Consider the following 225,846-nt stretch of genomic DNA (forward strand, 5'->3'; position numbering starts at 1 on the left):
CAGTGCCACCCAGTGTCATCCCAGTCCCTTTTTGGGGACACTTGGTGACATTAAACCCCCCCAGTGTCACCCAGTGTCACCCAGTGTCATCCCAGTCCCTTTTTGGGGACACTTGGTGACATTAAACCCCGCAGTGTCACCCAGTGTCATCCCAGTGTCACCCCAGCCCTTTTTGGGGACACTAGGTGACATTGAACCCCTCCCCAGTGTCACCCAGTGTCATCCCAGTGTCATCCCATTCCTTTTTGGGGACACTTGGTGACATTAAACCCCCCCTCCAGTCCCTCCTGGTCCCCTCCTGGTGACACTGGGGGAGGGGGGAGGTGACATTAAATGTCCCTCAGTTCCTCCTGGTGACACTGGGGGAGGTGACATTAAATGTCCCTCCGTTCCTCCTGGAGGCCACCCCTGTTGGTGACACTCAGGGACCCTCGCTGTCCCCACAGAGCCACCCCTGGGCGAGGATGACGAGGACAAGGACCTGGAGGCGCCGGCCGTGGCCGTGGCCAAAGTGGCCGGAGCGGCCGCGGGACCCTCGGACACCGACATCACCGCGGAGTTCCTGCAGCCACTGCTGACCCCTGAGAACGTGGCCAACCTGGTCAGGGGACATTGGGGACACTGGGGGGGTGACATTGTCCTGCAGCCACTGCTGACCCCTGAGAACGTGGCCAACCTGGTCAGGGGACACTGGGGACATTGGGGACAGTGTGTGGGGGGTGACATTGTCCTGCAGCCACTGCTGACCCCTGAGAACGTGGCCAACCTGGTCAGGGGACATTGGGGACATTGGGGACACCTGGGGGGTGACATTGTCCTGCAGCCACTGCTGGCCACTGAGAACGTGGCCAACCTGGTCAGGGGACATTGGGGACATTGGGGACATCTGGGGGGTGACATTGTCCTGCAGCCACTGCTGACCCCTGAGAACGTGGCCAACCTGGTCAGGGGACATTGGGGACATTGGGGACACCTGGGGGGTGACATTGTCCTGCAGCCACTGCTGGCCACTGAGAACGTGGCCAACCTGGTCAGGGGACATTGGGGACATTGGGGACACTTGGGGGGGTGTGACATTGTCCTGCAGCCACTGCTGACCCCTGAGAACGTGGCCAACCTGGTCAGGGGACATTGGGGACACTGGGGACACTTTGGGGGTGTGACGCTGTCCTGCAGCCACTGCTGACCCCTGAGAACGTGGCCAACCTGGTCAGGGGACATTGGGGACATTGGGGACATTGGGGGGGTGACATTGTCCTGCAGCCACTGCTGACCCCTGAGAACGTGGCCAACCTGGTCAGGGGACATTGGGGACATTGGGGACACCTGGGGGGGTGACACTGCCTGGAGTCACTGCTGACCCCTGAGAACGTGACCAACCTGGTCAGGGGACACTGGGGACAGTTTGGGGACACCTGGGGGGGGTGACACCTGTCCTACAGTCAGTGCTGACCCCTGAGAACGTGACCAACCTGGTCAGGGGACATTGGGGACACCTGGGGACACTTGGGGACACTTGGGTGGGGGTGTGACACCTGTGTCACCTGTGCTGCAGCTGCTGCTGGCCCCTGAGAATGTCCCCAACCTGGTCAGGGGACATTGGGGACACTTTGGGGTGGGCTCTGGGGGGTGTTGAGGTGTTTTCTGTGTCCCTGAGATATTTTTGAGGTCCCTGGGGCAGTTTTAGGTTCCCTGAGGCAGTTTTAGGTTCTCTGATGTATTTTTGGGATCCCTGGGATGTTTTTAGGATCCCTGATGTGTTTTTGCCCCCCCAGGTGCTGATCAGCACGGTGTACCTGAGGCAGTTTTGGGTTCCCTGAGATATTTTGGGATCCCTGATGTATTTTTGGGATCCCTGATGTGTGTTTTCCCCCCCCAGGTGCTGATCAGCACGGTGTACCTGAGGCAGTTTTGGGATCTCTGAGCTGTTTTTGGGATCCCTGATGTGTTTTTACGATCCCTGATGTGTTTTTAGGATCCCTGAGCTGTTTTCCCCCCCCAGGTGCTGATCAGCATGGTGTACCTGGGGCAGTTTTGGGGTCCCTGATGTATTTTTAGGATCCCTGATGTGTTTTTACGATCCCTGATGTGTTTTTATGATCCCTGATGTGTATTTTTACCCCCCCAGGTGCTGATCAGCATGGTGTACCTGAGGCAGTTTTGGGTTCTCTGAGATATTTTTAGGATCCCTGATGTATTTTCATGGTCCCTGATGTATTTTTGGGATCCCTGATGTCTGTTTTTGCCCCCCCAGGTGCTGATCAGCACGGTGTACCTGGGGCAGTTTTGGGTTCTCTGATGTATTTTTGGGATCCCTGATGTATTTTTGGGATCCCTGATGTATTTTCATGATCCCTGATGTATTTTCCCCCCCCCAGGTGCTGATCAGCATGGTGTACCTGCCCGAGGCCATGCCTGCCTCCTTCCAGGCCACCTACACGCCGGTGGAGTCGGCCGGCACCGAGGCGCAGATCAAGCACCTGGCGCGGCTCATGGCCACGCAGATGACGGCGGCGGGGCTGGGGCCAGGTCAGGGGACAGCAGGGGACACCCCAGACACTCCTGGGACCCCTCTGGGACACCCCCAGACACCTCTGGGACACCCCATTCCCACCCCATTCCCAGTGTTCCCACCCCATTCCCAGCATTCCCACCCCATTCCCAGCATTCCCACCCCATTCCCAGTGTTCCCACCCCATTCCCACCCCGTTCATCATTCCCACCCCATTCCCACCCCATTCCCATTTCCCCCATTCCCACCCCATTCCCATCCCATCCCTCATTCCCAGCATTCCCACCCCATTCCCAACATTCCCACCCCATTCTCAGTGTCCCCAATTCCCCATTCCCATTTCCCCACCCCATTCCCAGTGTCCCCCATCCCTCGTTCCCCAATCCCACCCCATTCCCATTCCCACCCCGTTCCCAGTGCTCCTCACCCCATTCCCACCCCATTCCCATTTTCCCCATCCCTCATTCCCCATTCCCAGTGCTCTCCATTCCCATTTACCCCATTCCCATTCCCAGTGTCCCCCATTCCCACCCCATTCCCATTCCCCATTTCCATTTCCATTCCCATTCCCCATTCCCATTCCCACCCCATTCCCATTTCCCCACCCCATTCCCAGTGTCCCCCATCCCTCATTTCCCATTCCCATTTCCCCACCCCATTCCCAGTGTCCCCCATTCCCAGTGTCCCCACCCCATTCCCATTTTCCCCATTCCCCATTCCCCACCCCATTCCCATTTTCCCCATTCCCATTTTCCCCATTCCCATTTTCCCCACCCCATTTCCAGTGTCCCCATCCCTCATTCCCCATTTCCATTTTCCCCACCCCATTCCCATGTTCCCCATTCCCAGTGTCCCCATTCCCAATGTCCCCATTCCCATTCCCATTTTCCCCATTCCCATTTTCCCCATTCCCATTTTCCCCATTCCCATTTTCCCCATTCCCATTTTCCCCATTCCCATTTTCCCCATTCCCATTTTCCCCATTTCCATTTTCCCCACCCCATTCCCCATTCCCCATTCCCAGTGTCCCCATTCCCAATGTCCCCATTCCCATTCCCAGTGTCCCCATTCCCATTGTCCCCATTCCCATTGTCCCCATTCCCATTTTCCCCATTCCCATTTTCCCCATTCCCTGTTCCCATTCCCATTGTCCCCATTGTTCCCATTCCCAGGTGTGGAGCAGACCAAGCTGCTGCGGGAGGAGCCCAAGGAGGAGAAGGTGGCCAAACCGGACGGCGTGGTGGTCATCAAGCGGCGCCTGTCGGCCCTGGGCCAGGGCCAGGCCATCGCCGTGCTGGGCGCCCACGGCTCGGCCGCCGGGCTGCTGGACGAGACCCCCCAGGCCAAGCGCCGGCCCGAGCCCATCATGCCGGCCACGCAGCCACGGTCAGTGGCCAAATGGCCAAAGGGGTTTGGGGTGGGATGGGTCACTCAGCCATGGTCAGTGACCAGCTGGCCCGAGCCCATCATGCCGGCCACGCAGCCACGGTCAGTGGCCAAATGGCCAAAGGGGGTTTGGGGTCATCCATGGTCAGTGACCAGCTGGCCCGAGCCCATCATGCCGGCCACGCAGCCACGGTCAGTGGCCAAAGGGGGTTTGGGGTCATCCATGGTCAGTGGCCAAAGGGGGTTTGGGGTCATCCATGGTCGGTGGACAGCTGGCCCGAGCCCATCATGCCGGCCACGCAGCCACGGTCAGTGGCCAAAGGGGGTTTGGGTCATCCATGGTCAGTGGCCAGCTGGGGTTTGGGGTCATCCATGGTCTGTGGCCAAATGGGGTTTGGGGTCATCCATGGTGAGTGGCCAAAGGGGGTTTGGGGTCATCCGTGGTCAGTGGCCAAATGGGGTTTGGGGTCATCCATGGTCAGTGGCCAGCTGGCCTGAGCCCATCATGCCGGCCACGCAGCCACGCTCTGGTGCCGGGGGCCGTAAGAAGGTGTTCCGGCTCTGACCCCAATCCCATTAATCTCAATCCCATTAATCCCATTAATCCCATTAATCCCATTAATCCCAATCCCATTCCAGGCTGGCCGGTGCAGGTGGCTGTAAGAAGGTGTTCCGACTCAGCGAGGTGCTGACCCCAATCCCAATCCCATTAATCCCAATCCCATTCCAGGCTGGCCGGCGCAGGTGGCCGTAAGAAGGTGTTCCGGCTCTGACCCCAATCCCAATCCCATTAATCCCAATCCCATTAATCCCAATCCCATTCCAGCCTGGCAGGCGCTGGGGGCCGTAAGAAGGTGTTCCGGCTCAGCGAGGTGCTGACCCCAATCCCAGTCCCATTAATCCCAATCCCGTTTTAGCCTGGCAGGTGCCGGGGGCCGTAAGAAGGTGTTCCGGCTCAGCGAGGTGCTGACCCCAATCCCAATCCCATTAATCCCAATCCCATTAATCCCATTCCCATTTCTGGTTCCAGGTTACCTGGCGCAGGTGGCCGTAAGAAGGTGTTCCGGCTCAGCGAGGTGCTGACCCCAATCCCAATCCCATTAATCCCATTCCCATTTCTGGTTCCAGGCTGGCCGGTGCTGGGGGCCGTAAGAAGGTGTTCCGGCTCAGCGAGGTGCTGACCCCAATCCCAATCCCAATCCCATTAATCCCAATCCCATTCCAGGTTAGCTGGCGCAGGTGGCCGTAAGAAGGTGTTCCGGCTCAGCGAGGTGCTCTGACCCCAATCCCAATCCCATTAATCCCATTAATCCCATTCCAGGCTGGCTGGTGCCGGGGGCCGTAAGAAGGTGTTCCGGCTCAGTGAGGTGCTGAAGCCGCTCAGCGAGGTGCAGGTGGAGAAGCTCAAGCTCGGCGCCGTGCGGAGAATCCTGCGCTCCGAGAGGGCCGTGGCGGCCAGCGGGGCTGCCCAGGTACGCCTGGGGACACCTGGGACACCTGGGGACACCTGGGGACACCTGGGGACAGCTGAGATACCCGTGGGGACACCTGGGATATACCTGGGGACACCTGGGGACACCTGGGCACACCTGTGGACCTGGACAGCATTGACTAATCCCTGAGTATCTCTTGAGTAACCATTGAATGACCCCTGGCTGACCCCTGAGTAACCCCTGAGTAACCTCTGAGTGACCTTCCAGGCCCGAGTGAAGATCCTGGCCTTGCTGGTGACGCAGTAACAGTGACCCTTGACTAATCCCTGAGTATCCCTTGAGTAACCATTGAATATCCATTAAATGACCATTGAATGACCACTGAGTAACCTGTGAGTGACCCTGAGTGACCTTCCAGGCCCGAGTGAAGATCCTGGCCTCGCTGGTGACGCAGTGACAGTGACCTTTGACTAATCCCTGAGTATCCCTTGAGTAACCATTGAATATCCATTAAATGACCATTGAATGACCCCTGAGTGACCCTGGGTGACCCCTCAGGCCCGAGTGAAGATCCTGGCCTCGCTGGTGACGCAGTTCGAGGTGCCCCTTGAGTATCTCTTGACTAATCCCTGAGTATCTCTTGAGTAACCATTGAATATCCATTAAATGACCATTGAATGACCCCTGAGTAACCTCTGAGTGACCTTCCAGGCCCGAGTGAAGATCCTGGCCTCGCTGGTGACGCAGTAACAGTGACCACTGACTAATCCCTGAGTATCCCTTGAGTATCCCTTGAGTAACCATTGAATATCCATTGAATATCCATTGAATGACCCCTGAGTGACCCTTGAGTGACCCTGGCTGTCCCCTCAGGCGCGAGTGAAGATCCTGGCCTCACTGGTGATGCAGTAACAGTGACCATTGACTAATCCCTGAGTATCCCTTGAGTATCCCTTGAGTAACCATTGAATGACCCCTGAGTGACCCTTGGGTGACCCTGGCTGTCCCCTCAGGCGCGAGTGAAGATCCTGACCTCACTGGTGACGCAGTAACTGTGACCTTTGAGTGACCCTTGACTAATCCCTGAGTATCCCTTGAGTAACCATTGAATATCCATTGAATGACCCCCGAGTGACCCTGAATGACCCCTGGGTGACCCTGGCTGTCCCCTCAGGCCCGAGTGAAGATCCTGGCCTCGCTGGTGACGCAGTTCGAGGTGCCCCTCAAGGGCGAGGTGCTCTCCTTCATCCTGGACGACGTGCGCGGGCGCCTGGACCTGGCGTTCGCGTGGCTGTTCCAGGAGTACAACGCGCACCTGGCGCGCGGCGGCGCCGGCGGCCTGGAGCGCTACGACGAGTGCCTGATCGGGCTGCTGGCCGGGCTGCAGGAGAAACCCGACCAGAAGGACGGGTAGGGGACATGGGGGTGGCTTGGGGACACTGGGATGGGGACACTGGGATGGAGACACCGGGGTGGGTTGGTGTCACTGGGATGGGGACACCGGGGTTGGGTTGATGTCACTGGGGTTGGGTTGGTGTCACTGGGATGGGGACACTGGGCATGGATTGGTGTCAGCAGGATTGGGTTGGTGTCACTGGGTTGGGGACACCAGGGGTGGGTTGGGGACACTGGGATGGGGACATCAGGGATGGGATGGTGTCACTGGGTCGGGTTGATGTCACTGGGATGGGGACACCAGGGTTGTGTTGGTGTCACTGGGATGGGGACACTGGGGTTGTGTTGGTGTCACTGGGATGGGTTGGTGTCACTGGGAATGGGACACCAGGATTGGGTTGGTGTCACTGGGAATGGGACACCAGGGTTGGGTTGGTGTCACCAAGATTGTGTTGGTGTCACTGGGATGGGGACACCAGGTTTGGGTTGGTGTCACTGGGAATGGGACACCAGGGTTGGGTTGGTGTCACCAAGATTGTGTTGGTGTCACTGGGATGGGGACACCAGGTTTGGGTTGGTGTCACTGGGATGGGGACATCAGGGATGGGTCGGTGTCACTGGTTGGTGTCACCAGGATTGGGTTGCTGTCACCAAGATTGTGTTGGTGTGACTGGGATGGGGACACCAGGGTTGGGTTGGGGACACTGGGGTTGGGTTGGTGTCACTGGGATGTGTTGGTGTCACTGGGATGGGGACACCAGGGTTGGATTAGTGTCACTGGGTTGGGAACATCAAGGTTGGGTTGGTGTCACCACAAGATTGTGTTGATGTCACTGGGACAGGGACACTGGGGTTGGGTTGGTGTCACTGGGATGGGTTTGTGTGACTGGGATGGGGACACTGGGAATGGGTTGGTGTCGCCTGGGTTGGTGTCACTGGGATGGGGACACCAGGGATGTGTTGGTGTCACTGGATTGGGTTGGTGTCACTGGGTTGGGGACACCGGGGACACCGGGGTGGGTTGAAGTCACTGCGGTTGGGTTAGTGACGCCAGGGTTGGATTGATGTCACCAGGACTGGGTTGGTGTCACTGGGATGGGGACATCAGGGATGGGTTGGGGACACTGCAATGGATTGGTGTCACTGGGATGGGGACACTGGGGATGGGTTGGTGTCACTGCTTGGTGTCACCAGGATTGGGTTGGTGTCACTGGGATGGGGACACTGGGGTTGGGTTGTTGTCACTGGGTTTGTGTCACCTGGGTTGGGTTGGTGTCACTGGGATGGGGACACCGGGGCTGGATTGGTGTCACTCGGTTGTGTCACTTGGGTTAGGTTGGTGTCACTTGGATGGGGACACTGGGCATGGGTTGGTGTCAGCAGGATTGGGTTGGTGTCACTGGGTTGGGGACACCAGGGTTGGGTTGGTGTCACTGGGATGGGGACACCAGGGTTGGGTTGGTGACACTGGGGTTGTGTTGGTGTCACCAAGATTGTGTTGGTGTCACTGGGATGGGGACACCAGGGGTAGGTTGGTGTCACTTGGATGGGCACACTGGGGTTGTGTTGGTGTCACCAGGGTTGGGTTGGTGTCACTGGGATGGGGACACAAGGGATGCGTTGGTGTCACCTGGGTTGGGGACACCAGGATTGGGTTGATGTCACCAGGGTTGGGTTGATGTCACTGGGATGGGTTTGTGTGACTGGGATGGGGACACTGGGAATGGGTTGGTGTCGCCTGGGTTGGTGTCACAGGGATGGGGACACCAGGGTTGGGTTGGTGTCACTGGGATGGGGACATCAGGGTTGTGTTGGTGTCACCAAGGCCGTGCTGGTGTCACTGGTTGGTGTCACCGGGGTTGTGTTGGTGCCACCAAGGCCGTGCTGGCGTCCCCGGTGTCCCCAGCCCGGTGACACTGTCCCTGTCCCCAGGATCTTCACCAAGGTGGTGCTGGAGGCGCCGCTGATCACCGAGAGCGCCCTGGAGGTGATCCGGAAATACTGCGAGGACGAGGTGGGGACACTGGGGACACTGAGGGGACGTGGAGGGGACACTGAGGGGACATCAGGGGACACCCGGGGACACTGAGGGGACATGGAGGGGACACTGAGGGGACACTGAGAGACACTGAGGGGACACCAGGGGACATGGAGGGGACACTGAAGGGACACGGGAGGACACTGGGGGGTCACCAGGGGACATTGAGAGACATCGAGGGGACACTGAGGGGACACTGGGGGGACACCATGGGACACTGAGGGGACACCAGGGGACACTGAGAGACATCAAGAGGACACCAGGGGACACCAGGGGATACTGAGGGGACAGCAGGGGACACAGAGAGGACACTGGGAGGGACACCAGGTGCCACAAGGAGGTTTCAGGGCACAGGTGCCACCCTGAGGTGCCACACAGAGGTGGCACCAGCTGCCAGGTGCCACCCAGAGGTGACACCAGGTGTCACAAGGAGGTGTCAGGATGCTGGTGCCACACAGAGGTGACACCACGTGCCAGGTGACACACAGAGGTGACAGGGCACAGTCACCACCCTGAGGTGACACTGGATCCCAGGTGCCACACAGAGGTGTCACCAGGTGCCACAAGGAGGTGGCAGGGCACAGGTGCCACCCCACAGTGACACCAGGTGCCACACAGAGGTGCCAGGGTGCAGGTGCCACACGGAGGTGACAGGGCACAGTCAGCACCCTGAGGTGCCACACAGAGGTGACACCAGGTGCCAGGTGCCACACAGAGGTGACACCAGGTGCCACAAGGAGGTGACAGGGCTCAGGTGCCACACAGAGGTGACACCCGGTAGCAGGTGGCACACAGAGGTGACACCACATGCCACAAGGAGGTGACACCAGGTAGCAGGTGGCACACAGAGGTGACACCAGGTGTCACACAGAGGTGACACCAGGTGCCACAAAGAGGTGGCAGGATGCAGCTGCCACACAGAGGTGACAGGGCACAGTCACCACCCCAAGGTGACACACAGAGGTGACACCAGGTACCAGGTGCCACAAGGAGGTGACACCAGGTGCCAGGTGCCACACAGAGGTGACACCAGGTGCGCCCCCGAGGTGTCAGGGCACAGGTGCCACACAGAGGTGACACAGAGGTGCCACAAGGAGGTGACACCAGAGGTGCCACAAAGAGGTGACACAGAGGTGCCACAAGGAGGTGACACCATGTGCCAGGTGCCACACAGAGGTGACAGGGCTCAGGTGCCACACAGAGGTGACACCAGGTGCCAGGTGCCACACAGAGGTGACACCAGGTGCCACAAGGAGGTGACAGGGCACGGGTACCACACAGAGGTGACACATAGAGGTGACACCAAGTGCCCCCCTGAGGTGACAAGGCACAGGTGGCACACAGAGGTGACACCAGGTACCAGGTGCCACACAGAGGTGTCATGAGGAGGTGGCAGGTGGCACACAGAGGTGACAGGGCACAGTCAGCACCCTGAGGTGACCAGCCTGAGGTGGCACACAGAGGTGACACCAAGTGCCAGGTGCCACACAGAGGTGTCAGGGCACAGGTGCCACCCAGAGGTGACACCATGTGCCACAAGGAGGTGCCAGGGCTCAGGTGACACACAGAGGTGACACACAGAGATGACACACAGAGGTGACACCAGGTGCCACAAGGAGGTGACACCAGGTACCAGGTGCCACACAGAGGTGACACCAGGTGCGCCCCCGAGGTGTCAGGGCACAGGTGCCACACAGAGGTGACACACAGAGGTGACACCAGGGCTCAGGTGGCACACAGAGGTGCCCCCAGGTGCCAGGTACCACACAGAGGTGATGCCAGGTGCCACCAGGAGGTGACAGGGCTCAGGTGCCACCCTGAGGTGACACAAGGAGGTGACAGGGCACGGGTGCCAGGTGCCACACAAAAGTGACACACAGAGGTGACACCAGGTACCAGGTGCCACAAGGAGGTGTCAGGGCTCAGGTAGCACACAGAGGTGCCCCAGGTGCCAAGTGCCACCCGCTGTCCCCAGAGCCGCGCGTACCTGGGCATGGCCACGCTGCGGGAGCTGATCGCCAAGCGCCCCTCGCGGCAGTTCCAGTACCTGCACGTGCTGCTGGACCTCAGCTCCCACGAGAAGGACAAGGTGGGCTGGGGGATTGGGGGGATTGGGGGGTCCCCAGGGGGTTTGGGGGGTCCCCAGGGGGGTCCTGAGGGTGTCTGGGGGGAATTTGGGGGTCCTGAGGGGATTTTGGGTGTTCCTGAGGGGGTTTGGGGGGTCCTGGGGGGGTTTTGGGGGTCCTGAGGGGGTTTGGGGGGGAATTGGGGGGTCCTGAGGGGGTTTGGGGGGGAATTTGGGGGGTCCTGAGGGGGTTGGGAGGGTCCTCAGGGGGGCTGGGGGGGATTTGGGGGGGATTTGGGGGGTCCTGAGGGGATTTTGGGGGTCCTGAGAGGGTCTTGAGGGGATTTGGGGGGTCCTGAGGGGGTCTGAGGGTTCCCCAGGGGGGTCCTGAGGGGGTTTGGGGGGGATTGAGGGGTCCCCAGGGGAGCTGGGAGGATTGAGGGGGCCCCAGGGTGTGTCCCCAGAGGATTTTGGGGGGTCCTGAGGGTGTCTGGGGGGAATTTGGGGGTCCTGAGGGGATTTTGGGTGTTCCTGAGGGGGTTTCGGGGGTCCTGGGGGGGAATTTGGGGGGTCCTGAGGGGGTTTGGGGGGTCCTCAGGGGGGCTGGGGGGGATTTGGGGGGTCCCCAGGGGGGTCCTGAGAAGATTTTGGGGGTCCTGAGGGGGTCTTGAGAGGGTTTGGGGGGTACCCAGGGGGTCTGGGGGGATTTTGGGGGTCCCTAGGGGATTTTGGGGGATCCCTAGGGGGGTCCTGAGGGGGTCTGGGGGGGATTGAGGGGTCCTGAGGGGGATTGGAGGGTCCCCAGGGGGGCTAGGGGCATTTTGGGGGGGCCCCAGGGGGTCAGGGGGGGATTTGGGGGGTCCCCAGCGGGGTCCTGAGGGGATTTTGGGGGTCCCCAGGGGCTTTGGGGGTCGCTCCCAGCACTAGGCAGGTGATGGTGACAAAGGTGACCCAGATGTGACCCAGGTGTGACCCAGCCAGGTGTTCCCCAGGTGTCCCCAGGTGTGTCATAGGCACTCCCCAGGTGTGACAGGTGTGACAGGTGCCCCCTGGTGTCCCCAGATGCCCTCAGGTGTCCCCAGGTGTGCCAGGTGTCCCTCCCCAGGTCAGCTAGGTGTCCCCAGGTGCCCCCAGGTGTGCCAGGTATCCCCAGGTGCCCCCAGGTTACGCAGGTGTCCCCAGGTGCTCTCAGGTGCCCCCAGGTGTCCCCAGGCACTCCCCAGGTGACGCAGGTGTGTCCCCAGGTGCGGCAGCAGGTGCTGCCCAGGTGTGACACAGGTGCCCCCAGGTGTCCCCAGCTGTCCCCAGGTGTCCCCAGGTGTGCCAGATGCCCCCAGATGCCCCCAGGTGCCCCCAGGCACTCCCCAGGTGTCCCCAGGTGACGCAGGTGTGTCCCCAGGTGCGGCAGCAGGCGCTGCCCAGGTGTACCAGGTGCCCCCAGGTGCCCCCAGGTGACGCGGGTGTGTCCCCAGGTGCGGCAGCAGGCATTCCCAGGTGTCCCCAGGTGCGGCAGCAGGCATTCCCAGGTGTCCCCAGGTGCCCCCAGGTGTCCCCAGGTGCCCCCAGGTGACCCAGGTGTGTCCCCAGGTGTCCCCAGCTGTCCCCAGGTGCCCCCAGGTGACCCGGGTGTGTCCCCAGGTGCGGCAGCAGGCATTCCCAGGTGTCCCCAGGTGTCCCCAGCTGTCCCCAGGTGCCCCCAGGTGTCCCCAGCTGTCCCCAGGTGTCCCCAGGTGACGCGGGTGTGTCCCCAGGTGCGGCAGCAGGCATTCCGAGGTGTCCCCAGGTGTCCCCAGGTGCCCCCAGGTGACCCGGGTGTGTCCCCAGGTGCGGCAGCAGGCGCTGCCCAGGTGTGCCAGGTGTCCCCAGGCATTCCCAGCTGTCCCCAGGTGCCCCCAGGTGACGCGGGTGTGTCCCCAGGTGTCCCCAGGTGACGCAGGTGTGTCCCCAGGTGTCCCCAGGTGTCCCCAGGTGACGCAGGTGTGTCCCCAGGTGCGGCAGCAGGCGCTGCTGTTCATCAAGCGCATGTACGAGAAGGAGCAGCTGCGCGAGTACGTGGAGAAGTTCGCGCTCAATTACCTGCAGCTGCTGGTGCACCCCAACCCCCCCTCGGTGCTGTTTGGGGCTGACAAGGACACAGGTGAGACACAGAGGGGACAGGTGAGACACAGAGGGGACAGGTGAGCTCAGAACGGGACAGGTGAGACCCAAATGGGACAAGGAAAACAAAAATGGGGCAGGGGAAACAAAAATGGGGCAGGGGAAACCAGAATGGGACAGGTGAGCTCCAGATGGGACAGGTGAGACCAAAATGGGACAGGTGAGCCCCAAATGGGGCAGGGAAAACATTAATGGGGCAGGGGACACCAAAATGGGACAGGTGAGCCCCAAATGGGACAGGTGAGACCCAGAGGGGACAGGTGAGCCCAAAACGGGACAGGGAAAACAAAACGGGACAGGTGAGCTCCACATGGGACAGGTGAGACCCAAATGGGACAGGTGAGCCCAAATGGGACAGGTGAGCCAGAGATGGGACAGGTGAGCCCAAATGGGACAGGTGAGCCCCAGAGGGGACAGGTGAGCTCAAAACGGGACAGGTGAGCCCCACATGGGACAGGTGAGCCCCACATGGGACAGGTGAGCCCCAAATGGGACAGGTGAGCCCCAAATGGGACAGGTGAGCCCTAATGGGACAGGTGAGCCCTAAATGGGACAGGTGAGCCCAAAACAGGACAGGTGAGCCCCAAATGGGACAGGTGAGCCCCAAATGGGACAGGTGAGCCCTAATGGGACAGGTGAGCTCCAGATGGGACAGGTGAGACCAAAACAGGACAGGTGAGCCCTAAATGGGACAGGTGAGCCCTAAATGGGACAGGTGAGCCCCAAATGGGACAGGTGAGCCCCAAATGGGACAGGTGAGACCAAAATGGGACAGGTGAGCCCCAAATGGGACAGGTGAGCCCCAAATGGGACAGGTGAGCCCTAAATGGGACAGGTGAGCCCTAAATGGGACAGGTGAGCCAGAAATGGGACAGGTGAGCCCTAATGGGACAGGTGAGCCCTAAATGGGACAGGTGAGCCAGAAATGGGACAGGTGAGCCCTAAATGGGACAGGTGAGCTCAAAATGGGACAGGTGAGCCCTAAATGGGACAGGTGAGCTCAAAATGGGACAGGTGAGCCCGAAATGGGACAGGTGAGCCCCAAACGGGACAGGTGAGCCCTAAATGGGACAGAGAATCCCCAAATGGGCCAGGGAAACCCCGAATGTTTAATGGGAATTCCAGATGTTCAACGGGAATATCAAACGTTCCATGGGAATCCCAAACGGGCCAGGGGAACCCCAGAAGTTCCTTGGGAATCTAGAATGTTCCATGGGGAACCCCAAATGGGCCAGGAAACCCCAAAAGGGCCAGGGGAACCCAGATGTTTAATGGGAATTCCAAATGGGCCAGGGAAATCCTAAATGGGCCAGGGAATCCCAAATGGGCCAGGGAATCCCAAATATTCCATGAGAATCCCAAATGTTTAATGGGAATCCTAAATGGGCCAGGGAATCCTAAATGGGCCAGGGAATCCCAGATATTCCATGAGAATTCCAAATGTTTAATGGGAAACCCCAAATGGGCCAGGAAATCCCAAATATTCCATGAGAATTCCAAATGTTTAATGGGAAACCCCAAATGGGCCAGGGAATCCTAAATGGGCCAGGGAATCCCAAATGTTTAATGGGAATTCCAAATGTTTAATGGGAAACCCCACATGGGCCATGGGAATCCCAAATATTCCATGAGAATCCCAAACGTTTAATGGGAATCCCAAATGTTTAATGGGAAACCCCAAATGGGCCAGGGGAATCCTAAATGGGCCAGATAATCCCAAATGTTCCATGGGAATTCCAGATGTTTAACAGGAAACCCCAAATATTTAATGGGAATCCCAAACTGTGCCAGGGAAAACCCAAATGTTTAATGGGAACCCTAAATGTTCTGTGGGAATCCCAAAAGTTCTCTGGGCATCCCAAATTGTGGCAGGGAATCCCAAAATGGGCCAGGGAATCCCAAATTGTGCCAGGGAATCCCAAAATGGGCCAGGGAATCCCAAATGGGCCAGGGAATCCCAAATTGTGCCAGGGAATCCCAAATTGTACCAGGGAATCCCAAATTGTACCAGGGAATCCCAAATTGTGCCAGGGAATCCCAAATGTTCTTTGGGAATCCCAAATTTTTTATGGAAATCTGAAATGCTTGATGGGAAACCCCAGATGTTTAATGGGAATCCCAAATGTTTGTTCAATGGGAATCCCTGATGTTCCACAGGAATCCGTACCTGTCACTGTCCCTGTCCCATTTCTGTCATTTCTGTCCCCATTTCTGTCCCCAGAGGTGGCAGCCCCCTGGACAGAGGAGACCATCAAGCAGTGCCTGTCCCATTTTTGTCACTTCTGTCCCCATTTTTGTCCCCAGAGGTGGCAGCCCCCTGGACAGAGGAGACCATCAAGCAGTGCCTGTCCCATTTTTGTCACTTCTGTCCCCATTTTTGTCCCCAGAGGTGGCAGCCCCCTGGACAGAGGAGACCATCAAGCAGTGCCTGTCCCATTTTTGTCACTTCTGTCCCCATTTCTGTCCCCAGAGGTGGCAGCCCCCTGGACAGAGGAGACCATCAAGCAGTGCCTGTCCCATTTTTGTCATTTGTGTCCCCGTTTTTGTCACCCAGAGGTGGCAGCCCCCTGGACAGAGGAGACCATCAAGCAGTGCCTGTCCCATTTTTGTCCCCATTATTGTCACTTGTGTCCCCAGAGGTGGCAGCCCCCTGGACAGAGGAGACCATCAAGCAGTGCCTGTACCTGTACCTGGCCCTGCTGCCCCACAACCACAAGCTGATCCATGAACTCGCCTCCGTCTACACCGAGGCCATCGCCGACATCAAGCGCACCGTGCTCAGGGTCATCGAGCAGCCGGTCAGGGACACCGGGGACATTGGGGACACCGGGGACATTTGGGGACACTGGGGACATTGGGGGGATTGGGGACATTGGGGGGATTGGGGACATTGGGGACATTGGGGACATTTAGGAGGTTGGGAATATTTGGGGATATTGGGGGGATTTGAGGACAGTGGGGACATTGGGGACAGTGGGGGACATTTGGGGATGTTGAGGACATTTGGGGGGATTGGGGACACTGGAGACATTGGGGACAGTGGGGGGACACTGGGGACATTGGGGACGCTGGGGGGGATTGGGGACATTGGGGACATTGGGGATATTTGGGACATTGGGGGGGATTGGGGACATTGGGGACATTGGGGACATTGGGGATATTTGGGACATTTGGGGACATTGGGGACATTGGGGACATTTAGGAGGTTGGGAATATTTGGGGATATTGGGGGGATTTGAGGACAGTGGGGACATTGGGGACAGTGGGGGGATATGGGATGTTGGGGACACTGGGGACACTGGGGACATTGGGGGACATTTGGGGATGTTGAGGACATTTGGGGGGATTGGGGACATTGTGGACATTGGGGACATTGGGGAGATTTGGGACATTGGGGACACTGGCAGATTGGGGACACTGGGGATATTGGGGACATTTTGGGATATTGGGGGGATTGGGGACACTGGGGACATTGGGGAGATTGGGGAGATTGGGGACAGTGGGGGGATTTGGGATGTTGGGGACATTGGGGACATTGGGGGGATTTGGGATATTTGGGGGGATTGGGGACAGTGGGGACATTGGGGGATATTGGGGACACTGGGGGACATTGGGGAGATTTGGGACATTGGGGACACTGGGAGGATTGGGGGCACTGGGGGATATTGGGGGCATTGGGGACGTTGGGGACATTGGGGACACTGGGGACATTGGGGACGTTTGGGAATGTTGAGGACATTTGGGGACAGTGCGGGGACACTGGGGACATTGGGGAGATTTGGGACATTGGGGACACTGGGAGGATTGGGGACACTGGGGGATATTGCGGGGATTGGGGACATTTGGGGATGTTGGGGACATTTGGGAACACTGGGGACATTTAGGATATTGGGGGACATTGGGGGATTTGGGGACATTTGGGACATTGGGGACATTTGGGATTTTTGGTGAAATCCCCACTGAAAATTTGGGGATTTTGGGTTTAGAAATGCAGATTTTGTTGAAATTCGGAAATTCTGGGTTTATAAAAATGCAGATTTTGGTGAAATTTGTTGAATTTTGTGTCATTTTTATTCAGATCCGAGGCATGGGCATGAACTCCCCTGTGTAAATTTGGAAATTTTGGGTTTAGAAATGCAGATTTTGGTGACATTTGGAAATTTTGAGTTTAGAAATTCAGATTTTTATTAAATTTGTTGGATTTTTATTCAGATCCGTGGCATGGGCATGAACTGCCCTGTGTAAATTTGGGGATTTTGGGTTTAGAAATGCAGATTTTGGTGACATTTGGAAATTTTGAGTTATTTTTTTTTCAGATTCGTGGCATGGGCATGAACTGCCCTGTGCAAATTTGGAAATTTTGGGTTTAGAAATGCAGATTTTTGTTAAATTTGTTGAATTTTGAGTTATTTTTTTTGCAGATCCGTGGCATGGGCATGAACTCCCCCGAGCTGCTGCTGCTGGTGGAGAACTGCCCCAAGGGCGCCGAGACGCTGGTGACACGCTGCCTGCACAGCCTGACGGACAAAGGTGGGGCTGGGGACACCCAGGGGACACTGGGGGGACACCCAGGGGTGGCACTGATGTCCCCAACGTCCCCTCCCCCCCTCAGTGCCGCCCTCCCCCGAGCTGGTCAAGCGCGTCCGGGACCTTTACCACAAGCGGCTGCCGGACGTCCGCTTCCTGATCCCCGTCCTCAACGGGCTGGAGAAGGTTGGTGTGGCCTTTGTCACCTCCCCTGGTGTCCCCTGGTGTCCCCTGGTGTCCCCTGGTGTCACCTGGGGCTGAGTGGGGCCGTGGTTTTGGTGCAGAAAGAGGTGATCCAGGCGCTGCCCAAGCTGATCAAACTGAACCCCATCGTGGTGAAGGAGGTGTTCAACCGGCTGCTGGGGACACAGCACGGTGAGGGGACACCTGGGGACAGCTGGGGATGGCTTGGGGACAGCTGGGGACAGCTTGGGGACATGGGGATGGCTTTGGAACCGAACTGAACCCCATCGTGGTGAAGGAGGTGTTCAACCGGCTGCTGGGGACACAGCACGGTGAGGGGACAGCTTGGGGACAGCTGGGGACAGCAGGGGACACCTGGGGATGGCTTGGGGACATGGGACAGCTGGGGATGGCTTGGGGATCAAACTGAACCCCATCGTGGTGAAGGAGGTGTTCAACCGGCTGCTGGGGACACAGCACGGTGAGGGGACACCTGGGGACAGCTGGGGACACCTGGGGACATCTGGGGACAGTTTGGGGACAGCTGGGGACACCTGGGGACAGCTGGGGACAGCTTGGGATCAAACTGAACCCCATCGTGGTGAAGGAGGTGTTCAACCAGCTGCTGGGGACACAGCACGGTGAGGGGACAGCTGGGGACAGCTTGGGGACAGCTTGGGGACATGGGGACAGCTGGGGATGGCTTGGGAACAGCTTGGGGACATGGGACAGCTTGGGGACATGGAACAGCTGGGGACACAGTGTGGTGAGGGAACAGCTGGGGACAGCTTGGGGACAGCTGGGGGACAGCAGGGGACAGCTTGGGGACAGGCTGAGGACACAGCACGGTGAGGGGACAGCTTGGGGACAGCTGGGGATGGCTTGGGGACAGGCTGGGGACACAGCACAGTGAGGGGACAGCTGGGGACAGCTTGGGGACATGGGACAGCTTGGGGACAGCTGAGGATGGCTTGGGGACATGGGACAGCTGGGGACAGCTTGGGGACATGGGACAGCTTGAGGACAGGCTGGGGACATGGGACAGCTTGGGGACAGCTGAGGATGGCTTGGGGACAGCTGGGGACATAGCACAGTGCGGGGACAGCTGGGGACAGCTTGGGGACATGGGATAGCTTGGGGACAGGCTGGGGACAATTTGGGGACAGCTTGGGGACATGGGACAGCTTGGGGACATGGGACAGCTTGGGGACAGGCTGTGGACATGGGACATGCCAGGGGTTGGGGACACTGTGACATCCCAGGAGGGGCTGTGGGAGCACAGGGTGAGCCCAGGGCCAGCCCAGGGTGTGACACAGCCCCTGTCCCCTGTCCCTGTCACCCCTCTGTCCCTGTGTCCCTGTCCCTGTCTCCGCTGTCCCCACAGGTGACGGCGCCTCGGCCGTGTCCCCCCTGAACCCCGGGGAGCTCCTGATCGCCCTGCACAACATCGACTCCTCCAAGTGTGACATGAAATCCATCATCAAAGGTGGGGACAGGGACAGGGGGACACCATGGGGACATGGGGACACAGGGGGTGACACAGACACCCAGAGGGTGACAGGGATATGGGGACACACAGGGACACAGGACACATGTGCAGCGACTCCTCCAAGTGTGACATGAAATCCATCATCAAAGGTGGGGACAGGGACAGGGGGACACCATGGGGACACCATGGGGACGTGGGGACATGCAGGGGGACACCCAGGGCGTGACACAGACACAGGGACACAGGGACACAGGACACGTGTGCATCGACTGCTCCAAGTGTGACATGAAATCCATCAGCAAAGGTGGGGACAGGGACAGGGGACAGGGACATGGGGACACAGGGGGTGACACAGACAAGGGACACACGGGATGACACAGACATCGACTCCTCCAAGTGTGACATGAAATCCATCATCAAAGGTGGGGACAGGGACAGGGGACACCATGGGGACATGGGGACATCCAGGGGACACCCAGAGGGTGACAGGGACAGGGGACACAGGGGGGACATGGGGACATCCAGGGGGTGACAGGGACACACGGGGTGACAGAGACATCGGCTACTCCAAGTGTGACATGAAATCCATCATCAAAGGTGGGGACAGGGACAGGGGACACAGGGGGACATGGGGACATCCAGAGGTGACAGGGACACTGGGGACGGGGACAGGGGACACCCAGGGGACATGGGGACATCCAGGGGACACCATGAGGACACCAAGGGGTGACAGAGACACCCAGGGGGTGACAGGGACACGGGGGACAGGGACAGGGGACACCCAGGGGGTGACAGGGACACTCAAGGGGACACACAGGGCACAAGCGGGGGGGACGCGGGACCCCTGTCCATGGACTGCAGTCCCATCCCAGTCCCTCCCAGTCCCTCCCAGTTCATCCCAGTCCCTCCCAGTCCCTCCCAGTCCCTCCCAGTTCATCCCAGTCCCTCCCAGTCCCTCCCAGTCCCTCCCAGTTCATCCCAGTCCCTCCCAGTCCCTCCCAGTGCCTCCCAGTCCCTCCCACTGCACTCCTACTCCACTCCCAGTCCCTCCCAGTTCCCTCCCACTTCCTCCCAATCCCTCCCAGCCCCTCCCACTCCCCTCCCAGTCCCTCCCAGTCCATCCCAGTCCCTCCCAGTCCCCTCCCAATCCCCTCTCACTCCTCTCCCAGTCTCTCCCAGTCCTTTCCACTCCCTCCCACTCCCCTCCCAGCCCCTCCCAGTTCCCTCTCAGTCCCTCCCAGTGCCCTTTCAATGCCCCCCAGTGCCTCCCAGTACCTCCCACTCCCCTCCCACTTCCTCCCAATCCCCTCCCAGTCCCTCCCATCCCCTCCCAGTGCCTCCCAGTCCATCCCATCCCCTCCCAGTCCCTCCCAGTCCATCCCAGTCTCTCCCAATCCTCTCCCAGTCCGTCCCACTCTCTCCGACTCCCCTCCCAGTTCCCTCCCACTCCCCTCCCAGTCCCTCCCAGTCCCTCCCAGTCCCCTCTCATCCCCTCCCAGCCCCACCCACTCCCTCCCACTCCCCTCCGAGTTTCTCCCAGTCCATCCCAGTCTCTCCCAGTCCCCTCCCAGTCCATCCCAGTCTCTCCCAGTCCCCTCCCAGTCCCCTCCCATCCCCTCCCAGTCCCTTCCATTCCACTCCCAGTCTCTCCCACTCCTTCCCACTCCCCTCCCACTCCCCTCCCAGTCCATCCCAGTTCCCTCCCAGTCCCTCCCAGTTCCCTCCCAATCTCTCCCACTCCACTCCCAGTCCCTCCCAGTCCCTCCCAGTCCCCTCCCAGTCCCCTCCCAGTCCCTCCCAGTCCATCCCAGTCCCTCCCAGTCCCTACTCCTCCACTCCCACTCCCTCCCACTCCCTCCCACTCCCTCCCAGTCCACTCCCACTCCCTCCCACTCCCTCCCACTTCCCTCCCAGTCCACTCCCACTCCTCTCCCAGTCCCTCCCACTCCCTCCCAGTCCCTCCCACTCCCCTCCCAGTTCCATCCCAGCCCCTCCCAGTCCCTCCCAGTCCCTCCCATCATCCCGTGTCCCCGCAGCCACCAACCTGTGCTTTGCCGAGCGGAACGTGTACACGTCGGAGGTGCTGGCGGTGGTGATGCAGCAGCTGATGGAGCAGAGCCCGCTGCCCATGCTGCTGATGCGCACGGTGATCCAGGCGCTGACCATGTACCCGCGCCTGGGGGGCTTCGTCATGAACATCCTGTCCAGGCTCATCATGAAACAGGTCTGGGGGGGGCCAAAGTCAAAAAAATCCCACTGAAGTTAGCCCAAAATTTCAAAAAATCCCGCTGGAATTAGCCCAAAATTCACCCTAAAAACGGCCGCAAAATCCCACTGAAATAATCTCAAAATTTAAAAAAAATCCCACTGAAATAATCCTAAAATTCAGAAAAATCCCACTGGAATTACCCCAAAATTCACCCCAAAATCCCACTGAAATTACCCCAAAATTCACCCAAATCTCACTGAAATTAACCCAAAATTCAGAAAAATCCTGCTGAAATTAGCCCAAAATTCACCCCAAAATCCTGCTAAAATTACCCCAAAAATCAAAAAAATCCTGCTGAAATTGTCCCAAAATTTAAAAAAATCCTGCTGTAATTATCCCAAAATTCAAAAAAGTCCCGCTTAAATTAACCCAAAATTCAGAAAAATCCTGCTGGAATTACCCCAAAATTCACCCCAAAATGCTGCTGAAATTATCCCAAAATTTTTAAAAATCCTGCTGAAATTGTCCCAAAATTCAGAAAAATCCCACTTAAATTACCCCAAAATTCAGAAAAATCCCCCTGGAATTACCCCAAAATTCACCCAAAATCTCACTGAAATAATCCTAAAATTCAGAAAAATCTCCCTGGAATTACCCCAAAATATCACTGAAATAATCCCAAAATTCATAAAAATCCTACTTAAATTATCCCAAAATTCAAAAAAATCCTGCTGGAATTATTCCAAAATTCACTCCAAAACTAGCCCCCAAATCCCACTGAAATTACCCCAAAATTTTTAAAAAATCCCAGTGAAATTACCCCAAAATTCAGAAAAATCCCACTGAAATTATCCCAGAATTCACCCCAAATTTCACTGAAATTGTACCAAAATTCACCCAAAATCCCCCAAAATCCGCGCTGCTCGCGGTGCTCCAGGCCCTGACCGTGTACCCGCGCCTGGGGGGCTTCGTCATGAACATCCTGTCCAGGCTCATCATGAAACAGGTCTGGGGGGGGCCAAAATTTAAAAAAAATCCGCTGGAATTAGCCCAAAATTCACCCAAAAAATGACTGCAAAATCCCACTGAAATAATCTCAAAATTTAAAAAAAGTCCCACTGAAATAATCCCAAAATTCAGAAAAATCCCACTGGAATTATCCCAAAATTCACCCCAAAATCCCACTGAAATAATCTCAAAATTCAAAAAAAATCTCACTGAAATAATCCTAAAATGCAGAAAAATCCCACTTAAATTACCCCAAAATTCAGAAAAATCCCACTGAAATTACCCCAAAATTCACCTCAAAATCCTCCTGAAATTAACCCAAAATTCACCAAAATCCCACTGAAATTACCCCAAAATTCACCCAAATCTCACTGAAATTAACCCAAAATTTAGAAAAATCCTGCTGAAATTAGCCCAAAATTCACCCCAAAATCCTGCTAAAATTACCCCAAAAATCAAAAAAATCCTGCTGAAATTGTCCCAAAATTTTAAAAAATCCTGCTGAAATTATCCCAAAATTCAGAAAAATCCCGCTTAAATTAACCCAAAATTCAGAAAAATCCTGCTGGAATTACCCCAAAATTCACCCCAAAATCCTGCTGAAATAATCTCAAAATTCATAAAAATCCTGCTTCAATTATCCCAAAATTCAAAAAAATCCCACTGAAATTACCCCAAAATTCACCCCAAACTGGCCCCAAAATCCCACTGAAATTACCCCAAAATTCACCGGAATGCGCATTGACCCCAGGTGTGTCCTCAGGTGTGGAAGTGCCCCGAGGTGTGGGAAGGGTTTCTCAGGTGTGTCCCCAGGTGTCTCAGGTATCCCCAGGTGTGTTCCCAGGTGACCCCACGTGTGACCCCCCCAGGTGTGGAAGTACCCCAAGGTGTGGGAGAAGTTTATCAGGTGTGCCCCCAGGTGTTCCAGGTGTGTCCCCAGGTACCCCCAGGTATCCCCAGGTGCTCTCACTGACCCCAGGTGTGTCCCCAGGTGATCTCAGTGACCCCAGGTGTGTCCCCCCAGGTGTGGAAGTACCCCAAGGTGTGGGAGCGGTTTATTAAGTGTGACCCCAGGTGTTCCAGGTGTCCCCAGGTGTGTCCCCAGGTGCTCCCACTGACCCCAGGTGTGTCCCCCAGGTGTGGAAGTGCCCCAAGGTGTGGCAGGGGCTTAACAGGTGTGCCCCCAGGTGCTGTCACTGACCCCAGGTGTGTCCCCAGGTGCTCTCACTGACCCCAGGTGTGTCCCCAGGTGTGGAAGTACCCCAAGGTGTGGGAAGGGTTTATCAGGTGGGACCCCAGATGACCCCAGGTGTGTCCCCAGGTGTTCCAGGTGTGTCCCCAGTACCCCCAGGTGTGCAAGTACCCCAAGGTGTGGCAGGGGTTTATCAGGTGTGTTCCAGGTGTGACCCCAGGTGTGTCCTCAGGTGTTCCAGGTGTATCCCCAGGTACCCCCAGGTGTGGCAGGGGTTTATCAGGTGTGTTCCAGGTGTGTCCTCAGGTGTTCCAGGTGTGTCCCCAGGTGTGGAACTACCGTAATTTCCCGATTACAAGCCGCACTGACTCTAAGCCGCATCTCTGGGTGTTGGCAGCATTCCCTTCTTTTTCCATAAATAACCACACCCGATTATAATCCGCCCTGTGATTTGCAGTGAAGACCCGCGTGCGACAAAGCTGCCAAATAGTAACAGAATTGTGGGATGGCGGGGTTTACTGGCTCAGCTCGGGGCTGCCGATGGGGCTGGGAGGCCCAGCTCGGCTCTGCCGCTCGGGACCGGCCGCCGCTGTGCCGGGCTCGCTCTCCCCGGCCCGGCGTTGCACCGCGGCGGGAGGTGGGGATGGAGCCCGCCGGCACCCGCGGCAGCGGCAGGAGGGGAAGGAGCCTGCCTGCTCCTGCGGTGGCAGATGGGGGCAGGAGCTCTTGGCTCCCCCTGAGCTGTGGGGATGGCAGCACGGAGCCCCCGCTTTCCCCTGGGCTGCGGGGATGGCAGTACAGAGCCTCTGACTCTGCCCCATGCTGCCGGCACGGAGCCCCCACCTCCCTCCCAGGCCGTGGGGATGGCAGCACGGAGCCCTCACCTCCCCCTGTGCTGCGGGAATGGCAGCACAGAGCCCTCGCCTCCCCCCCGGGGATGGCAGCACGGAGGCCCTGACTCTACTCCGCGCTGCCAGCACAGAGCCCCCTCCTTCCCCTCGAGCCATGGGGATGGCAGCACGGAGCCCCTGTCTCCGCCGTGAGCATGGAGATGTCAGCCCAGAGCCCCCGTGTCCCCCCCGGGGATGGCAGCATGGAGCCCCCTCCTCTCCCCCGCGCTGCCGGCACGGAGCCCCCTCCTCTCCCCCGCACTGCCGGCACAGAGCCCCCTCCTCTCCCCCGCGCTGCCGGCACGGAGCCCCCTCCTCTCCCCCGCGCTGCCAGCACGGAGCCCCCTCCTCTCCCCCGCGCTGCCGACACGGAGCCCGGCTCCACCCGTCCCACACCAGAGTAACCAATTTGTAACAATCGCACAATCCCAGGTTTTACTGGCAGGTGCTCGGCACCCTGGCTGGTACTTCCAGGGTTGGAAATTTCAAAAAATTTTTTGTGTATCGGCCGTTCCTGAGTGTGAGCCGCATTTCGGGGGTGGGAGCAAAATTTTGGTCAAAACGGTGCGGCTTGTAATGGTGAAATTGCTGTACCCCACGGTGTGGGAGGGGTTTAACAGGTGTGACCCCAGGTATCCCCAGGTGTGTCCCCAGGTGCTCTCACTGACCCCAGGTGTGTCCCCAGGTGTGGAAGTACCCCAAGGTGTGGGAGGGGTTTGTCAGGTGTGTCTCCAGGTGTTCCAGGTGTGTCCCCAGGTGTGGAAGTACCCCAAGGTGTGGGAGGGGTTTAACAGGTGTGTGCCCAGGTGTCCCCAGGTGTGTCCCCAGGTGTTCCAGGTGTGACCCCCAGGTGTCCCCCCAGGTGTGGAAGTGCCCCAAGGTGTGGGAAGGTTTCTCAGGTGTGTCCCCAGGTGCTGTCACTGACCCCAGGTGTGTCCCCCCAGGTGTGGAAGTACCCCAAGGTGTGGGAGGGGTTCATCAAGTGCTGCCAGCGCACGAAGCCGCAGTCCTTCCAGGTGATCCTGCAGCTGCCCCCGCCCCAGCTCGGCGCCGTCTTCGACAAGTGCCCGGAGCTGCGCGAGCCCCTGCTGAGCCACGTGCGCGCCCTCACCCCACACCAGGTGACACTGGGGACAGGGACATTGCCCTGGGACAGGGACATTGCTCTGGGACAGGTGACACCCATGGGAACAGGGGACATCCCCAGGGACAGGTGACATTGCTCTGGGACAGGTGACATTGCCCTGGGCAGTGCCCGGAGCTGCGCGAGCCCCTGCTGAGCCACGTGCGCGCCCTCACCCCACACCAGGTGACACTGGGGACAGGTGACATTGCTCTGGGACAGGTGACATCCATGGGGACAGGTGACATTGCCCTGGGCAGTGCCCCGAGCTCCCTGAGCCCCTGCTGAGCCACGTGCGCGCCCTCACCCCCCACCAGGTGACACTGGGGACAGGGGACATTGTTCTGGGACAGGTGACATCCATGGGGACAGGTGACATTGCCCTGGGACGGGTGACATCACTCAGGGACAGGTGACATCACTCAGGGACAGGTGACATCCCCAGGGACAGGTGACATTGCCCTGGGCAGTGCCCGGAGCTGCGCGAGCCCCTGCTGAGCCACGTGCGCGCCCTCACCCCCCACCAGGTGACACTGGGGACACCTCTGGGGACAGGTGACATCCATGGGGACAGGTGACATTGCTCTGGGACAGGTGACATTGCTCTGGGAAGTGCCCCGAGCTCCCTGAGCCCCTGCTGAGCCACGTGCGCGCCCTCACCCCCCACCAGGTGACACTGGGGACAGGGGACATTGTTCTGGGACAGGGGACACCCCCAGGGACAGGTGACATTGCTCTGGTGACAGGTGACATTGCCCTGGGCAGTGCCCGGAGCTCCCTGAGCCCCTGCTGAGCCACGTGCGCGCCCTCACCCCCCACCAGGTGACACTGGGGACACCTCTGGGGACAGGTGACATCCATGGGGACAGGTGACACCCATGGGGACAGGTGACATCCCCTGGGACAGGTGACATTGCCCTGGGCAGTGCCCGGAGCTGCGCGAGCCCCTGCTGAGCCACGTGCGCGCCCTCACCCCCCACCAGGTGACACTGGGGACACCTCTGGGGACAGGTGACATCCATGGGGACAGGTGACATTGCTCTGGGACAGGTGACACCCATGGGGACAGGTGACATTGCTCTGGGAAGTGCACCGAGCTCCCTGAGCCCCTGCTGAGCCACGTGTGCGCCCTCACCCCCCACCAGGTGACACTGGGGACAGGGACATTGCCCTGGGACAGGTAACATTGCCCTGGTGACAGGTGACATTGCTCTGGGATAGGTGACACCTCTGGGGACAGGTGACATCTCTCAGGGACAGGTGACACCTCTGGGGACAGGTGACATTGCCCTGGGACAGGTGACATCCCCAGGGACAGTGACATCCCCAGGGACAGGTGACATCGCTCTGGGACAGGTGACATCCACTAGGGATGGGTGACATCCCCAGGGACAGTGACATCCCCAGGGACAGGTGACATCTGTCAGGGACAGGTGACATCCACTAGGGATGGGTGACATTGCTCTGGGACAGGTGACATCCCCAGGAACAGGTGACATCACTCAGGGACAGGTGGCATCGCTCTGAGACAGGTTACATCCCCTAGGGATGGGTGACATCTGTCAGGGACAGGTGACATCCCCAGGGACAGTGACATCCCCAGGGACAGGTGACATCTGTCAGGGACAGGTGACATCCCCAGGGACAGGTGACATCCACTAGGGATGGTGGCATCCCCAGGGACAGTGACATCACTCAAGGACAGGTGACATCGCTCGGGGACAGGTGACACCTCTGGGGAGAGGTGACACTTCCTGGATAGTGACACCCAAGGGACAGGTGACATCCCCAGGGACAGGTGACATCCCCAGGGACAGGTGACACCCCCAGGGGACAGGTGCCACCCCCGGGATGTCACACCCCCCGTGCCGTGTGTCCCCTCTGTCACAGCAAGCGCACATCCCGCTGTCCACCATGGCCATCCTGGAGGCCACCACGCGCCACGAGCCCGAGGGGACACCTGGAGAGGTGGGGACAGGGGAGGGGACAGGGGAGGGGACACGGGAGGGGGGACAGGGGAGGGGACATGAGAGGGGACACCTGGAGAGGGGGGGACAGGGGAGGGGACACGGGAGGGGACACCCGGAGAGGTGGGGACAGGGGAGGGGACACGGGAGGGGACGCCTGGAGATGGGGGGACAGGGGAAGGGACACCTGGAGAGGTGGGGACAGGGGAGGGGACACGGGAGGGGACAGGGGAGGGGACATGAGAGGGGACACCTGGAGAGGTGGGGACAAGGTGACCCCAGACCCTTGGGGACACCTGTACAGATGGGGACATGGGGACAGGGTGTCCCCAGACCCTTGGGGACATCAGGACAGGTGGAGACAGGGGAGGGGACACCTGGAGAGGTGAGGACAGAGGGACAGGGTGGCCCCAGATGGCCTCAGACCCTTGGGGACACCAAGACAGGTGGGGACAGGAGAGGGGACATGGGAGGGGACACCTGTACAGGTGGGGACATGGGAGGGGACACCTGTACAGGTGGGGACAGGGGGACAGGGTGGCCCCCAAACCCTTGGGGACACCTGTACAGGTGGGGACAGGGGGACAGAGTGGCCCCAGACCCTTGGGGACACCTGGAGAGGTGAGGACAGGGGAGGGGACACCTGTACAGGTGGGGACAGGGGAGGGGACACTGTACAGATGGGGACAGGGGAGGGGACACTGTACAGATGGGGACAGCAGCCCTGATGTGTCGGGGTGCCCCCCTGGGGACAGGGCACGCCTCGGTGTCCCCCCCTCACCTGTCCCCCGCTGTCCCCAGGAGAAGCCCCCCAAACGTGCGAGCGAGGAGGAGCCCAAGGCCAAGGGGGCGCCCCCAGCCCCGGGGGGGGGTCCCAGCTCGGGCTCCTCCCCCTCAGAAGCCCCCCAGGATTTGGGGGGGTCGGAGCTGGAGCCCCCCTCCATCTTCATCAGCGTCCCCGAGGATGAGGAGAGCTCGGGGGGAGGGGACGCGTCCCCCCCCGACGCCGCCCTCGATGTCCCCAAGGTGAGCCCCTCCCCCATCCCCTCCCCTCCCCCAACCCTTTTTTGGGGTTCCCCATATTGTGGTGGGGGAGGGGCTGTTTTTAACCCCTTCCTCTCATCCCCCCCAGGACCCCCCCGCGGGCACGGAGCCCCCCCAGACCCTGCCCCCCCCCGGCGAGGCCCCCCCCGGCAGCCCCCCCTCGTCGGAGCCGCCCCCCCCCGGCACCCAGAGCCCCGAGGGGCCCCCGGGGGGGGTCCCCGATGTCCCCACCGAGGGCTGAGGGGGGCGGGGGGAGCCCCCCGAGACCCCCGGGCCTGGGGGGGATCAATAAAAACCTGGGACGAGTTTGGGGTCCGGTCTGGAATTTTTTTGGGGGGGGGGAATCTCAAAATTGGGGGGGTGAAAAGGGCGGGGTTTCATTATGCAGATTGGGGGGCGTGGCCTGTACTCAGGTGGGTGTGGTTTGTGTCACTTTGGGGCGGGGCCTAAGCAATGGTGGGCGTGGCCTCTACCTGGCACGCAGTGACATTTTAGGGGCGTGGTTTCACAATTTGGGGGTGGGGTTTGTGTCTCTCAGGGGTGTGGTCTTTGTGGTTTGGGGCGTGGTCTCTTCTGTGCAAAGGTGTGGTCTCATTTGGGGGCGTGGCTTCCATTTGGGGGGGTGTGGTTTCATCCTCTAATGGGTGTGGTCTCAAGGGGGGCGTGGCTTCCATTTTGGGGGTGTGATCTCATTTTGGGGCGTGGTTTCTGTCTTGGGGCGTGGTCTCTTCCACTCATGGGTGTGGCTCATTGGGGGCGTGGTTTCCATGTGTTGGGGCGTGGTCTCTGTAATTCATGGATGTGGTCTCATTCGGGGGCGTGGATTCTGTTTGGGGCGTGGTCTTTTCCACTCGTGGGTGTGGATTCATTGGGGGCGTGGTTTCTGCATTTAGGGGCGTGGTTTGCTTTTGGGGGCGTGGTTTCAATGTTTTGGGGCGTGGTCTCTGCCACCCATGGGTGTGGTCTCATTGGGGGCGTGGTCTCTGACACATGGGTGTGGTCTCATTTGGGGGCGTGGTCGCTGTCGCTTATGGGTGTGGTCTTATTGGGGGCGTGGTCTCTGCCACTCATGTAATCTAGGGGCGTGGTTTCCAATTTTGGGGGCGTGGTCTCTGCCACTCGTGGGTGTGGCCTCATTTGGGGGCGTGGTTTGTTTGGGGGCGTGGTCTCTGCCATTCATGGGTGTGAATTCATTTGGGGCGTGGTTTCCATGTTTGGGGGAGTGGTTTCCATGTTTGGGGGCGTGGTCTCATTTAGGGGCGTGGTCCCATATTTCGGGGCGTTATTCCATCCAGTGGGGGGCGTGGCCATACCTTGTATGGCCATACCCTCCCCACCCGCTGGGCGTGTCCCCACTCTCCTCACGCGCTGATTGGCCCATCCCACCCCCATGTGGGCGTGGTCTCCCCTCCCGTGGGCGTGGCCTCGGTGACTCAGCTCCGCCATGGCGGCGGCCGCTCCCGCCCGGGCCTGACGCGGCTTCCGGCGGCGATGGCGGCGGCGGCGCCGGGCCCGGGCCCGGCCGAGGCTCCCGCGGCCGCTCCGGAGCTCAAGAGCCGCTTCCGCACCCGTGAGGGCTCGTACCGCCTGCTGGGCCCCGCCACCGCCGCCGCCGCCGCCGCCGCCGCCTCCTCCGCCGGGCCCGCCCCGGCCGGGCCCGCCCCGCCAGGCCCCGGCGCGCTGCCGCCGGTCCGGCTCTCCGTGGTGCGGCTGGCGCGGAGCCGGAGCCCGCCCGGAGGGGCCGCCGAGCGCAGCCGAGTTTGCTGCAACCTCGGCCGGGAGCTGCATTTCTACGGAGGGGCTGGAAGCGGGGGACGAGGCAGCCGCAGGGTAACGGCGGGGAGCGGGGGAGGAGCGGGCGAACCGGGGGGGAACGGGGGAGAACCGGGGGTGGGGGTGATGGGGGAACGGGGGAATAACGGTGGGAATGGTGGGGACAAAGTGGCGCCAGGGTTGGTGACAGTGACCAAAGGGACAGTGACAGTTACACTAAAAACCGCTCTGCTGATGGGGACAGTGGTGACAGTGACCCCAGGATTGGTGACAGTGACCCCAGGGACAGTGACAGTGACCCCAGGGCTGGTGATAGTGACCCCAAGGTTGGTGACAGTGACCCCAGGGACAGTGACAGTGACCCCAGTGACCGTGACAGTGACCCCAGGAACAGTGACAGTGACCTCAGGGCTGGTGAAAGTGACCCCAGGATTGGTGACAGTGACCCCAGGGACAGTGACAGTGACCCCAGATTTGGTGACAGTGACCCCAGATTTGGTGACAGTGACCCCAAGGACAGTGACAGTGACGCCAGGAGTGGTGACAGTGACCTCAGGGACAATGACAGTGACCCCAGGGACAGTGACAGTGACCCCAGGGTTGTTGACAGTGACCCCAGGATTGGTGACAGTGACCCCAGGGATGGTGACAGTGACCCCAGGGACAGTGACAGTGACCCCAAAGCTGGTGACAGTGACCCCAAGGTTGGTGACAGTGACCCCAAGGCTGGTGACAGTGACCTCAGGGACAGTGACAGTGACCCCCAGGCTGGTGACAGTGACCCCAGGGACAGTGACAGTGACCCCAGGATTGGTGACAGTGACCCCAGGGACAGTGACAGTGACCCCAGGATTGGTGACAGTGACCCCAAGGATTGGTGACAGTGACCTCAGGGACAGTGACAGTGACCCCCAGGCTGGTGACAGTGACCCCAGGGACAGTGACAGTGACCCCAGGATTGGTGACAGTGACCCCAGGGACAGTGACAGTGACCCCAGGATTGGTGACAGTGACCCCAGGGTTGGTGACAGTGACCCTAGGATTGGTGACAGTGACCCCAGGATTGGTGACAGTGACCCCAGGGACAGTGACAGTGACCCCAGGGACAGTGACAGTGACCCCCAGGCTGGTGACAGTGACCCCAGGGACAGTGACAGTGACCCCAGGGCTGGTGACAGTGACCCCAGTGACAGTGACCCCAGGGCTGGTGACAGTGACCCAAAAACCCCCAGGGGGATCCCTGTTAATGGGGACAGTCGTGACAGTGACCCCAAGGTTGGTGACAGTGACCCCAGGCCCCCCCAGGACCCTCTGGACATTCCCTTGGTGACCCAGGGTGGGCACAGAGTCCCCAGGGAGCACCGGGGTGACATCCCCTGCAGTGACAGTGACAATGACAGTGCCAATGCCAGTGCCCCCAGGCCGGTGACAGTGACAGTGCCACCAGGCCAGGGACAGTGACAATGCCAGTGCCACCAGGCCAGTGCCACTAGACTGGTGCCGGTGACAGTGACAAGACCAATGACAGTGCCGGTGGCAGTGTTGGTGCCACCAGGTTGGTGACAGTGCCACCAGGCCAGTGCCAGTGCCAATAACAGTGACAATGACAGTGCCAGTACCACCAGACTGGTGACAGTGACAGTGCCAGCAGGCCGGTGCTGGTGACAGTGACAGTACCAATGACAATGACAATGACAGTGACAGTGACAATGACAATAACAATGACAGTGACAGTGACAATGACAGTGACAGTGACAATGACAATGACAGTGACAATGACAGTGACAATGACAGTGACAGTGACAATGACAATGACAGTGACAGTGACAATAACAATGACAATGACAGTGACAGTGACAATGACAATGACAATGACAGTGACAGTGACAATGACAATGACAATGTCCCCATGTCCCCATGTCCCCAGTCCCTGGACCTGCAGCGCCCCATTGATAAACGCGTGTACAAGGGCAGTGACAGTGACAGTGACAGTGACAGTGACAATGACAGTGACAGTGACAATGTCCCCAGTCCCTGGACCTGCAGCGCCCCATCGACAAGCGCATGTACAAGGGCAGTGACAGTGACAGTGACAGTGACAATGACAGTGACACAGTGACAGTGACAGTGACACAGTGACAGTGACACACTGACACAGTGACAGTGACAGTGACAATGTCCCCCCAGTCCCTGGACCTGCAGCGCCCCATCGACAAGCGCGTGTACAAGGGCAGTGACAGTGACAGTGACACAGTGACAGTGACAGTGACAATGACACAATGACAATGTCGCCATGTCCCCAGTCCCTGGACCTGCAGCGCCCCATCGATAAACGCGTGTACAAGGGCAGTGACAGTGACAGTGACAGTGACAGTGACAGTGACAATGACAGTGACAATGACAGTGACACAGTGACAGTGACAATGACAATGACAGTGACAATGACAATGACAATGTCCCCCCAGTCCCTAGACCTGCAGCGCCCCATCGATAAATGCGTGTACAAGGGCAGTGACAGTGACAGTGACAGTGACAATGACACAGTGACAGTGACAATGTCCCCGTGTCCCCAGTCCCTGGACCTGCAGCGCCCCATCGACAAGCGCGTGTACAAGGGCAGTGACAGTGACACAATGACAATGACAATGTCCCCATGTCCCCAGTCCCTAGACCTGCAGCGCCCCATCGACAAGCGCGTGTACAAGGGCAGTGACAGTGACAGTGACAGTGACAGTGACACACTGACACAGTGACAATGACACAATGACAATGTCCCCGCAGTCCCTGGACCTGCAGCGCCCCATCGACAAGCGCGTGTACAAGGGCAGTGACAGTGACAGTGACAGTGACAATGACAGTGACACAGTGACAGTGACAGTGACAATGACAGTGACGATGTCCCCGTGTCCCCAGTCCCTGGACCTGCAGCGCCCCATCGACAAGCGCGTGTACAAGGGCAGTGACAGTGACAGTGACACAGTGACAATGTCCCCACAGTCCCTGGACCTGCAGCGCCCCATCGACAAGCGCGTGTACAAGGGCAGTGACAGTGACAGTGACAGTGACAGTGACAGTGACAGTGACAATGTCCCCATGTCCCCACAGTCCCTGGACCTGCAGCGCCCCATCGACAAGCGCGTGTACAAGGGCAGTGACAGTGACAGTGACAGTGACAATGACAATGACAGTGACAGTGACAGTGACAGTGACAATGACAGTGACAGTGACAATGTCCCCGCAGTCCCTGGACCTGCAGCGCCCCATCGACAAGCGCGTGTACAAGGGCAGTGACAGTGACAATGACAGTGACAGTGACAGTGACAATGACAGTGACAGTGACAATGTCCCCACAGTCCCTGGACCTGCAGCGCCCCATCGACAAGCGCGTGTACAAGGGCACCCAGCCCACCTGCCACGACTTCAACCAGTTCACGGCGGGCCCCGAGACGCTGGCGCTGCTCGTCGGCTTCTCGGCCGGACAGGTGCAGTACCTGGACCTGGCCAAGAAGGACAGCGCTGGCCGGCTCTTCAACGAGGAGGTGAGGGGACACCGGGGCCACCAGGGTCACCTTGGGGCCACCAGAGTCACCTTGGGACCACCTTGGGACCACCTTGGGGCCACCGGAGCTACCTTGAGGTCACCAGGGCCATCGGGGCTACCTTGGGGCCACCAGGACCATCGGGAGCCCCTGGGGACCACCAGCATCCCCCTGGGGCCACCAGGGCCACCAGAAACACCTTGGTACCCCCATGGGACCCCCAGGAACTGTCAGGATCCCCCATGGGACCACCAGGACTCCCCAAGGACTACCAGAAACCCCTCGGGAGCCCCATGGGACCACTAGGGCCACCAGCAAGTTCTTGAGACCCCCATGGGACCACCAGGACCTTACCAGGGCCACCAGAAGCCCCTTGGGACCACCAGGGCCACCAGAAACCTCTTGGGATCCCCATGGGACCACCAGGACTCCCCTAGGACCACCAGAAACCCCTTGGGACCACCCAGGCCACCGGGAGCCCCTTGGGACCCCCATGGGACCACCAGAAGCCTCTTGGGCCACCAGAAACCCCTTGGGACCCCCATGGGACCACCAGAAGCCTCTTGGGCCACCAGAAACCCCTTGGGACCACCATGGGACCACCAGGACCACCAGAAACCCTTTGGGATCTCCATGGGACCACCAGGACTCCCTGGGGAACCCCATGGGACCACAAGGACTCCCCCTGAGCCACCAGAAACCCCTTGGGACCCCCATGGGACCACCAGGAGCCCCATAGGTCCACCAGAAACCCCGTGGGACCACCAGGACCACCAGAAGCCCCTTGGCACCCCCACAGGGCCACAGGGAATCCCTCAGCAGCCTCTGGGCCACCGGGAGTCCCTTGGGACCCCCATGGGACCACCAGAAACCCCTTGGGATCCTCATGGGACCACCAGGACCTGACCAGGGCCACCAGAAACCCCTTGGGACCCCCATGGGACCACCAGGACTCCACCAGGACCACCAAGAGCCCCTTGGGACTCCCATGGGACCACCAGGACCTGACCAGGGCCACCAGAAACCTCTTGGGACCACCAGAGCCACAGGGAACCCCTCAGGATCCCCTTGGGATCACCCATGGGACCACCAGGATCCCCTTGGGATCACCCATGGGACCACCAGAACTCCACCAGGACCACCAGAAACCCCTCAGGAGCCCCATGGGACCATCAGGAGCCCCATGGCACCACCAGGGCCACCAGAAGCCTCTTGGGATCCCCATGGGACCACCAGGACTCCCCCTGGGCCACCAGAAACCCCTTGGGACCCCCATGGGACCACCAGCAACCTGTTGGGATCCCCATGGGACCACCAGGAGCCCCTTGGGCCACCACCAACCCCTTGGGACCACCAGGGCCACAGGGAACCCCTCAGCAGCTCCATGGGACCACCAGAAACCCCTTGGGATCACTCATGGGACCACCAGGACTCCCTGGGGAGCCCCATGGGACCACAAGGACCTCACCAGGGCCACCAAGAACCCCTTGGGACCCCCATGGGACCACCAGAAACCCCAAGGGACCACCAGGAGCCCCTTGGGACCACCAGGACCACCAGAAGCCTCTTGGGCCATCAGAAACCCCTTGGGATCACTCATGGGACCACCAGGACCACCAGAAACCCCTCGGGAGCCCCATGGGACCACCAGGACTCCCCCTAGGCCACCTGGAGCCCCTTGGGACCCCCGTGGGATCCCAAGATCTCTTGGGACCACCAGAAACCCCTTGAGACCCCCATGGGACCACCAGGACCACCAGAAACCCCTTGGGATCCCCTTGAGACCGCCAGCACCCCCTAGGGACCACCAGGGCCACCAGAAACCTCTTGGGACCCCCATGAGACCACCAGGACTCCCCCAGGGCCACCAGAAACCCCTTGGGACCTCCACAGGGCCACAGGGAACCCCTCAGGAGCCCTGTGGGACCACCAGGACTCCCCCTGGGCCACCAGCAACCCCTGGGGCCACCAAAGCCACCAGAAACCCCTTGGGATCACTCATGGGACCACCAGGACCTTACCAGGGCCACCAGGAGCCCCTTGGGACCCCCATGGGGCCACCAGGACCACCAGAAACCCTTTGGGACCCCCATGGGACCACCAGGAGCCCCTTGGGACCACCAGGGCCACCAAGAGCCCCTTGGGACCCCCACAGGGTCTTAGGGAATCCCTCAGGAGCCCCATGGGACCACCAGGACTCCCCCAGGACCACCAGGAGCCCTTTGGGACCCCCATGGGACCACCAAGACCTCACCTGGACCACCAGAAACCCCTTGGGAGCCCCATGGGACCACCAGAAACCCCTTGGGATCCTCATGGGACCACCAGGACCTGACCAGGGCCACCAGAAACCCCTCAGGAGTCCCATGGGACCACCAGGACTCCCCCTAGGCCACCAGAAACCCCTTGGGACCCCCTTGGTAGCCCCATGGGACCACCAGAGCCACCAGCACCCCCTTGAGACCCCCATGGGACCACCAGGACCTGACTAGGGCCACCAAGAGCCCCTTGGGACTCCCCTGGGCCACCAGGAGCCCCTTGGGACCCCCGTGGGATCCCAAGATCTCTTGGGACCACCAGAAACCCCTTGAGACCACCATGGGGACCACCAGGAGCCCCTTGGGACCACCAGGGCCACCAAGAGCCCCTTGGGACCCCCACAGGGTCTTAGGGAATCCCTCAGGACCCCCATGGGACCACCAGGACTCCCCCAGGACCACCAGGAACCCTTTGGGGCCACCAGAAACCCCTTGGGACCACCATGGGACCACCAGGACCTTACCAGGGCCACCAGGAGCCCCTTGGGACCCCCCTGGGACCACCAGGGCCAGCAGGAACCCCTTGGGACCCCCAAGGGATCCTCATGGGACCCCCAGAAACCCCTTGGTAGCCCCATGGGACCACCAGGACTCTCTGTGGGCCACCAGAAACCCCTTAGGGCCACCAGGAGCCCCTTGGGCCACCAGCAACCCCATGGGACCACCAGCACCCCCTTGAGACCCCTCCCCACCCCCCTTTAACCCTTTCCCCCCCTCCCCGCAGCGCCTGATCGACAAGTCCAAGGTGACCTTGGTGCGGTGGCTGCCGGACACCGAGCGCCTCTTCCTGGCCTCCCACGCCAGCGGCCACCTGTACCTGTACGACTCGGAGCAGCCCTGCGGGGCCACCAGCCCGCAGTACACGCTGGTCACGCAGGGCGAGGGCTTCAGGGTCTTCTCGTGCAAGAGCAAAACCCCTCGGAACCCGCTGCTGAAGTGGGCGGTGGGCTCGGGACCCCTGAACGAGTTCGCCTTCTCGCCCGACGGGCGCTGGCTGGCGTGCGTGAGCCAGGACGGCGTGCTCAGGGTGTTCCACTTCGCCTCCATGCTGCTGCAGGGCATGATGAGGAGTTACTTCGGGGGGCTCCTCTGCGTCTGCTGGAGCCCCGACGGTCGTTACGTGGTCACCGGGGGCGAGGATGACCTGGTCACCGTGTGGTCATTCGCCGAGGGTCGAGTGGTGGCTCGGGGTCACGGCCACAAGTCGTGGGTCAACGCGGTGGCGTTCGATCCGTTCACTCCTCAGCACGATGGGGATGGGGATGGGGAGGGGGAGACCCCTCAGGAGCCCCCCCAAAGTGTCACCTACCGCTTCGGCTCGGCCGGCCAGGACACGCAGTTCTGCCTGTGGGACCTCACCGAGGACGTGCTGGACCCCCGGCCGCCCCCTCCCCGCCCCCGAGACCCCCCTCCCTCCATCCCCTCCATCCCGGGGGGGTTACCCCGCTCCTTATCCCGCTCCAACAGCCTCCCCCAACCGGGCGGGGGTCCCCAAATCTCCCCCCGAGTCCCCCCGGCCCCGGCGCGTTTCGCCACGCTGACCCTGCGCGACCCCCGCGGGCCCCCCGAGAAGGAGCACAAGCGATACCACAGCCTGGGCAACATCAGCCGGGGAGGGGGCGGCTCCGAGAAACCTCCCGGGGGTCTCCCGGGGGTCTCCCGGGGCTCGCTGGACACGGCCAAGGTGTTGGGGACGTCGCTGTGCCCGCGGCTGCACGAGGTGCCGCTGCTCGAGCCGCTCGTGTGCAAGAAAATCGCGCAGGAGAGGCTGACGGTGCTGCTGTTCCTGGAGGATTGTATCGTGACAGCGTGCCAGGAGGGGCTCATCTGCACCTGGGCGCGGCCGGGGGTCTCTGTGAGTTTGGGGAGGGGGCTCTGTGAGTCTGGGGAGGGGTCTCGGGGGGGTTTAGAGGGGATTTGAGGGGATTTGGGGTGCCAGGAGTTCCAGGTTTGTATCGTGACAGCGTGCCAGGAGGGGCTCATCTGCACCTGGGCGCGGCCGGGGGTCTCTGTGAGTCTGGGGAGGGGGCTCTGTGAGTCTGGGGAGGGGTCTCCGAGGGATTTGGGGGGTTTAGAGGGAATTTGGGGGGGTTTGGGGTGCCAGGAGTTCAGGTTTGTATCGCGATAGCTCTGCCAGGAGGGGCTCATCTGCACCTGGGCACGGCCGGGGGTCTCTGTGAGTGCGGGGAGGGGTCTCTGTGAGTGCGGGGAGGGGTCTCGGAGGGGATTTGGGGGGAGTTTTGGGGGATTTGGGGGGTTTGAGGGGGGATTTGAGGTGCCAGGAGTTCAGGTTTGTATCGTGACAGCCCTGCCAGGAGGGGCTCATCTGCACCTGGGCGCGGCCGGGGGTCTCTGTGAGTCTGGGGAGGGGGCTCTGTGAGTCTGGGGAGGGGGCTCTGTGAGTCTGGGGAGGGGGCTCTGGGGGGATTTTGGGGGTTTAGAGGGGATTTGGAGTGCCCGGAGCTGCAGGTTTGTATCGTGACAGCGTACCAGGAGGGGCTCATCTGCACCTGGGCACGGCCGGGGGTCTCTGTGAGTGCGGGGAGGGGTCTCTGGGGGGGTTTAGAGGGGATTTGGGGGGGGCAGGGGTGCCAGGAGTTCCAGGTTTGTATCGCGATAGCTCTGCCAGGAGGGGCTCAGCTGCACCTGGGCACGGCCGGGGGTCTCTGTGAGTCTGGGGAGGGGGCTCTGTGAGTCTGGGGAGGGGTCTGGGGGGGTTTAGAGGGAATTTGGGGGGTTTAGAGGGGATTTGGGGGGGTTTGGGGTGCCAGGAGTTCCAGGTTTGTATCGCGACAGCCCCGCCAGGAGGGGCTCATCTGCACCTGGGCACGGCCGGGGGTCTCTGTGAGTCTGGGGAGGGGGCTCGGGGGGCGTTTGGGGGGAGTTTTGGGGGGAGTTTTGGGGGGTTTAGAGGGGATTTGGGGGTGCCAGCATCCCCTGGACCATATCGCGACAGTCTGTCGGGACAGATTCGTCTGTCCCCAGAGGCCACCCCACGATCCCCGTGAGTCTGGGGGCGTCGGGGAGGGGATTTTGGGGGGGATTTTGGGGGGTTTTGGGCGTCTAGGTGGAGCTCAGCTGGAGCAGGTTTGTATCGCGATAGTCTGTCGGGACAGACTCGCCTTTTCCCGGTGTCCCCGTGGGTCTGGGGGCGTCCGGGGGGCGATTTTGGGGGGGTTTAGGAGGGTTTAGAGGGGATTTGGGGGGGTTTTGGGGGTCCCAGCAGCACCATGACCATGTCGCGATAATCTGTCGTGACAAATTCGTCACTCCCCGGTGTCCCCGTGAGTCTGGGGGTGTCCGGGAGGGGATTTTGGGGGGGGTTAGGAGGATTTACAGGGAATTTGGGGGGGTTTTGGGGGGGTTTTGGGGGTCCCAGCAGCACCGTGACCATGTCGCGATAATCTGTCGTGACATATTCATCACTTATCGGTGTCCCCGTGAGTCTGGGGGTGTCCGGAGGGCGATTTTGGGGAGGTTTAGGAGGATTTAGAGGGGATTTTGGGGGGGTTTTAGGGGGGATTTGGGGGTCCCAGCAGCACCATGACCATGTCGCGATAATGTCGTGACAAATCCCGATGTCCCCGTGAGTCTGGGGGTGTCCGGGCCGGGATTTTGGGGTGTCCGGGTGACATTTTAGGGACCAAACCGCGGATTTTGGGGTCGGGCGTGGGGAAATCCCCGCGATGACGTCACCGGGGTGGGGTGGTGGCATTTGTCGCCTGCCCCGGTGTCACCGCTGTCCCCTCCCCCCCCGCAGGGCCTGTCCTCGCAGAACGGCGGCTCCCCGAGTGGCACCGTGGTGTAGCTGTCACCTGTGTCACCTCCAGTGTCACCTCCCGCGGGTGTCACCTCTGTCACCTCCCGTGTCACCCGCGGGTGTCACCTCTGTCACCTCCCGTGTCACCCGCGGTGCCACCCCCGCACTACTGAGCCCCCCCCGGCGCTGTCCCCGCTGTCCCCGCGGGCGGTGCCACCGTGTCCCCGCTGTCCCCAGGGTGACATTCCCCCCCCCGTGCCTTTGTCACTTTATTGTCCCCGCGGGGCCACCGCGTGTCCCCCGCCCTTATTTATACTAAAGAGAATTTTTGGCACCGGTGTGTCCCGGGGAGGGGACAGCGAGGGGACAGCGCGGGGGCAACGAGGGGACAGGGAGGGGACAACGAGGGGACAGCGAGGGGACAATGAGGGGGACGCGAGGACAGCGCGGGGACACGCCGGGTGGCACTTGGGGACACACAGAGATGGACTGGGCACACGTCGGGTGGCATTTGGGGACAGCGCGAGGACAACGAGAGGGATGCGGGGACAGAACGGGGACACGCCTGGTGACACTGGGGACAAGAATGGGGACATTTTGGGGACACCTGGGTGGCGCAGAGGAACACGGGGACATTTGGGGACACAAGGGGTGGCACAAAGGGGACACGGGGATGGCGCAGAGGGACAATTTGGGGACACGGGGACATTTTCAGGACACCTGGACGGCACAGAGGGGACAATTTAGGGACACGAGGGTGGCACAGAGGGGACATTGGGGACATCTGGATGGCACAGAGGGGACATTTTGGGGGCACGCGGGTGACACGAGGATATTTTGGGGACACCTGGGTGGCGCAGAGGGGAGAATTTGGGGACACGAGGATGGCACAGAGGACACGAGGACATTTTGGGGACACGTGGCTGGCACAGAGGGGACAATTACGGGACAGCTGGGGACACAAGGGGTGGCACAGAGGGGACAATTTGGGAACACGAGGGTGACAAAGGGGACACGAGGACATTTTGGGGACACCCGGACGGCGCAGAGGAGACAATTCGGGGACAGTTTGGGGACACGGAGATGGCACAGGGGACACGGGGACATTTTGGGGACACAAGGGGTGGCCCGAGGGGACACGGGGGTGGCACAGAGGGGACATTTCGGGGACACGGGGACAATTTGGAGACGCGGGGGTAGCACAGGGGACACGAAGACAATTTGGGGACACAAGAGGTGACACGAGGATATTTTGGGGACACGGGGGTGACACGGGTGACACGGGGACATTCTGGGGACACGTGGATGGCGCAGAGGAGACAGTTTGGGAACACGAGAGTGGCACAGAGGTGACAATTCGGGGACACGCGGGTGGCACAGGGGACACGGGGACATTCTGGGGACACCTGGATGGTGCAGAGGAGACAATGTGGGGACAGGTGGGGACACAAGGGGTGGCACAGGGGACACGGGGATGGCACAGAGGGGACATTTCGGGGACACGAGGACATTCTGGGGACACAAGAGGTGACACGGGGACGTTTTGGGGACACCTGGGTGGCACAAGGGGTCATTTTGGGGACACGGGGATGGCACCGAGGGAACATGAGGACATTTTCAGGACACGGGGGTGGCACAGAGGTGACAATTTGGGGACACGGAGGTGGCACGGGGGACACGAGGACATTTTGGGGACACAAGAGGTGACACGAGGGGACACGGGGATGGCACAGAGGGACAATCTGGGGACACAAGAGGTGACACGAGGACATTTTGGGGTCCCAGGGGTGGCACAGATGCGACAATCCGGTGACACTCAGGTGACACAAAAACATCTTTATTCCCGCCCCCTCCCCCCGCCCCGCGCGGGCTCAATTTGGGGAGGGGGCGGCCCCGGGGGGGCCATAAATAGGGGAGGGGGCGGCAAATAAATTAACAACGGGGGGGGGCGGGGGGCGTGCCCCTCGGGAGGGTCATGGGGGCACCGCGAGACCCCTCCCCAAATTATCTGTGGGTGGAGGAGACCCCTCCCCAAATTATCTGAGGGGAGAGGAGACCCCTCCCCAAATTATCTGGGATAGGAGACCCCTCCCCAAATTATCTGGGAGAGGAGACCCCTCCCCAAATTATCTGAGGGGAGGAGACCCCTCCCCAAATTATCTGGAGGAAGAGACCCCTCCCCAAATTATCTGGGGGAAAGGAGACCCCTCCCCAAATTATCTGAGGGGGGAGAGGAGACCCCTCCCCAAATTATCGGGGGGGATTTGGGGGGGGGGGGAGTGGTTTGGGGAGGGGGGCTCGGATTTGGGGACACGGGGGAGACCCCTCCCCAAATTATCTGGAGGGTGAGGAGACCCCTCCCCAAATTATCTGGGGGGGGTGGAGACCCCTCCCCAAATTATCTGAGGGGGAAGAGACCCCTCCCCAAATTATCTGGGGGAAAGGAGACCCCTCCCCAAATTATCTGAGGGTGGAGACCCCTCCCCAAATTCTCGGGGGGTTTGGGGTGTGGTGTTTGAGGGGGGATTTTGGGGAGGGGTCTTGTGTGATTTTTATTTTCTGGGTGGGGGTCTCTGTACAGGGAACCCCCCCCGTGCGAGAGGGGGGGTCAAGTGCAACAAAAGGGGGGAGGGGACACCGTGGGGACACTTTGGGGACACCGTGGGGACACTTTGGGGACACCGTGGGGACACCTTGGGGACACCGTGGGGACACTTTGGGGACAGCCCCGAATTAGGGGGGGGTCCCGGGGGGCGCGGGCGGGGGGCGCAGGCCGGCGGCGCAGAGCAGCAGACAGTCCTTGGTGGCACCGGGCTGTGGCACCTGGGGACAGCGACACGGTCAGCGCGTTGTCACATTGTCACCAACCCCTCCGTGCCACCCTCCCGGGTCCCCTCCCGATGGTGGCACCTCCGCTGTCACCTCCCCCTCCCGCTGGTGGGGACACAAGGGACACCGGGGTGGCACTGTCCTGTTGTTGGGGACACAAGGGACACCGGGGTGGCACTGTCCCGGTGTTGGGGACATAAGGGACACCGGGGTGGCACTGTCCCGGGGGTGGCACTGTCCCGGGGAGTGGCAGTGGTGGCAGTAGTGGCAGTGGTGGCACTGTCCCAGTGGTGGCACTGCCCAGGGGGTGGCACTGCCGGGTGGTGGCAGTGATGGCAGTGGTGGCACTGTCCCCGTGGTGGCACTGCCCGGGGGGTGGCACTGTCCCAGGGGGTGGCGGTGGTGGCAGTGGTGACACTGTCCCTGGGGTGGCATTGCCCAAGGGATGGCAGTGGTGACAGTGGTGGCATTGTCCCAGGGGTGGCACTGTCCCAGGGGGTGGCACTGTCCCTGGGGTGGCATTGCCGGGTGGTGGCAGTGGTGGCAGTGGTGGCAGTGTCCTGGTGGTGGCAGTGGTGGCACTGTCCCAGGGGTGGCACTGTCCCGGGTGGTGGCACTGTCCCGGGGGTCGCATTGCCAGCGGTGGTGGCAGTGGTGGCATTGTCCCGGTGGTGGCAGTGCCCGGGGGGTGGCATTGCCAGCGGTGGTGGCACTGTCCCGTGGGTGGCCCAGCCGTGTTTGTCACCTCCCCGGGACTGGTGGCCCTGCCTGGGGAGGTGGCCCTGGGGACATGCCCGGAGTGACGGGTGGCAGTGGCAGCGGGTGACAGGGATGAGGGTGGCAGTGGCATGGGTGGGGGTGGCAGGGGTGGCAGTGGCAGGGGATGGCTCTGGGGACAAGCCAAGCCTGGGGGTGACAATGAGAGGGGTGGCCTTGGGGACATGCCCAGAGTGGCAGTGGCAGGGGGTGACAGGGATGAGGGTGGCAGTGGCAGTGGCGGTGGCAGTGGCAGGGGTGGCAGTGACAGGGGGTGACAGTGACAAGGGTGGCAGTGGCATGGGTGGAGATGACAGGAGTGGCACTGGCAGGGGTGGCCTTGGGGACATGCCCGGGGGTGGCAGTGGCAGGGCTGGTGGTGGCAGGGGTGACACTGGCCGGGGTGGCAGTGGCAGGGCTGGTGGTGACAGTGGGACAGGCAGGGGTGACAGTGAAAGGGGTGACAGTGGCAGAGGTAGCCTTGGGGACATGCCCAGGGGTGGCAGTGGCAGAAGTGACAGGGGGTGGCAGTGGTGGCAGGGGTGGCAGTGGCATGGGTCGGGGTGGCAGTGGCATTGGCGGTGGCAGTGGCAGGGGTGGCCTTGGGGACATTCCCGGGGCTGGCAGTGGCAGGACTGGGGGTGGCAGAGGATGACAGGGGATGGCAGTGGGTGACAGGGGGTGGCAGGGGATGGCACAGGTGACACAGTGACACGGTGACACAGTGACAGTGACGCAGCCCCACGTACCCGGGCCCAGAGCAGCAGGTGCCGGGACAGGGGGTGACAGGGGGTGACAGTGGCAGTGACAGGGGATGGCAGGAGGTGGCAGTAGGTGACAGGAGGTGACAGTGGCAGTGACAGGGGATGGCAGGGGATGGCAGGGGATGACAGCGGATGGCAGGGGGTGACACAGTGACAGCGACGCAGCCCAGAGCAGCAGGTGCCGGGACAGGGGGTGACAGGGGGTGACAGCAGGTGACAGGGGATGGCAGGAGGTGACAATGGCAGTGGCAGGGGGTGGCAGGGGATGGCACAGGTGACACAGTGACACGGTGACAGTGACAGTGACACAGCCCCACGTACCCGGGCCCAGAGCAGCAGGTACCGGGACAGGGGGTGGCAGGGGGTGACAGGGGGTGACAGTGGCAGTGACAGGGGATGGCAGGGGGTGGCAGTAGGTGACAGGGGGTGACACGGTGACACAGTGACAGTGACAGTGACGCAGCCCCACGTACCCGGGCCCAGAGCAGCAGGTGCCGGGACAGGGGATGGCAGTAGGTGGCAGTAGGTGGCAGGGGGTGACAATGGCAGTGCCGGGGGATGGCAGGGGATGGCAGGGGATGGCACAGGTGACACGGTGACACAGTGACAGTGACGCAGCCCCACGTACCCGGGCCCAGAGCAGCAGGTGCCGGGACAGGGGGTGGCAGTGGCAGTACCGGGGGGTGACAGGGGATGGCAGTAGGTGGCAGTAGGTGACAGGGGATGGCACAGGTGACACAGTGACACGGTGACAGTGACAGTGACGCAGCCCCACGTACCCGGGCCCAGAGCAGCAGGTGCCGGGACAGGGGCAGCCCCAGGGGGGAGCGGAAAAGCCGGGGGGGCTGCGGAGAGAGCACAGAGCGTCAGCCCCCCCAAATCCCCCCAAAAAACCCCAAATCCCCCCAAAATCACCCCAAAAAAACCCCCCAAAAAAATAAAAAAACCCAAAAAAACCCCAAAATCCCCCCCCCAAAATCCCCCCTCACCTCCGCGGGGGGGGCCATGGGGGGGGGCTGCTCCGCGCCTCCTGCAAAGGAAATTTTGGGGAGGGGGGGGTGGGTCAGGGTGGGACCCCCCCCCAAATATCGGGGAACCCCTTTTGGGGTGTCCCCCCCCAGCCCCAAATTTGGGGAGGGGTCCTGTGTGTGTCCCCTCCCCCCCACAATGGAATTTTTGGGGTTTAAAAGGGGGGGGCGAGGTCCTGCCCACCCCCCCAAAAATATTTTGGGGAGGGGGCGAGCCCCCGTGGGGAGGAATTTGGGGGGGTCCTGGGGAATTTGGGCGGGGGGGTCTGGAGGGATTTGGGGGGTGGGGGGTCTCAGGGATTTGGGGACATTCCCACGATGTCCCCAGGATTTTTTTTGGGGGGGGGGGTGGTCCTTGCCTTGTGCCAGCCGTGGGGGGGTCACAGGGATTTGGGGACATTCCCAAGGGTGTCCCCAAGGATTTTTTGGGGAGGGGTCCTTGCTTTGTCCCAGGCCCGGGGGGGTCACGGGGGTTTGGGGACATTCCCACGATGTCCCCAAGGATTTTCTGGGGAGGGGTCTTGCCTTGGGGCGGGCCCGGGGGGGTCACAGGGATTGGGGACATTCCCAGGATGTCCCCAGGATTTTGGGGAGGGGTCCTTGCCTTGGGGAGGGGGCGGGGGGGTCACAGGGATTTGGGGACATTCCCAGGAGTGTCCCCAGGATTTTTGGGGAGGGGTCCTTGCCTTGGGGCGGGCCCGGGGGTGTCACAGGGATTTGGGGACATTCCCGGGGATGTCCCCAGGATTTTTGGGGAGGGGTCCTTGCCTTGGGGAGGGGGCGGGCCGGGCCCGGGGGGGTCACTCTGCAGCCGCCGCAGTTTCGCTTCCAGTTCCAGGTTGCGGCTCTCGGCCTCCTGCAGGCGCCTGGGGGAGGGGACAGTTGGGGACACCGCGGGGACAGCTGGGGACACCGCGGGGACAGCTGGGGACACCGCGGGGACACCCCCGGATCTCCTCAGCCCCCCCCTCGGTCCCCGTTCTCCCGCGCTGTGGCCGCGGTGTCATTGTCCCCACAGCAGCTGGGGACACCGGTGTCACCTCCCCGGTGGTGGCTCTCACCCTGGTGTCACCCCTGGTGTCACCTCCCGGTACCCAGTGCCACCCACGCCCGCTGCCCGCTGTCCCCCGCCGGTTCCGGTGTCCCCTCGTTGTCCCCTCCACCCTGTCCTCGTGTCCTACTCGGGTCCTGCTGTCCCCGCGGTGTCCCCCCTGTCCCCTCCCTGTCCCCGCTGTCCCCTCCCTGTCCCGCTGTCCCCTCCTGTCCCCGCTGTCCCCTCCCTGTCCCGCTGTCCCCGCTGTCCCCTCCTGTCCCTCCTGTCCCCGCTGTCCCCTCCCTGTCCCCTCCTGTCCCCGCTGTCCCCTCCCTGTCCCGCTGTCCCCGCTGTCCCCTCCTGTCCCTCCTGTCCCCGCTGTCCCCTCCCTGTCCCCTCCGTGTCCCCGCTGTCCCCTCCTGTCCCCGCTGTCCCCTCCCTGTCCCGCTGTCCCCGCTGTCCCCACGGTGTCCCCTCCCTGTCCCGCTGTCCCCGCTGTCCCCTCCTGTCCCCTCCCGTACCGGGCCAGCCCCTGTCCCGCCGCCCGCAGTTTCCCGAGCTCCCGCTCCAGCGCCTCCCGCCCGCGCCGCTCCTGGGCCAGCGCCTCCCGGAGCTCCGGGACCGACACCGGCACCGGGACCGGCTCCGGTACCGCCTCCGGGACCGGGACAGCGACCGGGACCTGCTCCGGGACCGGGACAGGCACCGGGACCGCCGGGACCGCCGGGATCGCCGCCGCCACCTGCGGGAACCGCGTCTGCCTGGAGATCCCCGGGATTCTGGATCACCCCGAACCGGGCACGGACCCCCGGGACCCCCCGAACCGGGCACGGATCCCCGGGACCCCCCGAACCGGGCACGGATCCCCGGGACCCCCCGAACCGGGCAGTGACCCCCGGGACCCCCAGGATCCTCCCAGACCGGGCAGTGACTCCCGGGATTCCCGATCCCCCCGGACCGGGCACTGACCCCCCGGAATTTCTCGAACCGGGCTCTGATCCCGATCCCCCCGAACCAGGCACGGACCCCCGGGACCCCCAGGATCCCCCCAGACCGGGCAGTGACTCCCGGGATCCGCCGAGCCGGACACGGATCCCCAAGATTCGGGATCCCCCCGCACCCGGCACGGAGCCACGGAATTTCCCCGAACCGGGCACTGAACCCCGAAATTTCCGGGATTTGGGATCCCCCCGAACCGGGCACGGATCCCCAAAATTCCCGGGATTCCCCGAACCGAGCACGGACCCACGGAATTCCCGGGATTCGGGATCCCCCCGAACCCGGCAATGAACTCTGAAATTCCCGAAATTCCCGGGATCCCCCCGAACCGGGCACTCAACCCCTGAATTCCAGGGATTCGGGATTCCCCGAACCGGGAACTGACCCTGGGAATTCCCGAAATTCTCGGAATTTCCGGGATCCCCCGAATCGGGAAACAGAACCCGGGAATTCCCGAAATTCCTGGGATCCTCCCGAATCGGGAACTGAACCCCGAAATTCCCGAAATTCCCGGGATCCCCCCCGAACCGGGCACTCAACCCCTGAATTCCAGGGATTTGGGATCCCCCCGAACTGGGCACTGAACCCCGAAATTCCGGGAATTCCCGGGATTCCCCGAACCGGGCACGGATCCCCCAAATTCCCGGGATTCGGGATCCTCCCGAAGCGGGAACTGAACCCCGAAATTCCAGGAATTCCCGGGATCCCCTCGAACCGGGAACTGAACCCCGGAATTCCCGGGATTCGGGATCCCCCCGAACCCGGCAATGAACTCTGAAATTCCCGAAATTCCCGGGATCCCCGGATTCGGGAACTGAACCCCGGAATTCCCGGGATCCCCCCGAACCGGGCAATGAATCTCGAAATTCCCGGAATTCCCGGGATCACCCGAACCGGGAACTGAACCCCGAAATTCCCGGGATTCCAGGAATTCCCGAAATTCTCGGGATCCCCCCGAACCGGGCACGGACTCCTGGAACTCCCGGGATTCCAGGAAATTCGGAATTACCCGAAATTTCTGGAATTCGGGATCACCCGAACCGGGCACTGAATCCTGGAATTCCCGGAATTCCCGAAATTCCCGGGATTCCCCAAAACCGGGATCTGAACCCCGAAATTCCCGGAATTCGGGACCCTCCCCCCAAAACGGAATCACCCTTTTTCCCCCCATCGGCACCGAAATTCCTGGAATTTCTGGAATTCCCGGGTTTTGGGACACCCCCTCCCCCAGCACCCACCGACCCCTCCCCAAATTCCGGGATCCCCCCTCCCCAAATTCCGGGATCCCCCTCCCCAAATTCCGGGATCCCCCTCCCCAAATTCCGGGATCCCCCCTCCCCAAATTCCAGGATTCTCCTCCCCAAATCCCGGGATCCCCCCTCCCCAAATTCCAGGATTCTCCTCCCCAAATCCCGCGCCCCCCCCTCCCCAAATTCCGGTTCCCCCCTCCCCAAATTCCGGGATCCCCCTCCCCAAATTCCGGTTCCCCCTCCCCAAATTCCGGGATCCCCCTCCCCAAATTCCGGTTCCCCTCTCCCCAAATTCCGGGATCCCCCTCCCCAAATTCCGGTTCCCCTCTCCCCAAATTCCGGTTCCCCCCCTTCCCCAAATTCCGGGATCCCCCTCCCCAAATTCCGGTTTCCTCCCTCCCCCAGCACTCCCCGACCCCTCCCCAAATTCCGGACCCCCCCTCACGTACCGGCGGTGCCCGGGGGGGCTCCGTGCCCGGGGGGGGAGGGGCGGTCCTGGGGGGCGCCCCCTTGGCCGGGGGGGGTCCCTTGGGGGCGGGGGGAGGGGCCTGGGGTGGGGGGGGCGATTTTTGGGGAGGGGGAGACCCTTGGGGTGCAGGGACCCCTTTTTGGGGAGGGGCTGCCGGTGGGGGAGGGGCTTTGGGTGGGGGAGGGGATTCTTGGGGGGGGGAGGGCGATTTTTGGGGGGCTGTTCCCGTGGGTGGGGGGGGGCCCTTTTTGGGGCGGGGGTCCCGTGGGTGGGGGGGGCCCTTTTTGGGGCGGGGGTCCCGTCAGTTCCGAGGTCCCCGTGGGTGGGGGGGGTTCCTTTTGAGGGGGGGGTCCCCGGGGGGGGCGTGGGGTGTCTCAGGGGTGGGGGAGGGGGCGTCCCCCTTCGGGGGGGGGTCCCCACGGCCAAGGGGGTGGCGGTGCCCGGGGGGGTCCCCGATTCGGGGGGGGTCCCCCACTCCCCCTCCAGCTCCATGGCCGTGTCCTGGTCCCACTCCTCATCCTCATCCTCATCCTCATCCTCATCCTCATCTTCCTCCTCATCCCTAAAACCCGCGGGGCGGCACAGGGGTGGGGGGGGGCACCTGGAGACCCCCTCCCCTTTTCCAGCTCCCTTGTGCCCCTCCTCCCCCCCATTCCCGCTGTACCCCCATTGTCCCCACCCACCCCCATTTCGCTCCTGGTGCCCCCCGGACCCCCCAGACACCCCCAGACACCCCCCAGCCCCCCCGGACCCTCCCCAGACCCCCCCAGACCTCCCCAGCCTCTCCCCAGACCTCCCTAGGCCCCCCCCCAGAAACCCCCAGACCCCCCCGAGACCCCCAGACCCCCTCAGAAACGCCCCAGACCCTCCCCAGACCCCCGTAAGCCCCCCCCAGAAACCCCCCAGACTCCCCCAGACCCCCCAGACCCTCCCCAGACACCCCCAGACCTCCCCAGACCTCCCCAGATCCACCCAGACCCCCCCAGACACCCCATGACCCTTCCAGACTCCCCCCCAGAAATCCCCCAGACCACCCCAGACCCTCCCCAGACCCCCCTAGACCCCCCCAAACCCACCCCAGACTCCCCCAGACACCCCTAGGCCCCCCCCAGACCCTCCCAGACCCCCCCAGACCCCTCAGAAACGCCCCAGACCCTCCCCAGACACCCTCCAGATACCCCCAGACCCCCCTCAGACACTCCCCAGACCCCTCCAGACCCCCCCAGAACCTCTCCAGACACCCTCCAGACCCCCACCGACCCTCTCCAGATCCCCCCCGGACCCCCGCAGACCCCCGCAGACCCCCCCAGACCCCCCCAGAACCCCCCCCAGGACCCCCCAGTACCCTCCAGACCCGCCCAGACCCCCCTCAGACACCCCCAGTCCCCCCAGATCCACCCAGAACCCCCCAGGCCCTCCCCAGACACCCCCAGCCCCCCCAGATCCACCCAGAACCTCTCCAGACCCCTCAGAAACCCCCCAGACCCCTCCAGCCCCCCTGCAGACCCCTCCAGACCCCCCCAGATCCCCTGCAGACCCCTCCCCAGCCCCCCCGCACTCACTCTGTGTCCCCCCGAGCGTACGAGTACCCCACGAACGGGAGGTGCAGCCCCAGCTCGGGGGGGTCCCCGGGCTCCCCCAGCAGCTCCTGGGGGGGGGGAACACGTTAAATATTGGGGAGGGGGACACACAAATTAAATATGGGAGGGGAACACGTTAAATATTGAGGGGGGGGACATTAAATATGGGGGACACGTTAAATATTGGGGAGGGGGACACAAATTAAATATGGGGGGGACACAAATTAAATATGGGGGGGGACACAAATGTGGGGGACACGTTAAATATTGGGGGAGGGGACACAAATTAAATGTGGGGGGAGCACGTTAAAAATTGGAGGGGCACGTTAAATATTGGGGGGGGACGTTAAAAATTGGGGGGGGGACACAGGGGAGGACACAAATTAAATAAATTAAATATTGGGGGGGGACACGTTAAATATTGGGGGGGGACACGGGAGGGGACACAAATTAAATATGGGGGGGACACGTTAAATATTAAATATGGGGGGACACCGGGGGGGGACACGTTAAATATTGGGGGGGGGCACAAATTAAATGTGGGGGGGGACACGTTAAATATGAGGGGGGACAAATTAAATATTGGGGGGGGGGCACCGGGGAGGGGACACGTTAAATATTGGGGGGAGAACACATTAAATATGGGGGGGGGGGACACGTTAAATGTTGGGGTGGGACATTAAATATGGGGGAGGACACCAGGGGGGACACAAATTAAATAAATTAAATATGGGGGGGGACACCGGGGGTGGGACACGTTAAATATTGGGGGGGGGGACACCAGGGGGGACACAAATTAAATATGGGGGGGGGCATTAAATATGGGGGACACACATTAAATATTGGGGGGGACAAATTAAATATTGGAGGGGGGACATTAAATATGGGTGGGACAATTAAATATAGGGGGGACAATTAAATATCCCAGGGTTATCCCAGAGTTGTCCCGGGTTTATCTCTGATCTGTCCCCGGTTTATCCCGGGTCTATCCCGGTTTAACCCCTCACCTGCTGGCTCAGACAATCGTCCAGCACGGGCTGTCCCTGCTCTATCCCGGATCTATCCCGGGTTTATCCCCGGTTTATCCCGGATCTATCCCATGACTATCCCGGTTCTATCCCGGGTTTATCCCGGTTTAACCCCTCACCTGCTGGCTCAGACAATCGTCCAGCACGGGCTGTCCCTGCTCTATCCCTGCTCTATCCCTGCTCTATCCCATGACTATCCTGGATCCATCCCATGACTATCCCGGGTTTATCCCTGATCTGTCCCAGGTTTATCCCGGGTTTATCCCGGTTTAACCCCTCACCTGCTGGCTCAGACAATCGTCCAGCACGGGCTGTCCCTGCTCTATCCCATGACTATCCCCGGTTTATCCCGGATCTATCCCATGACTATCCCGGGTTTATCCCGGTTCTATCCCGGGTTTATCCCGGTTTAACCCCTCACCTGCTGGCTCAGACAATCGTCCAGCACGTCGAAGTTGGAGGTGTCGGCGGCGCCGGCGGCGCTGGGCGCGAAGGGGGCGGGGCAGCGGCGGAGCGCGCGCCAGCGCATTCCCGCGAACAGCGGAAGGGCGCGGAAATCGCGCGCGCCCCCGCGGCCCAGGCGCGCGCCCGGCGCGCACAGCAGCCCCCGAACCAGAGCGCGCGCGGCCGCGGGGACCCCGCCCCCGGACACGCCCCCGGACACGCCCCCTTCGCTGGCCACGCCCCCTTCGCTGACCACGCCCCCCGCGCCTTCCTCGCCCTCCTCGGGGTCGGGGTCGTCCTCGGGCAGGTGGAGGTGGTCCTGGGGGGGGGGACCAGTACATCCCAGTATGTCCCAGTGTGATCCCAGTGTGGCCCAGTGTGATCCCAGTATATCCCAGTATGATCCCAGTGCGGCCCAGTGTGATCAGAGTATATCCCGGTATATACCAGTACGGCCCAATGTGATCCCAGTATATCCCAGTGTGATCCCAGTGTGATCCCAGTGCGGCCCAGTGCGGCCCAGTGTGACCCCAGTATATACCAGTATGATCCCAGCATGATCTCAGTGTGATCCCAGTATATCCCAGTATGATCTCAGTGTGATCCCAGTATATCCCAGTATGATCCCAGTATATCCCAGTATATCCCAGTGCATCCCAGTGCAGCCCAGTACATCCCAGTGCATCCCAGTGTGGCCCAGTGTGATCCCAGTATATCCCAGTGCATCCCAGTATATCCCAGTGCATCCTAGAGCATCCCAGTGTGATCCCAGTACATCTCAGTGTGATCCCAGTACATCCCCGTACATCCTAGTGTCCTCTGAGTAACCCCCAGTGTATCCCAGTAACCCACCAGTTCCTCCCAGTCCCTCCCAGTCCCCTCCCAGTCCCTCCCATTCCCCTCCCAGTAGTCCCCATCCCTCTCCCAGTCCCTCCCAGTCCCTCCCAGTTCCCTACATTCCCCTCCCAGTCCCTCCCAGTCCATCCCAGTCCATCCCACTCCCCTCCCAGTCCCCCCCAGTCCCTCCCAGTCCCTCCCAGTCCCTCCCAGTCCCTCCCAGTGCTCCCCAGTCCCTCCCAGTCCCTCCCAGTCCCTCCCATTCCCCTCCCAGTCCCCGCATCCTCTCCCAGTCCCCTCCCAGTCCCTCCCAGTCCCTCCCAGTCCCTCCCAGTCCCTCCCATTCCCCTCCCAGTCCCCGCATCCTCTCCCAGTCCCCTCCCAGTCCCTCCCAGTCCCTCCCAGTCCCTCCCAGTCCCTCCCAGTTCCCCCATTCCCCTCCCAGTCCCCCCCATTCCCCTCCCAGTCCCCTCCATTCCCCTCCCAATCCATTCCAGTCCCTCCCAGTCCCTCCCAGTTCCCCCCACTCCCCCCGCATTCCCCTCCCACCCCCTCCCAGTTCCCCCCATTCCTCTCCCAGTCCCCCCCAGTCCCTCCCAGTCCCCCCCCTCCCCCTCCCAGTCCCTCCCCAGTCCATCCCAGTCTCTTCCAATCCCTCCCAGTCCCTCCCAGTTCCCCAAATTCCCCCTCCCAGTCCCCCCCAGTCGCTCCCAGTTTGTCCCAGTGCCCACCTGGAAGTGCAGGATCTTGGCGTAGGTCTCGAGGACGCTGTCGGCGAAGAACGGGGGCCGCCCGTAGAACATCTCGTAGGCCAGGACCCCCAGCGCCCACCAGTCACACTCGGGGCCGTACGAGCGCGAGGGGTCCTCGACGGCCAGGAGCATCTCGGGGGACAGGTAATCGGGGGTGCCCACGGCCACCGAGGAGCGCACCTGGGGACAGGGGACATGGGGACATCACTGAGAGCATCTCGGGGGACAGGTAATCGGGGGTGCCCACGGCCACCGAGGAGCGCACCTGGGGACAGGGGACATGGGGACATCACTGAGAGCATCTCGGGGGACAGGTAATCGGGGGTGCCCACGGCCACCGCCGAGCGCACCTGGGGACAGGGGACATGGGGACATTGGGGACAGGGACATGGGGACAGGTAATCGGGGGTGCCCACGGCCACCGCCGAGCGCACCTGGGGACAGGGGACATGGGGACATCATGGGGACATTGGGGACAGGTAATCGGGGGTGCCCACGGCCACCGCCGAGCGCACCTGGGGACAGGGACATCATTGGGGACATTGGGGACACTGGGGACAGGTAATCGGGGGTGCCCACGGCCACCGCCGAGCGCACCTGGGGACAGTGGGGACATTGGGGTATTGGAGACACTGGGGACATTGGGGACATGGGGACAGGTAATCGGGGGTGCCCACGGCCACCGAGGAGCGCACCTGGGGACAGGGACATTGGGGACATGGGGACATCATTGGGGACATTGGGGACATCATTGGGGACATTGGGGACAGGTAATTGGGGGTGCCCACGGCCACCGCCGAGTGCACCTGGGGACAGGGACATTGGGGACATTGGGGACATTGGGGTATTGGAGACACTGGGGACACTGGGGACACTGGGGACATTTGGGCCAGGGGAATCCTCCAGGTGCTCATAGAGTTGAGCTCTGTGTCCCTCCCGTGTCCCCCCTCTGTCCCCCCCGGTGTCCCCCCCGGTGTCCCCCCCGTGTCCCCCAGTGTCACTCACGGTGCCATCCGGCCCCAGGCGCAGGCAGGACCCGAAGTCCCCAAGCCGGACGTGGCCCCAGCGGTCCAGCAGGATGTTGTCGGGTTTGATGTCCCTGGGGGGGGTGGCCTTTGTCACCTCTCCCTGTCACGGTCCCCAGACCCACCCCAGACACCCCCCAATGTCCCTCCATGTCCCTCAATGTCACCCCCAGTGTCACCATGTCCTGTGTGTCCCCATGTCCCCAATGTCCCCAACGTCCCCAGTGTCCCCATGTCCCCAGTGTCCCCAATGTCCCCAACGTCCCCAATGTCCCCAATGTCCCCACTGTCCCCACCTGTGCACGTATCCCAATCGATGAACGGAGTCGATGGCCATGTCCCCATGTCCCCATGATGTCCCCAATGTCCCCAATGTCCCCATGTCACACCTGTGCACGTATCCCAGTCGATGCACCGAGTCGATGGCCATGTCCCCATGTCCCCAATGTCCCCAATGTCCCCAATGTCACACCTGTGCACATATCCCAGCCGGTGCACCGAGTCGATGGCCATGTCCCCATGTCCCCAATGTCCCCATGTCCCCAATGTCCCCAATGTCCCCATGTCCCCACCTGTGCACATATCCCAGCCGGTGCACCGAGTCGATGGCCATGTCCCCAATGTCCCCAATGTCCCCAATGTCCCCACTGTCCCCATGTCCCCATGTCCCCAATGTCCCCACCTGTGTACATATCCCAGTCGATGAATGGAGTCGATGGCCATGTCCCCATGTCCCCATGTCCCCATGTCCCCATGTCCCCAATGTCCCCATGTCCCCAATGTCACACCTGTGCACATATCCCAGCCGGTGCACCGAGTCGATGGCCATGTCCCCATGTCCCCAATGTCCCCATGTCCCCAATGTCCCCATGTCCCCAATGTCCCCAATGTCCCCATGTCCCCAGTGTCCCCATGTCACACCTGTGCACGTATCCCAATCGATGCACAGAGTCGATGGCCATGTCCCCATGTCCCCAATGTCCCCAATGTCCCCAATGTCACACCTGTGCACGTATCCCAATCGATGCACAGAGTCGATGGCCATGTCCCCAATGTCCCCAATGTCCCCACCTGTGCACATATCCCAGTCGATAAACGGAGTCGACGGCCATGTCCCCAATGTCCCAGTGTCCCCAATGTCCCCAATGTCCCCACCTGTGTACATATCCCAGCCGATGCACAGAGTCGATGGCCATGTCCCCAGTGTCCCCATGTCCCCAATGTCCCCAATGTCCCCACCTGTGTACATATCCCAATCGATGCACCGAGTCGATGGCCATGTCCCCAATGTCCCCATGTCCCCAATGTCCCCATGTCCCCAATGTCCCCACCTGTGCACGTATCCCAGCCGGTGCACAGAGTCAATGGCCATGTCCCCATGTCCCCAATGTCCCCAATGTCCCCAATGTCACACCTGTGCACGTATCCCAGGCGGTGCACCGAGTCGATGGCCATGTCCCCAATGTCCCCAATGTCCCCAATGTCACACCTGTGTACATATCCCAATCGATGAACGGAGTCGATGGCCATGTCCCCAATGTCCCCAATGTCCCCATGTCCCCAATGTCCCCACTGTCCCCAATGTCCCCAATGTCCCCACTGTCCCCAATGTCCCCAATGTCACACCTGTGCACGTATCCCAGGCGGTGCACCGAGTCGATGGCCATCACCAGCTCGGCCAGGTAGAAGCGCGCCATGGCCAGCGGCAGCCGGTCCCCAAATTTGCTGAGCAGGGTCAGGAGGTCACCGCCGATGTAGTACTCCATCACCAGGTACTGAGGGGACATTGGGGACAGATTGGGGACATGGGGACACTGGGGACATGGGAACAGTGTAGTACTCCATCACCAGGTACTGAGGGGACATTGGGGACATTGGGGACATTGGGGACATGGGGATATGGGCACAGTGCAGTACTCCATCACCAGGTACTGAGGGGACATGGGGACATTGGGGACATTGGGACATGGGGACATGGGGACATGGGGACAGTGCAGTACTCCATCACCAGGTACTGAGGGGACATTGGGGACATTGAGGACATTGAGGGGACATGGGGACATTGCAGTACTCCATCACCAGGTACTGAGGGGACATTGGGGACATTGGGGACACTGAGGGGACATGGGGACAGTGCAGTACTCCATCACCAGGTACTGAGGGGACATGGGGACATGGGGACAGTGCAGTACTCCATCACCAGGTACTGAGGGGACATTGGGGACATGGGGACAGCTTAGGGACATGGGGACATTGGGGACATTGAGGGGACATGGGGACATGGGGACATGGGGACAGTGCAGTACTCCATCACCAGGTACTGAGGGGACATGGGGACATGGGGACATTGAGGGGACATGGGGACATTGAGGGGACATGGGACAGTGTAGTACTCCATCACCAGGTACTGTGGGGACATTGGGGACATTGAGGGGACATGGGGACAGCCTGGGGACATGGGACATGGGGACACTGGGGACATTGAGGGGACATTGGGGACATGGGGACATGGGCACAGTGCAGTACTCCATCACCAGGTACTGTGGGGACATGGGGACATTGGGGACATTGAGGGGACATTGGAGACATGGGGATATGGGGACATGGGGACAGTGCAGTACTCCATCACCAGGTACTGAGGGGACAGATTGGGGACATTGGGGACATGGGGACATTGAGGGGACATGGGGACAGCCTGGGGACATGGGGACATGGGGACAGTGTAGTACTCCATCACCAGGTACTGTGGGGACATTGGGGACAGACTGGGGACATGGGGACAGCTTAGGGACATGGGGACATTGGGGACATTGGACAGTGCAGTACTCCATCACCAGGTACTGTGGGGACAGATTGGGGACATTAAGGGGACATGAGGATGGCACAGGGACATGGGGATGGCATGGTTGAAGTGTCACCCTCTGAGGTGACACGGGGACACTGAGGTGATGAGAGGACACTGAAGTGACCCGAGGTGACACGGAGGTGACACACAGGTGGCCCAGTGACACGGAGGTGACCCTGGGTGACACTGAGGTGACCCAGGTGACGCTAAGATGACACTGTGGTGACCCGGGTGACACGGGGACACTGAGGTGACCCTGAGGTATCCCTGAGGTGTCCCCGCGGTGGCCTGGGTGACACTGAGGTGACACCAAGGTGACCCTGAGGTGACACAGAGGTGACACACAGGTGGCCCGGGTGACACAGAGGTTGACCCCGAGGTAATCTCGTGGTGGCCTGGTGACACTGAGGTGCCCCTGCGGTGCCCCCGGTGACACTGAGGTGACCCGAGGTGACACTGAGGTGGCCCGGGTGACACTGAGGTGGCCCAGGTTACACTGAGGTGACCCCGGGTGACCCCCGCGGTGACCCCGAGGTGACCCTGCAGTGGTCTGAGTGACACGGAGGTGACACTGAGGTGGCCCGGGTGACACGGTGGTGGCCGGGTGACCCCGCGGTGACCCCGGGTGACACTGAGGTGACCCCAGGTGACACGGGTGTCCCCTCACCAGGCACTGCGGGTCCTGGAAGGCGAAGTGCAGCCGCGTGATCCAGCGCCGGTCCCCGCGCGCCAGCACCTCCCGCTCCTCGCGGAAACACGACACCTGCGACAGCGACAGTGACAGTGACAACAGTGACAGTGACAGTGACAGCGGCACGGCTGGCACCCGGACACAGCGACAGTGACAGTGACAACAGTGACAGTGACAACAGTGACAGTGACAGTGACAGCGACAGTGACAGAGACAGTGACAGAGACAGTGACAGCGACAACAGTGACAGCGACAACAGTGACAGCGACAGCGACAGTGACAGTGACAACAGTGACAGTGACAGCGACAGAGACAGTGACAGAGACAGAGACAGTGACAGTGACAGTGACAGTGACAGCGACAGCGACAGTGACAACAGTGACAGCGACAACAGTGACAGCGACAGTGACAGCGACAGTGACAGTGACAACAGTGACAGTGACAACAGTGACAGTGACAACAGTGACAGTGACAGCGACAGTGACAACAGTGACGGCGACAGTGACAGCGACAGTGACAGTGACAGCGACAGCGACAGCGACAACAGTGACAGTGACAGTGACAGTGACAGCGACAGTGACAGCGACAGTGACAACAGTGACAGTGACAGCGACAGCGACAGAGACAGTGACAGTGACAGCGACAGTGACAGCGACAGTGACAGCGACAGCGACAACAGTGACAGCGACAGTGACAGTGACAGCGACAGTGACAGCGACAGTGACAGCGACAGCGACAGCGACAGCGACAACAGTGACAGCGACAGTGACAGCGACAGCGACAACAGTGACAGCGACAGTGACAGTGACAGCGACAGTGACAGCGACAGTGACAACAGAGACAGTGACAGTGACAGTGACAGAGACAGTGACAGTGACAGCGACAGTGACAGCGACAGTGACAGTGACAGTGACAGTGACAGCGACAGCGACAACAGTGACAGCGACAGTGACAGTGACAGCGACAGTGACAATGACAGTGACAGTGACAGTGACAGCGACAGTGACAACAGAGACAGTGACAGTGACAGAGACAGTGACAGTGACAGTGACAGCGACAGTGGCAGTGACAGCGACAGTGACACGGCACGGCTGGCACCCCGCGACAGCGACAGTGACAGCGACACGGCTGGCACCGGCGACAGCGACAGCGACAGTGACAGCGGCACGGCTGGCACCCGGCCACACCCACAGCGACAGCGACAGTGACAGCGACAGTGACAGCAACAGCGGCACGGCTGGCACCCCGCGACGGTGACAGCGCGGCACCGGCGACACCTGGCGACAGCGCGGCACCGCCGCGGCACCGCCACCCCCCTGGTGGCACTTCCTGGATGGTGCCATCCCCCTCCGAGTGTCCCCAAGTGTCCTCACACAACCCCCAAGTGTCCCCAGGTGTCCCCGAGTGTCCCTGACTGTCCTCACATGTCCCCCGACTGTCCCCGAGTTCCCTGGGTGTCCCCAAGTGTCCCCCGCGTGTCCCTGCATGTCTCTGTGTGTCCCCGACTGTCCCCACACACCCGCCGAGTGTCCCCAAGTGTCCCCTGACTGTCCCTGAGTGTTCCTGAGTGTCCATGAATGTCCCTGAGTGTCCCCAAGTGTCCCCTGATGTCCCTGAGTGTCCCTGAATGTCCCCAATGACCCCAGTGTCCCCAATGTCCCCAGTCCCCCTCCTGTCCCTCCTGTCCCCGCTGTCCCCAATGTCCCCAGTGTCCCCAGTGTCCCCTCTGTCCCCACTGTCCCCGCTGTCCCCAATCCCCCCAAATGTCCCCAATCCCCCCACTGTCCCCACTGTCTCCAATGTCCCTGCTGTTCCCGCTGTCCCAAATCCCCCCACTGTCCCCAATCCCCCCTCTGTCCCCAGTGTCCCCCCGCTGTCCCCTTTGTCCCCCCGCTGTCCCCGCTGTCCCATATGTCCCCAATCCCCCCAGTGTCCCCTCTGTCCCCAATGTCCCCAATCCCCCCTCTGTCCCCGCTGTCCCCAGTGTCCCCGCTGTCCCCAATCCTCCCTCTGTCCCCAATCCCCCCTCTGTCCCCAATCCCGGCAATGTCCCCAGTGTCCCCGCAGTGTCCCCCCTGTCCCCTCTGTCCCCGCACCTCTCCCCTCCGCAGCATGTCCCACTTGTTCATGATTTTCATGGCGTAGATCTGCCCGCTCTCCTTCATCCTCACCACGGCCACCTGCGCGACACCGGGGTGACCTCAGCGCCACCCGCGCTGTCCCCACAGGTGCCACCCTCGGTGCCACCCCCCGGTGTCCCCCGGGTGTCCCCCGGTGTCGCTGACCTCGCTGAAGGCGCCTCTCCCGATCACCTTCAGGATCTCGAAGTCTCCGCGCTGCAGCTGCAGCTCCTGGACCCGCGCGGCCACCGGCTCGGCTGGGGGGCGACCGAGGGGTCAGGGGTCACCGGGGGGTCAGGGGTCACCAGGAGAGGGGGGTCAGGGGTCACCGAAGGGGTGTGTGACCACCAAGGGGTCAGTGACCACCGGCTCGGCTGGGGGGCGACCGGGAGGGGTCAGGGGTCACCGAGGGGTCAGGGGTCACCGAGGGATCAGTGGTCAGTGAGAGGGGTCAGTGGTCACCGGGGGTCAGTGGCCACCGGGAGGGGTCAGTGGTCACCGGGGGGTCAGTGGCCACCGGGAGGGGTCAGTGGTCACCGGGAGCGGTCAGTGGTCACCGAGGGGTCAGTGGTCACCGGGAGGGGGCGTCAGTGGTCACTGGGAGGGGTCAGTGGTCACCGGGAGGAGTCAGTGACCACTGGGAGGGGTCAGTGGTCACCGGGAGGGGGGGGTCAGTGGTCACCGGGAGGGGTCAGTGGTCACCGGGGGGGTCAGTGACCACTGGGAGGGGTCAGTGGCCACCGGAAAGGGTCAGTGACCACTGAGAGGGGTCAGTGACCACCAGGAAGGGTCAGTGACCACCGGGAGGGGTTTTGGGGGAGAATCTCAGGGAATTTTGGGGTGGGGGTGCTGGACAAAAATCACAGGGAATTATTTTGGGAGGGGGGCTTGGAGGGAGAATCCCATTCAATATTTTGGGGAGGGGTCTGGATGGAGAACCCCACAAAATATTTTGGGATGGGGGCTCAAAGAGGGAATCCCGGGGGGTCTCGGAGATAAAATCCCAGAGAATATTTTGGGGAGGGGTCTCAGAGAGAAAATCCAGGGAATATTTTGGGCAGGATTGGACGGCGAATCCTAATTAATTTTTTTTTTGGGAGGGGTTTGAAGGGAGAATCCCATTGAATATTTTGGGGAGGGGGCTTGGAGGGAAAATCTCATTAAATATTTTGGGGAGGAGGCTCAGAGAGACAATCCAGCGAATTTTTTAATTTTTTGGGGAGGGTAGGATGGGGAATCCCAATGAATTTTTTTTTTGGGGCGGGGAGGTTTGAAGGGAAAATCCCAAATAATTATTTTGGGGAGGGGGTCTCAGAGAGAGAATCCAGGGAATATTTTGGACAGGATTGGATGACGAATCCTAATAAAATTTTTTTTTGGGGGGGGGTTTGAAGGGAGAATCCCATTGAATATTTTGGGGAGGGGGCTGAGAGGGAAAATCTCATTAAATATTTTGGGGAGGGGTCTCAGAGAGAGAATCCAGTGAATATTTTGGGCAGGGTTGGATGGGCAATCCCACTGAATTTTTTTTTGGGGGGGGGAGGTTTGGAGGAAAAATCCCAAATAATTATTGGGGGGGGGGGCGGGAAGTGAAGTGGGGAGGGGGAGGGGACAAGAGGGAGGGTTCCGGGGTGGGGGGTGACAATGCGGGGGGGTGTGACAATTCCGGGGGTGTGACAGTGCCGGGGGGAGGGGTGACAGTGCCAGGGGGGGTGACAATTCCGGGGGTGTGACAGTGAGGAGGGGGTGTGACACTGCCGGGGGGGGGTGTGACACTGCCGGAGGGGTGTGACAGTGCCAGGGGGATGTTGTGACACCCCGGGTGCCGCGGGGGGGGGTGGCCGCGCACCCTCAGCCCATTTATGGCCGCGCAGCGCTCGGAGCCCGCGGGGGGGGGGGGACACCCGGCCCCGCGTGCCCAGAAAAGGAGCGGAGCCACCGGGAACCCCCCCGCGCCCCCCCCGGGACCGACGGGCTGAGCGACCCCCACCCTGAGACCCCCGGGAACCCCCCCGGGCCCCCCCCGGGACCGACGGGCTGAGCGACCCCCACCCTGAGACCCCCGAGACTCCCCCCGGTACCGACGGGCCGAGCCCCCCCAATCTGAGACCCCCGGGACCAACGGGGGGAGCCCCCCCACTCTGAGACCCCCCGGACCCCCCCCGAGACCCCCGGGACCACCGTGGCCGAGCCCCCCCACTCTGAGACCCCAGACCCCAAAATAAAGAGACCCTGACATCGCAACCCCCCCAACGACCCCCAGGTTCGGTTCCCCCCCCCCCAAAATGACCCCCGGGGTTCGGGGGGGTCCCGCAGGTGTCGCCCCCCCCCCACCCGGACGGACCCCCCCGGTTCGGTACCGGTTTAGAGACCCCCCCCCCCACAGCAGGACCCCCGGTACCGGTTCTGCCCCGGACCCAGAACGGTCCCAGTTCCCCTCACCCCAAAAAAAACCCGGTCTGGGCCCGACCCCCCCGGTTCTGGAGCCCCCCCCCAGTCCCGAGCACCCCCGAACCCGGTTCCGAACCCTCCGGGCCCCGACAGCCCCCGGTTCTGGACCCCTCAATCCCGAACTTTCCGGTTCTGGACCCCTCAATCCCGAACTTCCCGGTCCCGGAACCCCCAATTCTGGATCTACCGGTCCCGGGACCCCCCAGTCCCGAACCTCCCGGTCCCGGACCCTTCAAAAATCCCGAACCTCCGGTCCCGGAACTCCTCAATCCCGAACCCCTGGTTCTGGAATCCCGGTCCCGGAACCCCCGGTCTCGGACACCCCCGGTCCCGGATCCCTCAATCCCGAACCTCCCGGTCCTGGAATTCCGGTACCGGACCCGCTGTCCCAGAACCCCCAATCCTGGACCCACCTGAACCCCCCCGGTCCCGGACCCCCAATCCCGGAACTTCCCGGTGCCGGATGCCCCAGAACCCAGAGGTTCCCTGGTCCCGAACCCCCCAGTCCCGGAACTTCCCGGTGCCGGAGCCCCCTCCCCAAATCCGGCTCCTCAATCCCGGAACCTCCCAATCCTGGACCCGGTTTCGGACCCCCCGAACCCGAACCCCCCCGTCCCATACCCGAACCGCCCCTCCCGGTCCCATCCCGGTTTCCCCCCAGTCCGAACCCCCGCCCGAACCGCCCCAAATCCGAATCCCCGGCCCGGTACCCCCCAGACAGAATCTCTCCAATCCGAACTCCTGTCCCGGTACCCCCCCAGCCCGAACCCCCGTTCCGGTGTCCCGGTCCCGGTACCCCCCCAGCCCGAACCCCGGTCCCGGCGCTCCCTCAGCCCGAACCCCCGTCCTGGTACCCCCCGTTCCGGTACCCCCCAGTCCGAACTCCTGTCCCGGTACCCCTCCAGCCCGAACCCCCGTTCCGGTACCCCCGTTCCGAACCCCCCAAGCCGAACCCGGTCCCGGTACCCCCGTCCCGGTACCCCCATTCCGAACCCCCCAACCCGAACCCCGGTCCCGGTACCGCCCCAACCCGAACCCCCCCAGCCCGAAACCTGGTCCCAGTACCCCCATTCCGAACCCCCCAACCCGAACCCCCCATCCCGGTACCCCCTTTCCGAACCCCCATCCCGAACCCCCCTTTCCGAACCCGGTCCCGGTACCCCCATTCCGAACCCCCTGTCCCGGTACCCCCGTTCCGAACCCCCCATTCCGAACCCCCATCCCGAACCCCCTCCCGTCCCTCCTCACCCCAGCTCAGAAACTCCCGGACGTGTTTGTCGCTGTCGCTGTCGCCGCCGCTGTCGCCGCCGCTGTCGCCGGTGTCGCCGGGGGGGTCCCGGTGGTTGAGGCGGTGCCGCAGCCCCCCCGCCAGCCCCAGCAGCAGGTCCAGGAGGGTCTCGAGCCCCAGCGCCCCCCGGCCCAGCGCCAGCGCCCGCAGCCGCTCCCGCCGCCCCGGGGGCGCCGCCATCGCCCGGCCCGGCCCGGCCCGCACCGGGGAGGCTCCAACGCCGCCGCCGCCGCCGCCGCCGCCCGGGCACCGGGGCCGGGCAAACCCGGGCACCTCCCCCCCGCGGGCCGGCCCCCGCCCCTCGGCACCGGGGGGAACGGAGAGGGGGGGGACGGAGGGAACGGAGGGGTGGGGGGTGGGGAAGGGGGGGGGGAAAGTCGGTGCGGGACACCGGGACCGGGACACCGGGACTGGGACCGGAACCCTCAAACTGGGACTGGGACACCGGGACCGGGACACCGGGACCGGGACACCGGGAGTGGGACACCGGGACCGGAACCCAAAAAACCGGGATTGGGACACCAGGACAGCCAAACTGGGACCGGAACTCTCAAACTGGGACCGGGACACCGGGACTGGGACAGCCAAACTGGGACCGGAACTCTCAAACTGGGATTGGGACACCGGGACTGGGACACCGGGACAGCCAAACCGGGACCGGGGGGAACGGAGAGGGGGGGGACGGAGGGAACGGAGGGGTGGGGGTGGGGAATGGGGGAGGGAGACTCGGTGCGGGACACCGGGACCGGGACACCGGGACTGGGACACCGGGACCGGGACACCGGGACTGGGACACCGGGACTGGGACACCGGGACTGGGACACCGGGACCGGAACCCTCAAACTGGGACCGGGACACCGGGACTGGGACAGCCAAACTGGGACCGGAACCCTCAAACTGGGACTGGGACACCGGGACTGGGACACCGGGAGAGCCAAACCGGGACCGGGGCGAACGGAGAGAGGGGGGGAACGGAGGGAACGGAGGGGTGGGGGGTGGGGAATGGTGGGGGAGAAAGTCGGTGCGGGACACCGGGACCGGGATTGGGACTGGGACACCGGGGCTGGGATTGGGACATCGGGACCGGAACCCAAAAACCGGGACTGAGACACCGGGACCGGGACAGCCAAACTGGGACTGGGACAGCCAAACCGGGACCGGAACTCTCAAACTGGGATTGGGACGCCGGGACCATGATCCCCAAACCGGGACCGGAACCCAAAAACCGGGACTGGGACACCGGGACAGCCAAACTGGGACCGGAACTCTCAAACTGGGACCGGGACACCGGGACTGGGACACCGGGACCGGGGCAGCCAAACCGGGACCGGGGGAACGGAGGGGGGGCGGCACCGAGGAAACGGAGGGGTGGGGGGTGGGGAATGGGGGAGGGAAAGTCGGTGCGGGACACCGGGACCGGGACACCGGGACTGGGACACCGGGACCGGGACACCGGGACCGGAACCCAAAAACCGTGATTGGCACACCGGGACCGGGACTGGGACACCGGGACTGGGATTGGGACACCGGGACCGGAACCCTCAAACTGGGATTGGAACACCGGGACAGCCAAACCGGGACCAAGATCCCCAAACCGGGACCGGGACAGCCAAACTGGGACCGGAACTCTCAAACTGGGACTGGGACACCGGGACTGGGACACCGGGACTGGGACACCGGGACAGTCAAACCGGGACCGGGGGGAACGGAGGGGTGAGGGGTGGGGAATGGGGGAGGGAAAGTCGGTTCGGGACACCGGGACCGGGGCAGCCAAATCGGGACCGGAACCCAAAAACCGGGATTGGGACACCAGGACAGACAAACCGGGACCGGAACTCTCAAACTGGGATTGGAACACCGGGACAGCCAAACCGGGACCGAGATCCCCAAACCGGGACCGGAACCCAAAAACCGGGACCGGAATTCAAAAACCGGGACTGAGACACCGGGACCGGGACAGCCAAACCGGGACCGGGATACCCAAACCGGGATTGGAACCCAAAAACTGGGACTGGGACACCGGGACAGCCAAACCGGGACCGGAACCCTCAAACTGGGATTGGGACACTGGGACTGGGACTGGGACACCGGGACCGGGACCCAAAAACCGGGACCGGAATTCAAAAACCGGGACTGAGACACCGGGACCGGGACAGCCAAAGCGGGTCCGGGATACCCAAACCGGGACCGGAACCCAAAAACTGGGACTGGGACACTGGGACAGCCAAACCGGGACTGGGACCCTCAAACTGGGATTGGGACACCGGGACTGGGACTGGGACACCGGGACCGGAATTCAAAAACCGGGACTGAGACACCGGGACCGGGATACCCAAACCGGGACTGAAACTCAAAAACCGGGTCTGAGACACCGGGACAGCCAAACCGGGACCGGAACTCTCAAACTGGGATTGGGACACCGGGACTGGGATTGGGACAAGGACCGGGACAGCCAAACCGGGACCGGAACTCTCAAACTGGGATTGGGACACCGGGACTGGGACAGCCAAACCGGGACCGGGATCCCCAAACCGGGACTGGAACCCAAAAACCGGGATTGGAACCCAAAAACTGGGACTGGGACACCGGGACCGGGACCCCCAAACTCGGTCCGGGACACCGGGACCGGGACACCGGGATCCTCAAAGCGGGACCGGAACTCAAAAACCGGGACTGGAACCCAAAAATCGGGACTGGGACACTGGGACCGGGACAGCCAAACTGGGACCGGGACACGCCCCCCCCACACCGGGACCCTGACCCGAACCCGGGACCCCCCCGTTACCGACCCCCCAGTCCTGAGGATCCTCCCCCCCCTCAGACCCACCCCCCAAATCCTCACTGACCCCAGAGACCCCCCCCAAATCCTGACCCCCCCAAATTCTCACAGACCCCCCCCAAAACTCACCCAGACCTCAGAGACCCCCCCAAATCTCCAGAGACCCCCCCCAAATCCTCACAGACCCCCCAAAACTCATCCAGACCCCAGAGACCCCCCCAAATCCCCAGACCCTCCCTCAATTCCTCAGAGACCCCCCCTCAATTCCTGAGACCCCCCCAAAATCCCCCCAAACCCCCCCAAATCCCCTCAGACCCCCCCCAATTCCTCACTGAACCCCCCAAAATCCTCACAGACCCTAGAGACCCCCCCCAAAATCCCCTAACCCCCCAAAATCCCCCAAACCCCCACAGACCCCCACTCAATTCCTCAGAGACCCCCCAAAATCCCCTCAGACCCCCCTCAATTCGTCAGAGACCCCCCAAAATCCTCACTGAACCCAGAGACCCCCCCCAAAATCCCCCCAAACCCCCCAAACCCCCCCTCAATTCCTCAGAGATCCCCCCAAAACTCACCCAGACCTCAGAGACCCCCCCCCCAAAGTCCCCCAGACCACCCCTCAATTCCTCAGAGACCCCCCCAAATCCCCCCAAAAACAACCAAAATGAGGTCGGGGGGATTTTATTTGGGGTGAGAGGAGCAGATTTTGGGGGGCTGGGGGTGCACTCAGAAGGTCCAAGGAGGTTTTGGGGGGTCCTGGAGTGTCCGGGGAGGATTTTGGGGGGGTCCTGGAGGCTCCTGGGGGGGGGGTCCGGGGGTCTCCTCACGAGTACATGGTGAGCTGGAGCCACTGGTGGGGGGAGAGCAGCTCAGATTTGGGGGGTCCTGAAGGGTCTGGGGTCACCCCATGGGGATTTTGGGGGGTCGTTGGGGGATTTGGGGTCACCCCAGGTGGATTTTGGGGGGTCGTTGGGGGACTTGGGGTCACCCCAGAGGGATTTGGGGTCACCCCGGGGGCATTTGGGGTCACTCCAAGGGGGATTTTGGGGGTCCCTGGGGGGTTTTGGGGGTCCCTGGGGGATTTTGGGGGGTCCTGAAGGGTTTGGGGTCACCCCAGAGGGATTTGGGGGATCCCAGGGGGATTTTGGGGTCCCAGGGGCATTTTGGGGTCACCCCAAGGGGATTTTGGGGGTCCCTGGGGATTTTGAGGTCACCCCAGAGGGATTTTGGGGGGTCCAGGGAGATTTTGGGGGTCCCTGGGGGACTTTGGGGATTCCTGGAGATTTTGGGGACACCCCAGAGGGATTTTGGGGGGTCCAGGGAGGGTTTGGGGTCACCCCAGGGGGATTTTGGGGGATCTCAGGGGGATTTTGGGGGTCCCTGAAGGATTTGGGGTCACCTTTGGGGGATTTTGGGGGTCCCTGGGGATTTTGGGGTCACCCCAAGGGGATTTTGGGGGTCCCTGAAAAGTTTGGGGTCACCCCAGGGGGATTTTGGGATTTGGGGTCTCCCCAGTGACACAAACCCAGCAGGGCCAACTTTGGGGTCTCCCTCCTTTACCCACCCCCCCAAAATTCTGAGGACACCCCAAAAACCCCCGGGGACCCCCAAATCCCCCCCGGGGACCCCAAAACCCCCCCCAGACCCCAAAAATCCCCCCCAGACCCCAGCCCCACCTCCTGCAGGCTGACCCGGATCTGGCCCGAGCCGTCCCGGTCCAGGGACTTGAAGGCACCTGGGGGAGACCCCAAAAATCAGGAGAGACCCCAAAAAATCGGGAGGAAATCCCAAAAAATCGGGGGATCCCAAAAATCAGGGGGGAAACCCCAAAAAATCAGGGGGGAAATCCCAAAAATCGGGGGGGATCCCAAAAATCGGGAGGGACCCCAAAAAATCAGGGGGGGATCCCAAAAATCGTGGGGGGGGGAACCAAAAAAATCCGGGGGATCCCAAAAATCGGGGGAGACCCCAAAAATTGGGGGGGAAACCCCAAAAAATCAGGGGGAAACCCCAAAAATCAGGGGGACCCCAAAATTGGGGGAGTGACCCCAAAAATCAGGGGGATCCCAAAAATCCGGGGGATCCCAAAAAATCAGGGGGGGAAACCCCAAAAATCGGGGGAGGGACCCAAAAATTTGGGGGGACCCAAAAAAATCGGGGGGGAATCCCAAAAAATCAGGGGGGGATCCCAAAAATCGGGGGATCCCAAAATCCGGGGGAAACCCCAAAAATCAGGGGGGGATCCCAAAAAAATCCGGGGAGGGACCCAAAATCCGGGGAGGGACCCAAAAATTTGGGGGGACCCAAAAAAATCGGGGGGGATCCCAAAATCCGGGGAAGACCTCAAAAATTGGGGGGGAAACCCCAAAAAATCGGGAGGGGGATCCCGAAAAATCAGGGGGGAACCCCAAAAATCAGGGGATCCCAAAAAATCAGGGGGATCCCAAAAAATCGGGAGGAAATCCCAAAAAATCAGGGGAGAAACCCCAAAAAATCAGAGGGGAAATCCCAAAATTCGGGGTTTTGCACCCACCCCCCCCCCTCAAGGAACCCAAATAATTTTCGGGATTTTGGGGTCTCCCCCAAATTTTAGGGTCCCACATCGATTTTGGGATTTCCCTCTCTCGGTTTTGGGATTTTCCCCTCCTCCAGATTTTGGGGTTTCTCCACCAATTTTGGGGTTTTCCTCCCAATTTTAGGGTTTTTCCTCCCGAGTTTTGGGATTTACCGCCAAGATTTTGGGATTTTCCCCCCAATTTTAGGATTTCCCATACAATTTTGGCATTTTTTCCCCCCAGATTTTGGGATTTTTTCCCCCAATTTTACGATTTTCCATACAGTTTTGGGATTTTTTCCCCCCAGATTCTGGGATTTTCCCCCCAAATTTTAGGATTCCACTCCCTCGATTTCAGGATTTTTCCTCCAATTTTGGGGTTTCCCTCCCGAGTTTCGGGATTTCCCCCCCGAATTTTGGGATTTCACCCCAGATTTTGGGACTTCCCCTCCGATTTTGGGATTTTCCCCCCAGGTTTTGGGATTTCCCCCCAGATTTTGGGATTTTCCCTCTGATTTTGGGATTTTCCCTCCGATTTTGGGATTCCCTCCTCGAATTTTGAATTCCCCCCCATATTTTATGTTTTTCCCCCCCTGCCCCGATTTTTGTATTTCCCTTCCCAAATTTTGAATTTTCCCCCCATATTTTGAATTCCCCCCCAGATTTGGGATTCCCCCCCATATTTTGAGATTTTACCCCCCAAATTTTGACATTACCCGTCCCAGATTTTTGGATTCCCCCCCATATTTTGTATTTTCCCCCCATATTTTGAATTCCCCCCAGATTTTTGATTCCTCCCCGTATTTTGACATTTTCCCCCCCAAATTTTGAAATTTCCCCTCCCAGATTTTTGTATTTCCCATATTTTATGATTTTCCCCCCAGATTTTGGAATTTTCCCCCCCATATTTTTAATTCCCCCGCATAAATTCCCCCCATATTTTGGGATTCCCTCCCATATTTTGAATTTTCTCCCCCATATTTTTGGATTCCCCCCCGATTTTTGTATTTTCCCCCCAAATTTTGAATTCCCCCCAATATTTTGAGATTTTCCCCCCAGATTTTGGAATTTCCCCCCCCATACTTTTGGATTCCCCATATTTTTTGACCCCCCCCCCCTATTTTGAATTCCCCCCCATATTTTGGATTCCCCCCCAAATTTTGAATTCCCCCCAGATTTTGAAATTTCCCCCTCCCTATTTTGGGTTCCCTCCCCGAATTTTGAATTCCCCCCCATATTTTGGGATTTCCCCCCCAGATTTTGTGATTTTCCCCCCCAAATTTTGACATTTCCCCTCCCAGATTTTTGGATTCCCCCCCCATATTTTATGATTTTCCCCCCCAGATTTTGGAATTTTCCCCCCCAGATTTTTGGATTCCCCATATTTTTGATTCCCCCCCAGATTTTGGAATTTCCTCCCCATATTTTGTATTTTCCCTCCCATATTTTGGGATTTTCCCCCCCATATTTTGGATTCCCCCCCGATTTTTGTATTTCCCCCCCCGGATTTTTGAATTCCCTCCCATATTTTGTATTTTCCCTCCCATATTTTGTATTTTCCCCCCCATATTTTGAATTCCCCCCCATATTTTGACATTTCCCCTCCCATATTTTGGATTCCCCCCCATATTTTGTATTTCCCCCCCCCCAGATTTTGAGATTTTCCCCTCCATATTTTTGTATTTTCCCCCCCATATTTTATGATTTTCCTCCCAAGATTTTTGTATTTCCCCTCCCAAATTTTGAATTTCTCCCCCCATAATTCTGAATTCCCTCCCATATTTTGGATTCCCCCCCAGATTTTGAGATTTCCCCCCCAGATTTTAGGATTCCCCCCCATATTTTAGGATTTCCCCCCCCAGATTTTTGAATTCCCCCCTATATTTTGAGATTTTCCCCTCCATATTTTTGTATTTCCCCCCCATATTTTGAATTTCCCCCCCATATTTTGAATTCCCCCCCATATTTTGAATTCCCCCCCATATTTTGAATTTCCCCCCCATATTTTGTATTTCCCCCCCATATTTTGAATTTCCCCCCCCATATTTTGAATTTCCCCCCCCATATTTTGAATTCCCCCCCCATATTTTGAATTTCCCCCCCAGATTTTGGGATTTTCCCCCCCATATTTTGAATTTCCCCCCAAATTTTGTTTTGTCCCCCCATATTTTGAGATTTTCCCTTCCCATATTTTGAATTCCCCCCCCATATTTTGAATTTCCCCCCATATTTTGTCCCCCCCCCGAGCTCCCCTCCGTACGGAACATGGCATCGAGGCGCACGAGGCAGCTGATGAAGTTGTCGAAGTCCAGGTTCCCGCTCTCGTCCCCGTAACGGCGCCCCAGGACCGCCCAGAGCGCGGGGGGCAGGCGGAACCCTGGGGAGGGGACACAAAAATCCATAAAATCCAAAAAAATCCCAAAAAATCCACCCCAAAACCACCAAAAATCCACCAAAAAATCGTCAAAATCCCCAAAAATCCACCCCAAAAAACCCAAAAATGGCCCCAAAATCCCCAGAACCGCCCAGAGCGTGGGGGGGAGGCGGAACCCTGGAGAGGGGACAAAAAATCTGTGAAATAAAAAAAAAATCCCCAAAAAATCCACCCCAAAAACCCCAAAAATCCCCCAAAATCTACACCAAAAATTGGTTAAATCCACCCAAAAATGGCTCCAAAATCCCCAGAACCGCCCAGAGCACGGGGGGCAGGCGGAACCCTGGGGAGGGGATAAAAAAATCTGTGAAATTCAAAAAAATCCCCCCAAAAACCAAAAAATTCCACCCCAAAAACCCCCAAAATCCACCCCCAAAAACCCAAAATCCCCAGAAATCTACACTAAAAATTGGTTAAATCCACCCCAAAATGGCCCCAAAATCCCCAGGACCGCCCAGAGCGCGGGGGGCAGGCGGAACCCTGGGGAGGGGACAAAAAATTGATCAAATTCCCAAAAATCCCCAAAAAATCCACCCCAAAAACCCCCAAAATCCACCCCAAAAACCCCAAAATCCCCAAAAATCCACCCCAAAAAACCCAAAAATGGCCCCAAAATCCCCAGAACTGCCCAGAGAGCGGGGGGCAGGCGGAACCCTGGGGAGGGGCAAAAAAAATCCCCCCAAAAATCCCTAAAAAATCCAGAAAAAAATCCCAAAAAAATCCCAAAAAATGCCCCCAAAAATCTCACAAAAAATTCCCAGAAAATAAAAAAAAAATCCCAAAAAATTCCAAAAAAATGAAAAAAAATACCCCAAAAATCCCAAAAAATCGCAAGAAAATCCCCCCAAAAATCTCCCCAAAATAGCAAGAAAATCTCCAAAAAATTGCCCCAAAAGTCCCCCAAAAGTCCCCAAAAATCCCCTTAACTTCCACCCAAAAAACCCCAAAAATCCACCAAAAAAACCCCAAAAATCCCCTCAAAAATGGTGAAAATCCCCCAAAAATTGGTTAAATCCACCCAAAAATGGCCCCAAAATCCCCAGAACCGCCCAGAGCGCGGGGGGAGGCGGAACCCTGGGGAGGGGACACAAAATTGGTCAAATTCCAAAAAAATCCCCAAAAAATCCACCCCAAAACCACCAAAAATCCATCCAAAAAAACCCAAAAAATCCCCCAAAAAATCCCTGAAAAATCAAAAAAAAATCCAGAAAAAAATTCCCCAAAAATCCCCCCAAAAATCTCCCAAAAAATCCTCAAAAAAAAAAAAAAATCCCAAACAATTCCCCAAAAATGAAAAAACATCCCAAAAAAAATCCCAAAAAAATCGCAAGAAAATCCCCCAAAAATTCCCCAAATAGTCCCCAAAAAGTCCCCAAAAATCCCCTTAAAATCCACTCCAAAAACCCCCAAAAAACCCAAAAATACCCTCAAAAATTGGTTAAATCCACCCAAAAAATGTCCCAAAATCCCCAAAATTGCCCAGAGTGCAGGGGGGAGGCGGAATCCTGGGGAGGGGACAAAAAATTGGTCAAATCCCCAAAAAATCCAAAAAAATCCACCCCAAAAACCCCAAAAATCCCCCCAAAAATCCCTGAAAAATCCAAAAAAATCCAGAAAAAAATCCCCCAAAAATCCCCAGAAAATCCAAAAAAATCCAAAAAAAATTCCCTAAAAATGAAAAAAACATCCCCCAAAAATCCCCAAAAAATCCAAAAAATCCCCAAAAAAATCCAAAAAATCCCCAAAAAAATCCAAAAAATCCCCAAAAAAATCCCCAAAAAAGCCCAAAAATCCCCCCAAAAATCCAGAAAAAAATCCCAAAAATCCCTAAAAAATCCTAAAAAACCCATTAAAAAATAAAAAAAAAATCCCAAAAAAACCCCCAAAAAATCCTAAAAAATCCCCAAAAACTTCCCCTAAATTCCAAAAAAAATCGCCAAAAAATCGCCAAAAAAACCCAAAAATATCCCCAAAAAAACCCAAAAATCCCCCCAAAAAATCCAGAAAAAAAATCCCAAAAAACCAAACCCCCCCCAAACCCCAAAAAATCCCAAATTTCCCCCAATTTCCGACCTGCAGCCTGGAAGGCCCCGGGCAGCTCCTGGGGCCCGATGGTTCCCGAGCGGTCGCTGTCGAATTGTTTGTACACGCACTGGGGGAGGGGAATTGGCAATTTGGGGAGGGGTCTCCGACCCCAAAAACCCCAAATCCCCCTCCCCAAAATTCGGGGACCCCCCCAGACCCCAAATTTCCCCCCCCATCCTCATTTATGGGATTTAAATGGAATTTAAAAATAATTATTTCTAATTTTTGGGGTCCCAAAATCACTAAATTCCCCCCCCAAAAAAAATTTTTTGGGGGTCCTGAACCTCAAGCCCCCTCCCCAATATTTTTGGGTCCCCTCCCCAATTTTTTGGGATCTCCCTCCCCAAATTCTGTCCCCACCTGCCACTTCTTGATGTTGTTCCAGAGATATTTGAACTCCTCAAACCCCAATTTCCCGGTGGTGTCGCTCTGGGGGGGCTGTCAGGGAAATTTTGGGGACCCCCAAAGTTCCACAAAACCCAAAAAAATTTTTGGGTTTCCACAAATTTTCAAAATCCACCCAAAAATAAAAAAAAAATCCACCTAAAATTGCCCAAAAATGTCCCAAAATCCCTTAAAAATCACTAAAAAATCCCAAAAAATCCCCCCAAAATCCCCTAAAAATAATTTTAAAAATCCACCCAAAATGCCCTAAAAATCCCCCCAAAAATCCTCTAAAAATTCCCAAAACATCCCCTAAAATTCCCTAAAAATTCCCCAAAAAATCCCCCCAAAATTCCCTAAAAAATAAAAAAATTTCCCCCAAAACTCCCCAAAAAATCACCCAAAATATCCCAAAAAAATCCCCAAAATCTCCCCAAAATGCCCCAAAAAAAACCCCAAAATTGCCTCAAAATTCCCCCAAAAAATCCCCAAAAATTCCCAAAAAATCCCCAAACCCCCAAAATCCCAAAATCCCCCAAAATTCTCCTAAAAATCCCCCCAAAATAAAAAAAACCCAAAAAAATCCCCAAAAAATCCACCCCAAAAAATCCCAAAAATCCCTCAAAATCCCCCCAAAAAATCCCCCAAAAAATCTCAAAAAATCCCCAAAAATCCCCCAAAAATCTCCTAAAAATTGCAGAAAAATCACCCAAAACCTCCCAAAAAATCCCAAAAAAATCCCAAAAAATCCCCCAAAAATTCCCAACCCCCCCCAAACCCCAAAACCCCCCAAAACCCCAAAATTCCCCCAAAATCCCCCCCAAAATTCCCCAAAATCCCCCCAAAAAATCTCCCAAAAATCCCAAAAAATCCTCCCAAACCGCCCCAAAACCCCCCAAAAAATCCCCAAAAAACCCCAAAAAAATCCCAAAAAATCCCCAAACCCCCCCAAAACCCCCCAAAAACCCCAAAATCCCCCCCAGAAAATCCTCCAAAAATCCCCCAAAAAATCCCCAAAAACCTCTCAAAAAATCCCCCAAAAAATCCCCCAAAAAATCCCAAAAAACCCCCAAAACCTCCCAAAAAATCCCCAAAAAATTCCCAAAAAATCCCAAAACTCCTCCAAACCCCCAAAACCCCCCAAAATTCCCCTAAAATCCCCCAAAATTCCCCAAAATTGCCCCAAAATCCCCCCAAAAAATCCCAAAAATCCCCCCAAAACCCCCCAAAAAATCCCCCAAAAAATCCCCCAAAAAATCTCCAAAAATCCCCAAAAAATCCCAAAAAAAATGCAGGAAAATCCCCCCAAAAAATCCTCAAAAAATCCCTAAAAATCCCCCCCAAAAATCCCCTCAACACCCCCAAAAATCCCAAATCCCCCAAAAAATCCCAAAAATTCCTCAAACCCCAAAACCCCCCAAAATTGCCTCAAAATCCTCCCAAAAATTCCCAAAAAAACCCCGAAAAAACAAAAAAAAATCCTAAAAAAATCCCCAAAACCCCCCAAAAAATCCCAAAAAAACCCCGAAAAAACCCAAAAAAATCCTCAAAAAATCCCCAAAACCCCCCAAAAAATCCCCCAAAAAATCCCAAAAAAATCCCAAAAAATCCCCAAATCCTCCCCCACAAATCCAAAACCCCCAAACCCCCCCAAAAACCCCAAATTCCCCCCAAAATCGAGGATACATCCATCACAGCCACCATGCTCCTGCAGGTGTCCAGCCCGAACCCGTCCGTCTTCAGGTCGGGATCTGGGGGGGTTTGGGATTTTTTTGGATCTTTTTTGGGGAATTTTGGGGGGTTTGGGGATTTGGGATTTTTGGGATTTTTTGGGAATTTTTTGGGATTTTTTTGGGATTTTTTTGGGATTTTTTTTTTATTTTTTCGGGGATTTTTTGGGATTTTTTTGGGGTTTTTTGGGGGATTTTTGGGGATTTTTTGGGGAACTTTGGGGGGAGATTTTGGGGTTTTTGGGGGATTTTTTTGGGATTTTTTGGGGATTTTTGGGGGATTTTTTGGGGATTTTTTGGGAATTTTTGGGGATTTTTGGGGGATTTTTTTGGGATTTTTGGGGGGGATTTTGAGGCAATTTTGGGGAATTTTGGGGGGGATTTTGGGGGGATTTTGGTGATTTTTTTGGGATTTTTTGGGATTTTTTGGGGGATTTTTTCAGGGGTTTTGGGGATTTTTTGGGGATTTTTTGGGGGATTTTTGGGGGATTTTTTGGGATTTTTTTTGGGGATTTTGGGGGATTTTTTGGGGATTTTTTGGGGGATTTTGAGAAAATTTTGGGGGGATTTTGGGGTTTTGGGGGGGTTTGGGGATTTGGGATTTTTGGGATTTTTTGGGGATTTTTTTGGGATTTTTTGGGGGATTTTTTGGGATTTTTTTGGGATTTTTTGGGGATTTTTTGGGATTTTTTGGGACTTTTTGGGGATTTTTTTGGAATTTTTGGGGGGGATTTTGAGGCAATATTGGGGAATTTTGGGAGGGAATTTGGGTGGATTTGGGGGATTTTTTGGGAATTTTTTGGGATTTTTGGGGGATTTTTTGGGATTTTTGGGGATTTTTTGGGGGATTTTTTTGGGGGTTTTGGGGATTTTTTAGGATTTTTTGGGGGATTTTTTTGGGATTTTTTGGGGATTTTTTGGGGGGGATTTTGAGGCAATTTTGGGGAATATTGGGGGGATTTTGGGGGATTTTGGGGGTTTTTTTGGGATTTTTTGGGGATTTTTTAGGATTTTTTGGGGATTTTTTGGGGGATTTTTGGGGGATTTTTTGGGATTTTTTTGGGATTTTTGGGGGATTTTTGGGGGATTTTTGAGGGATTTTGGGGAATTTTGGGGGGATTTTGAGGCAATTTTGGGGAATTTTGGGGGGAATTTTGGGGGGGATTTTGGGGTTTTTGGGGGGATTTGGGGGGATTTAGGGGATTTTTTGGGATTTTTTTTTTAATTTTATGGGGGATTTTTTCGGAGGTTTTGGGGATTTTTTAGGATTTTTTTTGGCATTTTTGGGGGATTTTTGGGGGGGATTTTGAGGCAATTTTGGGGCATTTTGGGGGGGATTTTGGGGGGATTTGGGGGATTTTTTGGGAATTTTTGGGATTTTTTTGGGATTTTTTGGGGATTTTTTTGGGGATTTTTTCGGGGGTTTTGGGGACTTTTTAGGATTTTTTTGGGATTTTTTGGGGATTTATTGGGGGATTTTGGGGGGATTTTTTGGGATTTTTTTGGGATTTTTTGGGGGATTTTTTTGGGAGATTTTTTTGGATATTTTGGGGGTGACCCCAAATCCTGGACCCCTCCCCATTTTTGGGGTCCCCCCCCGATTTTGGGGTCGGTTTTTGGGGTCGGTTTTTGGGGCACTCACGGCGCGTCACGACCCTGTTGAGGATGTTCATGAGCTCGGTGGGGCTGACCTCCATGTCCTGGGGAAATTGGGGGGGTCAGGGGGGGCTGGGACCCCAAATCCTGACCCCAAAAATGGGGGGGAGCCAAAATGATGATCCTAAAAACTGGGGAACCCCAAAATCCTGATCCTAAAAATCCTGATCCCAAAAATTGGGGAACCTCAAAATCCTGGGGAACCCCAAAATCCTGATCCTAAAAACTGGGGAAAACCTCAAAACCTGGGAAATCCCAAAATGTTGATCCTAAGGAAACCCTAAATCCTGATCCCAAAATCCTGATCCCAAAATCCTGATCCTAAAAATTGGGGGAACCCCAAAATCTTGATCCCAAATCCTGGGGAACCTCAAAATCCTGATCCTAAATCGTGGGGAACCTCAAAATCCTGATCCTAAATCGTGGGGAACCTCAAAACCTGGGAAATCCCAAAATTCTGATCCCAAAATCCTGATCCTAAGAACTGGGGGGCCTCAAATCCTGGGAAATCCCAAAATGCTGATCCTAAGGAAACCCCAAATCCTGATCCTAAAAATTGAGAGAACCCAAAATCCTGATCTTAAAAACTTGGGGAACACCAAAATCCTCATGCCAAAAATTGGGGGACACCCAAATCCTCATCCTAAATCCTGGGGAACCTCAAATCCTGATCCCAAAATCCTGATCCTAAAAACTGGGGGAATCCCAAAATCCTGATCCTAAACCTTGGGAGGAACCCCAAAATCCTGATCCCAAATCCTGGGGAACCTCAAATCCTGGGAAACCCCAAAATCCTGATCCTAAAAATTGGGGGAAACCTCAAATCCTGATCCTAAAAATTGAGAAACCCCAAAATCCTGATCCCAAACTTTGGGGAATCCTAAAATGCTGATCCTAAAAATTGGGGAACCTCAAATCCAGGGGAACCTCAAAATCCTGATCCCAAAATCCTGATCCTAAAAACTGGGGAACCTGAAATCCTGGGAAACCCCAAAATCCTGATCCTAAAAATGGGGGGAACCCCAAAATTCTGATCCCAAACCTTGGGAAATCCCAAAATCCTGATCCTAAGGAAACCCCAAATCCTGATCCTAAAAATTGAGACAACCCCAAAATCCTGATCTTAGAAACTGGGGAACCCCAAAATACTGATCCCAAAAATCGTGGGAAACCTCAAATCCTGACCCCAAAAAATGAAGGGAACCTCAAAATGATGATCCTAAATCCTGGAGAAACCCTAAATCCTGATCCTAAAAATTGAGAGAACCTCAAAATCCTGATCTTAAGGAAAGCCCAAATCCTGATCCCAAAATCCTGATGCCAAATCCTGGGGAACCCCAAAATCCTGATCCCAAACTTTGGGGAATCCTAAAATTCTGATCCTAAAAATTGGGGGGACCCCAAAATCCTGATCCTAAATCCTGCGAAACCCCAAAATCCTGATCCTAAGGAAACCCTAAATACTGATCCCAAAATCCTGATCCTAAAAATTGGGGAACCTGAAATCCTGGGAAACCCCAAAATCCTGATCCTAAAAATTGGGGAACCTGAAATCCTGGGAAACCCCAAAATCCTGATCCTAAAAATGGGGGAACCTGAAATCCTGGGAAACCCCAAAATCCTGATCCTAAAAATGGGGGAACCTGAAATCCTGGGAAACCCCAAAATCCTGATCCTAAAAATGGGGGGAACCCCAAAATCCTGATCTCAAACCTTGGGAAATCCCAAAATCCTGATCCTAAAAATTGAGACAACCCCAAAATCCTGATCTTAAAAATTGGGGAACCCCAAAATACTGATCCCAAAAATCGTGGGAAATCTCAAATCCTGACCCCAAAAAATGAGGGGAACCTCAAAATGATGATCCTAAATCCTGGAGAAACCCTAAATCCTGATCCTAAAAATTGAGAGAACCTCAAAATCCTGATCCTAAGGAAACCCCAAATCCTCATCCCAAAATCCTGATGCCAAATCCTGGGGAACCCCAAAATCCTGATCCCAAACTTTGGGGAATCCTAAAATTCTGATCCTAAAAATTGGGGGGACCTCAAAATCCTGATCCCAAATCCTGCGAAACCCCAAAATCCTGATCCTAAGGAAACCCTAAATCCTGATCCCAAAATCCTGATCCTAAAAATTGGGGAACCTGAAATCCTGGGAAACCCCAAAATCCTGATCTTAAGGAAACCCCAAAATCCTGATCCTAAAAATTGAGAGAACCTCAAAATCCTGATCCCAAATCGTGGGGAACCCCAAAATCCTGATCCTAAAAACAGGGGGGCCTCAAAACCTGGGAAATCCCAAAATTCTGACCCCAAAAATTGAGGGAACCCCAAATTCTGATCCTAAAAATTGGGGGAAACCCCAAAATCCTGATCCTAAATCCTGGGAAATCCCAAAATCCTGATCCTAAAAATGGGGGGAACCCCAAAATCCTGATCTTAAAAATTCGGGAACCCCAAAATACTGATCCCAAAAATTGTGGGAAACCTCAAATCCTGGGAAACACCAAATCCTGACCCCAAAAAATGAGGGGAACCTCAAAATGCTGATCCTAAATCGTGGGGGGCCCCAAATCCTGGGAAATCCCAAACTCCTGATCCTAAAAATTGGGGAACCTCAAATCCAGGGGAAACCCAAAATCCTGATCCTAAGGAAACCCTAAATACTGATCCCAAAATCCTGATCCCAAAAATAGAGGGAACCCCAAAATCCTGATCCCAAATCCTGGGAAACCCCAAAATCCTGATCCTAAGGAAACCCCAAAATCCTGATCCTAAAAATTGACAGAACCCCAAAATCCTGATCCTAAATCCTGGGGGGCCTCAAAATCCTGGGAAACCCCAAAATCCTGATCCTAAAAATTGAGGGAAACCTCAAAATCCTGATCCCAAATCCTGGGGAACCCCAAAATCCTGATCCCAAAAATGGGGGGAACCCCAAATCCTGATCCTAAATATTGGGGAACCCCAAATCCTGAACCCAAATCCTGGCCCCCCAGTATCCCCAGTGGCTCTCAATGGATCCCAGTGGGATTTCTGGTGTCCCAGTACCCTCCCAGTATCCCCAGTTTCCCCCTAGTATCCCCAGTACCCCTCCAGTACCTCCCAGTATCCCCAGTATCCCCAGTTTCCCCAGTAGATCCCAGTGGGATTTCTGGGGTCCCAGCACCCTCCCAGTACCCTCCCAGTACTCCCAGTTTCCCCAGTTTCCCCAGTCCCCACCTCCCCAGCCAGCTGGGCGAAGAGCCCCCCAGTACTCCCAGTATCCCCAGTACCCTCCCAGTACCCTCCCAGTACCCTCCCAGTACTCCCAGTATCCCCAGTACCCTCCCAGTATCCCCAGTTTCCCCAGTATCCTATCCCCAGTATCCCCAGTACCCTCCCAGTATCCCCAGTTTCCCCAGCATCTCCCAGTGGATCCCAGTGGGATTTCTGGGGTCCCAGTACCCTCCCAGTACTCCCAGTTTGCCCAGTGCCCACCTCCCCGGCCAGCTGGGCGAAGAGCCCCCCAGTATTCCCAGTACTCCCAGTATCCCCAGTACCCTCCCAGTACCCCCCAGTACCCTCCCAGTACTCCCAGTTCCCCCAGTTTGCCCAGTCCCCCTCACCTCCCCGGCCAGCTGGGAGAAGAGGCGCCGGAACTGCCGAACCTCGTCGCTCTCGTTGGCATCGACCGTGGAGATGTGGGAGCGGGGGGGCTGGGGGGGGGAAAATGGGGTGAGGGGACCCCAAAAACCAGAGAGGGGACCCCAAAATCTGAGTGGGGACCCCAAAAAATGGGGAGGGGGGGTCAGGGACCCCAAAAAATGGGGGGGACCCCAAAATCAGAGTGGAGGACCCAAAAAATGGGGAGGGGGGGTTGGGGGGGAAATGGGGGGTCAGGGACCCCAAAATCTGAGTAAGGGACCCCAAAACTGGGGGGGGGGGGGGCTGGGGGGGAAGTTGGGGGTGAGGGGGGGTCAGGGACCCCAAAAACTGGGGAGGGGACCCCAAAACTGGGGAGGGGGGGCTGGGGGGGAGAAAAATGGGGGGTCAGGGGGGGTCAAGGGGGGTCAGGGACCCCAAAATCTGAGTGGGGGACCCCAAAACTGGGCACGGGGGGTTGGGGGGGAAATGGGGTGAGGGGGACCCCAAAACTGGGGAGGGGTCCCCAAAAACCAGAGAGGGGACACCAAAATCTGAGTAAGGCACCCCAAAAATTGGGGAGGGGGGGCTGGGGGGAAATGGGGGTCAGGGGGGGTCAGGGACCCCAAAACTGGGGAGAGGGAAAATGGGGGGAAAATGGGGGTGAGGGGATCCCAAAACTGGGGAGGGGTCCTCAAAAACTGGGCACGGGGCGGTTGGGGGGGCAAATGGGGGGTGAGGGGTCCCCAAAAATCGGGAGGGGACCCCAAAACCCGGGGGGACACAGAGTCGGGGGGGTCAGGGGTCCCCAAATCCGGGCAGGGGTCCCCAAAATCCGGGGGTAGGATCAGGGGGTGTCAGGAGTCCCCAAATTTGGGCAGGGGTCCCCAAAAAGGGTCTCGGGGGGTCAGGGGTCACTCACGGGGGGCTCGGGGTTGTAGTGAGCGGCGGCTTCGCTGTGGGAGGGGGCACAGGGGTCAGTGCTGTCCCCAAGTGTCACCTCCCCCTCCCAAAAGTGTCACCTCCCACCACAAAGTGCCACCTCCCACCCCTCAAAGTGTCACCTCCCCCACCCTAAAGTGTCACCTCCCCCTCTCAAAGTGTCACCTCCCCCTCCCCAAAGTGTCACCATTCCCCAATGTCCCCAATGATGTCACCAATGACCCAATGTCCCCAATGTCCCCAAATCCCCCAATGTCCCCCCAGTGTCCCCCATGTCCCCAACCCCCCCATTGTCCCCAATGTCCCCATTGTCCCCAATGTCCCCAACCCCTCAATGTCCCCATTGTCCCCTCACCTGATGGCGCTGATGACGCCCCCCAGGACCCCCAACCCATCGTCCCCAAACCCCTCCCTGTGTCCCCAATGTCCCCATGATGTCCCCAGTGTCCCCAATCCTCCACAATGTCCCCAATCCCCCCAATGTCCCCTCAGTGTCCCCAATCCCCCCACTGTCCTCAAATCCCCCCAGTGTCCCCCAATGTCCCCAATCTCCTCATTGTCCCCCCAATGTCCCCAATGTCCCCAATGTCCCCAATCCCCCCCAATGTCCCCTCAATGTCCCCGATGTCCCCCCAGTGTCCCCTCACCTGATGACGCCCCCCAGGACCACCAACCCCAATGTCCCCAGTGTCCCCACTGTCCCCAAATCCCCCCACTGTCCCCATTGTCCCCTCAATGTCCCCAATCCCCCCATGTCCCCAACCCCCCCAATCCCCCCGATGTCCCCAATGTCCCCTCACCTGATGGCGCTGATGACGCCCCCCAGGACCCTCAAACCCAAATATCCCCAATGTCCCCAATCCCCCCAATGTCCCCAAATCCCCCAATGTCCTCATTGTCCCCCCACTGTCCCCAGTGTCCCCTCACCTGATGGCGCTGATGATGCCCCGCAGGACCCCCAATCCCCCCACTGTCCCCAATGTCCCCAATCCCCCCACTGTCCCCAAATCCCCCCAGTGTTCCCAATGTCCCCAGTGTCCCCAATATCCCCAAATCCCCCCAATGTCCCCAATCCCCGCATTGTCCCCGATGTCCCCTCAATTTCCCCAATCCCCCCAATGTCCCCAATGTCCCCAATCCCCCCACTGTCCCCAGTGTCCCCAATGTCCCCTCAATGTCCCCACTGTCCCCGATGTCCCCTCACCTGATGGCGCTGATGACGCCCCCCAGGACCCCCACTGTCCCCAATCCCCCCATTGTCCCCAATGTCCCCGATGTCCCCTCACCTGATGGCGCTGATGACGCCCCCCAGGACCCCCATGGCCCCCCCGGCGCCGCCCCCGCCGCCCCCTCCCCCGCTCAGGAGCCCCCCCAGGACGGAGCCGATGCCCCCCGGGAGGGACCCCCCGGAGCCGCCCCCGCCCCCTCCGCCCAGTAACCCCTTCACCAGGAACATGCTGGGAGCACTGGGAGCGCTGGGGGGATACTGGGAGTGCTGGGAGTGGTTACTGGGAGCGCTGGGGGGTTACTGGGAGGGTACTGGGAGTGCTGGGGGGGTACTGGGAGCGTTAGGGGGGTACTGGGAGTGCTGGGAGTGGTTACTGGGAGGGTACTGGGAGTGCTGGGGGGTTACTGGGAGGGTACTGGGAGTGCTGGGAGTGGTTACTGGGAGCACTGGGAGTGCTGGGGGGGGGTAACTGGGAGTGCTGGGGGGGTACTGGGAGTGCTGGGAGGGGTTACTGGGAGCGCTGGCGGGGTACTGGGAGTTCTGGGTGGGTACTGGGATCGCTAGGGGTTTACTGGGTGGGTTACTGGGAGTTCTGGGCGGGTTACTGGGAGTTCTGGGGGGTACTGGGAGCGCTAGAGGGGTTACTGGGGGGGTTACTGGGAGCGCTTTGAGGTTACTGGGAGCGCCGGGGATCCCCCCGGGGCGATACTGGGAGCACTGGGAGCGGCACCGGGGCGGTACTGGGAGCACTGGGAGCGGCTGGAAGAGAAGCAGACAGAACCGTTAGGACACACCCGGGACTCCGGGGCGGTTCCGAGGGTCCCGAACACCCCCGGAACCCACCCGGGACCCCCCCGAACCCCCCGGGACCCCCCGGTCCGGTCCCGGTTCTGATTTCCGGGAACGGGGCGGGGCCGGCGCTGAGTCACGGAGCGGTTCGGGGGGGCTCGGGGGGGCTCGGGGGGGTTCGGGAGGGCTCGGGAAGGTTCGGGAAGGTTCGGGGGGGGTTCGGTACCTGCGGGAGCGGCGCCGGTTCGGGACCGAGTCCGGGACCGGAACGGGGAAAGGGGCGGGGCCACGGCGGGGGCTGGGACCGGGACCGGGACCGGACGGCGGGAACCGCCCGGGGGCGGGGCCTGGGACAGGGCGGGGCCTAAATGGGCGTGGTTTAGATAACGGAGTGTGTAGGGGCGTGGCCAACGCATTGAGTGACAGCAGCATCAGCCCATAGAGTTCAATGGAGTGGGCGTGGCCAACGCATTGAGTGACAGCGGCTCTCGTCCATAGCTTCCAATGCAGTGGGCGTGGCCAATAAATTGAGTGACAGCAGCGCCCGTCCATAGCTTCCAATGCAGTGGGCGTGACCAATGCATTGAGTGACAGCAGCATCAGCCCATAGAGTTCAACGGAGTGGGCGTGGCCAACGCATTGAGTGACAACCGCGCCCGTCCAGAGCGTCCAGAGTGGGCGTGGCCAATAAATTGAGTGACAGCAGCACACGCCCGTAGATTTCAATTGAGTGGGCGTGGCCAACGCCGTGAGTGACAGCTCGCCCGCATGGGGCGTGGTTATGCAGACACGTCACTGAGTCGACGCGTGACGTCATCAGCGCGCGCCGGGACAAGATGGCGGCGCTGGGGAATTTGAGGTCCCCCTCCCCAATTTTGAAGTTTTCCCCTCCCCCCGCATTTTTGGGGTCCCTCCATGTCTCCCCCCCCGTTTTTTGGGGTTTCTTTCCCAATTTTGGGGATCTTTTCCCAGTTTTGGTGTCCCCTCCCCATTTTCGGTGTCCCCCCAATTTTGGGATCCTCCCCCATCCAATTTTGGGATCTTCCCCCCACCCCCTCCCCAATTTTGGATTCCCCTCCCCATATTTGGGATTCCTCACCCCAATTTTTGGGTTCCCCACCCCAATTTTGGGGTCCCCTCCCCAAATCCGGGGGTCGCGGGCGGTACAAAGGATTTTATTGGTGGCAGAAGCGGCTCCGGGGGGGCCCATGCGGCAGCGGGGGGGACAGTTGGGGACATTTGGGGACATTAAAGCCACTGACACGAGCGCGGGGTGGGGGAGGGGACGTTATTGCTACTGCAGGGTGGGGGAGGGGCGGCCAGGAGGGAAAAAAAGCGGGAATTTGGGATCCCCAAAATATTTCGGGAATTTGGGGGGCGTGGCGTCGATTCCCAAAAAAAAAAAAAAAAAATTTAAAAATAATAATAATAAAAAAAACTTATCGGAGAAAATTCCAGAAGTGTGAAAAAAAAAAAAAAAATCGGGATTTGGTCCCCAAAATATTCCGGGAATTGGGGGGCGTGGCCTCCGCCCCCCTCAGTTAATTAATTAATTCATTAATTAATGAGTTCCAGAGTGAACACCCCAAAATTAATTTGGGGGGGAGGGGGAGGGGGGGGCTGTGGTCATTTATCCCCATCGCTGTTTTGGGCGGATTTGGCCCCAAATTTGGGTCTGGGGGGGTCCTGGGGGGGTCTGGCCCCTCCCCCATCGCTGATTTCACCCCAAATTTTGGGTCTGGGGGTTCTGGGGGGGTCTCGCCCCTCCCCCATCGCTTTTTCACCCCCAAATTTTGGGTCTGGGGGTTCTGGGGGGGTCTGGCCCCTCCCCCATCGCGGTTTTTTGCAGATTTGGCCCCAAATTTGGGGGAGGGGTCGCACCCAAATCCCCCCCCCCCCCCAGTGCAGAAGGTTCCAGAATGAACAGCCCGGGACGAGGGGGAGGGGACAGGGGGGGACAGGAGGGGACAGGGGGGTCACATCACGTCTCCCCGGGTGGGGGGAGGGGCACCAAGGCACTGGGTGGGGGAGGGGCGGCGGGGGGGGGGGGGAGGGGAGGGGGGAGGGGGGGTTAGGATTGCATCTCGGCCCGGAGCATCCACGGGAACCAGCAGCAGAAGAGTAACCTGGGGACAGGGACAGCGACACCGTGGGGACAGGGACAGGGGACAGCCCCTGGGGACAGGGACAGGGACAGGGACACCGTGGGGACAGGGACATGGGGACAGGGACAGGGGGACAGCCCCTGGGGACAGGGACAGGGGGACAGCCCCTGGGGACAGGGACACCGTGGGGACAGGGACAGGGACAGGGGGACAGCCCCTGGGGACAGAGACACCGTGGGGACAGGGACATCCCCTGGGGACAGGGACAGGGACAGGGGGACAGCCCCTGGGGACAGGGACACCGTGGGGACAGGGACAGGGACAGGGACAGCCCCTGGGGACAGGGACAGGGGGACAGCCCCTGGGGACAGGGACACCGTGGGGACAGGGACAGGGGACAGGGACAGGGACACCCCCCTGGGGACAAGGACATGGTTTGGGGACACCCCCATGGGGACAGGGACAGGGACAGGGACAGGGACACCCCCCTGGGGACAGGGACACCGTGGGGACAGGGACATGGGGACAGGGACAGGGGGACAGCCCCTGGGGACAGGGACAGGGACACCCCCTGGGGACAGGGACACAGGGACACTGTGGGGACAGGGACAGGGGGACAGGGACAGGGACACCCCCCTGGGAACAGGGACACTGTGGGGACAGGGACAGGGGACAGGGACACCCCCCTGGGGACAGGGACACCGTGGGGACATCCCCTGGGGACAGGGACAGGGGACACGGCCTGGGGACACCCCCATGGGGACAAGGACAGGGACACCCCCCTGGGGACAGGGACACCGTGGGGGACAGGGACAGGGACAGGGGGACAGCCCCTGGGGACACGGCCTGGGGACAGGGACACCCCTATGGGGACAAGGACACCGTGGGGCCAAGGACACCCCCCAGGGACAACCCATGGGGACAGGGACACAGCCTGGGGACAGGGACACCGTGGGGACAGGGACATGGGGACAGGGGGACAGGGACATCCCCTGGGGACAGGGACATGGCCTTGGGGACAGGGACATCCCCTGGGGACAGGGACACAGCCTGGGGACAGGGACACCGTGGGGACAGGGACACCCCTATGGGGACAGGGACAGGGGGACAGGGAGACCCTCCCTGGGACAACCCATGGGGACAGGGACACTTCCCTGGGGACAGCGTTGGGACAGGGCCAACCTGAGGTGTGGCAGTGTCCCCTATGTCCCTGTCCTCTCTGTCCCTCTGTCCCCTCTCCATCCCCTGTGTCCCCCCTCTGTCCCCTCTGTGCCACCCCCTGTCCCTGTGTCCCCCCTCTGTCCCCTCTGTCCTTTCTGTGTCCCCCGTGTCCCCTCTGTGTCCCCTGTGTGTCCCCTGTGTCCCTCTGTCCGTGTCCCCCCTGTCCCTGTGTCCCTTCTGTCCCCTGTGTGTCCCCTCTGTCCCTCTGTCCCCTCTGTGTCCCTTCTGTCCCCTCTGCCCCCCCGTCCCTCTGTCCCCTGTGTGTCCCCTCTGTCACCCCTGTCCCTGTGTCCCCTGTGTCCCCTGTGTCCCTTGTGTGTCCCTGTGTCCCCCCTCTGTCCCCCCGTCCCTGTGTCCCCTCTGTCCTCTCTGTGTCCCCTCTGTCCCCTGTGTCCCCTCTGTGTCCCCTCTGTGTCCCCTCTGTGTCCCTCTGTCTGTGTCCCCCCGTCCCTGTGTCCCCTGTGTCCCCTCTGACCGCTCTGTCCCCCCTGTCCCCTGTGTCCCCTGTGTGTCCCCTCCTGTCCCTGTGTGTCCCCTGTGTGTCCCCCCTGTCCTCTGTGTCCCCTTTTTGTCCCCTCCTGTCCCCTGTGTCCCCCGTGTGTCCCCCCTGTCCCCTGTGTCCCCCGTGTGTCCCTACTGTCCCCTGTGTCCCCCCTGTGTCCCCTCCGGTCCCCACCTGGAGAAGGAGCTCTCGGACGTGATGTCCTTGGGGGTTCGCACGGCCGGGAAATTGCGCTTGGGCTGTGACACTGCGGGGACAGAGGGGACAGGGGGGACAGAGGGGACAGAGGGGACAGGGACAGGGGACAGGGACAGGGACAGAGGGGACAGGGACAGAGGGGACAGGGACAGGGGCAGGGGACAGGGACAGGGACAGAGGGGACAGGGACAGAGGGGACAGGGACAGGGACAGAGGGGACAGGGACAGGGACAGAGGGACAGGGACAGGGACAGAGGGGACAGGGACAGGGACAGAGGGACAGAGGGGACAGAGGGGACAGAGGGGACAGGGACAGGGGACAGGGACAGAGGGACAGGGACAGGGACAGGGACAGAGGGGACAGGGACAGGGACAGGGAGGACACAGGGGACAGGGGGACAGAGGGAGCTGTCAATCACTGCCCCACCCAGCTGTCAATCACTGCCCCACCCACCTGTCAATCACAGCCACACCCACCTGTCAATCACTGCCCCACCCAGCTGTCAATCACTGCTACACCCAGCTGTCAATCACTGCCCCACCCAGCTGTCAATCACTGCCACACCCAACTGTCAATCACTGCCCCGCCCAGCTGTCAATCACTGCCCCGCCCACCTGTCAATCACTGCCACACCCAGCTGTCAATCACTGCCACACCCAACTGTCAATCACTGCCCCGCCCAGCTGTCAATCACTGCCCCGCCCACCTGTCAATCACTGCCCCGCCCAGTTGTCAATCACCGCCCCACCCAGCTGTCAATCACTGCCCCACCCAGCTGTCAATCACTGCTACACCCAACTGTCAATCACTGCCCACCCAGCTGTCAATCACTGCCACACCCAACTGTCACTCACAGCCCCGCCCAGCTGTCAATCACAGCCCCACCCAGCTGTCAATCACTGCCTCAGCCAGCTGTCAATCACCGCCCCACCCAGCTGTCAATCACCGCCCCACCCAGCTGTCAATCACCGCCCCACCCAGCTGTCAATCACCGCCCCACCCAGCTGTCAATCACTGCCCCACCCAACTGTCACTCACAGCCCCGCCCAGCTGTCAATCACAGCCCCACCCAGCTGTCAATCACGGCCCTGCCCCGCCCCTCACCTGTGACTGGCTCCGCCTTCTTTTCGGCGCTGCCGTCCCCGGGCTCCTCCTTGGGACCCCCGATCCTGGGGGGACACGGGGACAGGGTGGTACCGGTGCCACCTCAGTGTCCCCTCGGTGTCCCCTCGGTGGCCCCTGTCACCTCCCTGTGACCCCTGTGACCTCTCTGTGACCCCTGTCCCCCCACGTCCCCTCAATGTCCCCCCAAGTCCCCAGCGTCCCCACCATGTCCCCGTCATGTCCCCCCCGTGTCCCCTCCATGTCCCCTCAGGTCCCCCCATGTCCCCAAATGTCCCCGCCGTGTCTCCCCCTGTGTCCCCTCATCTCCTCCCAATGTCCCCAAATGTCCTCGCTGTGTCTCCACAATGTCCCCAATGTCCTCAGATGTGCCCTCGTGTCCCTCCGTGTCCCCCCAATGTCCCCAGTGTCCCCAACTATCCCCCCAGTGTCCCCAATGTCCCCAATGTCCCCAGTCCCCCCAATGTCCCTCAACGTCCCCAATATCCCCAATGTCCCACTCAATCCCCCCAATGTCCCCTCAATGTCCCCCAATCCCCCCACTGTCCCCCCAATGTCCCCATGTCCCCACTGTCCCCACTGTCCCCAATCCCCCCATGTCCCCATGTCCCCCCAGTGTCCCAGTGTCCTCAATGTCCCCACTGTCCCCAATCCCCCCATGTCCCCATGTCCCCCCAGTGTCCCAGTGTCCTCAATGTCCCCAATGTCCCCAATCCCCCCAATATCCCACTGTCCCCCCAATGTCCCCACTGTCCCCAATGTCCCCAATGTCCCCCCAACGTTCCCCAATCCCCCCAATGTCCCCATGTCCCCACTGTCCTCAATGTCCCCTCACTGTCCCCAGTGTCCCCATGTCCCCCCAGTGTCCCCAACGTCCCCAATATCCCCACTGTCCCCAATCCCCTCACTGTCCCCCCAGTGTCCCCGTGTCCCCCCAAATGTCCCCATGTCCCCCCAGTGTCCCCAATGCCCCCAATGTCCCCCCAGTGTCCCCACTGTCCCCCCAATGCCCTCAATGTCCCCAAATCCCCCCAATGTCTCCAATGTCCCAAATCCCCCCAATGTCCCCAATGTCCCCAATCCCCCCCATGTCCCCCATGTCCCCCATTGTCCCCATGTCTCCAATGTCCCCAGCGCCCCCAATGTCCCCCAATGTCCCCCCAGTGTCCCCGCACCTCTGGACGCGGGAGGGCGGAGCGAACACGCCGTGTTTGGGGGCGCAGCTGAAGTAACGAACCCCGAACACGGAGCCGTCGTGTTTGCCCCCCGCAGAGTCCAGCTCCACCCCGAACCAGTACCCTGGGGACAGGGACAGTGAGGGGACAGTGAGGGGACATGGCTACAGTGGGGGGATTGGGGACACTGGGGACAGGGGGATATCAGGGATATTGGGGACACTGGGGACATTGGGGGGACATTGAGGGCATTAGGGACACTGGGGGACATTGGGGACAGTGGAGACAGTGGGGAGATGGGGGAGATTGGGGACATTGGGGACATTGGGGGGATTGGGGACAGTGGGGACATCAGGGACATTGGGCATTGAGGACATGGAGGGACATTGGGGGGATTTGTGACTCTGGGGACATCGGGGACACTGGGGACATCAGGGATATTGGGGACATTGGGGACATTGGGGGGACATGGGGACATTGGGGACAGTGGGGACAGTGGAGACAGTGGAGGGATTGGGGGGACATGGGGACAGGGGGACAGTGGGGACATCAGGGATATTGGGGACACTGGGGACAGTGGGAACAGTGGGGACAGTGGGGGGACACAGGGGGCGTTCCCCAGCCCATGGGGGTCCCAGGGGGTCCCAGGCGGTCTCAGAGGGTCTCAGGGGGTCCCAACCCGGGGGTCTCAGGGGTCCCGGGGGGGTCTCAGGGGATCTCAGGGGGTCTCAGGGGTCCCACCAGGGGATCCCAGATGGTCCCACCCTGGGGGTCTCAGAGGGTCCCAGAGGGTCCCAGGGGATCCCGGGGGTCCCAGGGGGTCCCAGGGGGTCCCAGGGGGTCTCAAGGGGTTCCTGGGGGGTCCCAGGGGGTCCCAGGGGGTACTGAGGGTCTCAGGGGTCCCACCTGGGGATCTCAAGGGGTCTCAGGGGTTCCTGGGGGGTCCCAGAGGGATTCCCGGGGGTCTCAGGGAGGGTCTCAGAGGGTCCCAGGGGGTCTCAGGGGGTCCCAACCCGGGGGTCTCAGGGGGTCCCGGGGGTCCCAGGGGTCTCACCGGGGGCGAAGTCGGTGCGTCCGTAGAATCGAGCGCGGCCCTGGCGCTGCCCGGCCACCAGCACCGCGTCCCCCGGGGCCACGCGCCGGCCCTCGCGGTCCAGCCACGCCCCGGCGCGCTTCCGGGACCCTGGGGGCGGGGCCAGAGTGACCACACCCACCGGGACACACCCTGACCACACCCAGCCACGCCCCGGCCCGCTTCCGGGACCCTGGGGGCGGGGCCGGACTGACCACACCCATCCTGACCACACCCAGCCACACCCGGACACACCCAGCCACGCCCCGGCGCGCTTCTGGGACCCTGGGGGCGGGGCCACACTGACCACACCCACCCTGACCACACCCACACCCAGCCAGCCACGCCCCGGCCCGCTTCCGGGACCCTGGGGGCGGGGCCACGCTGACCACACCCACCGGGACACACCCAGACACACCCAGCCACACCCAGCCACGCCCCCGCGCGCTTCCGGGACCCTGGGGGCGGGGCCACACTGACCACACCCACACTGACCACACCCAGCCACACCCAGCCACACCCAGCCACACCCACACCCACCCTGACCACACCCACACACACCCAGCCACGCCCCCGCACACTTCCGGGACCCTGGGGGCAGGGCCGGACTGACCACACCCACTGGGACACACCCAGCCACACCCCTGGATTTTAAGGAGGGGGTCCCCTGGATTTTGGAGGTCCCTGGATTTGGGGAGGGGTCTACCAGATTTTGGAGAGGGGTCTCTGGGTTATTTTGGGGTCTCAGTAATTTGGGGAGGGGTCTCTGTAATTTGGGGAGGGGTCTCTGGGTTAATTTGGGGAGGGGTCTCTGTAATTTGGGGAGGGGTCTCTGTAATTTGGGGAGGGGTCTCTGGGTTAATTTGGGGAGGGGTCTCTGTAATTTGGGGAGGGGTCTCTGGGTTATTTTGGGGTCTCTGGGTTAATTTGGGGAGGAGTCTCTGTGTTAATTTGGGGAGGGGTCTCTGTGTTAATTTGGGGAGGGGTCTCTGTGTTATTTAATTTGGGGAGGGGTCTCTGTGTTAATTTGGGGAGGGGTCTCTGTGTTATTTAATTTGGGGAGGGGTCTCTGTGTTAATTTGGGGAGGGGTCTCTGTGTTATTTAATTTGGGGAGCGGTCTCTGTGTTAATTTGGGGAGGGGTCTCTGTGTTATTTATTTTGGGGAGGGGTCTCTGTGTTAATTTGGGGAGGGGTCTCTGGGTTATTTTGGGGAGGGGTCTCTGGGTTAATTTGGGGTCTCTGTGTTAATTTGGGGAGGGGTCTCCGGGCCGCACCTCTCTTGTCCTTGCGGGGTTTGTGGGGGGCTCGGGCCGGGGGTCCCGGGGGGCTCGGGGGGGGCGACGGCGCCGGGGGCGGCTCCTCGGCCTTGGAGATCTTGGACACCGAGGCGAAGATACCTGGGACCAGTACGGACCAGTACGGACCAGTATGGACCAGTACGGACCAGTATGGACCAGTATAACCCAGTACGGACCAGTACGGACCAGTACGGACCAGTACGGACCAGTACGGACCAGTATAGACCAGTATAACCCAGCATGGACCAGCATGGACCAGTATGGACCAGTATGGACCAGTATAACCCAGTACGGACCAGTACAGACCAGTACGGACCAGTATGGACCAGTATAACCCAGTACGGACCAGTACGGACCAGTATGGACCAGTATGGACCGGTACGGACCAGTATGGACCAGTATGGACCAACACGGACCAGTATGGACCAGTATGGACCAGTATGGACCAGTATAACCCAGTACAGACCAGTATGGACCAGTATAAACCAGTACAGACCAGTATGGACCAGTACGGACCAGTACGGACCAGTATGGACCAGAATAACCCAGTATGGGCCAGTATGGACCAGTACAGACTGGTATAACCCAGTATGGACCAGTACGGACCAGTATGACCCAGTATAACCCAGTATGGACTGGTCCAGCCCAGTCCAACCCAGGGACAGAGCAGAAATTCCCCCCCTCCCCAAACACATCCAGGGAAGCCCCGCCGGGGGGTCCCGGGGGTCTCAACCCCACCCCAGAGACCCCAGCCCCACCCCAGAGAGTCCTGGGGATCTCAGAGGGTCCCAGCCCCACCCAGAGGGTCCCGGGGGTCCTGAGGGTCCCAGCACCCCCCGGGGGTCCCACCCCAGGGGATCCCGAGGGTCTCAACCCCACCCCAGAGAGTCCCAGAGGGTCCCGAGGGTCCCAGTCCCACCTCGGGGGGTCCCGGCCCCACCTCAGAGGGTCCTGGGGGTCTCAGCCCTAACCTAGAGGGTCTTGGGGGTCCCAGAGGGTCTCAACCCCACCCCAGGGGGTCCTAGCCCCACCCAGAGGGTCTCAGCCCCACCCCAGAGGGTCTCGGGGGTCCCGGAGGGTCTCAACCCCACCCCAGGGGGTCCCAGCCCCACCCCGAGGGTCCCACCCCATCCCGGGGGTCCCAGCCCCACCCCGAGGGTCCCATCCCCACCTCGGGGGGTCTCAACCCCACCCCAGGGGGTCCCAGAGGGTCCCAGCCCCACCCTGGGGGTCCCAGCCCCACCTTGGGGGTCCCGAGGGTCCCAGCCCCACCCCGAGGGTCCCAGCCCCCCCCGGGGGTCTCAGCCCCCCCCCCGAGGGTCCCAGCCCCCCCCGGGGGTCTCAGCCCCCCCCCGAGGGTCCCAGACCCCCCCGGGGGTCGCGGGGGTCGGGGGTCCGTACCCTGTTTGGGGGGGCAGATGAAGTACCGCACCCCCCCCACGCTGCCGTCGTTCTTCCCCTCGGGCTCGTCCAGCTCCACCCCGGCCCACTGCCCGCTGGCGAAGGCCGTGGTGCCACAGAACCTCAGCGTGCCCACCTGGGGACAGGGGACACACCTGGTGACACCGGGGTGACACCTGAACCCCAAAAATCCCCACCCCAAAAATCCCCACCCCAAAAATCCCCACCCCAAAATATCCACGCAAAAAAAATCCCAAAAATCCCAAACTCCCAAATCCTCCTGAGTCCCCTCACAGGCCATGGTGCCACAGAACCTCAGCGTGCCCACCTGGGACAGGGGACACCGGGGTGACACCGGGGTGACACCTGAACCCCAAAAATCCCCACAAAAAAATCCCCAGCCCAAAAATCCCCACCTCAAAGTACCCCTGAACCCCAAAATAAACCCACCAAAAAAATCCCAAACCGCAAAAATCTCAAACCCCAAAAATCCCAAACCCCAAAATCCTCCTGAGTGCCCTCCCAGGCCGTGGTGCCACCAAACCTGGGGACAGGGACACACCTGGGGACAGGGGACACACCTGGGTGACACCTGAACCCCAAAAATCCCCACCCCAAAAATCCCCTGAACCCCAAAATAAACACACAAAAAAAATCCCAAATCCCAAACCCCAAATCCTCCTGAGTCCCCTCCCAGGCCGTGGTGCCACAGAACCTCAGCGTGCCCACCTGGGGACAGGGACACCGGGGTGACACCGGGGTGACACCTGAACCCCAAATCATCACCCCAAAAAAAATCCCACCCCAAAAATCCCCACCCCAAAATATCCACACAAAAAAATACCACACCCCAAAATGCCAAACCCCAAAATCCTCCTGAGTCCCCTCACAGGCCGTGGTGCCACCAAACCTGGGGACAGGTACACACCTGGGGACAGGGACACACCTGGGTGACACCGGGGTGACACCTGAACCCCAAATCATCCCCCTAAAATAAACCCACAATTCCCAAAAATCCCCTTGAACCCCAAAATAAACCCACAAAAAAAATCCCAACCCCCAAAATCCTCCTGAGTGCCCTCCCAGGCCGTGGTGCCACAGAACCTCAGCGTGCCCACCTGGGGACAGGGGACACCGGGGTGACACCGGGGTGACACCTGGACCCCAAAAATCCCCACCCCAAAATACCCCTGAACCCCAAAATATCCACACAAAAAAAATCCCAAACCCCAACAATCCCAAACCCCAAAATCCTCCTGAGTCCCCTCACAGGCCGTGGTGCCACAGAACCTCAGGGTCCCCACCTGGGGACAGGGGACATCGGGGTGACACCGGGGTGACAAAAATCCCCACCCCAAAATACCCCTGAACCCCAAAATAAACCCACAAAAAAAATCCCAAACCCCAAAAATCTCAAACCCCAAAAATCCCAAACCCCAAAATCCTCCTGAGTCCCCTCACAGGCCGTGGTGCCACAGAACCTCAGGGTCCCCACCTGGGGACAGGGGACACCGGGGTGACACCTGAACCCCAAATCATCACCCCAAAATAAACCCACAACTCCCAAAAATCCCAAACCCCAAAAATCCCCACCCCAAAATATCCACACAAAAAAAATCCCAAAAATCCCAAACTCCCAAAATCCTCCTGAGTCCCCTCACAGGCCGTGGTGCCACCAAACCTGGGGACAGGGACACACCTGGGGACAGGGACACACCTGGGTGACACCGGGGTGACACCTGAACCCCAAATCCTGGCAGGCTCTGAGGCTCTGGGGGTGGCACGGGGTGACAGAGAGGGACATGGGGTGACACTGGGGGTGACACAGGTGACACGGGGCGAGTTTGCGGTCACACAGGTGACACACAGGTGACACAGGTGACACAGGTGGTGACATAGGGTGACACAGAGTGGCTCTGGGTGACACAGGTTTGGTGTGACACAGGGGGTGACACAGGTGACACACAGGTGACACACAGGTCACCTCTGGGGTCACACAGAGGGGTCTGAGGGGACAGGCGGTGACAGAGAGAGACATGGGGTGACACAGGTGACACAGGGTGGGTTTGGGGTCACACAGGTCACACAGGTGACACCGGTGGTGACACGGAGTGGCTCTGAGTGACACAGGTGACACTGGGTGGGTTTGGGGTGACACAGGTGACCTCTGGGGTGACACTGAGGGTCTGGGGGTGACACAGGGTGAAAAGAGAGGGACATGGGGTGACACTGCGTGACACTGAGTGACACTGGGTGGGTTTGGGGTCACACAGGTGACACAGGTAGTGACACAGACTGGGTCTGGGTGACACAGGTGACACAGGGCGGGTTTGGGGTCACACAGCTGACACACAGGTGACACAGGTGACACTGGGTTCCCACCTTGTCGCTGTCCAGCCGCACCCCCAGGCACAGCAGCACCAGGGTGACACAGGGGATGGGTTTGGTGACACACAGGTGACACACAGGTGACACAGGTGACACAGGTGACACAGGTGACACATGGGGCGGGTTTGGGGTCTTACAGGTGACACAGGGGGCGGGTTTGGGGTCACACAGGTGACGCGGGGCAGGATTGGGGTGACATGGGGTGGGTTTGGTGACACACAGGGTGGGTTTGGTGTGACACAGGTGACACACAGGTGACACACAGGTGACACAGGTGACACACAGGTGACACAGCACCCACCTTTCCGCTGTCCAGGCGCACCCTGTCCCCCAGCTGCAGCCCCAGGCACAGCAGCATGAGGGTGACACAGGGAGTGACACAGGTGACACACAGGGCGGGTTTGGGGTCACACAGGTGACACAGGTGACAAAGGGGGTCACACAGGATGGGTTTGGGGTCACACAGGTGACACACAGGTGACACAGGTGACACATGGGGTGGGTTTGGTGTCACACAGATGACACAGGTGACACAGGCAGAAGGTTTGGGGTCACACAGGTGACGCGGGGCAGGGTTGGGGTCACACAGGGCGGGTTTGGTGTGACACAGGTGACACAGGTGACACATGGGGTGGGTTTGGGGTGACACAGGTGACACAGGTGACACAGGTGACCCAACTTACTGCTGTCCAGCTGCAGCCCCAGGCACAGCAGCATGAGGGTCCCCGGCAGGTTGTCGTAGTTGGGCAGGGTGACACAGGGGGTGACACAGGGCGGGTTTGGTGACACAGGTGACACACAGGTGACACAGGTGACACAGCACCCACCTTTCCGCTGTCCAGGCGCACCCTGTCCCCCAGCTGCAGCCCCAGGCACAGCAGCATGAGGGTCCCCGGCAGGTTGTCGTAGTTGGGCAGGGTGACGCGGGGCAGGGTTGGTGACACACAGGTGACACAGGTGACACAGTACCCACCTTCCCGCTGTCCAGGCGCACCCTGTCCCCCAGCTGCAGCCCCAGGCACAGCAGCATCAGTGTCCCCGGCAGGTTGTCGTAGTTGGGCAGGGTGACGCGGGGCAGGCTGCAGCTCAGCGGCACCGCGTCCAGCAGCAGCCGCCGCAGCTCCCGCGCAGCCTCGGCCGCCTCGGCCCGGTCCAGGGCCATGTCCGTGGGGTCCGGAACCACCTCGGCCGCCACCTGGCCCTTGCTGTTCTGGGGGGGCAACGGGGGGAGCCAAGGGGGTGGTCACGGGGGGGTGGTGGGTGGGGGTTTGGGGTGATTTTGGGGTGGTTCTGGGGTGGTTCTGGAATGGCCTCAAATGGTTCTGGGTGGTTCTGGGTGATTTTGGGGTGGTTCTGGAATAGCCATGGGTGGTTCTGAGTGATTCTGGGGTGGTTCTGGGGTGGTTTTGGGTGATTCTGGGGTGGTTCTGGGGTGGTTTTGGGTGATTCTGGGGTGGTTCTGGATGACTCTGGGGTGATTCTGGGGTGGTTCTAGATGGTTCCAGTTGGTTCTGGATGGTTCTGGGATGGGTATGGGTGGCCAGGGGTGGTTCTGGGCTGGGTATGGGGTGGTTCTAGGGGGGGTATGGGGTGGTTCTGGGGTAGTTTTGGGGTGGTTCTGGATGTTTCTGGGGTGGTTCTGGGGTGGTTCTGAATGGTTCTGGGGTGGTCATGGGTGATTTTTGGGTGGTTCTAGATGTTTCTGGGGTGGTTATGGGGTCGTTCTGGACGGATCTGGGTGATTTGGGGATGTTTCTGGGGTAGTTGTGGGTGATTTTGGAGTGGTTCTGGATGGTTCTGGATGATGCTGGAGTGACCAGGGGTGGTTCTGGGTGGTTTTGGGGGGGTTCTGGATGGTTCTGGGCAGGTTCTGGGTGATTTTGGGGTGGTTTTGGGTGATTTTGATGTGTTTCTGGGATGGTTCTGGATGGTTCTGGGGTGATTCTGGGTGTCCAGGGGTGATTTTGGGGTGCTCAGTGGTGGTTCTGGGGTGATTCTGGGGTGGTTCTGGATGGTTCTGGAATGGCCTCAGGTGGTTCTAGATGGTTCTGGGGTGGTTCTGGATGGTTCTGGGGTGGCCACGGGTGGTTCTGGATGGTTCTGGAGTAGCCAGGGGTGGTTCTCCGTGTTCCAGGAGATAATACACACCCCAAACCCCAAATCCCGAACCCCCCCGGACCCCCCCAAATCCCCTCAAAATCCCCGACCACCCCCAGACCCCAAAATCCCCCCCCAAATCCCCCAAAATCTCTGATTTCCCCCAAAATCCCCCAAAATCCCCGAGCCCCCCGAAGCCCCCAGACCCAATTCCCCCGTACCCTCAGGGCGGGGTCGGCCCCGTGCTCCAGCAGGCACCGCATGGTCCCAAACCCCAAATCTCTGATTTCCCCCAAATTCCCCCAAATCCTCCAAATCTCCCCAAAATCCCCGAGCCCCCCCGAAGCCCCCAGACCCAAATCCCCCCCAAAATCCCCTCAGGGCAGGGTCAGCCCCGAGCTCTAGCAGGAACCGCATGGTCCCAAACCCCAAATCCCCCCCAAAATCCCCCAAAATCTCTGATTTCCCCCAAAATCTCTGATTTCCCCCAAAATCCCCGAGCCCCCCGAAGCCCCCAGACCCAAAAATCCCCCCGTACCCTCAGGGCGGGGTCTGCCCCGTGCTCCAGCAGGCACCGCATGGTCCCAAACCCCAAAATCCCCCCCAAAATCCCCCAAAATCTCTGATTTCACCCAAATCTCCGAGCTGCCCCGAGACCCCCTGAAGCCCCCAGACCCAATTCCCCCGTACCCTCAGGGCGGGGTCCGCCCCGTGCTCCAGCAGGCACCGCACCGCCCCCAGGCACAGGTTGGAGGCCGCGATGTGCAGCGCGGTGCCGTGGCTGAAATCGCTGCAGGTCGAGTGAAGAACTGCGGGGGATTGGGGAAACTGAGGCACGGGGGACCCCAAAAATGAGGGGGGGGGGGTGGTGGTGCAGGGGGGTCCCAAAAAATTACTGGGATTGCAAAAAATCCGGGGGGAAACTGAGGCACGGCCAGAGGGGAAAGCTCAAAAATATAAAAATAGGAGGGGGAAACTGAGGCACGGGGCATGGGGGGGTCCCCAAAAATTCGGAGACCCCAAAACCCGGGGGGAAACTGAGGCACGGCAAGGGGGAAAGCTCAAAAATATAAAAATAGAAGGGGAAACTGAGGCACGGGGCATGGGGGGGGGGTCCCAAAAACTCCGGGGATCCCAAAATCAGAGGGGAAACTGAGGCACGGCAAGGGGAGACCCCCAGAAACGCCAAAAACTCCGGGGATCCCAAAAAATCCGGGGGGAAACTGAGGCACGACCAGGGGGAAAGCTCAAAAATACCAAAATAGGAGGGGAAACTGAGGCACAGGGCATGGGGGGCACCCCAAAAACTCCCGGACCCCAAAACCAGAGGGGAAACTGAGGCACGGGGTATGGGGGGGTCCCCAAAAACTCGGGGGATCCCAAAAAACAGAGGGGAAACTGAGGCAGGGGACACGGGGGGGGTCCCCAAAACCCCCGGGGGGGATCCCCAAAATGACAGAGCCGGAGCAGGGTTGGGATGAGCTCGGGGACATCAAACAGGGCTTGGGGACATCCCGCCCTCCCTGGGGATTTTGGGGTGTCACTCCCGATTTTGGGGTGTCATTCCCGATCCGGGGGTGTCATTCCCGATCCGGGGGGGTCAGTGAATATTTCGGGGTGCCCCCCTGACCTCGGGGGGCCGCGGCGCGCAGCAGGGTGCGGATGAGCTCGGGCACATCGAAGTAGGCGGCGTAGTGCAGCGCGTTCATGTGAGTCCAGCGGCTGCGCAGCCCCGCGTCACCGCCGAGCGCCAGCAGCCGGGTGGACAGACGGACAGCGGCCGCGGGGTCACCTGGGGACATTGGGGACATTGGGGACATTGGGGACACCCCGCGTCACCGCCGAGCGCCAGCAGGCGGGTGGACAGACGGACAGCGGCGGCAGGGTCACCTGGGGACATTGGGGACATTGATAGGGACACCCCGCGTCACCCCCGAGGGCCAGCAGGCGGGTGGACAGACGGACAGCGGCCGCGGGGTCACCTGGGGACAGTGGGGACATTGGGGACATTGGGGACATTGGGGACAGGGACAGACGGACAGCGGCCGCGGGGTCACCTGGGGACATTGATAGGGACACCCCGCGTCACCGCCGAGCGCCAGCAGGCGCGTGGACAGACGGACAGCGGCCGCGGGGTCACCTGGGGTGACAATGGGACATTGGGGACATTGGGGACAGGGACAGACGGACAGCGGCCGCGGGGTCACCTGGGGACATTGATAGGGACATTGGGGACACTAAGGACACCCCGCGTCACCGCCGAGCGCCAGCAGCCGGGTGGACAGACGGACAGCGGCCGCGGGGTCACCTGGGGACAGTGGGGACATTGGGGACAGGGACAGACGGACAGCGGCCGCGGGGTCACCTGGGGACAGTGGGGACATTGGGGACAGGGACAGACGGACAGCGGCCGCGGGGTCACCTGGGGACATTGGGGACACCCCGCGTCACCCCCGAGGGCCAGCAGGCGGGTGGACAGACGGACAGCGGCCGCGGGGTCACCTGGGGACAGTGGGGACATTGGGGACATTGGGGACATTGGGGACAGGGACAGACGGACAGCGGCCGCGGGGTCACCTGGGGACATTGATAGGGACACCCCGCGTCACCGCCGAGCGCCAGCAGGCGCGTGGACAGACGGACAGCGGCCGCGGGGTCACCTGGGGTGACAATGGGACATTGGGGACATTGGGGACAGGGACAGGGACACCCCGCGTCACCCCCGAGCGCCAGCAGCCGGGTGGACAGATGGACAGCGGCCGCGGGGTCACCTGGGGACAGTGGGGACATGGACAGGGACACTAAGGACACCCCGCGTCACCCCTGAGCGCCAGCAGGCGGGTGGACAGACGGACAGCGGCTGCGGGGTCACCTGGGGTGACAATGGGACAGTGGGGACATTGGGGACATGGACAGACACAGGGACAGACGGACAGCGGCCGCGGGGTCACCTGGGGACAGTGGGGACATTGGGGACACAGGATTGTCCCTGTCCTTGTCACCCACCAACGCCGTGCGCCCCGGCCTTGGGGACACCCTGAGGACACTGGGGACATTGGGGACACTGTCCCTGTCCCTGTCCCTGTCCCTGTGACCCACCGATGCCGTGCGCCCCGGCCTTGGGGACATTGGGGACACTCTGGGGACACTGGGGATATTGAGGACAGGGGGTGGCCCTGTCCCTGTCCCTGTCCCTGTCCCCGTCACCCACCGACGCCGTGCGCCCCGGCCTTGGGGACACTCTGGGGACACCCTGGGGACATTTTGGACACTGGGGACATTGGGGACATTGGGGACAGGGGTGTCCCTGTGACCCACCGACGCCGTGCGCCCCAGCCTTGGGGACATTGAGGACAGGGGGTGGCCCTGTCCCTGTCACCCACCCACGCCGTGCGCCCCGGCCTTGGGGACACCCTGGGGACATTGCGGACACCCTGGGGACACAGGACTGTCCCTGTCCCCATCACCCATTGACGCCGTGCGCCCCAGCCTTGGGGACACTGGGGACATTGGGGACACCCTGGGGACACTGGGGGTGACCCTGTCCCTGTCCCTGTCCCTGTCCCCGTCACCCACCGACGCCGTGCGCCCGGGCCTTGGGGACACCCTGAGGACATTGGGGACACCCTGAGGACATTGGGGACATTGGGGACATGGTGTCCCCGTCACCCACCGACGCCGTGGGCCCCGGCCTTGGGGACACTGGGGACACCCTGAGGACTCTGGGGACACTGGGGACACTGGGGGTGTCCCTGTCACCCACCGACGCCGTGCGCCCCGGCCTTGGGGACACCCTGGGGACACTGGGGACACAGGGATGGCCCTGTCCCTGTCCCTGTCCCTGTCACCCACCGACGCCGTGCACCCCGGCCTTGGGGACATTGAGGACACCCTGGGGACATTGGGGACATTGGGGACAGGGTGTCACTGTCACCCACCGACGCCGTGCGCCCCGGCCTTGCAGGCGTAGTGCAGCAGGGTCATGTCCGTCAGCCCGTCCCGATCGTCCACGTGGCAGCCGCGCCGCAGGATCTGTCACCACAGTGTCACCGGGGTCACCAGGGTCACCTCGGTGTCACCGGGGTCACCCCAGGGTCACCTCAGTATGACCAGGGTCACCTCAGTGTCACCAAAGACACCTCAGTGTCACCTCAGGGTCACCTCAGTGTCACCAGGGTCACCTCAGTGTCACCGGGGTCACCTCAGTGTCACCTCAGGGTGACGAGGGTCACCTCAGTGTCACCAGGGTCACTTCAGTGTCACCAAAGACACCTCAGTGTCACCTCAGGGTCACCTCAGTGTCACCAGGGTCACCTCAGTGTCACCGGGGTCACCTCAGGGTCACCAGGGTCACTTCAGTGTGACCAGGGACACCTCAGGGTCACCAGGGTCACCAGGGACACCAGGGACACCTCAGTGTGACCAGGGTCACCTCAGAGCCACCAGTGTCACCTCAATGTCACCTCAGTGTGACCAGGGTCACCTCAATGTCACCTCAGTGTGACCAGGGTCACCAGGGACACCTCAGTGTCACCAGGGTTATCCCAGGGTCACTTCAGTGCCACCAGGGTCACCCCAGTGTCACCTCAGGGTCACCAGGGTCATCCCAGGGACACCAGGATCACCTCAGTGTCACCTCAGTGTCACCTCAGTGTGACCAGGGACACCTCAGGGTCACCTCAGGGTCACCCCAGGGTCACCAGGGTCACCCCAGGGTCACCTCAGTGTGACCTCAGTGTGACCTCAGTGTGATCAGGGACACCTTAGTGTCACCTCAATGTCACCAGGGGTCACCCCAGTGTCACCTCAGGGTCACCCTGGTGACACCCAGGATTCCCCAAACCCCTTCAGCACCCCTCAAACACCCCCAGCACCCCTCTAACCCCCCCAGGACCCCCCCAAACCCCTTCAGAACACCCCCAAACCCCTTCAGGACCCCCCAAACTCTCTCAGCCCCCCCAGGACTCCTCAAACCCTCCCCAGGACCCCCTCTAACCCCCTCAGCCCCCCCCCAGGACCCCCCAGAACCCCCCCAGGACTGCTCTAATCCCCCCAGGACCCCCCAAACTCTCTCAACACCCCCCCCAGGACCCCTCTAACCACCTCAGGACCCCCTCAAATCCCTCAGGACCCCCCTAAACCCTCTCAGGACACCCCCAGAACCCCCCCAAACCCCTTCAGCACCCCTCAAATTCCCCCAGGATCCCTTCAGGACCCTCCCAGGATCCCCCCAAGACCCCCCAGCCCCCTCAGAACCCCCCCAAACTCTCTCAGCACCCCCCAGGACACATCCAGGACCCCCCTAGGACTCCCCAAACCCCTTCAGGTCCCCCTCCAAGCCCCCCAGCCCCACCCCGGACCCCCCTCAGGACCCCTCAAACTCCCCCAGGACCCCCCCAAACCCCTTCGAGCCCCCCCCAGGACCCTCAAATCCCCCCCAAACCCCCTCTGGACCCCTCAAACCCCCCCAGAACCCCCCCAAACTCTCTCAGCATCCCCCCAGGACCCCCCAAACCCCCCCAGGACCCCCCAGGACCCGGTGCCCACCTCGTTGCCGATGACATCCACGCTGTGCTGCACCTGCGGCACCCACTGGCGCAGGATGGCGAAGAGCTGCGGCACCGTGGTGCGCGGGTCCAGCAGGATCTCCCGGCACGCCGCGTCGTTGGGGTCAAAGAAGGTGAAAGCTGGGGGGGGGGACACGGGGGGACACGGGGGGGACACGGGGGGACACGGGGGGGACACCCCAGAAATGCTCAGCCCAGGATCAGCCAGCACAGAAACCCCCAGACCCACCCCGGGCATTTTTGGGGGGTCCCAAACGGGATTTTGTGACCTTGGGGGATCCCTGTGTCACTTAGGGGGGTCTCTGTGTCACCTGGAGGGGTCTTTGTCACCTGGAGGGGTCTTTGTCACCTGGGGGAGGTCGTTGTCACCTGGGGGTCACACCCCAGAAATGCTCAGCCCGGGATCAGGCAGCACAGAAACCCCCAGACCCATCCTGGGCATTTTTGGGGGGTCCCCACAAGGGTTTTGTGTCCTGGGGAGGGGTCTCTGTGTCCTGAGGGGGTCTGTGTCACCTAGAGAGGGTCTCTGTCACCTGGGGGTGTCGTTGTCACCTGGGGGGGTCACACCCCAGAAATGCTCAGCCCGGGATCAGCCAGCACAGAAACCCCCAGACCCATCCTGGGCATTTTTGGGGGATCCCCACAGGGGTTTTGTGTCCTGGGGAGGGGTCTCTGTGTCACCTAGAGGGGGTCTCTGTCACTTGGGGGAGGGTCCCTGCCACCTGGGGGGGTCGTTGTCACCTGGGGGGGGTCACACCTCAAAAATGCTCAGCCCAGGATCAGGCAGCACAGAAACCCCCAGACCCATCCTGAGCATTTTTGGAGGGTCCCCACTTGGGTTTTGTGTCCTGGGGAGGGGTCTCTGTGTTCTGAGGGGGGTCTCTGTCATTTGGGGGGTGGTCTCTGTCACCTGGAGGGTCCCTGTCACCTGGGGGGGTCACACCCCAGAAATGCTCAGCCTGGGATCAGCCAGCACAGAAACCCCCAGACTCATCCTGGGCATTTTTGGGGGGTCCCCACAGGGGTTTTGTGTCCTGGGGAGGGGTCTGTGTGTCACCTAGGGAGGGTCCCTGCCACCTGAGGGTGTCATTGTCACTTGGGGGAGGGTCCCTGTGTCACCTGGGGGGTCACACCCCAGAAATGCTCAGCCTGGGATCAGCCAGCACAGAAACCCCCAGACCCACCCCGGGCATTTTTGGGGGGTCCCCACGGGGGTTTTGTGTCCTGGGGAGGGGTCTGTGTGTCACCTAGGGAGGGTCTCTGTCACCTGGGGGTGTCATTGTCACCTGGGGGGTGTCGTTGTCACCTGGGGGGTCACACCCCAGAAATGCTCAGCCCGGGATCAGCCAGCACAGAAACCCCCAGACCCATCCTGGGCATTTTTGGGGGGTCCCCAGTGGGGATTTGTGTCCTGGGGAGGGGTCTCTGTGTCCTGAGTGGGTCCCATTTTGGGGAGGGGTCCCATTTTGGGGAGAAGTCCCATTTTGGGGAGGGGTCCCAATTTGGGGAGGGGTCTCACCGTAGTCCTTGGGCAGGGGGGCGGGGGCTGCAGGATGAACCAGGGGCTGGGGGAGGGTCCCGTTTATTTTGGGGAGGGGTCTCACCGTAGTCCTTGGGCAGGGGGGCGGGGGCTGCAGGATGAACCAGGGGCTGGGGGAGGGTCCCGTTTATTTTGGGGAGGGGTCTCACCGTAGTCCTTGGGCAGGGGGGCGGGGGCTGCAGGATGAACCATCGGCTTCTTGCGCCGCTCCACCACCGGGCTGGGCGGGTCTGGGGGCGGCGTCCCCCCCGCAGGGGGGTCCCCCCCGCGCTCCTTGGTCATGGCGAGGCCTGGGGGGGGGGGACAGGGGGGGTCTGGGGGCGTTGGAGACCCCTCCTCAGTCTGAGGGGGTGAGGGGGTGGGGGAATGGGGAGGGGGAAATGGGATTGGGGAGGGGGCGACACTGGGGACAGGGATTGGGGAGGGGACGACACCGGGATGGGGGATGGGGAAATGGGGAGGGGGCGACACTGGGATGGGGAGGGGGAATGGGGAGGGGGCGACACTGGGACGGGGAGGGGGCGATTCTGGGATGGGGACAGGGAATGGGGAGGGGGCGACACTGGGGACAGGGATTGGGGAGGGGGCGACTCTGGGGACAGGGATTGGGGAGGGGGCGACACTGGGGACAGGGATTGGGGAGGGGGCGACACTGGGATGGGGGACAGCGATTGGGGAGGGGGCGACACTGGGGACAGGGATTGGGGAGGGGGTGGCACTGGGATGGGGACAGGGAATGGGGAGGGGGCGACACCGGAATGGGGAGGGGGAATGGGGAGGGGGCGACTCTGGGGACAGGGAATGGGGAGGGGGCGACACCGGGATGGGGGATGGGGAAATGGGGAGGGGGTGACACTGGGATGGGGGACAGGGACTGGGGAGGGGGCGACACTGGGGAAAGGGATTGGGGAAGGGGACACTGGGATGGGGAGGGGGAACAGGGATGTGTCCCGGGAATGGGGAGGGGTCCCCGGGATGCGGAGGGGACAGGAATGGGGAGGGGGCCACAGGAATGGGGAGGGGGCTCCGGGATACCGGGGGAAATCGGGATACTGGGAGCGACTGGGATACTGGGAGGGACCGGGATGGGGATGAAGGGGGGGCCTGGCTGGGGGTCCCGGGGATGGGGAGGGGTCCCTGGGATGAGGAGGGGTCCCAGCAATGCGGATGTGCCCCAGAATTGGGGAGGGGTCCCCGGGATGCGATGGGGACACGAATGGGGAGGGGGCTCCGGGATACTGGGGGAAATCGGGATACCGGGACTGGGATACTGGGAGGGACTGGGATGGGGATGAAGGGGAGGCCTGGCACGGGGTCCCCGGGAATGGGGAGGGGTCCCAGCAATGTGGATGTACCCCAGAAATGGGGAGGGGTCCCCGGGATGCGATGGGGACAGGAATGGGGAGGGGGCTCCGGGATACTGGGGGAAATCGGGATACTGGGAGGGACTGGGATGGGGAGCACCGGGATGAAGGGGGAGACTGGCTGGGGGTCTCCGCGATGGTGAGGGGTCCCCGGCAATGAGGATGTACCCCAGAAATGGGGAGGGGTCCCCGGGATGCGATGGGAACAGGGATGGGGAGGGGGCTCCGGGATATTGGGGGAAATCGGGATACCGGGAGCGACTGGGATACTGGGAGGGACCGGGATGGGGATGGGGAGCACCGGGATGAAGGGGGGGCCTGGCAGGGGGTCCCCGGGATGGGGAGGGGTCCCCGGGATGGGGAGGGGTCCCGGTAATGCGGATGTACCCCAGAATTGGGGAGGGGTCCCCGGGAATGGGGATGTGCCCCAGAAATGGGGAGGGGTCCCCGGCAATGGGGAGGGGGCAGGGATGGGGAGGGGGCTCCGGGATACTGGGGGAAATCGGGATACCGGGACTGGGATACTGGGAGGGACCGGGATGGGGATGAAGGGGGGACCTGGCTGGGGGTCTCGGGGATGGGGAGGGGTCCCCGGGATGGGGAGGGGTCCCGGCAATGCGGATGTACCCCAGAATTGGGGAGGGGTCCCCGGGATGCGATGGGGACAGGAATGGGGAGGGGGCTCCGGGATGCAGGAGAGGATGGAGATGCTGGGAGGGACGGGGATGGGGATGAAGGGGGGGCCTGGCTGGGGGTCCCCGCGATGGGGAGGGGTCCCTGAAATGGGGAGGGGTCCCGGCAATGTGGATGTACCCCAGAATTGGGGAGGGGTCCCCAGGAATGTGGATGTACCCCAGAATTGGGGAGGGGGCTCCGGGATACAGGGGAGGATGGAGATGCTGGGAGGGACCGGGATGGGGATGGGGATGAAGGGGGGCCTGGTTGGGGGTCCCGGGATGGGGAGGGGTCCCTGAAATGGGGAGGGGTCCCGGCAATGTGGATGTGCCCCAGAACTGGGGAGGGGTCCCCGGGATGCGATGGGGACACGAATGGGGAGGGGGCTCCGGGATGCAGATGAGGATGGAGATGCTGGGAGGGACCGGGATGGGGATGAAGGGGGGGCCTGGGGAGGGGTCCCCGCGATGGGGAGGGGTCCCTGAAATGGGGAGGGGTCCCGGCAATGCGGATGTACCCCAGAATTGGGGAGGGGTCCCCGGGATGCCGCCCCCTCCCCCGCCGGGGCCGGGCCGGGCCCGAGGGATGCGCAGGGAGCGCGGCCGGGGATGGCGAGGCCGGGGCGGGGCTGAAGGACCGGGGGGACACCGGGAGCGACCCCCCCGCCCCCCCACGGGGTGAAACCGGTACCGACCCCCCCCCAAATTCCCAAATTCCGCCCCCTCCCCTCCCCTCCCCCCCCCGGTACCGGCGGGTCCGCGGCCGCGGGATGGGCCCGGCGCAGTGCGCGTGCGCGGAAAGCAGGGGGCGGGGCCTGGGCAGGGGAGGGGGTGGGGCTTGGGGCGGGGGGCGTGGCCAAGGGGGCTGGGGGGTGGGGGGCTATGGGGGATATAGGGGGATATAGGGGAGCTATAAAGGATATACGGGATATAGGGGGTATAAGGGGGATATAGGGGGATATGGGGGCTATAGGGGATATAGGGGGTATGGAGATAAGGAGGCTAAGGGGGATATAGGGGATATAAAGGATGTAGGAGCTATAGGGGATGTGGTCTATGAGAGTATGGGGAGTATGGAGGATATAGGGGATGGGGGGCTATAGGCGCTATAGGCGCTATAGGAACTATAGAGGATATAAGAGTTATAGGAACGATAGCAGGTATAGAGGCTACAGGACCTATAGGAGCTGTAGGGACTATAGGATCTATAGGAGCTATAGGGGCTATAGGGGCTATAGGGGCTATAGGGGCTGTAGGGGCTATAGGGGCTATAGGATCTATAGGAGCTATAGGGGCTATAGGGGCTATAGGGGCTATAGGAGCTATAGGAGCTATAGGGGCTATAGGGGCTATAGGGGCTATAGGGGCTATAGGGGCTATAGGATCTATAGGAGCTATAGGGGCTATAGGGGCTATGGGGGCTATAGGAGCTATAGGGGCTATAAGGGCTATAGGGGCTATAAGGGCTATAGGAGCTATAGGGGCTATAGGGGCTATAGGGGCTATAGGGGCTATAGGAGCTATAGGGGCTATAGGAGCTATAGGAGCTATAGGGGCTATAGGGGCTATAGGAGCTATAGGAGCTATAGGGGCTATAGGGGCTATAGGGGCTATAGGGGCTATAGGGGCTGTAGGAGCTATAGGGGCTATAGGGGCTATAGGAGCTATAGGGGCTATAGGAGCTATAGGGGCTATAGGAGCTATGGGGGCTATAGGGGCTATAGGGGCTATAGGGGCTATAGGGGCTTTGGGGGCTATGGGGGCTATAGGAGCTATAGGAGCTATAGGGGCTATAGGAGCTATAGGGGCTATAGGGGCTATAGGGGCTATAGGGGGTATAGGAGCTATAGGATCTATAGGAGCTATAAGGGCTATAGGGGCTATAGGGGCTATAGGAGCTATAGAGGCTATAGGGGCTATAGGGGCTATAGGGGCTATAGGAGCTATAGGGGCTGTAGGGGCTATAGGGGCTATGGGGGCTATGGGGGCTATAGGAGCTATAGGGGCTATAGGGGCTATAGGGGCTATAGGAGCTATAGGAGCTATAGGGGCTATAGGGGCTATAGGGGCTATAGGGGCTATAGGGGCTATAGGGGCTATAGGGGCTATAGGGGCTATAGGAGCTATAGGAGCTATAGGAGCTATAGGAGCTATAGGGGCTATAGGGGCTATAGGGGCTATAGGGGCTATAGGAGCTATAGGGGCTATAGGAGCTATAGGAGCTATAGGGGCTATAGGGGCTGTAGGGGCTATGGGGGCTATAGGGGCTATAGGAGCTATAGGGGCTATAGGAGCTATAGGAGCTATAGGAGCTATAGGGGCTATAGGAGCTATAGGGGCTATAGGGGCTATAGGAGCTATAGGGGCTATAGGGGCTATAGGGGCTATAGGGGCTATAGGAGCTATAGGGGCTATAGGGGCTATAGGGGCTATAGGGGCTATAGGGGCTATAGGGGCTGTAGGAGCTATAGGGGCTATAGGGGCTATAGGGGCTATAGGGGCTATAGGGGCTATAGGGGTTATAGGGGCTATAGGAGCTATAGGAGCTATAGGAGCTATAGGGGCTATAGGGGCTATAGGGGCTATAGGGGCTATAGGGGCTATAGGGGCTATAGGGGTTATAGGGGCTATAGGAGCTATAGGAGCTATAGGAGCTATAGGAGCTATAGGGGCTATAGGAGCTATAGGGGCTATAGGGGCTATAGGGGCTATAGGAGCTATAGGGGCTATAGGGGCTATAGGGGCTATAGGGGCTATAGGAGCTATAGGGGCTATAGGGGCTATAGGGGCTATAGGGGCTATAGGGGCTATAGGGGCTGTAGGAGCTATAGGGGCTATAGGGGCTATAGGGGCTATAGGGGCTATAGGGGCTATAGGGGCTATAGGGGCTATAGGGGTTATAGGGGCTATAGGAGCTATAGGAGCTATAGGGGCTATAGGAGCTATAGGAGCTATAGGGGCTAAAGGAGCTATAGGGGCTATAGGGGCTGTAGGGGCTATAGGGGCTATAGGGGCTATAGGGGCTATAGGGGCTATAGGGGCTATAGGGGCTATAGGGGCTATAGGAGCTATAGGAGCTATAGGAGCTATAGGGGCTATAGGGGCTATAGGGGCTATAGGAGCTATAGGGGCTATAGGGGCTATAGGAGCTATAGGAGCTATAGGAGCTATAGGGGCTATAGGGGCTGTAGGGGCTATAGGGGCTATAGGGGCTATAGGAGCTATAGGAGCTATAGGGGCTATAGGGGCTATAGGGGCTATAGGGGCTATAGGAGCTATAGGGGCTATAGGGGCTATGGGGGCTATAGGGGCTATAGGGGCTATGGGGGCTATAGGGGCTATAGGGGCTATAGGGGCTATAAGGGCTATAGGAGCTATAGGGGCTATAGGGGCTATAGGGGCTAAAGGGGCTATAGGAGCTATAGGAGCTATAGGGGCTATAGGAGCTATAGGGGCTATAGGAGCTATAGGGGCTATAGGGGCTATAGGGGCTATAGGGGCTATAGGAGCTATAGGAACTATAGAGGATATAAGAGTTATAGGAACGATAGCAGGTATAGAGGCCATAGGACCTATAGGAGCTGTAGGGACTATAGGATCTATAGCAGCTGTAGGGGCTATAGGAGCTATAGGGGCTATAGGGGCTATAGGGGCTATAGGGGCTATAGGGGCTATAGGGGCTGTAGGGGCTATAGGGGCTATAGGGGCTATAGGGGCTATAGGGGCTATAGGGGCTAAAGGAGCTATAGGGGCTATAGGGGCTATAGGGGCTATAGGAGCTATAGGAGCTATAGGGGCTATGGGGGCTATGGGGGCTATAGGGGCTATAGGAGCTATAGGGGCTATAGGGGCTATGGGGGCTATGGGGGCTATAGGGGCTATAGGAGCTATAGGGGCTATAGGAGCTATAGGGGCTATAGGAACTATAGGGGCTATAGGGGCTATAGGGGCTATAGGAGCTATAGGGGCTATAGGGGCTATAGGAGCTATAGGGGCTATAGGAGCTATAGGGGCTATAGGGGCTATAGGGGCTATAGGAGCTATAGGAGCTATAGGGGCTATAGGAGCTATAGGGGCTATAGGAGCTATAGCGGCTATAGGGGCTATAGGGGCTATAGGGGTTATAGGGGCTATAGGAGCTATAGGAGCTATAGGGGCTATAGGAGCTATAGGAGCTATAGGGGCTATAGCGGCTATAGGGGCTATAGGAGCTATAGGGGCTATAGGAGCTATAGGGGCTATAAGGGCTATAGGGGCTATAAGGGCTATAGGAGCTATAGGGGCTATAGGGGCTATAGGGGCTATAGGGGCTATAGGAGCTATAGGGGCTATAGGAGCTATAGGAGCTATAGGGGCTATAGGGGCTATAGGAGCTATAGGAGCTATAGGGGCTATAGGGGCTATAGGGGCTATAGGAGCTATAGGGGCTATAGGGGCTATAGGAGCTATAGGGGCTATAGGAGCTATAGGGGCTATAGGAGCTATGGGGGCTATAGGGGCTATAGGGGCTATAGGGGCTATAGGGGCTTTGGGGGCTATGGGGGCTATAGGAGCTATAGGAGCTATAGGGGCTATAGGGGCTATAGGGGCTATAGGGGCTATAGGGGCTTTGGGGGCTATAGGGGCTATAGGGGCTATAGGAGCTATAGGGGCTATAGGGGCTATAGGGGCTATAGGGGCTATAGGGGCTATAGGAGCTATAGAGGCTATAGGGGCTATAGGGGCTATAGGGGCTATAGGAGCTATAGGGGCTGTAGGGGCTATAGGGGCTATGGGGGCTATGGGGGCTATGGGGGCTATAGGAGCTATAGGAGCTATAGGGGCTATAGGAGCTATAGGGGCTATAGGGGCTATAGGGGCTATAGGGGCTATAGGGGCTATAGGGGCTATAGGAGCTATAGGAGCTATAGGAGCTATAGGGGCTATAGGGGCTATAGGGGCTATAGGAGCTATAGGGGCTATAGGGGCTATAGGGGCTATAGGGGCTATAGGGGCTGTAGGAGCTATAGGAGCTATAGGGGCTATAGGGGCTATAGGGGCTATAGGGGCTATAGGAGCTATAGGGGCTATAGGAGCTATAGGAGCTATAGGGGCTATAGGGGCTGTAGGGGCTATGGGGGCTATAGGGGCTATAGGAGCTATAGGGGCTATAGGGGCTACAGGAGCTATAGGGGCTATAGGGGCTGTAGGGACTGCCCAAAGAGATTTTGGATCCTTTCAAGAGGGTTTGGATCCCTCCAAGAAGATTTCAGATCATTCTGAGGGGATTTTCGATCTTCTCAAGAGGATTTAGGATCTTTTCAAGGGAATTTTGGATCATTCCAAGGGGATTTCGGATCCGTTCACGGGGATTTTGGATCCTTTCAAGAGGGTTTGGATCATTTCAAGTGGATTTCAGACCTCCACGAGGGGATTTCGGATCCTTTCCAGGATATTTTGGATATTTTCACAGGGTTTGGATCCCTCCAAGAAGATTTCAGATAATTTCAAGGGGATTTAGGATCCTTTCTAGGATATTTTGGATCCCTTCAAGAGAATTTGGGACTGCTCAAAGGGATTTTGGATCTTTTCCAGAGGGTTTGGATCCCTCCAAGAAGGTTTTGGATCCTTTCAAGGATATTTTGGATCCCTTCAAGGGAATTTGGATCCTTTCAAAGGGATTTTGGATCCTTTCAAGGGGATTTTCGATCCCTTCAAGAGAATTTGGGACTGCCCAAAGAGATTTTGGATCCTTGCAAGAGGATTTTGGATCCTTTCAAGAGGGTTCGGATCATTTCAAGGGGATTTCAGACCTCCCCGAGGGGATTTTGGATCCTTTCAAATGGATTTTGAATCTTTTCAGGAGGGTTTTGGATCCTTTCAAGGGGGTTCAGACCCATCCAAGGAGATTCTGGATCCTTTCAAATGGGTTTTGGATCCTTTCAAGAGGGTTTTGAATCCTTTCAAGAGGGTTTTTTATTCTTTCAAGGGGATTTGGAACCCTCCAAGGGGATTTTGGATCCTTTCAAAAGGATTTTGAATCCTTTCAGGAGGGTTTGGGATCCTTTCAAGAGGATTTTTAATCTTTTCAAGAAGGTTTTTTTATTTTTTCAAGGGGTTTTGGAACCCTCTGAGGGATTTCAGATCCTTTCAAGGGGATTCCAGATCCCTCCGAGAGGATTTTGGATCCTATAAAGGAGATTTTGGATCATTTCAAGAGGATTTTGAATCCTTTCAAGAGGATTTTGAATCCTTCCAAGAGGGTTTTTTATTCTTTCAAGGGGGTTTGGAACCCTCCAAGGGGATTTTGGATCCTTTCAAGGGGATTCCAGATCTCTCCGAGGGGATTTTGGATCCTTTCAAGGGGGTTCAAACCCATCCAAGGAGATTCTGGATCCTTTCAAGGAGATTCTGGATCCTTTCAAGGAGATTCTGGATCCTTTCAAATGGGTTTTGGATCCTTTCAGGAGGGTTTTTTATTCTTTCAAGGGGATTTGGAACCCTCCAAGGGGATTCTGGATCCTTTCAAGGGGATTCCAGAACTCTCTGAGAGAATTTTGAATCCTCTAAAGGAGATTTTGGATCATTTCAGGGGTTTTTTTATCCTTTCAAGGGGGTTTGGAACCCTCCAAGGGGTTTTTGGATCCTTTCAAGAGGATTTTGAATCTTTTCAGGAGGGTTTTGCATTCTTTCAAGGGGATTTGGAACCCTCCGAGGGGATTTTGGATCCTTTCAAGAGGTTTTTTATTCTTTCAACGGGATTTGGACCACTCCAAGGGGATTTTGGATCCTTTCAAGGGGATTCTGGATCTCTCCGAGGGGATTTTGGATCCTATAAAGGAGATTTTGGATCATTTCAGGGATTTTTTTTAACCTTTCAAGGGGATTTGGACCCCTCCAAGGGGTTTTTGGATCGTTTCAAGAGGTTTTTTTTTTCTTTCAAGGGGGTTTGGAACCCTCCAAGGGGATTTCGGATCCTTTCAAGGGGATTCCAGAACCCTCTGAGAGAATTTTGAATCCTCTAAAGGAGATTTTGGATCATTTCAGGGGTTTTTTTATCCTTTCAAGGGGGTTTGGAATCCTCCAAGGGGATTTTGGATCCTTTCAAGGGGATTTTGAATCCTTTCAGGAGGGTTTGGGATCCTTTCAAGGGGATTTGGAACCCTCTGAGGGATTTTTTGGATCCTTCCAAGGGGATTTCGGATCCTTTCAAGAGGATTTTGAATCTTTTCAGGAGGGTTTTGCATTCTTTCAAGGGGATTTGGAACCCTCCGAGGGGATTTTGGATCCTTTCAAGAGGTTTTTTATTCTTTCAACGGGATTTGGACCACTCCAAGGGGATTGTGGATCCTTTCAAGGGGATTCTGGATCTCTCCGAGGGGATTTTGGATCCTTTTAAGGGGATTTTGGATCATTTCAGGGGGGTTTTGGATCCTTTCAGGGGGGTTTGGACACATCCAAGGCGCTTTTTGAACTTTCCCAGGGGATTTTGGGTCCATCCTAAGGGATTTTGGGTCCTTCCAAGGGACCTTCAGCCCCTTCTGAGGAGGATTTGTATCTCTCCAAGGGGATTCAAACTCTTCCGAAAGGGTTTCAGGTCCCTCCGAGGAGATTTTGGGTCTTTCCGAGGTGATTTTGGGTCATTCCGAGGGGATTTTGGGTCGTTCCGAGGGAATTTTGGGTCATTCCGAGGGGATTTTGGGTCATTCCGAGGGATTTTAGGACATTCCGAGGGAACTTTGGGTCATTCCAAAGGGATTTTGGGTCATTCCGAGGGAACTTTGGGTCATTTCGAGGGGATTTTAGGTCATTCCGAGGGGTTCTGGGTCATTTCGAGGGAATTTTTGGTCATTCCGAGGGGATTTTGGGTCATTCCGAGACGTTTCGGTCCCGTCCGACATTCGCGGCCGGGGGCGTGATCAGTGGAAGCGCTCCGCGCTCCTATTGGCTGAGAGCGTGACTGACGGGGACGCTCCGCGCTCCTATTGGCTGAGGGCGTGACTGACGGGGACGCTCCGCGCTCCTATTGGCTGAGAGCGTGACTGACGGGGACGCTCCGCGCTCCTATTGGCTGAGCGGCGTTGATTGGCAGGACGGGCCGGGATCTCGCTCCGCCACTGGAACTGGTCCCAGTGCCAAACTGGGAGGGGCTCAGACTGGTCCAGGCCCCCCAAACACCCCCCAGAGTCCCCCCAAAAACCCAGAGCCCCCCAAGAGTTGTAGAAACTTCTGGAGGTTTTGGGGGAGGGTCCAGGGTGGGACTGGAGGATCTGAATTGAGGTGGGGGGGGAGGTCCCAGGGAGATTTTGGGGGTCCCTGGGGTTGGGTTTGGGGTTGTTTTTGGAAATTTTGGGGTCCCCAGAGGTGAATTTGGGGTCCCTAAAGAAAGTTTGGGGGTCCCTTGGGTTGGGTTTTGGGGTTGTTTTTGGAAATTTTGGGGTCCTCAGAGGTGAATTTGGGGTGCCCAGGGAGATTTTGGGGTTCCCTGAGTTGTTTTCGGGATTGGTTTTGGAAATTTTGGGATTCCAAAGGTCAATTTGGGGTCCCCAAGGAGATTTTAGGGGTCCCTGGGTTGTTTTTGGGGTTGTTTTTGGAAATTTTGGGGTCCCCAGAGGTGAATTTGGGGTCCCCAGGGAAATTTTGGAAGTTCCTGGAATGAATTTGGGGTCCCCAGAGAGGTTTTAGGGGTCCCTGGGGTTGGTTTTAGGGTCCCCATGGAAAATCTGGGAGTTCCTGGGGTGAATTTGGGGTCCCCAGAGAAGTTTTGGGGGTTCCCTGAGTTGTTTTTGGGGTTGTTTTTGGAAATTTTGGGGGTCCCCAGAGACGAATTTGGGGTCCCCATGGAAATTTTGGGGGTCCCTGGAGTTGTTTTTGGGGTTGGTTTTGGAAATTTTGGGATTCCAGAGATGAGTTGGGGGTCCCCAGGGAGGTTTTGGGGGTCCCCGGGGCTGGGTTTTGGGGTCCCCGGGTTGTTTTTGGGATTGTTTTTGGAAATGTTGGGGTCCCCAGAGGTGAATTTGGGGCGCCCTGGATTGGTATTGGGGTCCCCATGGAAATTTTGGGGGTCCCTGAGTTGTTTTTGGGGTTGTTTTTGGAAATTTTGGGATTCCAGAGGTGAATTTGGGGTCCCTATGGAAATTTTGGGGTCCCTGGGCTGAATTTGGGGTCCCCAGGGAGATTTTGGGGTTCCCTGGGTTGTTTTCGGGATTAGTTTTGGAAATTTTGGGGTTCCAGAGGTGAATTTGGGGTCCCCAGAGAAGTTTTGGGGGTCCCCGAGTTGTTTTTGGGGTTGTTTTTGGAAATTTTGGGGTCCCCAGAGGTGAATTTGGGGTCCCCAGAGAAGTTTTAGGGGTCCCTGGGTTGTTTTTGGGGTTGTTTTTGGAAATTTTAGGGTCCCCAAGGAAAGTTTGGGGGTCCCTGGGTTGTTTTTGGGGTCCCCAGAGAAGTTTTAGGGATCCCTGGGGTTGTTTTTGGGGTTGTTTTTGGAAATTTTTGGGATTCCAGAGGTGAATTTGGGGTCCCTATGGAAATTTTTGGGATTCCAGAGGTGAATTTGGGGTCCTCATGGAAATTTTGGGGTCCCTCGGGTGAGTTTGGGGTCCTCAGGGAGATTTTAGGGTTCCCTGAGTTGTTTTTGGGGTTGTTTTTGGAAATTTTGGGGTCCCCAGAGACGAATTTGGGGTCCCCAAGGAAAGTTTGGGGGTCCCTGGGCTGAATTTGGAGTCCCCAGGGAGATTTTAGGGTTCCCCGAGTTGTTTTTGGGGTTGTTTTTGGAAATTTTGGAGTTCCAGAGGTGAATTTGGGGTCCCCAGGGAGATTTTAGGGTTCCCTGGGGTTGTTTTTGGGGTTGGTTTTGGAAATTTTGGGGTCCCCAGGGAGATTTTGGGGTCCCCATGGAGATTTTGGGGTTCCCTGAGTTGTTTTCGGGATTGGTTTTGGAAATTTTGGGATTCCAGAGGTCGATTTGGGGTCCCCAGGGAGATTTTAGGGTTCCCTGAGTTGGTTTTGGGGTTGTTTTTGGAAATTTTGGGGGTCCCTAGGGTGAGTTTGGGGTCCCCAGAGAAGTTTTAGGGTTCCCTGAGTTGTTTTTGGGGTTGTTTTTGGGAAATTTTGGGATTCCAGAGCTGAATTTGGGGTCCCTATGGAAATTTTGGGGTCCCCAGAGGTGAATTTGGGGTCCCCAGGGAGATTTTGGGGGTCCCTGGGCTGAATTTGGAGTCCCCAGGGAGATTTTGGGGTTTCCTGAGTTGTTTTTGGGGTTGTTTTTGGAAATTTTGGGGTTCCAGAGGTGAATTTGGGGTCCCCAAAGAAGTTTTGGAGGTCCCCGAGTTGTTTTTGGGGTTGTTTTTTGGTAATTTTGGGATTCCAGAGCTGAATTTGGGGGTCCCCAGAGAAGTTTTAGGGATCCCTGGGGTTGTTTTTGGGGTTGTTTTTGGAAATTTTGGGGTCCCCAGAGATGAATTTGGGGTCCCCAGAGAAGTTTTAGGGTTTCCTGAGTTGTTTTTGGGGTTGTTTCTGGAAATTTTGGGATTCCAGAGCTGAATTTGGGGTCCCCATGGAAATTTTGGGGGTCCCTGGAGTTGTTTTTGGGGTTGTTTTTGGAAATTTTGGGATTCCAGAGGTGAATTTGGGGTCCCCAGGGAGATTTTGGGGTCCCCAGAGGTGAATTTGGGGGTCCCCAAGGAAAGTTTGGGGGTCCCTGGGTTGTTTTTGGGGTCCCCAGGGAGGTTTTAGGGATCCCTGGGGTTGTTTTTGGGGCTGTTTTTGGAAATTTTTGAGTCCCCAGAGACGAATTTGGGGTCCCCAAAGAAGTTTTGGGGGTCCCCGAGTTGTTTTTGGGGTTATTTTTTGGGAAATTTTGGGATTCCAGAGGTGACTTTGGGGTTCCCAGGGAGATTTTAGGGGTCCCTGAGTTGTTTTTGGGGTTGTTTTTTGGAAATTTTGGGGTTCCAGAGGTGAATTTGGGGTCCCCATGGAAATTTTGGGGGTCCCAGAGGTGAATTTGGGGTCCCCCGGGCGATTTTCGGGTTCCCTGAGTTGTTTTTGGGGTTGTTTTTGGAAATTTTGGGATTCCAGAGGTGAATTTGGGGTCCCCAGAGAAGTTTTAGGGGTCCCTGAGTTGTTTTTGGGGTTATTTTTTGGGAAATTTTGGGATTCCAGAGCTGAATTTGGGGTCTCCATGGCAACCAACCCCCGGCCCCACAGCGCCCCCCAGCGGGCGGCACCGGACCTGCTAATGAGCTTTTAATTAACTTTTATTGAACGTGATTAATTAATTAATTAATTACAGAGATGGTAAAACCGCACGGCGGGTGGGGGGAGGGGCGGGGGGGGAGGGAGGTGAAGGGGGGGGAGGGGCGGCACCAGACCCTCCCCTCCCCCCCCTTCCTCCTCCCCTTCCTCCTCCTCCTCCTCGCACCTATTGCTCGTTTATTTTGGGGGGTGGGGGAGGGGGAGGAGAGACCCCCCCCCCAAAATTCCAACACCTCCCCCCCCCCCTCCCCCTCCCCCAACCCCGGGAGGTGCCGCCCCAGTCCCAGCCCCAAACTGGGAGCACTGGGGAGGGGGGAGGGGAATAAATACAATCTTCCAATATATTAAAACCCCCGTGGGGGGTGCTGAGGGTGGGGGGCGGGTGGGGGGGGTGGGGAGGGGTCCTGGGGGGGGGGGGGATTTTTTTTATTTTATTTTTTATTTTGGGGAGGGGTCACATCATGCCCAGCTGCAGGAGGGTGTTCGCGTACATCATGGGCTTGACGTTGGGGTGAGGCTGGGGGGGGAAATTTGGGGGGGTCAGGGGGGGTTTGGGGGGGGTCTCCCCCACCCCAAATTTCCAGAGTGGGGGTCTCCTCACCTCCCCCCCAACCCAAATTGGAAACCTGGACACGGCCCCTGAGACCCCCCACCCAAAATTCCTGAGGTTGCAGCAATAAAGATGAGGGAGGAAAGAGATTTCACCCCCAAAATAACCCCTGGGACCACCCCCCCAAAAAAGGGTGAGACCCCCTAAAATCCCCCCAAAAATCTCCCCAAATTACCCCTAGGACCCCTAAAATCCCCCCTAAATAACCCCTGGGACCACCCCCCAAAAAAGGGTGAGACCCCAAAAATCCCCCCCAAACAATCCCTGGGACCACCCCCCAAAAATCCCCCCTAAAATCCCCCCAAAAGGGTGAGACCCCAAAAATCCCCCCCTAAATAACCCCTAGGACCCCCAATAAAGGATGAGACCCCAAAAGTTTTCCCCAAATTACCCCTGGGACCACCCCCTAAAAAAGGATGAGACCCCAAAAGTTTTCCCCAAATTACCCCTGGGACCCCTAAAATCCCCCCTAAAATACCCCTGGGACCACCCCCCAAAAAGGGTGAGACCCCAAAAATCCCCTCTAAATAATCCCTGGGACCACCTCCCAAAAAAGGATGAGACCCCAAAAATCCCCCCAAAAATCCCTCTCGACCACCCCCCATAAATTCGAGCCCCCCCCCCCATATTTTTGGGGGTCCCTGGGTCAGATTTTGGGGGTCCCCAGCCCCATTTTGGGGTCCCTGGGTTGGATTTTGGGGTCCCCAGCCCCATTTTGGGGTCCCTGGGTTGGATTTTGGGGGTCCCCAGTCAGATTTTGGGGTCCCCAATCCGATTTTGGGGCCCTGGGTTGGATTTTGGGGTCCCCAGCCCCATTTTGGGGTCCCCAGCCCCATTTTTGGGGTCCCCAATAAGATTTTGGGGGTCCCCAGCCCCATTTTGAGGGTCCCCAGCCCCATTTTGGGGTCCCCAGCCCCATTTTGGTGTCCCCAGCCCCATTTGGGTGTCCCCAGCCTCATTTTTGGGTCCCCAGTCCCATTTTTGGTGTCCCCAGCCCCATTTTGGGGTCCCCAGCCCCATTTCGGGGGTCCCCCAGCCCCATTTTTGGGGTCCCCAGCCCCATTTGGTGTCCCCCAGCCCCATTTTTGGGGTCCCCAGCCCCATTTGGTGTCCCCCAGCCCCATTTTGGGTGTCCCCAGCCCCATTTTTGGGGTCCCCAGCCCCATTTTGGGGTCCCTGGGTTGGATTTTGGGGTCCCCAGCCCCATTTTTGGTGTCCCCCAGCCCCATTTCGGGGGTCCCCAGCCCCATTTGGGGGTCCCAGCCCCCAGACTCACCACTGCTGTGAACTGGTGGAAGTCGGGGCGGAGGTCGCTGCCCCGCAGGTGAATGTACGAGCCCTTGTTGCCCATCTGGTCACTGCAGGGACATTTGGGGACAGTTGGGGACACTTGGGGACATCAGAGCACGGTGCCCATGGAGCACCAAGGCTGGGGACCACCAGGGATGGGACATTTGGGGACATTTGGGGACATTTGGGGACATCAGAGCACGGTGCCCATGGAGCACTAAGGCTGGGGGACCACCAGGGATGGGACATTTGGGGACACTTGGCAACATTTGGGGACACTTGGAGACACTTGGGGACACTTGGGGACACCACACCATGGCCCCCGTGGGCTACCAAGGCTGGGGATCACCAGGGATGGGACATTTGGGGACACTTGGGGACATTTGGGGACACTTGGGGACACCAGAGCATGGCCACCGTGGGCCACCAAGGACATTTGGGGACATTTGGGGACACTTGGGGACACCACACCATGGCCCCTGTGGGCTACCAAGGCTGGGGATCATCAGGGATGGGACATTTGGGGACATCTGGGGACACTTGGGGACACCACAGCATGGTCCCTGTGAACTACCAAGGCTGGGGGATCACCAGGGATGGGACACTTGGGGACATTTGGGGACATCAGAGCATGGCCCTTGTGGGCCACTGAGGCTGGGGGACCATCAGGGATGGGACATTTGGGGACATTTGGGGACACTTGGGGACATTGGGGACACCACAGCGGCCATCGTGGCCACCATGGACACTGCCCCACGGCCACCTCAGTGTCCCCAGTGTCCCCCCAGTGTCCCCTCAGTGTCCCCAGTGTCCCCTCACTGTCCCCAGCAGTGTCCCCAGTGTCCCTAGTGTCCCCAGCAGTGTCCCCAGTGTCCCCTCAGTGTCCCCCAGTGTCCCCTCAGTGTCCCCCCAGTGTCCCCAGCAGTGTCCCCCCAGTATCCCCTCAGTGTCCCCAGTGTCCCCCCAGTGTCCCCTCAGTGTCCCCAGTGTCCCCAGCAGTGTCCCCAGTGTCCCCTCAGTGTCCCCCAGTGTCCCCAGTGTCCCCTCAGTGTCCCCAGTGTCCCCTCAGTGTGTCCCCAGTGTCCCCAGTGTCCCCTCACCAGTAGTTGGGCGCAGAGAAGACGGTGACACAGCGGCCATCGTGGCCACCACGGACACTGCCACACGGCCACCCCAGTGTCCCCAGCAGTGTCCCCAATGTCCCCCCAGTGTCCCCAGCAGTGTCCCCAGTGTCCCCCCAGTGTCCCCCAGTGTCCCCCCAGTGTCCCCCAGTGTCCCCAGTGTCCCCAGTGTCCCCAGCAGTGTCCCCCAGTGTCCCCAGTGTCCCATCCAATGTCACCCCAGTGTCCCCAGTGTCCCCAGTGTCCCATCCAATGTCCCCCCAGTGTCCCCAGCAGTGTCCCCCAGTACCCCCCCGTGTCCCCCAGTGTCCCCAGTGTCCCCAGTGTCCCCCCAGTCCCCCAGTGTCCCCAGTGTCCCTCAGTGTCCCCCAGTGTCCCCAAATGTCCCCCCAGTGTCCCCAGTGTCCCCCCAGTGTCCCCAGCAGTGTCCCCAGTGTCCCCTCAGTGTCCCCAGTGTGTCCCCAGTGTCCCCTCAGTGTCCCCAGCAGTGTCACTCACCAGTAGTTGGGCGCAGAGAAGACGGTGACACAGCGGCCATCGTGTGCCACCATGGACACTGCCCCACGGCCACCCCAGTGTCCCCAGCAGTGTCCCCAATGTCCCCAGCAGTGTCCCCAGTGTCCCCTCACCAGTAATTGGGCGCAGAGAAGACGGTGACACAGCGGCCATCGTGTGCCACCATGGACACTGCCCCACGGCCACCCCAGTGTCCCCAGTGTCCCCAGTGTCCCCTCAGTGTCCCCAATGTCCCCAGCAGTGTCCCCAGTGTCCCTCCAATGTCCCCTCACCAGTAGTTGGGCGCAGAGAAGACGGTGACACAGCGGCCATCGTGTGCCACCATGGACACTGCCCCACGGCCACCCCAGTGTCCCCAGTGTCCCCTCAGTGTCCCCAGTGTCCCCCCAGTGTCCCCAATGTCCCCAGCAGTGTCACTCACCAGTAGTTGGGCGCAGAGAAGACGGTGACACAGCGGCCATCGTGTGCCACCATGGACACTGCCCCACAGCCACCCCAGTGTCCCCAGTGTCCCCAGCAGTGTCCCCAGTGTCCCCCAATGTCCCCAGTGTCCTCCCCAGTGTCCCCAGCAGTGTCCCCTCAGTGTCCCCAGTGTCACTCACCAGTAGTTGGGCGCGGAGAACACGGTGACACAGCGGCCATCGTGTGCCACCATGGACACTGCCCCACGGCCACCCCAGTGTCCCCAGTGTCCCCAGTGTCCCCCCAGTGTCCCCTCAGTGTCCCCAGTGTCCTCAGCAGTGTCCCCAGTGTCCCCTCAGTGTCACTCACCAGTAGTTGGGCGCAGAGAAGACGGTGACACAGCGGCCATCGTGTGCCACCATGGACACTGCCCCACGGCCACCCCAGTGTCCCCAGTGTCCCCAGTGTCCCCAGTGTCCCCAGTGTCACTCACCAGTAGTTGGGCGCGGAGAAGACGGTGACACAGCGGCCATCGTGTGCCACCTCGTAGCCCTCGGCCTTGACCTCGTGGCTGCGGATGATCAGCTCCAGGCGGTTCCGCTCCAGGAAGCGCTTGGTGACATCGGGGCCGAACTGGCAGCTGACCCCGCGCTTGCTGACCGAGCGGCCGTTCTGGGGACATGGGGACATTGGGGACATTGGGGACATTGGGGGGATTGGGGACATTGGGGACATCGGGGCCAAACTGGCACCTGGGGACACCATGGGGGCACCCCCAGGACTTGGGGACAGGGGGGAGAATGTCACCAGAACTTGGGGACAGGGGAGGTGACACCCCCAAGGAGTTGGGGACAGGGGAGGGGACATCCCCAGGACCTTGGGGACAGGGAAGGTGACACTTGGGGACAGGGGAGGTGACACCCCCAGAATCTTGGGGACAGGGGAGGTGACACCCCCAAGGACTTGAGGACAGGAGAGGTGACACCCCCAGGACCTTGGGTCAGGGGAGGTGACATCCCCAGGACCTGGGGACAGGGGAGGTGACACTTGGGGACAGAGGAGGGGACACCCCAAGGACTTGAGGACAGGGGAGGTGACACCCCCAGGACCTTGGGGACAGGGGAGGTGACACCCCCAAGGACTTGAGGACAGGAGAGGTGACACCCCCAGAACCTTGGGGACAGGGGAGGTGACACCCCCAAGGACTTGAGGACAGGAGAGGTGACATCCCCAGGACCTTGGGGACACCATGGTGACACCCCCAGGACATGGGGACAGGGGAGGTGACATCCCCAGGACCTTGGGGACAGGGGAGGTGACATCCCCAGGACCTTGGGGACACCATGGTGACACCCCCAGGACCTTGGGGACATCCCGGGGGGTCACAGCTCACCTGGGGCTGGGGGTCAGACCAGAGCAGGTCACACATCGGCCCTGAGGGGACACAGGGGGGGTCACAGCTCTGTCCCCTGGCTGGGGACACCCTGGGGACACCTTGGGGACACCTTGGGGACACCTTGGGGACACGTCCCCGTCCCACCTGAGTCCGGGGGCTGCCGGTTGCGCTCGATCTTGCGGATGTCATCGAGGGTGACGCCGTCCTCGCTGAAGAGACCCCCGTGCATGATCTGGGGACACGGGGTGGGGACACGGGGACAGGGGGGACATGGGGGGGATGGCAGGGACAGCAGGGGACAGCAGGGACAGGAGGGGATGGCAGGGACAGGAGGGGATGGCAGGGACAGGAGGGGATGGCAGGGACAGGAGGGACATGGGGGGGATGGCAGGGACATGGGGACAGTGGGGACAGGAGGGGACGGCAGGGACAGGAGGGGACAGCAGGGACAGGAGGGGACAGCAGGGACAGGAGGGGATGGCAGGGACATGGAGGGGACAGCAGGGACAGCAGGGACAGAGGGGACAGCAGGGGATGGCAGGGACAGGAGGGGACAGCAGAGACAGCAGGGACAGGAGGGGATGGCAGAGACATGAGGGGACAGGGGGATGGCAGGGACAGCAGGACATGGGGACAGCAGGGACAGGGGGGGATGGCAGGGACAGGAGGGGACAGCGGGGACAGGAGGGGACAGCAGGGACATGGGGGACAGCGGGGACAGCAGGGACATGGGGGGGATGGCAGGGACAGTAGGGGACAGTAGGGACAGGAGGGGACAGCGGGGACAGGAGGGGATGGCAGGGACATGGGGGGATGACAGGGATTGGGGGGACAGCAGGGACAGGAGGGGACAGTGGGGACAGGAGGGGATGGCAGGGATGGGGGGACAGCAGGGACAGGAGGGGACAGCAGGGACAGGAGGGGATGGCAGGGACATGGGGGACAGGGGGGGACATGGGGGGGATGGCAGGGACAGGAGGGGACAGCAGGGACACGGGGGGGGATGGCAGGGACAGGAGGGGACAGGAGGGGACAGGAGGGGACAGCAGGGACAGGAGGGGACAGCAGGGACAGGGGGACAGTGAGGACAGGAGGGGACACGGGGACAGGAGGGACATGGGGGGGATAGCAGGGACAGGAGGGACATGGGAACAGCAGGGGACAGGAGGGGACAGCGGGGACAGGAGGGGACAGCAGGGACAGGAGGGGATGGCAGGGACAGGAGGGACAGGAGGGACAGGAGGGACAGGAGGGGATGGCAGGGACAGTGGGGACAGGAGGGGACAGCAGGGACAGGAGGGGATGGCAGGGACAGGAGGGGACAGTGGGGACATGGGGGGACAGCAGGGACAGGAGGGGACAGCGGGGACAGCAGGGACAGGAGGGGACAGGGGGGGACAGATAGTGAGCCACTTGGGCTGCCAAAAAGGGATCTATACAGGCCAATGGGCACTGCCAAATAGTGAGCCATCCGGATGCCAAATAGGGACCTATAGCAGCCAATAGGAGCTGCCAGATAATGAGCCACTGGGGCTGCCAAATAGAGAGCTATTCTAGCCAATGGGAGCTGCCAGATAGTGATCCCGGGTGGCAGTGTGCCCCCCGGTGTCCCCCCCGGTGTCCCCCCCGTGCCCCCCCGGTGTCCCCCCCCGTGTCCCCCCCGTGTCCCCCCGTGTCCCCTCACCAGCACTTTGCCGTTGATGCACTGGGCCAGGGGCAGCCACTCGAAGACCTCGCTGAAGAGCGCGAACATCTGCGCCGTGTACTTGGCCTTCACCTCGCCCTCGAAGCCGTAGATCTGGTTCATGTTGTCTGTCTCGTGGTTCCCTGCGGGGACACGGGGACACTGCCACCCCTGGGGACACTGCCACCCCTGGGGACAGTGTCTGGGGTCTGGGGACACTGCCTGGGGTCTGGGGACACTGCCACCCCTGGGGACAGTGTCTGGGGTCTGGGGACACTGCCTGGGGTCTGGGGACACTGCCACCCCTGGGGACACTGCCTGGGCCTGGGGACACTGCCACCCCTGGGGATACTGCCACCCCTGGGGACACTGTCTGGGGACACTGCCTGGGGTCTGGGGACACTGCCTGGGGTCTGGGGACACTGCCACCCCTGGGGACATTGCCTGGACCTGGGGACACTGCCACCCCTGGGGACACTGCCACCCCTGGGGATACTGTCCGGGGTCTGGGGACACTGCCACCCCTGGGGACACTGCCACCCCTGGGGACACTGTCTGGGCCTGGGGACACTGCCACCCCTGGGGACACTGCCACCCCTGGGGACACTGTCTGGGGTCTGGGGACACTGCCACCCCTGGGGACAGTGTCTGGGTCTGGGGACACTGTCTAGGGTCTGGGGACACTGTCTGGCGTCTGGGGACAGGGATGCCACCAACCCCAAGGGGACAGGGATGTCCCCAAATCCTCCAAGGGGACAGGGACGTCCCCAACCCCAAGGGACAGAGATGTCCCCAACCCCAAGGGACAGGGACGTCCCCAAACCCTCCAAGGGGACAGGGATGTCCCCAACCCCAGGGACAGGAATGCCACCAACTCCAAAGGACAGGGATGTCCCCAACCCCACAAGGGACAGGAATGTCCCCAACCCCAAGGGACAGGGATACCACCAACCCCAAGGGACAGGGATGTCACCAACCCCAGGGGACAGGGACGTCCCCAACCCCAAGGGACAGAGATGTCCCAAACCCCAAAGGCACAGGGATGTCCCCAAACCCTCCAAGGGGACAGGGACATCCCCAAACCCTCCAAGGGGACAGGAATGCCACCAACCCCAAGGGACAGAGATGTCCCCAAACCCAAAAGCGACAAAACTTCAAGACCTGCCAGAAAGTGAGCTATAGCGTACAACGGGGGCTGCCAGATAGTGATCCACAGGGGACAATGGGGGACAGGAGGTGACAGGAGGGGACAGGAGGTGACAGGAGGTGACAGGAGGTGACAGGAGGTGACAGCTGTGGGGACTGCAGGCCCTGCATTACCTCGGAGCAGGTGGAAATGGTCGGGGTAGAGCAGCTTGAAGCCAAAGAGCGTCAGGATGACCTCGACCGAGAAGGAGCCGCGGTCCACGAAGTCCCCGTTGAAAATCTGTCACCAGCTCAGGACAATGCCACCCCCAGGAGTGTCCCCAGCGTCCCCTCGGTGTCCCCCCCAGCCCAGCCCAGCCCAGGGTTGGATACATAAGGGTTGGCCTCGGAGGGGAGCCCGTTGAGCTCGAAGATGTTGAGCAGGTCGTAGAACTGGCCGTGGGTGTCCCCGCACACTGTCACCTTCTCTGTCTGCTCAGGGGACACGGGGGTGGCACCAGTGTCACCGTGCCACCACGGGGACACCCCCTCAGAGCCCCCAAAAAAGCAAAGGGGGCACTCACCTCCTTCAACGTGGTCTCCACCAGGGTGGGCAGCTTGGCCAGCACCTCCTTCACCTGCACCAGGATCTGCGGGGCGGGGACATTTGGGGACAGCACAGTTGGGGACAGCAGAGTTGGGGACAGTTGGGGACAGCCCTGGGGGGTTTGGGGGGTACCTGGTAGGCGCATTTTCTGTGGAGTTTCTTCTGGTCCTTGTACCACTGCATCAGCTCCTTCATGAAGGCCAGCGTCACCTTGCCGTCCTCCAGCTTGGGGCCGCTGTACTCGTCCTCGATGGCTTGGGGACACGGGGGACACGGGGGACAGTGGGGACAGACAGGACAGTGGGGACAGAGGGGACAGTGAGCGGATAGAGGGGACAGTGAGGGGACAGTGAGGGGACACAGAAGGGATAGAGGGGACACAGGGGACACAGGGGACACAGGGGACAGTGAGCGGATAGAGGGGACAGTGAGGGGACAGTGAGGAGACAGAGAAGGGATAGAGGGGACACAGGGGACACAGGGGACAGTGAGGACAGTGAGGACAGTGAGGAGACACAGGGGACAGAGGGGACAGTGAGGTGACACAGGGGACACAGGGGACAGTGGGGACAGTGAGGGGACAGTGAGGTGACACAGGGGACACAGGGGACAGTGGGGACAGTGGGGACGGAGAGGGGATAGAGGGGGGATAGAGAGGGGACAGGGAAGGGACAGGGAGGGGGACAGAGGGACAGAGGGGATAGAGGGGACAGAGGGGACAGAGGGGACAGTGGGGACAGTGAGGGGACAGAGGGGACAGAGGGGGGACAGGGAGAGACAGAGGGGACAGGGAGAGGACAGTGAGGGGACAGAGGGGACAGTGAGACCCCCGTGGGGACCCCCAGACATTCATGGGGACCCTAAAAACCTCCCAGGGACCCTCCTGGACCCCCGAGCCCTTCCCAGGGACCCCCAGGGACCCTTATGGGGACCCCAGCCCCTCCCAGGAACCCTTATGGGGACCCCAGCCCCTTCCAGGGACCCTTATGGGGACCCCAGACCCTTCCAGGGACCCCCCAGCCCCTCCCAGGGACCCTTATGGGGACCCCAGCCCCTCCCAGGGACCCTCATGGGGACCCCAGCCCCTCCCAGGGACCCCAGCCCCTTCCAGAGACCTTTATGGGGACCCCCAAAACCCTCCCAGAGACCCTCCTGAAGACCCCAGCCCCTCCCAGGGACCCCCAGCCCCTCCCAGGAACCCCCCAGCCCCTCCCAGAGACCCTTATGGAGACCCCAGCCCCTCTCAGGGACCCCAGCCCCTCCAGAAGACCCCCCCCAGCCCCTCCCAGGACCCCCCAGCCCCTTCTGAGGACCCCCAGGGATCCTTAGGGATCCCCAGCCCCTCCCAGGGACCCTCCAGCCCCTCCCAGGGACCCTCATGGGTACCCCAGATCCTCTCAGGGACCCCCCAGATCCTCCCAGGGACCCCCAGGGACCCTTATGGGGACCCCAGACCCTTCCAGGGACCCTTATGGGGATCTCAGCCCCTCCTAGGGACCCCCCTGGACCCCCCAGCCCCTCCCAGGACACCCCCACCCCCTCCCTTGGCCCTTGATCCTCCCCCAGGACCCCCGAGTGACCCCTGACCCCCCTCCCAGGGACCCCCAATGCCCTTGATCGTCCCCCAGGACCCCGAGTGACCCCTGACCCCCCTCCCAAGGCCCTTGATCCTCCCCCAGGACCCCCGAGTGACCCCTGACCCCCTCCCAGGGACCCCCAGGGCCCTTGATCCTCCCCCAGGACCCCCGAGTGACCCCTGACCCCCCTCCCAGGGACCCCCAAGGCCCTTGATCCTCCCCCAGGACCCCCGAGTGACCCCTGAGCCCCCTCCCCAAGGCCCCCCGGGTGGGTGGGGGTCTCACTCATGCTCTCGATGTCCAGCGAGTCGACCACGGAGCGCTTGTGCTCGTCGCTGGCGATGGCGCGCTCGAACGCCTTCTGCTTGACGATGCGGTGACACTCCTGGTACTTGAGCTTGGCGTCCTTGTCGTTGGGCCGCACCTTCACCACCTGGGGACACCGGGGGACAGGGTCAGGGGGTGTGGGGGGACAGCAGGGGACAGCGGGGGGACAGCTGGGGACACGGTCAGGGGGGGTGGGGACAGCGGGGGACAGCGGGGGACACGGTCAGGGGGTGTGGGGACAGCTGGGGACAGCGGGGGACAGCGGGGACACCGTCAGGGGGGTGGGGACATGGTCAGGGGGTGTGGGGACACGGTCAGGGGGTGTGGGGGACAGCGAGGGGACAGTGAGGGACACTGTCAGGGGGGCTGGGGACAGCGGGGGGACATGGTCAGGGGGGTGGGGACAGTGAGGGGACAGCGAGGGGACATGGCCATGGGGTGTGGGGACAGCGGGGGACACCTGGGGACACGGTCAGGGGAGTGGGGACAGCTGGGGACAGCAAGGGGACAGTGGGGGACACGGTCGGGGGTGTGGGGACACGGTCACAGGGCATGGGGACACGGTCAGGGGGTGTGGGGGACAGCAGGGGACAGTGGGGGGACATGGTCAGGGGGTGTGGGGACAGCAGGGGACAGTGGGGGGACATGGTCAGGGGGTGTGGGGACAGCAGGGGACAGTGGGGGGACATGGTCAGGGGGTGTGGGGACAGCAGGGGACAGTGGGGGGACATGGTCAGGGGGTGTGGGGACAGCAGGGGACAGTGGGGGGACACGGTCAGGGGGTGTGGGGACAGCAGGGGACAGTGGGGGGGACACGGTCAGGGGGTGTGGGGACAGCAGGGGACAGTGGGGGGACACGGTCAGGGGGTGTGGGGACAGCAGGGGACAGCGGGGGGACACGGTCAGGGGGTGTGGGGACAGCAGGGGACAGCAGGGGGACACGGTCAGAGGGGGTGGGGACAGCGGGGGACAGCGGGGGGACACTGTCAGGGCGGGTGGGGACACGGTTATGGGGTGTGGGGACAGCGGGGGACACCATCAGGGGGGGTGGGGACATGGTCAGGGGGAGTGGGGACAGCTGGGGACACGGTCAGGGGGGTGAAGGGACATGGTCAGGGGGTGTGGGGACAGTGGGGGACACAGTCAGGGGGGTGGGGACAGCAGGGGGCAGCAGGGGACACGGTCAGGGGGGTGGGGATACGGTCAGGGGGTGTGGGGACAGCTGGGGACAGTGAGGGGGACATGGTCACAGGGGGTGGGGACACGGTCAGGGGGAGTGGGGACACTGTCAGGGGGGTGGGGACAGCTGGGGGCAGTGGGGGGACATGGTCAGGGGGGTGGGGATACGGTCAGGGGGTGTGGGAACAGCTGGGGACAGCAAGGGGACAGTGGGGGACACGGTCGGGGGTGTGGGGACACGGTCACAGGGCATGGGGACACGGTCAGGGGGTGTGGGGACAGCAGGGGACAGCAGGGGGACACCGTCAGGGGGTGTGGGGACAGCGGGGGACAGCTGGGGACAGTGGGGGGACACGGTCAGGGGGTGTGGGGACAGCTGGGGACACTGTCACAGCGTATGGGGACAGCGGGGGACAGCAGGGGACAGTGGGGGACACCGTCAGGGAGTGAAGGGACACGGTCAGGGAATGTGGGGACAGTGGGGGAAAGTAAGGGGACAGCAGGGGACACGGTCAGGGGGGTGGGGACAATGGGGGACATGGTCAGGGGGTGTGGGGACATCGAGGGACACAGTCACAGGGCATGGGGACAGCTGGGGACACATCCACAGGAGAGACGGGGACATCAAAGGACACCTTCAGGGACCAGGGATGTCCCCAAGGCTTCCCTGACCCCAGAGTGGACACACTGACCCCATGGATGGACACACTGACCCCATGGATGGACACACTGACCCCATGGACACACTGACCCCATGGACACACTGACCCCATGGAGCACACACTGACCCCATGGATGGACACACTGACCCCATGGAGCACACACTGACCCCATGGATGGACACACTGACCCCATGGAGCACACACTGACCCCATGGATGGACACACTGACCCCATGGACACACTGACCCCATGGATGGACACACTGACCCCATGGATGGACACACTGACCCCATGGACACACTGACCCCATGGATGGACACACTGACCCCATGGAGCACTGACCCCATGGATGACACACTGACCCCATGGACACACTGACCCATGGAGCACACACTGACCCCATGGATGGACACACTGACCCCATGGAGCACACACTGACCCCATGGATGGACACACTGACCCCATGGACACACTGACCCCATGGAGCACACACTGACCCCATGGATGGACACACTGACCCCATGGACACACTGACCCCATGGAGCACACACTGACCCCATGGATGGACACACTGACCCATGGACACACTGACCCCATGGATGGACACACTGACCCCCATGGACACACTGACCCCATGGAGCACACACTGACCCCATGGATGGACACACTGACCCCATGGACACACTGACCCATGGATGGACACACTGACCCCATGGACACACTGACCCCATGGAGCACACACTGACCCCCATGGAGCACACACTGACCCCTATGGATGGACACACTGACCCCATGGATGACACACTGACCCCATGGACACACTGACCCCATGGAGCACACAACTGACCCCATGGATGGACACACTGACCCCATGGACACACTGACCCCATGGACACACACTGACCCCATGGACACACACTGACCCCATGGACACACTGACCCCATGGATGGACACACTGACCCCATGGACACACTGACCCCATGGAGCACACACTGACCCCATGGATGGACACACTGACCCCATGGATGGACACACTGACCCCATGGATGGACACACTGACCCCATGGAGCACACACTGACCCCATGGATGGACACACTGACCCCATGGATGGACACACTGACCCCATGGAGCACACACTGACCCCATGGAGCACACACTGACCCCATGGATGGACACACTGACCCCATGGAGCACACACTGACCCCATGGAGCACACACTGACCCCATGGATGGACACACTGACCCCATGGACACACTGACCCCATGGATGGACACACTGACCCCATGGACACACTGACCCCATGGAGCACACACTGACCCATGGAGCACACACTGACCCATGATGGACACACTGACCCCATGGACACACACTGACCCCATGGACACACACTGACCCCATGGACACACTGACCCCATGGATGGACACACTGACCCCATGGAGCACACTGACCCCATGGATGGACACACTGACCCATGGATGGACACACTGACCCCATGGAGCACACACTGACCCCATGGATGGACACACTGACCCCATGGACACACTGACCCCAGGGATGGACACACTGACCCCATGGACACACTGACCCCAGGGATGGACACACTGACCCCATGGATGGACACACACTGACCCCATGGACACACTGACCCCATGGATGGACACACTGACCCCATGGACACACTGACCCCATGGACACACTGACCCCAGGATGGACACACTGACCCCATGGACACACTGACCCCATGGAGCACACACTGACCCCATGGACACACTGACCCCATGGACACACTGACCCCATGGATGGACACACTGACCCCATGGAGCACACACTGACCCCATGGAGCACACACTGACCCCATGGATGGACACACTGACCCCATGGAGCACACACTGGACCCCATGGACACACTGACCCCATGGACACACTGACCCATGGATGGACACACTGACCCCCATGGACAACACTGACCCCATGGAGCACACACTGACCCCATGGACACACTGACCCCATGGATGGACACACTGACCCCATGGACACACTGACCCCATGGATGGACACACTGACCCCATGGACACACACTGACCCCATGGACACAATGACCCCATGGAGCACACACTGACCCCATGGAGCACACACTGACCCCATGGATGGACACACTGACCCCATGGACACACTGACCCCATAGAGCACACACTGACCCCATGGAGCACACACTGACCCCATGGACACACTGACCCCATGGACACACTGACCCCATGGATGGACACACTGACCCCATGGATGGACACAACTGACCCCATGGACACACTGACCCCATGGATCGACACACTGACCCCATGGGACACACTGACCCCATGGAGCACACACTGACCCCATGGATGGACACACTGACCCCATGGACACACTGACCCCATGGAGCACACACTGACCCGATGGATGGACACACTGACCCCATGGACAACACTGACCCCATGGACACACACTGACCCCATGGATGGACACACTGACCCCATGGAGCACACACTGACCCCATGGATGGACCACACTGACCCCATGGATGGACACACTGACCCCATGGATGGACAAACACTGACCCATGGACACACTGACCCCATGGAGCACACACTGACCCCCATGGACACACTGACCCCATGGATGACACACTGACCCATGGAGCACACACTGACCCACATGGAAGCACACACTGACCCCATGGACACACTGACCCATGGATGGACACACTGACCCATGGACACACTGACCCCATGGATGGACACACTGACCCCATGGAGCACACACTGACCCCATGGATGGACACACTGACCCCATGGAGCACACACTGACCCCATGGACACACTGACCCCATGGAGCACACACTGACCCCATGGATGGACACACTGACCCCATGGACACACTGACCCCATGGAGCACACACTGACCCCATGGACACACTGACCCCATGGAGCACACACTGACCCCATGGATGGACACACTGACCCCATGGACACACTGACCCCATGGACACACTGACCCCATGGATGGACACACTGACCCCATGGACACACTGACCCCATGGACACACTGACCCCATAGAGCACACACTGACCCCATGGACACACTGACCCCATGGAGCACACACTGACCCCATGGATGGACACACTGACCCCATGGACACACTGACCCCATGGAGCACACACTGACCCCATGGACACACTGACCCCATGGAGCACACACTGACCCCATGGATGGACACACTGACCCCATGGACACACTGACCCCATGGACACACTGACCCCATGGATGCACACTGACCCCATGGATGGACACACTGACCCCATGGAGCACACACTGACCCATGGACACACTGACCCCATGGATGGACACACTGACCCCATGGACACACTGACCCCATAGAGCACACACTGACCCCATGGAGCACACACTGACCCCATGGACACACTGACCCCATGGATGGACACACTGACCCCATGGACACACTGACCCCATGGATGGACACACTGACCCCATGGACACACTGACCCCATGGATGGACACACTGACCCCATGGACACACTGACCCCATGGAGCACACACTGACCCCATGGACACACTGACCCCATGGATGGACACACTGACCCCATGGAGCACACACTGACCCCATGGACACACTGACCCCATGGACACACACTGACCCCATGGATGGACACACTGACCCCATGGACACACTGACCCCATGGATGGACACACTGACCCCATGGATGGACACACTGACCCCATGGACACACTGACCCCACGGATGGACACACTGACCCCATGGACACACTGACCCCATGGAGCACACACTGACCCCATGGACACACTGAACCCCATGGATGGACACACTGACCCCATGGACACACTGACCCCACGGATGGACACACTGACCCCCATGGATGGACACACTGACCCCATGGACACACTGACCCCATGGATGGACACACTGACCCCATGGAGCACACACTGACCCCATGGATGGACACACTGACCCCATGGAGTGGACACACTGACCCCATGGACACACTGACCCCATGGAGCACACACTGACCCAATGGATTGGACACACTGACCCCAGGATGGACACACTGACCCCATAATGACCACACTGACCCCATAGAGGCACACACTGACCCCATGGATGGACACACTGACCCCATGGACACACTGACCCCATGGAGCACACACTGACCCCATGGACACACTGACCCATGGAGCACACACTGACCCCATGGACACACTGACCCCATGGACACACTGACCCCATGGAGCACACACTGACCCAATGGATGGACACACTGACCCCAGGATGGACACACTGACCCCATGGACACACTGACCCCATGGAGCACACACTGACCCCATGGACACACTGACCCCATGGACACACTGACCCCATGAACACACTGACCCCATGGATGGACACACTGACCCCATGGACACACTGACCCCATGGAGCACACACTGACCCAATGGATGGACACACTGACCCCATGGATGGACACACTGACCCCATGGACACACTGACCCCATGGAGCACACACTGACCCAATGGATGGACACACTGACCCCAGGATGGACACACTGACCCCATAATGACCACACTGACCCCATAGAGCACACACTGACCCCATAATGACCACCCTCACCCCATAATGACCACACTGACCCCGGGAAGGGACACACTGACCCTCTCTCACCCCCCAAAACCGCTCTCACCATCTCGTAGTCTCTCAGTGCCGCCTTGAACTTGCCCAGGCCATGATGCTGACCCATAATGACCACACTGACCCCATAATGACCACACTGACCCCAGGATGGACACACTGACCCCAGGATGGACACACTGACCCATAATGACCACACTGACCCCATAATGACCACACTGACCCCAGGATGGACACCTGACACCACAATGACCACACTGACCCCATAATGACCACACTGACCCCGGATGGACACACTGACCCCCCCAAACCCCTCTCACCATCTCGTAGTCTCTGAGGGCCGCCTTGAACTTTCCCAGAGCCATGTTGCTGACCCCATAATGACCACCCTCACCCCATAATGACCGCACTGAACCCATGGGTGACCACCCTGACTCCATGGAGCACACACTGACCCCAGGGACACCCTCAACCCTCCCTGACCACAGAATGACCACCCTGACCCCATGATGGACACACTGACCCCATAACGACCACTCTGACCCCGGAATGGACACACTGATCCCATGGAGCACACTGTGGCCCATGGATGGACACACTGACCCATAATGACCACACTGACCCCGGGATGGACACACAGACGCCCTCACACCCCCCAAACCCCGCTCACCATCTCGTAGTCTCTTGAACTTGCCCAGGGCCCTGTTGCTGACCCCAGGATGGACACACTGACCCCACAATGACCACCCTGACCCCAAACCCCGCTCACCATCTCGTAGTCTCTCAGTGCCGCCTTGAACTTGCCCAGGGCCATGTTGCTGACCCCATAATGACCACACTGACCCGTGATGGACACAGCTGACCCATAATGACCACCGTGACTCCATAATGACCACCCTGACCCAAACCCCGCTCACCATCTCGTAGTCCCTGAGGGCCGCCTTGAACTTGCCCAGGGCCATGTTGCTGGCGGCTCTGCGGTAGTAGCCCTTGACGTACTTGCCGTCGAGCTGCACGGCGCGCGTGGCGTCGGCCAGGGCGTAGCCGTAGCACTCGGTGCGCAAGGTAGGCCAGGCTGCGGTTCCCATAGTAGATGGCGTTGGACGGGTTCAGCTCGATGGCGCTGCTGTACAGCTTGACCGCGTTCTCGTAGTCCTTGCCTGGGGGGACACAGGGGTGGGGACAGAGGGGTGGGCACAAAGGGTGAGGGTGGTGGGACCCTGAAGTCCAGCAGTGACCAGACCCAAAGGATAGGTGTGACCAGGCCCTGAAGCCCAGGAGTGACCAGACCCCAAAGGCCAGGAGTGACCAGATCCCAAAGGATAGGAGTGACCAGACCCCAAAGACTGAGGGTAATCAGATCCAGAAGGCCAGGACTGACCAGATCCCAAAGGCCAAGAGTGACCAGACCCCAAAGGATAGAAGTGACCAGATCCCACAGCCCAGGAGTGACCAGATTCCAAAGGGCAGGAGTGACAGATCCCAAAGGCCAGGAGTGACCAGACCCCAAAGGGCAGGAGTGACCAGGCCCCAAAGGATAGGAGTGACCAGATCCCAAAGGGCAGGAGTGACCAGACCCCAAAGGGCAGGAGTGACCAGGCCCCAAAGGATAGGAGTGACCAGATCCCAAAGGGCAATGAGTGACCAGATCCCAAAGGGCAGGAGTGACCAGATCCCAAAGGATAGGAGTGACCAGATCCCAAAGGGCAGGAGTGACCAGATCCTAAAGTCCAGCAGTGACCAGACCCCAAAGGTCAGCAGTGACCAGACCCCAAAGGTCAAGAGTGATCAGATTCCAAGCCCAGGAATGACCAGAACCCTGAAGGGCAGGAGTGACCAGATCCTAAAGGATTGGAGTGACCAGACCCCAAAGGACAGGAGTGACCAGATCCCACAGCCCAGGAGTCACCAGATTCCAAGCCCAGGAATGACCAGACCCTGAAGGGCAGGAGTGACCAGGCCCCAAAGGATAGAAGTGACTAGGCCCTGAAGCCCAGGAGTGACCAGACCCCAAAGACTGAGGGTGACCAGAACCCAAAGGTCAAGAGTGATCAGATCCTGAAGTCCAGCAGCGACCAGACCCTGTACCCCAGGACTGACCAGACTCCCAAAGACTGAGGGTGATCAGATCCCAAGGTCAAGAGTGACCAGACCCCAAAGGCCAGGAGTGACCAGATCCCAAAGGCCAAGAGTGACCAGACTCCAAAGACTGAGGGTGACCAGATATCTCAAAGGTCAAGAATGACCAGACCCCAAAGGACAGGAATGAGCAGACCCCAAAGGATAGAAGTGTCCAGAACCCAAAGGGCAAGCAGTGACCAGATCCCAAAGGTTGGGGGTGATCAGATCCTGAAGCCAAGAGTGACCAGACCCCGAAGGATAAGAGTGACCAGACCCCCAAAGGGCAGGACTGACTAGATCCCAAGGGCAGGACTGACTAGATCCCAAAGGGCAGGACTGAACCAGATCCCAAAGGATAAGGAGTGACCAGACCCCAAAGGTTGGGGTGATCAGATCCTAAAGTCCAGCAGTGACCAGACCCCAAAGGATAGAAGTGACCAGGCCCTGAAGGTCAAGAGTGACCAGACCCCGAAGGTCAAGAGTGATCAGACCCTGAAGGCCCAGGAGTACCAGACCCTGTACCCCAGGACTGACCAGACCCCAAGACTGAGGGTAATCAGATCCCAAAGGATAGGAGTGACCCAGGCCCTAAAGTCCAGGAGTGACCAGATCCAAAGACTGAGAGTGATCAGATCCAAAAGGCCAAGAGTGACCAGACCCCAAAGGCAGGAGTGACCAGACCCCAAAGGTCAGGAGTGACCAGGCCCCAAAGGATAGGAGAGACCAGATCCCAAAGGCTGGGCGTGGCCAGATCCCACAGCCCAGGAGTGACTCAGACCCTGTACCCCAGGACTGGACCAGACCCCAAAGACTGAGGGTAATCAGATCTCAAAGGATAGGAGTGACCAGGCCCTAAGTCCAGGAGTGACCATATCCCAAAGGCCAGAGTGACCAGACCCTGAAGCCCAGGAGTGACCAGACCCCACAGACAGAGGGTGATCAATGCCAAAGGGCAGGAGTGGACCAGACCCCAAACTACAGGACTGACCACAACCCGAACTCCAGCAGTGACCAGACCCTAAACCCCAGGATTTAGCAGACCCCAAACCCAGGGTTCACCACACCCCAAGGCCAGGACTGACCAGAACCCCAAACCCCAGGACTGACCACACCCCAATACCAGAGACTGACCACACCCCAAACCCCAGGACTGACCAGACCCCAACCCAGGACTGACCAGACCCCAAAGCCCAGGATTTACCAGACCCTAACCCCAGGACTGACCACACCCCAACTGACCACACCCCAAGGCCTGGGGGATCAACAGGTGGATCAGGATGTGGCAGCGGGCTCTGCCTCTGGTTAGCTCTCATGGCTCAGTATTTAGCAGGAAGAGCTGTGGGATCAACTATCTGGCAGCCCCAGTGTCCCCTATAGATCCCCATATAACAGCCCCTATAGATCACAATCTGGCAGCCCCCAGTGCCCCCTATAGATCCCCATCTGGCAGCCCCTATAGATCCCTATAGCTCACAATCTAGCAGTCCCCAGTGCCCCCTATAGATCCCCACATAACAGCCCCTATAGATCACTATCTCGCAGCCCCCAGTGGCCCCTATAGATCCCATTCTGGCAGCCCCCAGTGCCCCCTATAGATCCCATTCTGGCAGCCATATAGATCCCTATAGCTCACAATCTGGCAAGCCCCCAGTGCCCCTTATAGATTTCCATAATAACAGCCCCTATAGATCCCCACAGCTCACAATCTAGCAGTCCCCATTACTCCCAATGGATCCCTATCTGGCAGCTCCGTTATCCCCCGTTAATCCCCGGTGCTCACTATTTGGCAGCCCCCATTACACCAATGGATCCCTTTCTGGCAGCTGTGCTCACTATTTGGCAGCTCCCATTACCCTTAATGGATCACTATCTGGCAGCCCCGTTATCCTCCATTAATCCCTGCTGTTCACATTTGGCAGCTCCCATTACTCCCATACATCCCTTTCTGGCAGCTGTGCTCACTATTTGGCAGCTCCCATGACCCTCAATGGATCACTATCTGGCAGCTCCGTTATCCCCCGTTAACCTACGGTGCTCACAATTTGGCAGCTCCCATTACCCTCAATAGATCCCTATCTGGTAGCCCCGTTACACCCGTGGCTCCCTATCTGGCAGCTCCATTACTCCTAATGGATCACAATCTGGCAGCCCCGTTACCCTCACTGCACTCAGTGGCTCACTATTTGGCAGCCCCTATTCCCCTATGGCTCCCTATCTGGCAGCCCCGTTACCCTCACGCTCACTATTTAGCAGCCCCATTCCCCGCCATGGCTCCCTATCTGGCAGCCCCCTTACCCCGGTGCTCACTGTTTGGCACTCCGTTACTCCCAATAGATCTCAATCTGGCAGCCCCGTTAATCCGCGGTGCTCACTATTTGGCAGCCCTCATTCCTCCCATGGCTCTCTATCTGGCAGCCCCGTTACCCCCGTGGCTCCCTATCTGGCAGCCCCATTCCCCGCTATGGCTCCCTATCTGGCAGCCCCGTTATCCCCCGTTAACCTCAGGTGCTCACTATTTGGCAGCCCCATTACTCCAATTGGATCCCTTTCTGGCAGCTGTGCTCACAATTTAGCAGCTCCCATTACCCTTAATGGATCCCAATCTGGCAGCTCCATTACCCCCATGGCTCCCAATCTGGCAGTCCCGTTAATCCCGGGTGCTCACTATTTAGCAGCCCCATTACCCCCAATGGATCCCAATCTGGCAGCCCCGTTACCCTCACTGCCCTCAGTGGCTCCCTATTTGGCAGCCCTATTCCCTTCATGGCTCCCTATCTGGCAGCTCCGTTATCCCCCGTTAAGACCCGGTGCTCACTATTTGGCAGCCCCCATTACAACTAATGGATCCCTTTCTGGCAGCTGTGCTCACAATTTAGCAGCTCCCATTACCCTTAATGGATCCCAATCTGGCAGCTCCGTTATCCCCCGTTAACCTCTGGTGCTCACAATTTGGCAGCTCCCTTATTTCGAATGGATCGCTTTCTGGCAGCTCCGTTATCCTCTGTTAATCCCCGGTGCTCACTATTTGGCAGTTCCCATTAGTCCTAATGGATCACTCTCTGGCAGCCCCGTTAACACCCGGTGCTCACAATTTGGCAGCTCCCATTATTCCTAATGGATCGCTTTCTGGCAGCTCCGTTATCCCCGTGCTCACTATTTAGCAGCCCCATTCCCCTCTATGGCTCCCAATCTGGCAGCCCCGTTACCCCCGGTGCTCACTATTTAGCAGCCCCCATTCCCCCCCATGGCTCCCAATCTGGCAGCTCCGTTAATCCCCGGTGCTCACTATTTGGCAGCCCCGATTCCCCCCATGCCTCCCTATCTGGCAGCCCCGTTATCCCTATGGCTCACTATTTAGCAGCCCCCATTACTCCTAATGGATCCCTATCTGGCAGCCCGTTCGCCGCCGTTGCCCGCCTTGGCTCACTATTTAGCAGCCCCATTCCCCGCCATAGCTCCCAATCTGGCAGCCCCATTCCCCCCTGTGGCTCCCTATTTGGCAGCCCCATTCCCCGCGATGACTCCCAATCTGGCAGCCCCGCCGCCCGCCGTTACCCCCCGGTGCTCACTATTTAGCAGCCCCATTCCCCCCCATGGCTCCCAATCTGGCAGCCCCCGTTACCCCCGATGGATCTCTATCTGGCAGTCCCCGTTATCCCCCGTTAATCCCCGGTGCTCCCTATTTGGCAGCCCCATTCCCCTCCATAGCTCCCAATCTGGCAGCCCCGTTACCCCCTATGGATCACTATTTAGCAGCCCCATTCCCCACCATGGCTCCCTATCTGGCAGCCCCGTTACCCTCATTGGCTCACTATTTGGCAGCCCCATTCCCCGCCATGGCTCCCAATCTGGCAGCCCCGCTCGCCGCCGTTACCCCCCATGGCTCACTATTTGGCAGCCCCATTCCCCGCCATGGCTCCCAATCTGGCAGCCCCGCTCGCCGCCGTTGCCCGCCGCGGCCCGCTCGCCGCTCGCCGCCGTTGCCCGCCGTTACCTTTGAAGTACTCGTTGGCGCGGGCCTTGAGCGCCTCGGCCCGTTCGAGCTCGGCGGGGCTCGGGGCCGCCCGGGGCCGCACCGCCGCCGTTCCCCGCCCGCTCTCCTCTCCGCCATGGCCGGGCCGTAAGCGCCGCCGCCGCCGCCGGGCGCGGCCGCCAAGCGCCGCTGCCGCAAAGCGCGAGGGAGGGGGAGCGCTGTCGTAAACGGGGGGCGGAGGAGCGGCGGGGTTGGAGGGTCCCAAAGTGTCACCAAAGTGTCACCAGGGGTCCCTAAAGTGTCCTCAAGGGTCCCTAGGGCCCTGATTTGGGTCCTCAGGTGTCCTCAGGTGTCCCCAGGTGTCCCCAAGGCCCTGCCCTGTGTCCCCTCCTGCCCCCAAAGTGTCCCCAAAAGTGTCGCCAAGGCCTTCCCGTGTGTCCCCTCCTGTCCCCAGGTGTCTCCAGGGTCCTGATTGTGTCCCCAGATGTCCCCAAAGTGTCACCAGGTGTCCCCAGGGCCCTGTCTTGTGTCCCAGAGTGTTCCCAGGTGTCCCCAAGTGTCACCAGGTGTCCCCAGGGCCCTGTCTTGTGTCCCCAAGTGTGCCCAAAGTGTCCTCAGTGTCCCCAAAGTGTCCCCAAGGGTACCCGGGCCCTGATTTGTGTCCCCAAAGTGTCCCCAGGTGTCCCCAAAGTGTCCTCAGGTGTCCCCAGGGCCCTGCCTTGTGTCCCCAGGTGTCCCCAAAGTGTCCCCAAGGGTCCCCAAAGTGCCCTCAGGGGTACCCAAAGTGTCCCCAGGGTCCCCAAGGGTCACCAAGTGTCCCCAGGGCCGTATCTTGTGTCCCCAAGTGTCCCCAAGGGTCACCAAAGTGTCCCCAGGCCGTATCTTGTGTCCCCAAAGTGTCCCAAGGGTCACCAAAGTGTCCCCAGGGCCCTATCTTGTGTCCCCAAAGTGTCCCAAGGGTCACCAAAGTGTCCCCAAGGTGTCCTCAAGGGTCCCTAAGGGTCACCAGGTGTCACCAAGGGTCCTCAGTGTCCCCAAGGCCCTGATTTGTGTCCCCTCCTGTCCCCAAAATGTCCCCACAGTGTCCCCAAGTGTCCCCTCCTGTCCCGAGTGTCCCCAAGGTCCTCAGGTGTCCCCAGGTGTCCCAGGGCCCTGTCTTGTGTCCCCAAAGTGTCCCCAAGGGTCCCCAAAGTGTCCCCAGGTGTCCCCGGGTGCCCCAGGGCCCTGATTTGTGTCCCCAGGTGCCCCAAAGTGTCCCCAAAGTGTCCCCAAGGGTCACCAAAGTGTCCCCAAGGTGTCCCTCAAGGGTCCCTAAGGGTCACCAGGTGTCACCAAGGGTCCTCAGGTGTCCCCAGGTGTCCCCAGGGCCCTGATTTGTGTCCCCAAACTGTCCCCAGGTATCCCAGATGTCCCCAGAGTGTCCCCAAAGTGTCCCCGATGTCCCCCCCAGTGACAGCCGGAGCCGCGGCGGTTTCAGAGCGGGTTTATGTGGGGAGGGGACAGCGGGGGGGGGGGAGGTGACACCGCGGGGACACCGCGGGGGAGGGGGGGGTCGTACAGGGACCCCCCAAAGCAGAGGGTGGGGGAGGGGAGGGGGAGGGGTCGTACAGGGACCCCCCCCCAAAAAAAAGCGGGGTGGGGGAGGGGACGGGGGGGGGTGTGCGTGTGGGTCCAGCGGCTCCGGGGGGGCGGGGGGAATTTGGGGAGGGGTCCTGGGGGTCCTGGGGGGAATTTGGGGGGTCCTGGGGTCGTGGGGAAATTTGGGGGGATTTGGGGGGATCTGGGGGGGTCTTGAGGGGTCCTGGGGGGAATTTGGGGGGTCCTGGAGGGATTGGGGGGGGGTCTTGGGGGTCCTGGGGGAAATTTGAGGGGTCCTGGGGGGAATTTGGGGAGGTCTTGGGGTCTCAGGGGGTTCCTGAGGGGCTCTCGTGGGTTTTTTGGGAAATTTGGGGGTCTTGGGGGTCCTGGGGGAAATTTGGGGGGTTTTGGAGGGTCCTGGGGGGATTTGGGGGGGTCCTGGGGGGTCTCAGGGGATTCCTGAGGGGCTCTCATGGATTTTTGGGGAAATTTGGGGGGGTCTTGGGGGTCCTGAGAGGAATTTGAGGAGGGGTTTGGGGTCCTGAGGGGTTTTTGGGGGGGGGTCTCGGGAGATTTTGGGGGAATTTGGGGAGGGGTGGTCCCGGATTTTGGGGGGGGGGGGCGTTTCCAGCCCAGCACCGAATGTGGGGAGGGGTCCCCAGCACCAAATTGGGGGGGGGTGGGACCCCTCAAAGCACCAAATTGTGGGGAGGGGTCCCCAAAAATGAGAATTTTGGGGGGGGGGATCATAAATTGGGGAGGGTCCCTGAGGGGAGGGATCAATTTTGGAAGGGGGGAGGGGTCAGGTCATGGCTTTTTGTTGAAACCCCCCCCCCAAAAAAAGAAATTTGGGGGGTCCCGAATTGAGGGGGGGTCGCTGCTGGATTTTGGGGGGACCCCTCCTCAATTTCCCGGCAGGGTCAAACCATCGGGCAGCAGCGCTGGGGGGGGGGACAGAAATTATTGGGGTGTCCCCCCCACCAAAAAAAACCAATTTTGGGGTGTCCCCAAGCCCACCCCCCAAATTTTGGGGTCTCCCCAAGTCCCCCTCCCCAAATTTTGGGCTCTCCCCACCTCCCCCTCCCCAAATTTTGGGGTCCCCCCAAGTTCCCACCCCCCAAATTTTGGGGTCTCCCTAAGTCCCCCTCCCCAAATTATGGGATTTCCCCAAGTCCCCCTCCCCAAATTTTGGGTCCCCCCAAGTCCCCCCCCATTTTTGAGTTCCCTTCCATTTTTGAGCCCCTCCCCAATTTTTGGGGTCCCCCCTTTTTTTGGGTCCCCCCATTTTTGAGCCCCCCCCACATTTTTGAGCCCCCCTTTTTTTTGGGGTGTCCCCCCTTTTCTTGGGGTCTCTCCCCCAATTTTTGGGGTCCCCTCAATTTTTGGTGTCCCCCCCCATTTTTTAGCCCCCTCCCCATTTTTGGGGTCCCCCCCCATTTTTGGGGTCCCCACAATTTTTGGGATCCCCCCCAATTTTGGGGTTCACCCCCATTTTTGGTGTCTCCCCCATTTTTGGGTTCCCCCCCTATTTTTAAGCCCCCTCCCCATTTTTGGTGTCCTCCCCCCATTTTGAGCCCCCTCCCCATTTTTGAGCCCCTCCCCATTTTAGGGCCCCCCCATTTTTGAGCCCCCCACCATTTTTGGGGTCCCCCTCCCCATTTTTGGTGCCCCCCCCCCATTTTTGGGGTCCCCCTCCCCCATTTTTGGGTCCCCCCCTCACCGAGGCGCTGCTCCTGCCCCAGGTTTGGGCTCAGTCCTGGGGGGTCCCCGCTCAGCAGCAGCCCCTGGGGGGGGACACGGGGGGGGGAGGTGACAAACGGGGACAGGACACGCTGCCACCCCCGCTGTGTCCCTCGGTGTGTCCCCAAGTGACCCCTGATCCCCTCAGTGTCCCCAAATGTCCCCCCAGTGTCCCCCCAGTGTCCCCAAATGTCCCCCCAGTGTCCCCAAATGTCCCCTTGACCCCCTCAGTGTCCCCCAACCTCTCCAGTGTCCCCCCAGTGTCCCCAAATGTCCCCCAGTGTCTTCCTGACCCCCCCTCAGTGTCCCCCTTTGTGTCCCCCAGTATCCCCCCAATGTCACCTCAGTGTCCCCCCAGTGTCCCCCCCATGTACCCTCAGTGTCCCCCTGATGTCCCCCCAATGTCCCCTCAGTGTCCCCTCCCCGATGTCCCCATTGTGTCCCCATTGTGTCCCCCCCCAGTGTCCCCTCGATGTCCCCTTTGTGTCCCCCCCTGATGTCCCCACCGATGTCCACTCTATGTGCCCCCCCAATGTCCCCATTGTGTCCCTCTGATGTCCCCTCGATGTCCCCCAATGTCCCCCCCCGATGTCCCCGATGTCCCCCCCCGGTGTCCCCAATGTCCCCGTACCAGCCCGAGGGGGGTCACTCCCGCCGGTTCCAGCTCCGCCCGTTTCAGGGGGCTCCCAGGGGCTCCTCGGGGCTCGGCTCGCGGGGCCTGGGCAGCGCGTCAGGCCCCGCCCACGGACACGCCCTCCCGGACACGCCCACAGCCCGTGACCACACCCAAAACCTCATAGCCACACCCACACCCACATAGCCACGCCCCCACCACATAGCCACACCCACAGCCCCATAGCCACACCCACAACCCATAGCCACACCCAAAACCTCATAGCCACACCCCACAGCCACACCCATAGCCACACCCAAAACCCCACAGCCACCCCACACCCCATAGCCACAGCCACAATCCACAGCCACACCCACAACTCCATAGCCACACCACACCCCATAGCCACACCCACAATGCCATAGCCACACCCAAAACCTCATAGACACACCCACAACCCCATAGCCACACCCTCACTAGCCACGCCCACAAACCTAGCCACGCCCACAGCCCCCATAGCCACCCACCACGCCTCAGCCACAACCCCATAGCCACACCCCAAATCCCATAGCCACACCCCATAGCCACGCCCACCACGCCTCAGCCACAACCCCATAGCCACACCCAAATCCCATAGCCACACCCCATAGCCACGCCCACAACCCCATAAACACACCCCCATAACCACACCCAAAACCCCATAGCCCTATCCATAGCCCGCCCACGTGCCCATAGCCACGCCCACAACACATAACCACGCCCATAGCCTCAAAGCCACACACAAACCCTCATAGCCCCATCCCATAGTCACGCCCACAACCCACAGCCACGCCCACAATCCATGGCACACCCACAAATCCATAGCCACACCCACAACTCCATGGCCACACCCACAACTTCATAGCCACACCCCAAACCCCATAGCCACACCCACAACTTCATAGCCACAACCCCATAGCCACACCCAAAACCCATAGCCACACCCACAACATCATAGCCACGCCCACAACACATAACCACACCCAAATGCCATAGTCACACCCATAGCCACGCCCACAATCCCATAGCCACACCTCCAAATTCACAGCCACGCCCACAGCCCATAGCCACGCCCACAGCCCTATAGCCACACCCACAGCCCTATAGCCACACCCACAGCCCCATAGCCACACCCACAGCCACGCCCTTTCCAGCCTCACCCTCACACCACCCCCCCGACCACACCCACCCAAGCCCCGCCCGCATCTCCCCACCCCCCTCATTAATTAACCCAGGCCCCGCCCCCTCAGGCCCCGCCCACCTCTTCCTAGCAGGGCGTGGCCTGGGGGCGGGCCCAGGGCGGGGTCGCTGCCCCAGCGCGGCAGGGGGGCGTGGCCAGGCCGGGAGGGGGGGGGCCTCGCCCAGGGAAGCTGCGGGCTCTTGGCCTGGGGGGCGGAGCCTCGGGCTTGGGGGCGGGGCCTGAGGGGCGCAGGCCACGCCCCCTGTGCGGCTCGGCCCCGCCCAGCTGGAAATCGCCGTCCATGGGGATGTAGGGGGCGAGCATGGCCAGGTCCAGGGGGGACGTCTGGGGGACACGGGGACATTTGGGGGGACCCCAAACCCAGCCAGGGCCAGGGGGGACGTCTGGGGGACAGGGGGACATTTGGGGGGACCCCAGACCCAGACAGGGCCAGGGGGGATGTCTGGGGGGACATTTGGGGACATTGGGGGGACCCCAGACCCGGACAGGGCCGGGGGGACGTCTGGGGGGACAGGGGAGGACATTGGGGGGACCCAGACCCAGACAGGGCCAGGGGGGACACGGGGATATTTGGGGGACAGGGGACATTTGGGGTGACTCCAAACACGGACAGGACCAGGGGGGACATGGGGACATTTGGGGGGACAGGGGGACATTTGGGGACATTTGGGGACATTGAGGGGACCCCAAACCCTCACAGGGCCAGGGGGACATCTGAGGTGACCCAAACCTGGACAGGAGGGGACAGAAGGGACAGGGAGGATTTGGGGACATCTGGGGGAACCCCAAACCCAGACAGGGCCGGGGGGACGTCTGGGGGGACAGGGGGGGACATTTGGGGCCATTTGGGGGGACCCCAGACCCAGACAGGGGGGACAGGGGGATGTCTGGGGGACAGAGGGGTCTGGGGACATTTGGGGGGACCCCAAACCCGGGTATGGGGTTTTGGGACATTATGGGATGGGATTTGGGGTCAGGATTTGGGGTCCCCTCCCATTTATAGGGTCAGGATTTGGGGTCGGAATTTGGGGTCCCCTTCAATTTATGGGGTTGGAATTTGGGGTCCCCTCCCATTTATGGGGTCAGGATTTGGGGTCTCCTCCCATTTTTGGGATGGAATTTGGGGTCCCCTCCCATTTACAGGATGAGATTTGGGGTCAGGGCTTGGGGCTGGAATTTGGGGTCCCCTCCCATTTTTGGGATGGAATTTGGGGTCTCCTCCCATTTATGAGGTCAGGATTTGGGGTCTCCTCCCATCTACGGGGTTGGGATTTGAGGTTTCCCCCAGTTTTTGGAACGGAATTTGGGGTCCCCTCCCATTTACGAGGTTGGGATTTGGGGTTGGAATTTGGGGTCGGGATTTGGGGTCCCCTCCCATTTATGGGGTTGGGTTTGGGTCCCCCCCAGATATGGGGTTGAGATTTGGGGTCAGGACTTGGGATTGGAATTTGGGTCAGGATTTGGGGTCTCCTCCCATTTATGGGATGGAATTTGGGTCCCCTTCTATTTACAGGATGAGATTTGGGGTCAGGATTTAGGGTCAGGATTGGGGCTGGAATTTGGGGTTTATTTATTTATAATTTATTTATAATTTATGGGGTTGGGATTTGGGGTCCCCTCCCATCTTGGGATGGAATTTGGGGTCCCCCCCCATTTATGGGATGGAATTTGAGGTCCCCTCCCATTTATGGGGTTGGGGTTTGGGGTCTCCTCCCTTTACAGGATGAGATTTGGGGTCAGGATTTAGGGTCAGGATTTGGGGTCAGGATTTGGGTCTCCTCCCATTTTTGGGATGGGATTTGGGTCAGGATTTGGGGTCCCCTCCCATCTTTGGGATGGAATTTGGGGGCCCCTCCCATTTATGGGATGGAATTTGGGGTCCCCTCCCATTTTGGGATGGAATTTGGGGTCCCCCCCATTTCTGGGATGGGATTTGGGGTCCCCCCTCCATTTCCAGGACAGAATTGGGGTGGGGGTCCCAGGAGGGTCCCACCCCCCCTGTACCTGCAGGGCGGCTCCGGGGCCGCGGCTCCCCCCAAAAATCTTCGGCACCTGCAGCACCAGAGGGTCCCTGGGGGGCTGGGGGGCGGAGCCAGGGACCCCAAAACCCCCAGACCCAAAAACCCCAAAACCCCCCGACCCCAAAAACCCCAGAGCCCAAAAACCCCAAACCCCACAAACCCCAAAAACCCCAGACCCAAAAACCCCAAAAACCCCAGACCCAAAAACCCCAGACCCCAAAAACCCCAAAACCCCCCCGATCCCAAAAACCCCCAGACCCCAAAAATCCCAAAACCCCCAGACCCCAAAACCCCCAGACCCCAAAAACCTCCAGACCCCAAAAATCCCAAAAACCCCAGACCCAAAAATCCCAAAAAACCCCAGACCCAAAACCCCCAAAAACCCCGAGACACCAAAAACCCCCAGACCCAAAAACCCTAAACCCCAAAAATCCCCAGACCCAGAAACCCCAGAGCCCAAAAACCCCAGACCCAAAAACCCCCAGAGTCCAAAAAACCCCAGACCCCAAAAATCCCAGACCCCAAAAATCCCCAAAACCCCTGACCCCAAAAACCCCAGAGCCCAAAAACCCCCAGACCCCAAAACACCCAAAAACTCCCAGACCACAAAACCCCCAGACCCCAAAACCCCAAACCCAAAAATCCCCAGAGCCCAAAAAACTCCCAGAGCCCAAAAACTCCAAAAACCCCCAGGCCCAAAAACCCCAGACCCAAAAACCCCAAACCCAAAAATCCCCAAAACCCCCTGACCCCAAAAACCCCCAGACCCAAAAAAACCCAAAATCCCCCGACCCCAAAACCCCAAAAACCCCAGACCCAAAAAACCCCAGACCCCAAAAATCCCAAAACCCCCAGACCCCAAAACCCCCGACCCCAAATCCCCTCCCCAAAATAATTCCAAGACCCCATAAAACCCCCCCAGATTCCCAAAAACCCCCAGAGACCCCCAGAACCTCCCCAAAATCCCCCAGACCCCCCAAATCCCCCAGACCCCAAATCCCCCTCCCCAAAACAATTCCTAGACCCCATAAACCCCCAGACCCCCCAAAAACCCACCCCAAACCTCCCAGAGACCCCCAAATCCCCCCCAAAACAATTCCAAGATCCCACAAAATCCCCCAGAACCCACCCTAAAGCCCCCAGACCCCAAATCCCCCTCCCAAAACAATCCCAAGACCCCAGACCCCTCAAATACCACCCAGAACTCGCCTAAACAATTCCAAGCCCCATAAAACCCCCCAGGATCCCCCAAAAACCCACCCAGAGACCCCCAGACCCAAACCCCCTCCCCAAAAAATTTCAAGACCCCATAAAACCCCCCAGTCCCCAAATACACACCCCAGACCCCCCAAAACCCCACCCCTAACCCCCCAAAAACCCCCCAGGACCCCCCAAAAACCCAACCCAAACCCCCAGAGACCCCCAGATCCCAAATCCCCTCCCCAAAACAATCCCAAGACCCCATAAAACCCCCCAGACCCCCCAAAACCCACCCCAGACCCCCTAGAGACCCCCCAGAACCTCCCTAAAATCCCCCAGACCCAAATCCCCCTCCCCAAAACAATCCCAAGACCCCATAAACCCCCCCAAACCCCCAAATACCCACCCCAAAACCCCCAGGACCCCCCCAAATTTTCTCCAGGACCCCTCCCCCACTCACCGGGGAGGGGCTGCGGGGCCGCCGGGCGGGGCGGGGGTCGCGGGGGGGGGGTCGAAGATGGGGGCGAGGAGCCGGACGAGCTCGGGGGAGCAGAAGCGGCGGGGGTCGCGCTGCAGGGCGGCCTCGGGCACGTGCGAGGGGCGCACGAAGGCCAGGACCCCCGGGACCCCCGGGACCCCCACCCCTGGGGGGGCAGAGGGGTGAGACCCCCGGGAATAACCCAAAATAACACCGGGACCCCCGGGAAATAACCCAAAATAACCCCGGGACCCCCGGGACCCCCACCCCTGGGGGGGCAGAGGGGTGAGACCCCGAGAATAACCCAAAATAACCCCGGGAAATAACCCAAAATAACCCCGGGATCCCCGGGACCCCACCCCTGGGGGGGTAAAAAGGGTGAGACCCCCGGGAAATAACCCAAAACAAACCCAAAATAAACCAAAATAACCCGGGACCCCGGGAAATAACCCAAAATAACCCCGGGACCCCCGAGAAATGACCCAAAATAACCCAAAATAACCCCGGGACCCCGGAAATAACCCAAAATAACCCAAAATAACCCCGGGACCCCCGAAAAATTCCCAAATAACCCCCGGGACTCCCCCCAGACCCCCTCAGGGGACCCCAAAATCCCCCCCAGTCCCCTCCAATCCCCTCCAGTCCCTCCCAGTCCCTCCCAGTCCCCCCCCACTCCCCTCCCAGTCCCCCCCATTCCCCTCCCAATCCCCTCCCAGTCCCCCCAATCCCTCCCAGTCCCTCCCAGTCCCCCCCATCCATCCCAATCCCCCCCCACTCCCCTCCCAGTCCCCCCCAAATCCCTCCCAGTCCCTCCAGTCCCCCCCAATCCCCTCCCAATCCCCTCCCAGTCCCTCCCAGTCCCAGCCGGCGCTCACCGAGGCTCAGGTCCAGCACGGTGTCCGCGGGGCCGTTGCTGGGGTCGGGCCGGGGGTCTCCGAGCCCCCCCCAAATTCTCGGCGCTGGGTTTGCTCCAGGGACAGGACGAGCCCGCGCTGCTCCACGCGGCTGGGAGGGGGCGTCAGCCCGAGACCAGCCCCGATATTTGGGGGGGTCCCCAATATCCCACCCGAGGGGTTTGAGGGGTCCTTGAGGGGTCTGGGGGGTCCCTGAGGGGTCTGGGGGGTCCCCAAGGGTTTGGGGGGGTCCCAAGGGATTTGGGGGGGGGTCTCCAACATCCCCCTCGAGGGGTCTGGGGGGTCCTCGAGGGGTTGGGGGGTCCCCAATTTATCCCCGAGGGGTCTGGGGGATCCCTGAGGAGTCTGGGGGGGTCCTCAAGGGATTTGGGGGTCCCCAATTCATCCTCGAGGGGTTTGGGGGGGTCCCTGAGGGTCTGGGGGGGTCCCCAACATCCCCCTCGAGGGTTTGGGGTCCCTGAGGGGTTTGGGGTGTCCTTGAGGGGTCTGGGGCACCCTAGAGGGGTCTGGGGGGTCTCCAATTCCTCCTTGAGGGTTTGAGGGTCCCTGAAGGGTCTGGGGGGGTCCCCAATTCATCCTCGAGGGATTTGGGGGGCCCCAAGGGATTTCGGGGGGGTCCCCAACATCCCCTCGAGAGGTTTGCGGGTCTCCAAGGGATTTGGGGGTCCTTGAGGGGTCTGGGGGGTCCCTGAGGGGTCTGGGGGGGGTCCCCAAGGGGGTTGGGGGGGTCCCCAATTCATCCTCGAAGGTTTGGGGGGGGCCCTGAGGGGTTTGGGGGTCCCAAATTTATCCCTGAGGGTTTGGGGGGTCCCTGAGGGATTGGGGGGGTCCCCAAGGGTTTGCAGGGGTCCTGGAGGGGTCTGGGGGGGGTCCCTAGGGGGTTTGGAGGGGGGTCCTCGAAGGGTTTGGGGGGTCCCCAATTTATCCTCGAGGGGTTTGAGTGTCCCCTCTCTGTGTCCCCAATGTCCCCACTGTCCCCAATCCCCAATGTCCTCAATGTCCCACCTGAGCACGAAGTGCAGGTACACGATGGTGTCACCTCCCCCCAATGTCCCCATGTCCCCAATGTTCCCAATCCCCTCAATCCCCCCTAATGTCCCCACTGTCCTCACTGTCCCCAATGTCCCCCAATGTCCCCCAATCCCCCCAATGTCCCCCATGTCCCCAATTCCCCCAATGTCCCCAATCCCCCCAGTGTCCCCAATGTCCCCACTGTCCCCACCTGAGCACGAAGTGCAGGCACACGATGGTGTCACATCTCCCAATGTCCCCAATGTCCCCAATGCCCCCAATGTCCCCAATCCCCTCAATCCCCCCACTGTCCCCATGTTCCCAATGTCCCCAATCCCCTCAATGTCCCCAATGTCCCCATGTCCCCACTGTCCCCAATGTCCCCAGTCCCCACCTGAGCACGAAGTGCAGGCACACGATGGTGTCACCGCCCCCCAGTGTCCCCAATGTCCCAATCCCCCCAATGTCCTCACTGTCCCCAATGTCCCCCCAATGTCCCCACTGTCCCCACCTGAGCACGAAGTGCAGGCACACGATGCCCTCGGGCGCCGCTCGCCCCCCGCCCATCACCGTGGCCTGGGTCTGGGCCCAGAGGAACCCCCCGCGCTTGGCCAGGAACCGGTACTGGCTGGTGACCGCCTGGCCCTTGGTCAGCACTGTGAGGGGACAAATTTGGGGGGATTTGGGGTGATTTGGGGTGTCCCACAGCAGTACTGGCTGGTGACCGCCTGGCCCTTGGTCAGCACTGTGGAGAGGGGACAAATTTGGGGGGATTTGGGGGATTGGGTTGATTTGGGGGGATTTGGGGTGTCCCAAAGCGGTACTGGCTGGTCACGGCCTGGTCCTTCGTGAGAACTATGGAGGACACAAATTTGGGGTGATTTGGGGGCATTTAGGGGGATTTGGGGGGATTTGGGGTGTCCCAAAGCGGCACTGGCTGGTGACGGCCTGGTCCTTGGTCAAAACTGTGGGGGGACACAAATTTGGGGTGATTTGGGTTGATTTGGGGTGTCCCAAAGCGGTACTGGCTGGTGACGGCCTGGCCCTTGGTCAGCACTGTGGAGAGGGGACACAGATTTGGGGGGATTTGGGGGATTTGGGGGGATTTGGGTGTCCAGGGGTGATTTGGGGTGTCCCAAAGCGGCACTGGCTGGTCACGGCCTGGCCCTTGGTCAGCACTGTGAGGGGACAAAGATTTGGGGTGTCCTGAGGGGATTTGGGGGGATTTGGGTGAATTGGGTGTCCCAAAGCATTTCTGGCTGGTCACGGCCTGGCCCTTGGTCAGAACTGTGGGGGACACAAATTTGGGGGGATTTGAGGGAATTTGGGGTGTCCCAAAGCGGTACTGGCTGGTGACGGCCTCGCCCTTCATGAGAACTATGAGGAACACAATTTGGGGTGATTTGGGGTGTCCAGGGGAATTTGGGGTGTCCCAAAGCAGCACTGGCCGGTCACGGCCTGGCCCTTGGTCAGAACTGTGGGGGGACAAAGATTTGGGGGGATTTGGGGTGTCCCAAGCGGATTTTCGGATTCCCAACTGGGTTTTGGGTTCCCGAGCGGGTTTTGGGGTGTCCCAGTTGGGTTTTGGGGTTCCCAGGCTGGTTTTGGGGTTCCCATGGAGATATTGGGATTCCCCAGTGGGTTTTGGGATTCCCAAGTGGGTTTCAGGTTCCCAAGGGGTTTTTGGGGTTCCTGGGTGGGTTTTGGGGTTCCTGAGCAGGTTTTGGGGTTCCCAGTTGCATTTAGGAGCTCCTGAACAGATTTTAGGATTCCCAGGCAGGCTTTGGGGTTCCCAGGTAGATTTAGGGGTTCCCGAGCAGGTTTTGGAGTTCCCATGGAGATATTGGGGTTCCCGAGCGGGTTATGGGGTTCCCAACTGGATTTTGGGGTTCCCGTGTGGATTTTGGGATCCCAGCTGGGTTTTGGGGTTCCCGAGGGGGTTTTGGTGTTCCTGAGCGGATTTTGGGGTGTCCCAGTTGGGTTTTGGGGTTCCTGAGTGGGTTTTGGGGTTCCTGAGCAGATTTTGGGGTTCCCATGGAGATATTGGGATTCCCAAGCGGGTTTTGGGGCTCCCGAGCAGGATTTGGGGTTCCCAAGTGGATTTTGGGATTCCCAGTTGGGTTTTGGGATTCCTGTGTGGATTTTGAGGTTCCCGAGCGGGTTTCGGGGTTCCCATGGAGATATTTGGGTTCCCGGGCGGGTTTTGGGGTTCCCAAGCTGGATTTGGGGTTCCTGAGCGGGTTTTGGGTGTCCCAGCTGGGTTTTGGGGTTCCCAAGCGGGATTTGGGGTTCGGGCACTCACGGGTGTGGACGCTGCGGCTCAGGGTGTTGGAGTCGAGCGCGTGGACGAACTCGTAGAGGGAACAGCCCAGGAGCTCCTCGGGTGGTACCCGGCCACCTCCCCGATCCTGCACCCCAAAAATCAGCGAGGGTCACCCCAAAATCTTGAAAGGGGACCCGGCCACCTCCCGATCCTGCACCCCAAAAACATCCAGGGGTACCCCAAAATCATCGAGGGTCACCCCAAAAATCCTGTGAGGGTACCTGGCCACCTCCCCGATCCTGCACCCCAAAATCATCCAGGGGTCACCCCAAAACATCCAGGGGTCACCCCAAAAAATCCTGTGAGGGTACCTGGCCACCTCCCCGATCCTGCACCCCAAAATCATCCAGGGGTCACCCCAAAAATCATCGAGGGGGTCACCCCAAAAATCCTGAAAGGGACCCGGCCACCTCCCCGATCCTGCACCCCAAAAACATCCGGGTCACCCCAAAAATCCTGTGAGGGTACCCGGCCACCTCCCCGATCCTGCACCCCAAAAACAGGGGTCACCCCAAAATCCTGTGAGGGTACCCGGCCACCTCCCCGATCCTGCACCCCAAAAACATCAGGGGTCACCCAAAATCATCCAGAGGTCACCCCAAAAATCATCGAGGGTACCCGGCCACCTCCCCAATCCTGCACCCCAAAAATCAGCGAGGGTCACCCCAAAATCCTGAAAGGGACCCGGCCCCTCCCGATCCTGCACCCCAAAACATCCAGGGGTCACCCCAAAAATCACCAGGTCACCCCAAAAATCCTGAAAGGGACCCGGCCACCTCCCCGATCCTGCACCCCAAAAATCATCGAGGGGTCATCCCAAAATCATCCAGGGGTCACCCCAAAATCATCCAGGGGTCACCCCAAAAATCCTGTGGGCAAACCCGGCCACCTCCCCGATCCTGCACCCCAAAATCATCCGGGGTCACCCCAAAATCAGTGGGGAAATCCTGGGGCGTTTCTTGGGAATTTGGGGGTGATTCCTGAGGGGATTTGGGGGAGATTTTGGGGTGAATCCCGAGGGGATTCTGGGGGGATTTTGGGTGAATCCCGCGTTGTTCCTTGAGGATTTTGGGTGAAATCCCGGGGGTTCCTTGAGGATTTTCGAGGAGATTTTGGGGGAATCCCGGGGGGGTTTCCTTTAGGATTTTGGGGTGAAATCCCGAGGGATTCCTTGAGGATTTTTGGGGAGATTTTGGGGCAATCCTGGGGGCTCCTTGAGGATTTTGGGGTGAAATCCCGGGGGGTTCCTTGAGGATTTTGGGGGAGATTTGAAGAGAAATCCCAAGAGATTCCTTGAGAATTTTTGGGAAATTTTGGGGGGAATCCTGAGGGGCTCCTTGAGGATTTTGGGGTGAAATCCCTCAAGTTTCCTTTAGAATTTTGGGGAGATTTTGGGGTGAATCCCGAGGGATTCCTTGAGAATTTTGGGGAGATTTTGGGGCAATCTCGGGGGCTCCTTAAGGATTTTGGGGGAGATTTTGAAGGGAAATCCCAGAGATTCCTTGAGAATTTTTGGGAAATTTTGGGGGGAATCCCGAGGGGCTCCTCGAGGATTTTGGGGGAATCCCTCGGTTTCCTTTAGGATTTTTGGGAAATTTTGGGGTGAATCTCGGGTGGCTCCTTGAGGATTTTGAGGGAAGATTTCAGGTGAAATCCCTCGGGGTTCCTTTAGGATTTTGGGGAAATCTCGGGGGGTTCCTTGAGGATTTTGGGGAGATTTTGGGGTGAATCCCGGGGGCTCCTTGAGGATTTTGGGGTGAATCCCTCGGGATTCCTTGAGGATTTTGGTGAAGATTTTGGGGTGAAATCCGACGGATTCCTTGGGGATTTTGGGGGAATCCCAGGGGGTTCCTTGGGGATTTTGGGGGAAGATTTCAGGTGAAATCCCTCGAGGTTCCTTGAGGATTTTCGAGGAATTTGGGGGAAATCCCGAGGGATTCCTTGAGAATTTTGGGGAGATTTTGGGGCAATCTCGGGGGGCTCCTTAAGGATTTTGGGGGAGATTTTGAAGGGAAATCCCAAGAGATTCCTTGAGAATTTTTGGGAAATTTTGGGGAAATCCCGAGCGATTCCTTGGGGATTTTGGGGGAAATCCCTCGAGTTTCCTTTAGGATTTTGGGGAGATTTTGGGGTGAATCTCGGGGGGTTCCTTGATGATTTCGGGGAGATTTTGGGGCAATCCCACGGGGCCTCCTTGGGGAATTTGGGGTGAAATCCTGGGGGACTCCTGAGGATTTTGGGGGAACATTTTGGGTGAAGTTCCGAGGAGTTCATTGGAAATTTGGGGTGAAATCCCGTCAGGCTCCTTGAGGATTTTTGGGAGATTTTGGGGTGAAATCCCGAGGGATTTCTTGAGGATTTTGGGGGGAGATTTCAGGTGGATCCCTCAGGGTTCCTTTAGGATTTTGGGTTGAAATCCCGGGGAGCTCCTTTAGGATTTTGGGGAGATTTTGGGGTGAATCCCGGATGGCTCCTTGAGGATTTTGGGGTGAATCCCTCGGGATTTCCTTGAGGATTTTGGGTGAAGATTCTGGGGTGAAATCCGACGGATTCCTTGGGGATTTTGGGTGAATCCTGAGGGATTCCTTGAGGATTTTGGGGGGAAATCCCTCGAGTTTCCTTTAGGATTTTGGGGAGATTTTGGGGTGAAAATTTTGGGGGTAATCCCGGGAAGTCCTTGGGGATTTTGGGGAAATTTTGGGGCGAATCCCTCGGGGTTCCTTTAGGATTTTGGGGGAGGTTTTGGGGTGAATCTCGGGGGGTTCCTTGAGGATTTTTGGGGTGAATCCCGAGGGGCTCCTTGAGGATTTTGGGGTGAATTCCGAGGGGATTTTGGGGAGATTTTGGGTGAAATCCCAAGGGGCTCCTTTAGGATTTTTGGGGGATATTTCAGGTGAAACCCCTCGGGTTTCCTTTAGGATTTTTGGGAGATTTTAGGGCAATCCCGGGTGACTCCTTGAAGAATTTTGGGTGAAGATTTCAGGTGAAACCCCTCGGAATTCCTTGAAAATTCCGGCACACCACCGCCCTCTTTTCAGACTGCAACAAGTTCAAAACCCGGGGATCTCATTTGGGGAACACCTCGGGGGTCCCGGGGGGATTTTTTAAATTTAATTTCATTTTTTTAGGAGTCCCACCTGTCATCGCAGTAGGTGAACTTCATGTCCATGGAGTGGCGAGTGAGGACGGTGCCCGAGCCCAGCGGAGCCTCGATGGCCCCGGGGTGCGGGATGGCCTCGCAAATCAACACCAGGCAGCGCAGGGGGGGGTCCCCGCCCCAGACCCCGAGTAGGTTCGCATGTGCCCGCGCAGTGCAGGACCTGCGGGGAGGGGCGGGGGACACGGGGAGAACGGGCTCGGAACGGGGAGGGGAGCACTGGGATTTATCCTGAAATCCACCCCAAAATTCACCCCAAATTCACCCCGAATGGGGAGGGGAGCCCTGGGATTTACCCTGAAATCCATCCCAAAATCCCCTGGGATTTATCCTGAAATCCATCCCAAAATTCACCCCAAAATCCAGCCCGAAATGGGGAGGGAGCCCTGGGGTTTACCCTGAAATCCATCCCAAAATTCCCCAAATTCAGCCCGAAATGGGGAGGGACCCCTGGATTTATCTGAAATCCACCCCGAAATTCACCCCAAAATCCAACCGAAATGGGGAGGGACCCTGGGATTCACCCCAAAATCCCCAGGGAACCCCCCGGGATTCCTGTGCCCAATCCCCGCAAATGTCCCCAATGTCCCCAGTGTCCCCCATGCCCCTCAATGTCCCCAATCCCCTCAATCTCCCCAAAGTCCCCCAATGTCCCCAATGTCACCAACGTCCCCAATGTCCCCAAATGTCCCCACTGTCCCCAATGTCCCCAATCCCCTCAATGTCCCCAATTCCCCCCAATGTCCCCGATGTCCCCAAATGTCCCCAGTCCCCCCAAATGTCCCCGTTGTCCCAAATGTCCCCAATGTCCCTGATCCCCCAATATCCCCAAATGTCCCCAATGTCCCAAATGTCCCCAATGTCCCCAATGTCCCCAAATGTCCTCAAATCCCCCAATCCCCCCAGATGTCCCCACTGTCCCCAATCCCCCCAATATCCCCACTGTCCCCAATGTCCCCAAATGCCCCAAATGTCCCAAATGTCCCCACTGTCCCCAAATGTCCCCACTGTCCCCAATCCCCCAATATCCCAAATGTCCCCCAATGTCCCCCAATGTCCCCAATGTCCCCCAATGTCCCCAATCCCCCAAATGTCCCGGTGTCTCCAATGCCCCCAAATGCCCCAAATCCCCCCAGATGTCCCCAAATGTCCCCAAATGTCCCCAGTGTCCCCCCACCTTCCAGGACGCCGCTTTGAGGTTGAGGCAGCGGCCGCGCCCGCTCAGGGTGCTCTTCATGCGCAGCGAGAAACTGCGGCCAGAGCGCTCCCCCCGCCGCCGGGGACCCCCTGGGGGCACGGGAATTTGGGGAGGGGTCTCAGGGGGTCACGGCAATTGGGGGGACCCCGAATTTGGGGGGTCCCGGGGGTCTGGGGGGGTCCCGGGGGGGGTTTTGTGCTCTGGGTAAAGCCGCGCTCACCTCGCTATGGGGGGGGGACACAGGAATTGGGGAGGGTCTCAGGGGTCAGGGGCATCCCAGGGTCGGGGGGGGGTCACAGGAATTGGGGGGACCCGAAATTTGGGGGTCCCAGGGATATTTCTGGGGGTCCCGTGTTAATTTGGGGAGGGGTCTCACCCTGCCGGGGGTTCCGGGGTTATTTTCTGGTGGTCTCAGGTTAATTTGAGGAGGGGTCTCAGGATATTTGAGGGTCCCGGGGTTATTTTCAGGGGTCCCAGGTTAATTTGGGGAGGGGTCTCGGGGATATTTGAGGGTCCCGGGGTTATTTTCAGGGGTCCCGGGTTAATTTGGGGAAGGGTCTCGGGGATATTTGAGGGTCCTGGGGTTATTTTCGGGGGTCCCAGGTTAATTTGGGGAGGGGTCTCAGGGATATTTGGGGTTCCATGGTTAATTTGGGGAGAGGTCTCACCCTGCCGGGGGTCTCGGGGTTATTTCTGGGGGACCCGTGTTAATTTGGGGAGGGGTCTCAGGGACATTTGAGGGTCCCAGGGTTATTTTTTGGGAGTCCCAGGGATATTTTTAGGGTCCCAGGTTAATTTGGGGAGGGGTCTCAGGGACATTTGAGGGTCCCGGGGTTAGTTTTGGGGGTCCCAGGTCAATTTGGGGAGGGGTCTCACCCTGCCTCGGGCCCCGGGTTATTTTTTAGGGGTCCCAGGTTAATTTGAGGAGGGGTCTCAGGGACATTTGGGGCTCCATGGTTAATTTGGGGAGGGGTCTCACCCTGTCAGGGGTCTCAGGGTTATTTTTTGGGGGTCCCAGGTTAATTTGAGGAGGGGTCTCAGGGCTATTTGGGGCTCCATGGTTAATTTGGGGAGGGTCTCACCCTGGCGCGGGCCCAGCACGTCCTGCAGCTCCTCGTGGTCGCAGGGTGAACGAAATCGAACACGCTGTGCCCGATCAGCTCCAGCTGGGGAGGGGGCGCACGGAATTTGGGGAGGGGGCGGGGGGGGCACACCCGGATTGGGGAGGGGTCACACTCAGAATTTGGGGAGGGGGCGGGGGGGTCACACCCCGAATTTGGGGAGGGTCACACCCGGAATTTGGGGAGGGGTCACACCCGGAATTTGGGGAGGGGTCACACCCCCGAATTTGGGGGGGTCACACACGGAATTTGGGGAGGGGTCACACACTGAATTTGGGGAGGGGTCACACCCGGAATTTGGGGAGGGGTCTCACCCAGAATTTGGGGAGGGGTCACAGCCGGAATTTGGGGAGGGTCACACACGGAATTTGGGGAGGGGTCGCACCGGAATTTGGGGAGGGGTCACACCCGGAATTTGAGGAGGGGTCACACCCGGATTTGGGGAGGGGTCTCACATGGAATTTGGGGGAGGGGTCACACCCGGAATTTGGGGAGGGGTCTCACATGGAATTTGGGGAGGGGTCACATCCAGAATTTGGGGGTCCCCAGCCCCCTCCCAAATTGGGCTCCCCCGCACAATTTGGGGACCCCTCCCCAAAAAGAATTTGGGATCCCCAAGATTTTTTGGGACCCCTCAAGCTGATTTTGGGACCCCCCACCCTAAAGAATTTTGGGGTCCCCTGCAGAAATTTGGGACCCCCCCCCAAAAAGAATTTGGGGCTCCCCAGGAAGATTTTTGGGACCCCTCCCCAGATTTTTGGGACCCCTCCCCCAAATTTTCGGGCTCCCCAAGCAGATTTTTGACCCTCCTTGCCACGTTTTCCCGGATTTTTTTGAGTCTCCCCCGCAAATTTCGGGGTTCCCCCCCGGATTTTTGGGGTCCCCTGATGGATTTTTGGGTACCCCGGGTGATTTTTTGGGGCTCCCCTGACACATTTTTAACCCCTCCAGGTCATTTTTTGGCCCCTCCTTGCCAGATTTTCCCGGATTTTTTAAAATCTCCCCCGCAAATTTCGGGGTTCCCTCCCACGGATTTTGGGGTCCCCCGGGTGATTTTTGGGGTTCCCTCGGATTATTTTTGGGGTGCCCCTGACACATTTTGGGGTTCCCCAAGCAGATTTTTGACCCTCCCAGGTCAATTTTTGACCCCTCCTGGCCAGATTTTCCCGGATTTTTTTGAGTCTCCCCCCGCAGATTTAGGGGTTCCCTCTGCTGGATTTTTTTGGGGTCCCCCGTGTGATTTTTGGGGTCCCCTGACACATTTTTGGGGTCCCTCCCCCAGATTTTTGGGGCTCCCCAAGCACATTTTTGACCCCTCCTGGCCAGATTTTACCTCCACCCCAAACGCATTTTTTAAAATCTCGCCCCGCAAATTTCGGGGTTGCCCCTGCTGGATTTTTGGGGTCCCCTGACAGATTTTTGGGGTCCCCCCGACACATTTTTGGGACCCCTCCCCCAAATTTTTGACCCCCCCAGGTCAATTTTTGACCCCTCCTTGCCAGATTTTCCCGGATTTTTTTGAGTCTCCCCCCGCAGATTTCGGGGTTCCCTCCCACGGATTTTTGGGGTGCCCCCGGATTATTTTTGGGGTTCCCCTGACAGATTTTTGGGGTACCCCGGACAGATTTTTAGGGTCCTCCGACACATTTTTTGGGGTCCCTCCCCCAGATTTTTGGGGTCCCCCTGACACATTTTTAACCCCTCCCAGGTCATTTTTTGGCCCCTCCTTGCCAGATTTTCCCGGATTTTTTGAGTCTCCCCCGCAAATTTCGGGGTTCCCCCTGCCGGATTTTTGGGGTCCCCCCGTGATATTTTTGGGGTCCCCCCGTGATATTTTTGGGGTCCCCCCGGGATATTTTTGGGGTCCCCCGGATGTTTCTCTCACCTGGCTGAGCCCCAGCAGGCGGCTGACGTTCTCGGACAGGTAAATCATGTCCCCGCCCTCGCTCAGAACCATCACGAAGCCGCTCAGAGCCTGCAGGTAACATCCGTCCACAGCCTCGGCCGCCGCCGCCCACGCGCCTGGGGGGTTTGGGGAGGTCAGGGGTCCCCAAAAATGTGGGGGGGTGGGGGGACCCCAAAAAGTTCGGGGGGGTTGGGGGGGTGGGGGTTAAACCGGCCCCATCCCCTTTGGGTGTGGCTGTTCTGGGATTTTTTGGGGGATTTTGGGATTTTTGGGGGGTTTAGGGGATTTTGGGGAGGGGTCTGGGGGTCCCCAAAAAAATGGGGTGGGGGGACCCCAAAAAGTTCGGGGGTGTTGGGATAAATCCCATCCCAACCCTTTGGGTGGGATATTTAGGGGTTTGGGGATTTTTGGGGGGATTTTGGGGGTTTAGGGGATTTTGGGGAGGGGTCTGGGGGTCGCCAAAATAATTATGGGGTGGGGGACCCCAAAAAGTTCGGGGGGGTTGGGATAAATCCCATTCCCTCCTTTGGGTGTGGTTATTTAGGGGATTTTTAGGGGATTTAGGGGATTTTTGGGGGGTTTGGGGGATTTTGGGGAGGGGTCAGGGGGTCCCCAAAAATGTGGGGGGATCGCGGGACCCCAAAAAGTTCGGGGGTGTTGGGGGGGTGGGGGTAAAACTCATCCCAACCCCTTTGGGTGTGGCTGTTCTGGGATTTTTGGGGGGGTTGGGGGGGATTTTGGGGGGTTTAATGGGTCTGGGGGATTTTGGGGAGGGGTCTGGGGGTCCCCAAAAAAATTATGGGGTGGGGGGACCCCAAAAAAGTTCGGGGGGGGTTTGGATAAATCCCATCCCAACCCCTTTGGGTGTGGTTATTTAGGGATTTTGGGGGGATTTTTGGGGGGATTTTTGGGGGGTTTAGGGGATTTTGGGGAGGGGTCTGGGGGTCCCCAGAATGTGGGGGGGTGGGGGGACCCCAAAAAATTCGGGGGGGTTTGGATAAATCCCATCCTAACCCCTTTGGGTGTGGATATTTAGGGGATTTTTGGGGGGATTTTGGGGGATTTTTGGGGATTTGGGATTTTGGGGAGGGGTCCGGGGGTCCCCAAAAATGTGGGGGGGGTGGGGGGCCCCAAAAAGTTCGGGGGTGTTGGGGGGGTGGGGGTAAAACTCATCCCAACCCCTTTGGGTGTGGCTGTTCTGGGATTTTTGGGGGATTTTGGGGGGTTTAGGGGATTTTTTTGGATTTTTGGGGGGTTTGGGGGATTTTGATGAGGGTCTGGGGGTCCCCAAAAAAATTGGGGGAGGGTCGGGGGGGTCCCAATGGATTTGACGGTTCCCGGGTGGATTTTTTGGGGGGATTCCGATGGATTTGGGGGTTCCCGGGATAATTTTTGGGGTTCCCGCTGCATTTCCGGGCGTTCTCGGGGTATTTTTGGGTTTTTGGGGGGGGTTCCCAGAATATTTGGGGTTTTTGGGGGGGTTCCCGGGGTACTTTTGGGGTTTTTGGGAAATTTGGGGGGTTTTGGGGGCATTCCTCGGGTATTTTTGGGGTTTTTAGGGGGGTTCCCGAGATATTTTTGGGGTTTTTGAGGGGGTTCCCGGAATATTTTGGGGTTTTTAGGGGGGTCCCGGAATATTTTGGGGTTTTTTGAGGGGTTCCGGGATATTCTGGATTTCTGGGGGGATTCCCAATGGATTTTGGGGTTCCCGGGGTATTTTTTGGTTTTTGGGGGCATTCCTGGGGTATTTTTTTGGTTTTTGGGTTCCCTGTGCATTTTCGGGAGTTCCTGATCTATTTTTGGGGTTTTTGGGGCATTCCCGGGATATTTTTTGGGTTTTGGGGGGAATTCCTGGGGTATTTTTGGGGTTTTGGGGCATTCCTGGGATATTTTGGGGTTTTTGGGGGGGGTCCCGGAATATTTTGGGTTTTTTTGAGGGGTTCCCGGGATATTTTGGGGTTTTTGGGGTTCCCTGTGTATTTTCGGGAGTTCCTGATCTATTTTGGGTTTTTTTGGGGCATTCCTGGGGTATTTTTTGGGTTTTTTGAGGGGATCCCGGGATATTTTTGGGGTTTTGGGGGCATTCCCGGGGTATTTTTGGGTTTTTGGGGGGTTCCCGAGATATTTTTGGGTTTTTTGGGGGTTCCCGAGATATTTGGGGTTTTTTTGAGGGCTCCCGGGATATTTTTGAGGTTTTGGGGCATTCCCGGGATATTTTTTGGTTTTTGGGGCATTCCTGGGGTATTTTTTTGGGTTTTGGGGTTCCTGTGCATTTTCGGGAGTTCCTGATCTATTTGTGGGGTTTTTGGGGCATTCCCGGGATATTTTTGGGTTTTTGGGGGCATTCCTGGGGTATTTTTAGGGTTTTTTGGGGCATTCCCAGAATATTTTGGGGTTTTTTGAGGGTCCCGGGATATTTTGGGGTTTTGGGGGGCATTCCTGGGGTGTTTTTGGGTTTTTGGGGGGGTTCCCGGGATATTTTAGGGTTTTTTGAGGGGTTCCGGGATATTTTGGGTTTTTGGGGGGTCCCGGGATATTTTTGGGATTTCTGGGGATTCCCGATGGATTTTGGGTTCCCGGGGTATTTTTGGGGTTTTTGGGGCATTCCTGGGGTATTTTTTGGGTTTTGGGGTTCCCTGTGTGTTTTCGGAGTTCCTGATCTATTTTTGGGGTTTTTGGGGCATTCCCGGAATATTTTGGGTTTTTTGAGGGGGTCCCGGGATATTTTGGGGTTTTTTTTGGGGGATTCCGGAATATTTTGGGGGATTTTGGGGTTCCCTGTGCATTTTCGGGAGTTCCTGATCTATTTTGGGGGGGTTTGGGGCATTCCCGGGATATTTTTTGGGGTTTTTGGGGCATTCCCGGAATATTTGGGGGTTTTTTGAGGGGGTCCCGGAATATTTTGGGGTTTTTTGAGGGGGTTCCGGATATTTTTGGGATTTCTGGGGGAATTCCCAATGGATTTTGGGGTTCCCGGGGTATTTTTGGGGTTTTGGGGGCATTCCTGGGGTATTTTTTTGGTTTTTGGGGTTCCCTGTGCATTTTCTGGAGTTCCTGATCTATTTTTGGGGTTTTTGGGGCATTCCCGGGATATTTTTTGGGTTTTGGGGGCATTCCTGGGGTATTTTGGGTTTTTTGAGGGTTCCCGGGGTAATTTTTGGGGTTTTTGGGGGGAATTCCTGGGCTATTTTTGGGATTTCTGGGGGGATTCCAATGAATTTTGGGGTTCCCGGGGTATTTTTGGGTTTATGGGGGCATTCCTGGGGTATTTTTTTTGTTTTTGGGGTTCCCTGTGTATTTTCGGGAGTTCCTGATCTATTTGTGGGGTTTTTGGGGCATTCCCGGGATATTTTTTGGGTTTTGGGGGGGATTCCTCGGGTATTTTTGGGGTTTTTTTGAGGGGGTCCGGATATTTTGGGTTTTTGGGGGCATTCCTCGGATATTTTTGGGATTTCTGGGGGGATTCCCGCTGGATTTTGGGGCCCACGGGATTTTGGGGTTCCCTGTGCATTTCTGAGGTTCCCGGGATATTTTTGGGGGTTCAGGGGGGATTTCCCGGATATTTCGGGGTTCGGGGGGGGTTCCCTGTGTATTTTTAGGTTTCAGGCGAGTTCCAGGGATGTTTTTTGGGATTTTTGGGGGGGGGTTCCCGATGGATTTTGGGGTTCCCGGGATATTTTTTGGGATTTTTGGGGGGTTCCCGGGGTATTTCGGGGTCCCTGTGTATTTTTTTGGGTTTTGGGGGGGGTCCCAGGGTATTTTTTGGGGTTCCCGGGTAATTTTGGGAGGTTTATGGGTTCCCGGGATATTTTGGTTTCAGGAGGGGTCCCCTATGTATTTTGGGGTCCCCAGTGCATTTTGGGGTTTCAAAGGGATTCCCTGTGTTATTTTGAGGATTCTCGGGTATTTTCCGGTTTTTTGGGGGGGGATTCCCGGGTATTTCGGGTTCGGGGGTTCCTGGGGTATTTTTGTGATTTCTGGGGGGTTCCCGGGGTATTTTTTGGGTTCCCGGGGTATTTTTGGGGTTTTTTGGGGGGATTCCCTATGTATTTCGGAGGATTCCCGGGGTATTTCGGGGTGCCCTATGTATTTTTGCGGTTCCCTGCTATTTTTTGGGTTTTTAGGGGGGTTCCCAGGTATTTTTTTTGGGTTTTTAGGGGGGTTCCCAGGTATTTTTTGGGTTTTTAGGGGGGTTCCCAGGTATTTTTTGGGTTTTTAGGGGGGGTTCCCGAGGTATTTTTTGGGGTTCCCGGTGTATTTTTTGGGATTCCCTATGTATTTTCGGGTTTTTTGACCGGGATTCCCTATGTATTTCGGGGTCCCCTATGTATTTTTGGGGTCCCCTATATATTTTTTTGGGATCCCCATTGCATTTTCGGGTTCGGGGGGTTCCCGCTGTATTTTTGGGGGGGTTTTTGGGTTCCCGGGGTATTTCGGGGTCCCCTATATATTTCTGGGGATCCCCAGTGCATTTTGGGGTTCGGGGGTTCCGGAGTATTTTTGGGGGGGTTTTTGGGGTTCCCGGGTATTTCGGGGTCCCCTATATATTTCTGGGGATCCCCAGTGCATTTTTGGGGTTCACGGGGGGTTCCCGGTGTATTTTTGGGGGGGTTTTGGAGGATTCCCGGGGTATTTTTCGGGGTTTTGGGGGGGGATTCCGGGGTATTTCGGTGTTCGGGGGTTCCTGGGGTATTTTTATGATTTCTGGGGCGGTTCCGGTGCATTTTTGGGGGATTTTTGGAGGGTTCCTGGGGTATTTTTGGGGTTTTTTTGGAGGGATTCCTATGCATTTCGGGGGTTCCCGGGTATTTCGGGGTGCCCTGTGTATTTTGGGTCCCCTGTGCATATTTTGGGGTTCCCGGGGTATTTTTTTTTGTTTTGGGGTGGTTCCCAGGGTATTTTGGGGGGTGTTTTTGGGGGGTTCCCGGGGTATTTCGGGTTCGGGGTTCCTGGGGTATTTTTATGATTTCTGGGGGGGTTCCCGGGGTATTTTTGGGTTTTTTGGGGGGATTCCCTATGTATTTCGGAGGATTCCCGGGGTATTTCGGGGTCCCCTATGTATTTTTGGGGTCCCCAGTGCATTTTCGGGGTCGGGGAGAGTTCCCGGGGTATTTTTGGGGTTCCCGGGTATTTTTTTGGTTTTTGGGGGGGATTCCCCTATGTATTTTTGGGGTTCCCGGTGTTTTCGGGTCTTTTGGGGGGGATTTCCGGGGTATTTCGGGGTTCGGGGTTTCCTGGGGTATTTTTGTGATTTCTGGGGGGTTTCCCGGGGTATTTTTTGGGGGTTCCCGGGGCATTTTTTAGGTTTTTGGGGTACTTTTGGCGGGGTTTTTTGGGGTTTCCCGGGGTATTTCGGGGTTCGGGGTTCCCTGGGTATTTTTGTGATTTCTGGGGTGGGTCCCCAGTACATTCCGGGGTTCGGGGTGCTGACCCGCGGCCAGCAGGCGGTGCACGCGCAGGTAGCTGATGGTCAGCCGCATGATGGACGCTTTTGTCCAGGTGGGCGCTGACCCGCGGGCGAAGGGCAGCGCCAGGGCGAGCTGCCCGAACACCTCGGCCTCGCGGCTCCGCCCGCACCGGGCGGCGTCCGGGAGCGCTCCGGCGGCCCTCGGGGGTCGGCCTGGGGGGGACCCCAAAATGAACCCCAAAAACCCGAATTGAAACCCAAAAACTGCATTGTATCCCAAAAAATCCTCCCTGTATCACCAAAAATCCCCATAGAACCCCCACAAAATCCCAATAGAATATCCCCCAAAACCTCCCCAGTGACCCCCACCCTGTCCTGGGGACCCTCGGGGGTCGGCCTGGGGGGACCCCAAAATGAACCCCAAAAACCCAAATTTAACCCCAAAAACTGCAATATATCCCCTAAAAACGTCCCTGTATCACCGAAAACCTCCCCTGGATCACCAAAACCTACCCAAAAAAACCCCAAAAAATCCCCCAGTGACCCCACCCTGTCCCGGAGCCCTCGGGGTCGGCCTGGGGGACCCCAAAAATGAACCCCAAAAACCTAAAATTTAACCCCAAAAACTCACTGCATTCCAAAAAAAACCATCCTTGTATCACCAAATCCATCCCTGTGTCACCAAAAACAGCCCCAAACATCTCCCGGTGACCCCCACCCTGTCCCGGGGACTCTCGAGGGTCGGCCTGGGGGGACCCCAAAAAATGAACCCCAAAAGCCCGAATTGGAAACCCAAAAACCGCAATATATTCCCCAAAAACTGCATTGTATCCCAAAAAAACCATCCCTGGATCACCAAAAACAGCCCCAAAACCTCCCCCAGTGACCCCCAACCTGTCCCGGCGGCCCTCGGGGGTCGGCCTGGGGGGACCCCAAAAATGAACCCCAAAAACCCCGAATTGAACCCGAAAAACTGCGCTGTATCCGCATAAAACCCATAGAAACCCCCAAAACCAAGATAGAACCCCCATAGAATCCCCCCAAAACATCCCCAGTGACCCCAACCCTGTCCTGGGGACCCTCGGGGGTCAGACTGGGGGGACCCCAAAAAATGAACCCAAAAATCCCGAATTGAACCCCAAAAATCCCGAGTTCAACCCCAAAAACCCCGAATTCAACCCAAAAACTGCATTGTATCCAAAAAAACCATCTCCGAATCACCAAAAAACCCCCAAAACCTCCCCAGTGACCCCAACCTGTCCTGGGGACCCTCGGGGGTCGGCCTGGGGAGGACCCCCAAAAATGAACCCCAAAAACCCCGAATTGAAACCCAAAAATCCCGAGTTCAACCCCAAAACCCGCAATATATCCCCAAAAACTGCATTGTATTCCCTAAAAACCATCCCTGTGTCACCAAAAGCAGCCAAAAACCTCTTCCAGTGACCCCCACCCTGTCCCGGGAGCCCTCGGGGGTCGGCCTGGGGGCACCCCAAAAAATGAAACCCAAAAACCCCAAACTGAGCACCAAAAACTGCATTGTATCCGTATAAAACCATAGAAACCCATAAATCCCCAAAAAATGAACCCCAAAACATCTCCCATTGAACCCAAATCCGTCCTGGGGACCCTGGGGGGTCGGCCTGAGGGGGACCCCAAAAATGAACCCCAAAAAACCCGAATTCAACCCCAAAAACTGCATTGTGTCCCAAAAAACCTCATAGAAACCCCCCAAAACCAACATATTACCCACATAGAATCCCCCCAAAACATCTCCAGTGAACCCCCACCCTGTCCCGGTGGCCCTCGGGGGTCGGCCTGGGGGGACCCCGAAAAATGAACCCAAAAATCCCGAATTGAACCCCTAAAATTGCACTGTATCCAAAAAACCCATAGAAACCCCCCAAAACTACCATAGAACCCCCCCAAAACATCTCCCAGTGACCCCAACCTGTCCCGGGGACCCTCGGGGTCGGCCTGGGGGGGACCCCAAAAATGAACCCAAAAATCCCGAATTGAATCCCAAAACCGCAATATCCCCTAAAAAACGATACTTGTGTCACCAAAAACCCCATAGAACACCCCTAAATTATCTCCCCCAGTGACCCCCACCCTGTCCCGGGACCCTCGGGGGTCAGACTGGGGGGGACCCCAAAAAATGAACCCCAAAAATCCCTAATTGAAATCCAAAAACCCCGAATTCAACCGCAAAACCCGCACGGTATCCGCATAAAACCCATAAAACCTCCCAAAAATGAACCCCAAAAATCCCGAATTCAACCCCCAAAAACCCAAATTCAACCCCAAACCCCCCCTGCACCCCAAATTTCCCATTCCCCTGCATCCCCACTTTCTCATATTCCCCCATTTTTTCATTTTTTCCCAATTTTTCCTATTGCCCCATTCTTTCACTGTTTTTCCCATTTTTCCCCATTTTTCCCAATTTTTTCCCCATTTTTTCCCCATTTTCCCCATCTCCCCCCCATTTTCCCCATTTTTCCAGGATTTCCCATTTTCCCATGGTTTCCTCCCATTCCCATGTCCCATATCTCCATTTCCCCATTTTTCACTGTTTTCCCCTTTTTTTCCCATTTTTTCCTCATTTTCCAAGATTTCCTTCATGTTCTCATTCCCAAACGTTGCCACCATCCCTTATCCCCATTTCCCCCAATTTTTGGTTGTTTTTCCCCATTTTTTTTGGCTGTTTTCCCCACTATCCCATTTTTTCTGTGTTTTCCCCATTTTCTAGGATTTCCCATTTCCAGGATTTCCTGTCTGTTCTCGTGTCCCATATTCCCATTTCCCCATTTTTCCGCTGTTTTTTGCTGGTTTTCCCCATTTTTTCCCTGTCTCCCCCATTTTTTCCATTTCCCCCCTGTTTCCCCCGGTGTTTTGCTGTTTTCCCCATTTCCCCATTTCCCCCCATTTTTTTGCTGTTTTCCCCATTTTCCCCATTTCCCCCCACGTCCCCCCATTTCCCCCCATTTTTCCCATTTCTACCCATTTTTTTTCTGTTTTCCCCCATTTTTTCGCTGTTTCCCCGGGTTTTTTGCTGTTTCTCCCCTTTTTTCGCTGTTTTTTGCCGTTTTCTCCTAATTTTTCCCCATTTCCCCCCCAGTTTTCCCCGTTCTCCCCCATTTTTTCTCCGTTTCCCCCCGGGTTTTTTGCTGGTTTTCGCTGTTTTTCACTGTTTTTCGCCCTTTTCTCCCATTTCCCCCCCGTCTCCCCCATGTCCCCCCGTGTTTTTCCCCATTCCCCCCATTTTTCCCCATTTCACCCCATTTTTTCCCCATTTCCCCCGGATTTTTCCCGTGTCCCCATTTTTTTCTGTTTCCCCCCCATTTTTTCCCCATTTCCCCCATTTTTTGCCGTTTTTTCCCCATTTTTTGCCGTTCTCCCCATTTTTCCCCATTTCCCCCATTTTTTGCGTTTTCCCCCCATTTTTTCCCCATTTCCCCCATTTTTTGCTGTTTCCCCCATTTTTTCCCCATTTCTCCCCCATTTTTCCCCCATTTCCCCCATTTTTTCCCATCTTTTCCCATTTTTCCATTTTTTCCCATTTTTCCCCCATTTCCCCCCATTTTTTCCCCATTTCCCCCCATTTTTTTCTGTTTTCCCCCATTTTTTGCCGTTTCTCCCCATTTTTCCCCATTTCCCCCCGTTTTTTTCGCTATTTTTCGCCGGGTTTTTTTGCTATTTTTCGCTATTTTTCGCTGTTTTTCGCCGTTTTTCGCCCTTTTCTCCCCGTTTTCCCCCCTGTCTCCCCCATTCCCATTTTTGCTGTTTTTTCCCCATTTTTTGCCGTTCTCCCCCATTTTTTCCCCATTTCCCCCCGGTTTTTTTGCTATTTTTCGCTGTGTTTTTTCGCTATTTTTCGCCGTTTTTCGCCCTTTTCTTCCCGTTTTCCCCCCTGTCTCCCCATTCCCCCATTTTTTGCTGTTTTTTCCCCATTTTTTACCGTTTCTCCCCCATTTTTTCCCCATTTCCCCCCGTTTTTTTTTCTATTTTTCGCTGGGTTTTTTGCTATTTTTCGCAGTTTTTCGCCGTTTTTCGCCCTTTTCCCCCATTTCCCGCCGGGTTTCCCCATTTCCCCCATTTTTCCCATTCCCCCCATTTTTTGCTGTTTTTTCCCCATTTCTCCCCATTTTTTCCCCATTCCCCCCGTGTTTTTCGCTATTTTTCGCTGGTTTTTTGATTATTTTTCGCAGTTTTTCGCCGTTTTTCGCCTTTTCCCCATTTCCCGCGGTGTTTCCCCATTTCCCCCCATTTTTTCCCCATTTCCCCCCATTTTTTTGCTGTTTTTTCCCCATTTCCCCCCATTTTTTGCCGTTTCTCCCCCATTTTTCCCCATTTCCCCCGGTTTTTTTTTCTTTTTCGCTATTTTTCTCTATTTTTCGCAGTTTTTCGCCGGTTTTCGCCTTTTCTCCCCATTTCCCCCCGTCTCCCCATTTCCCCCGTGTTTTTCCCCATTCCCCATTTTTCCCATTTCTCCCCATTTTTTCCCATTTCCCCCCGGTTTTTTTTTGCTATTTTTCGCTATTTTTCGCTGTTTTTCGCCGTTTTTCGCCGTTTTTCGCCCTTTTCTCCCCGTTTTTCCCCCCTGTCTCCCCATTCCCCATTTTTTCCCCATTTCCCCCATTTTTTGCTGTTTTCCCCCCCCATTTTTTCCCATTTCCCCCATTTTTCCCCCATTTCCCCCATTTTTTGCTGTTTTTCCCCATTTTTTCCCCATTTCTCCCCCATTTTTTCCCCATTTCCCCCCGGTTTTTTCGCTATATTTTTCGCTATTTTCGCTATTTTTCGCTATTTTTCGCAGTTTTTCGCCGTTTTTCGCCCTTTTCTCCCCGTTTTTCCCCCCTGTCTCCCCCATTCCCCCATTTTTTGCTGTTTTTTCACAATTTTTTGCCGTTTTCCCCATTTTTCCCCATTTCCCCTTTTTTTGCTATTTTTCGCTATTTTTCGCTCTTTTTCGCTATTTTTCGCCGTTTTTCGCCTTTTCTCCCCGTTTTTTCCCCCCTGTCTCCCCCATTCCCCCATTTTTTCCCCATTTCCCCCCATTTTTCCCATTTCCCCGGTTTTTTTGCTATTTTTCGCTTTTTTCTCTATTTTCGCCGTTTTCGCCGTTTTTCGCCCTTTTCCCCCCGTTTCCCCCCCGTCCCCCCCGTGGTGCCCCGCCCGGGCCGTGGGGCCGCGCACGTGCCGCCCGGGGCCGGGACGGGCTGTTCCCGGTGCTGTTCCCGTTCCCGTTCCTGTCCCTGGCTCCGAGCCCGGGGCCGCGGCCGGGGGAGCGCGGGGGGCGGGGCCATGCAAATTTATGGAGATTTATGGAAATGAGGGGCGGGGAGCGCGGGGGTGGGCGGGGTGGGAATGGGACCAGTATCGGAATGGGAATGGGACCAGTACGGGACACTAACTGGGACCAGTATGGGAATGGGACTGGGATCAGAACAGGGAACGGGACCGGGACCAGTACGGGAACGGGACCAGTACGGGAATGGGACGGGACAGTAGGGGAATGGGAATGGGACCAGTTCAGGACTGGGACCAGTACGGGGACGGGAATGGGACCAAGTATCGGAATGGGAATGGGACCAGTACGGGAATGGGACTGGGATCAGAACCAGGTGTTAACTGGGACCAGTATGGGAATGGGACTGGGACCCGTACGGGGATGGGACCAGTATCAGAATGGAATGGGACCAGTACGGGACACTAACTGGGAGCAGTATGGGAATGGGACTGGGATCAGAACAGGAATGGGACTGGGACCAGTTCAGGAAGGGACTGGGACCAGTAACAGAATGGGAATGGGATCAGAACTGGAATGGGAATGGGACCAGTACGGGAATGGGACCAGTACAGGAGTGGGACCAGTACGGGAATGGGACTGGGACCAGTACGGGAATGGGACTGGGATCAGGACCGGTACGGGGAATGGGACAGTAAAGGAATGGGAATGGGACCGGGGTGGGACGGGGACCAGTACGGGACTGGACCAGCTCAGGAATGGGACTGGGACCAGTACCAGGATAGGACTGGGATCAGAACCGGAATGGGACTGGGACCAGAATCAGGTTTTAACTGGGACCAGTATGGGACTGGGATCAGTACGGGAATGGGACCAGTACCGGAATGGGACCGGGACCAGAATGGGACCGGGACCAGGGTAGGACTGGGACCAGTTCAGGAATGGGACTGGGACCAGTTGAGGAATGGGACTGGAATCAGAACCGGGTGCTAACTGGGACCAGTTCAGGAATGGGACCAGGACTGGGGTGGGACTGGGACCAGTAAGGGAATGGGACTGGACCAGTTCAGGAATGAGAATGGGACCGGGGTGGGACTGGAATCAGAACTGGGTGCTAACTGGGACCAGTACAGGAATGGGACTGGGATCAGACCTGGAATGGGACTGGGACCAGAACAGTAATGGGACTGGGACCAGTACAGGGCAATAACTGGGATCAGAACTGGAATGGGACTGGGACCAGTACCGGAATGGGACTGGGACCAGGACGGGAATGGGACCAGTTCAGGAAGGGAATGGGACCAGTACGGGAGTGGGACTGGAATCAGAACCGGGTGCTAATTGGGACCAGTACGGGAATGGGACTGGGACCAGTACCGGGGTGGGAATGGGACCAGTATGGGCATGGGACTGGGATCAGAACCGGAATGGGACTGGGACCAGAACCGGAATGGGACTGGGACCAGTACAGAAATGGGAGTGGGACCAGTACCAGGCGCTAACTGGTACCAATTAGCACAAGGTGCTAATTTGGACCAGTACTGTCACTCACTGGCACCAGTACCAGCGCTAACCGGGACCAGCACCAGGCGCTAACTGGGACCAGCACCAGGCGCTAACTGGCACCAGTACCGGCCAGTAACTGGGACAGTACCTGTCACTAAGAGCAACCAGTACCAGGCACTAACTGGCACCAGCACCAGGCGCTAACTGGGACCAGTACAGGGCGCTAACTGGCACCAGTACAGGGCGCTAACTGGGACCAGTACCAGTCTCTAACTGGGACCAGTACCAGGCACTAACTGGGACCAGTACCAAGCACTAACTGGCACCAGTACAAGGCACTAACTGGGACCAGCACCACGCACTAACTGGGACCAGTACCAGTCTCTAACTAGAACCAGTACCAAGCACTAACTGGACCAGTACGAATCTCTAACTGGGACCAGTACCAGTCTCCAACTGGGACCAGTACCAATCTCTAACTGGGACCAGTACCAGGCGCTAACTGGTACCAGTACCAGGCAGTAACTGGGACCAGTACCAATCTCAACTGGGACCAGTACCAGTCTCCAACTGGGACCAGTACCAATCTCTAACTGGGACCAGTACCAGGTGCTAACTGGGACCAGTACCAGTGCAGTAACTGGGACCAGTACCAGTCTCTAACTGGGACCAGTACCAGTCTCTAAACTGGTACTAGCACGGCCGCAGGAGCACACGCGTGTCCCCCACGTGTCCCACACGTGTCCCCACGAGGCCACTCGTGTCCCCCCCTGTCCCCCTCCAGTGTCCCCCCTCCGACACTTTCTGGGGGGTCCCCGAGCCCCCCCTCGTGCCGGGACCCCCCTCGGGTGCCACGTGGGACCGACCCCCCCCCCCCAATTCGGGGGGTCCCACCCTGATCCGGGACCTTCCAGGAGGTCCCAAAGTCCCCAAACTCCCCCCGTGTCCCCCCCAGTGTGTTCGGGGGGCGGGTCCCGACCCCCTCATTCCCACGGGACCCCCAAACCGCCCCGGGACCCTCCCCCGGTTCCCGGTCCCGCCCCCCTCGGAGGTCCCGGTGCTGGGGGGGCGTGATCCCGCGTCCCCCTCCCCCAATTCCTGTTCCGGGACCCCCCAAAATCAACCGGACCCCGCCCCCCCCCGAGGGTCCCATTACCGGGACCCCCCCCCAGACCGATCCCGCCCTTTCCGGGACCCCGGGACCCCCCCCGGACCGGACCCCGCCCCCCCGAGGGTCCCGTTCACCGATTCCGCCCCCCCCGGGGGTCGGCCCGACCGGACCCCACCTCCCCGGTCACCGATCCCGGACCCCCCCCTCGGGAATTCCAGCCCCGGACCCCCCAGGACCGGACCCCACCCCCTCGGTGACCGATCCCGGACCCTCCCGGGCAATCCCAGCCCCGGGACCCCCCCCCCCCCAAACCGAGCCCGACCCCTCCGAGGGTCCCAACCGCGGGACCCCCGCCCCGGGGTCGGACCCCCGCCCCTCCGGGGGTCGCATTCCCGGACCCCGCCCCCCCGGGGGTCGCATTCCCGGGAGTCCCCGTGCCCGTGACCCATCCCGGGGTCTCAACTCGGGACCCCTCCCCAAAATCCCCTCGTGTCCCCCCGTACCTCGGCCCGGGCCGCCCGTCCATGGCCGCCGCTGCCGCGCCCTCCGCACCCACGCGCCGAGCCCCCTCCTCGGCCACGCCCCCTCCGCCCCGGCCACGCCCCCTCCGCGGCCACGCCCCCTCGCACACCCCTCACTGGACACGCCCCCCTCCACTGGGACACGCCCCCTTTTTGCACACGCCCCTTTGGTTAATGCCACGCCCACATAGTGACACACCCCCTCGTTAGACACGCCCCCTCCCAAAATAACCACACGGGACACGCCCCTTCGAGGACCACGCCCCATTCTGCCACACCCCACAAAGTCACGCCCACTTTATAACCACGCCCACCGATCCCCACCTCAATGTGGGCGTGGTCTAACCTCGGTCACCCCCTCACCTGGCTCCCACGCCCCCTGAGACCACGCCCACTTTGATGATGAAATGCCACACCCATTTTTGGTCACGCCCCTTTTTGGGCACGTGTCACGCACAACCCTGAGACCACGCCCACAAAACATCGGCCACGCCCCCTGGGACCCCCAAAATTCTTTTTGAGACCCCCCCCCAAATTTCCCCTGAGACCCAAATTCCCCTGAGACCCCCCAAAATCCCCCCTGGGACCCCCCAAATTCGTCCTGGGACCCCCCAAATGCCCTGGGACCCCCAAAATCCCTCTCAACATCCCCAAATCCCTCAGAGGACCCTAAACCCCCCTAGGATCCCCCAAAAATCCCCCTAGGACCCCCCAGATTCCCTGGGATCCCCCAAAATCCTCTCTAGACCCAAAATCCCCTCTGAGACCCCACAAACCCCCTGGGTTCCCCCAAATTCCCTCTGGGACCCCCAAAATTCCCCGGGACCCCCAAACGCCCTTGAGGCCACGCCCCTTTCCTAAACCACGCCCATTGCATTATGACCACGCCCACTTCGCAATCCCATTGGCCGCCGCTCCGCTGTGACCGGAAGTGGTTCCGCCCACGCCGTGCCCCGGAAGTTCGGCGGAAGCGGCGGGAGCGGGAGAGCGGCAGCCATGTGAGAGCGGCGCGGGGGAAACGGGGAAAAAACGGGAAAAAACCGCGAAAAAAAAACCGGGGAAATCGGGGGGGAACCGGGAAAAAACGGGAATGGGGAGGAGCGGGGAAGCGGAGGGAGCGGGAGCGGGGGGCGAGCGGGGGGAACCGGGGAGAGGCGGAACTGGGGATGGGGAGCGGCGGCGGGACGGGCCTGGGCCTGGCCCGCTTTTGTCGCCGTCCTGGCGCTGTCCCCAAATCTGTCCTGGTGTCCCCATCCCTGTCCAGTGTCCTCATCCGTGTCCCAAACCTGTCTGGTGTCCTCAGCCCTGTACTGTGTCCCCAAATCTGTCCTGGTGTCCCCAAATCTGTCCTAGAGTCCCCATCCCTGTCCAGTGTCCTCATCCCGTGTCCCCAAACCCGTCCCATGTCCCCAAACCTGTCCCGGTGTCCCCTCCCTGTGTCCCCACATTCCCCTGCTTTCCCTCTATCCCTGTGATATCCTGGTGTCCCCTGATGTCCCTAACGTCCCCCTGATGTCCCCTGGGTCCCCCTGATGTCCCAGGACCCTGCTGAACGAGCCCAGGAGTGAGATAACCCCAGGGAACGATCTCCATGTCCCCACAATCCCCTGATTTCCCTCTGTCCCTGTGATACCCTGGTGTCCCTGGTGTTCTCACAATGTCCCAAACGATGTCACTGTGTCCCCACAAGTCCCTGATGTCCCCAACGTCCCAGGTCTCTCCTGAACAAGCCAAGAGCGAGACGTCCCAGGGAACGATCTCCATGTCCCCACAATCCCTGGTTCCCCTGCTGTCCCTGTGATATCCTGGTGTCCCTGTTGTGTCCCCACAATGTCCCAAACGATGTCCCCAACGTCCCCTGATGTCCCCAGGTCCCTGCTGAACGAGCCCCAGAGCGAGATGTCCCCAGGGAACGATCTCTGTGTCCCCGTGTCCCCACATTCCCCTGCTGTCCCTGTGATATCCTGGTGTCCCTGTCGTGTCCCCCTGCTGTCCTTGGGTCCCACAATGTCCCAAACGATGTCCCAACGTCCCCTGATTCCCCAAGGTTCCCAGGTCCCTGCTGAATGAGCCCAAGAGCGAAATGACCCCAGGGAACGATCTCCGTGTCCCCACATTCCCTGATTTCCCTCTGTCCCTGTGATACCCTGGTGTCCCCCTGGTGTCCCTGGTGTCCCTGTCGTGTCCCCATCGTATCCTGATGTCCCCCTGATGTCCCCTGATGTCCCCGATCCCTGACCTGAACGAGCCCAAGAGCGAGATGACCCCAGGGAACGATCTCCATGTCCCCACATTCCCCTGATTTCCATTTAATCAGTGATATCCTGGTGTCCCTGATGTACCCCTGGTGTCCCTGTCATGTCCCCACGAGTCCCCAACCGTCCCCCTGATGTCCCCTGATGTCCCCAACGTCCCCAGGTCCCTGCTGAACAAGCCAAGAGCGAGTGTCCCCAGGGAACGATCTCCATGTCCCCGTGTATCCACATTCCCCTGATTTCCCTCTGTCCCTGTGATATCCTGGTGTCCCCCTGATGCCCCAACGTCCCCCTGATGTCCCCTGATGTCCCCAATGTCCCAGGTCCCTGCTGAACAAGCCCAAGAGCGAGATGACCCCAGGAATGATCTCCATGTCCCACATTCCCCTGATTTCCCTCTGTCCCTGTGACATCCTGGTGTCCCTGGGTCTCCACAATGTCCCAAACGATGTCCCCAATGTCCCCCTGATGTCCCATGTCTCTCCTGAACAAGCCCAAGAGCGAGATGACGCCCGAGGAGCTGCAGAAGCGCGAGGAGGAGGAGTTCAACACGGGCCCGCTGTCGGTGCTGACGCAGAGCGTCAAGAACAACACCCAGAGGCTCATCAACTGCAGGAACAACAAGAAGCTGCTGGGCGCGTCAAGGCCTTCGACAGGTGTGGCCTCGGTCCCCAGGGTCCCCAAGGTGTCACCAAGGTGTCACCAGAGTCCCCAGGGTGTCTTCATGGTATCCTCATGATGACCCCAGGGTCAGCTCAGTGACCTCAAGGGCTGCCCTGGGCCTTGGATGGGTCTGTCCCCAGTGTCTCCAGGGTCTCCAAGGTCACCAAGGTGTCACCAAGGTGTCACCAGGATCCCCAAGGTGTCACCAGTGTCCCCAAGGTGTCCCCATTGGTCACCACAGTGTCCCCTCAGTATCCTCGTGGTGACCCCAGGGTCAGCTCAGTGACCACAAGGGCTGCCTGGACTTTGGACAGGTTTGTCCCCAGTGTCCTCAGTGTCCCCAAGGTGTCCCCAGAGTATCCAAGGTGTCCCCATGGTGTCCCCAGGGTCAACACAGTGTCCCCTCGGTATCCCCAGGGTCAGCTCAGTGACCCCAAGGGCTGCCCTGGGCCTTGGGTGGGTCTGTTCTCAATGTCCCCAAGGTGTCCCCAGTGTCCCAAGGTGTCCTCAAGGTCCCCAAGTGTCCCAAGGTGTCACCATGGTCACCACAGTGGTCCTCATGGTGTCCTCAGTATCCCCACGGTGACCCCAGGTCAGCTCAGTGACCTCAAGGGCTCCTCTGAGCCTTGGACAGGTCTGTCCTCAGTGTCCCCAGGGTGTCCCCACGGTGTCCCTAAGGTGTCCTCAATATCCCCAGTGTCCCCAAGGTGTCCCAAGGTCACCACAGTGTCCTCATGGTGTCTTTATGGTGTCCTCAGTATCCCCATGGTGACCCCAGGGTCAGCTCAATGACCTCAAGGGCTGCCCTGGCCTTGGACAGGTTTGTCCTCAATGTCCCCAGGGTGTCCCCAAGGTGTCCTCAGTTCTCTCTCTCCCTGTTCCCCCCCAAATCCCCATCTTCTCCCCTAAATCCCATTTCTCCCCCAAAATCCCATTTTCCCCCCCATTTTCTCCCCCCAAGTCCCATTTTCCCCCCATTTTCTCCCCCCAAAATCCCATTTTTCTCCCCATTTTTCCCCCCCAAACCCATTTTTTCCCCAAAAAAATCCATTTTCTCTCCCCAAATCCATTTTCCCCCCCATTTGTCCCCCAAAAATCCCATTTTTTCTCCCCCATTTTTTTCCCCCAAATCCCATTTTTCTCCCCATTTTTCGCCTGAAAATACAATTTTTCTCCCCCAAATCCCATTTTTCTCTCCCAAAATCCCAATTTTTTTCCCCAAATCCCATTTTAATCCAAATTCTCCCCAAATCCCTTTTTTTTTCCCTCCAAATCCCATTTTTATCCCAAATTTTCCCCCCAAATCCCATTTCTCCCCCCAAAATCCCATTTCCCATCTCCCAAACCCCATTTTCTTTCTCCCCCCAAAATCCCATTTTTCCCTCCAAATCCCATTTTTCTCCCATGTTTTCCCCCTCAAAATCCCATTTTCTCCCAATTTTTTTCCCAAAATCCCATTTTTCTCCCAATTTTCCCCCCCCAAATCCTCTTTTCCCCCCATTGTTTCCCCAAAATCCCATTTCCCTCCAAACCCCCATTTTCTCCCCCCAAATCCCATTTTCCTCCTCCCCAAACCCCATTTTGCCCCCCCAAAATCCCATTTTTTTCCCCCAAAATCTCTTTTTTTTTTCCGCCAAATCCCATTTTTCTCCCCATTTTTTCCCCCCCAAACCCCATTTTTTCCCCCCAAATCCCAATTTTTTCCCCCCAAATCCCATTTTTCTCCCCATTTTTCCCCCAAATCCCATTTTTATCCAAATTTTTCCCCAAAATCCCATTTTTATCCCCAATTTTCCCCCCCAAAATCCCATTTTCCCCCCATTTTCTCCCCCCAAAATCCCATTTTTCTCCCCATTTTCTCCCCTGAACCCCATTTTTTCCCCAAAAAATCCCATTTTCTCTCCCCAAATCCCATTTCCCCCCATTGTTTCCCCAAAATCCCATTTTTCTCCCATTTTTTCCCCCAAATCCCATTTTTCTCCCCATTTTTCGCCTGAAAATCCAATTTTTCCCCCCAAATCCCATTTTCTCTCCCAAAATCCCAATTTTTTCCCCCAAATCCCATTTTTAATCCAAATTTCTCCCAAATCCCTTTTTTTTCCCTCCAAATTCCATTTTTATCCCAAATTTTTCCCCCAAATCCCATTTTCTCCCCCCAAAATCCCATTTTCTCCCCATTTCTTCCCCCAAAATCCCATTTTTTCTCCCCCCAAACCCCATTTCCCATCTCCCAAACCCCATTTTCTCCCCCCAAAATCCATTTTTCCCCCCAAATCCCATTTTTCTCCCCATTTTCTCTCCCTAAAATCCCATTTTTCTCCCCACGTTTTCTCCCCTCAAAATCCCATTTTTCTCCCATTTTTTTCCCCAATATTCCATTTTTCTCCCAATTTTTCCCAAAATCCATTTTTCTCCCAATTTTCTCCCCCCAAATCCCATTTTCTCCCCCAAATCTCTTTTCCCCCCCATTGTTTCCCCAAAATCCCATTTTCTCCTCCAAACCCCATTTTCTCCCCCAAATCCCATTTCCCCCCATTTTCTCCTCCCCAAACCCAATTTTGCCCCCTCAAAATCCCAATTTTTTCCCCAAAATCTCATTTTTTTCCCCAAAATCCCATTTTTCTCCCCATTTCCCCCCCAAAAATCCCAATTTTCCCCCAAATTCCCATTTTTATCCCAATTTCCCCCCAAATTCCCATTGTTTCCCCCAGGCACTGTAACATGGTGCTGGAGAACGTCAAGAGATGTGGACCGAGGTGCCCAAGAGCGGCAAAGGCAAAAAGAAATCCAGCCCGTCAACAAGGATCGCTACATCTCCAAGATGTTCCTGCGGGGGGACTCGGTCATCGTGGTGCTCAGGAACCCCCTGATCGCTGGCAAGTAGGGATGGACCTGCCAGGACCTGCCAGGACCTGTCAGAACCTTCCAGGACCTGCCAGGACCCATCAGAACCTTCTAGAACCCATCAGAACCTTCCAGAACTTTCCCAGATCCCTCAGGAACCTCCCAGACCCCTCCCAGTCTCGGTCATCGTGGTGCTCAGGAACCCCCTGATCGCTGGGAAATAGGGAGGGACCTGCCAGGACCTGACAGAACCTTCTAGAACCTTCCAGGACCTTCCAGGACCCACCAGAACCTTCTAGAACCCACCAGGATCATCCCAGAGCCATCCAGCAGAGCCATCCCAAAATCCTCCCAGATCCCTCCCAGTCTCGGTCATCGTGGTGCTCAGGAACCCCTGATCGCTGGGAAATAGAGATGGACCTGCCAAGACCTGACAGAACCTTCTAGAACCTTCCAGGACCTTCCAGGACCTTCTAGAACCCATCAGAACCCTCCAGAACCTTCCAGAAACTCCAGGATCATCCCAAATCCTCTCAGACCCCTCCCAGTCTCGGTCATCGTGTGGTGCTCAGGAACCCCCTGAGCGCTGGGAAATAGGGATGGACCTGCCAGGACCTTCTAAACCTTCCAGGACCTTCTAGAACCCATCAACCCTCCAGAATCCATCAGAACCTTCCAGGACCTTCCAGAGCCATCCCAAAATCCTCTCAGACCCCTCCCAGTCTCGGTCACGTGGTGCTCAGGAACCCCCTGATCGCTGGGAAATAGAGATGGACCTGCCAGGACCTGCCAGAACCTTCCAGGACCTTCTAGAACCTTCCCAGAACCCCCTGACCCTTCCAGGACCTTCCCAAAACTTTCCAGGACCCCCCCAGACCTTTCAGGACCTTCCCAAGACCCCTCCAGAACCTTCCAGGACCTTCCCTGACCCTTCCAGGACCTTCCAGAACCTTCCCAGACCCCCCTGACCCTTCCAGGACCTTCCAGGACCTTCCCTGACCCTTCCAGGACCCTCCCCTAATTCCCAGCTGGATTTTTGGGGATTTTGGGATCAATAAATTCTGGTTTGGCACCACCTGAAGCCCCCTGACCCTTCCAGGACCTTCCAGGACCTTCTCTGACCCTTCCAGGACCCCCCAGACCCTTCCAGGACCTTCCAGGACCCCTCCCCTAATTCCCAGCAGGATTTTTGGGGATTTTTGGGGGATTTTGGGATCAATAAACTCGGCTTTGGCACCGCTGTCACTCTCTGTGTCCCCAAATTTGTCACCCCCTCCCAAAATAAAAACCCAACAGAGACCCCCCCAAAATAAAAACCCAACAGAGACCCCCCCCCCAAAATTTGTCACCCCTCCCCAAAAAAAAATCAACAGAGACCCCCCCAGAGCATCCAAGTTTTTTTTTATTCCCAAAAAATTCCCAAAAAATGGAGGAGAGACACCACGGGGGGGGAGGGGATGGGGAGGGCTGAGCCCCAAATTTGGGGAGGGGGCTGGGAGGGGTCCAGGAGCCCCCCCCTCAGATTTTCTTCCTCTGTGGGCCGCACCCTCGGGAAGAGCTGGGGGAGAAATGGGAGGTGAGACCCCCACCCAAAATAAAAAATCCTAAAAAGACCCCCCAAAATCAATCCCACAACCCCCCAGGGTTATTAAAGGGAGGTGAGACCCCTCCCCAAAAAAATCCAATCCCAAAAACTCCCCAAGGTCATGGAAAGGTTGTGAGACCCTGAGACCCCTCCCCCAAAAAAAAATCCCAATCCCAAGAACTCCCCAAGGTCATGGAAAGGATGTGAGACCCCTCCCCAAAAAGGGTGAGGGGCTGTGGGATCCCCCAAATGCTCCACACCCCATGGGACCTCCCCAAATAATCCCACAGGACCCCTCCCCCATGGATTTAATCCTCTGAGACCCTCCCCAAATACCCCAGACCCAAAGCCGCCCCTGGGACCCCTCCCTGACCCGCAGACCCCTCCCCAAATACCCCAGACCCCTCCCCCACGGATTTACCCCCTCTGAGACCCCTCCCCAAATACCCCAGACCCCACAGGAGACCCCTGGGACCCCCAAGAAAGGATTTGGGGACTGTGAGACCCCTCCCCAAATCCCCCAGACCCCTCCCCCATGGATTTAACCCCTGTGAGACCCCTCCCCAAACACCCCAGACCCCACAGGAACCCTGGGACCCCAATAAAAAGGATTTGGGGACCAAGAGACCCCTCCCCAAACCCCTCAGACCCACAGCCGCCCCCTGGGACCCCTCCCTGACCCGGAGACCCCTCCCCAATAGATTTATCCCCTTTAAGACCCCTCCCCTATGGATTTACCCCCTCTGAGACCCCTCCCCAAACCCCCAGACCCCACAGGAGACTCCTGGGATCCCCCCTGACCCCGGAGACCCCTCCCCAAATACCCCAGACCCCACAGGAGACCCCTGGGACCCCAAGAAAGGATTTGGGGACTGTGAGACCCCTCCAAATACCCCAGATCTCCCTTGACCCCGGAGACCCCTCCCCAAACCCCCCAGACCCCTCCCCAAACCCCCCAGACCCCTCCCCCATGGATTTATCCCCTCTGAGACCCCTCCCCAATAGATTTACCCCCTATGAGACCCTCCTCAATAGATTTATCCCCTCTGAGACCCCTCCCCAAATACCCCAGACCCCACAGGAGACCCTGGACCCCCAAGAAAGGATTTGGGGACCATGAGACCCCTCCCCTATGGATTTACCACCTCTGAGACCTCCCCAGATCCCCAGACCCACAGCCACCCCCTGGGAGCCCCCCCGGCACTGGAGACCCCTCCCCTATGGATTTATCTCCTTTAAGACCCCTCCCCAAACCCCCAGACCCCTCCCCCATGGATTTATCCTCCTTAGACCCCCCAATGGATTTACCCCTCTGAGACCCTCCCCAAGCCCCCAGACCCTAAAACCGCCCCCTGGGACCCCCAAAAAGGATTTAGGGACCATGAGACCCCTCCCCAAATACCCCGACCCCTCCCCCATGGATTTATCCCCTGAGACCCCCCAATAGATTTACCCTATATGAGACCCCTCCTCAATAGATTTATCCCCTCTGAGACCCTTCCCCAAATACCCCAGACCCCCCAGCCGCCCCTGGGACCCCTCCCTGAGGGACCCCTCCCCAAACCCCCTAGAGCCCACAGGAGACTCCTAGGACCCCCCAAAAAAGGATTTGGGGACCATAAGACCCCTCCCCAAATACTCCAAACCCCTCCCCAAACCCCCAGCCCCCCCCCCGCCCCTGCAGCCCCCTCCTCACCCCAAAGTAGTTCCTGGGCACGTATCCCTCGTGGCCGTAGAGGACCCCCACCACCAGTCGAGCTCCTCGGGGGGCTCGCGGCGCAGGACGGTCACCGGCTCCCCCTCGCGGAACGAGAGCTCGTCCCCGAACTCGGCGCTGTAATCCCAGAGCGCGTACACCACGCCGCTGTTCAGCACCCCCATGCCCTGCTCCACCTCTGGAACCCAAAACACAAAATTGTTACCCCAAAAAACAAATGTTATAGTCCTGGGACCCCCAAACCTGCCCCAGTGACACAAACCCAAAAAAAACCCCAAAAAAACCCAAAAACCCCAAATGTCCCCAAATCCCAGAGCGCGTACACCCCGCTGTTCAGCACCCCCATGCCCTGCTCCACCTCTGGGAACCCCAAAACATAAAATTGTTATTGTTCTGGGACCTCAAAACTGCTCCAGGACCCCAAAAATCCACCCCGGTGTTACCATAGTGACACAAATCCCAAATAATCCCAAATGTCCCCAAATGTCCCCAAATCCCAGAGAGCGTACACGACCCGCTGTTCAGCACCCCCATGCCCTGCTCCACCTCTGGGAACACCAAAAATACAAAATTGTTACCTCAAAACTGCCCTGAGACCCCCAAAATCCACCCAGATCACCATAGTGACACAAATCCAAATGTCCCCAATCCCAGAGCGCGTACACCACGCCGCTGTTCAGCACCCCATGCCCTGCTCCACCTCTGGGGACACCAAAATACAAAATGTTATTGATCTGGGACCCCCAAACCTGCCCTGAGCCCCCAAAATCCACCCAAATCACCATAGTGACACAAATCCCAAATGTCCCCAAATCCCAGAGCGCGTACACGACCCGCTGTTCAGCACCCCCATGCCCTGCTCCACCTCTGGGAACCCCAAAAATACAAAATTGTTACCTCAAAACTGCCCTGAGACCCCCAAAATCCACCCCAAATCACCATAGTGACAGAAACCCAAAAAAATCCCAAATAACGCCAAAAAAACCCCAAATGTCCCCAAACCCCAGAGCGCGTACACCACCCCGCTGTTCAGCACCCCCATGCCCTGCTCCACCTCTGGGGACACCAAAAAAACAAAATTGTTATTGATCTGGGACCCCCAAAACTGCCCCAGGACCCCCAAACCTGCCCAGTGTCACCGCAGTGACACAAACCAAAAGAACCCCAAAAAACCCCAAATGTCCCCAAATCCCGACACCCCCCCGCTGTTCAGCACCCCCATGCCCTGCTCCACCTCTGGGAACCCAAAATATAAAATGTTATTGTTCTGAGACCCCCAAAATCCACCCCAAATCACCATAGTGAGAGAAACCCCAAAAATCCCAACATGTCCCCAAACCCCAGAGCGCGTACACCACCCGCTCTTCAGCACCCCATGCCCTGCTCCACCTCTGGGGACACCAAAAATACAAAATTGTTACCTCAAAACTGCCCAGGACCCCCAAAATCCACCCCAAATCACCATAGTCAGAGAAACCCAAAAAAACACCAAAAAACCCAAATGTCCCCAAATCCCAGAGCGCGTACACCACCCCGCTGTTCAGCACCCCCATGCCCTGCTCCACCTCTGGGACCCCAAAAATAAAATTGTTATTGTTCTGGGACCCCCAAACCTGCCCCGAGACCCCCAAACCTGCCCGGTGTCACTGCAGTGAGAGAAACCCAAATAATCCCAAATAACCCAAATGTCCCCAAATCCCAGAGCGCGTACACGACCCACTGTTCAGCACCCCCATGCCCTGCTCCACCTCTGGGGACCCCAAAACACAAAATGTGACCCCAAAATCCCGATTGTTACCCCAAAGCTGCCCTGGTATCACCACAGTGACACAACCCAAAAAAAACCCCAAAAAACACCAAAAAACAAAACAAAAAAAACCAAAAAAACCCAAATGTCCCCAAATCCCAACACTCCCAGTCCTCCCAGTCCTCCCAGTGCTCCCAGTACAGACCAGTGAGGTAACTGGAGCACTCAGATCTACCATCAACCCCAGTATCCCCAGTTCCCACATCCCAGTATCCCAGTATCCCCAGTTCCCCACACCCCAGCCCCCCCCCAGCCCCTCCCAGTCCCTCCCAGTCCCTCCCAGTACAGACCAGTGAGGTAACTGGAGCACTCAGGTCACACCACAAACCCCCAGTATCCCCAGTTCCAATCCCAGTATCCCCAGTATCCCCAGTTCCCAATCCCAGTATCCCCGTATCCCCAGTTCCTCGTACCTCAGCCCCTCCCATCACTCCCAGTCCTCCCAGTGCTCCCAGTACAGACCAGTGAGGTAACTGGAGCACTCAGATTCACACCATTAAGCCCAGTATCCCCAGTTCCCAATCCAGTATCCCCAGTATCCGCAGTTCCCCAGCCCTCCCATCACCCCCAGCCCCTCTCCCAGTCCCTCCCAGTCCCTCCCAGTACAGACAGTGAGGTAACTGGAGCAGTCGCTGTACCCCCCGGTACGGGTCGCACCATTAACCCCCAGTATCCCCAGTTCCCCAATCCCAGTATCCCCAGTATCCCAGTATCCCCAGTTCCCCAGCCCCTCCCATCACTCCCAGCCCCTCTCCCAGTCCCTCCAGTACAGACCAGTGGGGTAACTGGAGCAGTCGCTGTACCCCTCCGGTACGGGTCACACCATTAACCCCCAGTATCCCCAGTTCCCAATCCCAGCACCCAGTATCCCCAGTTCCCCGTTACCCCAGCCCCTCCCATCACCCCCAGTCCACTCCCAGTGCTCCCAGTCCCTCCCAGTACAGACAGTGAGGTAACTGGAGCAGTCGCTGTACCCTCCGGTACGGGTCACACCATTAACCCCCAGTATCCCCAGTTCCCAACCCCAGTACGCCCAGTATCCCCAGTTCCCAATCCCAGTATCCCCAGTTCCCCACACCCCCAGTCCCTCCCAGTCCCTCCCAGTACAGACCAGTGAGTGTAACTGGAGCAGTCGCTGTACCCCTCCCGGTACGGGTCACACCATTAACCCCCAGTATCCCCAGTTCCCAATCCCCAGTATCCCCAGTATCCCCAGTTCCCTGTACCCCCAGTCCCTCCCAGTCCCTCCCAGCCCCTCTCCAGTCCCTCCCAGTACAGACCAGTGAGGAACTGGAGCACTCAGATCACACCATTACCCCCCAGTATCCCCAGTTCCCAATCCCAGTACCCAGTATCCCCAGTTCCCTGTACCCCCAGCCCATCCCAGTGCCCCCACCCCTCCCAGTGCTCCCAGTACAGACCAGTGAGGTAACTGGAGCAGTCGCTGACCCCTCCCGGTACGGGGTCGCATTTCTCCACGGCCAGGCTGCCGTCGCTGCCCGTGGTGGCGAAGATCGCGGCGCCGTGCCGGACCAGGGCCACGCACACGGCGGTGTCATTGCACGAGGCCGCGCAGTGCAGGGGGGTCCTGGAATGGGGGACACCCCAAAATTAGAGAGGGGACCCCAAAAATTTGGGATTGAACCCCAAAGTTTGGGATTGCACCCCAAAATGAGAGATTGAACCCCAAAATCAGATCCCAGCACGGCGGTCACTGCAGGAGGCCGCGCAGTGCGGGGGGGTCCTGGAATTGGGGGACCCCAAAATTAGAGAGGGGACCCCAAAATTATGGAGTGGACCCCAAAAGTTTGGGATTGAACCCCTAAGTTTGGGATTGCACCCCAAAATCAGATCACAGCACAGCGGTGTCATTGCACGAGGCCGCGCAGTGCAGGGGGTCCTGGAATGGGGGACACCCCAAAATTAGAGAGGGGACCCCAAAAATTTGGATTGAACCCCAAAGTTTGGGATTGCACCCCAAAATCAGATCCCAGCACAGCGGTGTCATTGCAGGAGGCTGCGCAGTGCAGCGGGGGCCTGGAAGGGATTGAACCCCAAAATCAGAGAGTGAAACCCAAAATTTGGGATTGAACCCAAAAATTTGGGATTGAACCCCCAAAATTAGAGAGGGGGACCCAAAATTAGGGATTGAACCCCTAAAGTTTGGGATTGAACCCCAAAATCAGATCCCAGCACAGCGGTGTCATTGCACGAGGCCGCGCAGTGCAGGGGGGTCCTGGAAGGGATTGAACTCCAAAATTAGAGAGGAGACTCCAAAATTATGGAGTGGACCCCAAAATTAGAGATTGAACCCCAAAAGTTTGGGATTGAACCCCAAAAGTTAGAGATTGAATCCCAAAATCAGAGCACAGCACGGTGGTGTCATTGCAGGAAGCTGCACAGTGAAGGGGGGTCCTGCAGAGAGGGGACCCCAAAAATCAGAAACTGCACCCCAAAATTTGGGATTGAACCCCTAAAGTCAGAGATTGAACCCACAAAGTTTGGGATTGCACCCCAAAATCAATCCCAGCACAGCGGTGTCATTGCAGGAGGCTGCGCAGTGCAGGGGGGTCCTGGAATTGGGGGACCCCAAAATTACAGATTGAACCCCAAAAATCAGAGAGAGAACCCCAAAAGTTTGGGATTGAACCCCCAAAGTTTGGGATTGCACCCCACAATCAGATCCCAGCACAGCGGTGTCACTGCACGAGGCCGCGCAGTGCAGGGGGGTCCTGGAATTGGGGAACCCCAAAAATCAGAAACTGCACCCCAAAATCAGGGGCTGGGTCAGGGATTGACCCCCAGAATCAGGGACCACCCCAGGAGTGTCGCTGGGGTATTGGGGTCTCTCTGTGCTCCATCCCTGTCCCACCCTCCAAGTCCCTGTCCCCCATGTCCCCACAATGTCCCCAATGTCCCCAGTGTCCCCCTGTCCCTGTCCCCGTCCCACCATCCATGGCTGTAAGGGTCCTGTCTGCCCCTGTCCCCAATGTCCCCCTGTCCCCCCAATGTCCCCATGTCTCCAATGTCCCACTGTCCCCAATGTCCCTGCTGTCCCCAATGTCCCCACTGTCCCCAATGTCCCCAGTCCCCAGTGTCCCACCATCTGTGGCTGTCAGAGTCCTGTCCCTCCATGTCCCCCCAATGTCCCCAATGTCCCCGCTGTCCCCAATGTCCCCAATGTCCCCATTGTCCCCAATGTCCCCAATGTCCCCAGTGTCCCCGCGGTCCCCATGTCCCCAGTGTCCCACCATCCGTGGCTGTCAGGGCCCTGTCCCTCCATGTCCCCCTGTCCCCAATGTCCCCAGTGTCCCCAGTCCCCGTCCCACCATCTGTGGCTGTCGGGGTCCTGTTCCCCCTCAATGTCCCCAATGTCCCCAATCTCCCCACTGTCCCCACTGTCCCCAGTGTCCCCAGTGTCCCCGCTGTCCCCACTGTCCCCATGTCCCCAATGTCCCACCATCCGTGGCTGTCAGGGCCCTGTCCCTGATGTCCCCAATGTCCCCAATCTCCCCACTGTCCCCATGTCCCCGATGTCCCCAGTGTCCCACCATCTGTGGTTGTCAGGGTCCTGTCCCTCCATGTCCCCCCAATGTCCCCAATGTCCCCAATGCCCCAATGTCCCCAGTGTCCCCAGGGTCCCCAATGTCCCCCCGATGTCCCCAGTGTCCCCAGTCCCCGTCCCACCATCCGTGGCTGTCAGGGTCCTGTCCCCAATGTCCTCATCACATCCCCACTGTCCCCAATGTCCCCAATGTCCCCATCCCACCATCCATGGATATCAGGGTCCTGTCCCCCCATGTCCCCCCTGATGTCCCCGATGTGCCCAATGTCCCCTGTCCCCAATGTCCCCCCGATGTCCCCAGTGTCCCTGTCCCTGTCCCACCATCCATGGCTGTCAGGGTCCCATCCCTCCATGTCCCCAGTGTCCCCAATATCCCCATCATGTCCCCAATGTCCCCAATGTCCTCATCATGTCCCCGATGTCCCCTCGATGTCCCCAGTGTCCCCAATGTCCCCAGTCCCTGTCCCACCATCCGTGGCTGTCAGGGACCTGTCCCCAATGTCCCCAATGTCCCCAATGTCCCCATGTCCCCAATGTCCCCATTGTCCCCAGTGTCCCCGCTGTCCCCAATGTCCCCAATGTCCCCAATATCCCCGCTGTCCCCAGTGTCCCCATGTCCCCAATGTCCCCAGTGTCCCTGCTGTCCCCACTGTCCCCAATCTCCCCGCTGTCCCCACTGTCCCCACTGTCCCCACTGTCCCCCCAGTGTCCCCACTGTCCCCATGTCCCCTGTCCCACCATCCGTGGCTGTCGGGGAGTTGACGTTGGCGCCGCTGGCGATCAGGAAATCCACGATGGCGTAGTTGGCGCCGCAGATGGCGTTGTGCAGCGCCGTGATGCCCTCGTCGTTGGGCTGGCTCGGGTCGTTCAGCTGGGGACAGCGGCGTGTCCCCTCACTGCCGCCGGGGACACCCGGGGACAGCGCAGGGACAGCCCTGGGACACCCCAGGGACACCCACGGACACCCGGGGACAGCCAGGGACACCCCAGGACAGCACAGGGACAGCCGGGGACAGCCGGGGACAGCGGGGGACAGCCCAGGGACACCCAGGGACACCCCAGGGCACCCCAGGGACACCCGGGACAGCCCAGGGACACCCAGGGACACCCCAGGGACACCCCAGGGACACCCTGGGACAGCCAGGGACAGCAGGGGACAGGTCGGGACACCCCCGATGTCCCCCAGCCCCGCTGTCCCACAACTCTGTCCCCTCACTGCCACCGGGGACACCCAGGGACACTCCAGGGACACGCCCGATGTCCCCGCTGTCACTCAGCCCCGCTGTCCCATAGCGGCCTGTCCCCTCACTGCCGCCGAGGACACCCGGGACAGCCCTGGGGACAGCCAGGGACACCCCAGGACACCCCCGCTGTCCCCACTGTCACCCACTCGCTGTCCCTGTTCCCGCTGTCTCTCTGTTCTTGTCCCCGCTGTCCTGCTGTCCCCACTGTCCTGTTGTCCCCACCCTCTGTCCCTGTTCCCACCCCTTCTCCGTGTCCCCACTTTGTCCCCAGTGTCTTCCATCCTTCCCCACTCTCCTCCTGCTTTGTCCCCACTGTCCCCTACTGCCACCACCGCCCCCCAGTGTCACCTCTGCCACCCCCCCAGTGTCCCCGCTGTCCCCAATGTCACCTCTGCCACCGCCTGCTGCTGTCCCCGCTGTCCCCAGTGTGACCTCTGCCACCCCCCGCTGTACCCACTGTCACCACCGCCCCCCAGTGTCCCCGGTGTCCCCAGTGTCACCTCTGCCACCCCCCCGCTGTCCCCAGTGTCACCTCTGCCACCCCCCCCGGTGTCCCACTGTCACCACCCCGCCCCCCCGCTGTCCCCAGTGTCACCTCGGCCACCGCCTGCTGCACCACGTCGAGCTCGCCGGTCAGGGCCGCGTCCAGCAGCAGCACCAGCGGGTTCAGCCGGACCCGCGCCCCGGGGCGGCGCCGCGGACACGAGGGGTCCCGCAGGGCGGAGCGCAGCTCCTGCGACAGAGGGTGGGGTCAGGGGACATTGGGGACATCACCCGGGACAGTGGGGACATCACCCGGGACACTCCAGGGACATTGGGGACATCACCAGGGGGAGAGGAGGGGTCCCGGAGGGCGGAGCGCAGCTCCTGTGACAGCGGGTGGGGTCAGGGGACATTGGGGACATCACCCCGGACATTGGGGACATCACCGGGGACATCACGGGGGACACCCCCGGACACTGGGGACATCACCCCGGACACTGGGGACATCACCCCGCGGACAGGAGGGGTCCCGGAGGGCGGAGCGCAGCTCCTGCGACACGGCCGGGGTCAGGGGACATTGGGGACATCACCAGGGACATCACCGGGGACAGTCCCGGACACTGGGGACACCACCCGGGATACTGGGACAGGGGTCTCACAGGGACAGGGACACGTGTGACACTGGAGGGGTCTCAGATGGACAATGACACCCTGGGGGTCTCACAGGGACACGGACACGGTGTGACATTGGGGGTCACTCTAAGGGACAAGGGCACCTCGGGGGTCTCACAGGGACAGGGACACCGTGTGACACTGGGGGGCTTGTCTCAGAGGGACAATGACACCCTGGGGGTCTCGAAGCGACAATGACACTCCGGAGGGTGTCTCTAAGGGACAATGCCACCTCGGGGGGGTGTCTCAGAGGTACAAGGACACCCCGGGGGTCTCACAGGGACACCGTGTGACACTGGAGGGGTCTCAGAGGGACAATGCCACCCCGGGGGGGTCTCTAAAGGACAGGGACCAGGGGGTCTCACAGGGACAGGGACACTGTGTGACATTGCACGGGGTGGCCTCTAAGGGACAGGGACACGGTGTGACATTGGGGTCTCCAGGGGACGCTGACCAGAGGGTCTCTAAGGGACAGTGACACCCTGGGGGTCTCAGAGGGACAGGGACACTGGGGGGTGTCTCAGAGGGACAGGGACACCGTGTGACACTGGGGGTGGTCTCAGAGGGACAAGGACACCCCGGGGGTCTCACAGGGACAGGGACCAGGGTGACATTGGGGGTCTCTCTAAGGGACAATGACACCTCGGGGGTCTCACAGGGACAATGCCACCCCGGGGCTCTCAGAGGGACAGGGACACCGTGTGACACTGGGGGGGTCTCTAAGGGACAATGACACCCCGGGGTGAGGTCTCTAAGGGACAGGGACACCGTGTGACACCGGGGCTCTCACAGGGACACTGTGTGACACTGGGGGGTCTCTAAGGGACAATGACAGCTCGGGGTGAGGTCTCACAGGGACAGGGACACCGTGTGACACTCTAGGGTCTCAGAGGGACAATGACACCCCGGGGGTCTCACAGGGACACCGTGTGACACCGGGAGGGGCCTCAGAGGGACAATGCCACCCCGGTGCTCTCACAGGACACCGTGTGACACTGGAGTGTCTCAGAGGGACAGTGACACTCCAGAGAGTGTCTCAGAGGGACAGGGACACCGTGTGACACCGGGAGCGGGTCACAGAGGGACAGGGACACCCGGGGGGAGTCTCTAAGGGACAATGACACCCCGGGGGTCTCCAGGGGACAAGGACACCTCGGGGGGTGTCTCAGAGGGACAATGACACCTCGGGGGTCTCTAAGGGACAATGACACCTTGGGGGTGTCTCTAAGGGACAGGGACACCGTGTGACACCGGGGGTGGTCTCACAGCGACAATGCCACCCCGGTGCTCCCCCAGTGCCACCTCCACCCCCCCTAACCCCACTCACTCACCGACCCCTGCCCCGCCACCGGCGCCACCACGGGCGCGCTCTCCACGGCAGGAGGAGGCGACAACGCCACCGACGGCGACAGTGCCACCTCAGCCGTGTCCCCCGGTGTCCCCGCGCGGTGCAGCAGGCGGGTGATGAGCTGCCGGTACTGGCGGCTCCGGGACGGCACCGCGGCGGGCCCGGGGCTCTGCTCCATCGAGCCCCGGCGCTTCAGCGGCCGCGGCATCTCGGCCAGCACCCGGGCCACCTCCTGGAACTCGGGCACCCTGCGCGCCTCGGGCGGCAGCAGCGGCTGCAGCCGCGTGGGGCTGAGCGGCCGCGCCGGGCTCGGCTCGGGGGTCCCTCCGGGGGTCCCTCCGGGGGTCCCTCCGGGGGGGACTCGGGGTCCGAGATGCGCAGGAGCCGCTCCAGTTCGGCCTCGGGTTCGGGGGGGTCCGGGGGTGAGGGGCGGCCTGGGGGGTGGGGAGGGGGTTAGGGAGAGTTGGAGTTGGGGGAGAATCCCTGGAATTGGGGGAGAATCCGGGAATAATTGGGGGAATCCCTGGAACTGAGGGAATCTATGGAATTGGGGGAGAATCTGGGAATTGGGGGAATCCCTGGAATTGGGGGAGAGCCCGGGAATAATTGGGAGAATCTCTGGAATTGGGGGAGAACCCCAAAACTGGGGGAGAGGTCAGGAATTGGGGGAATCCCTGGAATAATTGGGGGAATCCCTGGAATTGGGGGAGAACTCTGGAATTGGGGGAATCCCGGGAATTGGGGGAGAACTCTGGAATTGGGGGAGACCACCAGAATTGGGGGAATCCCGGGAATTGGGGAAATCCCTGGAATTGGGGAAGAACTCGGGAATTGAGGGAGAATCCCAAAATTGGGGGAGACCCCGGGAATTGGGGGAATCCCTGGAATTGAGGAAGAATCCGGGAATTGGGGGAGAACCGGGAATTGGGGGAGAGCCCGGGAATTGGGGAGAATCTGGGAATTGGGGGAATCCCTGGAGTTTGGGGAGACCGTTGGAATTGGGGGAATCCCTGGAATAATTGGGAGAATCTCTGGAATTGGGGGAATCCCTGGAATTGGGGGAGAGCCCTGGAATTGCGGGAGAATCCGGGAATTGGGGGAATCCCTGGAATTGAGGGAGAGTTCGGGAATTGGGGGAATCCCTGGAGTTGGGGAATCCCTGGAATTGGGGGAGATCGCTGGAATTGGGGGAGACCCCGGGAATTGGGGGAGAATCCCGAAATTGGGGAGATCGCTGGAATTGGGGGAATCCCTGGAATAATTGGGAGAATCTCTGGAATAGGGGGAGCTCGGGAATTGGGGGAGAATCCGGGAATTGAGGGAATCCCTGGAATAATTGGGAGAATCTCTGGAATTGGGGGAGAGCTCAGGAACTGAGAGAGAGCCCTGGAATTGAGGGAGACCCCTGGAATTTGGGGGAATCCTGGAATTGGGGGAGAGCCCTGGAATTGCGGGAGAATCCGGGAATTGGGGGAATCCCTGGAATTGGGGGAGAGCTCGGGAATTGGGGGAATCCCTGGAATTGGGGGAGATTGCTGGAATTGGGGGAATCCCTGGAATAATTGGGAGAATCTCTGGAATTGGGGAGAGCTCGGGAACTGAGAGAGAGCCCTGGAATTGAGGGAGACCCTGGAATTTGGGGGAATCCCTGGAATTGGGGGAGAGCTCGGGAATTGGGGGAATCCCTGGAATTGGGGGAATCCCTGGAATAATTGGGGGAATCCCTGGAGTTGGGGGGGAAACCGGGAATTTGAGGAGAGCCCTGGAATAATTGGGAGAATCCCTAGAATTTGGGGAGAACTCTGGAACTGGGGAGAGCTCGGGAATTTGGGGAATCCCAAAATTGGGGGAGATGGCTGAATTGGGGGAATCCCTGGAATTGGGGGGGAAACCGGGAATTGGGGGAAAATCCGGGAACTGGGGGAGAATCGGGAATTGGGGGAAACCCTGGAATAACTGGGAGAATCTCTGGAATTGGGGGAGACTCTGGGAACTGGGGAGAGCCCTGGAATTGCGGGAGAACTCGGAATTTGGGGGAGAGCCTCGGAATTGGGGGAGAGCCCGGGAATAATTGGGGGAATCCCTGGAACTGGGGGAGCACTCTGGAATTTGGGCAATCCTGGAATTGGGAGAATCTCTGGAATTGGGGGGAGAGCCCGGGAGTTGGGGGAATCCTTGGAATAATTGGGGGAATCCCTGGAATTGAGGGAATCCCTGGAATAATTGGGGGAATCCCTGGAATTGAGGGAGAGCCCGGGAATAATTGGAGAATCTCTGGAATTGGGGGAGAACCCCAAAACTGGGGGAGAGGTCAGGAATTGGGGGAATCCCTGGAATTGGGGGAGAACCCCGAAATTGGGGGAGATCGCTGGAATTGGGGGAATCCGGGAATTGGGGGAATCCCTGGAATAATTGGGAGAATCCCTGAATTGGGGGAGAACTCGGGAATTGGGGGAGAATCCAAAATTGGGGGAGACCCCGGGAACTGGGGGAATCCCTGGAATTGAGGAAGAATCCGGGAATTGGGGGAGAGCCCGGGAATTGGGGAGAACTCTGGAATAGGGGGAATCTCTGGAATAATTGGGGGAGACACCTGGAATTTGGGGAGAACCCGGGAATAATTGGGAGTGGGGGGGAAGGAAGAAACCCCGTGGACCCCTCCCCCTTTTTACCCCCCCGAGACCCCCCAAAATCTCATTTTAACCTCCCAAAAATCCCATTTTTAACTCCCCCAAGCCCCCCCAAAATCCCACTTTACCCCCAAAATCCCTTTTAACCCCCCAAAATCCCATTTTAATCCCCCAAGCCCCCCAAAAGCCCATTTTAAGCCCCCCAAAATCCCATTTTTACCTCCCAAATCCCATTTAAATCCCCCAAAATCCCATTTAACCCCCCCAAACGCCCCCAAAATCCCCTTTATCTCCCCAAAATCCCATTTAACCCCCCAAAATCCCATTTTAACCCCCTCACTCTCCCCCAAATTCCCTTTTACTCCAAAATCCATTTTAAACCCCCAAAATCCATTTTTACACTCCAAAATCCCCTTTTAACCCCAAAATCCCATTTCAACCCCTCAAACCCCCTTTTTACCTCCCCAAAATCCCATTTAACCCCCCCAAAAATCCCATTTTAACCCCCCCAAAATCCCATTTTAACCCCCTCACTCTCCCCAAAATTCCTTTTTACCCCCCCAAAATCCCATTTTCACCCCCCCCGCCCCCCAAAATCCATTTTACCCCCCAAAATCCCTTTCAATCCCCCCCAAAATCCCATTTTAAGCCCCCCACTCTCCCAAAATTCCCTTTTAACTCCCAAAATCCATTTTAAACCCCCCAAAATCCCATTTTAACCACCCCAACCCCCCCAAAATCCCCGTTTACCCCCAAAATCCCCTTTTAACCCCCAAAATCAATTTTAACTACCCCAAACCCCTCAAATCCCTTTTTACCCCCCCAAAATCCCATTTTACCTCCCCAAAATCCATTTTTACCCCCCCAAAATCCCCTTGTAACGCCCCAACCCCCCACAAAATCCCTTTATCCCCCCAAAATCCCATTTTAACACCCCCCAAACCGCCCAAAATCCCCTTTCAAACCCCCCTAACCCCTCCAAAAAATCCCATTTTACCCCCCAAAATCCCATTTTAAACCCCCCAAATCCCCTTTTTACCCCCCAAAAATCCCCTTTTAACCCCCCAAACCCCCCCAAAATCCCATTTAACCTCCCCAAAATCCCCTTTTAACCCCCCCAAATCCCATTTTACCCCCCCAAACCCCTCCAAATCCCATTTTCCCCTCTCACCTTCCCCCCCCCTCGGGGGGGCCGGGGGGCAGCGCCGGCACCTTCTGGGGCGACCCCCGAGCCCCTCCCCCAGCGGGAGCCACGATCAGAGGAACCCCCTGGGACCCCCCGCCCCTCCCCCTCCCTGCTCCCAAAACGCGTTTTGGAGCCTAAAAATCATGGAGAGGGGGAGGGGCTTGTGCCGGGGGGTCTCCGGCCGGGGGTGGCACCGGGATGCGCGACACCGGCTGCTGGCCCGGGTGCCACCCCGGGGCAACGTCCTGGCCCCGGTGGCGAGCGGAAAATCGCCGCCCCTCCCCCTCCTGTCGCCGTTCCAGGGGGACAGTTTGTAATTGCGGGGTAAGGTGGCGCTGTGAGCGCCGAAAATTCCGTCTGGAGGGGGAGGAAAGGGTTAAAAGGGGTTTGGTGTAAAGTTTGGACGTCCCTAAATGTAAAAAAATTGAAATAAAAATTAAAAGTTTTGGCTCACTTTGGTTCCGTCCAGGCTGGATTCTCGCCACAGCCCCAGCGGGGGTCGCGTTTGGCCCCTCGGGGGGTCCCTGGGGAGGGGATGGGGAGGTTGGGGGGGGGGGTGGAGACCACTCCCCAAAATAGGGGAGGGGGGTTGGGACCCCTCCCGAAAGGTTTGGATGGGGTGGAAAAGTTTAGAGCCCACCCCAAATAAAAATAATGATAATTTTTTTTAAGAATTTTAAAAATCTGGAGTCTCCTCCTCGTTCTAAATCCCCCCTAAAAAAGCCCCCAGACCCTTAAAATATCGGGACCACCACCCAAAAAATTATTAGAACTCTCTGTCCACCCTAAATCCGTCAAAAATTGCCAGACCATTCAAAAAAACCCAAATTTCCCAAAAAAAAAACCTAGAATCAATTCCCCAACCTTAATTTTGCTCCAAAAATGGATCCAGACTCCCCCAAAATATCGGGACCACCCCCAAAAAAATTCCTAGAAGTTTCTCTCCACTCTAAACCCCTTCAACAACTTCCAGACCACCCAGAAAAACCCAAATTTCCCTCAAAAAAAATATCCTGGAATCCGTTCCCCACCTTAAACTGCCCCAAAAAGCCCCCAGAACCCCCAAAATATCGGGACCACCCCCCAAAAAATTTCTAGAGGTTTCTGTCCATCCTAAATCCCCTCAAAAATTCCCAGATCATCCAAAAAATCTCAAATTTTCCCCAAAAAAATATCCTGGAATCTCTTCCCCCACCCTAAACTGCCCCAAAAATGGATCCAGACCCCCTAAAAATATCGGGACCACCCCCCAAAAAATTATTAGAACTCTCTGTCCACCCTAAACCCCCTCAAAAATTCCCAGACCAACCAAAAAAACCCCAAATTTCCAAAAAAAAAAATTTCTGGAATCCATTCCCCACCCTAAACTGCCCCAAAAATGGATCCAGACCCCCAAAATATCGGGACCACCACCCAAAAAAATTCCTAGAAGTTTCTCTCCACTCTAAACCCTTCAACAACTTCCAGACCACCAGAAAATCCCAAATTTCCAAAAAAAAAAAATATCTGGAATCCATTCCCCACCCTAAACTGCCCCAAAAATGGATCCAGACCCCCCACAAATATCGGGGACCACCACCCAAAAAATTCCTAGAAGTTTCTCTCCACTCTAAACCCCTTCAACAACTTCCAGACCACCCAGAAAATCCCAAATTTCCAAAAAAAAAAAATATCTGGAATCCATTCCCCACCCTAAACTGCCCAAAAATGGATCCAGAACCCCCAAAATATCGGGACCACCACCCAAAAAATTCCTAGAGGTTTCTGTCCGTCCTAAAACCCCTCAAAAATTCCCAGACCACCCAGGAAAAACCAAATTTCCCCCCCAAAAAAAAATCCTGGAATCGTTTCCTCACCCTAAACTGCCCCAAGAATGGATCCAGACCCCCTAAAAGATCTGGATCACCCCCAAAAAATTCCTAGAACTTTTTGTCCATCCTAAAATCCCGTCAAAAATTCCCAGACCACCAAAAAAACCCCAAATTTCCCCCCAAAAAAATTCTGGAATCGCTTCCCCACCCTAAACTCTCCCCAAAAATGGATCCAGACCCCCCAAAATATCGGGACCACCCCCCCAAAAAATTTCTAGAATTCTCTGTCCATCCTAAATGCCCTCAAAAATTAACAGACCACCCAGAAAAACCAAATTTCCCCCCAAAAAAATATCTGGAATCATTCCCCACCCTAAACTGCCCCAAAAATGGATCCAGACCCCCCAAAATATCGGGATCACCACCCAAAAAAATTCCTAGAGGTTTCTGTCCACCCTAAATCCCCTCCAAAAGCCCCCAGACCCCCCCAAAAACAGCCCTGAATCCCCTTCCTCATCCTAAACTCCCCACAAAAGTGTCCAGACCATCCCCAAAAAAGCCATAAATCGCCCAAAAAAATCAAAATCCCCATCAGTGCCAGCCCCACCTTCCCTGTGCCACCCCCCCATTGTCCCCTGGTGTCCCCTGGTGTCCCCTGACCCCCCAGACCCCTGAAAAACCCCCCCAAAAAAAACCCTAAATCTCCCAAAAAAAACCCAAAAAACCCCAAAATCCCCACCAGGGTGCCAGCCCCACCCACCCTGTGCACCCCCCGGTGTCCCCCCCGGTGTCCCCCATTGTCCCCTTGTGTCCCCCGATGTCCCCCGGTGTCCCCTGGTGTCCCCTGACCCCCCAGCCCCCTGAGATCCCCCCAAAAAACCCCTAAATCTCAAAAAAAAGAGCCATAAATCGCCCCAAAAAAACCAAAATCCCCCCCAGGTGCCAGCCCCACCCACCCTGTGCCACCCCCCTGGTGTCCCCCCGATGTCCCCTGGTGTCCCCTGACCCCCCCAGCCCCAAAGACCCCCCCCAGAAAGCCCCAAAAAAAGCCCCAACCCCCAAAAAAACCCCAAAATCCCCCCCAGGTGCCAGCCCCACCCACCCTGTGCCACCCCCCCGGTGTCCCCCGATGTCCCCCTGATGTCCCCTGGTGTCCCCTGGTGTCCCCTGACACCCCCAGACCACTAAGAATCCCCCCCAGAAAGCCCCAAAAAAATCCAAAAACCCCTCCAAAAACCCAAAAATCCCCCCCAGGTGCCAGCCCCACCTCCCCTGTGCCACCCTCCCGATGTCCCCTCGTGTCCCTTGGTGTCCCTTGGTGTCCCCTGACACCCCCAGACCCAAAGACCCTCCAAAAAAACCCCTAAATCTCAAAAAAAAAAAGCCATAAATCCCTCCAAAAACCCCAAAATCCCCATCAGGTGCCAGCTCCACCTCCCCTGTGCCACCCCCCCAATGTCCCCCCGATGTCCCCTGATGTCCCTTGGTGTCCCTGACACCCCCAGACCCTCGAGACCCCCCCAAAACCCCCTAAATCTCAAAAAAAAAGCCACAAATCGCCCCAAAAAACCCAAAATCCCCACCAGGTGCCAGCCCCACCTCCCCTGTGCCCACCCCCCCGGTGTCCCCCCGGTGTCCCCTGGTGTCCCCTTGGTGTCCCCCTGACCCCCCAGACCCCTGAGACCCCCCCCAAAAAACCCTAAATCTCAAAAAAAAAAGCCACTTAACATCCCTCCAAAAAACCCCAAAATCCCCCCCAGGTGCCAGCTCCACCTCCCCTGTGCCACCCCCCTGGTGTCCCCCGGTGTCCCCTGATGTCCCTTGGTGTCCCCTCCGGTCCCCTGACCCTGAAAATCCCCCCAGACCCCTAAGACCCCCCAGAAAGCCCAAAAAAATCCAAAAATCCCCCCAAAAAAACCCCAAAATCCCCATCAGGTCCAGCCCCACCTCCCCTGTGCCACCCCCCCGATGTCCCCTGATGTCCCCCCGGTGTCCCCAGCCCCCCCAGCCCCCTCTCACGCTCGAAGCCCCCCGAGCCGGGCGCTTTTTTCTCGTAGGCCACGTCCAGGTCGGACTCGTTCCAACTTTTCTGCGGGCGCCGCTTGATGCCCAGGTCGTCTGGGGGTTGGGGACAGTGGGGACAGTGGGGACAGTGGGGACAGCGGGGACAGTGGGGACAATGGGGACAATGGGGACAGTGGGGACAATGGGGACAGTGGAGACAACGGGGACAGTGGGGACAATGGGGACAGTGGGGACAGTGGGGACAGTGGGGACAATGGGGACAGCGGCTCGGGGACACGCCCAGACAGGGCTGGGGACACTTTGGGAGGGGTTGGGGACATCTCAGGATGGGCTGGGGACAGCTGGGATGGGTTGGGGACACTTTGGGAGGGGTTGGGGACATCCCAGGAGGGGTTGGGGACATCCCAGGATGGGCTGGGGACACTTTGGGATGGGTTGGGGACAGCTGGGATGGGTTGGGGACACTTTGGGAGGAGTTGACATCCCAGGAGGGGTTGGGGACACTTTTGGAGGGGTTGGGGACATCCCAGGAGAGGTTGGGGACACTTTGGGAGGGGTTGGGGACATCTCAGGAGGAGTTGGGGACACTTTGGGAGGGGCTGGGGACATCTCAGGATGGGTTGGGGACAGCTGGAAGGAGTTGGGGACACTTTGGGATGGGTTGGGGACAGCTGGGATGGGTTGGGGACATCCCAGGAGGGGTTGGGGACACCCCAGGATGAGTTGGGGACACTTTGGGGGGGGTTGGGGACACCCCAGGATCATTTAGGGACACCCCGGGTGGCCCAAATTCCCCCAGTCCCTCCCCATGTCCCCCTCATGTCCCTCCAACATCCCCCCTGTCCCCTCCCCGCTGTCCCCCCTGTCCCCCTCACTGTCCCCCCATGTGCCCCCCAATGTCCCCTCATTGTCCCCTCGATATTTCCCCCCATGTCCCCCACAAAGTCCCCCCAATGTCCCTGAATGTCCCCCCAATCCCCAATGTCCCCTCATTGTCCCCCCTCCGTCCCCCCGTCCCAAATATCGCCCCCCGTCCCCCATGTCCTCAATGTCCCCCCTGTCCCCAATGTCCCCAGTGTCCCCTGTCCCTTACCCTGTCCCCTGTCCCCACTGTCCCCACTGTCCCAATGTCCCCAATGTCCCCCTGTCCCCAATGTCCCCACTGTCCCCCTGTCCCTTACCCTGTCCCCAATGTCCCCAATGCCCCCTCATTGTCCCCAATGTCCCCAATGTCCCCACTGTCCCCAAATGTCCCCCATTGTCCCCTCATTGTCCCCAATGTCCCCCCATCCCCAATGTCCCCCGTCCCCAATGCCCCCTCATTGTCCCCAATGTCCCCAATGCCCCCTCATTGTCCCCAATGTCCCCAATGTCCCCAATGTCTCCCCCATTCCCAATATCCCCTCACTGTCCCCAATGTCCCCAATGTCCCCCCAATGTCCCCCTGTCCCCATGTCCCCAATGTCCCCTCATTGTCCCCAATGTTCCCCTGTCCCCCCATGTCCCCAATGTCCCCAGTGTCCCCCAGTGTCCCCAATGTCCCCAATGCCCCCCCTATCCCCAATGTCCCCAATGTCCCCAAATGTCCCCAATCCCCACCAATGTCCCCCTATCCCCATTGTCCCCAATGTCCCCCCTGTCCCCCCTGCCCCCCCACTGTCCCCATTGTCCCCAATGTCCCCTGTCCCCAGTCCCTTACCCAGTGCCCGGAAGGCGGCGCCGGCCCCGCTCAGGCTCAGGCTCAGGCTCGGGTACAGCCCCTGCACCTCGTACGGGGGGGGGTTCGGGGGTCTCTCCCCCAGGAAGGCGCCCCCCGCCCCCTCCCCCCCCCGCGGGGGCCGTGGGGAGGGGGCTCTGCCCGAGACCCCCCCCCCCGAGCCGGGCACCGCCAGCACCTTGGGCCGGGGGGAGGGGGCTCGTTCGTCCCCCCCCAGGAAATGGGGAGGGGGTCTCGGCGAGCTGGGGCGGCCCAGGGGGTCCCCGAGACCCCCCCCCAAATCCAGGGGGTCACCGAAGCCGCGCCGGGCCGGGCGGCTCCTGCCGGGGCTGCTCTGCTCCTGGGCACCAAGGGGTTAACGGGGTTTGAGGGGGGGGCTCAGATCCGGGATTTGGGGGGGGGGATTTGGGGAGGGGTCTCACTTTGGGGGGGGGTCCCGGCCCGTCCGTCCAGAGCGACTCGAGCTGCCGGGACAGCTCGTCCACTTTGGCCACGGCCGTGTCCAGCTCCACCTGCTTGAGGTCCATGTGCTGCATGGCCAGCGCTGGGGGACACAAATGGGGACATTGGGGACATTGAGGGGACATTGGGGACAGTGGGGACATGGGGACATTGAGGGGACAGTGGGGACATTGGGGACATTGGGGGGATTGGCGACATGGGGACATTGGGGGGCTTGGGGACACTGGGGACACTGGGGACATTGGGGACATGTGCTGCATGGCCAGCGCTGGGGGACACAAATGGGGACATTGGGGACATTGAGGGGACATTGGGGACAGTGGGGACATGTGCTGCATGGCCAGCGCTGGGGGACACAAATGGGGACAGTGGGGACATTGGTGACATGTGCTGCATGGTCAGCGTTGGGGGACATGGGGACATTGGGGACATTGAGGGGACATTGGGGACATTGGGGACATGTGCTGCATGGCCAGCGCTGGGGGACATGGGGACACAAATGGGGACATTGGGGACATGTGCTGCATGGCCAGCGCTGGGGGACATGGGGACACAAATGGGGACATTGGGGACATGTGCTGCATGGCCAGCGATGGGGGGACACAAATGGGGACAGTGGGGACATTGGGGACAGTGGGGACAGTGGGGACATGTGCTGCATGGCCAGCGCTGGGGGGACACAAATGGGGACATTGGGGACAGTGGGGGGACATTGGGGGGCTTGGGGATATTGGGGACACAGGGGACAGGGAGGGACAGAGGGGGACATGGAGGGACACGGGGGGTCAGGAATTTGGGGAGGGGTCTCCCCAAATCTCACACTGGAAGGTGAGATTGGGGGATTGGGGGTCAGGAATTTGGGGAGGGGTCTCCCAAAGCTCACACTGGAAGGTGGGATTGGGGGATTGGGGGACAGGAATTTGGGGAGGGGGTCAGGAATTTGGGGAGGGGTCTCCCCAAGCTCACACTGGAAGGTGGGACTGGGGGGGTCAGGAATTTGGGGAGGGGTCTCCCAAAGCTCACACTGGAAGGTGGGATTGAGGGACAGGAATTTGGGGAGGGGTCTCCCCAAATCTCACACTGGAAGGTGGGGCTGGGGGGGTGGGGGTCAGGAATTTGGGGTGGGGGTCAGGAATTTGGGGAGGGGTCTCCCCAAATCTCACACTGGAAGGTGGGGCTGGGGGGGTGGGGGTCAGGAATTTGGGGAGGGGGACAGGAATTTGGGGAGGGGGTCAGGAATTTGGGGAGGGGTCTCCCCAAAGCTCACACTGGAAGGTGAGACTGGGGGGGTCAGGAATTTGGGGAGGGGGTCAGGAATTTGGGGAGGGGTCCCCCAAAGCTCACACTGGAAGGTGGGATTGAGGGACAGGAATTTGGGGAGGGGTCTCCAAAGCTCACACTGGAAGGTGAGGTCCAGCAGGTCCTGGGCGCTGCGCAGCCGCTCGCTCGCCATTGTCACCTCCTGGGGGGACACCGGGGGTCAGGGGGCGTTTGGGGGGTCTGGGGGGATTTTGGGGAGGGGTCTGGAGGCGATTTTTGGGGTCTCTGAATTATTTTGGGGGGCTCTTGGTTTTTTTGGGGAGGGGTCTGGGTGTGTCCAGGATTTTTGGGGGGATTTTAGGGCAGTTTTTGGGGCGTGTCTGAATTATTTTGGGGGGTTCTTGTTTTTTGGGGAGGGGTCTGGGATGGGTCCAGGATTTTTGGGGGGATTTTGGGGCAGTTTTTGAGGGGTGTCTGGATTAAAATTGGGGGTTCCAGGATTTTTGGAGGGATTTTAGGGCAATTTTTGGGGGGGTGTCTGAATTATTTTGGGGGGCTCTTATTATATTTTTGGGGGTGTTTAGAGCTTTTTTTTTTGGGATTTTGGCGCTTTTGGAGGGAACTTAGGAAGGGGAGGGGGCTCCAGGTTGTTTTTTGGGGAGGGGTCTGGGATGGGTCCAGGACTTTAGGGGGGATTTTAGGGCAGTTTTCGGGGTATCTGGATTATTTTGGGTGGTTCCAGGATTTTTGGGGGGATTTTAGGGCAGTTTTGGGGGAGCTCTTGGTTTTTTGGGGAGGGGTCTGGGTGGTTCCAGAATTTTTGGGTGATTTTAGGGCAATTTTTGGGGAATATCTGGATTATTTTGGGGGGCTCTTATTATTTTTTTGGGGTGTTTAGAGCTTTTTTTTTTTTATTTTGGCGTTTTGGAAGGAATTTAGGAAGGGGAGGGGGCTCCAGGTTTTTTTTTTTTGGGGAGGGGTCTGGGTGGTTCCAGGATTTTGGGGGGGATTTTAGAGTTGTTTTTGGGGGGTCTCTGGATTATTTTGGGGTTTTTTTTGAGTATTTAGTGCTTTTTTTTGGGGGATTTTGGTGCTTTTGGAAGGAATTTAGGAAGGGGAGGGGGCTCCAGGTTTTTTTTGGGGAGGGGTCTGGGTAGTTCCAGGAATTTTGGGGGGATTTTAGGGCAGTTTTTTGGGGATATCTGGATTATTTTGGGGTTTTTTTTTGAGTATTTAGAGCTTTTTTTGGGATTTTAGCGCTTTTAGAGGGACTTTAAAAAGGGGAGGGGGTTCCAATTTTTTTTGAGGACCCCTCGGGGACCCCCCTGGTGACATTTTGGGGACCCCCCCCGGACTCCCCCCCCGCCTCCCTCCCCTGGGAACGCCGCGAGCGGGGCGAGTCGGGACCCGCTCGGGGCTCGGCAGCACAACAATAATTAGCGCTAATTAATCCACGGGGGAAGCTCCGCCCTCCCCCCGGGCCAGGGCCCTGCTCGGCCCCCCCGAAACGGGGGGGAGGGGGCGGGACCCCCTTTTTGGGGGGGTTTCTATGGGGGGGGAAAGGGGAATTTGGGGAGGGGTCTGAGGGTTGGGTTTGGGGGACCCCTCCCCTCAGGTGTCACTCCCAAATCTGAGTCGGGGGGGTCCGGAATTCACCCCCAGGACCCCAAATCCCACCCAGGGGTCCCCTGGTACCCCAAATCTGAGTTCGGGGGGGTCCGGAATTTATCCCGGCACCCCCAAATTCTACCCAGGGGTCCGGGACCCCAAATCTGAGTCAGGGGGTTTGGGACCCACCCCCAGAACCCCAAATCTGAGTCGGGGGGTCTGGAATTTACCTCAGCACCCCCAAATCCCACCCAGGGGTTCGGGACACCAAATCTGAGTCGGGGGTTCGGGACCCACCCCCAGGACCCCAAATCCCACCCTGGGGTCCCCAAGCACCCCCAAATCTGAGCTGGGGGGTCCGGGACCCACCCCAGCACCCCCAAATCCCACCCAGGGGTCCGGGACCCACCCCCGGCACCCCCAAATTTGAGCTGGGGGGTCTGGCATCCACTCCAGGACCCCAAATTCTATCCTGGGGTCCCCAAGCACCCCCAAATCTGAGTCGGGGGTTCGGGACCCACCCCCAGGACCCCAAATTCTACCCAGGGGTCCAGAACCCCAAATCTGAGTCGGGGGGGTCCGGAATTTACCCCGGCACCCCCAAATCCCACTCAGGGGGTTCGGGATCCACCCCCAGGACCCCGAAATCCCACCCAGGGGTCCTGCCCTTGGGGATCGGTACTTGGGGGGTCTCGATGGGTGCAGGGGGTACCTGGGGGTGTGGCTGGGTCCCGGTGGGTGTGGGTGTGTCCCGGGGGTCCCGGTGGGTGCTGGAGGGGTCCCGGTGGGTGTGGCTCGGTCCCGGGGGTCCCGGTGGGTGTGGTTCGGTCCCGGAGGTCCCGGATGGTACCGAAAGGGTCCCAGGGGGTATCTGAGGGGTCCCGGTGGGTCCCGGTGGGTGTGGCTCGGTCCTAGTGGGTCCCGGTGGGTGCTGGGGGTCCCGGGCAGTACCTGAGTCCCAGTGGGTGCTGGGGGGGTCCTGAGGGGTCCCGGTGGGTGTGACTCGGTCCCGGTGGGTCCCGGTGGGTGCTGGGGGGGTCCCGGGCAGTATCTGAGGGATCCCGGTGGGTCCCGGTGAGTTCTGGTGAGTCCCGGTGGGTCCCAGTGGCACCTAAGGGGTCCCGGTGGGTACCGGTGGGTTCCGGTGGTACCTGAGGGTTCCCGGTGGACCTAAGGGGTTCCGGTGGGTCCCGGTGGTACCAAAGGTTCCCGGTGGTACCTAAGAGTCCCGGTGGGTCCCGGTGGGTACCTGAGAGCTCCCAGTGGGTCCCGGTGGTTCCTAAAGGTTCCCGGTGGTACCTAAGAGTTCCGGTGGGTCCCAGTGGGTCCCAAAGGCTCCCGGTGGGTCCCGGGGAGTCCCGGTGGGTACCTGAGGGCTCCCGGTGGTACCTAAAGGTTCCCGGTGGGTCCCGGGGAGTTCCGGAGGGTACCTAAAGGCTCCCGGTGGTACCTAAAGGGGTTCCGGTGGGTCCCGGTGGGTACCTGAGGGCTCCCGGTGGTACCTAAAGGTTCCCGGTGGCTCCCGGTGTCGCTGGCGCGTCCCCGCGGCCTCTCCGCCCAATTCCAGAGCGCTGGGTCACGCGGGGGAGGCGCGGGGGGGCCGCACCCTGCGCCCCGGGGTGCCGGGGGTGGGGGGCAGAGCCCGAAACGGGGGCGGGACCGGGGGGATCCTAAAAACGGGGGGGGAGACCCTAAAAACGGAGGGGGGTCCTAAAACTGGAGGGGGCGGGACCGAGGGGAGCGGATCCTAAAAACCGGGGGGGTCCTAAAAACGGGGGGAGGCGGGACCGAGGGGAGCGGATCCCACGGGAAGGGATCCTGTAAAGGGGGGGGGATCCTAAAAACAGGGAGAGGATCCTACGGAAGGGGAGACCCTAAAAACGGGGGGCGAGACCGGGGGATCCTAAAAACGGGGGGGATCCTAAAAACGGGGGGGGGGATCCTAAAAAACGGGGGGATCCTAAAAATGGGGGGGATCCTAAAAATGGGGGGAGGGGGCAGAACCGAAACACGGGGGGCGCGACCGGGGGGATCGGATCCTAAAAACCGGGGGGGGGGTCCTAAAAATGGGGGAAGGGGATCCTAAAAACCGGGGGGGATCCTAAAAACCGGGCGGGATCCTAAAAACCGGGAGGGGATCCTAAAAACCGGGGGGGGGAATCCTAAAAAACAGGGGGGTCAGAGCCGAATAAAGGGGGGCGGGACCGGGGGGAGCGGATCCCACGGGAGGGGACCCTAAAAACGAGGGGGCAGATCCGAAAAACGGGGGGGAGTCCTAAAAACGGGGTGCGGGACCCGCGGGGAGCGGATCCCACGGGAGGGGAGATCCTAAAAACCGGGAGGAGACCCTAAAAATCGGGGGGGATCTGAAAATCGGGGGGCAGGACCGAGGGGAGCGGATCCTAAAAAACGGGGGTGGGATCCTAAAAATGGGGGAAGGGGATCCTAAAAATGGGGGGGGCGGGACGGAGGGGAGCAGATCCCACGGAAGGGGAGATCCTAAAACCGGGGGATGATCCTAAAAACGGGGGGAGCGGATCCCACAGGAGGGGATCCTAAAAATGGGGGAGGATCCTGAAAACTGGGGGGTCCTAAAAATGGGGGAAGGGGATCCTAAAAACCGGGGGGAACGGACCCACGGGAGCGGAGACTCTAAAACCGGGGAGGGGTCCTAAAACTGGGGGGCAGATCCGAAACACGGGGGGAGGGACCGAGGGGAGAGGATCCTAAAAAAACGGGGGGGTCCTAAAAATCGGGGGGAGATCCTAAAAACGGGGGGGATCCCACGAGGAGGGATCCTAAAAACCGGGGGGATCCTAAAAACGGGGGGGCGGGACCGAGGGAAGCGGATCCCAAAAACGGGGGGGCGGGACCCGCAGGGAGCGGATCCTGAAAACAGGGGGATCCTAAAAACGGGGAGAGGATCCTAAAAACCGGGGGGGTCCTAAAAATGGGGGAAGGGGATCCTAAAAACGGGGGGGGTCCTAAAATCCGGCGGGGATCCCACGGGAGGGGAGACCCTAAAACCGGGGGGGATCCTAAAAACGGGGGGGATCCTAAAAACTGGGGGGGATCCCATGGAAGGGGAGACCCTAAAAACGGGGGGCGGGACCCGCGGGGAGCGGATCCCACGGGAAAGGATCCCAAAAACCGGGGGGATCCCACGGGAAAGGATCCTAAAAACCGGGGAGGGGGGGGATCCTAAAAACGGGGAACGGATCCCACGGGGGGGAGATCCCAAAAACCGGGGGGATCTCAAGGAAAACAGTCCCGGGGGGGTGGGGAAGGGATCCCACGGGAAACGAATCCCACGGGGGGGAGGGGACGGATCCCACGGTGGGGGGTGGGGGTCCCACGGGAAGAGTTCCGGACCCTCGGGGGGTCCCACGGGAAGGACTCAGCTCCCTCTGGGGGGGTCTCCGTTCCCACCGGGGGGGTCCCGACACCCAAATTTCCCCCCCCCTCCCCCGTACCTGTTGCTCCGCTCCTCCCAGCCACGCCCCCGCCCGTCCCGTCCCGGTGCACGCCGGGAGCCCGGATCTCCCCCCCCCCCCAACCCCCCACCCCTCAGCCCCGCCCCTCCGGTGCCCCCCGACCCCCCCGCGGCCCCGGTTCCGCCCCCCCCCGTTCCCCCCGGGCCGGGGTCGTTCCGGGGGTCGCTGTACCTTTAAACGCGGCCGGTGCCGCTCGCGGCGAGGCCACGCCCACGCCCATTTAAGTATATGATGGGCGTGGTTTATGTGAAACCACGCCCCCTTAACCCCGCCCAGGACCGTACCAAGTGCGCGGCGGGACGGGGGGGCGGAGCCAGGCGGGCACGCGGCGGCGGCATGGACGGTGAGGGGGGACACGGGGGGGCTTTGGGGACATTGCGGGGACATTGGGGACACTGGGGGGGTCTGGGGGTGATGGGGGACACGGGGATATGGGGGAGATTGGGGACACGGGGACACGGGGCGGATGGAGATGCGCGGGGGGACACGGAGGAACTTTGGAGACGCGGGGGGGACTTTGGGGACATTGGGGGGACATTGGGGACATGGGGGGGTCTTGGGGACATTGACGGGGTCGTGGGAACATTGGGGGGTCTGGGGGTGATGGGGGACACGAGGATATGGGGGAGATTGGGGACATGGGGACACGGGGCGGGTGGGGATGCGCGGGGGGACTTTGGGGACTTTGGGCACATGGGGGGGACATTGGGGACATTGGGGGGGTCTGGGGGACACTGAGGGGGTCTGGGGGTGATGGGGGACACGGGGATATGGGGGAGATTGGGGACACGGGGCGGATGGGGATGCGCGGGGGGACACGGGGGAGTTTGGGGACACGGGGGGGACTTTGGGGACATGGGGGAGACATTGGGGACATTGGGGGGACATTGGGGACATTGGGGACATTGGGGGGGTCTGGGGGACACTGGGGGTGTCTGAGGATGATTGGGGACACGGGGATATGGGGGAGATTGGGGACACCGGGACATGGGGCGGATGGAGATGCGCGGGGGGACACGGGGGAGTTTGGGGACACGGGGGGGACTTTGGGGACATGGGGGAGACATTGGGGACATGGGGGGGGTCTGGGGGGTCTTGGGGACATTGACGGGGTCGTGGGGACACTGAGGGGGTCTGGGGTTGATGGGGTACACGAGGATACGGGGGAGATTGGGGACACGGGGACACGGGGCGGATGGGGATGCGCGGGGGGAACTTTAGGGACTTTAGGGGACATTGGGGGGACTTTGGGGACATTGGGGACATTGGGGGGACTTTGGGGACATGGGGGGGTCTGGGGGACACTGAGGGGGTCTGGGGGTGATTGGGGACACGGGGATATGGGGGAGATTGGGGATATTGGGGACACGGGGCGGATGGAGATGCGCGGGGGGACTTTGGGGACACGGGGGGGGCATTGGGGACATTGGGGACATTGAGGGGACATTGGGAGGACATTAATGGGGACATTGATGGGACATTGAGGGGACACTGAGGGGACATTGGAGGGGACATTGGGGGGACATTGGAGGCGACACTGAGGGGACATTGATGGGGACACTGAGGGGACATTGAGGGGACTTGGAGGGGACATTGATGGGACATTGTGGGGACATTGATGGGGACACTGATGGGACACCGAGGGGACATCGAGGGGACATTGATGGGGACATTGATGGGACATTGAGGCGACACTGAGGGGACATTGATGGGGACACTGAGGGGACATTAAGGGGACTTGGAGGGGACACTGATGGGGACATTGGGGGGACATTGATGGGACATTGGAGGGGACACTGAGGGGACATTGTGGGGACATTGAGGGGACACTGATGGGGACATTGGGGGGACATTGATGGGACATTGGAGGGGACACTGAGGGGACACTGAGGGGACACTGAGGTGACACTGAGGGGACAGTGAGGGGACATTGAAGGGACATTGATGGAACATTGAGGGGACACTGATGGGGACATTGATGGGGACACTGAGGGGACATTGATGGGACATTGGGGGGACATTGAGGCCACACTGAGGGGACATTGAGGGGACATTGTGGTGGCACTGAGGGGACACTGAGGGGACATTGTGGTGGCACCGAGGGGACACCGAGGGTGACCCGCCCGTGTCCCCGTGTCCCCAGCGGCACCGCCGCGGTTCCAGCGGTTCCGGTGTCCCCCCGAGTTCGAGGCGGTGGCACCGGGGGTGGCCCTGGCCCGGGAGGGGCCCCGCACGGAGCTGTGGCTGATCCGAGCGCCCGCGGATTTCTGTCCCCAAAGGTGACAATGGGGACATGAGGGACATTGGGGGGGTCACAGGGCTGATCCGAGCGCCCGCCGACTTCTGTCCCCAAAGGTGACAATGGGGACATGAGGGACATTGGGGGGGTCACAGGGCTGATCTGAGCGCCCACGGATTTCTGTCCCCAGAGGTGACAATGGGGACATTGGGGGGGGACATGGGGACATTGGGGGGGGCCCTGCACGGAGCTGTGGCTGATCCGAGCACCCGCGGATTTCTGTCCCCAAAGGTGACAATGGGGACACTGGGGACATTGTGGGGACATGGGAACATTGAGGGGGACATGGCTGATCCAAGCGCCCGTGGACTTCTGTCCCCAAAGGTGACAATGGGGGGGACATGGGGGACATTGGGGGGGACATTGGGGACACGGGAGGGGCCCCGCACGGAGCTGTGGCTGATCCGAGCGCCCGCCGACTTCTGTCCCCAGAGGTGACAATGGGGGGGACATTGGGGACATTGGGGGGGTCACACAGCCGATCCGAGTCCCCGTGGACTTCTGTCCCCAAAGGTGACAATGGGGACATGGTGGGGAGTGAGGTGACAGTGTGAGGAGTCCCAGTGTCACTGGGGGGGTCACAATGTCACTGGGAAGTCCCCAGTGTCACCAGGTGGTGACAATGACAATGTGAGGGGGTCACAGTGTTACTGGGGGGTCCTCAGTGTCACTGGGGAGGTGACAATGACAATGTGACGGGTCCCAGTGTCACTGGGGGGTGACAATGACAATGTGAGGAGGGGTCCCAGTGTCATTGGAGGGTGACAATGACAATGTGAGGGGTGTCCCAGTGTCACTGAGGAGGTGACAATGACAATGTGAGGTTGTCATGGTGTCTCCGGGAGGGGACAATGACAATGGGAGGTGTCAGAGTGTCACCAGAAGGTGACAATGACAATGTGAGGGGTGTCACGGTGTCACTGGGAGGGTCCCAGGGTCGCCAGGTTGTGACAGTGACAATGTGAGGGGAGGTCCCACTGTCACAGGGGTGTCCCAGTTTCACTGGGGGGGTGACAATGACAATGGGGGGGGGGGGGGTCCCAGTGTCACCAGGAGGTGACAATGACAATGGGGAGTGTCACAGTGTCACCAGAAGGTGACAATGACAATGTGAGGGGTGTCCCAGTGTCACTGAGGGGTGACAATGACAATGGGGAGTGTCACAGTGTCACCAGAAGGTGACAATGACAATGTGAGGGGTCCCAGTGTCACTGAGGGGTGACAATGCCAATGTCCCCCTCCCCAGCCTCGAGGGCTGCCCGGTGCCCCTGAACGGCCTCGAGCGCCTCCGGACCGGTGACAACAACGGTGACAATGACACCAAGGACACCAAGGACACCAAGCTGTACGTGCTGCGGGCTGGCCCGGGGGGAGGGGACTGTCCCCTGCTGCTGTCCCCGGTGTCCCCAGAGGGGTCCCTGGGCTGTGCCCCCCCCCTGCGGGGGTCCCTGACCATCACCCAGAGCTTCGGGGACCCCCCCGCGCCCCCCCCCCGCCGCCAGGAAGAGGAAGAAGGCGAAGGTGACACCGGAGCTGGTGGCACCTGGGGACACGGTGACATCGCAGGGGACGGTGCCACCCGCAGGGACAGAGCCCGGGGAGGGGCCAGGACCCCCCCAGGACGTTCTGGTGGCCCCAGAGGTGGCCAAGAGGAAGAAGAAGAAGAAGAAGCACAAACGGGAGGAGGAGCAGGAGTGACCCCGAGTGTCACCTGTGTCACCTTTGTCACCTGTGTCACCACTAAATGTCATTTATTACCAAAATCAGGAGTTTTTGGGGGCTCATCGGGGGGTCTTGAGGAAAGGCTCGTGCAGGACATCAAAGAGTCTCTTGGCCTGCTCGGGGACAAAGTGACAAGAGGACACCGGGGTGTCCCCAAATGTCCCCAACCCCGCCCCCTCTTTGTGTCACTCACCTTCTGGGGTCCCACGCCGGGACAAAGGGACAAATCCTCCCGGGACGCGCCCGCCACGGCCGCCAGCGACTGCGGGGAGGGGACACGGAGGTGACAAAGCTCCGGGGGGGGGGGGGGTGACAGAGGTTGGGGACACCGCGGGGGTGGCACGTCCCCAAGCGTCACTCACCCCAAAGGTGCCCAGCAGGCTCAGGGCGTCGGTTTTGTTGACGGATTTGACGCTGGTCAGGCAGTCTGTCACCTGTGGGGGGGGTCAGGGGACACTTGGGGACAGCTGGGGGTGGCCTGGGGACGCTTGGGGACACTTGGGGACACTGACCCGCGACAGGAAGTCCTGCTCCACGCGCTCCTTGAGCAGGTCCGGCGGTTTCTGCTCGTAGGATTTGAAGGTCTCCAGGTACCTGCCGGCCTCCTCCGCGCTGTGGGGACGTTTGGGGACGTTTGGGGACATTTGGGGACGGCTGGGGTGGCAGCAGGGGACACGGGGACACGGGGACAGGCCGTACCTCCAGGCCAGCAGCAGCGTGCAGTCGGTGAGGAGACAAACCTTGGCCAGGTCCTTGAGAGCCTGGTGGGGGTCCCGCTGTGGGGACAGGGACAGGGACAGGGACAGGGACAGGGACAGGTCAGGGGACATGGGGACAGGGGAGGGGACAGGGACAGGTGGGACAGGTGAGGGGACAGTGGACATGGGGACAGGGACAGGGGAGACAGGTGAGAGGTGAGGGGACAGGTGGGACAGGGACATGGGGACAGGGACAGGTGAGAGAGACATGGGGACAGGTCAGGGGACAGGTGAGGGGACAGGGGGACATGGGGACAGGGGACAGGGGGACAGGTGAGGGGACATGGGGACAGGTCAGGGGACAGGTGAGAGGATATGGGGACAGGTCAGGGTACATGGGGACAGGGACAGGTGGGACAGGGACAGGTGAAGGGACAGGGAAAGGTGAGGGGACAGGGATAGGTGGGACAGGGACAGGGGACAGGTCAGGGGACAGGGACATGGGGACAGGGGAGGGGACATGGGGACAGGGGACATGGGGACAGGGGAGGGGACATGGGGACAGGGGACATGGGGACAGGGGACAGGTCAGGGGACAGGGACAGGGGACAGGGACAGGTCAGGGGACAGGGACATGGGGACAGGGGAGGGGACAAGGACAGGTGGGACAGGGACACGGACATGGGGACAGGGACATGGGGACAGGGACAGGTGGGACAGGGGACAGGTGAGGGGACAGGGGACATGGAGACAGGGACAGGGGAGGGGACATAAGACAGGGGACAGGGACAGGTCAGGGGACAGGGACATGGGGACAGGGGAGGGGACAAGGACAGGTGGGACAGGGACAGGGACATGGGGACAGGGACATGGGACAGGGACAGGTGAGGGGACAGGGACATGGGGACAGGGACAGGTCAGGGGACATGGGGATAGGGACAGGGATAGGTGGGACAGGGACATGGGGACAGGTGAGGTGAGATGGGGACAGGTCAGGGGACAGGGGACAGGTCAGGGGACAGGGGACAGGTCAGGGGACAGGTGAGGAGACATGGGACAGGTGGGACAGGGACATGGGACAGGGGACATGGGGACAGGGGACAGGTCAGGGGACAGGGACAGTCAAGGGGACAGGTGAGGGGACAGAGACAGGGGAGGGGACAGGAGGACAGATTAGGGGACAGGGAACAGGGACAGGTGAGGACACAGGACAGGGACACATCAGTGGACCGGTGAGGGGACAGAAGGACAGGTGACAGGATAGGGACACAGGGCAGGTGCGGGGACAGGGACAAAAACAAGGACAGGGAGTGACAGTGACACAGCCAAGGCCACCTCACCCACGTCCACCTGGGAGGGGACAGGGACAGAGGGACAGTGACAGTGATAGGACACGAATGGGGGTGCAGAGTGACAGGGCCAAGGTGACAGTGACACAGTGACACAGTGACAATGACACAGTGACAGTGTGACACAGTGACAATGACAGTGCCATCTCACCACGTCCACCTCCAGCAGCAGCACCTGGATGAGCACAGGGAGGTGACACACATGGGGACACAGGGTGACAGTGACACAGTGACAGAGACACAGTGACAATGACACAGTGACAGTGACAGTGACACAGTGACAATGACAGTGTGACAATGACAAGGTGACAGTGCCATCTCACCACGTCCACCTGCAGCAGCAGCACCTGCAGGAGCACAGGGCGGTAGTGTCCAGGTGACAATGGCAGTGACAGTGTGACAGTGACAATGACAGTGACAGTGACCAGGTGACACAGTGACAATGACAGTGACAATGACAAGGTGACAATGATCTCACCACGTCCACCTGCAGCAGCAGCACCTGCAGGAGCACAGGGCGGTAGTGTCCAGGTGACAATGGCAGTGACAGTGTGACAGTGACAGTGACAAGGTGACACTGACCAGGTGACAATGACAGTGACACAGTGACAGTGACAATGACAAGGTGACAATGATCTCACCACGTCCACCTGCAGCAGCAGCACCTGCAGGAGCACAGGGCGGTAGTGCCCAGATGACAATGGCAGTGACAGTGTGACAGTGACAATGACAGTGACAGTGACACAGTGACACACTGACCAGGTGACAATGACAGTGACAATGACAATGTGACAGTGCCATCTCACCACGTCCACCTGCAGCAGCAGCACCTGCAGGCCGAAGCTCCGCCCCAGCGCCCGCAGCCGCTCGTGGATGTAATCGGGGTTCAGGTGGTGATACCTGAGACTGGGGGACAGGGACAGTGGGGACACCTGGGGACACCTGGGGACACTTGGGGATATTGGGGACAGGGACATCGGGGACACCTGGGAACACCTGGGACACCTGGAACACCTGAGGGGATACCTGAGACTGGGGGGACAGGGACATTGGGGACACCTGGGGACATCTGGGGATACTCAGGAACACCTGGGGATATCGGGGACACCTGGGGACATCAGGGACAGGGACATCAGGGACACCTGGGGACACCTGGGGACATCGGGGACACCTGGGGATATCGGGGACACCTGGGGACACTGGGGTCACACCTAGGGTCACACCTGGGCACACCTGGCACAGCTGGGGACATTGAGGGGACACCTGGGGACACTGAGGGGACACCTGGGGACACCTGGGGATACTGGGGTCACACCTGGTAACACTGGGGTCACACCTGGGGACATTGAGGGGACACCTGGGGACACTGAGGGGACACCTGGGCACACCTGGGGATACTGGGGTCACACCTGGGGACACTGAGAGGACACCTGGCACACCCGGGGACACCTGGGGACACTGAGGGGACACCTGGCACACCTGGGCACACCCGAGCTCACCTGAGCTCACCTGGGGACACCTGGGCACACTGGGGTCACACCTGGGGACACTGGGGTCACACCTGAGCTCACCTGGGCACACCTGGGGACACCTGGGGTCACACCTGGGGACACTGAGGTCACACCTGGCACACCTGAGCTCACCTGGGGACACTGAGGGGACACTGGGGTCACACCTGGGGACACTGAGGTCACACCTGTGCTCACCTGGGCACACCTGGGGACACTGAGGGGACACCTGGGCACACTGAGGTCACACCTGGGGACACTGGGGGCACACCTGGGCACACCTGTGCTCTCTTGGGGGACACTGAGGGGACACCTGGGGACACTGAGGGCACACCTGGGGACACTGAGGTCACACCTGGTCACACCTGAGCTCACCTGAGGAAGAGGGCGCAGCTGCTCTGGCCCAGGACGTAGTCGGGGACGATGTCCCCAAACTCCCAGGGGACGTTGCGGATGAACTTCAGCACCGGATTGCCGCGCTGGGGACACAGCGGGGCGGGGCCATGTCGCGACATGACCCCAAACCTCGCGATATCGGGGGGCAGGACACCCCATGTCACGACATGACCCCCAAACCTCGCGATATCGGGGGGCAGAACATCTCCCATGTCGCGACATGAGCCCCAACCCCGCGATATCGGCAGACAGGACCCCTCCCCCTCATGTCGCGATATGGCCCCGCCCACCTGCCGCGGGCTGACGATGATGCTGCTGCTCTTGGTGCCCGGTTTGAGCACGGGCAGGGCCGGCACCTCCCGGTTCTGGTCCCGGTTCTGGTCCTGGTCCCGGTCCCGGTTCTGGTTCTGGTCCCGGTTCTGGTTCTGGTCCCGGTCCCCGGGGGCCGGGAGGGGTCCCGGAGGTCCCGGGAGGGGTCCCGAGGTTGCGGTTCCGGTGGGTCCGGGATCCCCATCCCGGTTCTGCTCCCGGTTCTGCTCCCGGTTCTGCCCCCGGTCCCGGTTCTGCTCCCCGCGGATCCCGGTGCCCCCCGAGCCCCGCACCACGAACTCAGCGTAAGAAGCGGCACCGGGCGGGATCGGAACCGGAACCGGCGCCGGCACCGGGGGGGGCGCGGCGGAGGCTCGGAACAGCGACGGGACCTGGCGGGGACACCGGGACACTTCCGGTCACCGTGGGGACACCGGGACCGCTCCGGTCACTCTGGGGACACCGGGACCGCTCCGGTCACCAGTGATGTCCCCGGTCCCCCGTTCCCGGTTCCACCCCCGGTTCTGTCCCCTCCCCGGTGACTCCCGGTGTCCCCTCGCCCTTCCCCGTTCCCGGTGCCCCGTTCGGTCCCCGGTCCCTTCCCGGTTCCATCCCCGGTCCTGTCCCCTCCTGGGTCCTCGGTTCGGTTCCCGGTTCCCTTCGCAGTCCCTTCCCGGTGATTCCCGGGACCCCCGGTGTCCCCTCGCCCTTCCCCGGTCCCCCGTGATGTCCCCGGTCCCATCCCCGGTTCCGTTCCCTCCCCGGTACCGGGGGGTCTTCGGGACCCTCCTGTCGAAGCGTGAATCGTCTCCGCTTCCCCCCCGGTGCCGGTGCCGGTGTCGGGTCGGTGGCGGCTCCGGGATTCGGGTCCGGGTCCGGTTCCATGGCGGGGTTCGGGGAAATCTGGGGTCGGTACCGGGGGGTCCCGGGGTCGGTTCTGAGGTCCCGGGGCCGGTTCTGGAGTCCCGGGTTCGGTTCGGGGGTCCCGGGTTCGGTTCCGGTGTTCCGGAGCCGCCGCGCGCGCTCCGGTACCGCGGAAGGGGCGTGGCCGCTTTCCTCCCTCACGATTGGCCAGCGGAGCTGTCAATCAAACAGCAGGCCCGCTCCCCTTTCCCGCCATAAGGAAGGGGCGGGGCCGTCATGCCCTGGTGGGCGGGGCTTTGGCGCTAAGACCACGCCCCCCGTGTGAAAATGACAGCCCGGGGGTCCCCTGAGATCCCCCCAAAATCCCTCAAATATCCTCAAATCCCCCCTGAAATCCCCTAAAATACCCTGAGATCCCCCAAATCCCCCCTGAGACCCCCCAAAATCTCTCTCGATATCCCCAAATGCCCTCTGAGACCCTCCAAATCCCCCGAGATCCCCAAAATCCCCCGAGACCCTCCAAAATTCCCTGGGACCGCCCGAATTCCACTGGGACCCCCCCAAAATCCCCTGGGACTCCTCAGATTCCCCTGGGAACCCCCAAAATCCATCTCAGTATCCCTAAATCCCCTCTGAGACCCCCCCCAAATCCCCTGGGACCCCCCAAAATCCCTCAAATATCCTCAAATTCCCCCTGAAACCCCCCAAAATCCCCTGGGACCCCCCAAAATCCATCTCAGTATCCTCAAATTCCCCTGAAACCCCCCAAAATTCCCTCTTTGACCCCAAAATTCCTCCTCAAAATCCCCTGACACTCCCCAAAATCCCCTCTTAGACCCCAAAATCCCCTCTGAGATTCCCAAACCCCCTCGGAGCCCCCCAAAATCCCCTCTGACACCCCGAGGGTCCCAACTCCCCACCCCGGGGTGACCCCCCCTGGTCCGGGGGGCGAGGAGGGGACAGAGCGGGACCCCAAGGGCCACCAGAGGGAGGGGACAAGGACCCACCGAAGTCCCCAAAAGCCACCAAACACTCGGAGCCACATCGCTGCCACCCCCTTTATTCCCCTGCCGCCCCCTCCCCAAACCCGGGGGGCTCCCGGTGCCTCCCGGAGGGTCCCAGCAGGTGACACAGGCGGGGCCACACGCGGGGGTCGCGGGTGGCGCGGGCCAGCAGCCGGGTGTGACGCCGCAGTGTCGCGATGTCGCCCTGAGTGCGGCGGTTGTGGCGGAGCAGCGCCGCGGTGCGCAGCGCCAGCGCCGCCAGCAGCGCCCCGGTGACACGCGGGGACCCGCGGGCACACGGCGACAGCTCCGTGGGGACCCCCGGTGACACCGGGACAGCGACGGGTGCGGGGTGGGGCAGCGGGGACCCGCGGGGACACGGTGACATCTCCCCCGGTGGCACCGGGACAGCGACGGGTGCGGGGTGGGGCAGCGGGGACCCGCGGGGACACGGTGACAACTCTCCCGGTGACACCGGGGGGTGGCACGGGCGGGTCCCGTCGGTGACAGGGACAGCGGTGGGTGCAGAGTGGAGCAGCGGGGACCCGCGGGGACACGGCGACAGCTCTCCCGGTGACACCGGGGGGTGGCACGGGCGGGTCCCGTCGGTGACAGGGACAGCGGTGGGTGCAGGATGGAGCAGCGGGGATCCTCGGGGACACGGCGACAGTTCCCCCGGTGACACCGGGGGGTGGCACGGGCGGGTCCCCTCCGGACCGGGGACAGCGGCGGGCGCGGGGCGGAGCAGGACCAGGAGCGGCCGCGTGTCCCGAGCGGCTCCCGGGGGCTGCGGGAGGGACGGGGGAGGGTCAGGAGGGGACGAAAGGGACCGGGGAGAGAGCCACGGAGCGTCCCGGTACCGGAACCAGGGGATTTGGGATGTCCCGGTGCTGGAACCATCGGGATTTGGATCATCCCAGTACCGGAACCACCGGGATTTGGGTCATCCCGGTACCGGAACCAGGGGATTTGGACCATCCTGGTACCGGAACCATTGGGATTTGGGACGTCCCGGTACCGGAACCAGGGGATTTGGGACGTCCCGGTAACGGAATCATCGGGATTTGGGACGTCCCGGCACCGGAACCAGGGGATTTGGAACATCCTGGTACCGGAACCAGGGGATTTGGGTCATCCCGGTGCTGGAACCAGGGGATTTGGAGCCTCCCGGAACCGGAACCAGGGGATTTGGGTCATTCCGGTAACGGAACCATCGGGATTTGGAACATCCCAGTACCGGAACCAGGAGATTTGGACCATCCCAGTCCCGGAACCATCGGGATTTGGAGCATCCCGGTACCAGATCCTCACGGTTCCCTCCCACCCCGGTACCGGACCCACGTGGAGCCGGCGGTCCCGGTGCCGATCCCGGTGCCGATCCCGGTGCTGGTCCCGGTTACCTGCGGCCCCGGGAGGGCGTGGCCGAGGCGGGTGGGGCCCAGGTGGGCGCGGTCGGGCCCGGGCGGCTCCTCCGTGTCCGTCCCCTCGCACCTGCCCAGGTGCTCCGAGCCCGAATCTGCCGGGGCGGGAGTGAGACCGGGACGGGGATGGGACAGGGGACAGGGACAGGGACAGGGACAAGAGACAGGGAAAAGGGACAGGACCTCCAGGATAAGGGACAGGGACAGGGGACAGGGACAAGGGACGGGGACAAGGGATGGGGACCCATGGGACAAGGGATGGGGACAAGGGATTGGGACAAAGGACAAGGGACAGGACCCCAGGACAAGGGACCGGAACAAGGGACAAGGGACAGGGGACCGGGACAAGGGATGGGACAAGGGACAGGGACCCATGGGACAAGGGACAGGGACAGGGGCAAGGGATGAGACAAGGGATGGGGACAAGAGACAAGGGATGGGGACAAGGGACAAGGGATGGGACCCCAGGACAAGGGACCGGGACAAGGGACAGGGACAAGGGATAGGACCCTCGGGACCCCAGGACAAGGGACCCCCGGGACAAGGGACAGGGGACAGGAGACAAGGGATGGGACCCCGGGACAAGGGACAGGGACAGGGGACAAGGGATGGGACAGGGGACAAGGGACCGGGACAAGGGACGGGACCTCACGACAAGGGATGGGGACAATGGATGGGACAAAGGACCGGACCCCCAGGACCGGGACCCCCGGGACAAGGAACAGGGACAAGGGACCCCCCCTGGACAAGGGACAAGGGATGGGACAGGGACAAGGGACAGGGACAGGACCCCCGGCCCCGGGCCCCGCCTACCTGAAAATCCCGAGTCCTGCTCGGAGTCGCTGCCCGGGGGGGGCCGCGCCCCTTTCTGGGGGGTCCCCGGGGGGGGCCGGGACAGGGGGGACCCCGGGGCCACCCCCGGCTCGTCCGGCATCGGGGACAGCGGGACCCTGGGGACAGCGGGACCGGGGGGGACCTTGGGGACAGCGGGGGAGGGGCTGGGGACAGCGACAGCGGGGGGGTCATGGCCCCCCCTGTCCCCTGTGCCCCCTGGTGTCACTTGTCCCCAAATCCCCTCCTGTCCCCCCCGGAGTCACCTGTCCCCCTGTCTCCCCTCAGTGTCACTTGTCCCCAAATTCCCTCCTGTCCCCCCCCAGTGTCACTTGTCCCTCTGTCCCCTGTCCCCCTCAGTGTCACTTGTCCCCAAATCTCCCCCACCATGTCCCCTGTGCCCCCCAGTGTCACTTGTCCCCAAATCTCCCCCCATGTCCCCTGTCCCCCCAGTGTAACTTGTCCCCACATCCCCTCCTGTCCCCCCCAGTGTCACCTGTCCCCAAATCCTTTCCTGTCCCCCCCAGTGTCACTTGTCCCCAAATCCCCTCCTGTCCCCCCCAGTGTCACTTGTCCCCAAATCCCCTCCTGTGTCCCCCAGTGTCACTTGTCCCCAAATCCCCTCCTGTCCCCCCCAGTGTCACCTGTCCCCCTGTCCCCCTCAGTGTCACTTGTCCCCAAATCCCCTCCTGTCCCCCTGTCCCCCCGGTGTCACTTGTCCCCAAATTCTTTCCTGTCCCCCCCAGTGTCACTTGTCCCCAAATCCTTTCCTGTCCCCCCCAGTGTCACTTGTCCCCAAATCCCCTCCTGTGTCCCTCAGTGTCACTTGTCCCCAAATCCCCCCCTGTCCCCCCCAGTGTCACTTGTCCCCAAATCCCCCCCTGTCCCCCCCAGTGTCACTTGTCCCCAAATCCCCTCCTGTCCCCCCCCAGTGTCACTTGTCCCCAAATCCCCTCCTGTCCCCCCCGGTGTCACCTGTCCCCCTGTCCCCCTGTCCCCTCCAATGTCACCTGTCCCCCTGTTCCCCCCGTACCTGCCTGGCTCCGGTACCGCTGCGGGCGGGGGCGGCCGGACCCGATCCGGGACCGGAGCGCGGGGTCTCACCGGGGCCGGTACCGGACAGGGGGTTCTGGGGGATCCGGTACCGATCGGGGGGGACCCGGTCAGGGGGTCCCAGTCCCGTTCGGGGGGTCTCCGGTCCTGGTCCCGGTCAGGGGCTCACGGTCCGTGGATCTCCGGTGTTGGTCCCGGGGGTTCTGGTCCCGGTCAGGGGGTTCCGGTCCCGGTTCCGTTCGGCGGTTCCAGTCCCGACTGGGGGGTCCCGGTCCCGATAAAGGGTCCCGGATCCGATAGAGGGTCCCAGTCCCGATCAGGGGGTCCCGGTCCCGGTCCCGTTCGGGGGCTCCGGTCCCGTTCAGGGGGTCCCGGTCTCGATCAGGGGGTTCCGGTCCCGATCCCGGTTCTGATCAGGGAGTCCCGGTCCCGATCCCGGTCTCGATCAGGGAGTTCCGGTCCGTTCCCGGTCCCGATCAGGGGGTCCCGTTCCCGGTTCCGATAGAGGGTCCCAGTCCCGATCAGGGGGTCCTGGTGCCGATAAGGGGGTCCCGGTCCCGATCTCGGTCCCGAAAAATGGTCCCGGTCTCGATCAGGGGGTCCCGGTCCGTTCCCGGTCCCGTTCAGGGGGTCCCGGTCCCGTTCCCGGTCCCGTTCAGGGACTCCGGTCCCGGTTCTGGGGGCGAATTCCCAAGCCCCACCCAGGCCCCGCCCCCCGAGTTTGACCGACAGCTCCAACGTCCAATGAGAGCTCCCGGTTGCGGTCACGTGCTCCCCGCGCGCCACGTGCGGGCGCGGGGCCGGTGCTGGGACACGTGAGGGGGCGGGGCCTGCCCGGGTCACGTGGCCGAGGGGCGGGGCCGCTGCTTGAGACACGTGACCGGCGGGAAAGCGGGGGAGGGGACACCGGGAGACCCCCCCGGACCCCCCAAAATTACCGGGACCCCTCCCCAAAATTACCGGGACCGGGAACCACCGAGACCCCGCCCCGAAATTCCCGGAACCCCCGCCCCAAATTCCCTGGACCGGAATTACCGGGACCCCTCCCCAAAATTACCGGGACCGGAACC

General features: G+C 59.5%; 11 protein-coding genes and 1 long non-coding RNA gene across 13 annotated transcripts; 5 read left to right on the forward strand and 7 right to left on the reverse strand.

Annotated features, from left to right (window-relative positions):
• The first annotated feature begins 333 nt into the window (after window positions 1–333).
• Window positions 334–28,859, forward strand: LOC117009595 (symplekin-like). Its single transcript, XM_033083860.1, has 20 exons — window positions 334–343; window positions 426–601; window positions 2,379–2,529; window positions 3,685–3,898; window positions 4,816–4,861; window positions 5,266–5,370; window positions 6,506–6,741; window positions 8,659–8,740; window positions 10,740–10,853; window positions 12,819–12,966; window positions 15,624–15,784; window positions 17,408–17,516; window positions 17,599–17,699; window positions 17,798–17,888; window positions 19,081–19,182; window positions 21,222–21,409; window positions 25,429–25,605; window positions 27,498–27,575; window positions 28,376–28,600; window positions 28,707–28,859. The coding sequence occupies exons 1-20, from the start codon at window positions 334–336 to the stop codon at window positions 28,857–28,859; spliced, it is 2,667 nt and encodes an 888-aa protein (XP_032939751.1).
• Window positions 25,677–26,313, forward strand: LOC117009676. Its single transcript, XR_004420514.1, has 3 exons — window positions 25,677–25,809; window positions 25,980–26,134; window positions 26,278–26,313. It is a non-coding gene; the product is annotated as an uncharacterized LOC117009676 (long non-coding RNA).
• Window positions 28,860–30,109: 1,250 nt separating the features above from the next.
• On the forward strand, window positions 30,110–40,352 carry LOC117009596 (dystrophia myotonica WD repeat-containing protein-like). The gene is made up of 5 exons (XM_033083861.2): window positions 30,110–30,223; window positions 30,257–30,448; window positions 33,745–33,930; window positions 36,973–38,103; window positions 40,009–40,352. Exons 1-5 carry the CDS (start codon window positions 30,110–30,112, stop codon window positions 40,054–40,056), a joined length of 1,671 nt encoding a protein of 556 aa, XP_032939752.1. The 3' UTR covers window positions 40,057–40,352.
• Window positions 40,353–45,343: 4,991 nt separating this feature from the next.
• Window positions 45,344–64,292, reverse strand: LOC117009597 (myotonin-protein kinase-like; the record flags this gene model as incomplete). The annotated part of the gene is made up of 15 exons (XM_042780107.1): window positions 64,158–64,292; window positions 60,624–60,715; window positions 60,435–60,518; window positions 58,315–58,410; window positions 56,429–56,577; window positions 54,783–54,876; window positions 53,757–53,957; window positions 52,480–52,507; window positions 52,166–52,386; window positions 50,699–50,784; window positions 49,416–49,698; window positions 49,117–49,215; window positions 46,940–47,160; window positions 46,154–46,251; window positions 45,344–45,387 (listed from the first exon to the last, which is right to left on the reverse strand). Coding segments are annotated over exons 3-15 (1,689 nt in total), but the record flags the coding sequence as incomplete, so codon positions are not given.
• A 3,417-nt stretch (window positions 64,293–67,709) lies between these two features.
• Window positions 67,710–83,858, reverse strand: LOC117009648 (calpain small subunit 1-like). 2 transcript variants are annotated; one of them, XM_033083934.1, is made up of 10 exons: window positions 83,674–83,858; window positions 82,368–82,401; window positions 81,430–81,519; window positions 77,806–77,863; window positions 76,120–76,184; window positions 74,410–74,478; window positions 74,038–74,116; window positions 71,791–71,907; window positions 68,653–68,711; window positions 67,710–67,826 (listed from the first exon to the last, which is right to left on the reverse strand). In XM_033083934.1, exons 1-10 carry the CDS (start codon window positions 83,841–83,843, stop codon window positions 67,800–67,802), a joined length of 768 nt encoding a protein of 255 aa, XP_032939825.1. In that variant the 5' UTR covers window positions 83,844–83,858; the 3' UTR covers window positions 67,710–67,799. The 2 variants fall into 2 exon arrangements, with proteins under 2 accessions (XP_032939825.1, XP_032939828.1); XM_033083937.1 differs by lacking the exons at window positions 81,430–81,519; window positions 82,368–82,401; window positions 83,674–83,858 and adding an exon at window positions 81,302–81,325 and having other exon boundaries at window positions 67,721–67,826.
• A 2,591-nt stretch (window positions 83,859–86,449) lies between these two features.
• LOC117009659 (CAP-Gly domain-containing linker protein 3-like) lies at window positions 86,450–108,919 on the reverse strand. The gene is made up of 14 exons (XM_033083970.1): window positions 108,880–108,919; window positions 106,242–106,382; window positions 104,533–104,672; window positions 102,924–103,017; window positions 100,616–100,777; window positions 99,676–99,794; window positions 97,862–98,098; window positions 94,501–94,636; window positions 93,076–93,198; window positions 91,783–91,911; window positions 90,729–90,852; window positions 89,536–89,600; window positions 88,407–88,479; window positions 86,450–86,530 (listed from the first exon to the last, which is right to left on the reverse strand). The coding sequence occupies exons 2-14, from the start codon at window positions 106,372–106,374 to the stop codon at window positions 86,476–86,478; spliced, it is 1,590 nt and encodes a 529-aa protein (XP_032939861.1). The 5' UTR covers window positions 106,375–106,382; window positions 108,880–108,919; the 3' UTR covers window positions 86,450–86,475.
• Window positions 108,920–119,803: 10,884 nt separating this feature from the next.
• LOC117009636 (serine/threonine-protein phosphatase 5) lies at window positions 119,804–147,104 on the reverse strand. The gene is given in 15 exon segments (XM_033083914.2): window positions 119,804–119,879; window positions 121,249–121,330; window positions 123,795–123,973; window positions 124,695–124,735; window positions 124,842–124,929; window positions 126,382–126,524; window positions 127,702–127,807; window positions 127,900–127,998; window positions 128,091–128,156; window positions 128,246–128,367; window positions 129,976–130,123; window positions 137,480–137,626; window positions 137,628–137,722; window positions 142,678–142,845; window positions 147,065–147,104. Coding segments are annotated over 15 exon segments (1,587 nt in total). The 3' UTR covers window positions 119,804–119,816.
• Window positions 147,105–147,893: 789 nt separating this feature from the next.
• LOC117009598 (hypoxia-inducible factor 3-alpha-like) lies at window positions 147,894–176,951 on the reverse strand. Its single transcript, XM_042780108.1, is given in 15 exon segments — window positions 147,894–148,151; window positions 148,308–148,329; window positions 152,421–152,531; window positions 153,963–154,107; window positions 155,754–155,837; window positions 155,840–155,859; window positions 158,912–159,076; window positions 159,078–159,094; window positions 160,109–160,218; window positions 161,212–161,256; window positions 161,259–161,295; window positions 163,136–163,272; window positions 168,588–168,776; window positions 175,784–175,839; window positions 176,929–176,951. Coding segments are annotated over 15 exon segments (1,419 nt in total).
• A 2,725-nt stretch (window positions 176,952–179,676) lies between these two features.
• On the forward strand, window positions 179,677–182,834 carry LOC117009656 (small nuclear ribonucleoprotein Sm D2-like). Its single transcript, XM_033083967.1, is given in 5 exon segments — window positions 179,677–179,830; window positions 179,833–179,857; window positions 182,576–182,601; window positions 182,604–182,651; window positions 182,654–182,834. Coding segments are annotated over 5 exon segments (348 nt in total). The 3' UTR covers window positions 182,749–182,834.
• Window positions 182,835–183,191: 357 nt separating this feature from the next.
• PPP1R13L (protein phosphatase 1 regulatory subunit 13 like) lies at window positions 183,192–206,424 on the reverse strand. Its single transcript, XM_033083864.1, is given in 15 exon segments — window positions 183,192–183,294; window positions 184,202–184,266; window positions 185,990–186,036; window positions 186,039–186,188; window positions 189,239–189,405; window positions 191,278–191,303; window positions 192,146–192,253; window positions 193,222–193,356; window positions 193,868–193,894; window positions 195,113–195,563; window positions 199,400–199,469; window positions 202,776–202,874; window positions 204,481–204,838; window positions 204,921–205,042; window positions 206,359–206,424. Coding segments are annotated over 15 exon segments (1,983 nt in total). The 5' UTR covers window positions 206,414–206,424.
• Window positions 206,425–211,564: 5,140 nt separating this feature from the next.
• Window positions 211,565–215,365, forward strand: POLR1G (RNA polymerase I subunit G). Its single transcript, XM_033083865.1, has 4 exons — window positions 211,565–211,665; window positions 213,466–213,601; window positions 214,868–215,291; window positions 215,327–215,365. Exons 1-4 carry the CDS (start codon window positions 211,659–211,661, stop codon window positions 215,363–215,365), a joined length of 606 nt encoding a protein of 201 aa, XP_032939756.1. The 5' UTR covers window positions 211,565–211,658.
• ERCC1 (ERCC excision repair 1, endonuclease non-catalytic subunit) lies at window positions 215,356–220,646 on the reverse strand. The gene is made up of 9 exons (XM_033083924.1): window positions 220,372–220,646; window positions 219,585–219,995; window positions 219,274–219,377; window positions 218,197–218,296; window positions 216,043–216,119; window positions 215,856–215,955; window positions 215,706–215,777; window positions 215,537–215,605; window positions 215,356–215,456 (listed from the first exon to the last, which is right to left on the reverse strand). Exons 1-9 carry the CDS (start codon window positions 220,486–220,488, stop codon window positions 215,403–215,405), a joined length of 1,104 nt encoding a protein of 367 aa, XP_032939815.1. The 5' UTR covers window positions 220,489–220,646; the 3' UTR covers window positions 215,356–215,402.
• Between the last annotated feature and the right edge of the window lie 5,200 nt (window positions 220,647–225,846).

The sequence above is a fragment of the Catharus ustulatus genome, chromosome 34 (assembly GCF_009819885.2).
Source record: "Catharus ustulatus isolate bCatUst1 chromosome 34, bCatUst1.pri.v2, whole genome shotgun sequence".
NCBI lineage: Eukaryota > Metazoa > Chordata > Aves > Passeriformes > Turdidae > Catharus > Catharus ustulatus.

Bases quoted from the DNA above. Each gene is read 5' to 3' on its own strand.
- LOC117009659 (XM_033083970.1), bottom strand. From the start codon at position 106,374: ATGACCAAGGAGCGCGGGGGGGACCCCCCTGCGGGGGGGACGCCGCCC. The intron at 94,637-97,861 runs GTGGGTACTGTG...CCCTGTCCCCAG, and splicing joins TGCGCCTGGACAGCGGGAAG to GTGGGCACGCTGAGGTTCTG. The intron at 90,853-91,782 runs GTGAGACCCCTG...CCCTGTCCCCAG, and splicing joins ACGCACCGACTTCGCCCCCG to GGTACTGGTTCGGGGTGGAG.
- LOC117009648 (XM_033083934.1), bottom strand. From the start codon at position 83,843: ATGTTCCTGGTGAAGGGGTTACTGGGCGGAGGGGGCGGGGGCGGCTCC. The intron at 76,185-77,805 runs GTGAGTGCCCCA...AAACCCCCCCAG, and splicing joins CAACAGGGTCGTGACGCGCC to ATCCCGACCTGAAGACGGAC. The intron at 74,117-74,409 runs GTGGGGACAGAA...CCCCTCCCCCAG, and splicing joins ACAACATCAAGAAGTGGCAG to TGCGTGTACAAACAATTCGA.
- LOC117009595 (XM_033083860.1), top strand. The intron at 4,862-5,265 runs GTGCTGACCCCA...CGGCTCAGTGAG, and splicing joins AGGTGTTCCGGCTCAGCGAG to GTGCTGAAGCCGCTCAGCGA. The intron at 17,517-17,598 runs GTGGGGCTGGGG...TCCCCCCCTCAG, and splicing joins GCACAGCCTGACGGACAAAG to TGCCGCCCTCCCCCGAGCTG.
- POLR1G (XM_033083865.1), top strand. The intron at 213,602-214,867 runs GTGACAATGGGG...CCCCCTCCCCAG, and splicing joins GCGGATTTCTGTCCCCAAAG to CCTCGAGGGCTGCCCGGTGC. The intron at 215,292-215,326 runs GCACAAACGGGA...AGTGACCCCGAG, and splicing joins AGGAAGAAGAAGAAGAAGAA to TGTCACCTGTGTCACCTTTG.
- ERCC1 (XM_033083924.1), bottom strand. From the start codon at position 220,488: ATGGAACCGGACCCGGACCCGAATCCCGGAGCCGCCACCGACCCGACA. The intron at 215,956-216,042 runs GTACGGCCTGTC...ACGTCCCCACAG, and splicing joins ACGCTGCTGCTGGCCTGGAG to CGCGGAGGAGGCCGGCAGGT. The intron at 215,457-215,536 runs GTGAGTGACACA...GTCCCCGAGCAG, and splicing joins CCGGCGTGGGACCCCAGAAG to GCCAAGAGACTCTTTGATGT.
- LOC117009596 (XM_033083861.2), top strand. From the start codon at position 30,110: ATGGCGGCGGCGGCGCCGGGCCCGGGCCCGGCCGAGGCTCCCGCGGCC. The intron at 30,224-30,256 runs GCCGCCGCCGCC...GCCTCCTCCGCC, and splicing joins GCCTGCTGGGCCCCGCCACC to GGGCCCGCCCCGGCCGGGCC. The intron at 30,449-33,744 runs GTAACGGCGGGG...ATGTCCCCACAG, and splicing joins GGGGACGAGGCAGCCGCAGG to TCCCTGGACCTGCAGCGCCC.